This window comes from Lepidochelys olivacea (genome assembly GCF_965140295.1).
Source record: "Lepidochelys olivacea isolate rLepOli2 genome assembly, chromosome: 5".
Classification (NCBI taxonomy): Eukaryota; Metazoa; Chordata; order Testudines; family Cheloniidae; genus Lepidochelys; species Lepidochelys olivacea.
In genome coordinates, this window is record NC_140415.1 from 133,145,091 (window position 1) to 133,433,448 (window position 288,358).

At 47.5% G+C, this 288,358-nt stretch overlaps 2 protein-coding genes and 2 long non-coding RNA genes across 7 annotated transcripts in view; 1 reads left to right on the forward strand and 3 right to left on the reverse strand.

Annotated features, from left to right (window-relative positions):
• Positions 1-3,046, reverse strand: part of LOC311521120 — a 3,545-nt gene extending 499 nt beyond the window's left edge. Inside the window, exons 1-3 of the long non-coding RNA XR_014711801.1 lie at positions 2,886-3,046; positions 1,682-1,737; positions 34-146 (exon numbers count right to left, since the gene is read on the reverse strand). This is a non-coding gene — a long non-coding RNA (uncharacterized lncRNA). The remainder of the gene's footprint in view (positions 1-33; positions 147-1,681; positions 1,738-2,885) is intronic.
• Positions 3,047-12,540: 9,494 nt separating this feature from the next.
• NIPSNAP3A (nipsnap homolog 3A) lies at positions 12,541-27,225 on the forward strand. Of its 2 annotated transcripts, none has more exons than XM_084628776.1 (6): positions 12,541-12,837; positions 18,441-18,648; positions 23,004-23,165; positions 24,831-24,980; positions 26,041-26,127; positions 26,234-27,225. In XM_084628776.1, exons 1-6 carry the CDS (start codon positions 12,778-12,780, stop codon positions 26,308-26,310), a joined length of 744 nt encoding a protein of 247 aa, XP_084484902.1. In that variant the 5' UTR covers positions 12,541-12,777; the 3' UTR covers positions 26,311-27,225. The 2 variants fall into 2 exon arrangements, with proteins under 2 accessions (XP_084484902.1, XP_084484903.1); XM_084628777.1 differs by lacking the exon at positions 12,541-12,837 and adding an exon at positions 16,168-16,516.
• Positions 27,226-28,417: 1,192 nt separating this feature from the next.
• On the reverse strand, positions 28,418-165,048 carry ABCA1 (ATP binding cassette subfamily A member 1). 3 transcript variants are annotated; one of them, XM_084628773.1, is made up of 50 exons: positions 164,915-165,048; positions 144,459-144,592; positions 139,576-139,669; positions 133,734-133,875; positions 132,219-132,337; positions 99,674-99,795; positions 94,361-94,552; positions 83,953-84,039; positions 77,445-77,685; positions 76,634-76,773; positions 75,906-76,022; positions 71,254-71,442; positions 70,338-70,543; positions 70,066-70,242; positions 69,057-69,279; positions 68,052-68,273; positions 64,426-64,630; positions 63,722-63,835; positions 62,970-63,141; positions 62,189-62,320; positions 61,004-61,143; positions 59,698-59,835; positions 58,597-58,817; positions 57,992-58,064; positions 57,269-57,471; positions 55,165-55,213; positions 53,978-54,091; positions 52,243-52,394; positions 51,978-52,102; positions 51,394-51,492; positions 49,427-49,616; positions 49,181-49,275; positions 48,104-48,136; positions 47,058-47,163; positions 45,859-45,933; positions 45,071-45,240; positions 44,175-44,352; positions 43,010-43,125; positions 42,775-42,919; positions 41,777-41,900; positions 40,838-40,967; positions 39,860-39,980; positions 39,142-39,204; positions 38,409-38,515; positions 37,603-37,744; positions 34,864-34,998; positions 33,900-34,003; positions 33,608-33,700; positions 33,145-33,388; positions 28,418-31,685 (listed from the first exon to the last, which is right to left on the reverse strand). In XM_084628773.1, the coding sequence occupies exons 2-50, from the start codon at positions 144,522-144,524 to the stop codon at positions 31,545-31,547; spliced, it is 6,786 nt and encodes a 2,261-aa protein (XP_084484899.1). In that variant the 5' UTR covers positions 144,525-144,592; positions 164,915-165,048; the 3' UTR covers positions 28,418-31,544. The 3 variants fall into 3 exon arrangements, with proteins under 3 accessions (XP_084484899.1, XP_084484901.1, XP_084484900.1); XM_084628775.1 differs by having other exon boundaries at positions 52,243-52,391; positions 164,915-165,047; XM_084628774.1 differs by lacking the exon at positions 164,915-165,048 and adding an exon at positions 146,648-146,663.
• Positions 165,049-178,868: 13,820 nt separating this feature from the next.
• Positions 178,869-211,430, reverse strand: LOC311520894. The gene is made up of 3 exons (XR_014711727.1): positions 211,360-211,430; positions 179,882-180,117; positions 178,869-179,512 (listed from the first exon to the last, which is right to left on the reverse strand). It is a non-coding gene; the product is annotated as an uncharacterized lncRNA (long non-coding RNA).
• Between the last annotated feature and the right edge of the window lie 76,928 nt (positions 211,431-288,358).

A 288,358-nucleotide genomic window follows, 5' to 3' on the forward strand; every position in this document is an offset into this window, starting at 1 on the left:
AGATGGCACAAAGAGCCCTGACATGAATCTCACCTGCAGTAACTGCAGAGCTCACACTTGTTCCGGTAGGTTCTCCCGTCACTGCCACAGACAGGGCGATAATACAAAATACATATTGGTCTGAGGATGTAATGAACACACACAGGCTGGAAAAATTGAAGGAAAAATCATGAGATCAGTATTTCATTATTTAGACTTTCATGGAGAAAGCCAGAGTGAATACAAATCAGAGGGCTGCGTTCTGCACACCCAGAGCAATCCCCACTGAATCCAGTCGAGAAGCCTGGGGTGTAACGCAAAGTCTGGCCCATGGTCACTAGCTCAGACAGCACTGATCGTGATAAATGGAAGAGTAATTTTTACTGCTAAAAGTTATTTGAAAATAAAAAGTGCATATGACACCTACATTCAATCAGAGAATGTTATACACCCCTTGGCTAGTAAAAGCATTGGTTGTAAGAGAAATGGGGGGGGGGGGTTTCAAAGGCCTCATTGGCAGCTAGACACCAAACTCCCATTGAAAGTCAAGGGCCGTTAGGTGCCTAACTTGCTGTTGTGTTTTTGAGACTCTTCCCCCCTTACCCTTTCGGGGGAAGAGCTAAGGACAGCACTTACCAACAGAAATAAGAGAAAACTCCAAGTTCCACCTTAACAGATGGTCAACGTGGAAGTGATTAAGATGGAAATGCTGAATGAGCAGATGTGATCCTTGGTCATTTGCCAGGGAGTTAAAGTCATCAGTAACTTTCTCTAAGTTTAAGCAAATATCAGTTGATGTTACATAGTCTTAGGCATAGTTAAGCCCTTTTGTACAGAATGTTTCTTTTGCTTTATGCACCACCACTTAGATCCATTTAGATCACAAAGGGAACTAAATAGCCTGTCCAATGCTGGACCACGTTCAATAGTCATTTTTGTAACAATCAGATAAACACTTTCTCTCTGGTCTCCCTTTATGGAAAGGGGAGTGATCAGGGGACTAGAATTGACTTGCTCACTCACAGTCCCCTGCTTTCACCACTATACAAAACTGGCCCTGCCATGTGTGCTTATAGAAAAATATATCCACTCCACTCCCATGTGTTCTATAATAATACATACAGAAAAGAGTAGACAGGGAATGGGATGAATTCAGGTTGATGACAGTGAGTAACAGAGCTGGGTGAATAATTTGTAACAAATAATTTTTTCAATCAATTTTGCCCATTTCATTGTCTGCGAACAGATAGTGATTTATCCATATTTATTATCTATTCAAAATTCTTTGCTTAATAATTTCTGGGAATAATTCCCAGCCTGTAGCTTGTTCATGAGGAATTTGTAGTGAGCATTTGATATTTAAAATTTGAGCTGCATGGAGGAATTTTGATCAGACACATAAATCAAAAGATACGTTTCTGGTCCCTGCTTGGCTGAGTGAAATTTTGACTCAAGTTTCCAGTTTGAATACTTGTGATTAAAAGTTCAAAATTTGCTTTTTCTGCCTTGTCACTTAAAATTATCTATTCCATGGTCATTCCTGCCAGTAACCTTATTTGTTAGACTGTTTATGGAAAGCAGAAGGGTGCAAGATAGTCACAGCAAATTTGTTTAAAAATTCAAATTAATATTATCAGTATTTGCTCAGTTCTATTGAACAATATTTCATACATGTAACAGAGTAAACAAAGAAAGATCTTACATAGCTTGGTAATTGTCCAGTTCTATTTAGTCCTTCATATCTTCCTGTGCCTTCCTCTGAAATACAATTTGTTCATATGAAATCAAAACATAAGCTTGAAGTGGTGAACACTGCATCCATGATCAAACTTTAGTGAAATGTGCATAGAATTAATCTATGTAGCCATGTGTTCCTCATCCTCCCGCAGTATGTTTGCTACAATAATTTGTTGTTTCTTGTTTTAATTTAGATTGAAAGATTTGGGGGCACAGACTGTCTTTAACAATGGGCAAATGAGTGTGCAGAACTACATCGAACGATAAGAGGCAATATGAATGTTTCCCTTAGGCAGTCTCTGCACCTAGGTCACAGCTCTGGTACCTGGGGGAGTATCTGGGGCTGCATGCCAGATTCCCCCCACCAGCAGAAACTGGGCAAGGAGCAAACAAAGCCATAATTTCTCTCCCTCCCCCCCTACAGTGGGCAGTGGAACTAGCTGGTTATGCAGGGTGAGGGATGGAATATGCTGCACCCCTTACAGGAGAGTCACAAATTATTCCCCCCTGCCCCAGCACAAACAGGATCACTGTTAGGCACAGTCCCGGTGCATCCTCCAGATCACACCCAACACTGTGAGCTGCTTGCAGATAGCATGATCCCTTTATGGGCGAAATCCTGGCTCCATTCAAGACAATGGGAGATTTACCACAGACTTCAATGCAGCCACCATCTCACTCTATGTATTTTTACAATGCCTAGCACAATAGAGTCTCCTTCACAAATAATAAAATAAGAGCTGCAAGATAGGGCAAAAACATGTAATAAAATTCCAAGCACTGATCATCCACCTGTTATAGAAAGGTCACAGTTAAACGAAAGAATATTGGGTCAAATCCTGCAGTTTGCAGCCAATGAGACCTTTCGCCGAGGAAAGACCAAGGATTGTAGAAATTAGCCCATTGACTCTCAGGATTTCATCCTCCAGATGCTATAGGATGTGGTAATGTTCTTACTACCAGGAATAACTCCATGGAAATCAAGAAGATAAGTGAGTCTTCAGCACCCCTGAAATATCAGGTCACTTATATTTAGTTGCTCAGCTGTGGCTATAGGTAGCTAACTCCAACATCCAAGTTTGAGAGTTTTGGTTCAGTGTTTCTAAGCAAATGAAAAATGTACCCCCCGCAACACAGTGAAACAGGAAAGAAAATATACGGAGACTTACCGGCAAAAGCAGAGAAGCAAAACAAGAGCACAGCAATGTGAACTTTAAAATTCATCTTGGTTTTGACATCGCCCACACACTAGTAGATCAAAAGCTTTGCTCTGATACTGTTTCTGGGCAGCAGTTAACTGTCATTCTTTTCATAAAGAAGTGTCTATTATATGGGCTGGGAAGTGCCAGAGTTGTTTATTTTTGGTATTTAACTCTTTCACTTCTGACTCTTCAGAAACTCCACCTCCCGCTTCCTTGCTCAATTCCCCCGACTGCTCTTCCCCTATCCCCGAGGAAGCCCGCTAATCAATTTCCCTGTCACCTAATAAATTCCATCTACAGCCAAAACTCTGATCATTCTTTGATGACCTGGAGCAACCTCCCATTCACCAGCACCCCAGTTATCCTATCCTGCTCATCCCACATTCCACCCACCTTTCCCAACAGCAATACCCTCACCCCAAGTAACCCATACAACAAATCCTAAGAAATACCCTCCGCAGAGCAAATTCCCCCACTACAACAGCAACTCGACTCATGCTGCTGGTTACAACATGTGCTCACTGGAGGAATCATGGGTGAAATTCTCTGGGCTATTACCTAGGTCAAAAGAGATCATCATGATGGTCCTGTCTGGCCTTAAAATCTATGCAGCTATGATTTTCAGAGATACTGAGCCCCCACAATTCTCACTGACTTCAGGTGGAGATGTGGGTGTTCAGCACTTTTGAAAATCGGGTCCTTGGCACCCATGTGTGTTTACCTACATACACAGAACTTCTGTCCAGGGAGATATCCCACAGCCCTCACCAGCAGCAGGAGTGGTCTTCTTGGAAGTCCTCAGGAGGAGATGTCTTTTGGGAAGTGGCAGGCCAGTCTGTTCCACACACCAAGAGCACTTTCATCTTCCTTCTGTAAGCAGTGTCATGACGAGCTCCACCCTGACATCTGGTGGTGAGGTGTGGCAAGTTGTGGAAAAGAACTTCAGGGGCTGATCTCATTTGCATAGGCACACCCACCCCGCCTAGAATGAGGCCATAGCTGCCCAAATGGTCCCTTTGGCTGCTGTGGGATCCCCAGTGTCTCTGTTATTGGGGCAGGAAGAATAAATTGTTATTACCCTGATTATGGGAACTGTGCTTGGAACTGTACTTGGCCTTTTGTTATGACGGAGGGACTCACCATCACCTAAGGAGCACTTGCTAGGCAAGGGTCATGGGTTCCAAAACTCTGTGAATTGAGAGAGGCTGGGGACAAGTATTAATGCTTGGTGGTATGGGCCTCTGGGTGAGGGCTTTGCGTGCTGATTGCATTTCCTCCTCTCTCTGCTGTGGAATATCAGAGCTAATGTTGATTCTATTAGGAGTCTACTTACAGGCTGCTGAGCTCACTTTGGGCTAATGGTGTACCAGCACTGAGGCTCCCCTACTACAAGCTGAATTCACCGAAGAGCTGAAATCAGTGAGTGTTGTGTTAAGTGGTGGGGGAGCCTGAAGATATGTTGTGGAGCAGTTTGTGGGACCTGCTGGAGTGCCTTGTGGACAGGCTGGTGGAGCAGTTTGTGGGACGGCTGGAGTGCCTTGTGGACAGGCTGGTGGAGCAGTCCATAGGACGGTGGGAGCTGCTTGTGGGATGCAGAGCAGTTCGTGGATTGGCTGGTGGAGCAGTTTGTGGAGTGGCGGGAGCTGCTTGTGGGCTGCGAAGCTGAGCGAAGCAGTTCGTGGGGCGGCTGGCTGAGTGGAGCGGAGGCCTGTGGGGTGGTCAGCTTCAGATCATGTAAGGTGCCCCTTACCTCTTCTCCTTCTCCCCCCTCCCCCATCTCCACCCAGGTTGGGAGGTAAAGCTCTGCAGATAAACTTTCGAACTCTGGGGCTGCCCTGACCAAGGACAGAGACTTTTGGGTCATTGGACTTTTGGGACTTTGGGGGATTTGGGGTTGCTGGACTCAGGAACCAAAGGGAAAGGACATGCCCCAATTTGCTTGGGGTGGGTTTCTTTTGCTCATGGGTTGTGTTACGAATCCTGTTGGTGGTGTTTCCCCAACATAATGCCACATTGTTTCTCTCTGTTATTAAAAGGCTTTTTTGCTACACTCAGACTATGTGCTTGCGAGAGGGGAAGTATTGCCTCTTGGAGGCGCCCAGCAGGGGTGGTATATATTTGTCCCAGGTCACTGGGTGGGGGCTGGAGCAGGTTTGCATTGTATTATTGGAATGAATCCCCTAGATATTGAACCCGGCCCTTGTTGCTGCCAACTCTGACGGGCAGAAGGGTTACACTTCTGTGGGAGGGGGATGTCTGAGAACTGTTTTTCTTCCAATCCTCTGCGTGGGTGGGCGCAGGGGGTGCAGTGAACAGCATAAGCTGCTTCTTCCTTTTCTCAGAAAGTGGGAGAATTTAGAATAGCTTCTTTTCCCCACCTCATTGGAACAGGAAGCCCAGGTGGAGTCTCCTTAGTTCGCACTGTGGAGCCTACTGATGGTGCTAAGTTCCCAGTGGGGCACATTTGTTGAGGGCCTCAAGTGCTGTACTTCCTACTCAGGCAATGAGGGGAGTGCTCCTGTCAGAAGTGGCATGCGTGCCAGGTTTGCATGGACACATGCACCTGCTGCTGGGTTGGGCTTGAAACTCCTCAGGGATTTCAAGGGGAGAAAAAGTAGCCTGGCACAGGCTGCAGGATCAGCTGCTAATGGCTGTTGTAGGCCCCAGGGCCAACTCACTGTGGGACCCGGCTTCCCTCCCACACATCATCCTGGTTGTTAGCATCACCCTCAGACTTGGGTGGGTAGGGCAAAGGCAGAGGGGGACACAGGCAGAGAATAAATTCCATACAGTTCAAGAAGACATTGCTTTAAAATAACTAAATGTGGGGATTATATTGCCCCTTTCATTTACTTCCCCTCTCTTTCCCTGACAGAACTCCATTTCTTATTATTACTGGCACTGGTTCCCTCACCTCGGCACGTACTTAGGACACTGAATCCTAGCTATGCAACTAGTTCAGATCCGGGCCAGGCTGGTGCTGATCAAACTAGTTTCTGTGCAATGGCTATTCAGGGGGCTATAGTATGCACTAGTGGAGAGTGAATTGGCCTGAGTCCACCCTGAGCAGTAGCCACAGTTGCAACAATCAAAATGCTACATGTGTGGGCAGGGTGTGGGGGTGCAAGGGATGGGATATGGAGGTGGACGGGGTGTGGCGGTGGGCAGGCTATGGGGCAGGGTACAGGGAGTGTGGGGCATGGGGTGTGCAGGGTGTGGGGGTGCAGCGTATGGGCTGTGAATGTGAACAGGGTGTGGGTTGGGTAGGAGGGAGTGGGGGGTACCAGCATAGGCAGGGTACGGCAGGGCCGGATTAACCTTTTGTGGCCCCGGGAGTGGTGCAATCAGCCAGGCCAGGGCCTGCCCCAACAAGCCTCCCTCAGGACCCACTTGCCTGGAGGGGCCCAGCCAAGCCCCCCACAACTGGCTGAGACTGGCCAGGCTTCTTAACCAGTCCCAAGCAGCGCAGCTCCGGGGAGACCGGAGGGGCCCCACAGGTGGTGAGAAGCAGAGACTGCCCGGAGCCGGATGTGCACTGGGGTCTGGCCAGGGGGTGAAGAGGAGCCCTTGGCAGGCAGGCCAAGAGGAGCAAGTGGTGGGCTGGTGGGGTCTCAGGGTGCAGCGTAAGCTGAGCAGGCTAGGGCCCCATCTGAGCATGGTACAGGGAGTGGGGGATACTGGCCTGGGAAGGGTGTGTGGGTGCAGGTTATGGGGTGCATGAATGGGCAGGGTGTGGTGGCAGGGTACACAGAGTGTTGGGGGGTGGGAGTGCAGGGTATGGGGGGTGGGTGGAGGTGGGGTGTGGAGGTGGGCAGACTTGGTAGCAGAATACAGGGACTGTGGGGGGTATGGGTGTAGGGGTGCAGAGTATGAGGTGTGGACGTGGGAGGCGGTGGTGGTAGCAGGCTACAGGGAGTAGAGGTTATGGGGGTGGGCAGGGTGTGGAGGTAGCCGGTGTGTGAGCAGGCTGAGGTAGCAGGGTACAGGGAGTGTGGGAGGGTAAGGGGCTAAGCGGGGTATCGGGGGTGGATGTGGCCGGTATGTGGGCACGCTGTAGTGGGAGGGTACAGGGAGTGTGCAGGGGTGGGCAGGGGGGAACTGGCAGTGTGGGGAGTACGGGGGTGGGCAGGGAAGCAGGGTACGAAATGTGGACGTGGCCAGTACATGGGCACGCTGTAGTGGGAGGGTACAGGGAGTGTGGGGGGTACGGGGTGGGCGAGGTGTGGGGGAGCAGGGTACGGGGTGTGGAAGGGGACAGGGTTTGGGGTGAGTAGGCTGTAGTGGCAGGGCACGGGGGGTACAGGGAGGGGGGGCGGAAGTGCAGGATATGGGGTACGGCATTGGGCAGGCTGTGGTGGGGGTGTGTGGAGGTGGGCAGGCTGTAGTATCAGGGTACAGGGTGGGCGGGGTATGGAAGTGGACAGGGTTTGGGGATGGTGGGCAGGCTGCAGTGGGAGGGCTCAGGGAAGGGGGGTGTGGTGGGGGGGAGGGGGCGGTGGGGGGGTGCACGGGGGGATGGTGTGCAGGCTGTAGTGGGAGGGCTCAGGGAGTGCGGGGGTGAGGGGTGGGGGTGCAGGGGGCATGGTGGGGCAGCGGGCAGGGTTTGGGGGCAGTGGGCAGGCTGTTGTGGGAGGGCACAGGGAGCGGGGGGTGCGGTGTGAGGGTGCAGGGGGGGCGGTGGGCAGGCTGTAGTGGGGGGGCTCAGTGGGGGATGTGGGGTGCGATGTGGGGATGCAGGGGGGGCGGTGGGCAGGCTGTAGTGGGGGGTTCAAGGAGTGGGGGGGTGTGGGATGGGGGTGCAGGGGGTGATGGAGGGGCTCAGTGGGGGGTTGTGGGGTGGGGGTGCAGGGGGCTCAGTGGGGTGTGCGGGGTGGGGGTGCAGGGGGGGCAGTGTGCAGGCTGTAGTGGGGGGGCTCAGTGGGGGGTAAGGGGTGGGGGTGCAGGGGGGCTCAGTGGCGGGTGCGGGTGCAGGGGAGGCGGTGGGAGGGTGCAGGGAGGCTCAGTAGGGGGGCTCAGGGGGCGTGGCGTCACAGCGGAGAGGAGTTGTCGGGGAATGTGGGGGCGCAAGGGGGCGGTGGGCAGGCTGTAGTGGGGGGCTCAGTGAGGGGAGGTGCAGTGTGGGGGTGCAGGGGGGCTAAGTGGGGGGCTGCGGTGTGGGGGTGCAGGGGGGCTCAATGGGGAGTGCGGGGTGGGGATGTGGGGGCAGGGCGTGGCAGCAGACAGGAGTTGTCGGGGGAATGTGGGGGCGCAGGGGGAGCGGTGGGCAGGCTATAGTGGGGTGGCTTAGTGAGGGGAGGTGCAGTGTGGGGGTGCAGGGGGGCTCAGTGGGGGGGTGCGGGGTGGGGGTGCAGGGGGCGCGGTGGGCAGGCTGTAGTGGGAAGGCTCAGGGAGTGGGGAGGTGCAGGGGGGCAGCTGGGGGGCTCAGTGGAGGGGCGGGGTGGGGGTGCAGGGGGTGGGCGTGGCAGCAGAGAGGAGTCGGGGGTATGTGGGGGTGCAGGTGGCGTGGCTGCAGTGGGGGGCAGGCTAGGGGTGCAGGGGGGTGGACAGGCTGTAGTGGGGGGGCTCAGTGGGGGGGTGGGGTGGGAGTGCAGGGGGCAGGGCGTGGCAGCAGAGAGGAGTTGGGGGTATGTGGGGTCTTGGAGGGTGGCTGTTGTGGGGGGCTCAGTGGGGGGGTAAGGGGTGGGGGTGCAGGGCGGCTCAGTAGGGGAGGGCTCAGTGGGGGCACAGGGGGGCGGCGGACAGGCTGTAGTGAGGGGGCTCAGTGGGGGGTGCGGGGTGGGGGTGCAGGGGGCAGGCTGGGGGTGCAGGGGGCGTGGCGTGGCAGCGGAGAGGAGTCAGGGGCATTTGGGGGTGCAGGGGGCCGGTGGGCAGGCTGTAAGTGGAAAGGCTCAGGGAGTGGGGGGGTGTGGTGGGGGGGTGCAGAGGGCTCAGTGGGGGGATGGGGTGCGGGTGCAGGGGGCGTGGCGTGGCAACGGAGAGGAGTTGGGGGAATGTGGGGGCGCAGGAGGCAGGCTGTAGTGGGGGGCTCAGTGGGGGGGCAGGCTGGGGGTGCAGGGGGCAGGCTGTAGTGGGAAGGCTCAGGGAGTGGAGGGGTGCAGGGGGCTCAGTGGGGGGTGTGGGGTGCAGGGGGGCGGTGGGCAGGCTGTAGTGGGGGGGCTCAGGGAGTGTGGGGGTGCAGGGGGGCTCAGTGGGGGGTGCAGGGGGGCAGTGGGCAGGCTGTAGTGGGGGGCTCAGTGGGGGGCGGGCTGGGGGTGCAGGGGGCAGGCTGTAGTGGGGCGGCTCAGGGAGTGGGGGGTGCGGTGTGGGGGTGCAGGGGGCTCAGTGGCGGGGTGGGGTGCAGGGGGGCTCAGTGGGGGTGCAGGGGGCGGGGCATGGCAGCGGAGAGGAGTTGGGGGAATGTGGGGGTTCAGGGGGGCAGTGGGCAGGCTGTAGTGGGGGCTCAGGGAGGGGGGTGTGGTGTGGGGGTGCAGGGGGGCTCAGTGGGGGGGCGGGCTGGGGGTGCAGGGGGGCAGTGGGCAGGCTGTAGTGGGGGGGCTCAGTGGTGGGGTGGGGTGCAGGGGGCGGGGCGTGGCAGCAGAGAGGAGTCGGGGGAATGTGGGGGCGCAGGAGGCAGGCTGTAGTGGGGGGGCTCAGGGAGTGTGGGGGTGCGGGGGCTCAGTGGGGGGTGTGGGGTGGGGCGCAGGGGGGTGGTGGGCAGGCTGTAGTGGGGGGCTCAGGGAGTGGGGGGTGCGGTGTGGGGGTGCACGGGGGCTCAGTGGCGGTGTGGGGTGCAGGGGGCAGGCTGTAGTGGGGGGGCTCAGTGGCGGGGTGGGGTGCAGGGGGGCTCAGTGGGGGTGCAGGGGGCGGGGCGTGGCAGCAGAGAGGAGTCGGGGGCATGTGGGGGTTCAGGGGGGCAGTGGGCAGGCTGTAGTGGGGGGTACAGTGTGGGGGTGCAGGGGGCTCAGTGGGGGGGCAGGCTGGGGTTGCAGGGGGCAGTGGGGCGGCTCAGTGGCGGGGTGGGGTGCAGGGGGCGGGGCAGCGGAGAGGAGTCGGGGGAATGTGGGGGCGCAGGGGGTGGCTGTTGTGGGGGGCTCAGTGGGGGGGAGTCGGGGGAATGTGGGGGTGCAGGGGGTGGCTGTTGTGGGGGGCTCAGTGGGGGTGCAGGGGGCGGGGCGTGGCAGCAGAGAGGAGTCGGGGGCATGTGGGGGTGCAGGGGGGCAGTGGGCAGGCTGTAGTGGGGGGCTCAGGGAGTGGGGGGTACAGTGTGGGGGTGCAGGGGGGCTCAGTGGGGGGGCGGGCTGGGTTTGCAGGGGGCAGTGGGGCGGCTCAGTGGCGGGGTGGGATGCAGGGGGGCTCAGTGGGGGCGCAGGGGGCGGGGCGTGGCAGCGGAGAGGAGTCGGGGGAATGTGGGGGCGCAGGGGGTGGCTGTTGTGGGGGGCTCAGTGGGGGTGCAGGGGGCAGGGCGTGGCAGCAGAGAGGAGTTGGGGGTATGTGGGGTCTTGGAGGGTGGCTGTTGTGGGGGGCTCAGTGGGGGGGTAAGGGGTGGGGGTGCAGGGGGCGGGGCGTGGCAGCGGAGAGGAGTCGGGGGAATGTGGGGGTGCAGGGGGGTGGCTGTTGTGGGGGGCTCAGTGGGGGTGCAGGGGGCGGGGCGTGGCAGCAGAGAGGAGTCGGGGGCATGTGGGGGTGCAGGGGGCAGTGGGCAGGCTGTAGTGGGGGGCTCAGGGAGTGGGGGGTACAGTGTGGGGGTGCAGGGGGGCTCAGTGGGGGGGCGGGCTGGGTTTGCAGGGGGCAGTGGGGCGGCTCAGTGGCGGGGTGGGGTGCAGGGGGGCTCAGTGGGGGCGCAGGGGGCGGGGCGTGGCAGCGGAGAGGAGTCGGGGGAATGTGGGGGCGCAGGGGGGTGGCTGTTGTGGGGGGCTCAGTGGGGGTGCAGGGGGCGGGGCGTGGCAGCGGAGAGGAGTCGGGGGAATGTGGGGGTGCAGGGGGGTGGCTGTTGTGGGGGGCTCAGTGGGGGCGCAGGGGGCGTGGCGTGGCAGCGGAGAGGAGTCGGGGGAATGTGGGGGCGCAGGGGGCGGGGCGTGGCAGTGGAGAGGAGTCGGGGGAATGTGGGGGTGCAGGGGGTGGCTGTTGTGGGGGGCTCAGTGGGGGCGCAGGGGGCGGGGCGTGGCAGCGGAGAGGAGTCGGGGGAATGTGGGGGTGCAGGGGGGTGGCTGTTGTGGGGGGCTCAGTGGGGGCGCAGGGGGCGGGGCGTGGCAGCGGAGAGGAGTCGGGGGAATGTGGGGGCGCAGGGGGTGGGGCGTGGCAGTGGAGAGGAGTCGGGGGAATGTGGGGGTGCAGGGGGGTGGCTGTTGTGGGGGGCTCAGTGGGGGCACAGGGGGCGGGGCGTGGCAGCGGAGAGGAGTCGGGGGAATGTGGGGGTGCAGGGGGTGGCTGTTGTGGGGGGCTCAGTGGGGGTGCAGGGGGCGGGGCGTGGCAGCGGAGAGGAGTCGGGGGAATGTGGGGGCGCAGGGGGTGGCTGTTGTGGGGGGGAGTCCGGGGAATGTGGGAGTGCAGGGGGGTGGCTGTTGTGGGGGGCTCAGTGGGGGTGCAGGGGGCGGGGCGTGGCAGCGGAGAGGAGTCGGGGGAATGTGGGGGTGCAGGGGGGTGGCTGTTGTGGGGGGCTCAGTGGGGGCGCAGGGGGCGTGGCGTGGCAGTGGAGAGGAGTTGGGGGAATTTGGGGGTGCAGGGGGTGTCTGTTGTGGGGGCTCAGTGGGGGCGCAGGGGGCGGGGCGTGGCAGCGGAGAGGAGTCGGGGGAATGTGGGGGTGCAGGGGGCGGGGCGTGGCAGTGGAGAGGAGTCGGGGGAATGTGGGGGCGCAGGGGGCGGGGCGTGGCAGTGGAGAGGAGTCGGGGGAATGTGGGGGTGCAGGGGGGTGGCTGTTGTGGGGGGCTCAGTGGGGGTGCAGGGGGCGGGGCGTGGCAGTGGAGAGGAGTCGGGGGAATGTGGGGGCGCAGGGGGGTGGCTGTTGTGGGGGGCTCAGTGGGGGGGAGTCCGGGGAATGTGGGGGCGCAGGGGGGTGGCTGTTGTGGGGGGCTCAGTGGGGGGGAGTCCGGGGAATGTGGGGGCGCAGGGGGTGGCTGTTGTGGGGGGCTCAGCGGAGAGGAGTCGGGGGAATGTGGGGGCGCAGGGGGGTGGCTGTTGTGGGGGGCTCAGTGGGGGTGCAGGGGGCGGGGCGTGGCAGCAGAGAGGAGTCGGGGGAATGTGGGGGCGCAGGGGGCGGGGCGTGGCAGTGGAGAGGAGTCGGGGGAATGTGGGGGTGCAGGGGGGTGGCTGTTGTGGGGGGCTCAGCGGAGAGGAGTCGGGGGAATGTGGGGGTGCAGGGGGGTGGCTGTTGTGGGGGGCTCAGCGGAGAGGAGTCGGGGGAATGTGGGGGTGCAGGGGGGTGGCTGTTGTGGGGGGCTCAGTGGGGGGGAGTCGGGGGAATGTGGGGGTGCAGGGGGCCCCCCACTCCTCAGGGCGGGGCACCGAGCCACGAGCGCCACACTCGGACGGGGCCCAGCTGTCGCCAGGGCCCGTTGCGCGGGCGACGCCCTGCGGCCGGGATTGGCTGCGTGTAGCGCATGCGCAGAGAGCCCGCCCGTGCCGCTGTGGTATTGCCCATTCCTCCTGGAGAAGGCCCAGGCGCTGCGCGAGGGCCCTTTCGCGCTGAGCATTTTTTTCCTTCTTCCGTTTCCGTAGCTACCGTAACGTGCTGGGAGCCTCGTGCGGCGGGAGGGGCCGAGCGAGACGGGGCGGGGCTGTCGATCGTGGGCAGGGGCACGCGCCGACGCCGATTGCGCTCGCGCTCCGCGGGGAGCGGCCCCCAGCGCCTCTGTCCGCGCGCACAGGCGTCCGACCCGCCGCCATGCTGGGCCTCCGAGCCCTGCTCCTGCGGGGCGCGCGCCGGGCCCGGGCCTGCCCCCAGGTAACGGCCGGGCGGGGCCCCCCTCGCGAGGGGCAGAGGAGGGCGAAGGGAGGGGGCGTGGCGTCATGGGGGCGCGGGGGAGGGAGGGAGAGAGGGGTGTGTCAGTCATAGGGTGTGGGGAGGGGTGGGGGGCAGTGTAGGGGCGGCTGGGGCATGGGAGGGGGAGGCAGTAAAGGGGCATGGAGCTGGGTGGGGGAGGGATTTGGTGGTATGGGGGCGCTGGGGCATGGGAGGGGGGAGGCAGTAAAGGGGCATGGAGCTGGGTGGGGGAGGGATTTGGTGGTATGGGGGCGCTGGGGCATGGGAGGGGGAGGCAGTAAAGGGGCATGGAGCTGGGTGGGGGAGGGATTTGGTGGTATGGGGGCGCTGGGGCATGGGAGGGGGAGGCAGTAAAGGGGGGCATGGAGCTGGGTGGGGGAGGGATTTGGTGGTATGGGGGCGCTGGGGCATGGGAGGGGGAGGCAGTAAAGGGGCATGGAGCTGGGTGGGGGAGGGATTTGGTGGTATGGGGGTGCTGGGGCATGGGAGGGGGAGGCAGTAAAGGGGCATGGAGCTGGGTGGGGGAGGGATTTGGTGGTATGGGGGCGCTGGGGCATGGGAGGGGGAGGCAGTAAAGGGGCATGGAGCTGGGTGGGGGAGGGATTTGGTGGTATGGGGGCGCTGGGGCATGGGAGGGGGGAGGCAGTAAAGGGGCATGGAGCTGGGTGGGGGAGGGATTTGGTGGTATGGGGGCGCTGGGGCATGGGAGGGGGAGGCAGTAAAGGGGCATGGAGCTGGGTGGGGGAGGGATTTGGTGGTATGGGGGCGCTGGGGCATGGGAGGGGGAGGCAGTAAAGGGGCATGGAGCTGGGTGGGGGAGGGATTTGGTGGTATGGGGGCGCTGGGGCATGGGAGGGGGGAGGCAGTAAAGGGGCATGGAGCTGGGTGGGGGAGGGATTTGGTGGTATGGGGGCGCTGGGGCATGGGAGGGGGGAGGCAGTAAAGGGGCATGGAGCTGGGTGGGGGAGGGATTTGGTGGTATGGGGGCGCTGGGGCATGGGAGGGGGGAGGCAGTAAAGGGGGGCATGGAGCTGGGTGGGGGAGGGATTTGGTGGTATGGGGGCGCTGGGGCATGGGAGGGGGGAGGCAGTAAAGGGGGGCATGGAGCTGGGTGGGGGAGGGATTTGGTGGTATGGGGGTGCTGGGGCATGGGAGTGGGGAGGCAGTAAAGGGGCATGGAGCTGGGTGGGGGAGGGATTTGGTGGTATGGGGGTGCTGGGGCATGGGAGGGGGGAGGCAGTAAAGGGGCATGGAGCTGGGTGGGGGAGGGGGTTGGTGGTATGGGGTGGGAATAAGGCAGTAAAGGGGCATTGAGCTGGGTGGGGGAGGGATTTGGTGGTATGGGGGCGCTGGGGCATGGGAGGGGGGAGGCAGTAAAGGGGCATGGAGCTGGGTGGGGGAGGGATTTGGTGGTATGGGGGCGCTGGGGCATGGGAGGGGGGAGGCAGTAAAGGGGCATGGAGCTGGGTGGGGGAGGGATTTGGTGGTATGGGGGCGCTGGGGCATGGGAGGGGGAGGCAGTAAAGGGGGGCATGGAGCTGGGTGGGGGAGGGATTTGGTGGTATGGGGGCGCTGGGGCATGGGAGGGGGAAGCAGTAAAGGGGGGCATGGAGCTGGGTGGGGGAGGGATTTGGTGGTATGGGGGTGCTGGGGCATGGGAGGGGGAGGCAGTAAAGGGGGGCATGGAGCTGGGTGGGGGAGGGATTTGGTGGTATGGGGGCGCTGGGGCATGGGAGGGGGGAGGCAGTAAAGGGGCATGGAGCTGGGTGGGGGAGGGATTTGGTGGTATGGGGTGGGAATAAGGCAGTAAAGGGGCATGGAGCTGGGTGGGGGAGGGATTTGGTGGTATGGGGGCGCTGGGGCATGGGAGGGGGGAGGCAGTAAAGGGGCATGGAGCTGGGTGGGGGAGGGATTTGGTGGTATGGGGGCGCTGGGGCATGGGAGGGGGGATGCAGTAAAGGGGCATGGAGCTGGGTGGGGGAGGGATTTGGTGGTATGGGGGCGCTGGGGCATGGGAGGGGGAGGCAGTAAAGGGGCATGGAGCTGGGTGGGGGAGGGGGTTGGTGGTATGGGGGCGCTGGGGCATGGGAGGGGGGAGGCAGTAAAGGGGCATGGAGCTGGGTGGGGGAGGGATTTGGTGGTATGGGGGTGCTGGGGCATGGGAGGGGGGAGGCAGTAAAGGGGCATGGAGCTGGGTGGGGGAGGGATTTGGTGGTATGGGGGTGCTGGGGCATGGGAGGGGGGAGGCAGTAAAGGGGCATGGAGCTGGGTGGGGGAGGGATTTGGTGGTATGGGGGCGCTGGGGTATGGGAGTGGGGAGGCAGTAAAGGGGCATGGAGCTGGGTGGGGGAGGGATTTGGTGGTATGGGGTGGGAATAAGGCAGTAAAGGGGCATGGAGCTGGGTGGGGGAGGGATTTGGTGGTATGGGGGCGCTGGGGCATGGGAGGGGGGAGGCAGTAAAGGGGCATGGAGCTGGGTGGGGGAGGGATTTGGTGGTATGGGGGCGCTGGGGCATGGGAGGGGGGATGCAGTAAAGGGGCATGGAGCTGGGTGGGGGAGGGATTTGGTGGTATGGGGGCGCTGGGGCATGGGAGGGGGAGGCAGTAAAGGGGCATGGAGCTGGGTGGGGGAGGGGGTTGGTGGTATGGGGGCGCTGGGGCATGGGAGGGGGGAGGCAGTAAAGGGGCATGGAGCTGGGTGGGGGAGGGATTTGGTGGTATGGGGGTGCTGGGGCATGGGAGGGGGGAGGCAGTAAAGGGGCATGGAGCTGGGTGGGGGAGGGATTTGGTGGTATGGGGGTGCTGGGGCATGGGAGGGGGGAGGCAGTAAAGGGGCATGGAGCTGGGTGGGGGAGGGATTTGGTGGTATGGGGGCGCTGGGGTATGGGAGTGGGGAGGCAGTAAAGGGGCATGGAGCTGGGTGGGGGAGGGATTTGGTGGTATGGGGGTGCTGGGGTATGGGAGTGGGGAGGCAGTAAAGGGGCATGGAGCTGGGTGGGGGAGGGATTTGGTGGTATGGGGGCGCTGGGGCATGGGAGTGGGAATAAGGCAGTAAAGGGGCATGGAGCTGGGTGGGGGAGGGGCATGGCAGTTAGGGGAAGCGGCTGGGGGCATCAGGGGTGAGGCTGTATAGAGGCATGGAGAGGGGTGGTGGCATGGCACTATGGGGGCCTGGGCAAGAGAGCGGAGGGAACCCCTGGGGGCATGAAGGGGGAGCAGGAGGGAGCGGGGAGTTGAGTTGGTGCTGCCCCTGCAGGTGGCTGGAGACCATGTTGCTGCTGCGCAGTGCAGACAGTAAGGAGGAGTCACTGTCCTGGTCCTTAGTGACTCATGAAACCAACCCTGTGTGAGCGCTGCACAGCCCCTCTTACTTGTCTGTGAACATACAGAAAGGGTTAGCCCGTTTCTGCTCTGGCTCCCTGCAGTAACTTACATGTGCTAGGTGCATTTTCACTGTTTCGCTCCAACGATTTCCATGAATAGAAACTTGGTCTCTCTGTCAAAAAAGAAAGAAAAAAAAAATCTCTGTTCTAAAGCAAGCACAGATTCAAACTCAAAGAGTGGCAATGGCAGCCACATTGTGGGTTTTACACCTTCACTTTGAAGATAACTTCAGCTTCTCCTCGGTCCAGACAGCCAGGTAACACAGTGGCAAGCTTTCACTTCTTGAAATGTCAGTATCCCAAGGTTCCCTCTCATTCTGACTTGCACCGAACAGGCTCTGGCTTTTGATATTCAAGGTGTTCCCACAATATTATTGGGACTGATACATCATTGCAACACGATACTGTAACATCACATTGTAGCAATGCAGTGACCGCCTCTAAAGACATTGTTCTTAAATTGGAAACTCTGAACAATTGCCCTCTGCACACAGAAGTTGATCCAGGTTAGTGCTGCACTTACTAGTGCTTTTTAGGCCTTGTCTACATTGCAAAATATAATGGTGCGTAAACATTTGAGTTGGATGACGCAATACTAGCCATGACTTGGAGGTAAGTGTAAGCTGCAATAAACTCTGGTCGGCATAATGTCATCCACTTGACTGCTCACAATCATGTTCTCAAACAACCACATTTTGTTATGTAGCTGAGCCCTTGGAGTCCTCCAGGGACCTGGGGCAGCTTCTTGTGGAAAGGGGAAAGATGAAGCAACAGTGACTGGTGTCTTATGGAACCAGTCAATTATACAGACTTTAATCCTTGAAATGCATGTCAGAACAATCTCTGAACATGTGCTGTTGGCACTCATGAAGGATATGAAGGGCAGAAACTGTGACCTTGACACTGATTCACCATTTGCCTCTATGGTTCTCTGAATTTTTTTTCAGAGTAACAGCCGTGTTAGTCTGTATTCGCAAAAAGAAAAGGAGTACTTGTGGCACCTTAGAGACTAACCAATTTATTGAAAGCTCACGAAAGCTTATGCTCTAATAAATTGGTTAGTCTCTAAGGTGCCACAAGTACTCCTTGAATTTTTTTTGTCCTTTTGAAGCTTGACATTGAGTGGGTAAATGATAACACATTGCACAATTGTGGTTACTCAAAATATGTGCAGGTTTAAAATTTTTGTGACAATCTTCTTGCATTAAGAAACAATGAACCTGAAAGGAATCCAGGGATATCTCCATCAAGGCTAAAGTTAGGATACCCCAAAATTTATTTAAATGGCTATCTATACCATATGTAGTGCACTTTAAGGTATTTGTGTAGCAGGGGTTCCCGCGGAGTGATGTATTTAAGAAAGTTCTTCATCACACAGCACATTGTCAACCTATGGAACTTGTTACCAAGGGATGTTGTGAAGGCTAAAATGATAACTGAGTTTGAAAAAGATAATTTAATGCCAAGATGCTCAGGTGCTCAACCCAATGCTCTGGGTGTCCCTTAACCTTTGACTGCCAGAAGCTGAGACTAGACGACAGGGGATGGATCACTCGATAATAGCCCTGTTCATTCCCTCTGAAGTATCTGGCACTGACCACAATCAGAGGACAGGATACTAGGCTAAATGGACCATTGGTCTGACCCAGTATAACTATTCTTATGTTAGGAGTAGAGAGGTGACTGCGGCTATGGGCTGGGTCTGTGGGAGCTGCTGTGGCATCTCTCAGATGTTCCCAGTACATTATGTGTTGGTTCTGCTCTTGCTTTGGTAGCAACATCAGCCTGGCCTCAGAATGCTCCTGTTTAGTCATTATTTTTGATATCCTGCCAAAAACTTCCTGAGGAGAGGAAATGAGAGAAGGGAACTGCTGATTTTTAACAGTTAATATCTCGGCAAAAACTGATCAGAATTTCATTGGAAAAAGAAAAGGTACCTCAATGGCCTGAGGGCTATCCCTTGCCAAGTATTAAAGGGCTACTGCAAACAATGGAGGTGAGAGAGCTGCTCAAAAGGTGTCAGGAATCCTTTACAGTGGAAAGTATTAAGCAGGCTAAATTATAGGCATTGCTACCAGCTTCTATCTAGAAATGAGATGCACTGAAATCTAGAATGAACTGGCAGATTGTTTTATGTCTCCAGTAGTAACTTTAGTTATTTTTTAAACATTCTCTGTTCAGGTCCACGCATCTTTGGCTACAGGGCCCAGGCAAAGTGATGGCACGTTTTATGAAATTCGTACCTATGATGTTAAGCCATCAAAGATGAAGGAGTTTGTAGAAATGGTCAATAAACACATCCACCTGCGCACAGCTCATTCAGAGATGGTTGGAATCTGGACTGCGGAGTTTGGGGGCATGAATAAGGCCATCCATATTTGGAAGTTTGGTATGCGCAGCATCACTTCATATTGCTCTTGTGTGTCATGTGCTTTAGACAGATGAAACAGGATGTTTGTCTTGGGCTCTTATAAATGAAGGATTAGAGAATAGCTCCTATACTGACAACTGAAAACAAATACAGTAGAGCCTCAAGAGTTTCGAACACCTCGAATGGAGGTTGTTTGTAACTCTGAATGTTCGCAAAAAGAAAAGGAGTACTTGTGGCACCTTAGAGACTAACAAATTTATTTGAGCATAAGGTTTCGTGAGCTACAGCTCACTTTAACTCTGAACAAAACATTATGGTGGTTCTTTCAAAAGTTTGCAACTAAACATTGACTTAATTGACAGCTTTGAAACTTTACTGTGCAGAAGAAAAATGCTGGTTTTAACCACGTTAATTTAAATGAAACCAGCACAGAAACAGTTTCCTTATCTTGTCAAACCTTTTTTTTTTAACTTTCCCTTTATTTTTTTTAGTAGATTACGTTTAACACAGTACTGTATTTGCTTCTTTTTTTTTTTTTTTTTTTGTCTCTGCTCTTGCCTGATTCATAGAATATCAGGGTTGGAAGGGACTTCAGGAGGTCACCTAGTCCAGCCCCCAGCTCAAAGCAGGACCAATCCCAAATAAATCGTCTTAGCCAGGACTTTGTCAAGCCTGACCTTAAAAACCTCTAAGGATGGAGATTCCACTTCCTCCCTAGATAACCCATTCCAGTGCTTCACCACCCTCCTAGTGAAAAAGTTTTTCCTAATATCCAACCTAAACCTCCCCCACTGCAACTTGAGTCCATTACTCCTTGTTCTGTCGTCTGCTACCACCAAGAACAGTCTAGATCAATCCTCTTTGGAACCCCCTTTCAGGTAGTTGAAAGAAACTATCAAATCCCCCCTCATTCTTCTCTTCTGCAGACTAAATAACCTCATTTCCCTCAGCTGCTCCTCATAAATCATGTGCTCCAGCCCCCTAATCATTTTTGTTGCCCTCGGCTGGACGTTTTCCAATTTTTCCACATCCTTCTTGTAATGTGGGGCCCAAAACTGAACATGGTACTCCAGATGAGGTCTCACCAATGCCAAATAGAGGGGAATGATCACATCCCTCGATCTGCTGGCAATGCTCCTACTTATATAGCCCAAAGCCTTCTTGGCAACAAGGGCACACTGTTGACTCATATCCAGCTTCATGTCCACTGTAGTCCCGAGGTCCGTTTCTGTAGCCACTCAGTCCCTAATCTGTAGCAGTGCATGGGATTCTTCTGTCTTATCCTCTGCACTTATCCTTGTTGAACCTCATCAGATTTCTTTTGGCCCAATCCTTCAATTTGTCTAGGTCACTCTGGACCTTATCCCTATTCTCCAGTGTATCTAGCACTCCTCCCAGTGTAGTGTCATTTGCAAACTTGCTGAGGGTGCAATCCATGTCATCCTCCAGATCACTAATGAAGATATTGAACAAAACCAGCCCTAGGACCGACCCTTGGGGCACTCTGCTTGATACTGGCTGCCAACTAGACATGGAGCCATTGATCACTACCCGTTGAGCCTGATTATCTAGCCAGCTTTCTATCCACCTTAGAGTCCATTCATCCAGCCCGTACTTCTTTAACTTGCTGGCAAGAATAGTGTGGGAGACAGTGTCAAAAGCTTTGCTAAAGTCAAGGAATAACATGTCCACCGCTTTCCCCTCATCCACAGATTGCGTACTTCCGGTTCCAAATGAGGTGTGTGGTTGGCCGGTCAGTTCGTAACTCTGGTGTTCATAATTCTGAGGTTCTACTGTACTTGCAGAATTAAGGTGAAGCATTTTTTATATCTCCATGCTACACTGTCTTACAGGACTCTAAAATAGTTAATGGAGGAATTGCAATTGAGACTCTTAATTGCAGTACACATTCAAACTTAGGGCCTGATCCTGCGCTATTGAAATCAATGAGAATTTTTAAAATTGATTTCAGTGGAAGTAGGTTTGCGTTCTTCAGGTTAAAGTGTGCATATGTATAGTTCTTAGGTGGCCAGTCCAATATTTTAGATTCCTCTCTCACCTTTCTTGCTCAGATAATGTTTAATCAGTTTTCTTGTGTGCTTGGAGTCACTGTCGTACTGGAGGATATTCCGGGACCAAATAAAGCTCCAATCCTGCAAAGAGAGCTGTGTGGATGGACCCTTGCACCCACACATAGCAGCCCTGAAATCATTGCAGTTTTGTGCAGGTGCAGGGGTTAAGACTTCAGGTATCGTATAGTAGATTAGGATTTATTTCTACTCTGGGGCATTAGTATCCTTTTTTAAATTTTCCCCAGATCCCCCCTTTACATTGATAGAGCCTCATGAAGTCTGAGCAACTGTCTAGAATATCCTTTTACCTACTAATTGATCTAGCATCTGTAGGGCAAAATATTTTGAATTCAGATTTAGCAATGATTAACACATAATTCTAATCTTCGTTAATTTCTCCAAATTTCTTGTCTGTTCAATTGCTTCTCTTTTTACTTAGTTAATTACTTAAATTCATTTTTGAAGGGTAAACCACTGAGAAACTAATTTATTAGGGAAAATTGGGATGAAGCTTGTGTGTTTTTGTTTTGTTTTACTTGCTTTATTTGTTCTCTAACCATGCTCCAGTGTGGCTACACATCATTCTCTGTCTTTTTCTGATGCACTTAGATAGCTTTGTTTTTACATCTTTTTTGTTAATTAAAATTAATTTGCTTAGTTATTCCCTGTATTTATGTCAAGATACTGGTATGTCTCATTATTCATTTGTGTGGCTTTCTTTTCTTAAATTATTGAAAATTCTGTGTGCGCGTCTGTGTACTTTCATATATCCTAGTTATTCAAGGTAACAAGCAGGATTTAGGATTGTTACTGAGCCCTTAAAAATGGCAAATTTAATCAAGAAATTTTATGCTTTTCCTTTGTTTGAAAAGCTGTCTGAAAGATTTATGGTTTAGTAGTGTTTCATATAGCCAAACAAAGCATACTTAATGTTACATAAGGGAGACTTAATAAAAAATATTCTCATATGAGCAAAAACTCAACCTAAAATTAGAAGCCTAAAGCAAATCTGTTTATGGAAAAGGCTAAGCCACTACTTATTTTCTTATTTCCATTTCCCTGTCCCTTCTTATTTTGTACCAATAGCCAAATATCTAGTAGGTTTAGAAAGCGTATACATGAAAGACTTAGTGCCAACTTCTTGATACTGAGATACTGTGGCCACCAGCTTTCATTAAAAAACCCTGCTTTAATATTGATGGGAATTTTGCTTGGAAAATTGGTTTGTTCTGAAAATTGTTAGATTAACTCTGAGGGCAAAAGAGGATATTCCTGAAGAAAATTAAACTGTTCTTACGTTGTCATTTTAAAAAAAATTACCCTGAATTTAACTTTTGAATGTTCACGGATGACATTAAGCTATGGGGAGAGGTGGATACTCTGGAGGGTAGGGATAGGGTCCAGAGTGACTGAGGCAAATTGGAGGTTTGGGCCAAAAGAAATCTGATGAGGTTCAACAAGGACAAGTGCAGCGTCCTGCACTTAGGACAGAAGAATCCCATGCACTGCTACAGTCTAGGAAACGACTGGCTAAGCAACAGTTCAGCAGAAAAGGACCTAGGGATTACAGAGGACGAGAAGCTGGATATGAGTCAGCAGTGTGCCCTTGTTGCCAAGAAGGCTTACAGCATATTGGGCTGCATTAATAGGAGCATTGCGAGCCGATAGAGGGAAGTGATAATTCTCCTCTATTCAGCATTGGTGAGGCCACATCTGGAATATTGCATCCAGTTTTGGGCCCCCCACTACAGAAAGAATGTGGACAAATTGGAGCGAGTCCGGTGGAGGGCAATGAAAATGATTATGGGGCTGGGGCACATGACTTATGAGGAGAGGCTGAGGGAACTGGGCATATTTAGGTTGCAGAAGAGAAGAGTGAGGGGGGATTTGATAGCAGCCTTCAACTACCTGAATGGGGGGTTCCAAAGAGGATGGAGATGGGATGTTCTCCATGGTGGCAGGTGACAGAATAAGGAACAATGGTCTTAAGATGCAGTGGGGGAGGTCTAGGCTGGATATTAGGAAAAACTATTTCACTATGAGGGTGGTGAAGCACTGGAATGGGTTACAGAGGGAGGTGGTGGAATCTCCATCCTTAGAGGTTTTTAAGGCCCGACTTGACAAAGCTGCTTGTAGGTCCTGCTTTGAACAGGGGGTTGGACTAGATGACCTGCGGTCTCTTCCAACTCTAATATTCTGTGATTCTGTGAATAGTTTGTCTCCTCATAATACATTTATTTTAATTGAATCCAGTCTGACAGAGCTGAATATAGAATTTTAATGTCTTTCCCTTTCTGGTAGATAACTTTGCCCATAGAGCAGAAGTCCGGAAAGCAGTAGCCAATGATAAAGAATGGCAAGGAAAATTCATCTCTCCAGTTCTGCCCTTCTTGAATAAACAAAACAATGAAATCGTTTACCTGGTACCTTGGTGTGAGATTGGGAAGCCTTCAAAGGAAGGGGGTGAGCTTTATCTGTCTTTGTATTGATTAAAGCTATCAATGTGGATTCAATAATAAGAAATAGCTTAATGTTTTAACCAAATGTGTAAAAGTCTAGGGAAAAGTTCAACAGTGACTTTCTTTTACAGGAATATGTAGGTTAGGGTAGGGCACAGCATACGTTTGTGTGTGTGTGAACTTGCACTTTCATGAGTGGTGGCTAAAGCCCTGTGCAGTATGGTTGGGAATGAATTGGAAAGTTGGATGGATGAACAGCTAAGATGAGCAATCTATTCCCCCTACAGCAATGCTCTGAATATTTTTCTCTTAACTTGCTTCTTTGCTTAATGTATGGGAATGCATTTTCTAGAGATATTAAAAGACAATCCAGTATCCCTTCTCGCTTACAGATTTCATGTTTTACAGTATAAAAGAAAATAAGATTGCTGCAATTTGTAGTGTGATTTCACGCACAAGGTCAGTTTAGCAGATGACACTCAGATTTTTCACAAATCCATTCACTTTTCTCTCTGTTTAGGAACTATGTTTTTTTTTTCTTGTTTTGTCACAATCGTGATTTTAAAAACCTTCTATGAGGTAAATATGCATCATTCATGTAGAATTCATTGCGTTTTTTATAAGGCATGTTGGCCACAAATATTTTCCTATCTATCTACTATCTACATCTTCTCTAATCCTTCAGTAACAGTGTTGCCAGTTTTAACTGTTCATCCATCTATTTATCAAGCCATCCAAACCTCATATTGTTTATTACATGGAATTTTCTCAACTATTTGGAAATGGTGGAGATTTAATCTGTGGTATTTGTGTGTATATCTGTATATATAAAAAAGAACCTTTGTTCTACATTAGTGAGTTTTGGATTCTGGGCCTTTTATTTAGTTTTAGTTAACAGGTAGATAAACCCTGGCTAACTTCCTGTTAAAAGTAAGCAGGTAACAGATTTTTTAAAAATGTCAATTTGTTGCCTTCCACTTATGTGTAGAATGGAGCTAAAATGTATATGCTGTCCAGAGTTGGAGGATTAAATTGGAAGATATATTGCCTGGTGGCACTTACCTTGATTTATATTAGAGTTTTTGTTTGAGATCACATTTACATTGGTGTCAGTACAGATTAATCCCTGGAATGTCAATGTTAAAGGTGGCATGTCTTTCAGCAAGCCTGGAGTCCAATCTGTAAACCTTGCCCTTCCTGTAGTTCCTCCTCAAACAGGAAAGACCCTTGAAGGATAGAGCTGATACGTTTGTCCCAGGTGTCTGGTCAGTGATTGCTGCTTTGGCCTTAGGACACCTCTTGCTGTGATGGATGCTGCCAAGATTCATGTAGTGGTTATGATGTCACAAATAATATTGACCACAAAGGACACTGTCAGTTTCAGAAAGGGTAGTAAGATCTGGGCTAGTTCAGATTGTTCATCTTTCTGTAGACTCAAGAGATTTTGTTGATTTCTTTTCTGTGACCTGTATTCCTGTGTGACATGATGGATCTTGGGACCATTTGGAGCAATGTTTTGGTCTATTAACCCCAAAGAGTTGAAAGTTTACTGCTTTAACTGAATCACAATAAATGTGAGGATGGCTTGTAAAATTTTTATACCTTTTAGAGAATCAGACGATTAATTTGACATTTTGTGGTTTGTACTGCTGTATTCTTTTTCCATCAGGGGTGTATGAGATGGTTACTTTTCAGATGAAGCCTGGTGGGCCAGCTCTGTGGGGCCAAGCGTTCAGAGCTGCAATCAATGCTCATCTCAATACAGGCTACACGAAGCTGATTGGTGTTTTCCACACAGAATATGGATTACTTAACAGAGGTACAATACTAGTCAGTTTCCAGTACAGTCATGGGCACAGAGGGGCAAAGGTGCAAATCAGCAATACTCATGAGAGTGTTCAGACTCCTGATTAATGTAACTACAACTTTGGAGGCTGCATTTTGGATCCTGGGCCTCTTGTATGGCTTTAGCTAATCAAAAACTGTGATGTCTTATCATTTCTGTCACCATAACTTTACTTGCCCAGAGTCTGCATCCATAATGCTAGTACCGAGCACTGGTATGATGATGATGGGGTGCTTGTCTCATAGAATCTCAGGGTTGGAAGGGACCTCAGGAGGTCATCTAGTCCAACCCCCTGCTCAAAGCAGGACCAATCCCCAGTTAAATCATCCAACAGATTTTTGCCCCCTCAAGGATTGAACTGACAACCCTGGGTTTAGCAGGCTAATGCTCAAACCACTGAGCTCTCCCTCTCCCTGTAAGCCTGCTACGAACCAGTGCCAGCACAAGCCCTGTGGGGAATTGAAACTCCATATATACACATCTTGCTGATAAGCAAGCCCTGAAATCATTGAAAGGATTTAAATTTATAAATAAGTCTGCCTCATGCTTGCTTATGGATCTCTTCCCCTCTCAAATATGGCCAAATTACTCCCTCTTGCCAGGGGAAAAGGAGCAGCATCTTGGCACTAGTTCTGATGTCACTGTAAGTGCATGGAAGAGCACACATGCACCAGGATAGCCCCATTAGTATCATGGATGCTGCATATGGACATACTGGCTCTGACTAGGTAGACAGTTGTGTATTTCTTTTTCCCTGAAATCATGTTCACTGTCTCCCTGAATTCAGCTTGACATGGGGTCTAAAGACAGTTTACTGAAACTAGAGTTGTGGCTTAAAAGGGTTAGAAAATGCAGTGTTAAAAATCAGTGTAAGGAAAGCTCTGCAGAAGGAATGTCTTAGAATGTAGTTGTCTGATGAATTGCTGCTTCTGGGTGGAGGATTTCAGAACAGAGCAAAGGACCTGTAGGATATTTCATACTGTAATTTAGCTATGGTCTCACTCTTCAATTTGTTTTGCTTTTGTTTTCACAGTTCATGTGCTCTGGTGGAATGAGAACCCTGACAATCGTGCAGCAGGGAGGCATTATGCCCATGAGGATGCTAGGGTGGTAGCAGCTGGTAAGCAAGAAGGCTCTGTCTTTTCAGCATGTGTACTGAAAATTCAGAATACAATTGATTTAAGAATGCTGTCTTGATTTACCTAATTCTGTGTATTTAATTTCAGTGCGGGAGAGTGTTAGATTCCTGGAGTCCCAGCAAAATATGCTCCTGATTCCTATGCCTTGTTCACCATTGAAATAGTTTTCTACCAACTGATGTAATGGCAGACAACACAACTTTCATACAGCATTTTTATCCTGAACTGTCATATGGGTCTCTCTCAATACCAATATAATCTAGCCAAATATTCTTCAGTTTACAGTATGTGGATAAAACCTGAATCCACATGCTTAATCTTAGCCGTAGTCCTCTGCACTCTATGCCACAATAAGAATTCAAGGCCTGTCCACCATGCCATGAACTCTGCAAACGCTTCATATTAGCCATGAATTTCTCATCTTATTGCCACTTGAAGATGCATCCATACAGAAGTATTCTATAACTGGTACAAAAAGGTACAAGGCCCTTGCCAAAGCTCACAACTGTGCCAGTGCAAGGGAGATTAGAGAGCTGTTATCTGTATAATGTACTTTGCTACCTCCTGAAAAGGTCACATCTTCCCAGTTACTACTTGTTGCCCTAAGAAGCAGGAATCCTAGCCTAGGTTTTGCATGCTGACCATACATCTCACGGATGTGTCTGCTTGTATTTATTATTTTTAATAAGGTTGCAATGAGGTTGGAATTAGGTATGAGAAATGTTGCAGTAAAATTGTTCAAGTGGTGATATAGGGAACTCCGCTTAAGTATCAGGAGCACCTTTTTTACTTGAAGTACTGTATTGCGATTTACTTAAATACTTTCTATTGTGGGTCTACACCCCTTTATTCAGTTACGACTGAACAGTAAGTTACATGGATCACCTCTCCATGCAAATATTTGTTTATTGTGCTGAAATGGATTATGAATGAACTGATTAATTCTGAGAGTTTCTTTGTGGATTGTGTATCAGATTAACTGTCCACTAAAGTACATATGCCTATACTTTTGAAGAAAGCTTTGCTAGACTGTAAAGCTTAAAGCCTAATAAAAGCATTGATTATTGTTTTGCATCTTCTATATAGCTATATTACATGCCTAAAACTCTTCCTGTTCTTCCAACCAAGAGGCTATAATACTTCTATAAATGCAGCATTCTGAAGGTTCTACATGTTGGTTCCAGCAGCCGAGATAATAGTTCCTTTAGAGCCAGTAATCTTTCCCCTTAACTTGCTGGAAGGAGTCACTGAGTGTGTCAGTGCATGTTGCCCATCCGTCTGGGACTAAAAATCAAATCTTGGTCTAGTTTACAAAGCATTGCCCCAAGATGTTAATTCAGTTACTTCATACACTGAATAAGTCAACTTGTGTGTAAAGACTTACAACTAAAGCCTAGTTTTAAAATAAAAGCAAATATAAATGGGAAAAATACTGTCTTTACAAATGTTAAGTCGCATCCCATGGGCAAGTGTATGCAGTGCAGATAGGCTCTAATTGAAGTTGCCAACTCTAATAGCCCCCCTTAGCTGTTCACTGCATTACAGAGGACACGGGCACTATCCTCAGGATGATAGGACCAAGGTCAGACTCAGTGGAGACTGACTTCTTTAGAGATCAGTTCTTCCTATCTTAAAAAAAAAAAAAAAAAAATCAAAGCGCTAGATTAGGTCTTCAACTTGAATCTGATTTGATTACGCTACTACTATCAAATTTGAATATCTCTGACCTTAACCTGGACTAAGTTTTAATAACCAGATGTTATGTGGCAGAGGGGGAGGGATAGCTCAGTGGTTTGAGCATTGGCCTGTTAAACCCAGGGTTGTGAGTTCAATCCTTGAGGGGGCCATTTAGGGATCTGGAGCAAAAATTGGGGCTTGGTCCTGCTTTGAGCAGGGGGTTGGACTAGATGACCTCCTGAGGTCCCTTCCAACCCTGGTATTCTATGACACTGAAATTTACCCTCCACCATACTGGACTGCAGAAGTAAAACTTACATTAATATTGTTTGCATTAAAGGACTAAAACCATTCAGTTCATGGGGAAAGGTGTAAAACAATTTTCCACTTTGTGCGGAAGTTCACATCACAAGCCAAACATAAGGTCCTCCTGCTTGTCACAGATGAATAGCACCCTTCTAAGCAGTAAATGCAGAACAGCAAATTTTGTCGAACAGTGCTGTTACAGCTTTATTTTTGACTTAATACAAGGCAATTAAAATGCCTAATACTTCACAAACAGTTATTGGCAAATACAAATATATATATATATATATTTATTTTTAATGAAAATGTCCATTGAAAGATTTAACTTAAAAGTTTTGTTGTGAAATCTCTAGATTTTGCAAAGTTAATAGATATTCCAGTGCAAAAATAGATCCCATTACAGACAGCATAAAGTGCTTGGAATGAAGGACCAACAGTATTTTTGGGGGGCAGGGTGGCGGGGGTATGAGGAAGGGGAGAAGCACTTTATCTTGGGAAAAATAACATGTATAGTCCTTATTGAAATACAAATATACTACAAAAAGGGTTGCAACAATTTAATAGCATACAGTAAGTGGTAACATTGTTTCAAATACATAAATGCCCTCAATGCAGTTCTGTTATCAGAGTGGTTCACAATTGTAACATGTGTGGCACTAGGATAATTTTGCCTGACATCCAACTACAAGGGCAGAAAAGTCGTTGGAAATCATTTCATCGAGTGAGAGAGCAGTATGAGAGAACTGTATGGCACAGGCTGGATTCCATACAGATTAAAAAAATGTACAAGATCTGAGATTTCTCCAGGGACTGAAGAGTTGTGAAATATTCCTGTTACCTTCAACATCTAGGGTAACTTTCTTTTTATCATAGAAGCCAGATTGTGCATTAGGAATCTTCAAGGCTTTCTTCTTTGGCAGGGTTAGGAGAAATATGTACACTGTCTATGCACTGCAAATGAAATCATCCATCAAAAAACTGCAACCATCTGTATGGTTTAAAATAAACTCCATTGCAGTGGGCTCAAACTTGCACACCCCACATTCGTACTATACTGACTGGTAGTTCTGTGCATTGCAGGATTGAGTCTATTGCTGTAATCTTTCTGTTGATATTGTGAATTAGTGCCACTTGTGGTGTTGGTTTTCAGAGGTACTAAATGTTCAGTGTGTTCGCTGACTCTGAAAATCACACCGTAGCCCAGATCCTTCAGCCCTTAGTATCGTATGAGTTACAGCTGCAGGATTGGGCCCAATATTTATAACAGCTCTGCTCTTGAAAATATAATGTATACTGTTAATTTATATTAATAACTCGCTGAGGATACTGTAGGGAAGTGTCTGATTGAGTTCTTGTAAGTACAATACAGATTATGCTTTAAGAAATGAGGTATACTAACCCCTTCTTCTGTCCTTTCCCCTCTACAACTGTATTCTGTGGATTAAATTATGAATACAGAATGTCAAAGGCACTTCAGCTGAGCTGTAGCTTGGTTTGCTTTATTCCAATGCAGGAATACAGTGAGTACTGGTAGACTTAACCCTTTGCACAGTGCTTCATTTAATAAAATGCTGAATTTATCGATGCCTGGAAGTATATAAATTACCATCACATTGCCTAATGCTGCTAAAGTGATGATTTCAGTTCATGGCACTTTCCATATTTATTAGTGTAAGACTTCAGGGCATTTACTGAAAAAAATCAAGTCATGATGGAGGAGCATCAAGAGGTAATAAATACATTTTAGAGGCACAGGTTCAGCAAGGGACGTAAAGCACAAGTAGCCCTGTTGAAGTCAGTGGGGCTGCTCATGTGCTTAGAGTTAGACCCAGCATCAGCAAGGGGCTATTTTATCACAGGTTTAAGTATTGAAGCACGGCCAAGGTACCTGAGGAACACATTTGTGCAGATGTGCTCCCAAGGCACAGCCAGACGAGAGAGTGTGTCAGTAAGTCTCACCATGATAAACATTTTTTGGTAAAGTTTTGAAATTTAGATGACTGATAGCTGTCACTGTGGTGTTGTTCCCAAGGGGAACTTGAATGAGGTGGTTTCCCACACGAACAAAAGTAAATTCTGCAATTAGGGTTCACCTAATAACTGAAACTACATCACATTAATCTAACCCTACCTCAATTTCCATGTAGGAGAGTTTCAGGCAAATTTTTGGAGCTGAAGCCAGTGCTAGTGGGAGTTGCATAGATCCTGTTTAACAACATGCCTATAACAAATTGAAGCATTTCCATACCCTAACTATGCTACCTTTTTAAGGACATAAATAATACTACTGAAAAAAAATCTACATCTCATCAGGTTTTCAGTTTAAGTGACAAAGCCAGAAATGACACCACATTTGAGCTAAGCAATAGAGAATTTCAGATGCTGGTTACCTTTCTGCTGCCTTGAAACGGGAATTCAAGACACTACGTAGCAGAATGACTGTCTTGTGTTTTGTAATGTACTCTGGGCATTAGCAGCATATGCAACCACTGAGTTTGCTGCTCTAGTCTGATCACTAGTTCTGCTTCTCATCCACTGCTCTCTACGCAGTCCTTGTGCAGCCTTCCAAGTGGCACTACTGTGGTACCTCAAGAGGAGCAGCAAAGTACTTAACTACAGAAAGGCTAGTTAGGAAGCAGGTGATTGGTCTCAATGCTAGTGGGACAGTCCCATACATTTGCAAGGTTCACAGTTGTGCACACTGCTACCCCTGCAGCGGATGATGAGACAGGTTATCAAATCTCTGCATACCATCTATACACAGTATGCGTCGTGGTTTAGGATTATTACCCATTGACCTCCACCAGTCTATAAAGATCTTTACAGAGTAGCTGGTCAAGTGGTTCCCCCCCCTCCACACACAAAATAAGGCCACAACACTGTGCCTTTTGGTAACTGGTTGGCACTTACTGTTTCGGTGCATTCATTGCCGGCAATGCATGTAGCACCAGGGAAATTCCACTCCCAATATGAAAAAAGTTAAAGAGTATGAACGTGCACACCTTTAAAATATCAATAAATAAGCACTGGCCATGATTCCTCAATGAACGATTGTTGCAACCCTAGGAAAAGTATATGATGTAGGAACAAAATACAGTATGGCTGAAAGCCCACAGTGTCCAATGGGTTCCATACTACAGTTTCACAGAGTTATACTGTAATGAACTAGATTCAAGTCAGTCACTTGAGAACAGTACAACAAGGCAATGACTCCCAAGAGGCACTGCCTCTGTAATGGAATTTTGTTTTCATTGCATTGAATTGCATTGCATTGAATGGTTATCAGTAGAGTGTCCAGTTCACATCTTTCCCTCTGTATCCTCTAGCTTTCGCCTTTGGGAATATCCCATTCCATGCAAAGGAAGGTGCGCTGTCTCCTCCTTCTGCTCAACACCATGTCCTTGCCTATGGTAGCTCACACGCAACTTTCTTTCACCTTCTCATCTCGCAGAAAGGAAGTAAGGATTGCAATGTCCACAACAGTCTGGTTTTTGTGCAATGACATGTCCTTTGTGTGGTCATCATCGCTTTGGTCCTTGGCAAAGTTTACAAACACCTACAAGAGAAAAGGGTCGTGTCTTTAGTCACTTTGGTTCTGCTTAGTGCAGGATATTTTCCTCTATGAACTGTTTGTTTAACATGGATTCAACCCTGCTCCCTATGGAAATCAATGACAAATTTCCCACTGGCTTCAGTGGCAGTAGGATTAAGTCCAGTATCTACTTCTTGTCAATTAAAATAAGAGTTACAGAAGAAAAGCCCAGGTGGAAAAATAAAAAATCTGCCACACAGTAAGCAGCATTGTCCAAAGGCCTCAGCTGCCTTATCAGCTGTTCTGGCTACAGCACCCCTCTTCATTGCACTGGCTTCGCTGCTCACTGCTTTGAGCTCAACATCCTATTCATCAATTTCTTCCTGCTTATAACCCTCATGTCGTCCTACCTTCCTCTGCATCCTTCGTCTCTCACCCTTTGCTTCCGATCACTCTTGCTTTCGGCCTCCTTTTCCACTATCCCCAGAGTGGGACCTCTGTGCCGAGCATCCTCCTCAAACCCTTTCAACACAGATCTCTTCAGCAATGGCAGTGCCATTCCTTTTCCTCCCTTCATACTGCACAGTGCCTGTGCTAGATTATAAACTCTTGGAAGCAAAGGCCCTGCCTTTTGAAGTCTCCTGGAAGGTGCCATGTATTTTTACAGTGCTGTGTACCTTGCATTTATAAATACCACAGGTGTTTACTGCGTGCTATATACCTTGCACTGTCAAGTATTACCTTGCACTACTATGGTGCCTCTCATCTGAGGATTTCAAAGGCTTTTATACACATGAATTTCGCCTCACAAGACCACTGCAAGGTAAGCAGGCATTCTGAACCCCATTTTACAGATGAAGAAACATACACACACATCGGGTTAATGACTTTACCCACAGTCACACAGGAAATCTGTGGAACAGGGAACAGAAACCAGGTATCCTAACAGCCAGTTCTGTACAATTGCAAGACTATAATTCCTCCCTCAAATGTGTTTCTCTTAGCTTTTATGTCGCATTTAGCCTGCATGTTTGATTCAGAATAGGGAGAAAAAGATGCAGTGAATAAGCCAATTACGATAATGAAGATAATACCTAGCTCTTATGTAGTCCTTTTCATTAACAGATCTAAAAGTGTTGTAGAAAAGGAGGTCAGTAGCATTATCCGCATTTTATGAATAGGGAAACTGAGGCCCAGAAAGGTAAAGTGACGCCCAAGCTAGTTGCAGAGTTGGGACTAGAACCCAGGTCCCCTGAGTGCCCTATGCACTAGGCCCCACATAAGTAACCCATTTGCCTTGCTACAAAGGTGAAATTCATTGATGTGTTACCATCTCCATGTAGGAAATACTCAGCTGAAGACAAATGGCCCAGCTCTGCTCCCAGTCACACGCTGGAGGGCCAATGACGTCCGTGAAGTTACTCAGGGTTTCCCAGCCATGTGAGGAGAGGAGAATTCGGCTCACAATGCACTAGAAACTTACTTGATCAAGTGTAGTCTGAGAAACGGAGTAGTCTTCTATGTGGAGTCTTTTTTTGTTCTGGGAGAGGACGCTAAATATCCTGGCCAGAGAGGATGGTGAGGATGGAAGCTGGTACTGCAGCATGTTCCGATGCTTCTCCTTCAGGACGCTGCCAGGAAAGGCAAGCCCAAAGAATTCCTGAACGGGCTTCAGGTTAGGGTTTGCCCCCGCTATTCGCACTACTATTGTATAACCATCTCCAAACCTGCAAACAACAGCACGCAGAGGAATTTAGGTGCTTTGAAAAAGGGGTGTCCTTTCTTGTAGCTTAAAGAGTAACAAGAAAGCCACGTAAGAAGAACTGAAGAAGGAGAAAAATCACTCATGTCAATATCCCAGCAGCTCAGATTGAACTGGGATGGGCAGCCCTAAAAATGCAGGCCCACTGACCATTCTGTGGCCTGAGCAAATTGAAAGCGCTCACCTGTTCTTCAGATGCTGGACACTGCCAAGACACCTGAACCGCCCGTTGACCATTATTGCCATTCGAGTGCACAGGGCTTCGCATTCTTCCATGCTATGGGGGCAAATGAAAAAACATTAGCCCTGCAAAAAGGCTGCATTTTCTGAACTCACCACCACCATGTAGCACCAACCTGCGTTAACAGAAACAAAACAGGTGAGCTGAACGTTTCGATTTCAAAATCCACCCCCAATTAAATCAGACTGGAGAAATACAATGAAGTATATACCCAACTATAATGAACACTACATGCCTGTGAGATGTAAGCACCACTGATCTCCCCTCCTTGATGATGCTCAGAGCACAGTTCCATAAGAAACGGCGTGCTTTGGGATCCATTCCTGTGGTTGGCTCATCCTGAAAATTACATTTAATAAACCATTTTCTACTATAACATGCTACTGATAAATATTGTCATAGTATATGAAATAGTGTAACTGTGAAGAGTGAAAACCACACCCATCCAAATGATTTCTACTGGAAAAGTTTAAAAGAAGAAAAAGTTTCATGGAAACTTTTCCCCTTTTCAAAACTTAAAGTATGATTTTTTCCCAGAAATGTTAACTTAGTAAAAATTTGATCAGTTGGTCAAAATTTGGGGAACAAATTTTGTGAACATCGTTAATTTTTTTTCTCTAATTACTAAATTTGATCATCAGTTTCAAAATTGGAAAAAATTAATGAGCTCTAGTTTAAATAGAATGCGTAGCTCTCACTGATCACATACTATGGATTTTAGTAGTTGTCTTTCAAGAATTCACAAAAGGAAAGATAAAACCGTTGCTTTCTTATCTGTTTTTTTTTGCAAACTGTTTACACATAAAGGGCTGGATCTGATCATCCATCTATGCACAGTACTCCCTTGAAGTTAAGGGAGTTTTGTATATAAAGCAGTGGCAGGCTATTGTCCTTAATTCTTAGTGAGTATCCAAATCTAGACGGTCATTGCCAAAGTAACTGGAAACAACTCTCTGGAACAAATTTCCAAAAATAGAGGCCTGAAGCTCATGCCATATATTTTGCCCTGTATTTGTACATGTAACTACATCATGTTCACATATAGGTTGGCCTTTGCACACGCAAATGACTTGTTATGCATTTAAATGTATACTTCATTGCTAAATGGCAAAACGTCACAGACCTCAATGGGAACAGCATTCAGACCTAGTTATTTTTAGTGGAAAAAAATGTTAATACATGAACAGTCGTGAACTCACCAGGAACACCACCGGAGGGCTCCCAATCAGGGCAATAGCAGTGGAAAGCTTGCGTCTGTTCCCTCCGCTGTAGTTCCCAGCATATTTTTCTCCATATTTCACAAGGCCCAGTTTACGAATTGCCCATTCGCCAACCTACAGGAAGAGAGGGCAATAGGACCTTCTGAATCGATATCAAGGGGTGAGGAACTACTGCACTGGAAGGTAAAGAGTCTTTGGGAAACAGAAACATATTTATAAAAATTAGGGCTGTCCATTAATCGCAGTTAAGTCATGCGATTAACTCAAAACAAACGCGATTAAAAAAATCCTGATTAATTGCACTTATAACAATAGAATATCAATTGAAATTTATTAAATATTTTTGGATGTTTTTCTATATTTTCAATATTGATTTCAGTTACAACACAGTGCACAGGGCTCACTTTATATTATTATTTTTGGTTACAAATATTTGCACTGTAAAAATGATAAACAACAGAAATAGTATTTTTCAGTTCACCTCATACAAGTACTGAAGTTCACTCTCTTTATCGTGAAAGTGTAACTTACAAATGCAGATTTTTTTCAGTTACGTAACTGCACTCAAAAAGAAAACAGTGTAAAACTTTAGAGCCTACAAGTGCACTCAGCCCTACTTCTTGTTCAGCCAGTCGCTAAGACAAACAAGTTTGTTTACATTGACGGGAGATACTGCTGCCTGCTTCTTATTTACATCACCTGAAAGTGAGAACAGGTGTTGGCATGGCACTTTTGTAGCCGGTGTTGCAAGGTATTTACATGCCAGATCATTCATATGCCCCTTCATGCTTTGGCCACCATTCCAGAGGACATGCTTCCAGCTGACTATGCTCATTAAAAAAATAATGCAGCAATTAAATTTGTGACTGTACTCGTTGGGGGAGAATTGTATGTCTCCTGTGCTGTTTTACCCACATTCTGCATGTATTTCATGTTGTTATAGCAGTCTCGGATGATGACCCAGCACGCGTTTGTTTTAAGAACACTTTCACAGCAGATTTGACAAAACGCAAAGAAGATACCGATGTGAGATTTCTAAAAATAGCTACAGCACTCGACCCAAGGTTTACGAAGCTGAAGTGCTGTTCCAAAATCTGAGAGGGACGAGGTGTGGAGCGTGCTTTTAGAAGCCTTAAAAGAGCAACACTCTGATGCGGAAACTTCAGAACCCAAACCACCAAAAAAGAAAATCAGCCTTCTGCTGCTGGCATCTGACTCAGATGATGAAAATGAATCTGTGTCAGTCTTCAGTGCTTTGGATTGTTATCAAGCAGAACCCATCACCAGTATGGAAGAATGTCCTCTGGAATGGTTGCTGAAGTATGAAGGGACATATTTATGTGCCAGATGCGCTAAAGAGTTGTATCTTGCAACACCAGCTACAACAGTGCCATGCGAACGCCTGTTCTCACTTTCAGGTGACATTGTAAACAAGAAGTGGGCAGCATTATCTCCTGCAAATTGTAACCAACCTTGTTTGTCTGAGCGATTGGCTGATCAAGAAGTAGGACTGAGTGGACTTGTAGGCTCTGAAGTTTTACATTGTTTTATTTTTTAATACAGGGTTGGTTTTTTTTGTACATAATTCTACATTTGTAAGTTCAACTTTCATGATAAAGAGATTGCACTACAGTACCTGTGTAAGGTGAATTGAAAAATACATTTTTTTTGTTTTTTACAGTACAAATATTTGTAATAAAAAAATAAATATAAAGTGAGCACTGTACACTTTGTATTCTGTGTTGTAATTAAAATTTATTTGAAAATGTAGTAAACATCCAAAAATATTTAAATTAATGCTATTCTGTTTTTGTTTAACAGCACGATTAATTTTTTTAATCACTTGACAGCCCTAATAAAAATAGATCCAGTTATACAGCACTCTCGTTGGATAATGCTCAGTGCCCATTCACTTGGTGGCAAGCTACTGTTTCCCAGGGCTTGTAGTAACATGACTCATTGTGCGCTCATAGGAAATGGCCCAAGATTCCTCAAGGTGCCTGCAGTTACTACACACCACCACTGGAGATGAAGGCCCTTAAACTGATTGAGGAAAATCCTCAGCTGGTGTAAACGGCCACAGCTCTTTTACATAGATACAGCCTGTTAGTATTTCCAGACCAGCACTCTGTTGAGATCTCCCGCATTTGGGATGCAGATGGTGCACGTTGCTGACAGCATGAGAAATCAACAGCAGAGAGGGAGGGAGTTGATACCAATGGCCTGAATGACTGCTCCAGCACTGGGAACACCAAAATGTCAGTGTTCAAGTAATGAAAATTTAGTCCCTATAAAAGATGAGTGGCCAGACTGGGAAACCCTTAAATTGGTGAGCATTTATTCCCAGTGAACTCAGTGGGACTGCTCCTCAGAGTAAATGATCAGCAACAGGAATAAGGACTCCACCATTTGTCCCTAAATAAGCATTCCTTAAGGCAACAGATCAGTCTAGGAGTAATGGTGACAGTAGGAAAAGCCCAGGGAGGGTTTAACTGACTTGAAACCCAGATTTACTGGTAATATCAGCTGCTTTGGGCAGGACACAGTTGTCCTAGGTAGGAGTGAACGAGCAGAACACTTGTTTGGTACTGAAAAAATACAGGAGATGACAATTTCGCTATCCTGTCCAAACAAATGGATTGCAGTGGGCAGCGGAATGCATGCCAGCAAAAATGTGTAACCAGTTCAGCCAGGGTGTGTGCTTTCCGTTTTGCGTACCTGGCAGACCTCTTTCTCAGGAACACCCCGTAAAAGTGCAAAGAACTCCAGATGTTCTCTCCCTGTCAACAGCTCATTAATAGCATCAAACTGAGGGCAATAGCCCATGTTCTGATGGACTCCTTGGATGTTAGATAAGATACTGTAAAGCAAGAGAAGATCCATAGTTAGGGTGGTGCAACATCCATTGCCTTTTCAGGTAGGGAATACAGAACAGGGGTGTGACCAGTCAACATTCTGGAAGTATCAAACCCCAGTGGCTTAGGCAAAGATGTAACTGGATCCCCAAAGCAATTCGGGGTCACATTAATTTCTTTTAAAATGTGACCATTAATCATGATGGGTACCTTTTCAAAAACGCCTACGTAACTTCAGAGCCTATTGGCATGTCTACATGGCAAGTTACTGCGTGGCAAGCCTGGTCTGCTACAGCACAGTGAAAACCCTGGAGTGTCAGCAGTAAGGCAAGCTGCACTCTGGGACTTTCGCTATGCAGCAAGCTGATGTGCTGGAGTTTCATACCGTGGTTTGCTCCGCAGTAACTTGCTGTGTGGACAAGTCCTAAGCCCCAATTTCAAAAGTGACTTGGGGTTTAGGTACATTTGAAAATGTTACCCTATGACCTTGACTCAGCAGAGCACATGCTTAAAGTTAGGCAGGTTTAGCCCTAGTGTAAGCAGGGGCCAGTCTAGCAAAGTCAGTGGAGTTATATCTGCTTGGGAATTTGAGCACACAGGAAGGAGAGAGAAGCAGAGGTTTTTCTTTGGTGTAAAGCAGAGGGAAGAGGAGTTGTGTCTTCTGCTCACCTGTTTCCCTTCAGAAAAGCTTCTCCTCCCGTCACATCTGTATCTCCAGTTAGCATCTTGAAAGTTGACGACTTGCCAGCGCCATTCACTCCCAGGAGGCCAAAGCACTGAAAACATTAAAGAGCATATGAATCCATGTGTATTTGAGTGCATGATTTGTCCTGCAGAATCTTTTATTACTGACAATGACACATAAGGCGGGAAGAAGTCGCTGGACTCTCAGAGCTCAGGGTGAGAGTGAGGGACTATAGGAAAAAACCATCTTTTTATGTATAAGTGTGAGCAAATTTGATCTGGAATTAGCAAGACAGACTAACGCTGGCTCCCCCTATTCTGACAGCTGCTCTTCAGTGTAATACCACATTTTCATAGGAAGTTTCTGAACTTTTATTTCAAACTGAAATCATTTGGAAGGGAGGAGGGAACAAAAGCATTTTATCTAGTGGAATAGCCTCAGACTGCATACCAAACACTAATGTATTTATCCTGCCACCCCAAGGGAGGTCCAGGAGTGTGATTATCCTTGTTTTCCTGAGGGATTTAGTGATTTGTCCAAGGTCACACCCAGAGTTTATGGCAGAGCTGGGAACTGTCTTAAGCACAAGACCATGTCTCCTCTTTATTACAATGAAAACCTGAAGGATTTCAGCTCTTATCCTACTCACTGCCTTCTACTGCTCCTAAATAGTCAGGTAAAAGCAAACACAGATCTAGATGACCAATAGGACGTTACCTCCCCAGGAGGGATTCCAACACAGATCCGGTCAACAGCTGGTTTTCTCTTCATTCTATAAATCTGAAACCAGGATATACAAATTAATAAGAATAACAAACGTGGGAGGGTGGGAGAAGAGAGAGAATCTGAGCCCCTCATACTTTCTAAGACATCCTTAAGGCTCCAGTCCTGATCCCCCTGGACTCGATGGCTAAACTCTCATTGGACTTCAGTGGGACAGGATTAGGCTTTTTACAACTGCATCAAATCATACTAACCATACTCCCGGAGGTAACTGGTGGTTGAGATAATCAGGGGAGCTGATTTTGGTGTCTGCACTCAGGCATACAAGGCCAGAACCTTGGCTGGGGTTAATTGGCGCAGTTCTGTTGATTTCAATGGAGGGTCTGGCCCAGTATCTGATTGGGGAAGAAACTGTAATGTGTCAAGACAGTACCCCAGACATGTGAGACTTGTGCCCGAGATGTGTGTGTTTCTGGATGAAGATGCATTGCTGACATCCAACACATTTTACCTGATGGAAGTGAACTGCCTTTTAAGTCTGTGAATAGAATATATCTGGACCCTGACTCAAAGTCCACTGAAATCAGTGGGAGTCTTCCCCTTGACTCCCGTGGGCTCTGGATCAGGTCCTGGGTAAGCTGTGTGGTACTAGTGAGGGACTGCCCCACTCCCTACCTATCTAGGTAAGCATGAGCAGCCCTCTATCTCTCACCTTGGTCAGCTCTTTGATTTCAAGGATGTCACTCTGTCCACCACCACTAATTATCCTCTGCCTCTCCCTGGTCACATCCTCATCCTCATCATTGACAGGAGACAACTTGGCACTGACAGGCCTTCGAAGGGGAACGAGTCAACATGTGAAAAGGAAGAGGAGAAAGCATGCTAGGTGAATGCATTACAAATGAAAGACAGAGAGGGTGAGACAGGTATCAATCATGCACCAGCATCCAAACAGAACACACCTGGGGAAGCCCATCTGTGTTTGCAATTCAACCCTATGCAGAAGGCTAGCAAGCTGCTTCCATCCCACTTAGGCCCTCAAAGCGAGGCTTCAGTGCACAGGCCATGTGCTGACCCTGTGCATGCCGGGGAATTTCACCCATAGCGAATGCTGATCTGTTTGGTGTCAGAGATTCTATAAATGTCTCACTGTTAAATCCAGGAACATGTCCTAAGGTCTCCAGCACACTCCTGGGCTACTGATTATTGCTGTGTTCACATAGCATCCTCCAGGCAAAACCGATTTCACACCAACTAACGTTTGCTCAAGTTCAAAATATCGCCAAGGACCAAAATGTCCTTTCTTTGAGATGCCTCCCCCAGCTTTTCTCAGGCTGGTTTGATTGGCTTGGGGTACACAGGGAGGTGGTTTTGCACTAGAAACTTTAGGCCCATTCCTGCTGCCACTCAGGTAAATGGAAAAACGACGTACAGGGTCTGGCTGCACAAGAATTTCCCACTGTCAATTGACAATGAGATGGTACAGTGGCTGGCTGCACAAGCATCATCACTAACACAAGGTTGATAATTGTGATTGGACGTTGCTGATTGTCTAAGTTGTAGCATGGGTCTTTTGCAGTATGACCGGGCCAGCTGTGTCCTATATGTCAGAGCCAAGAGCACACCTCAGGCTTCTGTGCATCTTTCCCCCCAGCCCACAACACTGAAGCATGGTGCAGAGCAAGCTTACCTCGGTTTGATGAAGAACCTGTACTGGATGAGCACTGTGATAAGGAAGAAGACTGCTCCTTCCACAGCCATGGCAAAGAGGTTCCGTCCCACCAGATCCCAGGACAGAGGGGACACAAAACGGTTCTCGCCTGTTTGGAAAAGCCGAAGCACACAGTCAGCTTTGCACAGCGGCTGGAGAGACCAACACAAAGATGAAAGGCTCTTGCCCTGAGAGAGCTTTACAGACTCATTTTAGACAAGATGCAATGAGGGGGTGACACTAAGGGGAAAGAGAGGACAAAGATAATAAGATCACGTGGTAACCCAGTTTTGGCTTGTGCACATAGTACTTTTATAATAGTGATATTCAGATGTTGGGTGTGCTAGGAGCTGCACATAGCTATAGTAATAGACAAGCCCTGCCCTGAACAGTCTACAATCTCAATAGACAAGACAGTGAAAGGAAGCATTATCCCCATTTTACAGAGGGGGAACTGAGTCACAGAGAGATGAAGTGACTTGCCCAAGGGCACACAGAAGGTCTGTGGCGATGCCAGGAGTTGAACCCAGCTCTCCTGACTCCCAGCCCCACTGCCTTAACCACACGACCATCCTTCCTCTCAACTTGAGGCTGCATTTCACACAACTACATTTTTGTATTTTTAAAGAATCAGTTGACTCCTTAATAACTCAAGCTCTGTAACAGCTGAGAACTATTTGCTCTCTAGTCCTGGTAAGGAATCAGATGGGATAGCTACAGGCTCTGGCCAGTTCAGAGCAGACCTCTGTACTGTTTTCACTACTGTTAGCTAGGCACTAATCCTGCCAGGCCCTGTGAGCCAAGGGCCCTCAGTTCCTGGTGATTTTAATGGGAGTGGACGGTGCTCAGCACCTCCCAGGCTCATGCCCTGGGTGTCCAGCTGACGTTGTGGATCCCACACTGTGTGAGGTCACTTACCAAACCTTTCCAAAGCGTCGGCCATGGCCTGATTTTTCACCATGTCGATCAGTCCCCGCCCCAGGCAGAAGTGGGGGAAGACGAGGAAGACAGACTTCAGGATTTCATTGATGTTGTTCAGCTTCTAAAGGAACAAAAGCCAAGCACAGATCAGCCACTGCGCTGCTTCTCAAGGCAGAGAACAAAAAGGCAGGGAGGCTTAGCTTGCTGAGGGTGACTGTCCTGCGAATTTGCTTCCCAATGGGTAGAAACAACCACTCCACCACCAACCTCTGACAGCACAGATTAGACAAACAAACCTGACAAATAATGGGAGAACCCTCTGGACATGATGATAATTGTGCCCCAGGACCCCATGGTGCAAAGCACTGTATGTACCAACATCACAAAGACAGTCCAGCCAGGAGGGCTCACAGTCCAAGATTTAGATAATATGCTTGAGGTGAACAATTAGGGCTGGGTCGAGGTAACGGCAGAGGGATGCACTGTCTCAGCGCCCATAATAGTCACAGGTTACCATCAGCTGAACTAATGCCAAGCAGGCATGGGATAGCCCATTCCCCCAGGTCTCCAGAGGGCAGGGGACTGATATTCTTATCTCAGCTTTCACTTCCATCTCCCAGTGAATACAGAGCTTAGCTTGTCTGCACAGCACTCAGTAGCTACCAAACTCACTTTTTTCCCTTTGACTATCGATTAGAAACAGCAGAAGAGTTTTAAGCCCCTTTCAGCAAGGAACGTAAGCACGAGTCATGCCACTGATGTCAAAGGGGCTACTCGTGTGCTTAAAGTTACACACATTCTTACTTGCCTTCCTGAACTGAGGTCTTCTGGGCAACATGCCCCACTTGCTCCACCATTCCCGATTCTGACCACCTGACCTAGCCTTCCCTACCATTCCCCTGAATACCAGGAGTGGACACTGGTTTTCTAAGGGCCATGTAAAGCAGCAGCACTGGGGGATGTGGCGGCGGCAGGACACGTCAGTGGGAACATACGTTGTTGGTGAAGAGCTCGAGGACGAAAGTGGCCACGCTGCCATTTATGCCAATGAAGAGATTCACGCTGGTCAGCACCACGTAGGCTGTGCTGGGGATCTTGAACACAAAGGAAGCTGGGTACATGAGTGGCGTTATAGACCACCTGGTGAGCAGAAAGACACAGTAACACACGTCATTCACAGCACACAGTCCACTGGGGCCTCAGGGATCCCCTCGAGAGATGCAACCTTACCCATAGAGCAGGAGGAGAAGGGCCAGTGCAGGCAGGTTGGAAGAGGACACGTAGGACTTCTGTTGGAAGCAGATGAAGATGATGATAACCAAGGTGGCTGGAACTATGTAGTTGCACTGGAGGAGGAAGAAATAGCTCCAGGTTACTTGCAAAATAAAATCAAAAGCATCTTAATGCTCTAAATGGAGGAAATCAGGGTAAAAATATGGGAATAGAATTGAAAATTATGATGCTATCTGCTCAGAAAATAAATCTGCACATTATACGTGGTGATTGGAGAGCTGGCCAGCCACTCCACATCTTCCTTAGTCCAGCACTGGAAACATACTGTGTACTCATCCTAGGGTGAATCGCAGTGCCCAGGATGTTCAAATAAATGAAGAGGAATAAGTCAAGGTGTTTATGATTGTCACAATTATTTGTATCAGAATAGCCAGATACGGATGAGAGGTTTTTCACATATGGGGCCCTGTTGTGCTGGCTCTGGACATGCACAAAGTGACAGCCCCGCCCTGGAGAGCTAGCAATAGATTAAAAGACAAGATATAAGGTGGGAGGGGAAACAGAGGCATGGAAAGGAGAAGTGACTTGCCCGAGGTCACAGAACAGGCCAGCCAGCAGCAGAGCTGGGAATCAAACCCAGAGCTGCTGAGTCCCAGGGCAGTGGCCTGATCACACTGTCGAATCTTCAGCGCTAGCTAATGTCAGTAAATTCCCCTGAAAGTGGGAGTTCACCATGCCCTTTCAGTAGGTGTGTGACCATATGCACACGTCTGTGTGCACACATGCATGCACCAGGGCCAAATTCAGCCCAGCCAGAACTCCGTAACTGCACCAGCTTATTCCAGGGATGGTCAGCTGTGCAGAGAGACAAATGCTGTGTTGGCAGGACAGCCAGGTGGGTGGAGCAGGGACAGGAGCAGCTTGTCAGAACTACCAGGCACCAGAACACGCATCACATGCATCCCGTTAGGGCACGGAGAACAGCACACATTCCTTCATCCCAGGGAACTCTGCAACCAAGGCGTAGTGCCTTTGAGGCTCTGCACTGCCTCCGCAGCAGGCCTGGGCCTAACCGGCACAAGCTGGCCTTAGTTTTGCAGCAATGGGTGTTATACACATTGTAACCTGCTCTAAAGGATGAGCTCCCGCGAGGCAATCTTACCATATCCCAGACGAAGTTAGCCAGCCAGTAGATCACCGGCTTCACCCCGCTGATGAACTGCAGGTGCTTGGCCTTGCTGACCCGCTCCTGGATCAAGAAAACCACAAAGCTGGCTGGGACAAAGGACATGGCGAAGATCACACAGATGGAGACTAAAACGTCCACCGACGTGGTCATCCTGGGCAGAGGGAAATCAGAGTGGCAATAAATTACTGCCAGAGTCTCCCTCCAGACATTCCAGTGCACATTAGCACCATAACCTGAACAGGGGCCCGATTCTGCCAGCCTCGCTACGCAATGGGAATGCAGGTGGTAGAACTGGGCCCTCTGTTTAAGCCCTGTTGCAGGTATGTTCATTGGAAAGGCATTGTTAGGACGGATAATGATGAGAGGTCTTTCACATGTGTCTAAACGCATGGGAAAATGTAGGGATTTACAGCTGGTCTTTACTCCACCGAAGATCAGATGTGCAGGGTGCGGGCGCAGGAGAGCAAAGCTCCGCCCAGCACTTTTCTAGCGTTAACAAGTTTCAGCATAATGCAGCTGGGAGAGTCAGGGACTCAGATTTGCAACGCTGCTTAGGGGATATGGACACCCAAGTCCCATTAATGTAATGGGAACTGGAGATGCAATTCCCATAGGTGGCTTTGGAAATCTCAGCCTGGAGTGCTGCAAAATCCCTGGCCAGATCCTCAGCTGGTGACTACAACTGGCCACGTTAATCCACATTTGAATCACTAAGGTAACCTGGTTCTTTTATTTACCCGCTCCCCTCCCCAAACACTCATTTCTTGCAGCTTCCTTAATTCCAAGGCATTTTCTTCTCCCCTCCTTTCCATTCCCCATAGCCCCCCCGTCTCCAGCAGGCCGCAAATAACGTTCATACTAGGACGTACAGGGCGACCTCGGAGAGCTGCTGCTTGGTGAGGTTGAGCGGGTGGTTGAATGCGGTGATCCCGTAGGTGCTGGGATTCTCGCCGTCTTGAAGGTTGGCCCGGAGGATGGCATTGTTGATCACATTCAGAAAGGAGCCAATGGCATGCCAGCCTTTGTTATTGAACCAAACCTGAAAAGCAACACACCAGCATCAATAGGATTGCCAGCCATGCCTACCATTCTACAGGCTCCCTCGTGTCCATAGCCAAGGGGTTCAGAGGTCTGCAGCCACTTCCGTGTGGTGGGACGTTGTACTGATTCTTCCTGCCTTTTTACAAACTATTGTCAGCCACCTCAGTGGCACAATATACGGTTTGACAAGGGCATCATATATGCCCCCTGGTCTCCTGAACAAATGTCGTAGCATCACTTCAGTTTATGAGGAACCTGGGATGAGGTCCTAAGCATGTGTGAATGGATGCATATGGCCCATGTGCACTGGGAAAGCACAATCCATGGTTCCTATGCTGGTAGCAGGTACATGCCACGATCTACTGATTTCCAAGACCTTGATCCAACATCCATTAGAGTCAATGGGCTTTGGACTGGGGTCCAAGAGGCCACTCTCTCCTGGAAAACCCCACACAGGGATGTGGGCACTTTGGTTCTGTTGGCAAACGATTCGGGTGCAGTATCCCCTGCTCTGAACACATGCTGCATACAGATTGCCATTAGAGACAGAGCTTGGTTTAAAGTGCTAGGGTCTGGCTCTGAATATCAGGCACAGCAGTGGGTGGGCAGGATTTACCTTCACGTTGTTTTTTGTGTCCATCCCTTTCATGAAGCTTCCCAGGCTGTGAAGAAACTGATCTCCAGAACTCCCCTGTGAACAGCACACAATGGCACATCTGCTTCATTCATTATAGACCGTGCTATGGATACCTTATTTATACTGGTTTCTTTGCCACAGACTGAGGAATGGGTAAGATGTCCCAGCCTCACACTCCCCCCTGCACTGCAGTCCCAGGGCTCAAGAGTCTGCTCCCGCACTATTCTTCTGGGATGACTCCAGAGTGGGCAGGAAGTTGAGAGAGCCCCAGGGAACTCCAGAACTCTCTTTTGTGTGGTAGCAACTAACCACCACAGTCCCACACAGAACTTTCCTATTACACCAGCTCTCGGAGACACGGTGTCACAAATACTTGCCCTCCCAAGAAAATCAATAGCCTAGATTCCTTCCTGTGCCAAGATCCATTAAGTGCAAAGGGGTGGGCCGAGGCTCACTGATTCTCTGAAGCAATTTGCACTTCCCAGGCACAGGTTAGAGCAGCTGCGAGGCTGCTCTAATTTACGCCAAGTGGCAATTGGGTTGGATGGGGCATAGAGGCCCTCTACTCCAGCTCTGTGCCATCTGAGTGTAGAGGAGCTCTGAGCTAGCCAGATCCAGCTGCTATCTGGCTGCTCTGAAACATCAGAGTGGCACAGAGAGGCCAGAATGAATGAGGATATCAGGCTTGATTTTTTTCCCCCTGTTCTCATGTTGTGGTTTCTGAGACACCCAACTTGCTCTCTGCTCTCTCTCAGATTCTGAGCTGTGCTAGCTGATAGTAACTGGGATCTTTTTTTGTGGCTCCTCACTGACATCAATGGAAGCTTACTGGAGTTAAAAAGGAGTAAAAGCAGAATAAGGGCCTCAGGACTTAGTCCTCTTTAAGTCAGTTTCCTGACTCTACTTTGGGTTTATATGATCAGGTATTACGAGACCGCAGTTACCAAATGGTTCTTCTGAATTTGAACAATGACGACTCCTCCCACAAATGCAGTTATATTACAACCCATGCTAGCATAATGTGGCTCAGCACATGGTCCTTTATCTCAAGCAGAGGAAACTCATATTTTTAGACCCAAAGGTCCCGGGGTTCAATCCCTGCTGGCCACACTCCCTCCCACCCCCAAGGGGGTACTGTGATATCAGCACATTCTGAGCCCATACGAAATTGTCTTCACCTTGGCTAGCTCCAAGATTTTCTTCACTTGCTTGATGGCATCACTGACTTCATCGCTGGGAGGAAGCAGGAGGGAACTGCTGGCGCCCACTGAAAACCCACCATACCTGAAAGCACAGACAGACAAGATAGTGAAGCACAGACTGACTCCACAGTGTCCTCCATAAAAGGCCCTTTTTTATAGCCTGTGGCTTTTAGCTTGCTGCTCTGTGCTGGGACCTAATACCTCAAAGTTCAGTGGCCTTCAGTGGCAACTTGAAGTTTACATTTGTTTGTTAAGCTTCCATTCGACAGGAGCCTCTCGGGGAATCCACCCAGCTCAGAGCAGTGAGCCTGCCATGCAGACATGCCCGAACTCTCATAGCAGCATGCGCTGAACTGAACAGAACTCCAGCTCGCTGAGCTCTCAGAGGTGACAGCAGGACAGTCAGGGTTATTCCTCCCAAGAGCTGTGCTAGACTTGAGATTAGTTCCCCCAAACAAAATTAGATCTGACTGTTTACAAAAGTAACCTGTGGCCTTTCCACACTGCAGTCCAACCTTTTAGTCTGCTGCCCTTTCATCGGGCTGGGGTTCGAGGACGGGGAAGCAAGGCAGAGAGCAGCTACCGTTCCACTGCTAACAGCAAAGTGGGGTCCTCTCTCTGGCTTGGCTGATCAGTGCTCCCCTGGCCCCTCTTAGGATGGTGCAATTGATTGTACTAAGGACCCAATCCCGCAAGGGCTTGCGAATGAGCATCCTGCTAACTGGAACTACTCACAGTAGCAGGCAGTGTAGTAGGCAGACAGCATTTGCAGGATTGGGCCCTTGACTGCTCACAAAGCCCAGTGACTAGGGAAAGGATCAGTAATTGTGGATACTATTTCTAGTGCAATGCTAAAAATAATCATTTCACTGAAATATTTCTGGTGGGTTTAGATTTTGAAAAAAGCTTTGTTTTACAAAAACTAAATTTAGGGGCAAATTTGACCAGACAGCAGCCCACAGAGCATGGCACTCAATCGGTTAATGAGTTCCAAGCAACCTAAAGAAAGGACAGTAACTTACCTGAACTCATTCACCCAGATCTTGTTCCTTAAACTGGGAAGGCAAAGAGAAGAAAACAAGTCTGTTATTTATGAGATGGACCATCAGTCAGACCTACTCTCCAGCCACATGAACGCAGACTGTAAGGAGACAGTCGTGCACTAATGACGCGGTCAGAGTAATGCTTTGTGTAACTCCAAGGAGTTCAGTTGTGTCACCCGGCAGAGGAGTTTGCCCTGATGCTTTACACGGATATAGCAGCTCCCGGGCTCACTGCTGCACCACTGCACTGCACTGCCTTTGCCCACGGGATAAAGCAGAGATGGACCTGAGCTGGAATTGGACTCAGAGATGCTTCTGAACTTGGCTGACGTTCTGGGCTGAGCCCACTGCCAGACTTATGTCCAACGAGCTGCCTTTGCATCCCAAAAGCATCAGAAGCTGCTCAGAAACCGTAGCCGGGGGCCGGTGGAGTCTCCATCCCTGACCAGACTTAAATCAAGAGTGGGCGTTTTCTAAAAGCTCTGCTCTGGGATTATTTGGGGGAAATTCTCTGGCCTGTGTTACACAGGTGGTCAGGCTGGATGATCACAGTGGTCCCTTCTGACCCTGGAAGGGACCCAGCAGTTTCAGGCCATGGTTTTAAAGGCCTCATATTTTACTTCAGGAAGAAACATTTCAGCTAGTGGAGTACTTTGCTGGAAACACTTCCTGCTGATTTGGGCTGGCTTGCACCAGCCATTGAGAGAACAGGCAAAGTGAGTTCGAAATGTAGGGTCTGATCCAAAGCCCATTGAAGTCAATGGAAAGACTCGCACTGACTTTGCATCAGTCCCTCCAAGGTGATCGGGAAGGGACTGTTAGCTCTACACAGGCGGGTCTAAAAGAGCCGAAGTGCGTACCAGGGAGTCGAAGCTGGGGTGTGCCAGGAGAAAGCGCAGACTAAACTCACTGAGCCTCCCATAGCGCCACCTCTGCAGATGGCCCAGAGTTTAAGGCTCTCTAGGGGTCAGAGTCACCCCATAGGAGTTATGTGGTGCAGAGGTCTCTGCACAGGGGCAGCAGCAATCGCCAGGGAACAATGTGTGTAATAGGCACCTTTTCCCAATGATCTGCGCGTAGGTCTTCACCAGATAGTCCGATACGTTCCGGCCCGTCAGGTTCTGCAGGATGTCACCAGTGTTCTGTTCTCTCTGGTGCCAGGGGGAAGCAGAGGGACTTGGAATCAAGGATGTTTTCCTTGGCTTCATGCACATCCCCCCAAAAGACCCAACCCAGCCGCCTGTGCTCCACGCACATCCCCGGGCTGCCCTGGGGCTACCGAGCAGCTGGGACCTCTCCTACCTGTGGAAGAGGCAGCCCCCCCGCGCCAGGTGGGCACACAGGGAGCATTTTCTTGATCTTCTCATTGCTGCATTCGCAGGCCGGGGAAGGGTTCTCCATGGTCCAGTTGCCATTCAGGAAGACGTCCAGGACCGTGTCGGGGACAGAGGCGGTGGTCCATTTATCCTCTCTGACCAGGCAAGGAGTGTCTCTGCATGAGGCCAGAGCCAAGGCAAATGCGACGTTTTATGAGACCGGTCAGCTGGCTCCAGGGCGGCTCCCCAATTCCGCTGCCCCAAGCAGGCGCCGCCGAATTGCTGCCGCGCCAATAGCGGCAGAGCTGCCGGCCAAAAGCCGCCACGGCGAGGAGGGCGTCGGAGCTGCCGCCAAATTGCCGCCGCGGGACAGGGACGGCCGCCCATTTCCCACTGCCGCCCAGGCACCTGCTAGCACCTAGTTTGCTACACTACGTAAACAGTCAGCGCCGGTCAACGCGCCGATGGAGTTTTCCGAAGCGCTCCGCTTGGGCCTAGCTCCGCTCCCGCTGAAACCAACAGTCAGACTCCCACTGGCCTAGCCTGGCCCCCGGGGAAGGCAAAGGGAAAGCTCTCAGTAACATCAATGGGAGCAGAGTCAGGCCGACGCCGGGCACTTTGGACAATCCCACCCATTATCACTCCTCTCGGGGGAGCTTCGAGACCTTTATTTAACTCCGCCTCACAGCCCCCAAGAGAGCTATTTTGTGGGGCGGGGACGCTGACACGCAGGGGTGTTTGTGGGCTTGGGTGGGCCCCGAATGCCAGCTCTGCCTTTGGGGTGGGCATGGAGCTGCGCTGCCCCAGGGTAGCCCCAGGAGGCAGTGTGTCTCGGAGCTCCCGTTCACGCAGGGTGAGTCTGCCTGCTACTGCACAACTTTGCAGGTGCAGATAATTACCCCCCATCAACCGGCCTACCCCACTGCCTGATGTGTGGGGCAAGGAGCTATGGCCCCATCACCACCCTACCCAGCTGGGGGCAGTGACTTCAGTTCTGGGTGGCCAGATCACACAAGGGTTGGTGGCGGGGAGGGTTCTCCTTTGTGCCTTCCTTCCAGGCACAATCAGGCCATAAATGACTTGCCCAAAGCCACGCAGAAAATCCGTGGCAGAGGCCTGTCTCCAGGCCTCCCATCCTGCCTGCTAGCCAGGAAAGCCCACTTGTGGAAGCCACACACAGAGAAATCCTGCAGAACACGGAGCAGAGAACTGTGGGAGCAAAACAACTAGACCAAGCCAATGATACACTGCCCCGTGGCCAGTTCAGCTTTTTCTTTTCAAAGCCAGAATCCCACTGCTGGTAACCTGGGGACACCCTTACGTCTCTATCCCGGTCAATGACAGTTCCCAGCATGCTGCCTGCATGGAGCACGAGCAATGGTCTGGGAAACCCTGGGGGGCAGGTTCTTGAAGAAAGAAGGAGAGAGGTTGTTTTCACAGTACACGACTGCACCCCTTTGTGCTCTGTTCTGCCCTGCGGAGCGAGTAGCTCCCACTAAAGTCTGGGTCAATACTCGCAGTGAGCAAGGGGAAGGAAAAGCTGGGCCTGAGCCTGCAACCCTTCCTTATCTGAGTGGCGGTGGCAACGAAGGTTGCCACCATAAATCAATACTTTAATACAACATAGGAGGCAAGGGTCCTACACCTCTGAAGGAAGAGCTTTCAGATGAGTCCAGGCCGCTGGGATCAGGCCTTCTGCTTGGTATTTCCCTAAGCTGATCGCTACAGCTACTTCTAACTAACCTCCGCCATTGTGCTAATACGAACACCGCACCCACCATGCTGAGGTTACGACCCCTGAAAGCGGATTCGGAGGCTGGTGGCAATGGCAGCTATGATTTATGTGACACACATTAACAGCATCTACCGGTATCTGAAAGCAGCAGCAACATCCAGTGGCTTAGAAATGACAGAGCTGCTCCTTGCGCCTACCCTTGCTCGGGTTCTACTTACGGAATGGAGTGTCCTTCCACACAGCGGGTCCCAAAGCCGGGTTCATTGACAAGAGTGTTCACAAGCTTCTGAGTGCCCGCATCGTCTGGTGCGTCATTGCTATGGGCGCATCAAAGAAACACAGTCAGGGCACCGAGATAAGGCTTGTGCAGCAAAACCAGCAACATGGCAGGGCAGAGACACAGGCAAGAGGGTAGGAAAAGGAACTGGGTGGAAAGTCTCCTGTGTGTCTCCTGTGTGTTCTCTCTCTCTCTCTCACACACACACACGAAAAGTACTGTAACATTTGGAAAGAGTTTGGGATACTTTTAGCTTCTTTTCTGTGTGATTTAGCATCTGAGAACAAAGTGAATTGAGATCTGAGGAAGAAAAGTGAAATAGTATTCTATTCCTCCTGCCATTCAAACTCACTCTTATTTGGAGCTTGCCTTGTTAAAGCTACAAACAGGCAAAATGGTGCCTTTTCCTTACACTGTACTTTGGAGCTATGCACACAAATGCAAACTTAGGTGATGAGACCGTAATGGTGAATAGAGAAAGCAGAACCAGTCCTAAAGAATGTTTTCTGGTCATTTGAAAGGTACCTGATAAAAGTGTACTGCTCATCATACATCCAGGGCTGCAGTTCCAGGCTGGGGTATTTCCCAAAGGGAGGTACGATCAGGCTGAACATGAGAGCAATGCACACAAACACAGCTGGCAGTACGATCTGAAATCACAAGGGAAGAGGCAGAGCCACCTTTAAAAGAACCGCCCCCATAGGCATCAGCCACCCAGAGTGATGCATTTAACCACTCGGAGACACTGGCCGTTTCAGTGACCTCTGCAGGAGCTGCTGCCTGGTCTCACCTGGGCGAAGAAACCCTTCCTGCTGCGCTTGGCAATGAGCAGCCTCTTCCACAGCAGAGCTACGAACTGCTGCCGGATGAGCTTCCAGCCCTTCATCTGGTAGGAGCCTTTGCCATCCACCCCACTGAGCAGGTCTGTCTCTCTGGATTCTGCTGACAACGAATGATACAGGACTCTCACCCACATAGAAACAAAAGCAGATTTCCTTCTCCTTCAGAGGCTGCTCCTGCTTGTGCAGACAGAACCCTGGTGGCTGCCCATGTTCTTACCACTGTGTCTCCTAGACACGCTCTGAGCACAAAGGAGTATGGCGTGCAGTGGGGCCAGGGGAAATGATCTCTCATGAATATGCATTTGAGTGTTTATCTTTCTGCATCACCGAGGCTGAGACTACTTCTCCAGACAACCTTCTGATCTGGCTGCCATTCATTTCCAAAGGGAACTGGGCATCCAAATCACACATTGCCTGATGTGTGGGGAACCTCACTTTTGGAAACCTCAGCCTTACAATCTATACCAGTGGTTCTCACACTGTGGGTCACGACCCCCTTTGAATGGAGTCACCAGGCTGGCTTAGACTTGCTGGGTCCCAGGGCTGAAGCCCGAGCCATACTGCCCAGGGCTGAAGCCAAAGCCTGAGGGCTTCAGCCCTGGGTGGCAGGGCTCAGCTTCCAGGCCCCTGACTAGAGGCCGAAGGCCTTGAACTTCTGCTTTGGCTCCCCTGCCCGGAGCAGTGGGGCTCGGGCAGGCTCAAGCTTCGGTCTCCCCTCCTGGGGTCGTGAAGTAATTTTTGTTGTCAGAAGCGGGTCATGGTGCAATGAAGTTTGAGAACCCCTGCTCTATACTATCTGTTGATTAAACCCCTCTTGGAAGCAGAGGTGGGCCAAACCAGAAATGCCAGCTCTGAACATCCCCAAACATTGGGGAAAGTTCCACTCTAGATGGAACTTTTCAGCCCAGGTCCACCTTTCATTATAAGGTGTCCTATAACAGACAAAGGTGAATTATATATTTATCCTGAGGATTAAGAATATTAACTTGGCCATAAGGAAGGGTAGATGCATTTCAAAGGGCAGGGGAATGTTGATATGACAGCCGAGATCCAGCAACATCTGGACATAGAAAGCCCCTGCTTGAGTTATTGTGGCTAGGTCACATTGCCATAGTCTAGGTATCACTATGGGCACCTCTCTACTATAAAATGTCCTGATGCAGTGCCCAAGGAAATCACTGAAAAAGCTCCCATTTGACTTAATGGGTTTTGGGTCAGGCCCTAAGTCTGTCCCCTTTGGACAGACTGTCTCATGCATGTTCACACATTAGATTCTTCAGGGCACCAGAATGGGTTAGGATATCTAGCACTGATGCATAAACAAACCTTGTTCCTCTTGCCTTGGCCCATGCAGGGAAGCAGAGATTAATAAACATCCTACATGAGGATGGAGCATCCAAGGTTAAGTATGTCAGGAATTCTAGCACACTTCAACAAATGCCGGAGAAACTAATAGGACATTTGCTGGAAGGAATTTAAATAGCGTCCAAAACTCTTCCAGGTGTGCTGGTTAGTTCGTTTAAATGCCCTCATAAAATCTAGTATTTCTTGCATTGTGATTCACCCAAGAACATGGACAATGAACACATTTCTTTAAAACATTAATATTTTAGAACTGTAGATTAGTAATGAGGCACAGACAGACAGTTGAGATTATTGCAGTACAGCTCCTTCCATCTTTACCTGGATCTATGTCTGAATCATTAGGGTCGAAAGCATCATCTTCTGTGAATGGATGAAGGCAGCTCTGTCTGTCTCCAAAGACACGCCTGTTCCTTCTTGCAGGTAATGTGCCATCTGAAGAGGACAGCACATGTTACCTGATTTGCTCAAGTTAACAGAGACAGTGAACAACCCTATTCTTCTATGAGCCCCAAGCACTGGGAACTGAAGTGTCACCAGCAAGCTACTGTATAGAAATCTTCACTGAATATTTGCTTTCAACTTTTAAGAAGTTCCCATATGCAGACTGAACAGCTGTAGACTGCCTCTGAGCTGCTGCTAAATTAGCACCAGTGCGGGGAAATGTAAAGTGCATTGATATGTAAAGTGAACCCATGTGCCAGGTTTCATATGGTGTCCAAGGAGCTTACTTTTAAGAACACTTCAAACGTCCTGTTTTCACATTGATCAATTAAAATTTGGGGGGCGGGGGGATAATCCTAAAATGTTAATTCAAGAGTATTGTTACATTAAGCAGAATTTGTTCTGTGTTTCCCAGGAACAAAGAGTCTAGTAGAACAAATTCGTGGTGCGAAGAGCAGCATTTGTAGTGAAGAGAAAAGTCAACTGAACATAGACACAGTCAGAGCTGATCATTTGCTCAGAAACTTACTTAATGACATATTCAATGTTTCATGATAAACTCATTTGGACACTAAGTTACTGGAAAAAATCTTCCATTCCAAGAAATATGTGCACGTGTCTTGACACTCAGTAATGACAATGTTGTATGGCTATTTTGTGACTTTAAAAAAGTCACCACAAAAGTGTTCCAGTTTCTGATTTTGAAAATAATTTGTGTATCATCTTTCACTTGTGACTTCTACACCAGGGCAAGAACCATCATTTTACAGATGGAAAAGGTGACACCCAGAGAGGTCAACGGATTTGCCCAAAACTACAGCACGTGTAAGTGGCAAAGTGGGAGACAGAACTCGTATCTGCTAAATTCCACCCCTTGCTCTAACCACTAGATGGTTGATTCTGCTTGCCCAATGGCTTAATTCCTTGAATGGGAATTTATATCAGTTGAGAATTTAACCCTCTGTCAGTTGTGTGCATAAGGGATGATGCATGCAAATCCCAGGTATAAAGCTGTACACATAGAACCTCCTTTGACAATGCAGCCCTGAAACGATTGCACTAACCTGAGGTCTCTGCATCCACCCCATTATCTTCAGCCACTTTGAGAAAGATCTGACAGGCAAAGAGAGGTTAAAAAGAAAATTAGAAGTGGTCTAATACAGCAATAATGTGCTGCCTGATGTAACATGGGAGATCCAATTATTCCAGTACAGAATGCATCATGTCAACATGAGGGGCTATATGGAATATCCCTTGCCTATAGCAGTGGTTCTCAACCAGGGGTACGTGTACCCCTGGGGGTATTCAGAGGTCTTCCAGGGGGTACATCAACTCATCTAGATATTTGCCTGGTTTTACAATAGGCTACATAAAAAGCACTAGCAAAGACAGTACAAAGTAAAATTTCATAGTCAATGATTTGTTTATATTGCTCTGTATATTATACACCAGAGGGTCTCAAATTGGGGGTCAGGGGTCACAAGGTTCTTACATGGGGGCTTGGGAGGGTCAGAAGCTGTTGGCCTTCACCCCAAACATTTGCCTCCAGCATTTATAATGGTGTTGAATGTATAAAAAGCGTTTTTAATTTATAAAGAGGTGTCGTACTTAGAGGCTTTCTATGTGAAAGGGGTCACCAGTACAAAAGTTTGAGAACCACTGCTCTACACTGAAAGGTAAGGACAATGTTTATATTCCAATTGATTTATTTTATAATGATATGGTAAAAATGAGAAAGTCAGCCCTTTGTCAGTAATAGTGTGGCTGTGACACTTCTTTTGTCTGAGTTTATGTCTGATTTTATAAGTCTTTAAGTGAGGTGAAACTTGGGGGTACACAAGACAAATCGGACTCTTGAAAGGGGTACAGTCGTCTGGAAAGGTTGAGAGCCACTGGCCTAGAACAACTTAGAAATATAACCAGTGTGACACCTGAGGACTTGGCAGCCAAATACAGCCCTATGATTTTGATTGCTGAGTTTGGGACAGTATTTTTGGGGGGGGGGCGGCGGGAAAGGGGTGAACAGCACACATGTTCCATTAGCTCCAGCTAAGAATGGCACGGGACATTTTTTATCTGCTCACTATTCAATAATCATGATGCAGAGTAAGCACTTATTGTAACCTTCATCCCTTTCCAATGAAGATGCACATATGAAGCGTGGTATTAAACTGGTGGAAGTCCACCTGCCTTCTAATCAAGAAGGAACAACATTCCCAGCTGTGATGGGATATGCTTTCCCCTGTGATTTCTTACACAGGAAGGACCAAGTTTTCAAACACAGAAGACAACAACAATGTTCTAGAAGCTGCTGGAAGAATCAGGTTTTCCTCCAACCAGTTACAGAGGAAATCATGATAGTAAATGTGTTTCAGAAGGTGTTGCAGAATACAACAGACAGGGCTTCAAGGGGACTGGCTCTTTGTGCTGCTCTGGTGACGCAAAGCTACAGGAAAGCCAGTGTGCCCTAGTGAAAGTGAAAGGAGAGAGAGAGGGAGGGAGAGAGAGCTCAGTGGTTTGAGCATTGGCCTGCTAAACCCAGGGTTGTGAGTTCAATCCTTGAGGGGGCCGTTTAGGGATCTGGAGCAAAAATTGGGGATTGGTCCTGCTTCAAGCAGGGGGTTGGACTAGATGACCTCCTGAGGTCCCTTCCAACCCTAACCTTCTATGAATCTATGAATCTATGAAAATCTCTAGGTGGAGGAGAGTCTGGGCAGGGGATACGACCAAAATGTTGCTGAAATCCAGCAATCCCTGGCTGCTGGAATGGCCCCTTGGAGTCTCTTGGAACCAGGTGCACTTACAGCAGCCCCGAGATATCTGAAAATACTTGACAGAGTAAGTTAAAAACCTGATCATTAGAAAATAGTTCGGGCCAGACCCCCAGCTGGTGAAAATGGGGAGCTGTACTGTCTATAACAGAGCTGTGCTCACTCACCCCAGCTGAAGACCTGGCCCTCAATTTTTAATGCACGTTTCCCTTGTGGGCACACTTAAATTGAGCAGGAGGAGAGAATTCTTTTCACACTTCCGTGGGTTATGAACTCAGGGCCAGACCAGTTCCCTGGTTGACAGGTTTCCCATGGATACACAGGGGATTTTGCCGTGGAGTCTGCAATTACTTGTTTGGCATTGTCTAAGCCATCAGATGAGCTTCAGCTCACATACTTCCTCCAGGGTAGTCTCCGAGATGCCGTAACTCGAAATGCCCAGGTCAGAGAGACGGTCGTCGATCTCATGGAACAGCTCCACAAAAGCTCCTTCTCTAGCAGCTTCATATGGCAAGATGTAGGTTAACTCATGGCCAATCTCCTCTACCAGCCTGGCCTCAGGAACATGCTTCATAATGAGGTTGGAGATAACAGAGACGTCTGGAGGAACCAAAATACAAGATGCCTGTCCTGTTACTCTGTGGGTCACCGCTAATAAACACTGCAGAGACTCAGGAATCTCACTGAGACACATCCTCAGCTGGGGTAAAACACAACCCAGTGAAGGATCGACTTCAGTGGAGCTAAGCCCCAGCTGCAGATCCAAGCAGCTATTTCTATTTGCACCATTTCTGAAGACCTTTGAAAACAGAACACAATCAACAGCCCTGCAAGCCACACTACACAAATGTTCTCTGTGCAGTGCTAACAATTGGCAAGCACATCGGCTTTGATGGCCCTTAAATTCTGGTCTCGTTTGATCGTTAGGTGAAATTTCATACTATTCAGCACTTTGCATTCATTATACTTTGCAAGTAATAAATGTCCCTCAAAACCCCAGATAGGGCAGTGCTGTTATTCTTTTTTTACAGATGGGGGACCAGAAGCAGAGAGGTTAAGTGAGTTGCTCAAGACCACAGCGGTGAGATTCAATTTCATGCATGCCTTTTTCAGTCCTTACCTATTGTCAAGGTGTCACTTTCATGGTCACTGCCAAGCCCAGCATCCGAGCTGCTCTGGGAGACACTGTCGTCCTAGGTACATAAGAAAGGATGAGCATATGTTAACTGGATCAAAAGGCAGCCAGCTGTATGCTGCACTCTTCTTATAACACCACCCAGAGAGGCCAAGCAATCCGGATGCTCTAGGAAGGGGCTATAGCGTAGAGGATCTTAATGTCCTTTATTGTAACAAAGGGTTGAGATAAGTACTGTAAGAGGATGTAAGAGCAGAAGCTAATATCAGCAGTGATGTATTTAATCTATTCAGGTAAGCAGCCAAATTGCAAAGCAGCAGCATCCATTGTCAGGCCGAAAACACTGTCATTAAAGATGCCATGCAAAGAGGGTGTAATGGACACAAGCCTCCAATGCAATGGTTTAACCGGATCTGATCTCAGGGCTGTGCCAAGGTAGATAATGCTTCTGTGCCGTGCTAAGGGATTTCTTTTCAACCCATTTACTCCATTGCATTTTAACTGTTGCTTCTTGGCAGCCTTAAGATTTGGTGTAAGGAGGACAGAGGTGGAAGGAGAAAGGAAGTGGACAGCCGCTATGGGAACTGTACCTTTTTCAGGTACGACACCGTACTGCTGCTGTTTCTGCAGGAGCTCAGTGAAGAGTCCACATCCTTCTTGACCAGGGTCAGGTAATAGCCTGTTCCCAGCTGGTTCTTCAGGAACAGGGAAGAGCCAATGCAGCACAGTTTGCCATGAGAAATGATGGCGATCCTGTCCCCTAGGATGTCTGCCTCATCCATGTGATGTGTGGACAGAATGATGGTGCGGCCTGTAAACAAAGAAGGGAAGACAAACACCAAGGAGTTTGCCAGTAAGTCAACAATATCAACGTTCCTAGGTCATGGGGGATGCAAGCACCCTGCCCTCCCCATACTGCTAAATGGGTCCCTGGTATGAGTGGGGGAATGGTATGGAATAAGTTAACAACTACTAGCTCAGGTGGATTCTCTCCTCTCCTTCATGACCTAGTCCCCATCCTGTTTGTATTTCGCCACTCGTCTTGGTAGGCATTTACAGTGCTAGCTATGGAAATAGAACAAGCCACACCCAGCAGTGAGTGGACACACAGTGATCTGAGCAGTGGAAGATGTGGTGCTCCTGAATTCCCGATTCACCAGGTTCTGCTCAACTGGAGCAAGGGTTGTGATTTCGGGGTACACCAATGAAAGGGGTTTCATACCAATAAGTAAGCCTACTTAACACCAGAGGGCTTTACCCTAATGCAGACACCAAGGGTCAGCTTCTGATCTGAGCTACACCCATATGAATCCAGTTACTCCAGATTTACACCTGTGGGAGTGAAATCAGAATCTGCCCTCCTATCCTCTTCCCTCAGTGGGAAGTGTACGTAGAACATGGTTTACTCTTGAGCACTGAAATGCAGTCCCACCAATTAAAGAGAAGGGTCTCGTTATAACGAGACTGCAAAAAGGGTCTCATTAATAGGGAATGCAGGTGTCTGGGTGCCCAGAGCCCAGGGCTGGGGCTGTTTGTTGCCGTCTTCTACCAGGGCACCAAGGGATTTGCAATGACACGTTAGTAACAATTCCCCCATACAATCAGCAAAGGCAGAACAATGTATTTTATCAAAGCCACAAGCCACTGATGCCCTTTCGCTTCCAACTATAACTGGGTGAAAGTATAGCTACCTTGGCGATACTTCAGAAGCAGTTCCCATATCCCTCGGCGAGAGTAAGGATCCACCCCAGCTGTTGGCTCGTCCAAAATGACAACCTTTGATCCACCCACAAAGGCCAAGGCCACCGACAGCTTTCTCTGCATGCCACCTGCGAAGCAGACGGCACGAGAGAAGAATTCAGGCTGGAGGTGTGAACAAAGGAGCAGTGATCTGTGCTGTAAGGTGCTGTGGGAGAGATTCCTCACCCCCTGCACACAAATGCCTTCTGAAGCCAAGTGTGCACACAGATAAAGGTAAATCACTCTAGGCTCCATCCTCCCGCCATGACAGAGCTCTGCACCGTGCCTGGGAACAAGGAGGGGGAAGGGGAGCCCTTCAAGGAGCTGGTCGTTGCTCCTGGATCTTGCGCTGCTTACCAGCATCAGAGCAGCTGAGAAGCTGATCTAACTTATTTGACTGGTGTAAAGTCTGCGAAGTCCCTTACTGCCAATGGAGAATTGGCAGAGTGGAGCTCCACCCCACCTACACTGGGAGCGGGGCAGCTGGTGCAGGAGCCAGTGCAGCCAGCCTCACACCAGCAGAGTGTTCTCCTACACAAGCGGATTCTCAGTTAGCCGTTTGGGGCCAGAATCCACTCATCTGGCACTGCCTGAGGGGGATAAAGCGAACAGAGCAGACTGGAGAATACAGACAATGGCTTTAACCACTTTGCTTTTGTCTAACTTTCTAGGGGTGGAAGGCAAAGCATTGCTCCAGTCACTGCCCAGGGTGCCAGACGTACTGGTTTAGTTTTATATTTTATTAAGATGTCTAGAGATCTTTGAACACTGGCTACTGATAAATTCAATAGTGTATTTACTATGAGAGCTTTTGTAATGACTGTCATTGGATTGAAGCTGGGACCTCTGGAACTAAAGCATGAGTGGGCAGGGGGCTCAGGGAGGGGAAGGTGCTGATCCGCGGGGCCATTAGTGCGTGCTGAGCACCCACTATTTTTCCCCCATGGGTGCTCCAGACCGGGAGCATCCATGGAATTAGCACCTATGTCAACAGGGATTGAACCTTGGCAGGTCCAGAACTAAGAGCATAAGTCTCCTCATCTTGAGCTACAGGACTAAGTTCTCAAGCTACTAGCTGTAGCAGACCCACCTCTGTTGTAGATTAGGCATGGAGGTGGATATTTAACACACACTGAGTGGCAGGTTACACTGTAGTACCTTGCTTTGCCTCTCAGTATTAGGGAACGACACTGCCCTTCTCGAAGCCTCCTGAGCAGCTGAGATGAGACACGCAAAGGGCTGAAGAGTTGGACCTACCAGAGAGTTTGCTGGTTCTAGCTTTGAGTTTGTGAGGCAGGCCGACATCCAGCACCATCTGCTGCATCTCCTCTTTCACCTTTTCTTCTGACAGCCCTTTCAGACGTGCGTAGAACCAGATGTGCTCTTCCACAGTCAGCCTAAGGGGTAGGGAGCAGAACCGGCAAGGCACTATGGCTCAGTCAGGCTCAGACTCATTCCATGAACCGTTTTTTAATTAGTTACAAAACCCATTCTTATTTAGGCAGGAAAATATTGTACAGGGATAAGATTTTTGGAAGTGACTAATGATTTGGGGGACTCAACCTGGGACACCTTAGAAGGGCCTGATTTCCAGAGGGTAGGTGCTCAGTGCAATCTGAAAATCAGGCCATATTAAGGTGCCTCAGGTTGGACTCCCAAACACTGAGGTGCCCCAAATCATTAGTCACGTTGGAAAATTTTAGCCTTTTTTTTTTAATGGAAGGAACAGTTTTCTAAAAGAAAAACTGGGAAAATGGTCTCGATGGATGTGCAAGGCACTGCTGATAGACCCCAGATACATCGAACAATAAAACAGAACCTATATCTGTCCAGCTACAGATTCTGAACACCTCCATCACTGAGCTATCCCAGACCACATATACAACTCGGAACAGCACCTCCTGGGTGGGAAGTAACCCCTAGTAGAAGCCACTATTTGCTGGTTTGAGCCCATGAGGTGCAATGTCTCCCATGTGACACCAACGACCCTCAGCTTCCATTGAATATTATGTTCCAGATCCGCAGCTGGTGTAACCAATCCACCCACTTCAATTGAGCTATGCTGAATTACACCACTGAGCAGGTAGACAAATACGGTGCATTTTAACATCCTGATTCTTGGTTCATTCCCATTTACCACTATATTGATACTACTTCAACACTACTTCATCGTTCAACTGCCTTTAAACAGCAGCCTTTATACCCCTTGCAAAATGATATGCCAGTTATATCTACTTCTGTATGCACATTCGCTAACCACTGTCCCATGGAGTTACTCTGGATTTACACAAGCAAGAGAGAGACCAGAAGTGGGCCTAGAGCCATAGAGGGTGGTAATGTCAGAAAATGAGAAAAGGAATCCACTGTAATTTTAAATAAACACACACACATTTTTGTGTTGTATTACAGACCCCATCATTGTGCTTCCTGGCTGCTACTCACAAGTCAAAGAGGACATTGTGCTGGGGACAGACGCCCAAGTTCTGCCTGATGGTGCTGAGCTCGGAGCGGATATCTTTGCCCAGGATGAAGGCCGTGCCCGAGGTCGGAGGAAATAAACCAGTTAAGATGGACCTGAATGACAAATGCAGTAAATGGTAAGTGAGCTCCAAAATGTCACAGCACAATCCAAATCAAGAGGGGGCTTGTTCCATATGCACTAGGGAATGAAAGGACAATGGCTAGGATAGAGTCTTGCTGATATCCCACATCACATGATTATTCCCCAAAGGAAAACAATCAGAGAAACATCTCGCATGTGAGCTCAGTTTTAATGGGAGCTGGACAGAACCACATGCTCTCGGTTCTGCAAGAGAAAAATACCCTCCACACTCCCTAAAAGCTTTTAATGCTTTCAGAATTCATTTCCTTATTCTGATAAAGCAGGGTCACAAAGTGGGTTATTAAAAAGTGTTGCTGACATTGTACCAAGTCAGCCATAGTCCTGATCTGGAACCGTGACAATTCACTGGCATCAAAATGTTCCATTCCCCAATATCGGTGTGTTTCATGGGCCAGATTCTCAGAAGATGTAAATCAGCAGAGCTCTACTGAAGTCAGCGGAGATACACTGATTTACACCTGCTGAGTCTCCGGCCTTGCAAATTTAATCTATACATCTATCCACATGCATATATTACATTGTCGTGTTTAGACAAAACACTAGGTTTCAGAGCCACTCTAACAAGCGTGCCTTCCCTACCCTTAAAAATATTGTCCTTACATGGTTGTGGTTTTCCCAGCTCCATTATGTCCCAGAAAGGATGTGATCTGCCCTTCAAAGAAATTAAGTGTGAGGCCATCCACAGCAACCTTCTTGCCATCACGATAAATCTTCACCAGATTCTGAATAGAGACCCCCAGGCTTAGATGAATGGGTTCCTCCTCCATGCAGTCTGTGAGAAGAAAAAGTAATCAGCAAGGCAGCGTAGAACAGACACACCACCAATAAATATTAACACACATCTTTCCATGGCCAACGAGAACCCACAGTGAAGTGGGGCATCTAGGAAGATTCCTGATCTCCCTTCCTGGGTGTTATCCCTCCATGGAGGTTCACTTTAGCTTGGCACTAATCAGTTCTTTGGAGGCCAGTTGTAAGGCCCTGATCCAATGCCCCCATGTCAGAGAGGACCCAGTCCTGTGAGATACTGAGCACCCTCCACTGAAATCAGCGGAAGTGGAGGGAATGCCACAGCTCACAGATTCATGCCTCAATGCCAAAGGAGAGCCCAGTCCTGCCTGCCTTATTTGGGCAAGATTTCCAGCGATATATGTGGGAGTTTTATTGGAATAAGGACTGCACAATCACGCGCACATTCTGTTCATTATCAGGGGAATGAATAGCGAGTAGGACAGGAGCAGCTTTAATTCCATGATGCTAAATTCCAACATCCTTTCACGCAGTCCTTACCCAGGGTAAGTCATTTAAACCTAAGCGCCTGCCTTCTGGCCCAGCGTGGGTCAGACACTTACGCTCCGACGGCCCTTTGTGATCAGAGTGAGCATGCCGCCTCTCCTCAGATTCCTCGCCGAACCAGTAAGTCTTTGTAAAGGGGAAGTACCAGGGCCTGGGAATTCCATACTGGCCTAAACGGGGAGGAAAGCATTCACGTGAGCCCAGCAAAATCCACCATAACGTCTCGATGTTTAAAAGCAGAGGGCAAGTACTGACACATCGTATCTCCAGCTGTCGGGCCTTGGAGACCAGCAGCACATATAGGTGAAAATCCCCCTTCTAGGATGGAAATTGGCGACAGATTGAGAGAGAGATTTTAGCCAGGTGGGGAATATTAGATGATTTCAAAATGTTACAACCAATCTTCCCAAACCCCACTTTACTCTAATAGTTAAATGCCCGATACCTGGGAGGTGCTAACCACCCTGTGCCAGGTACCAAGTGCCCTCAACTCCTGGCAAAGCCAATGGGAACTGAAGAGGCTGAGAATCTCATAGGAGGTGCTAGCACCTGGCTGGACTGAGGCTAGGTTCTCTGTATTCGGGGGCACTTGGAAATTGTCCAGGAGTTTGATCAGCGGCTTCGATGTGCGGGGTTGCCCCCTTCCCCCTTCTGTAACATGTGCTGCCTGGAATGTGAAACGCTCTCGATGAATGGGCAGGAATACGCAGGACCCACAAAGAGCAGGACACCACGTCTCTAGGCAATAGTAAAGGCTCACCTGGGAAGACAGACTCAATGTACCAGGTCATAACCCCATAGAGGAAGGTATCAAACAACATCATGAACGCAGATATGGTGAGGTTGAAGCCATCTTCTTCCAGGGGGCTTTCAAAGAGGTTGTCCCACTGCACGCCAACCCCCTGCTCCTCAAACAATGCAAAGTACTCGCAGCCAAACCCAAAGGCGACCGGGGACAGCAGGCTCTAGGAGAGCAAGATGTTCACACTCTTGAGACCATTCACAAACTCATCTCTTCATCTTTAAAAATAAACGGAGAGGGGCTGCTCAGCCCTCATGCTAGTGTCATGACTCAAAACACAAAGGGTGGAATCTGGGCCCTACTGAAGTCAGATGGGGCCAGGGTTTTCACTGAGGGCTCTGCAAGCTCCCATTGCCTAGTTTTGTGCTTGCATAGCCATCCTGAGTTTGAAAGCTTGACTCCCACTCAAACGTGACGGGGTTTGTGTTGCTCTTATAAGAGACTGAAACAAGGAGCAGAGGTAGAGCGAATAATGCAGTAGAATAACTGTGTGTGTGTGTACAAATAAGTAAAATGAGGGGATTCTCTACCCCTAGTAACCAGAAAGGACTTTCCTTTAGCTGCAGAAACATGTTGTCCTTGTTTGTTTTTATTGAGTCACCCTAGGAAGAAAACCCAGGTTTAAATTACCGGGGGGCGATTGCAAACTCAAAATAGTGCTGCAACCACCCCAAAAGTAAGACCAGAACAGGCACCCTGGGTCAGACCAATGGTCCATCTAGCCCAGCATCCTGTCTTCCGACAGGGGCCACCACCAGATGCTTCGGAGGGAGTGAACAGAACAGGGCAATCATTGAGCGATCCATCCCCTGTCATCTACTCCCAGTTTCTGGCAGTCAGAGGCTAGGGACCACCTGGCATGGGGTTGTGTCCCTGACTATCTTGGCTAATAACCATTGATGGACCTATCCTCCATGAACTTATCTAATTGTTCTTTGAACCCCATTATAGTTTTAGTCTTCACAACATCCCTGCAACAAATTCCACAGGTTTACTGTGTGTTATGTGTAATAGTACTTCCTTTTGTTTGTTTTAAACTTGCTGCCTTTTAATTTCATTGTGTGATACCTGGGTTCCTGTGTTACGTGAAGGGGTGAATAACACTTCCTTATTCACTTTCTCCACACCATCACAATTTTATAGACCTCTGTCATATCCCCCCTTAGTCATCTCTTTTCCAAGCTGAAAGTCCCAGTTTTTTTAATCTTTCCCCATACAGAAGCTGGTCCATAACAATGATTTTGTTGCCCTTCTCTGTATGTTTTGCAGTTCTAATCGATCTTTTTTGTGATGGTGTGACCACAACTGCACCCAGTATTCAAGGTGTGAGCATACCATGGATTTAAATAGTGGCATTATGATATTTACTGTCTTATTACTGTCCCTTTCCTAGTGGTTCCTAACATTCTGTGCGCTTTCTAGACTGCTGCTGCACACTGAGTAGTTGTTTTCAGAGAACTATCCACAATGACTCCCAGATCTCTTTCTTGAGTGGTAACAGCTAATTTAGACCCCATCATTTTGTATGTATAGTTGGGATTATGCTTTCCAATGTACATTACTTTGCACTTATAAATATTCAATTTCATCTGCCATTTTGTTGCCCGATCACCCAGTTTAATGAGATCCCTTTATAAGTCCTTGCAGTAGCTTTGGACTTAACTATCCTGTGTAATTTTGTATCATCTGCAAATTTTGCACTTCACTGTTCACCCCTTTTTCCAGATCATTTATGAGTATGTTGAACAGCACTAGTCCCAATACAGATCCTTGGAGGAACCCGCTATTTACCTCTCTCCATTCTGAAAACTGACCATTTAGTCCTACTTTTTGTTTTCTTGTCTTTTAACCAGTTAGTGATCTGTGAGATGACCTTCCTTCTTTCCCATGACTGCTTACTTTGCATAAGAGCCTTTGGTGAGGTACCTTATCAAAGGCTTTCTGAAAGCCCAAGTACACTATATCCACTGGATCGCTGTTGTCCAGAGGTTTGTTGACCCCTCAAAGAATTCTAATGGTTTGGTAAGGGATAATTTCCCTTTACAAAAGCCATATTGACTCTTTCCTAACAAATCATGTTCATCTATGTGTCCAATAATTCTGTTCTTTACTACAGTTTCAACCAATTTGCCTGGTACTGACGTTAGGCTTACCAGCCTGTAATTGCCAGGATTGCCTCTGGACCCTTTTTAAAAAATTGGTGTCACATTAATTATCCTCCAATCATCTGGTACAGAAGCTGATTTAAGTGATAGGTCACATGCCACAGTTAGTAGTTCTGCAATTTCATATTTGAGTTCCTTCAGAACTCTTGGGTGAATCCCATCTGGTCCTGGTGACTTATTATTGTTTAATTTATCAATTTTTTCCAAAACCGCCTCCACAGATACCTCCATCTGGGAAAGTTCCTCAGATTTGTTACCTAAAAAGAAGAGCTCAGGTGTGGGACTCTCCCTCACACCCTCTGCAGTGAAGACCAATTGAAAGAATTCATTGAGCTTCTCCACAACGGTCTTATCTTCCTTGAGTGCCCCTTTAGCACCTCAATCGTCCAGTGGCCCCACTGGTTGTTTAGCAGGCTTCCTGCTCCTGATGTACTTAAACATTTTTTGGCTGTTAGTTTCTGAGTCTTTTGCTAGTTGCTCCTCCGATTCTCTTTTGGCCTGCCTACTTATCCTTTCACACTTCATTTGCTAGTTTATGCACTATTGTCCTCAGTAGGATTTGACTTCCCATTTTTAAAGGATGCTTTTTTGCCTCTAACCGATTCTTTTACTTTGCTGTTTAGCCATTGTGGCACAGGTTTAGTCCTTGTACTAGCCTGAGCAGTTCTCAAAATTGCAGTCTGCATGATGGGCACCCATCCCTATCTGCACTGGGATCACTGAAGTGTTCAGAGAGTGACAGATTTTACGGCCAGAAGTGACCATCATGATCATCTAGTCTGAGCTCCCGCATAACACGATCCGTGGAATTTCACCCAGTGCTCCTGGCCCTGAGCCCAAGGTTTGAACACTATGCTGTTATGTGGCTAGGCAGTGCCCCAATGGGAGTTCTTCATGCTGCTATGCTGAAGACAGGTTTGGTTTGTTTCCCCCTCCTCTTGCTCCCCAGATGACTAGACCGCAGTATGGAGGAAGGGAGGGAGTGTTGTATGCAGCCACCCCCCCAGCGAGTTAAGGAATGCTGTGGAGAATCTCTAAAGGGAGGCTGATCCAGTTCCTCTCAGATGGACAGGCCTCTAGGGGAGAACAGCTTAAGGGTCTGATCCTGTCACAAATGGGCAATACGACATGAACTTCAGCGGGGCAGCATCAGGCCTCACAGCATCAGATGGGGGAATCTCAGTACTCCCTGAAGAGCATGCCCAGAGATCCCTTCCCCACTCCCAGGCTCTCTGATCACTATCAAACCCAGAAGTTTTTAATTGGTGCCAGCTCTGATGGCCCTTTGCCCTGGGTACAGTGGAAAACGATGGCCTCCTGCACACCCAAGCCCCACATGCTAAAGAGCCACCGAGCGCTTTGCTGGCCATGGTATAATATTCAATACAGCTCCTCTGTGCCAAGCCCGCCGTGACTCACCGCAAACATTTTCAGGGAGAAGCTCACGTAGTCCTGCCAGGCGACGCACAGCACGTAGGGCAGGTAGAGGGTGAAATAGATGATCCCCCCACAGGCTGTTGCCAGGTTGGCCCTGGAGAACATGGTGCTGATGAGGAAGCACTGCAAGATGGTCACCACGGCAAAGACGGAGAGGAAGACAAACACGACACTGGGGTCGCTATAGGGCAGCAGGTTTCCCATCTGGGCAAGGAGGAGATACATGTGTCACAAGGCAAACAGGGCTCACTGAGACGCAATCTACAGGGCCCACTTGCAGAATCGCTATTCAGAACAGAACTGCCCTTTAACTGCTTTAGCTGCCCTGTCCTGTAAGCAGGAGGGATTGTGCCAGGGCCAGAGTGCATTTTGCCCTAGGCATGGTACTCTGCACGCTGAAGCACCTCTATTGTTTGAAATCAGTGGTTCTCATCACGTCATCTCCATATTTGCCTAGTTTTACAACAGGCTCCATGAGAAGCACTAGCAAAGGCAGCAAAAACTAAAATTCCACACGGACAGTGACGTGTTTACACTGCGCTACGTACGACACACTGAAAGGTAAGGACAACCTTTATATTCCCATTGATCCATTTTATAATGATACGGTAAAAATGAGAGAGTCAGCCCTTTGTCAGTGACAGCGCGCTGTGACACTTCTGTATGTTTATGTCTGATTCTGTAACAAGTCGTTGTTAAGTGAGGAGTAACTTGGGGTCACACAAGACAAATCCGACTCTTGAAAGGGGCACAGTCGTCTGGAGAGGTTGAGAGCCACTGTTTTAAATCACTCAGCCTCGTTTGGGAACCAAGAGCCCCTGCCCAGTGAGTCACTGCCTGATCCAAGTTCCTAGAAGATTAATTAACCCCAGATCATTCGTTACCAGGCTGACTGTCAGCAGGGCCCTGCATTAAGCTGCCCCATGGGAAATCAACACTGCTGAGGCGGGGAGAGAGAGAGAGAGAGGGAGATGGTGCCGGCCTCACCTTCAGGATCAGCACCAGAAGCCCAGCGCTCATGAGGAGGGGGATGAGGCTGCTGATGAACCAGCTGAACCAGAGGGTGCCATTGTCCAGGCCCATGATTCTCATGGTCTCCTTCAGCCGGGCTTCCTTCTCGTACACAATCCCCTTGATTATTACAGCCACCGAGTAGATCCAGGCCAGAGTCATGAAGAGGGGCATGGAACGGCCCATGACACGCAGGAAACTGGTGGCGGGAAGGAAAGAGACGGGAAAGATTGCGGCGGTTATTTACTTTAGAGAGCGTCACCAAGGGCTGCCGGGTACCCTACAGGCACGGAGGACGAGGATCACAATCGTGCCTTGAGGTCCCTGTCGGGGCCAGGGCTCCATTGTGCAAAGTGAAGCATGCACACAGGGCCAGGGCCTCACCTGGTACAAATCGGTGTAGCTCTCCAGAAGTCACTGGGGGAGGGGGCGACTCACAATGCGGTGCTGCTGCTCTGTTAGCAGGGCAATGCTTGACGACCTTTCTAGACTAGTGCCCGGCCACTTCCGGGCCAGCCTGCAGCTGCACAAGCCTGGGTGGAGGAGAGGGCCCAGGGACCAAGCACAGCTACATTTCCTGCCCCCCCACTGCTGACCCCTGCCTCTCCTGCTGAGGCCTGGCCAGACACCGAGAGGGAGTGACACAGCACTGTCCTGATAATGCACTCTCCCATCCCCACACTCTGCAGTTGGGAGGCACCATCCTCCACAGAGCTCTCCTGGGGCAGGGCCTCCTTGCGCAGCCCCCTCAGGAGCCATCATGGAGCCAGAAACCCTTTGGGTACCTGCACAGAGCAATACACCCAATCCCACATTAAGGAGCTCTGTTCATGCACCAGCAGAGGAATGCACAGGTACCACTAGACCAAATCAGTGGGGTAAAAGAAGGCCCAACCCTGCCCCTGTCAAAGCCAGTGGCCGCAGTCCCAGTGACTCAGGATCAGACATGGATCCTGCTACCTGGTCGACCTACTTCATAACTTACATATCATCCACGTAACAGGGGTAGGGCATCTGCTGTACATAGACACCAGTCTTCTTCTCCGTGCCAGTCAGCGCCCTGATGATCGCCTGCTCCACAACATCCTGCAAGTACACGAAGCCGCCCCAGACATACCGCATGTCTTCAAAGGGGTCAGCACGAGGACCAGGGTCCCAGTACCTAAGCCAAGGGAACAAAGATCACCTGTTAGAAATCCTTACCAGGCCTAGAGTCTCCCAACGCCTCTCTTGAGAAGGCAGCCGGGCAGCACTCACCCATCCTTAATCTTGTTTGTCCTTTCCACATTGTCTATGTCCATCCGTATCTTGTACTTGATGTGAGGAGGCAGCTCTACACTGTTCGGGGAGATTTCAGGGAAGACAATGCCAGCCCAGAACCTCCTCTCATCCAGGAGCTCCATGGACCTGTTTATGAGCCGCACTTCTGTGGCCACGGGCTCCAGTTTGTCCAGGTTGACACACTAAATGGAGACAGATTTGCAAGTCCATGGGCAGAGTTTATTACATAGGGTTATATGTTGGTAGCTACAGTTATAGAACACATTCAAGCCTTTGAAACAAGAGGGACCCTGAGATGCTAACACCTTCACCTAAAAGATGGGGCAAAGCTACACGGTGCTGGAACACCCAGTCATTCATTTAGAGAGGTGGAATCCAGTGAGTTCAATACAGCCTAGAGCTTTAAAACCGCTGCAGTTTCTCCTGCAGTCACTATATAATACCAGATGCAGAAAAACAAGCATCCAGGGCACTGATGAGACCAGCCATCACCAGCTGCCCATAATGTTGGGGCAGGACCGTCACTGGAAACCACATGGAACATGCAAGATAAGATTTTTTCAAAGATGATGGCCCAAAGTTAGGCTCTTCTGTCTGTATTTTGGCACCTAAGTGAGCAGCCTGAGTTTCAGAAGTGCTGAACGCCCAGCAGCTCCCAGTGAGGCTAGGATACTTACTTAGATGCCTAAAGGTGGGCCATGACACTGCAAACCCAGACACCAAACTACCACCTATAAGCGTTGAGCTTTTTACAGTATGACTCTCCTAGACCCCTTGCAGAGACCGTGGCTTGGTCTTGTACTGGAGGATATGCATGAGCAAAACCTCTCTGCTGTCAAGGGGGAGCACAGACGTTACCTAACAGCAGCAGCAAGCTTGCGTGTGGGCTCACCTCCATGAAGCGGGAGATGGTTTGGACAGCCTGGTCAGTCTCATTGAAGGCATCCATCCAGGTGTATGTGGAGCCATTCACTGGCTGAACGTCCTCTGGGGACTTTGCCAAGAACAGGGAAACATCTTGAACCGTCCAGTTTGAGCCGCTCAAGTGAGCGTCCCAGAGGCCTTCGCTCTTCAGCAGCGTCTGCAATTATGGTGTCAAGGGGAAATAATGACCGTTAGGCTCAGTTTTGGATCCCCCCCAGCAAGGCAGAGATTGTACCAAGCTACCATGACTCTTTCCCCTTGGACCTGGAAGTCCAGCTCCGGACAACGACTGAGAATGGAGAGTTTCCTGAGCACATAAATGCTCCTCAGCATGCCCTGTTGCTAATTCTGCCAAAGCCCGGGACTTCCATCAGAGAAGCCCAGGTTCCCGGCGTGCAGCATCACAGTGACTGCAGTGTGACAAAATGAAAATCCCCAGGGGACAATAACATTCAGGGGAGACACAAAATTAGTAGTATCAAATGGGGCGCCCAAGTTGCCTGATCCAGGGGCCTCGTTTGGCAGCTTGCTAGAAGACCGAAGGCTACTCCCAGTTCACAGGACAATAAACAAGTTGCAGCTACTCTTAGAGAACACAAATCCCAGCACAGATTGGCCACTCACATCATGGTCTAGCTATTTGGTAAAGGCAACATGGTCTGGTGCGTAGGCCACAGGACTGAGACTCATCAGGCCGGGATTCTAATCCCTGTTCCGCCACTGGCCTACTGTGTGACTTTGGGCAAGTCACTTCATCGTTCTGTGCCTTAGTTTCTCCCCCACACTTCGTCTGTCCTGTGCATTTAAACTGTGCAGGGCAGGGACTATCTCTCACAATGAGTGTGCACGGGTCCTACCACAGTGGCATCATGATCTTAGCCTAGGCTGAACTGTAATACAAATAGGAATCTCCAGATCTATCTAAATCCCTCTATCTGAGGAATTCACAGAGTGCTCAACAGCGTATGTCCTGCCTTGCAGGCTGAGAGGTGACTCTGGACTGCTCTCTCTACTGCAGGTGGAGGGCAGCAGAGAACCACACACTTTGGACACTCAGAGCCTGCCCATTGACACAGTAAATACGCTCCCAGCCTCTGATAACAACAACTCTCCAGCAGGTGGCAGCCTTACTCGGGTCTCTGGGAAAGTGGGAAGAGTGACAAAACATTCCCCCCCAACCAAACAAAAAAGCCATCACTGGAAAGCAGAGAAGCACAAAGAAAACAGGAGATTTTTTCAGCTAATTGGTGGTTGCTGCATGCTACTGACACCTTCCAAACAATTCTTGGCTTTGAGTGGAGACGAAGAGGTGATCGAGTGTAACTGGGAATTCAATTCCCGAGGTGCTAAGCGTAAATATCAATGCAGCAAGGCTGACCCTGCCTCCTCCGGCATGTATTTATTGTAAGTTACAGCACAGTGTTGCTCTGGGAGTAGAGGTTATACAAGGAGGAACTGCTGGCAGAACCATCTGTCTCACAGACAGAGTGGGTCACAATATTAAAGGGAAGGGACATCCCAAATATGCAGGACAAATAATAAAACACTTAATAAAAGAATCTCTGGAGGAGGGCTGTTAGAGGAAGGCTAATCCTGGGGCTAAAGGCACTGAACCGGGAGCCAGGTAACCTGGGTTCAATTCCCACCTGTGCCATAGACCCTGCTGTGATTTTGGGCAAGTCATGTAATCTCGTGACTTAGTTCCCCATCTGTAAACTGGGATTGTATGTCCTTTGTCTGTTTACACTGGAAGTAAGACTGTCTCCTATACAACTCTACCACATGTAACATTACATACCATATAAGGCTCAGTAGAAAAGAGGGAAGCATTCCCTGCAAAGGATATGGCTAAGCAGAAGAACAACAAATCTAAGGAATGGTTACGAACTATACAAATAGGAAACTGACTTTTGAGCATACTTCAGACTAAAGAAAGGTAAAGAATTTAAACCTGAATAGCTGTTTCAGACACACAGACAGTGCAAATGGGCACGAGATTAAAAAAACAACATGGCAAAGCAGGAAAAAAGGGAAGAATATGCCAAGCTAGTAAAGGAGAACACAAGAAAGAAAAATAGAAATGGAAAAGGGGTACATTCTCCTGTCCCTTCTATCTATATTTTGTCTCCTTAGCGTCCGCTCATGCAAACACTCCTTACAGCTGCCAGTGGTCTCACACTATTTGTATTCACGTTGTTCATGTTAAAAGCAAACACGCACTGTTCTCTGAGCAAGTCCTTCTGCACCCTTTAAGTCAATGGTGTGTTGTCATATATCCTCACCAGAAGTAGGCTCCAGCCCCAAATGTCAAACACGAGGTAGAAAAACATTTCTCCTTTCGGTGCCCCTTCAGCTACAAGGAGCTTGACATAAACATACAGTGACCTGCAGGGCTGGAACTCGGCATCTAACCACTCAGTAACCCTATAGCCTGCCTGTCTCACAGAAGGGATGTCATTGGGTTTAAACAAACAGCCGTCAAGGTCATTAGGCCAAAGAACTGACCTACCATGACAGTGGCCCCAGCTGGAAGGTCTTGTGTTTTGGCCTGATAAGTATGCAACTGATCCTTGTTCCATCTCTAAAGTTAACAGAATGTTGATGCATGACTTTGCCAGATACTCACAATAAAAGGCCCCATGCACACACATTGGGATAGGTGATGGGGAAGGAGTGATGCCTTGAAAACTGAGCTATAATGGAATTTGTTAAAACAAAGCAGGAGACTGGAACTCTTTGGAACCTCAGGAAGCCTCTGCTAGAATGGAGACGATTAACAACAGCTCTCTTGGTTCATGGATCTCGCTTCAAAACGCACCACTCACTTTTCCAGGGACATCTGATTGCAAACCAGTATCCAAAGGCTGGCCCTGCGGCAGGGTATGCAGCTCCCTTTATAGTCTCCGGGCCTGATTCTGATCTTACTCAGACCAGCGTAATCAAGAGAAACTCCCATCAAGCCAGCACCACCATTAGAGTGATTAGAGAGTCCTGCCCTCACATTTCCAGGCCCCGGGGACGAATGCAGCGGGGTGGGCCAGAGAATACTTTGCACTTCCGTTCAGTGTGGGAACTGGGAGACAACGCCAGGGCTCCAACAGATATAGGAAGATTACCGCAGTGCAACGACGACATTCTGATGTTTGTCTAGCTTTATTGGGGGGACAGCGGTAACAGCTGTCTCAGACTTGTTCTGAAGGGCCTGATTCATCACTGCGCCCCTCCAGTTTTACATTGGTGTAACTCCCGTGGGGAAGGTGCAGATGGTCTGACTCTGAGTCCACCTGATCAAGGGAGCTATGCCAGCATGTAAGTGCAGTAATGCAGCAGCAGACCAGGCCCCGATATTTATTTTATATGTTAGGCCTGATTTGCTTCTTGCTTACACGGGTGTAAACCAGGAGTTACGCCGCTGAAGCGAAGGGATTTATAACAAAGGTGGGAGATCATATTCAGACTCACTGCTCCTTCCGGTAAGTCAGCACGCACTGTATGTTATCAAGTGATCGGCCCCTAGGGCAACATTGGCTCTTCCACAAATTTAAGCACACCGTGCAATTCAAAATGAGCCCAATCCTGCCAGATGCCTCACTTCAGCTGAGAGGTGCTGAGCCCCCAATTCCCACTGCACTCAGTGGGATCTGAGGGTGCTTGACATCTCCCAGGATCAGTGCTTGGTTTGTGACTGCTTTCTACAAGGTATACCTTATGCTAACACCAAGACAGCAGTTGCCCTGGTACTTACAGACATTTGCTGTGATGAAGGAGAACCCAGCATAGCAAGTTAAATGTGTCAGGAACCCTGCTCTCCAGGTTATACACATGTAATAGTCAGCAGTGAAGAAGAAAGAGCGGACCCCAGGCAAGGCAGATGGAGAGCAGTGGTTAATCATGCTCTGCTTCAGTTCACGGCACTGTGTGACATGATTACAGGGCACTCATATGTCACATCCTGGACTTAAAAATCTCTTGTTCTCAACTCAGACGGGCCAGATCCTCAACTGATGTAAGCTGGTGCAACTCCAGTGAAGTCAGTGGAGCTCTGCTGACTTACACCAGGGGAGGAACTGACGCAGCTGTGTCTAGTGCGTTATTCAGTTCCCATTTCACGCACACACAGTTTCAGACAAGACTAAAACCTTCCTTCTCGAATCATGCTGTAGCATTGCACTGGCAGTAGCTACCATGCAGGAGAACTTGTCTCCAGGAATGACCCCTTAGTGCTGAGCATACCAGCTCAGGACTGAAGTGCCAGTCACATCCCCAAAATAAATACTTTAGCTCACTCCTTGTATACAAGGCTCTTGTGGCTTTGGCAAGGACAAAGTTATCCAAAAAATTTAAGGTATGTCTACACTGCAATTAACCCCCCCTGGCTGGCCCATGCCAGCTGGCTCGGGGCCAGGCTAAGGGGCTGTTTACTTGCAAGTGTAGACTCGGGTGCTCTGGGACACTCCTACCTCACAGGGTCCTAGAGCCCAAGGTCCGGCACGAGCCAGATTGTCTACACCACAAATGAACAGTCCCTTAGAATGAGCCCTTAGCCTGAGTCAGCTAGCATGGGCCAGCCGCAGGGGTTTAATTACAGTGCAGACATACCCACAGTGACAGCATACTGACCCGGATCAGATCCATTTCCTGGCTGCTTTCCATGAACGTCCAAATCTTCGGGCCTATCTCCTCCCACATCCCTCCTAGGTCCCGGAACACGCCCAGCTCCTGGAAAGTCCTGTTCACCTGCCAGCAAAGGGGAAGGATTATTCCAAAATTTCAGCATTGCAGGTCTGAGCAGCAGCAGGTCAGGTGGGCAGAGTGCAAGTCTAGGCACTGTGCTGCCCAAGTTTTATTGGTAATGTGGTAGCTACAGCAAGGAGAAAAATCACACGTTTGAAAAGAAATAGATCACAATCTAGTACATTTGTGTGCCCAGGATCTCAATGCCTTTGTAGGCCACTTTGAAGGGCTGAATTATGGCTGGCTCTTTCATGGGTGTGCATGGGGAGCAGCGTACAAAAAGCCTGCCCCTTCCACTCTCACTTTTCATGTCAGGGCCATTCAGGAAAGCACTAGGACTGCTGCTTCCCACCGCTCCCAGAAGTGAGTATCTCCCCAAAGGAGGTGGGAAGGAGACGCAGCCTGGGTATGCCCCAGCCACCCCTCCTGTCTTCCAGCCCCTTCTTCTCTGTGAGGCTTCAGCAGAGAACAATCACCTTTCTACTTGAGCTGGTTAAACCAACAGTAGGGCCAAATTAAACCATCTCCGTAAAACAAAGCTGTGAACTGCATAAATGGGTCGGGCCCCATCTCTTCTGTGCTGCTTACATGCAGGACAGGGTTCCATAGCCTACCTCAGCCATGACCCTCCTCGTGACCGGGGTGTCAGGAGTGTACAGGATCTTCCCAATAAGCAAAGGCTTCAGAGCCCTCCAAATAATTCGGGAAAGTGGACTGGATTCAAGATTCTTCAGCAGCTCATTGCAATAGGGTGCTAAACAGGGAGAGAACGTGCATGAGCTAAGCTAGAGACACGGTATCGAACAACTCAAAGGCACTTACTCATGGGCAAGCATGTCACACACGTGTGCATTTTAAAACCAGAAATATCTGAGCCAAGAGGATTGGAGTTATCACCCTGAGCTGCACAGGACCAACGGGATCTGGAGTTCTGAAAGTGACAAAGGGACATCTGCATAACATCCACCATGAAAACCAGGCACCGTGCAAAGCGTGCGTTGCTCACTGATCACAAAGTGCAGTTCAATCAAAAGAGCACATCAAAGGCCCAATTTTCAAAGGCTCAGTAGCCAGATCTGCAGCAGAGCTCAGCACCCCATGTGCACCCACAGGGCAGAGCACTTTGCAAATCTAACACATGGTAGCACACACAAGGCCTAACCCAAAGCCTAGATTAGTCAGTGGGAGTCTTCAGTGGGTTCTGTGTCAGGTCCTTACACTGCCATTATAAGAACCTCTCACATCATATGGAACGGTCTCCGCTAGCCTATCGTGCAGTATAATCATGTAAATACACACAGGCCTTGAGTCATTATCTGGCTATCCTGTCAGCCTGTGGGACAGTCAAGAGGAAGCGGAGGCCTCTCACGAGTCACACACTCGTAATGTGAACAGGCACGTTGGCCAGGACTGGGTCTCACTTACTTGTAGAATTATCATAGAAATTCGCTGCATCCTCCTCGGTGCTGTTGCCTCCAAACAGGGCTTTGTAGTTGTTGTCCTCGTACCAGTTGAGAGATTTGATTTTCAACCCTCCTCCCTCTGGATGGCCACACACGATCCGCGACACCGCCTGGTAGATCTGGGTGGAGGAACTTGTGGAGTTCACATTGGTCAGAAATATCACCTCCTGCCTCATGTCACTCCAGCTCTTCATGCTCACCAGCTGCAATGCACAGGGACAAAGGGCTTATTTATTTCACTTGCATGGAGCAGATATTTTGATATCAAAGCATCTGTCTCCACGAACACCTCATTAATTTAATAAACCATCCACGTGAAACAGACCTTGGAAAATCAATGCAGGGGACCTTGCACTCAGGAAATGTCCCATGTATGCAGTAGGGGCCTGGCTTCTGTTACGCCATCTCCTTTATTCTGCGTTTTTCAATGACTCGCAGAGAAAATCCCTAGCTCCTGCCCTCACATGAACTCCACCCTTCTCAGGGCTGCGCCCCATTCACATTCCAGCAGGACCCCCTCATTCAGGCGACAGAATGTGGGGGGGAGGGGGAGAAGTGAGCCAGAAGGAGAGGCAGGGAAATAATAAACAGTGAGTCAAACTAATCAGATGCAGCTTTGCAACATTCAGAGGCTGAGAGACAGGGCCCAGTTCTCTGCTGGTGTAAACTGGCATAGCTCCACTGATGTCAATGGGCTTGTGCCCATTTACACTGGCCCGTGAGCTCAGATATCACTTTCCTCCCACCCTCCCTTTATCAGGGGCATTCCCAGAAAATCCTTGATGGCCGTGAGGCAAGTCCAGCTGCAGCCAAACTTCGGGGTCACAACAGGGATCTTCATTGCTTCCGCAACCATAAAGCCAGCCAAACATCACAGGGCACTTCCCTTGGCATCTTCCCTAACACAAGGGGGAGGGGCATTAACACTACAGGTTGGTTAGGAAGAGTCTATCCTCCACCAGAAACAGAATCCCCGTCACTCTGACATAAGCACCCATGTCCGCTCACTTACAAATGATGTGAATAAAAACACCACAGGACTGGCCTATGACACTACAGTAACATACTGTGCTTTAAGAGAGAAGGCCAGACACCCAGAGCGTGTAAAATGGCATGTCTCCACGGATGTCCATTTATACGAGCTCACAATCTAGCCTGTAATGCTTCGGACCATTATTTTCAGAGCTGCCGCCCCATTGACTTCAACTGGAGCTGTGCACGATCAACACCTTTGGAAAATATCAGGCCACCTTAACTAGAGGTGTCGCTATATTCGCCACCTATTGTAACAACAACAAGGCACATTTGTATTGGTAACCTGAACTGCTTCCTTGTCAATGTGTAGAAGGGCATTCTGAAATCGAGCAGAAAGAAACTAAATTACACAGTACCAAGAAGTGCTGTGGTAGCAGGGTTGGTCCCAGGATATGAGAGACACAAGGTGGGCAAGGTAATATCTTTTACTGGACTCTGCTGGTCTGAGAGACAAGCTTTTGAGTTACACAGAGGAGCCTGAAGAAGAGCTCTGTGTAGCTCGAAGGCACTTCTCTTTCACCAACAGACAATGATCCAGTAAAAGATACTGCCTCACCCACCCTGTCTCTATAATAGCTAGAAGGCACTACAGTATTGCTACCAAAATGTCCCTCACCCACATCCCCAGACCTATAAACGTGCAGCTGCTCTCATGTTCTGCATTGCTAGCCAGTATGCTACCGTGGTACCTACATGGTCAGGTCAATTTGAAATCTGAACCAATGAGCTGTAGTCCATCACTTTATTTCCATGGACGGTGACACAAAATCAATCAGAGTGTAGCTGGCCTGCTGGTTCTGATGTACTATGTCTCTTGATTTTGACAGTCAAAAATGACAAAGCCCTGGAACAGAGCAAACCAAATTCACCCAGGAGGTTACACCACTGAAGTTGGTGGAGTTACACTGGGGATGAGCTTGGCCCGCTGAGTTTATTCCCAGAATTGTGGATGTTTTAAATATGTTCCAATGACTTGGCAAAAATTCAGCTGATGCTGATCAAGAGCCACTCCCATGTCACACACAAAAAGTGTTTATTTTTAGAAAAATACACACATCACATCGATATGATGGGAGACAGATGAGACAAGCAAAACCTTGGGGTTTGCTCCATATTTGCCTAATGTTAATGCCTGAGGCATATTTTAAAATTTCTCCACTATATCCCTCCCCACCAGATCTGGTGTCATTGTGCACAGCACAGCTTGGAGGAGGCAGACACCATGCGATACAGTGGAAATAACCTTAGGTATACATCAGTTATTTTAGGTTTCAAAATGACTAACTTTAATTTTGTTCTGGTTGACTCTTAAAAATAAAAATTTGACAAATATGGCCAAGATTTTCAAAAGAGACTCGTGATTTTCAGTGCCCACTCAAAGGTCTCATCTACACTACAAAATTCATCCATTCCACTAAGCTAGTTAAAGCAGTATGATTCACTTCCCCCAGCATTCCTAATGTGGACACAGGTATATCCGTATAAAGGTGCTTTATACCTGCTATTCTCATATGCAAAGGAGAATAACTATATACCAGTATAAATGTATTCACAACAGGGCTTTCACCGGTATAACTATATTGGTTAAAAAACAAAATCACCCGCCTAACTGACAGTTATACCTGTTCAACTTCCAACCTTAGGCTATGAGTTAGGCCAGGCCTAAACGACAGATTTTAGCAGTTCCACTATGTTGAGTTGAGGGTGTAATGAGGTGAGATCTGTGACGGCTAGAAGCCTCTAGTGTAGATGCAGCTATACTTGTAAGCCTGTGCTTTTCCCAGTGTAGCTTGTTTTGCTCTGGGGGGCTGGAATAAGCTCTACTGGCCAAAGCACAGCTTTGCCTGTGTGAGTCATGTCCACACTAGGAGCTCTGTGCCAACGTAGCATACTGGGCTAGCTATAGCGGTAAAGCCCAGTGTAGACCTGGCCTTCGAGAAGGGCCTGGTTTTCTAAAAGTTCTGGGCACCCATTCTCTGAAATCAGACTGCTTTGGCTTGAGCTGGACATCCCAAACCCACTAGTCACTTCTGAATATCTTGGACATACACATCCACAGGGGTATATTGATCAAGCAGTCTGGGATGACTCATTTTATACCACTGATTGATAAAGAGAGAGATTAGATGAATAAAAAAGACAGACTAGATTAGGCTGAGTAGTAATGCTGGCAGTTCGAGTCTCATTTACTCTACTCTTTATAGCTCCTTATAGTTTGTATTTCCTTTCTATATGTCTCCTGTCTCTAATTTCTGATAAAACCACAGTGGGCAAACTCCAGAACACTTGAGAGCTACTCCCCGCTTTGGCCTGGGGACGTACAGAAAACACGCTGTGAGGGTCACAAACCCTGGATCCCAATATGCCACTGCCCGAGCAGAGTAACCAATAGGCCTCTGTTAAGCACTGGAGACGCCTGAAGGCATAACAGGTAAGAAGCTGGCTGTCGGGTATCACCTATCATTAAGGTTTCAGATGCATATGGCTAGCTGACTGCTGCACTGCATTCAACATTGAAGGCTACATTGCAATAGCAGTAAGGGATGGTTCTAATCTCAAGAAAGCCGCAATGCATATCCCACATCACAGAGCAGGATCGAGTTGAAAATATTTTACTGAAAGCAACACAAGCATGGAGATGTGGCTTTCTACAGCTCATTCGCAGTTCCCCTGGCTGTGCCCTGAGCTTTGCATCACTCGCACTGACAGAGACAAGCAGTCAGTCCACTGAAGGCAGTGGAGTTGCATTGGTGCAAAATGTACCACAATCAGCTAAAGTGGGGAAATGGGCGGGGAGGGGGTGAACATGTTTAAGAGCTGGACTGAAAACTCAAATGGCAAGTCTCAGCCCGATGTTAGTGGTTTTCTATTGCAGAAAACAGGCTTCATAGTGGGAACATGACTGAGAAGTAACCTGGCCTAGAGGCTAGGGCACTGGACTGAGAATCAGGGTTCAGTTCCCAGCCTGCCACTGATCTGCTGTGTGACCGTGGGCAAGTCACTTCACCTCCGTGCCTCAGTTTCCCCTCCTACCCTATGTCTGTTGTCTGTTCAGACTGCAAGCTTTTTGGGACAAGAGCTGTCTCTTACTACATGTATATAAAACACCCAATCTCAGATGGGGCCCACAGGGTATGTTTAACACTGCAAAACATCTGCGGCTGGCCCATGTCTGCAGATGTGAGTTTGGGCTGCAGGGCTATGAAATTGTGGTGTAGACGTCCGGGCTCAGGCTGGAGCCTGGGTTTTGGGACCCTACAAGCTGGGAGGGACCCAGAGCCTGGGCTCCAAACAGCTACCCCATAATTGTCTCGCCCCACAGTATGAGCCTCAGAAGCTTGGGGCAGCTGACACGGGCCAGCTACAGGTGTTTAATTGCAGTGCAGACATACCCTTTGATGCTATCATAATAAAAAATAATAATAATTCAATCTAGCAGACCCTGCCACTAAAAAACAAAAAAAAAAGTCATTTGTGTGAGCAGCTTTGTTCAGTCTTTAGGACTGTGCGAAGCACTTGAGAAATGTAAACTAACAGTAGCCACTTGAGGAGTTATGTCGATTTATAACCGCCGAGGATCTGGCCCATGCATGTTTTCCAGAATACTGGGCTCATTCTCTACTGCAGGCTGGGAGCCTCTCACCAACAGGTCAGGCTAGGAAACATTCAGCATGTAGAGGCTGAATTGGAAACTTGTCCAAGGACCGGGATCCGGATTGTCCTCAGGTTCAGAGCCAGGGATCTAGTTCAGTCCCTTTCCTAATTAACACCCTCTGCTAGAAAGGCTAGGGGATGTGGTGCAAATAATAGTGCCCTCTTTTCCACAACACCTGCTGCTAGATCAACAAGGGAATGAATCCTCCTTCCCCATTTGTCACACAACAGTCAGCACCCCAAACAATGAAATGTGACTTTCGGTCAAGTCGTCTGGGAGGCCGATGCTACGGGAGCTGCAGAGAAAAGGCGGCCTTTGTTTGCACTGGAATAGGGAGAAGGAAAGGTACTCCTACCCAGGACAGCTGCCAAGCAAAAGGCACGTTACTCAGGGAGTTTTCAGCCACATCAGCAAAGAGAACATCACATGGCTTCAATTATTTTTACCCCCAGACAAAAGAAATAAAGAGAGGCCTGAATGCTGTAACAGGAAACAGCTGTCACCAGACCCCAAAGCCAGGAGCGTAGGAGAGGCTCTCCTGTGGCCTTGGTTCCAAACTGACGCTGATCTTAGAATCTTCTTGTCAATTTCATCATAAATGGGAACCGCTGCAGGTCCCAGGGTTGGGCAGGGAACGTGTCCAAGGAAGAGCTGGCGGGCATTGTGCCGCTGCGAACACCCTCCCCTCTCTGGAAGCAGAGCGCTCAGTAACCTGAGGAGCCCTCGGCTTTCTCAGGCGCTAAGAGGTTACTCCAGTTCATGGCTGTCGGGCTCTCTTTCCCTGATGAAGGATAATGGGGAGGAGGGGGATGGTATTGTTTAGCTTCAACGTCAACTTTTCCAAGAGAGAAAACACATGTTAGAATAATAACAGCCCATCACCGTCAGCACAATCGGAGCTGAAGTAAGATAGCTCACTTCTTATTGCTATTTATATTCTCATAGGGCCAGCAGCCACAGTCCTGGAGCAGGGCCCCACTGTGCGGTGCCATACAAACACAGAACAAAGATAGTCTCTGCTCCAAGGAGCTAGCTTTAAAAATAGATCGGGGGGTTGGTCCAGCACTAAGCACGTAGGGCTGATTTTTCACCATTTCACCTACAAAAATGTTCTTTCTCATCCATAAAACTGTCATTTACACATGCAGATTGGTCACATTATTCTTTGTGTTTATATTCAGATAGAGCCTGGAGGGCCCCAAGCAGGATCTGGTGCCCACTATGCTAGATGATGTACAAATATAGATGGGACAAGAAACAAACACGTAACTGCCCAGAAGTCCAGAGCTAGTAAATTCTAACATCAACCTACTTTCCCCCTCCCATAACTCCTTGTCACTCCCTGAGACCAGTTGCTGAAACCAACCTCACCTCAACCACTGCGAGCAAAAATCATTATGCAGGCTCGCGCCTACGGGCCTCGTCCAGGGCACAGCAAGCATTCTGTTTATGTTGTCAATGCAATGATTGTTCCTGCCTTTGAAAAAGCAGGCTCTGAAAAGCAAATGTAGGGCACGGTACATATCACAGATATGTCAGAGTTCTTCCTTCAGAGGACCAAATCTGCAGCTGCATGGCTCAAAGGACTCCCACTGACTTCCCGCAGAGTTCTGGGCACAAAGATGCTGCAGAGTAGGGCCTATCTTTATTAAAAGGAAAAAAGCTGTAAGGCAGGTGCAGGTTATGGAGCAGCTTTGTGCTTTGGGGAAGTCAATTTCAGGCTAGAAACGGCGATGGCAAAGAGAGGTTCTCCCTCCTGACGCAGGAAGGAGCAGCATACCTCTTTAACGAGCGTCCCAAGACTCTCCACCAAGGTCTCCATGGCTCCTGACAGATCCTGTAAGGAGTAATTGGAGGCGATTCCTTTCTGTAACAGGAAAGAGAAATAGAAACTTGGGATCACAAAAAGAAACCAAAAGGGAAACGCAAACCCTCAGAAACATTCAGATACCAAGCAGAGAGGAGTAGGGAGGAGGGTTTAGTGGACAGGGTCTCAGGAGACCCAAGTCAATTCCCAGCTCAACCACAGATTCCCTCTGTGCAATCTTGGGAAAACTTCTTAATCTGCCCCATGTCTCAGCTCTTCATCCATCAAGGGTGGGTAATGCTTCCCTTCCTCACAGGGCTGGAGTGAGGATAATATCCATTAGTGATTGTGAGTTGCTCAGATACCATGGTCATTAGGGCCATACAGATAGAACACAAGTTGTAAAACACCTGCTTTTATTCTGCATGCGCCTTCAACTGAGAGGGTGCTCCATGTTCCTGATTGCCTACAGCCTAAGTGGGTGCACCAGAGGCCCCTTCCCCTCTGTGCTCCAGCCAGAATGCTGATCCCCCAAATACAAGGGTGAGAAGGTTATAAGCCCTGAGTGCACTAAAGGGGGAATGTCTGGAAAGATCAGGAGATGGCTGTGGCCCCATGAAGCCAAAGCTGGGAAGTGGGAAGCCCAAGTTATATGGCAACATAACACAGCTGCTGGTAAGAATGTTCCCCCCCCAGTGTGCCTGGAGGCATCCTACCTGCTGCTACACTGTGCAGGCAGGTTTGGGCAGTTCCACTTCTTTCCCCGGACCCTGAAGGAACTGTGGCTTTAGTGGCTTTAAATGAGACCTTGGGATTTTAACATTAAACCAAGTGCATATTTTATTTTAAAGCAACCAATTTCCATAAAATAGTCAATGATCCAAAGTCTAATCCAGAGCCAATGCAAAATAAAATAGTTCCAAATGTCAAACAGTGGAAGGCGATTGCTTTCAGGAAGCCTTTATTTATATTCAGAACCAATCCTTGCTGCATCCGGAAACCACAGCAGACAATTGCATGTCAAGGTTCCTGTTTACCGTTAGTCCAAGAGTTATGTGGGGGTTGATTGTTATTTTAGTTCTGCATGCAGCAAGGAATGATTTATTAAAAATTACATCTCAAATGCAAGACATTTCACATAAGTTTCAAATGATCACTTAGATTAGGTGTTTGGGCTCACAACTTTGACAGCCTCTCTCCTTTGATCTGAAGACCATTTCCTGAGATGAGACATTTGAGGCTTATAATGACAGGTTTCAGAGTAACAGCCGTGTTAGTCTGTATTCGCAAAAAGAAAAGGAGTACTTGTGGCACCTTAGAGACTAACCAATTTATTTGAGCATGAGCTTTCTGTGTGTATATAATATCTGCTGCAGTTTCCACGGTATGCATCCGATGAAGTGAGCTGTAGCTCACGAAAGCTCATGCTCAAATAAATTGATTAGTCTCTAAGGTGCCACAAGTCCTCCTTTTCTTTTTGAGGCTTATAGCATGTTACAGCACTGTGACACAGTGACAAGAATCAGGGGGTAGCCGTGTTATATACTGTCAGAAAAATAAAGGGAAGGGTAACCACCTTTCTGTATACAGTGCTATAAAATCCCTCCTGGCCAGAGGCAAAACCCTTTCACCTGTAAAGGGTTAAGAAGCTAAGATAACCTTGCTGGCACCTGACCAAAATGACCAATGAGGAGACAAGATACTTTAAAATCGGGAGGGGAGGGAAACAAAGGTTGTCTGTCTGTGTGATGCTTTTGCCGGAAACAGATCAGGAATGCAGACTCAGAACTTCTGTAAAGTTAGTAAGTAATCTAGCTAGAAATGTGTTAGATTTCCTTTTGTTTAATGGCTGGTAAAATACGCTGTGCTGAATGGAATGTAGATTCCTGTTTGTGTGTCTTTTTGTAACTTAAGATTTTGCCTAGAGGGATTCTCTATGTTTTGAATCTGATTACCCTGTAAGGTATTTACCATCCTGATTTTACAGAGGTGATTCTCTTAACTTTTCTTTAATTAAAATTCTTCTTTTAAGAACCTGATTGATTTTTCATTGTTCTTAAGATCCAAGGGTTTGGGTCTGTGTTCACCTGTACAAATTGGTGAGGATTTTTATCAAGCCTTCCCCAGGAAAGGTAGTGTAGGGTTTGGTGGGATATTTTGGGGGAAGACGTCTCCAAGTGGGCTCTTTCCCTGTTCTTTGTTTAACACGCTTGGTGGTGGCAGCATAGGGTTCAAGGACAGGGCAAAGTTTGTACCTTGCGGAAGTTTTTAACCTAAGCTGGTAAGAATAAGCTTAGGGGGTCTTTCATGCAGGTCCCCACATCTGTACCCTAGCGTTCAGAGTGGGGAAGGAACCTTGACATATACAGACTAACACGGCTACCCCCTGATACTTGACACCATGCAAGACACTAAATTTAGCCATATGGAGTGGAAATCCATCAACCTCAACAAAAAACTTGCACAGATACAGACAGACATCATCTTCCTCTCCAAGTGCAAACAGATGGACATCATACCAAATGGACTGAAGGTAAAAAAATCCACTGCCATTGACATACAACACTGACTATGGTGAGAGACTGTGCCACACACTCTCAAAGCAACTGAAATCCATCTGAAGAAGTGGGTCTTTTGCCCACGAAAGCTTATGCCTAAATAAATCTGTTTGTCTTTTAAGGTGCCACCGGACTCCTTGTTAATCACAGGAATGGCTCTTCAATTACAAGCCCCCGTTCTTAGACACTTCTATGATCCTTTGAGCTAAGATTTCTCATGTTTGTCCTGTGCCCGGGGTGATTTTTTGGGAGAAAAGTCTGGTAAAATGTCGCTTGGCCTATTTAAGTCACGGGAGCGTGATAAAACAGCTGGCTAGATAGTGGTTCTCAACCTATTTACCACTGTGGGCTGCATATGCGGGCCTCATCCAATATTACCTGTATGGCCCTGAGGATGTCACATGGGCCGCAAGCAGCCCACAGGCCACAGGTTGAGAACCACTGGGCTAGAGCCTCCGTTGGATCAGCTGAGCACATTCACACCAGCTAAGGGTCAGGAACTTAAGGCTCAGATAACTTGAAAAACCAACCCACACACACAGCGAAGGAAGGAAAGAAAAGCAGTTCAAACTTGCCACAGATTTAATCCTTACTGGGACAAATTTGAAATATGGGTCACAAATAATGAAGTCTCAAAGGTGTGGCAACATTTTAACAATATGCCAGGGTGAGCGGTCCTACCTCCATTCACACAATGTACGTGCATATCCCTCTGGAGCATCGCACATGGAAATAGACACAAGCTCCATTTCATTATTATTTATATTACCGAGAGGCTACAGAACACATCAGGGCCCCATTGTGCTAAGCACAGCACACGTACATAGTATGAGACAGCCCCTGCCCTGCAGGGCTCACCATCTAAACAGGCAAAACCTGGGAACAGCAAACATTATCCCCAATTTTCCAGAGGCAGAACTGAGGAGCAGGGACAGTTAGTGACTTGCCTAAAGTCACACAAAAAGGCTCTGATCAAGCAGTAATCAAACCCAGATCGCCTGAGTCCCAGTCCAATGCCCAGTCCAGTACACCACCCTGCCTCTCTTGCATAGACACAAAAGTTCATGCCATACCATGCATTTATAGGACCATGCTACAGTAACACAGATGTGAGACTGCCCCCTGAATTAACTGTACACTTTACACCCAAGGAATTCCACTGGTTTCAATGGAGTTGCTCCTGATTCACATCTGTAGAGGCGGGCAGAAATTCAGGCCCAATAAGCCAGCATTCCTCCTTACACAAGCAGACCTTTCATGGAAGTCACTGGGAGTTTTGTCTGAAGGCAGAGTTAGCTTGAGTCATCTGCACTCCCGTTCCTCCTCTGGAGTTAGCCCAGCTCACGTGAAAATGGCCACGCCATGAAAGAGCACTCCAGCTGCTGCGTCCACACTGGTGCTGAGACTTCTGAGGGCACATCCCAGAGTTCTTTGTGCTGCAGGAAGCTGAGCTGCTCTGTGAATTCTGTCTCAATGGATTGTGGGAGAATTTCTCTCCTTCTGGGCAGATGGGGAGGACTGTAGGAAGGCATCAGAGAGCCAGCAGCACTCGAGTGGAGCCAACGGCAGCAGAGCGGTTGTGTTAGCAGCTGACCAGTCGCTCAGTTGAGCCTTAGCCTATACCCCTCGCAGGCCAGTCGACTAGGATTAATAGCACCCCTGCACTTCAGTGAAGGGTATGTGTGGATAGAACTCGAGGTAGGGGCAACACTCAAGCTAACTTTGCTGTGACGACAAGCCTGAGTAAGAGATGCAGGAGCTGGTCATGTGCTTCTGACATGAGAATGGACAATTCACAGGCTGAATTGTGAGATTTTAAAAAATGATTTCTGCACAATATGCAATCAAATATGTCAGCATTTTTTCAAGGGGCACAATGTTTGCATATCTGTCGCCTTGCCCTGCCACAGGATACTTCAGTGGTTGCTTCTGGTAAGTAAATATGGCATCTGAGTCATATTTACTTTGCAATGGGAAACAATGTTTGTCATAAACACTATTTCAACCAGGAAGTGGTAGACAAATCACGCATTTGGAAGTTCTGTTATTATTTCCTAACAGGAGTCCTGCCCTATTGTTTAAGGGAAGGATGATCTCATGCGGCTTCATCCCCAAAAAAGGACACAGCAAGTCGGAGGTTCAAATGACGCTTGTATTTATATTAAAGAAAACCTTCTTTTCATAGGCAACGTTGTGCGCTGTGTTAAAGTCATTGGAATGTATGTATTATTCAGTGTTCTGTTTGGGCCAGAGCAATGACAAAATGCCACCCATGTCATTCAGAGAGACCAACACAATTGCTTTTTGTAGCCCTCACAGCTCCCTCATGGCCTCGTGCAACATGTGAATCACGGCACAGCTACAGCTCACTGCCAAACCTGGAGTCATTTTCTGGGATGCCCCAGTGCTGCAGAGCTAAAACCCTTTACTTAACACACATACAAATTGCCTCTCCATGCTGAATATCTGATATCTGAATATCAGAACTGGGAAGATCTACACAGAGCAAAGTTCTTCCCTACGTGGGAAGGTCCCATTTCACCAGCAACCACACACTACACAACAGAATCACTAACCCAGGAACCTATCCTTGCAACAAAGCCCGTTGCCAACTGTGTCCACATATCTATTCAGGGGACACCATCATAGGGCCTAATCACATCAGCCACACTATCAGAGGCTTGTTCACCTACATATCTACAAATGTGATATATGCCATCATGTGCCAGCAATGCCCCTCTGCCATGCACATTGGCCAAACTGAACAGTCTCTACGTAAAAGAATAAATAGACACAAATCAGACGTCAAGAATTATAACATTCAAAAATCAGTCGGAGAACACTTCAATCTCTCTGGTCACTCGATTACAGACCTAAAAGTGGCAATTCTTCAACAAAAAAACTTCAAAAACAGACTCCAACGAGAGACTGCTGAATTGGAATTAATTAGCAAACTGGATACAACTAACTTAGGCTTGAATAAAGACTGGGAGTGGATGGGTCATTACACAAAGTAAAACTATTTCCCCATGTTTATTCCCCCACCCCCACCCCCCACTGTTCCTCAGATGTTCTTGTCAACTGCTGGAAATGGCCCACCTTGATTATCATTACAAAAAGCTTTTTCCCGCCCCCCCGCTCTCCTGCTGGTAATAGCTCACCTTACCTGATCACTCTCGTTACAGTGTATATGGTAACACCCATTGTTTCATGTTCTCTATGTATATAAATCTCCCCACTGTATTTTCCACTGAATGCATCCGATGAAGTGAGCTGTAGCTCACGAAAGCTTATGCTCAAATAAATTGGTTAGTCTCTAAGGTGCCACAAGTCCTCCTTTTCTTTTTGTGAATACAGACTAACATGGCTGCTACTCTGAAACCTGTCATTTTAACTTGTGTGGTTTACTATCTCGTGGGGAAAACCCACTCACAGAGATTGCTTCTCATTCTGTCAAGCAAAGGAGGGTTGGTCCCACATTTAAGTGGCAGGGGTATCCCTCCAGCACTGATCTGGGGTATTAACTGAGGGCAAGCACTAGATGCCCCCTCCCCAGCCATGGCTGCCTGTAGTCCCTGATTGGCATCACTCCTCTTTTCTGAGTCAGCAGCAGTCTCAATACTAGAGAAAAGTTTGAAGGAAAGAGAAAATGAGATCCATGAAAGTTAGTCTGAAATGGCCCCTCCGTTCCCCTGGTTTTTAGCCAGCCCTGCCTAAAGCACTGAAAACTCTCTGCATACTGTGGGAATTAACAGCAGCTCCCTGCAGGGTGGGCCCAACGCGGAGTGTCTAATACTGCACATGGCAGGTCTCATGCATCACCCTAAAGAGCCTATGCAAAGGGAAAGGCTTACATAGATCTCTACTGAATATGCAGTTCAGTGATTGGTACTGCTTTATGCCCATGTGTGTTGCTTTCCTTGGACAATGAACATCCATTCAACAAGGGCTTTTTGCCATCCATCCAGCCATAATTTTGGACTTTTTGATGATCCCTCCCAGAGTCCCTTCTGAAGTCCTGTCTAAACTGATTTGCCTAAGTGCTTATATAAGCCAAAGTATAACTAAGCCCATTTAATTGATCCTCTGTGAGGTTAGGAAACACCACGATCGCCATTTCATAGGTGTGGAGCTGAGGTACAGAGACATTCAGGGCACGTCTACACTCCATCCGGCAGCAAGCCTCCCAGCGGGGGCCCAGAGACTCGCGCTGGTGAGGCTCACGTTGGTGCTCTAGAAATAGCTCTGTAGGCGGTGCTTTGATGTTGCAGTTCAGGCTGGAGCTTGGGCTCTCAAGCCCACCCCCGCCCCAGAGCATGTGCTCCAAACCGAGCTGCCATGTCTACACTGCTATGTTTAGGACCCGGGCTCGCTCCCAGATGCAGCACAGACATGCCCAGAATCAAGTGGCAGGACAGTGGCAAAGATGGCAACCTGGCTCCCAGTCCAGGGTTTTAACCACAACTGCCTCCCTCTATTCCTGTGGCAAAGGTTCTCTGTCCCCAGGTTTGGACCATTATTTGGGAAGTTCTCCATATGGAAAATTTGCGAATACGAAGTATGGTAAAAATGAGCACCATTTTTCTATCTGGCTTTCTTCTTCTTAATTGTGCTGAAATCTCACCAGCCAATTCATTGCACTTTGTACCATACTGATATCCTTTGTAACATTAATTCTTCTCTTTTATTTAGAGCTGCACACACTCTCCAGTGCAGAGAGACGAATTTATCACTCAAGCCCTTAATGTGCTGCTTAAATGGGAGCTTGAGTTTTTCACAAAGTCACAAAGCTGCAAACTCATGGACCCTTCTTCTTTTTCAGGGTTCTCAGAAAAGAAAATGATGAAAACTTGTAGCCAATTGAGCCATGTCTGTTTGCATCGGTTGAAAACATGGCCCAGAGTTTCCGTTATACTTATATTACAGCTAGGGAGACTAAAATGCCATTAAACAAAGACCTCTGAGGCACTTTTAAAAATTTAATTTCCTTGGCCAATGAGCTTTTCAACACGGGTTTATGAGCTTTGTATAAGAAGCAGAGCAGAACTTGTTTCCAAGATTTCACCCTTAGGAAAATGCTGCTTTTATTGATACACTGCAAGTGAACAGACTCCTTTGTTCAAGAGTGACGGAATGTTACCTCCTTTTCCAAGGATATTATTGTAGGTCAAGGGACTGTTTAGCCATTAAGCTAGAGTGTTTCACATGTGTGATGACCATTTCCTAGGTTAATTTATTCAGTCCGCTTGGCCACATAGAGCACATTTAACGATTCAGGCATTGCAGCAACCTTCACCATTCTCCTTTGGAAAAATTATGCTTTGTGCTCCTAAGTAAGGTTGGCTGAATGCTCATCAGGTTCAGAACTGCTGTATTCAAGATTCTCTTCAGAAGCACAAAGCTTTTCTCTAAAGTAGAGATCAGAAGCAGGATTCTCCCAATATCTATTTTGTTCTTGCCCAGTGGCAGGAGCATAATGACTTATAGCCACTCTTTTACTGATTGAAAACATAGTCTTAGACATGGCCAGTGAATTTGTTTCTGCTGGGCTAAAGAATTTGGACTTTACTAAGGGTATGTCTATATTTACCCCACTTGTTGGCAGTGTTCTCACTTTTATCCTTTTACGATCTTTGCTGCAAGAATATTCGTGACCTTGTTGTTATAGAAAGCGAGTTCTATAACCGAGGATGGTGGGAAATGAGGAAGTTAAGCCTGTACTAAGCGAGTTTGGCTGGAACCAAATTCATTTCATGAGGAAGAAAACCTACAGGCCAACATTTCCAGTGGGTGGCCTCCTTTTTCAGGGCCCAGTTTATTCTCAGGTAATTTGCTCCCGTATTTTGCATCTGCAGTTGGATTGTGGGTGCAAATCTCAGTACTTGTACCTTCACCTACCTGACTGTGAGCGTAAACTGGGCAGTTAGAGGCACATACTCAGACTGGCATCTGAAAATCTTTGGCTCAAAGTGAGTGTGTCTGGAGATCTGGGAGGTGTAAACTGTGCCCAGGCAGAGAGAGGCTAGGCTGCAGCCGTGTGAATGTTTATGCCTGTGCAGAGGGCCAGTAAAAGGCCTAGAAACCACTTCAGTCCCATTCAAGCCCACAAAACGCAGATTTCACTTATTATGAACACACTAATTAACTAAAGATAATCTCAACTCAACCTCTCCTGTCCCCAGCCTGCTCCGAAATGCTTTCCTTCCTGGAGTCCTTTTCAAAGTAGTTCATTTCGCTAGAGGAACCATTTTTGTGCTCTCTTCCCTCTGTCTGCTGTTACTTCATCTCTCTGTATTCATTATTATGTCATTCTCAGTAGTAGCCTCTCTCAGTAAGGACAAAATGCACGTGGGAGACATGTGCAAGACAGAACATGAATTACAGTAAAGTCGGGGCTGAAAGGTAATCTGACTCCAGTGCTTGATAATCAACCCCTTTGATTGGGCAAACTCCAAGCAACTGATGCTTGACTATCTGTCCTATGAGGTATATCAAATCTGGATACTCCCAGAGCAAGAGTGCTGAATTCCTCTAAGCAGACAGCAAAGTATTTGTTTTATTGGACAACAAAGTGGGTTCCATCGGCCCCTTCTTCTCTGTGCTGCTGTTTTCAGTATCAACTTCATCAAGTTCTTTGTATGCTACCCAGACACTGTAGGTATACAAAGAGCCACCTGGGTTTCAAAATAAACAGGCATGTCTATTGCAAATATCTTCACCAAGCACCTTAAGTTTACTTAAATAATTGCAAACTTCATGCAGCTAAAATATTTAGATACTGATCCAAAGTCTATTAAAGTCAGTGGAAAGATTCCCCTCCACTTCAATGGTCTTTGGATCTGGCCCTAAAATCTCACGTGCGCGTGTGTTAAAGCTACTCAAAGAGTTTGGGTTGCCATTGGCTATAAGCTTCCTCATGTTGCAAACATATGAAAGTTCTAATGCTAAATAGGTTTCTGTCAGACATCTGTGGGTTCATTCCAGCTGAGACACAACATCTGATCAAAATACAGGAACAATGAATGGCCCATTTGTTACCATACAGCATAAATATTTTTCTCCTGAGAAATCCGTGTAGAGACACATGTTCCCAGGCAATGTCCTCATTTAACACATCACCCCAATCAACAGAAAGCAGGAGTGTGGCAGGAGAAAACTATATGATTAACCTGGGGACTCAGAATCCTCTTCCATTTTCCTTATTGGCATTAAACAGTCTATTCCAAAAAATAAAGGCTCGTGTATTCTTAAACACTCCATCCCCGTATTTCCCAAAAGCTTGTACAACCACGGATTATAACAGGGGTGGCCAACCTGGGGCTCCGGAGCCTCGTGCGGCTCTTCAGAAGTTAAGATGCGGCTCCTTGTCTGGGCACCGACCCCGGGGCTGGAGCTACCCGGTGCCAACTTTCCAATGTGCCGGGGGGTGCTCACTGCTCAACCCCTGGCTCTGCCCCAGGCCCTGCCCCCACTCCACCCCTTCCCGCCCCCTCCCCTGAGCCTGCCGTGCCCTTGCTCCTCCCCCTCCCCCCCAGAGCCTCCTGCACACCACGAAACAGCTGATTGGGAGGTGCAGGGAGGTAGGGGGAGGCGCTGATCAGCGGGGCTGCCGGTGGGTGGGAGGCGCTGGGAGCAGGGGGTGGGGAGCTGATGGGGGGCTGCTGACGTATTGCTGTGGCTCTTTGGCAATGTCCATTGGTAAATTCCGGCTCCTTCTCAGGTTGAGGCTGGCCACCCCTGCATTATATCATGCCCTTCATAAAGCATTAATTCCCAGCATTGATGCTCTCCCTTAGGAATCACTGTATAGCCAGTGCACTCACCAGTACAGGCTTCAAAAGGTCTATATTAGCACGAAAGGCTTCTTCTGCTGTGTGGAGTTTTTCCTTAGGCATGGTGCAGAGGAAGGCTTCGCCGACCACTGCGACTACTGGGTTGTGGATTGTAAGGAATTCAGACAGCTCTGACCCATTGCACAGATCTCTCAGCTGCATTCGATAGCCAGACAGGATGACCTGGGAACAGTTGTGAAACAATACAAAATGCCATCAGTAAATCATTCTTGGCACTAAACTAGTATCACTGAGTCAGAAATGATCATTTGGCTACATCATGATTCACAACACTCAAGGTTAGAAGGGAGAGGGAATTTCTCCCTAAGGATTTCATGGTTCTTGGCCATGTATTACTTGGATTATGACAGAAGTGTATGGCCCCCCTGAGTTCCATAAGAGAGTCCGACGGCTGAGATATCCCCAACACTCCAGGCAGAGCCATATAGTAGTAGACTCCCTACTCTATACCAACCTCAATATACGTGTGTCTGGGACCTGGGCCCCTCCAACGAAAGGTTTGTGCTCAAGCCTAAGAAGTCGGCAAAAGCAAGGAAGAAAGACCCAAAGCCTAAACTCCTGAGATATATCATCTGTAAGGCACTTTCTCTCGCCTACAATTATTTGCGATCAGATTCCTCCTGCCTCACATACAGGTGCGGCAGTTGAGAGCACAAGAATCCTGTGGTTTGTGCTCCTTGGCCCGATCGAAAGCCCACCAAAGTTACTGGAAAGACTCCCACAGACTTTAATGGGTTTTGCATCAAGACCTTTGAGCACAAAGTGATGTGTGAGTGTGACTATGTGTGAGTGGGAAATCATAGCTTTGCCTGCAGCACAAGACACCCCCAATGGCCTATCCTCACCAGTGTGCAAAGGACATGAGATGGGGGAGATTGGTTCCTCCCTCTCTCTTCCTGACATGCTCACAAAGGAGCAGCCATAGCCTGGCGCTTGTAATTCTGCAATGTTTGGAACTGATCCTGAGCTACTGAAGTCAATGGGAACATTGCCACTGAGTTCAATGGACATTAGGCCAGATCCCTAACTCCTGTCCACAGACACCTCGTACTTTAAGTTAAGGACTCCTGTTTAATATCTGTAAAGGAAATGAATGAAAATCTCTGATCAAGCATCCAATACGTGGGTCTCTCATGGGAGGGACTGATCTCCAAATCCCTTCAACAGGTCATTATGGCACTGGGGTCCTTTGGATGTGCAATGGTAAGTGCTTAATGCAGGTGACAAACAAGAGAAGCTCTGTGACTCTATTTGGAATGTCACGGTTTGCTTTGTGAATTGTGGCAGGGCAACCAGATTTACACAACTAACAGTGGTGTTTCTCTCCATTTCTGCTTCTCTTGGTTTGCAACCGCTGGTATGCCTGGACTGGACGTCAGTCGGAATCAAAGGTGATCCCGAGGCGTCGGTCCGAGGGTCTTGCGGCAGCCTGTGGCACAACAAGCAATGCTTGTCTCAGTTTCCCTTCTGCAGACTCCCAAGCACGCAACTCCCTCTGCTGCTGCTGCTCCTGCCTTCAGCCCTCTCCAGTTCTGGCTCTCTGGTTTGGGGACACCAGTCAGCAAACCCCTCCTGCTGCTCCTCCTGCTGTCAGCCTTCTCTAAAGAACCAACTTCAGCTTCCTTCCAGGACTCCTCAGTGACCTGGTCTCTTTGGGGCCAGCCACACGGTGACAGAGTCTCACCAAAATCTCTTGTATCATGTGGAGCCAACGAAGTACAAGAACTTTCATATTTTTCAAGGCAAAAGCACATCAACCATCCAGTGGAGAGATGCCTATCTAAGGAAGGATGCAAATGGACTTAGAGTGATAGAACCTTAACTTCTGCCTACAGCTGCACTCCAGAAACAGGATAAAGCCTATCTTTGTTCTTTGCTGAGTAAATGGGATGTGTTTTGTGATCTGTGATGGTGGCACTTTACAAAATCAGCATCACCAGCACCACAGCAATATCAGAGAAGGACGGTCTGGTGGTAAAAGGCAGTGGACCCCACGGGATTCAGGAGATCTGGGTTTAGTTTCCAATTCTGGCACAGATTTTCTGTGTAACTTGGGGCACAACACTTATCACAACAATTGTATTAAACAAAAATTACAAGCAGACAGGACCAAAAAAACTCCCAGCCGCATGAAGTCACAACTTCATGAAAATTACAATCGGTCTGAAATTGTGGTGACTTCAAGTAAAAGCATACTTATATTATGAATAAATTATAAATGACAGGCTAATTCCCCCAAGGACTCTTAAAATGTCAAGATCATTTTTGTAGAAGTTGAATCATTGAATATCAGAGTTGGAAGGGACCTCAGGAGATCATCTAGTCTAACCCCTTGCTCAAAGCAGGACCAATCCCCAATTTTTGCCCCAGATCCCTAAATGGCCCCCTCAAGGATTGAACTCACAACCCTGGGTTTAGTAGCCCAATGCTCAAACCACTGAGCTATCCCTCCCAAGTTTGGATGGGCTCTGAAAAACAAAACACGGGTCACTTTATTTCAGGCTCATGGATCATGGTGTCCATTCTTTCCCGTCCACGAAGCACTGTGTATGTAAAATTGGGAGATTTGTTCCATATATTTATACAGTCAATCACAAGTGGCTTAGGTGGCTTAAGTGCAATTGTTCAGTCCTATTATTAGTTATACTGTGGTAGCACCTAGGGGCCCCAGTCATGGACCAAGACCCATTGTACTAGGTGTGGTACAAATGCAGAACACAGAGACAGTCCCTGCCCCACAAACCTACAGTCTAAGTGGTTTTACAGCTTTCTATGTTTTCGGGGCTCAAATCTCCAGCTTCTGGCTGAGGAGGTCTGGGTGGATCTCTCTTCGGCACTAATCAACAATCCTTTGAAAATCCCAGCCTAACTGGCCTGAGGAGTGCTATAGAGTGACCTGAGTTGTGTCTCCCTTGCACAAGAGCTGACTAAACTGCTATTCAAGGCAGAGACCTTATATCTCATCTCATGTATGTGTACAGTACCTATAGAGTACACAATCCTGACTGGAGCTTTAACTATATACCAATAATGTCTCCTTGGCACGGCCAGTTCCTCCTTCTCTGAGGAGAATGAAAGAGAAAGCCGCACCTGGAAATAATCCCAGATCTCACAAAGGGGGATACAGAGCCCTAACTTCAATACAGAGCTGGGGAGAGGACTGTATACCTGCAGTGGGCACTAAATTCTCTCTGCGGAGATCCTCCTCTCTCCTTCTCCATTCCTATCCCGCAAAACCAAACAAACCTTCCCCTCACAATCAATATTCAATCCAGCGGTAAAGTCAGGCCTCTCACATGACTCTCGAGCGAAATCACTCAGGAACATTTTATGCTTTTTCTGAGTCAAAAGTCAAATCATGAAGTTTTCCAGGAAGAAAGAAGTCTGCTTTGATTCATTATTTATATTATGGTAGTGCCTGAAGCCCCCTACCAGGCTCCAGGGTCCCACTGTGCGACTGTACAACTTGTTGATTTTGGTTTATGGCTACTACTGTACTTCAATAAAAAATATTATGGAGCTGGAAAACATTCTAACAATACTGACAGAGTCCACACAAAACGTGTTTTTCTATTGACAAGATCAAGGTGTAAGTTCAAGTCATTCAACAGAAACCCTAGCTCGCAGTTTTCCCCTCTAGAGTCACCAGAGTAGCTCTAATATGTTGGTCTGCTAAAAGTATTACTTTCCCTCTCACTTATACTGCCTTCCTAATGGCTACTGTGGCTACCAAATCAAGTTCAAGTTTGTCAAAAGACTGGATGCCAGTTAGTTTTATTTCATCTATCTTTTACTTCCTTTATCTTTAAATTATTAATCTATTTAAAAGCTGTCTCTACATTCCCAATACTCAGCACTACACACGTTGTTGTTAAAGTTCTCTGATTATCCTATGTTTACATCTAATATTTGCTTCTCTTTGATTCTATATTGAGCTTCAGAAAAATTAGGGTGGCAGACAGATTTCTTAAAATAGATACAAAGAATTTTTTTTAGAGTAACATATTATTAACTTATAGGGTTAACTATCAAAGGCAGAATGCTTTGTCAAATTCTAGAAAACATCAAACATTTATATGAATGAGACCAGCATCTGAAATTAAGAAGGATCAAAGTTTAAAAGGGTTAAGTCACCATCCTTCAGGACATAAACTGATCAAGAACAGAGGTGAGAAGAAGGAAGAATTTTCCCTCAATGCTAGGCAGCTGTGTGGGCACTTGCATTACTGTGAGCATACGTTTTCCTCTGAAATCTGAAGCAACCAGCCCTGGCCAATGTCAGAAAGAGGAACATGATCTAGGTAGGCCATTGATCTTTTGAAGCATGGTAAACCCAATGTTCTGAGCTTGACAAAGAAAACATCCTGTTATGTCAAGGACTCCAGTATTTGCACCTTCCTGTATTATGTGCAGCAGCTTTCACAGGTCTCAGCCAAAATCAGGTCACCATTGTACCAGGCACTCTTACGAATTTGGGTCCAATTTGGTGAATAGTTTCAGCCAAAAAAATTGATTTTTTTCCCACAAAAATCAAAATGCTTCATTTTGACCATTTCAAAACAACATGCTTTGACTTTTCTTTTCAAAACAGCATTCTGTTCAGAAATTTGGCTAATTTTTTAAACCAAAACAAAGGGTAAAAAGCACCCAAAAATTACCCAAAATGAAATGTCAAAAAAAAAAAAATCACTTGGGGTCAAACTGAATCAATTTTTCTTCAGATCCTTTGAAAAAAAGTCAATTATTCACCTAGTTCCATGATGTTCTGTACAAGCACACTGCCCCTGTCACAAAGAGTTGACAATCCAAACAAAAGACAGACACAGGGTGGGAGAAAGGAACCCTCCTCTTCCCCATCGGACAGATGGGGAACTGAGGCAGGGAGAAATTAAGTGATTTGCCGAAGGTCACTCTGGCAGTCTGCAGCAGAGCTCCAGAGTCCCATTCCTGTGACTTACCCACGAGAGCATCTTTTCATTGTCATTGAAAAAGAAAAGTAAAATAGTCCAAACAATACTATTTGGATGTGTCTTTTCATTGGAAAGCAGGCCTTGAGAAATTCTCTTTGGCTTTTCAAGTGTTCTGTGCCTTTTAGGCATTTCCAGACTCTCTACATAGATTTTCAAGTCCTTTTACAGCCTTGCTGCAAACCAACCAAGATGAGATTGTAAGCTCTTTGGGGCAGGGGCCATCTTTTTGTATTGGTACGGCAACTAGCACAATGGGGCAAGGCTCCTAGATTCTACCACAATAAGAATAATAATGCTTGAAAGAGTTCCTCACCTGCTGGAAGTTGACCTCTGCATTCAGTATCTCATCCACAGCAAACAATGGCATGGAAACATTATGATGGAGAAAGTCTGAGAAGGTCTCATTGTCAACCAGGAAATCCTGAAGTTTCAAACCTGTTAGGTGAGAAGCAAGCGTCACTTGGTTTTATTTAGCGCAAACCCAAAAAGGAGAAAGAATGTGAAATCTTCAAACTAAAATAGCAAAACCTGGCTGAGGGGAAGGGGAAGGGACAACGACACAATGGAGGACACAAAAGGAAACCAGTAGCTGCTGCCGATGTGCTCTGAAATACAGCAGCTTGCAGAGATACGTCGGACCTGCCGTGTTTTTACACCAAAAATAGAATCTTTGAAAATAACCTCCCTCCAGCACCTTCGCTAACACCTGCTTTGTTGCATTTAATCTGCCGCCAGGCACATGAGATGCAAGGGGAGCTCAATGGTTCAGAATAAACTGCTCTTCAGTTTTGGGGAAATTCACTCCAGCGCAGAAGGCTAGGCACAAGAGATTCACGACTCCACTTAAACTCTATTTTGTAGGCTTAAGCAGGACTGAACTGGTGTACAGGGCAATAAGAAACTTACTAAATCTTATATAAAAATGTTTGATCATTAATAATACAAATACTACTAATAATCATCAACATCATAACCTACCACAAGACATTTCCAGGCCAAGCACAGGCAGACACAAGTGTGCCTGGAGCCAGAGGTTACTTTATACAGATAACACAGGTAGATCTAGGAAGTAGTGTTGCCATCTCTCACATTTTTGGGGGATACGTCTTATGATATTTGGTGTTTTTCTAAAAGCCCCAGCTCCTGGAATCATGTGATTAAATGAGAATCTCAGCTTTTTTTTTTTAGCAGAATCTTCATGGTTGAGGCAAAATGCTGGAAAATGTGACTCAAATGTGTCCTGAAGTCTTAGAAACCAGAGAGTGAAGAACAGAACTGCATCACTGATTCTTTTAAACTAACCACATGATTTTGGGGGCCTTATTCCAGGGCTTTTGAATGCTTGAGGTTGGCAATACAAAGGAACGCAGTTGAGGTGAAAGGTGCAAACGCTAAGCAGTGGAGAGTTGAGGGAAGAAAGAGATCTTGGGAGTCATTGTGGATAGTTCTCTGAAAACATCCACCCATTGTGCAGCGGCCGTCAAAAAAGTGAACAGAATGTTGGGAATCATTAGGAAAGGGACTGATAATAAGACAGAAAATATATTGCCTCTATATAAATCCATGGTACACTCACATTTTGGATACTTACTGTGTGCAGACCTGGTCGTCCCATCTCAAAAAAGATATGTTGGTATAGAGAAAAGGTAGAGAAAAGGGCAACAAAAAGGATTAGGGGTATGGAACAGCTTCTATATGAGGAGAGATTAATAAAACTGGGACTTTTCAGCTTGGACAAGAGACAACTAAGGGGAGATATGATAGAGGCCTATAAAATCATGACTGGTGTGGAGAAAGTAAATAAGGAAGAGTTATTTACTCTTTCTCAGAACAGAAGAACTAGGGGTCACCAAATGAAATTAATAGGCAGCAGGTTTAAAACAAACAAAAGGAAGTATTTCTTCATACAATGTACAGTCCACCTGTGGAATTTGTTGCCACAGGATGTTGTGAAGGCCAAGACTTTAACACGGTTCAAAAGAGAACTAGATAAGTTCATGGAGGACAGGTCCATCCATGGCTATTAGCCATGATGGGCAGGGATGGTGTCCCCAGCCTCTGTTTGTCATAAACTGGGAATAACCAACAGGGGATGGATCACTTGATCATTAACTGTTCTCTTCATTCCCTCTGGGGCCCCTGGCACTGGCCATTGTCAGAGGACAGGATACTGGGCTAGATGGACCTTTGGTTTGACCTGGTAGGGCTGTCTTTATGTTCTTATGAAAAGAATTGACACGGCTGACTCAGAGAAGATTCATAGGCATAGGCTAAGCTGATTAGGTAGATAACCTGATACTTTTTCTACTTAAGGAAGAGCAGAGTCACAAAACAAATTGGTAATTGATGGCAAAGAGGGAAAAAAGACCCACGTGCCAAGCCCTAATGCAATGGACTCCTAATAGCGTGTATTCCCTCCTGGCTGTACTGCTCATCCTGGAGGGAACAGCAGCCACTGTGGCACTGGGCTCTCGTTCTTGTTTTAATCAGCTTGACTGCTTACAAGAAACACTCAGTGCCTTTCTGAGAAGGCATCGGAGTGAGCCTGCTGCAAATCTCCACAGCGCTGGGAGGGGATGGGGAGCAAGCCAGGGCGGCCACATGTCACAAGAACATGGAATCCCGCTCTCTGTATGCCTCTCAGTGTTTCTTTTGTGCTGCTCGGTCTCGACTTGGCAGGACACCAGTCTGGTATAAGAATTATGAGGAGAGAGCAGGGGAAGAAAAGCAGCCTTGCAGCACGAGCGCGCTGGGGTTACTGTCGGTCATTGCTCTCTAGCCTACATCTCTGGTTACAAGTTCCCTGTAGCCTTTTTGTTCTACATGAAAAATAATCGCCACCATCAGCTGGGCTGAGGAAAGCTGGAGGTAATGCTGACAGGAGGTTACTTCAGGGTGAAAACTCCATTCCCCCCTCCCAGGCAGGATGATTTAATAACCTGCCCATTGATCATACTGTGAAAAAAAACCTAACAGGCTCGTGCAAACAAACAGACTGAGTTTTCTTTTCAGCCAGCACTGGCACTAAGAAAAGCGGGCCAGATCCTCAACTGGTGCAAATCAGCACAAGCCATTTACACTGATTCACACCAGCTGAGGGCTTTGCCCCCCAGAATCACTCAGATTCAAATAATCTCCTTCCTCCTGATTTCTGGCTACTTCCTAACTGCACTGCATTTGCTAAAGAATTGCTCTGTATATTTGGGTTTTGGTGAGATCATCAACAGCACTGAAATTCAAATGGACAAAGAGATTAGCTGGACAAAGAAACAGTGGCATTTAAAGATCAGACATTTGCAAGCTTTTTGATTTAGCCCAATTCTAAATGGAGTCTATTTTTCTAGTTGCTCTTAAAAGGCCACACATCTCATGGAAACCTTTTAATAAAATTTTATTGAACAATAATTCTCCTGCTCTTCCTGTATTTCCTCCTCCTCTGAGCTTTGCTGCTGCTCGGAAACAGGATCTTTGTTACTTAGGAACATTCTCTTTAGTTTGTCTAACTCCAAGTGTTTGGACAACTGCAGCAAAGCAACTTGCATCTTATTACAGGATGTAAAGAAGCTATTTTTGGATGCCCACTGCCCTGTTTGTAAAAATGATGTGGACTGCCAAGGAACGTCGTCTTCTTACTTGTCTATAAATTAACTAACACAGAGTCCCTCAGGTGTTTTCTTTCCTCATTATCAGCCAGCATTTTCAGAAGTGCACAGCATTACATCTGGCTGAAATTCCCAGGCATGTTTCTACATTTGTTTTCATCCCAATTCGTGAAAAAAAGTCAAAGTTTTTCACCAAATGGAAAATTTGAAAAAATTTTGATTCAGAAATGCCAAAACATTTTGTTTCAGGTTGGCGCAACATTAATCTTTGTCCCACAAGCAACTGTGCTGACATGCCTGAGGTCCCACAGAAAGCCTGTGGCAAAGCAATGACTTATCTTGACCTCAAGTCCAGTGCCTGAACCAAAAGGCCAACCTCTTTCTTGGTGAGCTCACCCCGTCTCTCGTCCTTTTTCCATCAGGACAGACTGAGCCACCCCAGAGTCCCCACTCTTCAAATCACAGAGGCCCACACACTGACTTGCCCCTGAAGCCAGTCACAGGTGGGGAGGGGAGCAGAGCAGTGCAATCAATCTGACCTTCAGCACTGCACAGTCTAAGTGTATGTCTACACTACAGACCTTACAGCAGCATAGCTATACCGATGCAGCTGTGCCCCCCGTAAGATCTCCCGTGTAGCTGCTCTATGCCAAAGGGACAGAACTCTCCCGTCGACACAATTAAACAATCCTCAATGAGCAGCGGTAGCCGACACAGCGCTGTCCACACCGGCGCTTCTGTGGGGGTAACTTATGTTGCTCGGGGGGGGGGGGGTGTTTTTCACACATCTGAGCAATATAAATTATACTGACAAAAATGCTAGCGTAGACATAGCCTTAGAAGGCGAGGCTTTTTTAAAGGCACCCCTTTCAAAACACGCATCATTCTGTCCAAGGCTATTTACCCACCAGAGCATAACACAACCAATGCGAACAATGCAAGACTGTTAGCTCAAAACTGCCACAATGCCCGCAAACAACACAGTCATAGTTCCTGAATGCGCTAACAACATGCTAAGTAATGGAACATACATGCTGGAATTACAGCGTAATCACCAAAATGCATCCCTGCCATTAAAGAAATTCTTCACACCCTGTTGGGATGATCTATGTTCTACTGAGATGGAACAGCCCACCCCCTTCGTCCTGCCCTTTGCAGCCAACAGAACCAGAGGAGTTCAGTACCATAGTACTGCTTGTGCTTCTGACAAACTAGGCAGCAGATCAGGCCCTTCTGGCTGAAATGTATAAAATAAATAAATAAAATGAGAGATGAGCCCTAATCATGAATCTGGATCTGGGTTTGGATGTAGGCTCAGCTGGTGTCAATTAATTTAACGCCACTGAAGTCAACAGAGCTTTGCTGATTTACACCAGCTGAGGATCCAGCCTAACATCTGAAAGGAGCTCCTCTCCCTACTGTACAGCCAGCTTTGCTTTTTAATTCCCAGTCTAACCCACACTAAGGCCTAGATCTTCCAAGGACCTGTGTTGAGCTCAGGACTTGAGGCTAGCTCCCTGCTGCTCTTTGTTAATTAAAAGGTTTGAAGAAAACAAGGCAGCCAGTCAGTCCATGTGCCATGACTGCATCTTCAGCAACTGCAGAGACTCTTCTAGTGGGACATTCAAGACAGAAAACAATTATGTTATTTTCTGCGCTTCCTTTGCTATTACTGAATTGATCGGCTTCTGGCTGAACTTCCATTTCTCCCACCTCAGCCATTCCTTCCCCTTGATCCTGAAGTGCAGTCATAACCCTTCATTTATTATCTCAGAGGCTGCTAATATAAACGTGATTGTGTTGCCATAAAAACAGCATTATTGCAAGACCACGTGGCAAGACCAGACGGGTTACGGAAGCCTTTACTTTGCTCCTTAGCCTCGACAGATTCTTGTAAGTGCCTGCAGGCGAGCGGATTCCTTTCCCGGCACAAAGCAATCACACACCTGCCTCTCTCAATTAATGAAAGCGGCAATGCAAGATTGATAAATCCATGGGAACGATCAGTGGACGTTTCTTTCCTTGTGATGTGATTGAGAAGGGGCTGCAAGGCACCAAGATGCCCACTAGGTAGGGTTCAGACTTATGGGCCTGATTCCCAGCTCTGGGTGAGCTGGACTCAATACAGAAACTGGTGTGAGGAGAAGGACACCTTTGCACCTCTTGGTATACTGGGGCTAAGCCCATTTATAAGTCAGAGCAGCAGCAGGACTGGTCTCACATATCCCGGGCTGTCAAAGACCTTAAGGAGCTGTTCCAACTGCCGGGAACAACCAAAGTGCCCTTGCATCCTTCTGGATCTCTGCCCTCCTCAACAACTTCTCTCCCGCCACAGGTGCTCCTTGCACTGCACCAATACAGACAACATCAGAGGTCTGGTCCACCTGTTTGGGACGTGGCACAGGACTGGGATCCAGGAGGCACTGTGTTCTCAGCCTGGATCTTCAATTCATTTACTGAGCAAGTCTCTTAGCCTCAATTTACCTGCATATAAAATGGAGATAACAGTCTCTTTGGTGAAACTTCTCCATCATATAGCTGAGTGCCTACTCCTTCCATCAGCCCCCACAAAAATAAAAGAGGGGGAAAAGACCTGAAACAAACAACCCAATCAAAAAAAAATAACCCTACCGCAATCAGAATTCTTATATCTAGAAAAGTCAGAAGAGTCTCCATGAAGTCTAATCGGGACTTCACTAATGCTAATCTATTTTCTGAGGAAGGCATTTAGATATGATGGTGTTGGACAGCAATATAAAACCCTAAGACAGGCTAGTAAATTACCAATGTCAGATATGGAAATAGAACTCAGGACCTGCAAGCTTTCAGCGCCTCTTGCTTATCCAGAGGAAACAGCAATCACAGTAACGTTGGAGACTATATTAGCAAAGGACCTACTGATCCAGTGACCCAGCTCTGTTATGCTACAAACAAACCCTTTTGATTCCCAGTGCTGGGCAATTTTCGTTTGCCCTTGTTATACTCCCTTGATTAAACTTTTGGCAACACATCCATGGAGTGTGCTGGAGCGACACACAAGCCTCCTTTAAGGGCTCATTTGGCTTTTAATTTTTTCCTCCCTCCACATGGTGTCCTTCCCTTGTACAGTTGGTTTAGTCCTCACAGCTAAATCTCTTCCTAGCTGATGCTGACAGGAGCTAAAACAGCCATAGGAACTAGTTACACAACATTACCTTGATTTTCTGACAGGAAATTGAGCAGCTAAGCAGGCCTGTGGTGCAAGATCTGCTAGCATCAATGCACCAGCCTAATTTGCCAACAGTTGTGGCTCTGTCCCTTTCCCATGTAAACGTGTTGTCCTTTTGCTGTGGGAGGTGGTAGGCCTATCTGCTCTCAAGCCATAAAGTGTTCTCAGCCTGTTGTCACTGGAGACAACCAGTTATGTTAAGGCCCATCCAGAACCTTCACACATCTTCCTTTCGGAAAACAGGCTACTGCAGGAGGTTGTGGGATCCCCATCACTGGAGGTTTTTAAAGAACAGGTTGGACAAACCCCTGTCAGGGATGGTCTTGGTTTACTTGGCCCTGCCTCAGCCCAGGAGGCTAGTCTTGATGACTTCTAGAGGTCTCTTCCAGGCCTACATTTCTATGAGTCTGGGTTCAAGAAGGATTCAGGCAGTTCCCTTTCTCCTGTCTGTTTCATTTACTTGTCTGACTGCTAGATTTCTTCTGAGTGAGGGGGGAAAGGTTATGTGCAGACTCCTCACCCCCTCTCCACAGGAACTCTGGAGAATGGCTCACTCTTCCTCCTCCTCTTCTGGAGGTCATGCTGGGAAGGTTTCAGTCAGACGGCATGTGAGCCAGGCAATATCCCAGAGCACCTCACAGGGCTAACAGAGCCACAGCAGAAAGCCCAGAGATGAAGCTATAGGCTCCTACTCTTACCTCCCAATGGCCATTGTCCCAACGACACCTATATGCAACTCACATTTGGTATTACCTCACGTATACTGCTGCAAATTGCTGACACTCGGCAGTAAAGACCCCCGAAGAGGACAGGCAACAGAGAGAGTCATTCCTACTAAAAGAAGCGACCCTGCTGCATTTTACGCTTCCGGTGTAAATCACGTTTTTGTGTCCCTCACTCTTAGCTCTCGGTCACACACTGTCCCCCACACTTGGACCTTGGCGTGTTGAGTGTTTGATAATGCTCCCTGCCCCCCGCTGCCACAAGAGGCACGGAAAGGGCTGCCCCTCGCAAAGAGAACACGGGGGAGGGGAGGTCAGCAACCATGGGAGCCTGGAGCACTGTGGGAAATGAGCAACTCAGACGGGTCAGAGGGAAGAGGTGGGTAACATTTTGCAGTTTGCCTCTCACTAGTGTTCAGTCAGACATCCCGTCAATCCACGCAGGAGAAAGAGGAGAGGTGAAAAACCATAAACTCTGGAGCCGACAAGGCATGTTCCATCTCCAGCACAGAGGGACACACTTTAAACTTGGTCAGATGGTGTGGGTGAACAGCTGCAGCGAAAGTGTTTAGAATAGGAGCAGCAGGAGAGACCCTAATAAAAAGAATGGGCTCTCAGAAGGGGGGAGCCATGGGAGGACGTATCTTTCTGCCGGCTGAGTTCACTTTCCAGGAATTCCCAAAAATCTTATTTCTGCCAGGGCTAATGGGAGACTTTGGTGTCACACGTCACATCTGTTGTTGTTTATGCGAAGCAAAGGTAAGTATCAAAAACGCGGCTCCACATGATTGAAGAGGTGTCCCTAGGTGAACATGCAGCTTCTGCGTGCTGCACCTGAGTCAACTGCACATGCTGGAGGAAGTTAAAAGAGCTCGTCTCTCTTCCTGTCCCATTCAGCTGTCTTGCACAGGGGTAAAAACGCTGCTTTAAATGCTGCAACACATGCATGTGAGAAGAGCAATTCTGACAGCGAGCACAAGCTCCTCACGAACGATTGCACACCACAGGCCAGATCCTCACATAGTATGAACTGGCATTGCTCTGTTGTCTTCAATGGAGCAACGCCAGTTTACACCAGTGGAGAATCTGCCATACAGCCACCAGACCAACCCAAATCAACAAATTATTTTTTTCTGCTGGTAGTACCTTGAGTCCCCAGTTGTTATCAAGGCCCTGTTGTGCTAGGCACTGTATATACAGATAGCCACAGACAGTCCCTGCTCCAGACAGCTTACAAAGGGCAGGAGGGGAAACAGAGGCACAGAGAGGTAAAGTGACTTGTCCAAGGTCACTCAGCAGGTCAATAGCAGAGCTGGGATTACAAGCCAGGTCTGCAGACTGTCAGTCCTGCATCCTACCCATCAGAGAACATTCTCCTTATTTAGATACTGCACAAAAGCAGGGAAAGAGACAAATGCTCTATTATCTCTTCTTCGACCCTGGACCAGATTCTGTGATTAGTACAAACAAGAGTAAAACAAAGTTTGCCAAATGCAGGCTAAAACAAAGAGAAAAACATATTTTCAAGCTTCTTACTGAGTATAAAACATGATACGATTTTTTAAAAAAAAAACAGGCTAATGAGGTACTGGGAAATAACAGAGAGAGAGAGAGAGAGAGTGTATGGGCAGCAAATTTAAACTAAAACGAAAATTCCCCATAACATTTTTTGTTTTGGTTGAAAATCCATTGCTTGTCTCCGCCGACTACCCGTCCCCCCAAAATCAACCACTTTTAACACTTATGCTTTCGGCTTTTAAGCCAACCTCTGATTATTGGGAGTCAGAAGGGAAATTTCTCCAGGACAAGTTACTGCATAAACTGCCTACTGCAACGGTTCTTGCAACTTCTTCTGAAGTAGCTGATACCAGTCATCATTGGAGACAGCATACTGGACCAGAAAAACTATTGGTCTGATCTGATGATACAGCAATTTCTATGCTCCTGACACTTTCCTGGGAGTCCTGATGAAAACCAGGGCAAACATGCACTAACTGCATGAAAAGATATCACCATCCAAATCAGGATTATCCCACTGAGGAGCACAACTTTGTAATCAGTGCAGAACATGCTGGAGTTCAGCACAAGTAGTACGCTGTTTTGAACGTACTGGACAGGGTGGGTATGTCCACACAGCAAAGAAAACCCCATGGCTGACCCGTGCCAGCCAGCTTGGGCTTGTGGGCTATGCACGGGTTTTTCTTTGCTGTGTAGACATACCCTGTATCTTCATGCCACTGTCCCCTGCTGCCTGGAATGTCTAATCATTCCAGGGCTTGTTATGTCATCTTCAGGTGCAGCGGTTCTCACCCCGCAGCCCAATCAGCCCACAGCTGCGGACCATGTGACAGCCTCAGGGCACTACATGTAATGTCTATATTGTGTGGATGCGGCCCAGATACCGCATAGAGAGCTGCATATGTGGCCCACAACGGTAAATAGGTTTAGAACCACTGTTCTAGTGCTCAGTCTAAAGAGAGGATTAAAACCTTGATATTACAGACAGCTAGCAGCGATTCTCTTTCAGCTGAAGCAGTCCAGACCTGCGCACTTGGACATGGACATGCTAGGTTGGGTCCTCAGCGCCACTTGAGTGCAGTGCAGCTGAGGAACGCAGCGTGTGGACTGCCAGACGAGTTGGATACATTAGTCACGGGTAAGGCTCCATGTTTGTCACGGCGGTCCCGGTTTCCGTGACTTTCGGTGACCTCTGACTTCTGCAGCAGCCGCCTGAGCAGCTCTGGCAGCTCCTGGGCCAGTCACACCGGCTGTTGTTGGGGCAGTCTTGGGCCACCCCCCCCCCCACCCAGCAGCAGTAGTTTGGGGGGGGGCCCCTCCGGGCTGGGGGGGGGTGCTTACCTGTGGGGAGCTCCCGAGAAGGGTGACAGCAACTCCCCTCCCTCAGCTCCTAGCTCCACGTGCTGCCTCCACCTGCAGGCACCGCCCCCGCGGCTCCCATTGGCCCTGGTTCCCAGCCAATGGGAGCTGCAGAACTGGGGCTTGGGGCGGAGCAGAGGCCGCACATGGAGCTAGGAGCTGGGCTAGGGTCTCCTCTTCCCAGGAGCTGGGTAGGGAGCCTCCCCCAGCCCCACCAACCCCCCCGCTCTCCCAGCAACCGCAGTGCCCCCCTGGGCCGCAACTCCCCCCTCCAGCACCTGTGGTGCCCCCCCAGCTGAGGTTCTAACCCGCCACATGCAGGCAATTTGCATGCATTCAGCTTACTTACAATATACTGCATGTCTATAGTACGCTTTCATCTCAAATTATTCCATAATGCGTTGGAAATGTGACTCAATATACAGGCTACAGTACATGCAGGATTCGCTTCACTAAAATGTAGCTATCTCTGTGGTGAAATACGACCACTGCTTAACATGCAGCAACAGAACAGACAACAGTTTAGACCAAGAAGCCAGGAAGAATGCTGTAGCTGGCTGAAACTGCAAGGGCATTGAGTAACAGGAGGCAGAACGTAAGAGGAAGTTACTCACCTTGTGCAGTAACGATGGTTCTTCGAGATGTGTGTCCCTATGGGTGCTCCACTTTAGGTGTCTGTGTGCCCCTGCACCTCTAATCGGAGATTTTTGGTAGCAGTGTCCCCTTGAGCCCGGCCATGTGCTCTCCCTCCCTCGTGGTCTGCCTCGAGGCTATTTAGCACTGCACGGGCAAACCCCCCTCACTTCCTCCTCTACCACAGAACCCTATAGAGAGCTCTGAAGTAGAGGGGAGGAGGGCGGGTTGTGGAGCACCCATAGGGACACACATCTCGAAGAACCATCGTTACTGCACCAGGTGAGTAACTTCCTCTTCTTCTTCGAGTCGTGTCCCTGTGGGTGCTCCACTTTAGGTGACTCCGGAGCAGTACCCACCACTGGAGGCTGGGACTTCGAAGCAGTCTTTTACTACAGAGAGTACTGTGGAGTCGAAGATGGTGTCAGCGGCCATATCTTCAGTGATCGCATAATGTTCTGCGGAAGTATGGACAGAGGCCCCAATCATTGCTCTATAGATTGGGGAGATAGGGGTATCCCTATGGAATGTGATTGAGGTAGGAACTGATCTCATGGAGTGCGTATGGACGGAAGCAAGTTGCGCCTTGCTAAGTGATTAATGCAACTAGAGATCCATTTGGATAGTCTTTGAGGCGATATCACAGAGCTTTTGGATCTTTCTGTGGACGAAAAGAAGAGTTTAGGGGATTTCCTGAACTCCTTAGTCCTGTCCAAGTAGAATGCTAATGTCCTTCTAATACCTAGCATATGCACAATTGTCTCCCAGTTGTCACAATGTGGTTTTGGGAAAAAACAGGGAGGTGGATCTGTTGATTCATATGGAAAGTTCAGAAAAAGTAGGGAGAAACTTGGGATATGGCCTTAGAGGTTTTTTTTTTAAAGACAAATGCCGTGAGTGATGGGTGTGCCATCAGGGCCGCTATTTCTCCTATGTGCCTCGCTCAGGTGATGGCAATTAGAAAAGCTGTCGTCATGGACAGGTGTAAGAGAGAACAAGTTGCTCCGGACTCGGAGGGAGGTCTAGTCCAAGACCTGAGAACTAGATTAAAGTCCCAGGCTGGAGTGTGTGGTGTCACATGGGGGAAGAGAGTCCCAATGCCCTTAAAGAGTCTTCGCATTAGTGGTTGAGCGAACTCCAAGTGGGAAGCCATGTTCGCCATGAAATGAACCTTAAGGGAGCTGAGGGAGAGTTTAAAATGTAGTGCAAAATCAGAGGGAGGAAAGTTGAGGTTTGGTCTGTCCGTTTGGAACGGTACAAACGTGGAGTTGTTTCCATTTTGTAGATAGGTATGTGGAGTGGTCAACTTGTGGTTGTGTTGCAATGTGTGTTTCAGTTTGTCAGAGCATTCTGCTTCTAAGCCTTGGAACAAAGAAAGATCCAAGCCTGGAGGCGGAGGACCCATGGGTTGGGGTGAAGGGTCAGCCCATTGTTTTGAGAGAGCAGGTGAGGAATGGGCTGACGTCAGAGGAACAGGAGGGCATATTGCCATCTGTGTCAGGTAAGGGAGCCAGACTTGTCATAGTCAAGAGGGGCAATCACAATAACTCTCGCTTTGTTTCGTTGAATTTTCAACAGAATCTTAGATAGGGTAGGAAACTGGGAAAAGACATACAAGTGGGCCCTGTCTGCTGGAAAGATGAGGGCAACTGCCAGTGAATGTTTCCCCAAAGGGTGGCCATATCTTGAAGCACCTGTGAATTCAGTATACACTCACTGTGGTGAGAAAATTCCAACTGAGACTGTTGGTTATCCCGTTCTGTATCCCTTGTAGACAGACAGCTGAGATGAGCACATTGTGATGGGTGCATCAGTTCCAAAGTTTGAATGCTGTCTTGCAGAGGGAGGGAGATCTGGCAGCTCCTTGGCCATTTATACAAAACATACAGGTCACATTAAGTCCATCATAACCTTTGTGTGTTGTTTTTGATGAAAGGCAGAGTTTATGCACAGTCACTCCTGACAGCCCCTAGCCCCAAAAGAGTGATATGGAAGGTCATTTTTGTGGAAGGCCATTTGACCTGAACCTTGCTGTTGTGTAGGTGAGCTCCCCAGCATATTAGAGAGACATGTGTCCCAGGGTGGTGAATGTGGGTAGTGAGAGGAGCGCTCTCGCTTGTACTGCCTCAGGTTGGTGCTAATAAAGTCCAGTCACTGTACCGGGGTTAGTATGCCACTACAATGAAGTGAACCTTGGAGACTACCCTGTGTGGAGCAGTCTGTAACTATAATGATCCTGCCCCAAAGGTAAGCAGTAGGAAATCTCCTGTACGATGGTTGTATTGAGATATGGAAGTAGGCACCCTGTAAGTTCAGGGCTAGAAATAAATCTCTTTGCTCTAGAACTGGTCCTAACTGCTGTGAAGTAAGGTAAGGTGACTTCTGAGTGGTGTGACAGGTATATAGATGGCAGCTGATGCTGTACGGTATCATTGTTCAGACCCCCGACCAGGTCAACAAAGTGCTTATAAGAGGCAGTTTGAGAGGTCATGGACTGGGGTGCAGATTGTTCTCACTTCTGAGCCCTGGGCCTCTTACACTGTGGCTCATAACAGCACAGAGATGGTGAGTATTGAGAAGACTGTGATCTGTGGTGTGGTTGAGGGGTATATTTTCTCCTCTGTTCCACAGTGTAGATTCCTAAGGAGTGTAGTGTGGTCTGAGAATCCTTCAGGATGTGGAGAGAAAATCTGTCTTCTCTGCAAAGAGTTTGGCCCTTCAAATTGGAAGTCTGTAGCTCTTTGGGCAATCTAGAGAGGTGTAGCGAACAAAAAAAAAAACCCACAACCCACCTCAGTACCACTGGAGACTGGGCGGGCAGCTGTAACAGCTACATCCATTAGGGTCTCTAGGACCAGTCTGGCTATTAACAGACCTTCTCTAAGAATGGTCTGAATCTGTTCTTTTTGTGTTTCCAGTAATGTTTCAGAAACATCCTGGGTTTCCCAAGATTAACAAAATTGTTTTGGCCATGACAGTTTGGTAATTTATGACTCTAAACAGTAATGTTGTTGATGAATACGCCATCTTGCAAAGCCTGATCATATGGAGTTGACTTGGCATTATGCTGCTTGCTTCATGCATTAACCACATCCACTATGATGGAGTTGGGTTGCGGATGCTGAAAACAAAGTCTGCCTCTTTGGGTAGAGATGTAGAGTTGTTTTTGTTTACACTCTGTTGCTGGTTGGTGCGATGGAGGCTGGCTCTGCCAGATGATTTTGGTAAGATCTAGAATCAGCTCATTAATTGGGAGGACAGTTCTAGATGAGAAGGTAGTGTGCAGAATTTCCACCAACTTGTGATGTGTATCTGCCACCTCCTGTAAGGGAATACTGCAGCTCGTCTGCCACCCTCTTGGTAAGATCCAGAAAGTTCTTAAATCTTCACCTAGTGATGAGGGGTGGGCAGCACAGTCTCATCTGGGAGAGATGAGGAGAAGTGTGCTGAAGAGGTAGTTTCCTCTTCAGGTGTTGTTGGTTTTTTGTTTTTTGGTTTTTTTCCCCTTCTCCCTTCTTTCCTGTTCTGAAAAAGCTTTCTCCTGTCCTGGCTCAGGTGCTCTCCTGCACTGGCTCAGGTGCCAGGCTGTAGTAAACCATCTCCCTGAGAGACACCGGAGACGGTCGCACCATGTGTGGGTATATACCCAAAGAATTACAATATGGCCTTGGGAGGGAGAGGCAGGAAGGCAGGCACGGGCGGTTGGCACGATGGAATTGGGGATGACCCTTGTAGTGTGGTGGTGGGCCACCTTGAGGGGCCAGCGAATGATCTCCTCCTGGCCAGTGTCAGATTCGTCCGTGGGTAAGGGTGCCGCTGACTGGGGCATTGGCAGTATACAGCCCAATGCTAAGAGTGATTCTGGGTGCCAGGATGTGCTCGATACCGGGGTACCAAGTAATGGGGATTATGGTTCTTCCCCAATCATCAGGTCTCCAGGGTACCAGAGCTCATGCAGTACCATGGCTTCATTTGGTACCACAGAGGAGGATCCGTGGTACATTGTCAGTACCAATAGTTGGGCAGAGCACTCCCTAAATGAGAGTTTCGCCCAGTACAAAAAGTTTGATGGTGCCACTTTTTTAGAGACGGTATAGTAATTGTCTCTCCCTGGGTACTGAGGCCACAGGTCTCCAGAGTATCAGAGTACCTGTGTTACCATAGGCTCATCCGGAACCCCAGAGGAGTGTCTGTAGTTGGTATCAATGGTTGGGAAGGTGCAGAACACTTCCTAGATGGGAGTTTTGTTGCATCTGGTACCAAAGGGTTTCTCTATGCTGCTCTTTTAGAGATGGTACGGTAACTGTCCCCTCTCCTTAGGGGATGGTACCCTTGGCTCAGAGCATGAGGGTGGAAGCCTCTGGTGTCTTGGTGCCGATGTGCCGCTCTTTTAGAGATGGTACGGTAAGGGTGCCCTCTGGATGCAGTAGTTGCCCAGAGTAGAGCTCAGAGCAGCAGGGAGCTCACAGAAGCCCCTTGTCCGCGGAGAGCAGAGCTCAGAGCAGGGCAGAGCTCACAGCAGGAAGCCCCTTTGCAGGTTTCAGCTTCCAGAGCTTCCTGCCGACCTGCGGCAGCTGAGCTCACAGCAGGAGGTTCCTCTGCCCTACCGAGATGGCTGTGGCCGCACTGGGGAGTCCCACTGGCTGGCCAGTTGCTCGAGGGTCGGTGCCCAAGATGGCCGCACTGGGGAACACCCCTCTGGCTGGCCAGTTGGTGGGGGTCGGTGCCGAGATGGCTGCACTGGGGAACACCCCTCTGGCTGGCCAGTTGCTGGGGGTTGGTGCCCGGGATGACCGCACTGGGAAACACCCCTCTGGCTGGCCAGTTGCTCGGGGGTCGGTGCCCGAGATGGCCACACTGGGGAACACCCCTCTGGCTGGCCAGTTGCTGGGGGTCGGTGCCCGAGATGGCCGCACTGGGGAACACCCCTCTGGCTGGCCAGTTTCTCGGGGGTCGGTGCCCGAGATGGCCGCACTGGGGAGTCCCACTGGCTGTCCAGTTGCTGGGGGTCGGTGCCGAGATGGCCGCACTGGGGAGTCCCACTGGCTGTCCAGTTGCTGGGGGTCGGTGCCGAGATGGCCGCACTGGGAAACACCCCTCTGGCTGGCCAGTTGCTCGAGGGTCGGTGCCCGAGGTGGCCGCACTGGGGAACACCCCTCGGGCTGGCCAGTTGCTGGGGGTCGGTGCCCGAGATGGCCGCACTGAGGAACACCCCTCTGGCTGGCCAGTTGCTCGAGGGTCGGTGCCCGAGGTGGCCACACTGGGGAACACCCCTTGGGCTGGCCAGTTGCTGGGGGTCGGTGCCCGAGGTGGCCACACTGGGGAACACCCCTCTGGCTGGCCAGTTGCTCGAGGGTCGGTGCCCGAGGTGGCCACACTGGGGAACACCCCTTGGGCTGGCCAGTTGGTGGGGGTCGGTGCCGAGATGGCTGCACTGGGAAACACCCCTCTGGCTGGCCAGTTGCTGGGGGTCGGTGCCTGAGATGGCCACACTGGGGAACACCCCTCTGGCTGGCCAGTTGCTCGGGGGTCGGTGCCCGAGATGGCCGCACTGGGGAGTCCCACTGGCTGGCCAGTTGCTGGGGGTCGGTGCTAAGATGGCCACACTGGGGAACACCCCTCTGGTGGCCAGTTGCTCGGAGGAGCCTTTCCAGGGGGAGTCTGCTGGTGGCTTCTTCTTTTTTCTCTCTCTCTCTCTCTCTCTCTCCTCCTCACCACTCAGCCCCTTTTGAAGTGAAGGCTCTGGGGACGGGGAGGATCCGGGGTCAGCACCCACCGGAGTCCCCTGCAGACTGAAGTGTTTTCTCCATAGGGAGGAATTTTTACTTCAGCTCCCAGCTCCTGTGAGGCTGCAGTTTTCGGTGTGGCGGGTGAAGCACTTCTGTGAGGATCTCCCAGTCACAGTGAGCGTCTGGCCATGACAGGAACTGACTCCTGGCAGGAGAGGCACCGCTTGGAGCAGAGAGAGGCAGGCAAGCCCCTGGGCGAGGGGTGTCACCCTCTAGCAGGGAGGAATATGCAGAAGAACGTCATCTTTCCTTTCCTTTTTTTTTTTTTTTTTTTACTGAAAAAGAAAATAATTATGAGTCTACTAGATGCCTGGGGGGGAGGGGGTGATGCCCCCTGACAGGGAAGGAAAGTGAAGTTCTTTTCGTTTTTCTCTTTTCTTTTTAAACCAAAGGAATAAAATAAAATAAAACAAAACACTAGCCTGAGTCCTGTTAGGGAGAACAAAGGTAACGAAACAAACACCACATATGCTAAGGACATAGATAAGGAAGGGACAACTGCTCCTTCCCTCAGACGGTAGAGAAGGAAGTGAGGGGGCGAGAGGCAGACCAGGAGGGAGGGAGAGCACATGCCCGGGCTCAACGGGCCACTGCTACCAAAAATCTTCGATTACAGGTGCAGGGGCACACAGACATCTAACGTGGAGCACCCATAGGGACACTACTCGAAGAAGAATTACACATATTGGACTTTAGCCAGAACTCTGGGGTTAACAGTCCCCTATTTATATTACCAATAACATTTTAAAAGGTAAGTCATTTGATTTGCATGAAGAAGCAGCCTGCAAAAATCTATTTCCCATGGATTCATAGATATTCTGGTTAAAGTATGCTCCATGTTCCTGCCTGGCTAAAGCTGACCTTTGATTCAACACAGATAGTATTTCCAACACATCAGTCTTTTACTGCCCCAATGTTACACTAAAATCCATGCCACACCCCCCTGTATTTCAGAGTGAGGACTCTAGTCCTTTGGCAGCTGTTACTTAGCTCACAGGGATATTGTGAAAATTGACTGGTGAATGTCTGTAGAGCACTTTGAAGATGAAAAGTGCTATGAATAGAGAAGTTCTGAATTTGGGGAGGTAGGGCCTCAGAACCAAATCCCTCTCTACGGATTTGGTTCCAGGTGAGATGCAAATGTGGAAGGGGCCTGTGTTCTAGCCATACATCTGATGTGGCTGCGATCTTTCAAAAACAACCATTTGCACAAGATTTCTGTTCCAGATGGTGGAAGTCTCCCAAAAACAGCTGATCTGTCCACTATTCAAAATGTCATAAGCTTCCCAAGGTCACTTTTTCACTATTTTTGGCAGAAATGGCACAAGATATTGGTGCTATCAAACCCACGCTGGAATCAAAGCCATGGGTCAGAGCCAAACCATGAACCCTAGCCCAGGTCCAGGCTCTGCCTACTGAGCTGAAGCCAAATGCAACGTTCAGCAAATTAGCCAATTTTTACATTTCAAGATTTTGGGGCTTAAAATTTACTACAAACCCAGAAATTCTGTCAACACAGCCTGAAGAGAGAAAATAATTGCAAACTGAAGATAACCATATGCATATATTTCTGATTACACAATACCAGTGTGTAATAAACTATGCGGACAAGTTTATAGAGAGAGAGCACAAGATAATGGGAAAGTACGAACGTTCTATTGTTTATTCAGTACAATTTTTACTTCTCAGTTCCAGATAGAATCTGTATTTACAGATAAGGCTACAGCAAGTACTTTAGTTGACTAAAAGCAAAGCCACACAGAGTTTTCAGAACCAACCCCAGCAGTGTTTTATGCAGGCAGATACTAGTTACACTGACTCTAACATCAGAACTGGGAAGTGCTTGTTCTCTCTATTATTATGGCTGTATCCAGGCAGTAAAGACAAGCTAATGGAAAGATAAAAACAGTGTCCTTAAGATACAGTATTTTGTTGCCTACTGGAATAATACTGTTATGTGTTTCTAAGTGCTATCATTAAAAAAAGTAAAAACTATCAGTTTTCCTGGGCCTGGAGCCAATCAGTAAGTTGGCAGTGCAGAACATACTGAAGAAGGTAACAGAACTGCCAACCAGTACTGGCTAACAGTATTACACTTAAGACTCTCCTTTCTGCTAACACACACATGCAGTCCAGTGCTAGCCCATGAGGGCCCTTGAACAGGAATATTTTTGCCTCCCCCGCCACTCCCACAACACACTAATTAATAGGGTCCCCCTTGAGCTGCTCGGGAAGTTCAGTTCTGAACTACACATCTGAGTCCAGTTCTGCTAGAATCGCATAAGTACAATGCACATTGTAGCGTACCACCCTGTGCCGTGTTGCCAACCTCTGCCTCTGATTGTGGATCATGTAATTATGCTGTTAAAGAAAACAGATGCTTTGAAAGTTCCGGGGCATCCTGACCCACAGAGCGCTCCATGGGGAAAAGAAATTTAACGCTTCACCTGACCTTTCTATTCAAACTGCTGCAGAGATAATTTCCTACAAAAATCCTACCATTGACTTGGAAAAATAAAAGGGGAAAGCAGAAGTTCATTAAATTTAAAGGGATAATTTCTCAGCATGGAACAGGGGAATTCAGTATATACAATAAAGCCTCGCTAAAGGAGCTGTGTTTCTAATCCCCCAACACAGACAGTTCTACCAATATCACACTAAGGGTCTGTCTACACTGGAAAAAAAGGGATGTTCTTAACTTGGGTTAGTTAAGGTGGGGAGAGATAGCTCAGTGGTTTGAGCATTAGCCTGCTAAACCCAGAGTGTCCTTGAGGGATACCCAATCCTTGAGGGGGCCATTTAGGGATGTGGGGCAAAAATTGGGGATTTGGTCCTGCTTTGAGCAGGGGGTTAGACTAGATCATAGAATCATAGAATATCAGGGTTGGAAGGGACCCCAGAAGGTCATCTAGTCCAACCCCCTGCTCAAAGCAGGACCAATTCCCAGTTAAATCATCCCAGCCAGGGCTTTGTCAAGCCTGACCTTAAAAACCTCTAAGGAAGGAGATTCTACCACCTCCCTAGGTAACGCATTCCAGTGTTTCACCACCCTCTTAGTGAAAAAGTTTTTCCTAATATCCAATCTAAACCTCCCCCACTGCAACTTGAGACCATTACTCCTCGTTCTGTCATCTGCTACCATTGAGAACAGTCTAGAGCCATCCTCTTTGGAACCCCCTTTCAGGTAGTTGAAAGCAGCTATCAAATCCCCCCTCATTCTTCTCTTCTGCAGGCTAAACAATCCCAGCTCCCTCAGCCTCTCCTCATAACTCATGTGTTCCAGTCCCCTAATCATTTTTGTTGCCCTTCGCTGGACTCTCTCCAATTTATCCACATCCTTCTTGAAGTGTGGGGCCCAAAACTGGACACAGTACTCCAGATGAGGCCTCACCAATGTCGAATAGAGGGGAACGATCACGTCCCTCGATCTGCTCGCTATGCCCCTACTTATACATCCCAAAATGCCATTGGCCTTTTTGGCAACAAGGGCACACTGCTGACTCATATCCAGCTTCTCGTCCACTGTCACCCCTAGGTCCTTTTCCGCAGAAAAAGATAACCTCCTGAGGTCCCTTCCAACCCTGATATTCTATGATTCTAACTCAGGCTAAAATAGCAGTGAAGACTCAGCTTTTAACTTAGATAGCAGTTTGAGTTCAACCTCAGACTCCCCTATAAACTTTAACTCGAGATGCTAACCCAAGTTAAAAGCTGAACGGACGTGTCTTCACTGCTATTTTAACCTGAGTTAAGAACTCACCTTTTTCTTTGCAATATAGACATAGCCTAAGAAACCTTTCACTTGCATGCATCATATTTGCATTTTCTGGCAGGGTGTCTTGTTTTGGTATAAAACAGAAAAACAACAGGATTCATTTAGATTCTGAGCCCACTGTCTGGGAGGGGGACACAGAGACCTGCCACCACAAAGGCGTGCATGCAAGCACTGGTTGGGATTTTTCAAGCAGTCCCAGGGATTTAGACACAACTTCCATTTATTTTAACAGAAGAATTGAGCGAGACTTTCAAAAGCACTCAGCATTAGCCTAACTCTGCTCCCCATGATTTCAACAGGAGCAGAGTTTTAGCCCACATGGACTGCTTTTGAAACTTCCCCCTTGTATGTCTCAATACCCTGGACTGCTCTGAAAACCTCAACCACTGGGACTGAGACAGGCAGTTTATTTCTAAAAAACTGCTTGAATTGGTCACTAAGATGTTAGTTTTGGTAGCACAAGCAAAGCACACAATGGGATTAACTGAACCTCCCACTGAGTTATATGTACAGTGCACACAGCAGAGTTAACTACTCTCAATTGCCTTATCCCAGAGCACAGATCTATCATAGAATCATAGAAGATTAGGGTTGGAAGAGACTTCAGAAGGTCCTCTAGTCCAACCCCCTGCTCAAAGCAGAAGCAACCCCAACTAAATTATCCCAGCCAGGGCTCTGTCAAGCCGGGCCTTAAAAACCTTTAAGGAAGGAGATTCCACCACCTCCCTAGGTAACCCATTCTAGTGCTCCACCACCCTCCTAGTGAAATAGTGTTTCCTCATATCCAGCCTAGACCTCCCCCAGTGCAACTTGAGATACCTTTCATACCTGAGAGTAGTGTGTTGGGCAGCATGTTTCTAGAACCAAGAGAAGCCAAACTGCATGACTCCATGCTAGACTCCATTTGGGGTCCTCAGGTGAGTGCTGCGATTTATACCTTTACGCAGCCCCTTGTGGTGTTGGACAGGCAGCTCCCCACTGAAGAGTGGGAAAGTGCTACATATATTCTTTGCTTGCTCTCTTATCATTCTGATTCGTTCGGTTTTTGGTGGTGGTCCCTACCAGGGCGAAGTGAGAAAGGAAAGTGTTTTAAGGAAGAGAGGAGGAAAAGATACACATTTAAAAAAAAAACCCCAACAAATAAAAAGAGAGAAAAGTGGAGGGGGCTGATTAGATGAAACCAAAAGAGGGTGGCACCAAGGGTTTATAACGCTGGTTTCTGGCTCCATCAGGTCAGGATGAAGGGTTGGTTAGACCTGAGCACATACAGTGGGGTCTGAAGGCAGCTGTGTCTTTGTCCTTAAATGTGGGTTTGATGGAGCGACGGGGGGTGACTATTTCATACAGCTGTTATTACAGTTTGTTAATGTATTTTTTTGAATGAGCTCTTAGGTTAAAGCCCATTTCTTTCAGTCGTCTCTTGGTTTCTCCCTGCCCTTTCTCTTGCCCATATTTCTGTGAGTCTACAACCCTGTCTCCTGCTCAGTGTTTCTCAAACGCGGCCACCATGGGCTTTTTGTGCAGCCGCTAAACCCTCCTGGGTGGTGATTGGGGCGGGGGGGCGCGGAGGGGGCAAAGGATCAGCCTCCGCCCCACCTGTTGCTCCTGGACGTGCCACACTGCATTGCCTCTGGAGTCAGGTGGGGCCCAGCACTGCAGAAGGTGAGTTCTTAACCCTCCGGGGAAGGGGCTTGGGCCTCCGGGGTGGCTGGGCAGCAGGCTCCACTGACGCGGCTTCAGGAGCCAATCCCCAGCTCCAGCCACGTGGCCCTGGCTTTGGGCTCTGGCCCCTGGCACCAGCCCCGGGTCCCCGGCTCCAGTCCCAGGCGCCAGCTGCGTGATGGGCAGCCAGCTCTGAGCACTGACCCCAACCCCAGCTGCAGGCTCTGACCCCTGGGTTCAACCGCATGGCCCCAGCCGTGACTGCACAGCCGCAGGCATTGACCCCTGGCTCCGGCCATGCAAGCTCACCCCCGCCCCATCGCCCCCGCTATCCCCCCCTGGACCCACATCCATCCCCCCATCGCCCCAGGCCCCCACTATCCCCCCCTGACCCCACATCCATCCCATTGCCCTGGGCCCCTGCTGCCTCCCCCTGGCCGCGCATTCATCCCACTGCTCTGGGCCCCTGCTGCCTTCCCCTGGCCCCGCATCCATCCCACTGCCCCGGGCCCCCGCTGCCTCCCCCTGGCCCCGCATCCATCCCACTGCCCCGGGCCCCCACTGCCTCCCCCTGGCCCCGCATCCATCCCACTGCCTCGGGCCCCCGCTGCCTCCCCCTGGCCCCGCATCCATCCCACTGCCCCAGGCCCCCGCTGCCTCCCCCTGGCCCCACATCCATCCCATCACCGCGGGCCCCCACTGCCTCCCCCTGGCCCCGCATCCATCCCACTGCCCCGGGCCCCCGCTGCCTCCCCCTGGCCCCGCATCCATCCCACTGCCCCAGGCCCCTGCTGCCTCCCCCTGGCCCCACATCCATCCCACTGCCCCAGGCCCCTGCTGCCTCCCCTTGGCCCCACATCCATCCCATCGCCCCAGGCCCCTGCTGCCTCCCCCCGGCCCCGCATCCATCCCATTGCCCCGGGTCCCCGCTGCCTCCCCCTGGCCCCACATCCATCCCCCCATCGCCCCAGGCCCCCACTATCCCCCCCGGCCCCACATCCATCCCATTGCCCCAGGCCCCCGCTGCCTCCCCTTGGCCCCGCATCCATCCCATTGCCCCAGGCCCCTACTGCCTCCCCCTGGCCCCACATCCATCCCCCCATCCCCCCACTGTCTTCCCCTGGACCTGCATCCATCCCCTCATTGTCCCAGGCCCCATCTGCCACCCCTTATAATCCCCCCATCCGGGCTTAATTTGTCCTGGGGCTTGCTGAGAAAAGTAATAGTTGCATGTTTGTTAATATTACTTTTCCCAGCAGACTTTCTAGCTAGCTGGGAGGCTGTGATAAGTGATACTTCCATGTTGGTTAACACCACTTATCACAGCCCTCCAGCTAGCTACTAAGTGTGATGTAAAAAGTGATATTAACACACATACAAATCTCTCTTTTCACAGCGTTCTTTTTATTATTGAGTCTACAAAAAAACCCTACATAAATAAATTACAATGATTTGGATGTGTATCTGTCCATATTTATAGGCATATTTGTTTTTCCTAAAGTTAATTACGTATTTTAGTAAAAAGCATCAGTGCCATTACCGGCAAGAGGTGGTGGCCACACTCTGGGGCCACCAAAGTTTCCAATGAGGCTATGCTGTTGCCATAATGTAATGTCGATTCAGTGTCCACTGAAGTCAATGCAAAGACTCCCCTGGCTTGCAGTGGATGCCGGGCCAGATCCATGCTCTCAGCTACATCAGAAATGCATAGGCAACATAGTGAAGCCTGCCTGATGCCGAAACCTGTGTAAGGGGGCTCTGGCAAAATGGGTAGGCAGAGAGCGCTGAACTGGGACTTGTGGAGACAAAAGGTACAGCCCATTTAGCGTAGGTCAATTGAAGTGTCTGTTCCTGATGTTGTTTTAATGCAAATTTCATAGTGTTCCTTACGCTTTTGTTTTTAGATTTTCAATTATTTAGTACTCTGAATGGGCTCAGACATTCCTAAATGCAACTGCCCAGGCTCATGGAGGTCTGGGTAAGTAACATCATTTCTCCTATTAAAACTCTTATGTAGACAACCCTTGACACACTTGTAAACAAAAAGTATGAATCAGTATATCCATTGTATCAAAGTCAACAACTAATCATGAGTGAAATTTGTATTTAGGTCGGATGCTTTTCAGGGCAGGGACCATTTCTTAATAGGGGTTTGTACAGTGCCTAACACAGTGGGGTCTTAATTTTGCTTAGGGCCTCTAGGCATTATTGTAATACAAGTCATTCACTATTTATATACTATTTATATTTCGTTGATAGATGGTCATCGCTTTTGTAAGCCTAATCATTAGCATGCCTAAAGCTTTTTGTATGGGGTTTTTATTCTTCTCTAAATCTGAAGAAATATTAAACATTGGAAGCATCTGGGCAAGCATCAAGCCTGCCAAAGGATATAACATCTCTCTGCTTTCATGCTCTCACGTGTGCAGTTCTGGTCTCAAGTCTCATTGAATCCACCCGGCTTATCATTTAATTGCCCACTTACACACCCCTTCGATCAGTGCATTCTTTAGAATTTGAAGTCATTCCATCTGTGGTGCCAAAGCAGAACCGAGATGTGAACTACTCAGAAAGCATAACAAGTCCCTCCAGCCCTGTGTCAAGTACTGGGATTGTGGCACGTGGATATGGGACGCTTGTTTTCTACTCTGAGAAAACAGACGACCAATCATAAGATGTCTACTACAAACCAACCACTTGCCTCATCTCCATTTTTAATTCAAATTCACTGGGCCAATTTTTATCAAGTTGTTGTAAAACTGGCCTGATGAGGTGAAGTTCTGAGCATCATCACTGCCTGCTGAAGTATGGGGATTGTGGGCATGCAGCACCTTGCAGGATTGAGCCTAAGATGCTGCTGTGTGGAGGTTCTACGTTCAAGTTGCCAGCTTGCTTCCTGAGGCACTGGAGGTTAGGCTCAACCTTGCTTTAAATAGGACCAGTTTTTGTGGGGTCTGGAAGGAGTCAGATCCAACCCTTCCCTTAGCCAGTGGGTCACCACAAAATGTGACCTCTGAAGCCAGTGGGTAGAAGATGGAGAAAAGTGAGATGGTAGAGGAACCTCCACTTCCAAAACCAATCAAAAGCTGCTCTTTTGGGCAGTATTGAGAATACAGGAAGACACTAACGTAGGCCTCAGGAAACCTGGCTTCATTTTCAGCCTCTACCCCAGTCATCTTGTGTGACCTAGGGCAAATCACTTCCTCTGCCTTAGTTCTCCCCCTGAAAAATGAAGAAGATAGTATTTCCCTTGTCTATTTACATTTTAAGCACTTTTGGGTAGGGACTGTCACCTCACACAATGGGGCACTGATCTCAGTAGAGGCCTCTGGCTGCTACTATAATATTACTAAGTAATACTAGTCAAGCAAGTGATTCCATATGGAAAGGGGAGGACAAGACTTGAAGGGCAATCCATGCTGAAACCTTGTCTGGCAAGTTGCAGCCCACAGTGAGAGCCTGAGGAATACGTACTTCTTGAGGGGGATATTTGTGTGGAGCTGTGTGTTTCGTTGTTGTTTTTGTAAGAAGTGAACAGAAGCTGTAGTGAAAAAGCAGACTGTCATTCTGATGTCCCTAGAATGTGGAAGCCATGAGTTGACTATCAACTGCTGATTCACAGCTGTGTGATTCCTAGTAATTAACAGGAAATTTGGCTGAGTGTTACCCTGGGATTTTTATTGCCAGACAGTAACACTGAGCCAGAGACGTAGTATTTCTTGTGGGGGGCTGCGTCTCAGGGCTAACTCCACAGGGTGCCTTCACACACCAATGCAATTTGCAAAAGCAGCATGGGAATTTTTCTTGAGAGCTGCTAAACTCAAACTCTGTCCCTGTGAACCCTTCCTTGTCACCTAAAATGCTGCTGATGGGAGCCACACAGTCAGCGTCTTAGAGCAACCACTGCAAACTGGGCTGCGTGGCTGGAGCTTTGACTGCCGTGTTATGCTTCTGGCACGGCTATGATTCAGGGCTCTGAGGCTTAGGCTCTGGCTCTCGTGTCTGGCTCTCGTCTCAGGGCTGAAGAGTTGGCTCTGTTACATGTATCAACAACACAGGGGAAGAGAGAAGCTCTGGCACCTGGCTTGGGTTATTTTTTTATTCTTGTTGATTTTTTTTGTCCTAAAGGCTCCTTAGTGATTGATAGCCCACGAGCTCACAGGGCCGTTAAGCAGCAGTGCTTATAGCATTGGAAAGCCTTCTGTAGCATTAATCGTTGTAAGGAGACAATGTATCTGTGCAAAGAGCTTTGGCTGGGCGGTGAAATAAAGCTGTACTCTCTCCAGTGGATCCCATGCGTGTCTCCCTTCCCCTGTAGCTGGGGGGGGGGGGGGGGTAAGCAGGTCACTTCCATAATTTCTGGAGAATGGGCCCAACTCTGTGAGGTGCTGAGCATCCTCTGCTCTCCCTGAGGACAGAAGGCGTTCTGGCTGCAGCACGCCTCGCAGGGGGTGCTCAGTGCCTTCTAGGGTAGGTACTAAAGCAGGAAGCTGCATGCTCCAGGGGAAGCAGCTGCATTTCAGCCAGGAGCTAACGCACGTGGCTGGCTTTAAGATGCAAGCAGGCCCACTTCAGTGACATCACTCACACCCCTAAAGCTGAGCACATGCTTAAAATGAACAGAACCATGGTGCTTAATTACTGTTGCTGGGAGCAACAGGCCAACTCCCAGCAGTCAGTACTACCCCCCTAGCTAATGGAGGCAGGAAATGACCCTCGGACTAGGAGGAGACACACAGACGGATGGCAGCCCCTGTAAGGGTTCGGTTGCTCTAAGTAAGTCTGGATTAAAAAAATCCAACGGGAAGATGAGGCTGGGCAAAAGGAACAGAGCGTTCACAACCACTGGTAACTGGCCTTCCCCATCCCTCGGTCTAGGGGCATCCTCCCCTCCGGTAAGCGAGCCCTGGACACGAAGGCTCTTTCAGATCAAGGATGATATAACTGATCCACTGAGACTTTGGACCTCACAAGAAGTGAACAAAGGACTCTGGCAAATGCTGACTCAATAACTGATACAAGTTCCCAGCTTTAGACACAGACAGCATTAGCTATGCCAAAAACCACTCCTGGGTGCACTTCATAGAGCAAACAGAAAAGAGGCAGGGCTTCCTTTTTAAAAAACAAAAACAAACAAACTGAAGGTTATTAAATGGATTTAGGGCCTACTCCAAAACCTAGCGGAGGCAAAGGCAAGCCTCTCTCCCACCCCCAATTATTTCAATTAGCATTGCATGGGTCCATTTTTGGAGCGGGGAGGGTAATACAGAACTTTTAAATAATTAACTTCGTGTTGCTTCAGTGAGCAATAGGCCCAGCTACTACTGATGGCTGAGAGCAGCCCCAGGCTCCTTCTCCCGCTGACCTCAGCCTTAAAGACAAAAGATAGGGTAGATTAAATAAGGTACCATCTTCTCTCTTTCACACATTCACAGCACGCGCGCGCGTGTGTGTGTGTGTATATATATTTAGAAGCTGGTGGTTCTCTTGCTCACACACACACACACACACACACACAGTGTATTTAGAAGCTGGTAGTTCATTTGTCTATCAGGCAAGCTTTTGCTTCTGGTATTCAGAGTATGAGGTCTAGGCACAGAGCCCTTTACTCCCAACTCAGAGTGTCTTTTCAGCAAGATAAAGTTCAACAACTGCTGATAAAGATGCAACCGCTATTAGAAGCGCGCTGCTGAGTACTGCTCTACAGAAAGGCAACAACTGTGCCAATTGAGTCCTGCATATTGTGATGAGCTGAGAGGGGGCAGGCAGAGTCAGATGCAACCTCTGGACTTTGCCCTGCCCTTGGCTGGTGCAGACCCAGCTTCTGCAGAATGCAACGGGCATGGTTGCACAAGAGGAGGAAAGCTATCGGGATTATCTGTGGATATCTGACACCCAATGAAACACAGATGGCCCATATGCTCTGGAAAGTGATGACACGCTATAGTCATGAGTGTACGATAACAAGGGAGCCCTGCGTGGCAAGCTGAGTAGAACCAAAATGCCATATGACCTCTTTCTATATCTGCCTACTCCCTCCCTTTAACCAGCTTGTCTATTTCATGAGAACACTCCCAATCCTGCCAAGAACAAACAAAATGCCTTTACCATGTCAAGGACTTGATGCTCACATGTGAGATGCAACCAGCAGAGTGCCAGAATTCCTGCTGTTTAGTCTGTTAGGATTAGCCTGAGGTCCATGGGCAGCTCCCCATTGTCCTCCTCTCTCTGACATGTTTCATGCCATAATGTAAAAACTCTTAATGAGTCTCTATGTTTTGCAGACAAGTGATAACCAATGTCTCTTTGCGCTCCCTGGAGACTTAGGTTTGGCTCTGTGCCAGCAACTAAGCAAGGAAAAGGGAAGTATGAGGATGAATAGGCCACAGAAAACAGCTACAGGTGCTTTGAGCATTTGTTTTGATGAGCTGCAAGGGGGCTGGAGACAAGACGGCCATGTTTTGGCCTCAGCTACACCACCGTAAATCCTCCATAACGCCATTGACCTGAGTGGAGTTATGGTGTATTTACTTAGATGTAACAGGAGACAAATATCAAAATGATCCTGGAGAAATCACCACACACACACTCTTAAGGACTGTTTTTCTTCTTCATCCAGTAGTCAGAAATACCCTGTCACCCTGCCAAACCATTTCACAGCTGCAGCTATCTCCTCTTTACACTAAGACAAGTAGATATTACAGACTTAAGGTCTGTGTCCTTCGGAAAACATCAGCACAAAGAGAACACACCTATGGAGCCTGCTCCTCCTCTGTTAGGCTAAGCATACATTGAAGTCAATGGAGTTACACTGGTACAAATCCAGTGTGTAACAAAGCAGGGGAAAGCTGGTCTAGTTGTAAAACCCAGGTTCAGGTCCCTGCTCTGCTATAGATTTCCTGTGTAATCTTAGGCATGGCACTTTCTCTCTCTCTGCCTCAGTTCCCCAGCTGTAAAAGGAGGATATAACAGCACTTCCTTATCGCACCAGCACAGAGGGCCATGTTAGTACAGGAGAGAGGCAGGTCCATAGTGATTACATTTTAACTCAAGGTGCTGGAACAAGATAATAACTTAAGTAGTTCCTTATTTAGGTGGGGGAAGAGAAAGGGGATTAAGTATGTCATCTTTTTTCCCTGGACAAGCTGTGACCTCACCCCTTTCCTACAACTGACATAAAAACCTTTATGATGCAATATTGCCCTATACTAGGTATTTGTCCAGCACCTCACACAATGGGGCCTGGAAATGGCTCAGGTGTTTAATTACTATGGTAAGTGTTAATCATTCAGAATAAATGAGGGCTGGTAGGCAAAAAGCTAAGTGTTTTCATTTCTTTCTCCTCAAAGTTAGCATTTTTTCCAAATTTTTCATGGACATGTTCAATTTATAGAAATATTCATTTAGATTCAAATTTTTTTTTAGCTTCAGATTTTAAGGTTTACCCCGTCCCTGTTTTTAAACTAGGAAAAAATAGGGAGAGAAACAGGGAATTGACCAAAAAGGAGGAAAAAAAATTCACTTTGATTTTAAAATCAAATGTTTTATTTAGATGAAAAGCCATCAGATTTGAAAATTTTCTGCCTTTTTTCCCATGGAAGAAGGCCACATTTCCAATAAAAGTTCTGAAATTTTTTGATCAATAATAAAATAAAAAACCAACAATTTTCTCTTAACACTAAACTTTGATCAAAGCAGAATCAGTGAACCCCATTGAAGATGCCAATGGCAGGTGGCAGGGAATGGTAGGGTACCGCTATATCCCTCATCCTCCTCTTGGTCCTGTAAGAAATGGTCCTCCTGTGTCAGACAAAGCTGAAAGATCCTTTATTATATGTGGCTAGAGAAAAGGTCGGCAGCCAGGAGAGCCTGATAGGAAACTTCCAGACTTGTTTTAATGAAGAGTTTGTAAGTGAGTGTACAATGGAAGGGACAATCGGGCTTTGTTCTCTGCCACACAAACAATGGAGGGTCTGTCATGGCTAAGCTGTTGGGTTTTTTACTTACACACACACAGTTGAATTAGTTGATTTTTTTTTATACACACTTTATTATAGAATGAAGCTCTTTCCTGTGTTTGCTCTGAGCCTTGTCTTTGCAATAAATTCACCAAGCATTATAATCACACAGCATGAGCATCCTTGCTTTGACTTGTACTGACCAAGCTCCTCTATGTGAGACACCCCTGAGTAGAACCCCTCCCTCTGGCCTTCCCAGCAGCATCTAGTTCAGCTTTGTGGCTCTGATCAGATTTCTTTAAACATCCAAACTGGATTCACATTTCAAGTTTCACTACACACAATATCAAAGCACACCCTCAGGGCCTGGTTATGGAAAGTACTGTTCTTCCCAATTAGGACACTGCTTGTTTCTGCGCCATCTGAAGGCAACAGGAGTGCAGCCATTAATTTTCAAGGGGAACAAGACATACCAGTAAAATGTAGACAAGTTTTTTCCAAAATTGACCAGTGATTTTAGGTGCCTCAAGTTTTCAGTGACCAACTTGAGACACCTTAAAAGGGGGCTGAAGTTCAGAAAGTACTAAGCACTAACCCTGTGGAAAATCAGGCTCCTTTAAGGAGTCTCAAGTTGGGCACCCAAAAATGGAAGCAACCAAAATCCTTTAGAAAGTCTTGGGCGTAGTTCTCTGCACGCACATGCGTCAGATGAGGGCACAGACTCTCTGCAGGTGGCATTGGGGAGTTGTCAAAAGCAGCTGCCTTGAACACACCTGGGGCATGAAGATTTGGGACTCCCTAGTTAGTGTGGCAGGGCTGGGAAGAAGCAGGGCGTTGTGTTTCTCCTTCTGAGCAAGCAAATCAAGCTGCTTCCTCGTGTTCTAGAGACCTGGTGGATTTTGGGCACAAGACAATGACCCTATCGGTCAGCTCCCAAAGGAGCAACAACGGGGGGAACAGCCAGGGAGAAACCTGAGGCGGGGCACCAAGCCTGACAGGGTAGGGTTTCAACAACTGGTGCCCCCAAAGACAAAGGTGAGCAAAAGGGTGCAGACATGGCCTATGACAGAAGGGAAGGAAATAAGCTGGAAATGTTGAAGGCCTAGGCTGGTGTTTGTTGATCTGCTTAGAGCCCAGAAGCTGCAGAGCCCTGATTTGGGGTTTTGAATCTCTAAATGAACCTTGTGCACAGTTCTACTCTGAACATAACCCCCCAATATATTAGTGGATATATCGAGTCCTAATACACACTCACACTTGTCTAAGTACCCAAGGATGTGAAATGAAGTAAAGAGACAAGCCCTGCTCCAAAGAGTATATAGTCTAACTCTGACCTGATAACTTGAAGCACTGTGAGTAGTTAAGTCTTTGCAGGACTGGGGCCTAAACAAGAATCATGAACAGACACCAAGTAATGCATGTGGGAGGAATGTCACCGTAGTAAAATTGTGCAGTTCCCCATTAAGACCCAGATTCTGCAAAGCATGTGCTTAACTTTATGCATGTACTTAAATCCCACTGACTTCAGCAAGGCTCCTCGTGGGTGCAGGAGCCTGGCTGTGCAAAGGCAGTTGAAGGATCAAAGCTTAGAGGCATGTCCACAACTGGATGCTTCCATTTGTTTTTAGAAGGTTGCTTTTTAAACCAACCCCCTGCCCCCCCATCATCGTTTCTAATAGGAGAGGCAGAGCATAGGCAGTATATGAAAAATAACCTATGGAATAAATATTTATTCCTTTAGAGGGGAGTACACAAAAAACTCTTAATAAAGGCTGCCCAATTAGATGGCATTTACACGACAAGAGGAAGGATGTTGCTAGCCAGGGATGTGTGAAACTCAGGTTCAGTTCCCTGCTCTGCCATAGCCTTCTGCATGACCCTGGGCAAGTCCCTTGACTCTGTGCCTTGGTTCCCCATCTGAGAAAGGGGAAAATAGCACTTCCCTCCCCACATCAGTGTGTTGTGAGGATAAATATATGAAACACTATGAGGCATTCAGATTCTACAATAATGGAGGCCATATAAATACCTGAGACAGCATTTTGTTTTAGAAACTGATCAAATTCCTTCTAGACTACATCAAATAATTAAGTGCCCTAAATACACCTGGTTACATTAGAAGGGAAGTGGGATAATTAATTTTGGATAATATTCTGCTTTGATTTAGCATGCTATGGCTCAGCGTCAGCTGTTTCACACCCACATTCTTCTGAACCTTTGATTTGTTGTTTGTTTTTCCCCTGCCAGTGCCAGCTGTATTGGAAAATGTGCTTTACTATTTTGTCATTTGTCTCTGAAATCCCTAACAAACTTGTATTTTCCAAAAATGCAGCAACAGGCTACAATGCTGGCAATTTCTCAAATGAGACTCACTTCAGCTCCGAGGATGGTAAGTTTACATTAAAAACCAGCTGCTGCAGGTGGCTGCCATAGGCCAGAAAGACTGAAACTGCACAGAACACTGATCCTGGAGAAACAGATGTTTTTAGGGTGGGATCTGATGAGCAAGGACAATCTACACTATGCCCTTTCCACCGGTTTCCAAAAAATAAAATAAAATTTAAAAAGTGCCGACTAACAACAACAAACTCTACTGCCAAATGTACAAGGCTCTTTTTCCCCACTGAGTTACCTGAGCCAGAGTTCCCGAGCTTCTGCAGTTTTCCCAGGAGTTTCTGAGCATCCTTTAAGCTGCTGTCCTTCTGGCTGTACAAGAGTAACCTCTTGGCATCCGAGAACAAGCGGGAAATGCTGCAGGACAGGGATGGAAAAGCAGACAATGCAATCATTACCCATGTGGTGCTGTCTGCACCAACTTCCACAGGCTCAGTTTTATGTCTCAATTCCTTTATATTCAAAGACAACCCTCTCCTGTACCGTGAAACCTTTGTTAAGCGACCATCCGGGGGACAATGCAAGACAGCCTAAATAAAAATGGCCTTTAATGAAAGACTAAAGAAAACCAAGTGCACTGGGACCCTTCAAGTTATCTGAAAGCAGTTATTTAAGATGGGGGAGAATGTGAAGTGTTTCTGGTAGGTTTGTCTGGTTTTATCTGCTAGGATAAAACACTTGGTTGTTTGTAAACACACTGCTTGTACAGCGCCTCAACAAATACATCCCCTGTTCTTTACAATTCTTTTCCAGGTAGCCAAAGTCGACTGACCCTGAACTCAGATTGTTCTGTGATTCTAGCCGTGGTCTTAGGGACAGATTGGGGCTGACCATCCCGTGGGCATAGTGAGGTGGTAAGGGAAGGGCACAAGGATGCCAACCACAGCTGGAGCCCCTGCATTTCATCCCAGTGGGACCACTTGGGCAAGGCTTCTCCATAGTGCCATGTTGTGAATTTCCCCCCTGCTCCCCCAGACTGGGGAACCCTGGGAACATGGCATGTCTGAGAGGCAACGCTTCCCAATGCTCCCCTGGGAGCAATGCAGAGTCGCACCAACCCCTAACACAGGGCTGTTCTTGAAAGCTCTTCATGTTACACACATATCACATGGTATGTATGAAAGGTGTATTTTCCTCAGTGACTAGCAGAAGGCGCACATGCCTCCATCTCACTCACCCAATCTCATTGCCCAGAAGTGCTTTATGGCCATTGTTCCAGACCACCACTATTGTTCCTGCCCTTACAGGTACAAGATGCAACCCCCCCTTTGATGGGGGTTTTTAATGCCTTTGTTACGATTAGCCAGTGATTTCTCTGTAGCAGGGAAATCAGGGAAAGGTCACACCCAGTCTAACCTGGCATTGCCCAAATGAAACAGCTTCTCAGTCAAGGAATAGACCTGACTCTTCTCTCTATAGGCCAAATTGGACCTCTGTTTATAGTCATTCCTTACTCAGGCAAAGCTCCTTATTTCACTGGGAGCTGTGCCTGAGTAAACACTGGGTTTGCACAACCATTTGCTATCGATAACATCACAGGCTGGGTACTGCAGCCATGGGTTCTTTGTATAGTTCCTTCAGAGTCCAGCTGCAGGAAAGCACCACCACAGAACAAAGCACTTGGTGGTGATTGAAGTAACTTAACCCTTAATGCCAGTCTAACCACCAGCTGCTACTCCCACAATTCACAGCTTACGCTTGGCTGGCTGACCCCTGTGAATGGTCACAAGGAAAAGCAAGATCTTGTACTTACATGGACCTATTGAAGTTTCCAACGACACCTGGGGATTCCCCAGGCGTTGGGTAGCGGAAGCAAGGGTTGTTGGCATTACAGATAATCCCTTGGATCCAGGGCAAGGTTCCTGCTGAAGGCATGGCCTTGTTTGGAAAGTGACCTAGAACAGAGGGGCAAATGTTTGGAAAAGTTACCCCTTTGTTTGCAAAACTGCAAAATCGTAAACATAGCCAGGAAATGGGAGAGGTGTGTGACAGCACAGAGTCCAATCTGGTCATTATGTACCATAACCTCTTACTGAGGTCAACAATATGTCAACCCCAAGCATTTAGGAGTCCAGCCCCCAAAACTTGAGATTTTAAAAATAATTTTAAAAAAAACCCCACCAAAAATTTGACACACAAAATAAATAAAACAAAACAAAAAGAACAAATAAAACAGACTTGGCAACACTGAATTGACAGGACTTTGGCGTGAACAAGGAATGCAAGACCTGGCCCTGAATTTGGAGCTAGAATGTTCTCCAAATTTCCTCCTCACCAATCCCTAATTTCGCATGTCCTAGCAGATGCTTTAACACAGAGAGAGCAGGCTGACAGCTAAGAAAAGCTTACAGGTTAAATTCTCCCTTCAGATGCATGGATGAGCAGAACGGCTTCCCTTGCAGGCTCCCCTATCAGCCCTGGCTCCCTCCACCTTTCAAGCTGCCCTTAGGTCCCTCCTACCTCTTGCTTCTGCCGTGTCTGAGGTACAGACTCCTCCCTGCCGTCATCCTGTCACGCCAGGCATGCTATGCACGGAAATAAGTGACTCTACACAGAACTTCACAGCTCTGTGTGCACAGGTCTCTTGAACCCATGAAGTCATTCTGGATTTACCCTGGTTCTAATGAGAAGAATTTGGTTCAGGGCTACATGCAACATTTGAATTTGTGTTTTGAACCCCTGTAGCATTCAGGGGTGTTTGGATTCAACATTTGGGCCACTGTCTAATCGAGTCCCATTTTATTTTTTAAAGATGCTTCCAACTCAGCCCATACCACTGAAATGCCAGGAAAGCAGGAGAGTTTCTGCACTAGTCCACCAGTGAGGTGGGCATGTCACTACTAACTCACAGTGGCTTGGCTTCTGAGCAATACCTCTGGGGCAGGGTTTTCAAAGGCAGCTAAGAGAGTTAGAAACCCAACTCCCATTGGCTTCCAGCTGTCTGGCTCCTTTGCAAACCCCAGCTCTGATTACTGAGGGTCTATTAGAGGGGAGAAAAAAAAATCACCCCTCAAGTTTCTCTTACTGCCCCATATAGAGCTATTAAGGCAGTGATGTAAATTACTCATGACTAAGATTTATTACAGTGTTTCACAGGGATCTCTTTGGGTCTTCTCTCCTACCAATGACAGGATGATAGAGGCTATCTTCTTATGGCCATGTAAGTGAAAGGAAATACTGGGACATTTACAGTACACAGAAGGCAAAATGACTTTTCCCACCAGCGCTAGGAAAAGAGTCTCCTGCCGTTATCTTTAATAGTATTTGCATAAAATTACTATTGAAGCCTAGGATTCTATCATTCCAGTTCTTCCTCCTTTCTACAAAACTGAAAACCTTCCACAGTCCCATGAGATTTTTATAAACCAGGAAGCTTATTCACCATCTCTGAGCTCTTTGGCGACAAAGATGGAATTTAAACTAAACCAAATCAGTTTCCTTTAAGTTTTCCCAGGCACAAAGAGCAAAACATTTATTTTGCTCTGACTTCCATTTCAGATTAAGGAAATTAGCAAAGAAAGAACCAATACGTAGTCCACGAGAGCATGTACATTGGGATCCACTCTGTTGCATTCTGCATGTGAGCTGAAACACAAAGTGGCAGCTGGCAGCAACCAGGCATCCTCTACATTTAGAAGTGCAGCATACAGAATGCTAGCATTCCCCTTCAGTGACATAGCTGCAAACACAGCTGCTTTTTCAGCAATGTTTAAAGTAATGCAGATTTTTTTCTAAGTACACGTTTTGAAATCCTGAGGAGGCAGATTTTTAAAAAAGTAAGTTTCCACAAGATGAAGACAGCAATCTCACCACAGAGCTATATTTACAATGGTCCGTTTGGCTTGACTATGGTGGAAGTCATAACGATCACTTATATAAGGGGAAAAATCCTGCTGACTAGATCTGACAAGAGTGCTTCAACAAGCTGAAGCTGTTAAAAATTATCAAAATCCTGAATGGCAAAGGCTTAGCCTAATATGTGACTCAACCCTTGGTTACATTCTTGTCCTTTTCAGATAAGATTAGACAGATGACAATTTTTTGTTTTTAACCATGCTTGGCACAATAAAATATTTAATATCTCAGTTTGAAAGTGTTTTTGCATGGCCTAGTTACTATTATAATTTGTAATTGTCTGCAAGTCATTTCTTAACACCATACAGGATCACCACTGCAGATAACAAAAAGAAAAGGAGTACTTCTGGCACCTTAGAGACTAACAAATTTGAGCATAAGCTTTCGTGAGCTACAGCTCATTGCATCCAATGAAGTGAGCTCTAGCTCACGGAAGCTTATGCTCTAATAAATTTGTTCGCCTCTAAGGTGCCAGAAGTACTCCTTTTCTTTCTGCGGATATAGACTAACATGGCTGCTACTCTGAAACACTACAGATAACTCTGTTCCTCTAAAGACATATGCAGAGTTGCCACAGAGTTCACTGTGACCTGATTTCAAGGTTTCTCTCCATAGCCCAGCTCCTGATTCAGCAAGAGACAACATTCCACTTTACAAGATTCATCCATGTCTGTTTGCAAATGAGTGAATGTTCAATGAAACTGAACTGCACTAGAGAGAGGCTTAAAAGAAAGAATCCAGTTACTTATTCTTGGAAGCTATTAGATGAAAGGAAAGAGGTTAACTCAGAGTGAATTAAAAGTTGTCGGATGCCACTCCACAATCCCTGCTAAAAGCCTCAAAAAATAAATTAAATAAAAGGGAAGGATTGCATGTCAAACAATGGTTGATTAAAATTCAGCTCCTGACACAGCAGTGTTAAAAGGAAAGGATTTAGGGCAGCCATATGCAAGTCTGAGTGCAAGTCTCAACACGGAAAATAGCTCTGGCTTTCAGGCTACACACAGGGCCAGATCTTTAGCTGGTGTAAATGAGCATCAGTTGAGCTACACTGATTTACACCAACTGAGCCCCTGGCTGACTGAGCCCATCTGCTTTCCCTGAGTTTCAGTCTCTACGTAAGAGAGTAAATGGACACAAATCAGATATCAAGAATTATAACATTCATAAACCAGTTGGAGAACACTTCAATCTCTCTGGTCGTGCGATTACAGACATGAAAGTTGCTATTTTACAACAAAAAACTTCAAATCCAGACTCCAGCGAGAAACTGCTGAATTGGAATTCATTTGCAAATTGGATACAATTAACTTAGGCTTGAATAGAGACTGGGAGTGGCTTAGTCATTATGCAAGGTAGCCTATTTCCCCTTGTTTTTTCCTACCCCCCACACCCAGATGTTCTTGTTAAACCCTGGATTTGTGCTGGAAATGGCCCACCCTGATTATCATACACATTGTAAGGAGAGTGATCACTTTAGATAAGCTATTACCAGCAGGAGAGTGGGGTGGGAGGAGGTATTTTTTCATGCTTTTTGTGTGTATATAATAAGATCTTCTATACTTTCCACAGTATGCATCCGATGAAGTGAGCTGTAGCTCACAAAAGCTTATGCTCAAATAAATTGGTTAGTCTCTAAGGTGCCATAAGTACTCCTTTTCTTTTTGCGAACACAGACTAACACGGCTGTTACTCTGAAAGGTGTCCTAATGCCACTGTCTCCACTAACATGTAAGGAAAGACTGTAGGAATGTCTCAAGGAGTGCAAAAGCACAAAATTTCACCCAGGGAAACTTCCAGTGCCTGCCAAGCATTACAGACAGCAATAGGCTAGTTAGGCAAAAAAGAAAACCCACAAGGCTGCGTATGTCCAGAGTTTGCTGGATAATGGAAAACTGCAAACATCAGCACTTCAGCTTTGCTGGAAGCCAGATTGTGAATAAAATATTTCTCTGTGAAGGGATTCCCAGATGGCTTGAAGCTCTACCAGGCAGCATTCTGTACAGCAGTCACTCATGTGGGAATGTTGTGCTAATGTAGCAAAGCTGCTTTCATAATAATCCATTGTTATATTGCATTTAAAAAAATCAAACACTTGGGATTCCCCTGTGCATTTTGTGGAGAGCAAAAATTCTCTTAACTTGGGCATTAGGCCTAACCTAGAAGTAATCAGGTAAAGGAAAGATAAACAAGGAGCCCTTCCCCAGTCAGCTGACTGCTGAGAAGAGGCGGTTATCATAAGACTGGGCACTGTGCTGACCAGCAAATCTGGCTCACTAAACAGGGAGCATCCCAGAGGACTGAAGAAGAGGTCACTGTAACTAAAGGGAGGATAGCTTCCTCTTGCCTCTTTAAAAGGCTTGCTGAGAGGACTATTCTATGTCCATAGATCTAAAAAGACAATGCAAACCAGTTTTCCCCAAACAAAAAGCTGCACATGATTCAAGATGGAAAGGAATGCCCTAGAGATAAGCTGGCTATTGTGGAGTCTGCAGAGTGCTGAGCTAACATAGTCCCTGGTGTTTTTATATTCTTTAGTATGTATATTGCAGTAGCATCTAGCCCCAGCTGAGATCAGGGCCCACGTTTCTGGTCGCTGTACAGTCACATATAAAACTGCCCCCCTGCCCTAGAGATCTTACCTAACTAGATAAGACAGCCAACTGGTGGGAGAGCAAACAGAGGCACAGAGAGGGGAAGTGACTTGCCCAGGATCACACAGCAGGACAGCAGAAACAGAACCCAGGTTTCCAGATTCCATGTGCTGTGCCCTACCCACTGGACCACACTGTCTTATCTTTCCCAGGCCCTCGCTGGAAGTTGCACTGTCCCCTCTCCCAACAGGCTGGCAGTCAGTGTTCTGAACGCTTTGTGAGGAAGATGGTTCTGCTTGCATCAGCAAGCTTGCAAGGAAGCTCAGCCTTGCAAGCTGCTCCGTATGAACTGCCTGCAGACTCTGCAATCAGTGGGGTGCCGAGTGACGCAGAGCGACATCTTTGTGGAGCAGCAGAGTCCAAGCTGCTGACGTCTGCTGTTTGGGAGAGGGGCAGGTAAAAGTCCCATCTGCACTGCAAAAAATGGTGGCGGGGGACTCCACTACAGCACAGCAGTGCCCTTGTACAATTTGGGTCAGTCTGTGGCCTAAGGAGGCTGAGCAATGTTTTCACCATGTCCCTGAACTTCTGTGCTACAGCTCACTGCAGGCCTTTAGTACTGTTTAGGAACATGGTTAACACTTAGGCTATCCCATCTGGTCCCAAAACTTATGTCAGTCATGCTAGGGCAGTGCCATATTACAACTGGTAACCCAGGTTAGTGTTTTCTGTCCCGTAGCAGGAGCCAGACTGCTTAAAGCAACTCCAGTCACATGCTGCTCTGGATGTGGCTTTCTTCTAGGTCTATTTTTGTTGAAGGGAGACTCAAGGACCAATGACAGAATAAGGCTGAGGTGCTTTCCAGAGGATTCCCACAAACTAGATGTTTTCATACAGCACCTGCTTAGGCCAACGTAATATAAATGCTAAATGCGCCCAAGAGAAGCAGCAGCTAGGTACAATGCTGCAGCAGCAGGACACAAGTGGCATAACACCCCAAGATCTGTGTTGGTGGCAGTTGGAGGGGGAAGGAAAGGTGATGGTAAACAGCCCTGATTAAGATTTGATCAGTGTGTCAAACTGCATTCCCTCCAAGCCATGAAACAATAGCCTGTCCTTGGTACAGAAGCCTCATCTGTTACTTACATTCATGTTGTTCGTAGGGCGGATACGAAAGGCGTACGGAGATCAGTATAAAGAAGATAAAGAGAGGCCAAGCAACTTCAATCAGCAGCTGAAACTGGAAAGAAAAAAGACAACAAGTATTAGGATTTCATATTGAAAATACCGAGGGAGCTGAGATCACAGTACAATCCACGTATTAGTCAGAAATATTGTAAGCTTCACACTGGCTATCTGTGTAGGTGCTCTTAAAGAGTCAGTGGATTCTCTGTTTGCTATGGATTACAAGAACCTTTTAGGGCTGTTAAGTGCCACTTACACTGAATATACAAAATATACCATAGAGGGCTTACTTCTGGTTAACTTCAGTCTGTTGGGCGAAGAAATGACGCTTACCCCCAATGCATCTCACAGCCAGCTAGCTGAAACTTTGGCCTCCTATGTTAAGGATAGCTGAAAAGTGCAGTTCACCCACCCCCAAAGCCCTAAACCTTTACCCAAGAACCAGGGACTCAGTTCCAGCTATTAGTTACAGCACTGTGTACCTGGATCACCACCACTGATGGCACACATTAGAGTACAACTGATCCCATACTGTCGTGTTTGGTCTACAAATTATTATTTATATCTCGTTAGTACTTACAGACCCCAGTACAGACTGGGGGCCATTTGTGCTAGGCACTGTACATATGTAACCCACACACCTCCTGGGTGTGGTGTTCTGTCCCATCTAGTGGCAGGCAGGCAGGCGAGATTCATATTCTCTCTCTCCTGCCCAGGTCTGTCAGCGTTACACATACACAGTGCAAGACAGTCCTTGATGCAAAATCGCTTACAACAATCTACATGGACCAAAGGGTGGGAGAAGAGAGTATTATCCCTATAGTGTTATCTGGGTGGGGGACTGAAGCACAGAGACATCGAGTGAATTACCCACGGTCAAACATCTGTGTCCTGAACCTAGAGTGTCTGTGTCCCTGTCTAGTTCCTTCCTCCCCTGAGTTTTGCTGCTCAGAAAGCTTGCCCGCACACTACATGCTAGCCCTAAGGTAAGATCAAAAATAAGCTGGTCTCCGTTTGCGTTTTAGAAGATGGTTTTGGTTGCTGGGTCCGTTCCATTCCTCATCAATCAACTAAAAAACTGAACATCCTCCTTTTGCTTCTAAAACTCAGTGGGTTTCCCTCCTGCTAATTACATGCATCACTTTTCATCAATAGTTCACGTGTAAAGGTGGGGTTATTTACCCATATTTGTAAAGGGAAGACAGAGGCACAAGGTCACACAGGAAGTCTAGATTGGAACCCAGGACTCCATGATAACTACTAGATGATGTTGCCACCCGTGGAATGCAGACAGCAATGAAAACTTCTAAATATACTTCCCCAACTCCAGTCCAGAATCCTTCCAGGATAGAATCATAGAATATCAGGGTTGGAAGGGACCTCAGGAGGTCACCTAGTCCAACCCCCTGCTCAAAGCAGGGCCAAGCCCCAACTAAATCATCCCAGCCAGGGCTTTGTCAAGCCTGACCTTAAAAACTTCTAAGGAAGGAGATTCCACCACCTCCCTAGGTAACGCATTCCAGTGCTTCACCACCCTCCTAGTGAAATAGCGTTTCCTAATATCCAACCTAAACCTCCCCCACTGCAACTTGAGACCATTACTCCTTGTCCTGTCCTCTGCTACCACTGAGAATAGTCTAGAACCGTCCTCTTTGGAACCCCCTTTCAGGTAGTTGAAAGCAGCTATCAAATCCCGCCTCATTCTTCTCTTCCGCAGACTAAACAATCCCAGCTCCCTCAGCCTCTCCTCAGAAGTCATGTGTTCCAGTCCCCTAATCATTTTTGTTGCCTCCGCTGGACACTTTCCAATTTTTCCACATCCTTTTTGTAGTGTGGGGCCCAAAACTGGACTCAGTACTCCAGATGAGGCCTCACCAATGCTGAATAGAGGGGAACGATCACATCATTGCCATGCACACTCCCAGCATTAGTCCAACTTTGCTCCCATTGAAATCAGTGGGTGTTTTAGCATTGTTGGACAATGTAGCTCCTCTGATTTACACCAGCAGAGGATCTAACTCAATGTGAGGGGACAGTTAGATAGTGAGATCTTGCAGCGTGTATAGGCCTGCGTATAGCTGTCTGATTCTTAGATAGCTAGCTATCTGCAAAGGAATAGAGTAGCAAGAGGAGGAGGTGCTGAATAAGGGAAGTTGAATCAGAACAGTGTGTTTTTGCACAACTGTGACCCCTGCCCCTGGTTTTCCTTTCCTTCCCCCTGCCCTGGGAGCAGTCAGGATACTTTATACTGGACAACTTCCAACAGCACAACAGTTATACTTGAGTTGCACACGTCAGGCTGAGCTTTGAACCCAGCTTTTGCAATGCAGCTCAAACTCACTCCAACTTGGAAGCGAAGTTGTGATAGGAAACATAGGCGGTGCTGGCTCATTACAGGGGTTCTTGTGGGATGTAAAAATGATATTTGATTTGTGTCCACACACACTGGTTTTCTGGGTCAGATCTTTGGCTGGTGTAAATCAGAGAAGAGGTCACTTAAATGCACCTATGCTCATTTACACTAGCCTCTAACACAGAATTACCAAGCTAGCCATGAAAATGGTGTAGTGGGGATCCTTTTCCTCTCATTTTTGTTTCTATCACGTAATATTCTTCCCCTCTTGGTATTGCCAGTCAGATCCCACAGCTGGATCATTAGCAAGATAAAAGCCTTGAGGACAGGCACCAGAGAAGGCACTAAAATTACTCTGCCTGAGGCCTTCATTACACGTTAACTAACCGTTCATTAAAAAAATTATTAGCACTGTATCTTATCCAATGGGCTAGTAGCCAGGAAAACTACACCACAGAAGCTATCCAGATGGTACCAAAAAACATGAATTAAGACAACCAAGAACACAGCACAAGGAAAGAGCCAGAAGGCCATTTTCATGACAGTCACACGGTTCACTAATCTTCTATATTGGTCACTACGTTTTTGTGGTATCTCCAGAGGTCTAATTATGTCCAGGTTGCCCAATAAACTGATATATTCTGCCTGGTCAATATAGATTAAAACTAAATTCCTTTACCCACCTTCTATTTTGTTCAGAATGCAGGACTCTCGGAAGGCCTGGGGATAAACAACGCTTGATACACAGGGGTCAGTTCCTCAGCTAGTGCAAACCAGCATAGCTCCACTGACATCCATGGAGCTCTGTCAATTGACACCAAGGGAGGATCAGGGCTTATACAGGTTTTGCATAAGAAGGAGATACAGGGCTAGAGATGAATGGAGAGAACAGCCCTATTGGCCATGCTGCAGCCCTCTACGTATAGGAGTAGCTCTGCTTCAATCAGTTCACATAAGGCCTAGAGCAGGTATTCTCAGCCTTCTCCACGGAAGGATCCCCCTCAAAATCTAGCAAAATGTGCTGGGCACCTGTTTTAAACTGCAGGGTGAGGACTTATGGGCTAGAGGAGCAGGTTCTGTATGATTGGACCCGATGCAGAATGCATGAAGTGGGAGAATCTCGACTACAGAGAATTTCCTGGCTTCATCAGCACTCTTGCCATCACTGAGACAGCCAGAAAAAGCTAAAGTTCGCTTGACCTCACTTTGTTTGGTTTTTAAGTACTGTAGAATGGGATAAACTCAGTCCTGAAGTAAATGAGTGAAGTCCCGTGGCCTTCATGGCTTTATCCCCTGCTTATGTTGGAGCTCACTTGGGTCTTCTACAACACATTGAAGCAGACACTTTAGAGACACAGTTTCCATTTCCACTAGTGAACATGACTGGCCCCCCCTCTCTCATAAGTCAGCATTTCTAATAAGATTCAGGCCTGGCCATTTGGCAACTTCTTGACATTTACAAGGGTCATACAACTTATCAGGCTACTTTCCACCCCCAGTCTACATAACACATCTCATGCTGACTTTGCAATTCACACTTCATCAAGGTCAGATCCACCACGACAGTACTGCGCACCACAGCTCCAAAGAAAGGGCTCTCCTATCCCCACTGGCAGAGACACCCAGGCAAAAGCCCTGGAGGGCACTCCAGGGTAGTTTTTGCTCTAGAAACCACTGGAGCTACACAACAGGCTGAGGCAAGACAGGCCCTAGTAAGACGTGATGAACCCTGAAGCCCCACACCTGACTGGATTAAGCAGCTGCCTGGAATTCTTACAGTGCCACCCTATCCGAAGGCAGGTCTGTGCACACGGCGCCACCATGTCAGCCACTTAAGACATCTCGCACTTGTGGTATTGAAAACAGCACTGAAAACAGACACTGGCCAAGTGCGCCACTCCTCGCACAGTGACGGGACCACACGGAGACCTATGGATCTGCTACTGCCTCTAGTTAACAGACGAGGGATGAAGTCCTGGCCCCACGGAAGTCAAGGGAAGTTTTGTGAAGGACTTTAATGGGAGCAGGACTTCCTCCCTGGCCACGCAGCTGAAGCTCATGCTTTTAGATCCAGAGGCCCCAGGTTCAGTCCTGACATACAGCCTGATCGGCAGGTGAAGCACCACCGCAAGCGATGCCGTGGTCACTGCACAAATGCTCAGCCGAGGTGAGCTCCACCTCTTTGTGCTGCAGGGGTCTGTCTTTTCTCACGAGTGGGTGGGCTTGGATATGGTCGTACTCGGGATGCTGGCCCACAAGTTCACACTCTTCTGACCTCGGTTCCGAATCTACAAGGTGCTGAGCGCCCTCAGTTCCCACTGACCAGGTCACCTCGACACCTTGCAGGATTGGGTCCTTTCAGAGACCTAAAAATCAGACTGTCATATTAATATGGACATTTTTACAAGATTACATCCTGGACCAGTGTGTCTTGCTCTCTCTAAGTCTGGTGGGTTACGAGGCTGCAACTTAGGCAATGGCTCAAACTTACTGTCTGCCTTCGCCTGTATGTGAAGTTCTTCCATAGCAGCAATCCCAGCTGTGTCCAGAAAGCCATCTTCCTTCAGCAAGCCCCGGAAGCTCCCCGGTGCAGCAGTGGCAGGGTCCACTGTGGCTGGGCATTCACTGGAGAGGAAACACTAAGTTACAAACAGAAAGCAAACGAACAAGTCCCACGTTCTGATCTCCCACATGACACTTACATGACACTCTTACACTCCCACACCCGTGCTGACTCCAGTGCTGCTGCCAGATTGTTCCATCCTACCCACACCCAACCCTGTGGACAGCCATGGGTGCAAACGAGCGCGGACTTTGACGCATAGCATCGCCTCCCTAGGAGTTCCAAGACTAAACCCACCATCCCCAGGAGGGCCATTCCCCTGTTTCCTGCCCATCAAATCTGAAAGCAAAAAACAAAACCAGGAGACAAAGCTCTAGTTACTTACAGCTGCTTGAGAACCTCATTTCAGGTTAAACCCTACAGAGATCTCGTAAAATGGCTCTGTGTGTTCCCCGCCACATGTTTTTTTTTTATAATGGTGAAAAACCAGCCATTTGGATGGGAGTGCAGCTATTTTAAAAGCTTCAGCCTCTGTCAGCAGCATTGCTCGCAAAAGGCAGCACCAGAGGTGCCCATAGTGGGGGGAAACATTGGGTCAGTCAAACAGTTCTCCATATGGCACACAATAGGCATGTCAGGGCATAGGCAACAGCAAATGCAGCTACACTTAATGGGCGAGTAGAAAAGCATCTCTTCCCAATCTTGCTAGAGAGGTTTAGTTACATGCTTGCTAAGATGCCACTGATGCATCTTCCTCAACACGAGAGATCTGATCAACCAATGCTCTGCACCTTGCAGAGCCATTTACAGCAGTACTGAGTGTAAAATGCTCCCAAATCAATATAGCAATTGTGAGCATGGTGCATTCTGACCTGGTAGCATGTCACACTCACTTTGCACTGGGGTAAGGTGACTACACAAGGGGCAGGATAACAATCAGATCCCTAGTATTTATTTTGCTGTCAATTTCTGACAAGTACAATATGTTAATAGCCTAGAAAGTCCACCCTATCAAAGCTTTAACTGGTTATTTAAACACACTGAGCTACAGCTACCCCTGCTTGATATTACTTACACGGAGAACACACACATGCCTTTGATAATCACCTGACAAACCAGTGCCTCAGCACTGAGATTCTAAATTGCATTCCTGCTTGCAAAGTGCAGTGAAAGCATTCCCAAAATTCATCAACAAGATATGAACATAAAACTTGGGTGAAATTCTCTGGCCTGTGTTATACAGGAGGTCAGACTAAATCATCATAATCTGGCCTTTAAAAATCTGAATCTATGAATGTCCAGACTAATCAGTTCTTTTTAATGTTGTCGAAGACTAAACATCATTATCACAAAGCTGCACATCACAGTGACCTCCAGATTAAAACCAGGATGAGAAAGGTGACATTTTCTCATAAGAAAACGAGCACTTGTGGCACCTTAGAGACTAACCAATTTGAGCATAAGCTTTCGTGAGCTACAGCTCGCTTCATCAGATGCATACCGTGGAAAGTGTAGAAGATCTCTTTATATACACACAAAGCATGAAAAAAATACCTCCTCCCACCCCACTCTCCTGTTGGTAATAGCTTATCTAAAGTGATCACTCTCCTTACAATGTGTATGATAAATCAAGTTGCTGCTGGAAATGGCCCAACTTGATTTATCATACACATTGTAAGGAGAGTGATCACTTTAGATAAGCTATTACCAGCAGGAGAGTGGGGTGGGAGGAGGTATTTTTTCCATGCTTTGTGTGTATATAAAGAGATCTTCTACACTTTCCACGGTATGCATCCGATGAAGTGAGCTGTAACTCATGAAAGCTTATGCTCAAATAAATTGGTTAGTCTCTAAGGTGCCACAAGTACTCTTTTTCTTTTCGCAAATACAGACTAACACAGCTATTACTCTGAAACCTGTCATTTTCTCATAATGTAACTACCAAAACCAATTAAACCAAACTGCTGTTATACCAAATCCCTAGGGTGACCACGGTGTTGTAGGACAACAGTACTGTTTAACACTAGCAAATGAGCAGGAGAACACGAGAAGAGGCTCCCTATAACCACCACCAAACATGGATCTAAGAGAAGTGATCAATCTCATCCCATAGTCACCTCAGTATATTGTCAGGATAGGTCCATTTACATCACTGGATTCTCCAGGATCTAGAAGTGTTCTTTATCCACAGCTGCCCCTCTCCACAGTCAGAAAATGCCTCGGTGCTCTGTGCAAAGGGAATGCCTCACTCTAGATTCCCTCTCGTTGGACAACTCCGCCTGGGACGTTCCAGCCGCACATACATCTGGTGCGTGGCACTCTGAGACATGCTAAAAACGAGGTGTTGACAGGCTCTGCAGAACATCCAAAGGGAAAAATCTGGCCTCTGACGAGGTCAAAGGACAAGCTTTGGCCTCCAAGGACTCCCCTCAAACACCTCCCACCAACAGCATGCTCGCTTTCCTGCTTGATAACAGAGCCACGTGGCAACCTCTCTGTGACGTATCCAAGTGAAATATTTCAAACTGCAACAAAACATAACCCAGAAAAGAAACTAAGGAACATTACCGTCCCCTCTACCCACTCATCGCTGCAGGGTATCCAAAAGCATTTTCTTTACAAGACTCTGAGCAAACAGACATGGATTCTCTGTGATCACTAACAGTACAAAGATGACTCTAGTGAAATGTCCCAGCAACTACACAGAACTCTTGTTTTTCCAAGCATTTGCCACACAGTCACCATCCCTGGGCCATGAATCCATGATTCCCCCCTTTCCTAATTCCCATTGTAGTACAGCAAAAAGGATTCATCCCTTTCTTGCATAGGGCCTAATCTTGCACCCATTAAGCAAACAAAAGTTTACAACTGAGCTTACCCTAGATTCGTTTGCTCTAGTACTCAGTTCAGAGGCAGTATCGAAATTCAAGCAATCATTTATGGGATGCTTCTGCTGAGAACTAATCACTAGATAGTTGGGATAATCCACTTCAGTGGAAAACCTGAGGCCTGGAATGGGAGCAGGATGTCCCACATGACAACAGGCAAATCCCATGCCCAACTGTCCAAAGCCCAGCACTTGGAATCTGGAGGCAAAACAGCAAGAACTGACTTTGTTAGGAGCAAGAGATTCAATCAGCTGAGTGTAACTGGACAGTGGGAAGTCTGGGCCAAAAATCCATAGGATGGACAAAGCCAGGACTTCCCAGATAAACTAGAGGGTGCTACATGTGTTATTCCAAACTGTGCACACCTGTTCACGTCCACCTCTCAGTCATCTACAACTACTAATCCGATGACTACATACAGAGACATCCTGAGTATCTGTCAGACATCAACAGAGATTGGGCAAAACACTTCTGTGCATGCCTAAAGCTGGCTCTGATTTTAACTGACTTGAGAGGCTGACAGAGCTCATTCATTTGTGACATAATCTAGGTAGCTCCCCAAATTCACTACTAATGCATCAGAAAATTCTAGTGGGTAAGAATCTCTTCAGAAGGCTCTTACCCTTAGCCTCCTTCAGATATTTCAGACATTTGTTTTTCCAGCGGTCAAAGGACGAGAATTAAACCACCACCTATGGGAAGATCCTTGCTATAGAAGACACTAATAGGTCACCTAGAGTTGAAAGTCCATCAGCATTTCCACCCTAACCTATTCTGATGGGTTTTCAGCACAGCTGTAAAAATCCAGGCCAACTTGCAATGGAGAAGTGCAATGCTACAACAGAGTTCAGCCAGTTTCAGCAGGGACTTTGCCTTCCCCCTTCCAGTAATATTTTGTGAGCCATTAGTACATACCATGAACCCTAAAAGTACTAAATGCAGGAGTGGAGGCATGCAAGTAAACTTTTGTTCTATGCATTCACTACTATAGGCTAAATTCTCTTGGTGTAAACTGAGGCCACCCTATTGAAGTCAATGGATAGCCACACATTGACACCAACAGACAATTTGGTCCTTTCAATCTATGGCATAATTTGTTTTTAATATATCCCATATTCTCCAACAAGACAGCAAGAAGTCCCTTTACTGTGGCAGATGGTGCTGTCTGGAGTGAGCTTTATTGGGCACCGCTGTCCTACATACACCTCACCACAATGCATAGAACTTACTATTGCAAGTAATCCAGCTATTCCCACATGCAAGAATCAACAGGAACAGGCCAGCAGAAAAGATTCTGTGATGTATCTGCATAACCTTCATTTTCATACCCACTTAAGAGACATGAGCTCAACTGCCAGCTCTGTCACAAGCTCCCTGGACGTCCTTGGGCAAGTCACTTCTCTTTCAGTTCCCTCAATGAGACATCAGGATAATTCTTCCTTTGGTTGTCTTGCCTATTTAGGATTGTAAAACCTTCAGGACAGACACTGTCTCTTACTAAGTGGCTGTATGGCACCTAGCATAATTGCAGTTGGAGCCTTTAGGTCCTACCAAAATTCAAATAAGAACTGATTGCTACTTGGAGCATGGAACTGGGCTGTGACTGCACTCTGGAGCAGTGTTATTTCTATGCAGAGCAGTCTCTGCACAGAGCCCAGTCATATTAGCAGATACAAGGGAGGGCTGAGAACAATCTAAGGTCTCTGCTAAAGAACAAGCAAGAGCAGATCTAATGGTCAGGAGGCCCCTTTGCATTTGATCACAGGAAAACACAACAAGACTCTTAATCCAGAACCAACTGTGGTGCGGGAGGTTATTCTCTATCCTCAAAGAATAGAGTGTGTATTGAATTTTATGTGAATAATTTGGCAGAGAATACTCTGCCTAAGCTCATGCACAACTCCATGGGTTCGGCTGTGCACATCACTATTCTGATACCTAGCCGAGGGGAGGATGAGAAGACAGCTCTCTGGCCACTTGTCTGTACAGGGTGCAGTCTGCCCTACCAGCAATTGGCTGAATATCATCCACATGCACTGAAAAAATCCACAGGAGGGAGCCAGGTGAGAGAAATTTGTAAGTTTCCCCCTCACAGCATCCCCCAGATTAATCCATTGGGTGTGGGGGTGTTAACCCCCCAATCACCAAATTAGTGAGTGGTTCATGTCACAGCTCCAGGCAACTGCACTTGTTTTCTCCCTCTGTGGCCTGCCCAGGATACCATAGGATCCCAGCTCCTCATTCATCATTAACTCTTGGGTGGAGACCCACATTTCCAGGCTGCCCAGCTCCCTGCCTACACTGATATTTGCAGCAAGGCATCGTCTGCATGTTGCTTTCCCTCCAGACTCTATGAACAGTTCAATGGCCCACAGTTATAAGTTACTACACAGCCCTTTCTAACAAGCAAGCATGCTTATTCTTAAGATGAAAGCATTCGAGAAAAATACATTAAAAACTATAAAAATCCTACACGCATGCTAAAAAGCTGATCGGAGATCACCTTAACTTCAGCCTCGGACTCTGGTACCTGTTATGAGTTTGGAAGATCTGGTGTCAGATCTTCCAAACTCACAACAGGGTTCTCTCTGTGGTTACAAGTTCATAACTGTTTCAGATTAAGGAACAGAACCCTGACAGGGCAGCTCAGCTGATTTCTTTATAGAGAAATCACTCCTGAAGTGCCAGATGAGAATGGACTTTTGGAACCAAAAGAAGTGGTTTGCCTGGGGAATGGCTAAGGGACAGTGAATGCAAATACCCCTCCTGCAGTTATGCACAACCCCATCTTTTTGTAGCTTAACCCAAAAGGTCTCCAAAGAATATTGCAGGAAATTGCCAAATCTGTCACAGTGCAGCCGACAGAACCAATGGATCTCAGACAATCTGCACGGGCCCAGAGCAGTCTGTCAAATGCCTCTGCTCTGGGTCAGGGCTATATGGCCCCTCTCAGATGCTTATTTAGCACAGGTCTAATGCAACTGTATGGTCAGGGCTCCCTTTATGCCTTAACTCTCCATAGGCAAAGTTCTATTGCCTGAATAGAGGAGTAGGAACTGCATATAAGAAAATGCAGCCTGATGCCAGCTGTTACCCTTTCACTGTTATCCATGCCCTTTCCCCAGTTTGTTCCCTATACCTCTGTCTGTTGAGTGGCTCTCCAACCCTACAGAGGGACAGGAGAGATTTCAGAGCAGAGGCCCCCATCTGCACATGCCATCTGAGGGATGATCCAGCAGCGCAGCGGAAATCATTAATTTTAGCAATAAACTATCACAATGGACCATCTGTGCCATAAGAGCTGCAGGTGCATTGACAGCAAAAGGTGTGCTTCTCTTCGCCCTTTATTACTGGCACAACACTCCTGCACTGCTCTGAAGCAGAGTGTTCCAAAGTGCCTCTAAGCCAGTCGGACAGGAGTCCCCAACACCAGACCCAGTCCGAAGAGAAAGCTGCATTTTACAGATTTAGAATTTAAACCGAGAAAAAAAGCTGCAGTGGCAGAGAATCCACCCCTGCCTCTCTTCCCTCCCCCTTCCACTCCTGGTGTCTGTACTCAGCAAACATACAACAGCCTTCAAAAGATCTATCTGCAAACATTGCAGCTGTTTGCTCTAGGACAGGGAAAGACCTTTCCTCTAGAAAATAAATCACTATTTAGACAGGAAACATAGCAAACTAATCAAATCCCAGGGGATCCAGATGTTTCAGAATATTGATAATGGGCTACTGAGCCTTTAACCTACAGACAGCTGTGACCAACAGCGGTTACCAGCTGATGGGAGTTCAGTGGCCCATGTTAAATAACTTCAGGGGCCTCAGTCCAGTGGTTAGCGGGCAAGAATCCACAACCGTAACCACTACAGCTGGCAGCTCTCCAGAGGCCAAGGACTGAGGGGCCATGGAGACTGACATGGTTACACCAGGACAAGTTTGAAGCACGCTGGCTGGACAGCGTGGGTTTGCACTGCCACTCCCAGTGCTGTCCCTGATGACAGCCGCCTGAGTTATCTATTCAGCCTCTTGCATGAGCAGGGAGGATCAAACGCAGAGCCCACTGAAATAAATGGTTGGCTTCATCGGCTTTGGATCAGGTTCCAAAATGAATCAAACCAAACCAGAGTAGCCATAAAAACAATTCAAGAGCAGGAGAAAATGCCTTGCAGGGAGAGATTTAAAGAGCTCAGCCTGTTTAGCTTAAGAAGATTGAGAAGTGACTTCACTACAATGTACAAGTACCTTCTCCTGGGGAGAAGAAGATACTGAGGGTTAAGGGGCTCTTCAATCTAGCAGACAAAGGCACAAGAAATCAATGGCTGAAAGCTCAAAGCACACATTTTTATCTGGCTTATTTCCAATTTGAATTTAACCATGATAGTGATTAACCATTAGAACAAGCTACCAAGGGAAACAGTCAAGTCTCCATCTCTGATGCCTTTCTGGAAGTTATGCTTTAGCCAAACACAAGTTACTGGGTTCAACATAAGGGTAATTGGGTGAAATTTAATGGCCCGTCAGATACCGGACTAAATGAACTAATGGTCCCTTCTGGCTTTAAATTCTGATTCAATGCATAAAATGTCTTATTTACTTTCCTTTAAGCAATTCCAGGTTGGATTTGATAAATAATCACAACAAATCCTGTGTCTTGGCAGGGGGTTAGACCAGATGACCCTTGTGGTCCCTTCTAACCCTGCGATTCTATGATTAGCTTTGCAAAGCCCTTACTTGTAGTATTGTGGTAATGCTAGAGCTCCCCACCTAGTGGGCCAGGTGCTCTACACATAAATAGCAAGAGACCATCCCTGCCACGAAGAGTTAACACTCTGAATAAACTAGCCAAAGAAAGTGCTATTATCCCCATTTTGCAGATGGAGAACCGAGGCACAGAGAGATTAAGGCCTCAAGCCTCAGAAGTGTTTAGGTGTTTAACTCCTACTGGAGTCCATAGGAGTTATGTGCCTAAATACTTCTGGGGATCTGGGCCTAAGTGACTTTTCCAAGGTCACATAAGGCACCTGCCAGAGACCTGGGAACTATATGCAGCTCTCCTAAATCACAGCCTTCAACCTTAGCCATCTGCCTGCAAGCTCTTCAAATTAGACTTCAAATTCCAGTTTCTCCCAGCACAATGGGATATAGAGGGTAGCTTCCAACAAGTAACATAGCAATGTGCAGAAATCTGGAGAAAAGCTTATATTAAAACTAACAATTACAGTAAACTCTTCAACTTTAATTGGACCGGTGGACTTAAAGCAGACAACTTTAGGCTGAGTTCTGTTCAAGTCAAGTGAGAAAGGACAGCTAACAGCATGTGTACACAAGGTAAGCTCTCATTTGTATTGGTGCTAAAATAGTAATGAATTCCATAGCAAAGGTGTTTGTAAAATTCTTTGGGTCAACGACTACAGAGAGCTCTGAATGGTAGTATCTATTATGTGCTCAATAACAGCTCACACAAAGACTTGGAAACTCTTGAAGAACAACTTTCTTAAGTGTGCAGCTGTCAATTGGATTGGGCACTGGGGTTCTCCAAAACCCTTCTCTAGAAGTGCCACAGAATTGTCAATTTCCACCTGGAGGGCCAGTGGAGATGGGGAGTCAGGACCCAGTTTGACAAGTCAGTCAAACAAAGGTACTTTGATGGCAATAAAAAAAGATACTTGGTGCTTTTAAAACATCTTTCCTCCAATGAATTTGAGTCAAGTTACAGAGAGTTGTTAAAGCATCACTAGCCTTATTTTACAAGGTGGGAAACAGAGACACAGAAGTTAAGTGACTTACCCAGGATCATCCATTAAACCAGACGCAGAGCTGGGAATAGAATCAACAGACCCCACAGTTCTCAGTCTCCTGGTCTAAGTACTAGAAAGCACTGCAGCATGCTGAAGTAGCATAACAGTATCAGCTGTAGATAAAACAAGGAGTCCTTGTGGCACCTTAGAGGCTAACAAATTTATCTGGGCATAAGCTTTTATGGGCTAAAACCCACTTCATCAGATGCATGCAGTGGAAGATACAGTAGAAAGATGATACATATTTTAACAGTAGGGGGAAATTAGCATGGTGAAATTAGTTTTTGTAGTGACCCATCCACTTCCAGTCTTTATTCAAGCCTAATTTGATGGTGTCCAGTTTGCAAATTAATTCCAGTTCTGCAGTTTCTCATTGGAAGTTTTTGAAGTTTTTTGTTGAATTGCCATTTAAGTCTGTTATTGAGTGACCAGGGAGGTCTCCTACTGGTTTTTGACTGTTGTAATTCCTGATGTCAGATTTGTGTCCATTTATTCTTTTGCAAAGAGAATGTCTGGTTTGGCCAATGTACATGGCAGAAGGGCATTGCTGGCACATGGCGGCATATATCACATTGGTAGATGTGCAGGTGAACAAGCCTGTGATGGTGTGGCTGATGTGGTTAGGTCCTATGAAGGTGTCCCTTGAATAGATGTGGACAGAGTTGGCAACGGGCATTGTTGCAAGGATAGGTTCCTGGGTTAGTGTTTTTGTTGTGCAGTGTGTAGTTGCTGGTGAGTATTTGCTTCAGGTTGTGGGGGCTGTCTGTAAGCGAGGGCTGTCCTGTCTCCCAAGATCTGAGAGTGAGGGATCATCTTTCAGGATAGATTGTACATCCTTGATGCACTGGAGAGGTTTTAGTTGGGGGCTGTAGGTGATGGCTAGCCACATTCTGTTACTTTCTTTGTTGGGCCTGTCCTGAAATAGGTGACTTCTGGGTACTCTTCTGGCTCTGTCAATCTGTTTCTTCACTTCAGCAGGCGGGTACTGTAGTTTTAAGAATGCTTGATAGAGATCTTGTAGGTGTTCGTCTCTGTCTGAGGGATTGGAGCAAATGCGGTCGTATCTTTGAGCTTGGCTGTAGACAATGGATCATGTGGTGTGGTCTGGATGAAAGCTGGAGGCATGTAGGTAAAGACTGGGAGTGGATGGGTCACTACAGAAAACTAAAAACTAATTTCCCCATGCTAATTTCTCCCTTCTGTTACTCAGACCTTCTTGTGAACTGTTTGAAATGAGCCACCCTGATTACCACTACAAAAGTGATTTTTTGTCCTATTGATAATAGCCCACTTTAATTGAATTGTCTCCTTAGAACTGGCCTCCACCCTCCCACTGGGAAAGGCAACTCCCATCTTTTCATGTACTGTTGTATGCATCTTCCTATGGTATTTTCCACTCCATGCATCTGATGAAGTGGGTTTTTAGCCCACAAAAGCTTATGCCCAAATAGATGTGTTAGTCTCTAAGGTGCCACAAGGACTCCTCATTGTTTTTGCTGATACAGACTAACACAGCTGCCCCTCTGAAAGCTGTAGATAAGAGCTGTGAACCTACAACCCTCTAGCTGCGGCACAGGACTGCTATCAACTGAACCCTACAGTCACTGGAAAACAGCTCTTTCAGAATTCCCAAACACTAGCTTCTATATCGCTCAGGGTTTCCAATTAGGCAAACCCATTCCCCATTTCCTATACAGCCTTAAAACTTCAGTCTGCAAGAGCTCCTCTCCAGCTGAAATCACTGGTTTATATTTGCAGCTCTCCTTTTTGCAGCGCAACCAGGGAACTGCTGACTCAGCAGACAATAGGGAAGCATTTAATCACACAATAATTACTCTTCGTTGATAGTTATGGGCAAGATCCTCAGCTAATTTACATCATTTCATGTCAGCTAACAATCTGGCCCTACGTGTGTTAATAAACAGATCCAAGTCTTGTTCTCTAACACTTAATAAAAACAAATTCATGTTTTAACCAAGAATAAAGTGATTTGCCTGCCATCTAAATAAATGAAAGCAGCTTGAAATTGGCTGTAGACTACTAAAAAAGGAAAGATAAAGCTTTGTGCTCACCTGCAGTGTGTATGGTAATTTTCTTTATCCCCAACTCTTACCAGTTGGGAAGTTTACAACATGACAAAATAAGAAGTTACTTAAATAATCTCAGTTCACATAGTGATTCAGTCTCTCAATATTCAATATCTTCATAAATGATCTGGAGGATGGTGTGGATTGCACTCTCAGCAAATTTGCGGATGATACTAAACTGGGAGGAGTGGTAGATACGCTGGAGAGGAGGGATAGGATACAGAAGGACCTAGACAAATTGGAGGATTGGGCCAAAAGAAATCTGATGAGGTTCAACAAGGATAAGTGCAGGGTCCTGCACTTAGGATGGAAGAACCCAATGCACAGCTACAGACTAGGGACCGAATGGCTAGGCAGCAGTTCTGCAGAAAAGGACCTAGGGGTGACAGTGGATGAGAAGCTGGATATGAGTCAGCAGTGTGCCCTTGTTGCCAAGAAGGCCAATGGCATTTTGGGATGTATAAGTAGGAGCATAGCGAGCAGATCGAGGGACGTGATCGTTCCCCTCTATTTGACATTGAGGAGGCCTCATCTGGAGTACTGTGTCCAGTTTTGGGCCCCACACTTCAAGAAGGATGTGGATAAATTGGAGAGAGTCCATCGAAGGGCAACAAAAATGATTAGGGGTCTGGAACACATGACTTCTGAGGAGAGGCTGAGGGAGCTGGGATTGTTTAGCCTGCAGAAGAGAAGAATGAGGGGGGGATTTGATAGCTGCTTTCAACTACCTGAAAGGGGGTTCCAAAGAGGATGGCTCTAGACTGTTCTCAATGGTAGCAGATGACAGAACGAGGAGTAATGGTCTCAAGTTGCAGTGGGGGAGGTTTTGATTGGATATTAGGAAAAACTTTTTCACTAAGAGGGTGGTGAAACACTGGAATGCGTTACCTAGGGAGGTGGTAGAATCTCCTTCCTTAGAGGTTTTTAAGGTCAGGCTTGACAAAGCCCTGGCTGGGATGATTTAACTGGGAATTGGTCCTGCTTCAAGCAGGGGGTTGGACTAGATGACCTTCTGGGGTCCCTTCCAACCCTGATATTCTATGATTCTCTGGTCTAAACAAAACTCCTTGGCTTGATGCCCATATCACTTTAAATAGGATCCCTTCAGGATACATATGCCCAGTGAAAGTGAGTAAGGGCCACGAGGGGAGGAGGAATGTAGTGAGCAGGGGGCAGGGACTCAAGGAAGGGGCAGGGCTAGGGTGTTCGGTTTTGTGCGATTAGAAAGTTGGCAGCCCTAACCACTGGGTTACTAGTACCTCCAGGTCTTCTTTTGAGGATGCCCTTATTGCTATATAGCGGTTTCTCACCTTTTCCTTTTGGGATCTTCCTGCGGACGCGGCACATCGGTGGGTTGAGGGCTGGCCCCTGGTGCCACCTGACTTCCCCTTCAAAGGGACTTGTAGTTCCAAAAGATGCTCAGCATACTCTTAGGTAACCCTCAGAGCAGCCCCTGACCCTATTAAATCCTCAGGTACTCCATATTTCCTCAGCACTGGTGTAAGCATCCTCCTGTCCACTGTGTCATATGCCTTTTCTAGCTCTGTAGAATCCCAAACACAGTCCTGGTGGTACTTAGACACTTCTCTCTCATGTGCCAAATTACAAACAAGGGATCTGTGGTTCCTCATTTTTTCCTAAAACCCAACTGTTCTTGTTCAAGGAGGGGTTCCACCACCCTCCTAGTCCTGACATCCAAGGTGTATTCAGTAGCTTTACCCCATGTGCCAGTACCTCTATCCCTCAATAGTTTCCACAGTCATTGATGCTTCCTTTTTTGTATACAGGCATCAGGATAGACTTGCGCCAATCTTTGGAAATTTTCTTGTCTCGCCATATGGCTTTAACCACTCTGTTCATCCATTTTGTGCCTCTCTTGCCCAAGGCTTTCACCAGATCCAGCATCACAGCTCTCTGCCTTACTAGGCTTTATTATCTGGACTGCAGGTCTCACCTATTCCTCCATTAGGTCAGGCTCAGGCACCACGCTAGGATCACATGTTGGCAACTCTGCCAACGATTTGCCTCATTTAAAAAAGACTATCAAAGGATTGTTTACACGTGTTTACAATACCATCCTCCATTTGTTTGCCTCATTTTTGCAGTGATACAGATCTTTTTGCAAGTCAGCTGTGGGTAGTTTAAACACTCAGTGTACAAGAAATCTAGGACGTTCTCTTGGGCCTTCTTCACTGCCTGTTGGCAGCTCACTTGCTTCTTTGTATTTGCTTTCACTAGCACTCAACAGGTTAATTCCTCTCTCTTTAAGTACCATTTTCTTGTTTCAGTTGCTATCTGCACATCAGTCCACCACTGCTCCTCTCCCGCTTGGTTTTCCCCATCTGCATCATCCACAAACCATGTTCTTTGGTGGTAGTTCCACCCTTCAGCCAATGCCAAATCTTTTCCCGGATACTTCACTCCACTAGTGAAAACAAATGCAGCTCCAATGGGATCGAAGGAGTTGTACTTGCAGACATCATTGAACTTAAAATATTACACCCCAAATGAAATTCGTTAACCTATCATGCACATTCCGAAAGCCACTAGAAAGACGAACTGGCTGAGATATTGAAGCTCTATTATAAACTAAACTGGCTGTCCTAAACTAAAAGGCCAAAATCTAGTTTATTCTCTGTGCCAGGTAAACATAGGGAAAGGGAGGTTCCAATCTGCCAAGAGACAAAATCAAATAAGATAGTCAATTAATCAGTCAGTGCCAAAGATCCAGAGCCCATATTAGCTGAAAATCTCTCTTTTTACTGCCAATGAATGTGCTGGTCTCTGTAGCAGGATCTGAAAAGAGTAGTACACATCCTACTGAAACCAGAATTGAAGAACTTGGGCTCTGCTCAGCCTTGATCTCACAGTAACTCTGTTCTAAAAGAGCCAATGTATCAGCCACAAAAATTGCACAATCCTGATAAAAATCGACTTCTGCAACTGATGGTGCACATTCAGACTGCAGTATTAGGTGCAGGCTTCACCCACTTAAGTTCAAACATCAGTCATTTTTGTTTTGGGCTTTGCTCTCTGGGACCAATATGCCACAAACTATCCTAGGTCAACTGCAGTAACTAGCGGCAAACACATCGTTTTCTGGTGAAGAGGGAATACTTTAGTGGTGTTTCTGGGATTCACCAACACTACCAATAATTTGTCAGTTACATTTGTGGGGATAAATTCTGCTCTTAAGCAAACCACACAATTCCATTTAAGTCAGTCCACGAGCATGGGTGTCACCCTGGATAAGAATCACTGAACTCACCAGGAGTAAGAGACCAAGAAATGGTTCCAGAGCAATGGAAAAGTGGCATCAGTGTCACAATAGCAAAGCCTGGTGACCTAAGGGACTGTAAGTGGCAAGGGGCTACACACCTTTCTCCTTGCAGTATCCTCTTAAGCAGGATAGGGGAAGTGGCTGAGACAAAACTAGAGGGAAGAGCAGTCTAGATTGACCCAGAAGATCCCGTATCGACCAGATTTCCCTCTTAAGAATGATCTTGGAAAAGAGCATCCAATGGCAAAAAGCCACTTATCATAAACTTCACAGATGTCAAGAAAGCATTCAACATTACAGTTCACTCTGGAACATCCTGAAGTGCGGTGGTATGCCAACAAAACCAGTTCTCATCCAGGCTTTCTATCAAGGTGCAGCTCACACAGTTGAAGTAAACTGCGTCTGGCTTGAGCGAACAGTTCAAGAGACACTGGCATAAACAACCATGTATTCTCTCACCTCTACCATCTGGCACTGGTATTGACTTCATTATGAGAAAAAAAGTGTAGACAAATACAACAGTCATCACATGGCCCAACAGGGCACTAAGAACATCTGCCATAACAGGTGTGCCATTGGGCAGCTGGAGGAACATGCAAAAGGCTCCAACAGAAAGAATCCCTCCATCAGACAAGACCCAGACAGGGAAAACTTATGGGACTTAACAGAGGGCCTACTAAAAGTAGCCCAGGATAGACAGGGATGGCGGAGTTTTGTTCAAGCCCTAAGCTACATCCCATGGCTCAGGAAGGATTCAGATTCAGAAAAGAGCAGAATTTTCTCCATTAACTTTAAAGACTAAACACTGGCTCAGGACAATTTGTTTTACTTACAATACATAAAATTCCTCTTATACAGAATACATGATATAACCTTGTTTTTCTAATACACACTTCAATTTTTGGAGTTTAGGGTTTTATTTTCACACACAAAATATAGAGAGAGGTGAAAAGTCCAAGTTTGGTCAATTAAAAACAATGTTGCTTCAATACTGCTTTCTTTTTGAACTACACAATTCTGTGTCTATGCAGAAGGACTGTGAGGTTCAAAAGGGAGGGAAACCCATTACAGAATACCAGTATAAACTACCAGATGGAGGAGAAAGACAAAGAATTGGCTTCAAAAATGAAAATACACATAATGGTCAAGCATTTACAAGTTGTTAAGAAGGAGACTGTTTGTTTTAACAGAAAAATAGGCTCCATCCATTTTAAATACTGAGAGCAAGATATCCTTAGTTGGTTGAGTTGGCAATGCTCCAATGAAGTCAAAGGAGCTAACCTGGTCTGTATCTGCTGAGGATCTGGCCTATGCATGTCTGGGTACTGCAATAAATCCAGACTGTACCATGTGTGACTGGGATTGAGGAGAAGGATCTAGAATGTAGCACTAGTGAAATGATGACATGAACCTGGGATGGAGGCTCTGGAAAAAGAACAAAGAGGACAGAAATGAAAGGGGGGGGGAAGGCTTCAGGGACAGTAAGAGGTAGTCTGGGGGAATGGGAAGACATCAAGAGAAGAGGAGGTGGTGTCCATCCCCTGTAAACAAACAGGGATTAAAGGTAAAACCCTGACTCCACTGAAGTCAATGGAAAAAACCCCTAGACAGCAAGAATTGCCAACAGTTTAATGGGGCAAATAATAATTAAAAACACATTGTATTTAAAAAGGAAGACAATTGGTCAACAGGAAGGGAAACATTTTTCTTGCAAAGAAACCGTTTTGAGACACTTCTTTTTTAGGTTAAAAAGGCAGAGTTATGTAATTACAGGACAAGGTCAGTTCTGTTAGTGGTCACTTTGACCTTTTAGAGCTACCTGTTGAAGGCCACGTGGAAGCTGGTTGACAATCAGGCCTTAGTTTGTGCCCCCACAAACAGATGGGCCGAAGTTACTGCTCCCACAACAAATGGTAGGTAGGGGTGGGAGTTTGGGCCTAACTCTGCTCCCACTGAAATCAACCAGGTGAAACTCTTGACTTCAGTGACAGCAGAGCTAGGCCAAGGCTGAGAGCTTTGGAAAATTCCATGCGAGCAGTTTATTAATATTTGCATCCACAGATACAGATGCAGCTTTGTGCAGGCACAGAAAGTACCTGCAAGAGCAGAGTTCCTTTTGGAGAACTTGGGCCTTAAACTCAGCAAGACGACATGGACACAAAGATCTCCCCAACCGCTGTCCTCAAGGAGATACACCCCTCCTCCCCCCACTGAGATATGCAGCTCTCCCAATTCTGAGAAACACTGCACTCTCATGTGTGTCTGGCATATTGTCAGCCCTTAACTTTAATATTATTTGTATTGTGACAGCCAGAAGCCCTAATTGAGCTCCCCATCATGCTAGGCACTGCACAGATCAGCGGGTGGGATTGAACCTGGGACCTCTGGAACTTAGTGCATGAGCCTCTACTGCATAAACTAAAAGCCAACTGGCTGTTAGTGAAGGCTGTAAAGCAGACTCAATCTCTCTAAATCAGTGCTCACCAACAAGTCAATTGCAATCTCCAGTGGTAGAACGTGGCTGCCCCTAAGGCAGGCTCCCTGCCTACCCTGGCCCCACACCACTCCCGGAAGTGGCCAGCCCGACCCTGGCAGTAGGGCTCTCCCTCCATGCACTGCCCCTGCAGCTCCCATTGGCCGGGAGAGCTGTGGGGGTGCTGCTTGCAGAGAGGGGCAGAGCCCAGAGCCATGTGACCCCCCCCACCCCCAGCTAAAGCTGTAGAGCAGACTCATCCTCTCTTAGTGATCTCAGTGCCAATAGAGGGGACAGAACACCACAACCAAGAAGTGTGTGGGTTATACATACACACAGTAAGACAGTTCCTGCCCCCAAAACCTTATAGTTTAAATACAAGATAAACTGCCAGGATTGTTAATTAGTACAAAATTTAGTGAGAGGTTTTTGGGGTGATACTCCACAAGTTATTTCACCTGGGACAAATGATCATCTGAGGGTAATAACTTTTGGTCACTTACAAATCTTTTCTAGGGCACCACTAACTTGGTGTCTCAGTTAGACAAGAAAACCAGATTTCCTTTGAAATGCTCTCTGGACTCTGGTCAGAGGCCCGGGCTTTGTTTGCTTATTCCCAAAGAATATACCTTTCAGTCTAGCCCAAACTGGTACAGTCTTGGAGCTACTCTTCTTTTTTCCTGTCTAATGCCAACTGTTCCCTAATGAAGTTAACAGAATGCAAAATGGTTCTTTATTGGATTTAGCTAGCATTCTTCTAAGCAGCACTCCCACAGAAAATAACTAACGGGCATAAGAAGTCAGCTTGAATGTGGATATTTATCCTGTTTAAACTACAGGCTCTGATGTTCATTCCTATTGTAATCTTTAATCCACTGCTCAGAAGAATAAAGTGCTCTGAGTGTTCTTTATCAGTCCATGATGTTAGGCGTTTTGTCAGAAAAACTGCATCAACAGTTTTCCATCCTACCCTGCCTCAGTCCTTGAGACAAGATCACAGATCTTCGTCCAATGACAAATGCTTTAAAAAAAGGTAGAATTAGCCTTTTTAAAACCTACCCATAACAGAACACAGAAAAAAGTCTATGAACATATTCCATCAATAACAGGGACATGGTGACATTAACATTCTTTTAATGTCCTGCATTTTCAGAGGACTTACTGTGTGACCAAGAAAAGTCGACTGAAGTTCAGAAGTATGGCTAAAGTCTGGAATGTATTTTTAATATTATTGCTCTCTTTTGCAAGATCAATAATACATATCTAATGTATATTCTTAACATATTCTGCAACTACATACATGCTGGGTATCTACACACAAGAATAGATTACAATAAAATGCAAGTTCCACAGTCAAATTCTCAGCTGATGTAAGCTAGCAGAGCTCCGCTGAAGTCGATGGAGCTCTGCCAGTTTACACCAAGAGAAAATTTGGTCTCTAGCATCACCACAAAAAGTAAGAAAATCTGGAGGTAAAGTAAAAGATTAGGACTGATTCTGCTCTCACTCACACCAAGATAAATCAAAAACAACAGTCGATGTCAATGAAGTTACATGGAGTTTGATCAGTCATGCCCTTTGTGCCTAACTCCTCATTTAGGGGTGAAGTTCCAACCCTGTGCCAGTTGTTAATGAAACATCATGAAAATTAAAGCACATCTGTTTTCTACTGTGACTAGTGTTGGGTCGTACATAGGATCCACTGCTGTACAGTGTATGCTGTGCTGTTTGGGTTTTAGTATTTTAATTTATTAATGTGGCCAGATTTTCAAGAAATCTCAGTTTCCATTTAGGCCCCAGTTCAACAAAGCACTTAAGCACGCACTGGCTTACCTGATTCACCCCACCTGAGAATCTGCCCTAAACGTTTCCCTGAGGTTAACACATTTTGTATTTCGGTTAAAACTATATTTTGAGTCTTTGATTTTTTATTTTTATTTATGTTTTTAAGATCATTGTAAACAAACAAGAATTTGGAAATGTTCATTTGCATTTTTATACATTATCTGTGCTAGAACCAAAAGGAATTTTTGGTGAAAAAAATGTCAGTGGTTTTCAAGTTGCAACTTGAATCTTGTTGCTTTATTTTGACACTTTTTAAAAAAAATTTACACTCCATGGAAAACCAAACATCAGTGTTTATAAGAGGCTGATAATAGGTTATAGTGTACCAATTTAGGGTAATCAGCTATAACGTAGAAACAAAGGGATGTAACACTCCCTTAAAGTTTCCGGCGCTCACAAAGTAGTCCTGGGACAGATTTTGATCTTGTATGCACCTGGAGTAACTCCACTGACTTTAATGGACTGACATTGCTGTAGCGGAGATCCGATTCTGACCCATCCGGCTTTCACATATCACAGTGGAGGAATAAATGCAGGGAGCATGAACTATGTACCCCACAAGAACACCTAAAGAAAGTGAACGACGCTGTCCAGAAGACTAGAAAGCCCGCCCCTCCTCCCAAGCCCTCCTTGCTATTCTGCACAGACACGCTCCGGCGCCAGGGCGCTGCGCCCCCGCTCCAGGCGAAGCCGGGGAAGGCGCCAGGGCGCTGCGCCCCCGCTCCAGGCGAAGCCGGGGAAGGCGCCAGGGCGCTGCGCCCCCGCTCCAGGCGAAGCCGGGGAAGGCGCCAGGGCGCTGCGCCCCCGCTCCAGGCGAAGCCGGGGAAGGCGCCAGGGCGCTGCGCCCCCGCTCCAGGCGAAGCCGGGGAAGGCGCCAGGGCGCTGCGCCCCCGCTCCAGGCGAAGCCGGGGAAGGCGCCAGGGCGCTGCGCCCCCGCTCCAGGCGAAGCCGGGGAAGGCGCCAGGGCGCTGCGCCCCCGCTCCAGGCGAAGCCGGGGAAGGCGCCAGGGCGCTGCGCCCCCGCTCCAGGCGAAGCCGGGGAAGGCGCCAGGGCGCTGCGCCCCCGCTCCAGGCGAAGCCGGGGAAGGCGCCAGGGCGCTGCGCCCCCGCTCCAGGCGAAGCCGGGGAAGGCGCCAGGGCGCTGCGCCCCCGCTCCAGGCGAAGCCGGGGAAGGCGCCAGGGCGCTGCGCCCCCGCTCCAGGCGAAGCCGGGGAAGGCGCCAGGGCGCTGCGCCCCCGCTCCAGGCGAAGCCGGGGAAGGCGCCAGGGCGCTGCGCCCCCGCTCCAGGCGAAGCCGGGGAAGGCGCCAGGGCGCTGCGCCCCCGCTCCAGGCGAAGCCGGGGAAGGCGCCAGGGCGCTGCGCCCCCGCTCCAGGCGAAGCCGGGGAAGGCGCCAGGGCGCTGCGCCCCCGCTCCAGGCTGTGTCTCCATCCCCCCCCCCCTCTTTCGCGGGAGCCCGTCCGTCTTTCTTCTCGCACAGAACCGCGCTGCCTCGGGGCGGGACGCTCGCCTGCAAGAGCCCCGTGTCTCCCTTCCGGGCGAGGGGCCGGTCTCCCGGCGAGAGCCGCCTGGGCAGCCCGGCCAGGATGCGGCCGCCCCGGGTTAGGTCGCGGAGGAAGCGGCGCTGGCAGGCCCGGGGTTACTCGCGGTCAGCGCGAGCGGATGGGGCCGGGCTCCCCCCCGGAGGTCCCGGGCCGGCGCGGCGAGCCGGGGCTCGAGCTGGCGAGCCGGGGGCTAGCGCGGGAGCGATGCCCAGCCGGGGCACTGCGTTTCAGGGAGCAGAAGCGAGCAAACAGCTGGAAAGACACGGGCGAGGGAGAGAGCCGGGGGAAGGGGAAGCCCCGTGTCCCGTGGGGCCAAGGGGAGACGGGGGCTGCCCCAGAAGGAGCGGGGGGCGCGGAGAGGGGCGACCCCGCAAACAGAGCTCTAGAGGCGCCGCTCCCGGCGCAGCCCAGCCCGGAGACCCCCCAGCCTCTCCAGGAATCGCCCCCAGGGCAGCAAGCGCCGGCCGAGCCCTACCTGGCTGTCGCGGTGGCCTCCCGGCTGCGCGGAGCCCCCTACCCCGAGCGCTGAGCTGCGCGGCCGCCCCGACCCGCCGCTGTCCCGCTCGCCGCTGCTGCGAAGCCGGGGACTCGAACCCGCGGCGCCTTTTATAGCTGGCCCTAGCCGCGCCGCGAGGTTATTGTCGGTCAAACGCGGCTCCCGCCTGCGGCTGTTTATGTCGGGCCGTCACTCACCCGCGGCACGTGGAGACCCGGCCCGCCTCTTAAAAGGGCGATGCGCGCCACCGGCGGGCCCCGGCCGCGCTGCCTCCAGCGCAGCTGGGCACCCTGGGGCGGGGGGCTCGAGCCACCAGCTGCCGCTGCAGCTGCAGCAGCGCTACCGGGCAAGCGGCCGGTCACCCCGCCCGCAGCCCCGCCCCGCCCGCGCGTGCGTGGCCTCCTAGCCTGCCCCGAGTAGCTGGCCAGCAGCGGGGAGTCCCCCTGGTTATCAGGGGTTCTCCACCCCACTCGCCAGAGGGTTTCAAAGGGTCCCCTGATGGCTCCTGTGCCCGGGGGCCAGCTGGGCTCGCCGCCCTGCTCCGGGCATTGCAACCTCTGGGGGCCCAGCACCGACTTCCTGATTTCCCTGGGGGTGCTCAACCCCCACTCTGCCCAGGGCGCCGCCCCCACGCCACTCCTTCCCCCAGGGACCCACCCCTCCCTCCTGCCCCAGCTACAGCCCCACCTTGCCTCTTCCCACCACCTTCCCCCCCTCCCCCAAGCACACCCTTCCCGCCTCTTCCCGCCCCCTCTCCCCCCAGGGCCTGCTGTTGAACAGCTGCTCGGCGGCAGGCAGGAGGCATGGGGGCGGGGGTGGGAGCTGAGCGGCAGGGCCCTCTTTGTGTTCCGCGGGTGCTCCAGCCCGGGACGCTCACCGAGTTAGCGCCTATGGTCCCCGCGCCACTCAGGCTCGGCCCAGCCGTCAGGACGAGGAGAGCCTGGGTAGGCCAAACCTGACGGACGGGCACTGCGAGCCCGTGAGCCAGGTCACAACTCTGCTCAGACGGGGGAGGCCAAACCTGAGCAGCGCTGTGGCTCCAGGGTGGCAATGCCTGGAGCAGAGAGCCGGGCCCAGCCAGCCCCACAGCCCTGGAGCTGCCGCCTGGGGTGAATGCCTGGCAGAGCCCAGCCCTCCTGGGACGCAGGACCTGACTGAAACCACCCCAGGGCCCTCCACCCCCAGACTATTTACTAGGTCATAACAGTCTATAAACATTTACAAATCAGTCCTGTGCCCAAAAAGCAGGGCTGGCCTTACGATGAGGCAAACTGAGGCAGCCGCCTCAGGTGCAAGACTGGGGCGGGGGCGCCACTAGGACCCAGAGTTTCAAAGTTTTGGCCCAAGCGAGGGGGCACGGGGGCATCATTTGAGCTCCCCTCTTCAGGTGCCAAAATGTTGTGGGCCGGCCCTACCGGAAAGGTTGAGAATCACTGTTCTAGCAAAGGGTCTAGGCCTCACTGGGTGAGTTTCTCTCGCTGGGCCCTGTTATGATGGTCAAAATGACCCTTTCTGCCTTAAAATCCATCTCTATTCCCTCTCCTCCATGAACAAGGCAAGGGATAACACCCAGCAAAAGGTGCAGTTACTCTGGATATCTGTGTGTGTCTTAGAGGAGTTGTGAGCAGAGCTGGAGGGAGGAATGATTTGGGGGGGGGGGGCTTTTAATATATTTCTTTATGAGCAAATGAGCCACTAGTATCCATGGGATCTTAATATTAATTGGGCATATTCAGGCAACTGCCAGTTGTCTTATAAAGTCTGTAAACTTGGATGTTTTATAAAGTTGAGTATGAATGGTTGTTTATCCAAACATTCATGCCAGAAGTTAGTTGATGTAAGGAGGGTCTGAATGAATTCTCCCCTGACAGCTAGCTGGTCGGGGGAGAGACTGTAGGAGCAAACTGTATTTACATGAACACAATCCTACTCTGCTTAGATATCCAGCAGATAGAGTGATGTTACTCAAAGTAATCAACTTTGGCTGGTGTTAGGTTACAAACAGTGATGAGCTGTCAAAATCTTAACAATGGGTTTCCTCCTTACCCCACAAGAGGGTTGTTGCTCACCCCCGCACCCCGGGACTCCTGCCCCATCCAACCCCCCCGCGTTCCTTGATGCCCCCCCAGGACCCCTGCCCCATCCACCCCTGACTGCCCCCAGAACAGGGCAGGAGGGTCTCGTGGGCCACTGCAGTGGGTGCCCAGCCCACCCCACCCCTAAGAGCCAGAGGGACCTGCCGGGGCGCAAGGTGCGGAGTCCCAGAGGTGCTTACCTGGGGCAGCTCCCAGGAAGCATCCGGCAGGTCCCTCTGGCTTCTAGGGGCGGAGAAGCACAGCTCAGGGTGGGGCAGGGGGAGCGGCCACTCCCCAACGGATCACATCAAAAGTGGAGCCTTAGGCTCCGGGGCTAGAGCACCCATGGGGAAAATTTGGTGTGTGCAGAGCACCCACCAGCAGCTCCCCATCCTGCACCTGGCCCCAGCTCACCTCACCGCCACCCCGCTCTGCTTCTCCACCCCCCCACTCCCGGCTTCCCGCAAATCGGCTGTTCGCACGGGAAGCCAGGGAGGGCTGAGAAGCAGGCGGCGGCTTCACACTCAGGCCGAGGATGGCGGAAGTGAGCTGGGGCGGGGAGCGGTTCCCCTGTGCGCCCCCCGGGTTACCTGCTGCGGCGTGGGCGGCCCTCCTTCCGCCCCCCCCCCAGCTCACCTCCGCCTCCCTGGGCCTGCGCGGGAAGCCGTGGCCTGCTTCTCAGCCCACCCCGGCTTCCCGCGCGAACAGCTGATTCACGGGAAGCCGGGGGGGGCGGAGAAGCAGAGTGGGGTGGCGCATTCAGGGGAGGAGGCGGAGGTGGAGCGGAGGTGAGCTGGGGCCGGGAGTGGGGTGGGGAGCTGCCGGTGGGTGCTCTGCACCCACCAGATTTTCCCCTTGGGTGCTCTAGGGCTGGAGCACCCATGGAGTCAGCGCCTAAGGCGCCACTTTTGGCCGGTTAAATTTAGAAGCCCTTTTAGAACCGGTTCTCCCTCATGGAACAACCAGCTCTAAAAAGGCTTCTAAATTTAACAACCGGTTCTAGCGAACTGGTGCGAACTGGCTCCAGCTCACCACTGGTTACAAATCATTTTAGTACTGAATGCAGGGGTAGTGAAATGCTGTTATTAATGTTGTTGTCATTATTATATGAATAAAGGGAAGCAGAACTGTGCTTAACCTGTCCCAAACTAGGTGGTCACCCTCAGCTGAAAGGGCCTCATTAAGCCAGGGGCTCCAATGCCAGAGAAAGTAAAGGGAGGGGAGACAGGTATCCCAGTCAGAAGGTGTGGACTGTTCCCAAGGGTGCTGGTCTGGTTTAACCTGTTCTTTCCCACTGTTCAAAGAGAACTAAATACGCTTTATTAGGAGCCTCTGTTATTTAAAATGCTCAGTCAGAGCTGAAATCACTTGTGGTGGGACCCAGTTTCTGCCCAGTCTGCAAAGAGCTAAAAATCACTAAGAGACTGACCTGGAGAGGTCACAGCAGAGAGGCAGGTAGAAGCAGAAGGGAACTGAAGCGGCAGGAGAGGCCAGCCAGAGCAAGTGCTCAGATGGCAGAGCAAGCCAGGTGTCTTCTTCCCCAGGTGGGAGGTGACCTCACACGCACGCACCTCTGAACCCTGGGTCCTCCCTGACCAAGGGCAATCACTGCGAGTGGGGCATGGTCGGGGTGAAAGTAGGCCCGTACAGGCTGCTATGGTGTTCCGGCCCGAAGCTGGTACCGGCCCGTATCCAGCCGATGTTACAATGCTGCCGCAGCGAAGGACCCTTCTTCGAGTGCCTCCATGGCAGTGCTTTAGCGTCATTGTGCCCCCCCCCGCCACCAACAGCCAGGGGGCAAAAGGAGCAGCTGCCCCGGGACCAGTGATTTAAAAGGGCCAGGGGCTCGCTGCTACCGCAGCACTTTTAAATCGCCGCCGAGGCCAGGCAGCATGAATGGGCTGGCTGGGGGAGGCTGACCCCCAGACCTGCCCCTTTCCCCCAAGGCTCCGCCCCTTCCGGGGGGGGCCGGAGCCAGGCCCCATACTGGTAAGTGTTCCATATTGCTTTCACCCCTGGGTATGGTGAAGGAGCAGAGGGGGGCACAGTAAAGGAACTGTGGTTGTAGAACTCAAGAACAGGAGACGGAAGGCTCTGCCCCACGCACTCTGGGGTGGGCATCCCGCTCACAGTTTTATGCTTATGAATCCTGCTTGTGACATTTTCCCTAATGAACGTTGGGTGACTTCTTTCATTAAAAGTTTCTTTTCTACACTCAGACTCTGTAGCACAGAGTGGGGAATTATTGCCTCTCAGAGGTGCCTCGGGCTCGTGTGTAATTTTCCCAGGTTACTGGGTGGGAGCTCGAACCAGTTCTATGTTGTATTGTTGAAAAGGAACCCTTAGATATTGAACCCGGCCCTGGTTGCTGCCAGCTCCCTCTGGCAGAAGGGTGACATTATTAATAATTTGTTATGCTCCTTTCAAAAAAATCTTGGAGTTTCTACACCCACATTTGCATTTGTTTAGCTAAACCAGTGCAAACCCCAAAATGGAAACTTCTTTTGATTTGAATGGTTTATTTTGGTGTTGCATGACCCTGTCCCTAGTCAGCTTCAGCGAAACCAAAATGTGACGGTCTTCACTACAGTCAAACCTCAAGGTGGGCAGTTGGGAATTAGTTACCTTGCTTTACTCAATAGAGCACGACAACGCTGCAGAGTAGCAGGCAAGTTCTGCATGACTGCAGCCATGCCTTCATCCAGCCTGGCATGGTATCCACACCCCAGAGAAATCTGAGTGTGTACCCAATGGTTTGTAATGCCCCAGTTTGCTGAGACACTGCTTTCACAGGCTGTTCCCTCCACAGACTGTGTGCAGAAATGGTCTAGGCTGAGGAAATTCCTGTTGGCAAGGTCTTGGCAAGACCAAAGCTGGTGTGCTGTTACCTCCTTGTGCTCAAAGCCTACTTTAAACTGAAGTAAGAGCATCTCCACAGCCTTCTACCCTGGTTTAACTATTTTTTGAACAACACCTTCAGTTATACCAATGCAACTTTGGGTGTAAAGGAGCCTTCTGGTTAGTGGAAACAAACCAGGAGTGAAATCCTGGCCCTGTGAAGTCCATGGGAATTTTGCCATTGACTTCAATAGGGTCACGATTTCACCCCATGTTACTTATTGTAGGTAACAAAGCATGAATGGCAAAAGTTAGCAGTGCACCAACAACCCATCGGCTGCAAGTTGTTTGTCCAACTAATATTTATGAATAGGTCAGGAAGCAATTGGGAAGAAAAAGAAAAAAGGCTAAACTCATGTGCAGAATTATTTGCGGTGCATAATTTGACCAGCTCTAGTTGTAAGACATAGAGTCAACATTTTTTTTCAGCCCTTGGGAAATGTGCTTGATTACCTAGTTTATTGTACGAGGGGGCAGCTCCTGAGCTGGTGTAAATTGTTACAGCTCCGTTATTACCCCAGCTTTCTCCTTCTGCAATGCCTACTGATATATCACTATTAGAAAGAGGGTCTCAAAAGCTGCTGGAGCATAGGCTGTGCCTGTGTATTGTGAATTTTTCCACCAAAAATTCTATATGGTAAAAACATTTAATGCACAAGAGATAAGAAGTTCTAAATTAGGGTTCCCACTGCAGATCCATTGCTCATATGTAGTAAAGTCTTTTGCATTACTGCACATGCTATTAATATGAGCAATCTGGCTGGTGGGAACAGAATCTGAATCTCCGGATTTCTGTGTGTTTCAATGCTCAGCCATAAAGTCACATTAACTTTTAACCTCTTTCATTCTTTAAAGAAAAATCAGGAGACTGAAGTGAGTGATCACACCCTGAAATAGACTCTCAAGAGATTACAGTGATCCCGCTTTAAAATAAAATTAGCCACGTGAGCCTCAAATATACCAAATAAATGTGCATACTCACGTATGCAATGTATAGGGTCACACACTGAATTCAACACAAAAGGTATAACTAAGTAGAATTATGCCAAACTATGTAATCTCAAAGAATAAATTAAATCAATGGGATTGAATGGATCCACTTCTGGATAGAATTTGATTCTCTGGCCATGTTCTGATATCCGTTCCATCACTGCGATTGCAGAGTAACTCCATTCATCTCAATGCTTTGGATTTATACCAGTGAAATGGAGATCAAAATCTGTACTGAGTATTAAATCCACAGCAGATTTGAAGTTAACCCTAGTACCTTTTTCAGTACTGGGAGGTGGAGCAGGTCAGAACTCACAAGAGGAGTCAGTTATGATCCATTCCACCTTCCTCTTCCAAGAGCCCAACAATTCTCCCTCAGCATGACCAACCACCTGCAGGCCTGGGCCAGCATGGGGCAGACAGCAGGCACTGGCCAGCAGCAGGAAGAAACGGACATGGAGGCAGCAGCATGAGTGAGAGGGGAGACAGGGCTAGAGGAGGAAGATGGGTGAGGTGCTTGAGGCTAGACAGTTGCTCAGGATGCTTGTGTTGTGGTAGTTAGTGGGATGGGAAAGTGAAATCTTCTGAGGGTCGCAGAAGAGAGCTCATTTGATAGAGCGGAACAGGAGGCAATAGATGTGGGAAAGGAGGCCGGGCACTTGCTGCATGGAAAAATAAGCGTATTCATCCTTAATGCTCTAAGGGGTAAGCCATGGGGGAACTCTCCAGGCATGTTCCCAAAACTTTATGCAGTAGGATCAATGTTACACTCAAGGCCTGATCCAAAGTCCATTTGGAATCAGTGAGAGTCTTTCCATTGACTTCAGTGGGCTTTAGATCAGGCGTTTAGTATCTTCCTATGAATCGAATCGTGGAAGTCAACGAATGGCTACGCAGGTGGTGTCGGAGAGAAGGCTTTGGATTCTTTGACCATGGGGTGGTGTTCCATGAAGGAGGAGTGCTGGGCAGAGACGGGCTCCATCTTACGAAGAGAGGGAAGAGCATCTTTGCCAGCAGGCTGGCTAACCTAGTGAGGAGGGCTTTAAACTAGGTTCACCGGGGGAAGGAGACCAAAGCCCTGAGGTAAGTGGGAAAGCGGGATACCGGGAGGAAGCACAGGCAGGAATGTCTGTGACGGGAGGGCTCCTGCCTCATACTGGGAATGAGGGGCGATCAACAGGTTATCTCAAGTGCTTATATACAAATGCACAAAGCCTTGGAAACAAGCAGGGAGAACTGGAGGTCCTGGTGATGTCAAGGAACTATGACGTGATTGGAATAACAGAGACTTGGTGGGATAACTCACATGACTGGAGTACTGTCATGGATGGTTATAAACTGTTCAGGAAGGACAGGCAGGGCAGAAAAGGTGGGGGAGTAGCACTGTATGTAAGGGAGCAGTATGACTGCTCAGAGCTCCGGTACGAAACTGTAGAAAAACCTGAGTGTCTCTGGATTAAGTTTAGAAGTGTGTGCAACAAGAGTGATGTAGTGGTGGGAGTCTGCTATAGACCACCGGACCAGGGGGATGAGGTAGATGAGGCTTTCTTCCGGCAGCTCGTGGAAGCTACTAGATCGCATGCCCTGATTCTCATGGGTGACTTTAATTTTCCTGATATCTGCTGGGAGAGCAATACAGCGGTGCATAGACAATCCAGGAAGTTTTTGGAAAGCGTAGGGGACAATTTCCTGGTGCAAGTGCTAGAGGAGCCAACTAGGGGGGGCGCTTTTCTTGACCTGCTGCTCACAAACCGGGTAGAATTAGTGGGGGAAGCAAAAGTGGATGGGAATCTGGGAGGCAGTGACCATGAGTTGGTTGAGTTCAGGATCCTGACGCAGGGAAGAAAGGTAAGCAGCAGGATACGGACCCTGGACTTCAGGAAACCAGACTTCGACTCCCTCAGGGAACGGATGGCCAGGATCCCCTGGGGGACTAACTTGAAGGGGAAAGGAGTCCAGGAGAGCTGGCTGTATTTCAAGGAATCCCTGTTGAGGTTACAGGGACAAACCATCCCGATGAGTCGAAAGAATAGTAAATATGGCAGGCGACCAGCTTGGCTTAATGGTGAAATCCTAGCGGATCTTAAACATAAAAAAGAAGCTTACAAGAAGTGGAAGGTTGGACATATGACCAGGGAAGAGTATAAAAATATTGCTCGGGCATGTAGGAATGAAATCAGGAGGGCCAAATCGCACCTGGAGCTGCAGCTAGCAAGAGATGTCAAGAGTAACAAGAAGGGTTTTTTCAGGTATGTTGGCAACAAGAAGAAAGCCAAGGAAAGTGTGGGCCCCTTACTGAGTGAGGGAGGCAACCTAGTGACAGAGGATGTGGAAAAAGCTAATGTACTCAATGCTTTTTTTGCCTCTGTCTTCACTAACAAGGTCAGCTCCCAGACTGCTGCGCTGGGCATCACAAAATGGGGAAGAGATGGCCAGCCCTCTGTGGAGATAGAGGTGGTTAGGGACTATTTAGAAACGCTGGACGTGCACAAGTCCATGGGGCCGGACAAGTTGCATCCGAGAGTGCTGAAGGAATTGGCGGCTGTGATTGCAGAGCCATTGGCCATTATCTTTGAAAACTTGTGGCGAACCGGGGAAGTCCCGGATGACTGGAAAAAGGCTAATGTAGTGCCAATCTTTAAAAAAGGGAAGAAGGAGGATCCTGGGAACTACAGGCCAGTCAGCCTCACCTCAGTCCCTGGAAAAATCATGGAGCAGGTCCTCAAAGAATCAATCCTGAAGCACTTGCATGAGAGGAAAGTGATCAGGAACAGCCAGCATGGATTCACCAAGGGAAGGTCATGCCTGACTAATCTAATCGCCTTGTATGATGAGATTACTGGTTCTGTGGATGAAGGGAAAGCAGTGGATGTATTGTTTCTTGACTTTAGCAAAGCTTTTGACACGGTCTCCCACAGTATTCTTGTCAGCAAGTTAAGGAAGTATGGGCTGGATGAATGCACTATAAGGTGGGTAGAAAGCTGGCTAGATTGTCGGGCTCAACGGGTAGTGATCAATGGCTCCATGTCTAGTTGGCAGCCGGTATTAAGTGGAGTGCCCCAAGGGTCGGTCCTGGGGCCGGTTTTGTTCAATATCTTCATAAATGATCTGGAGGATGGTGTGGATTGCACTCTCAGCAAATTTGCGGATGATACTAAACTGGGAGGAGTGGTAGATACGCTGGAGGGGAGGGATAGGATACAGAAGGACCTAGACAAATTGGAGGATTGGGCCAAAAGAAATCTGATGAGGTTCAATAAGGATAAGTGCAGGGTCCTGCACTTAGGATGGAAGAATCCAATGCACCGCTACAGACTAGGGGCCGAATGGCTAGGCAGCAGTTCTGCGGAAAAGGACCTGGGGTGACAGTGGACGAGAAGCTGGATATGAGTCAGCAGTGTGCCCTTGTTGCCAAGAAGGCCAATGGCATTTTGGGATGTATAAGTAGGGGCATAGCGAGCAGATCGAGGGACGTGATCGTTCCCCTCTATTCGACATTGGTGAGGCCTCATCTGGAGTACTGTGTCCAGTTTTGGGCCCCACACTACAAGGAGGATGTGGATAAATTGGAGAGAGTCCAGCGAAGGGCAACAAAAATGATTAGGGGTCTAGAACACATGACTTATGAGGAGAGGCTGAGGGAGCTGGGATTGTTTAGCCTGCAGAAGAGAAGAATGAGGGGGGATTTGATAGCTGCTTTCAACTACCTGAAAGGGGGTTCCAGAGAGGATGGCTCTAGACTGTTCTCAATGGTAGCAGATGACAGAACGAGGAGTAATGGTCTCAAGTTGCAGTGGGGGAGGTTTAGATTGGATATTAGGAAAAACTTTTTCACTAAGAGGGTGGTGAAACACTGGAATGCGTTACCTAGGGAGGTGGTAGAATCTCCTTCCTTAGAGGTTTTTCAGGTCAGGCTTGACAAAGCCCTGGCTGGGATGATTTAACTGGGAATTGGTCCTGCTTTGAGCAGGGGGTTGGACTAGATGACCTTCTGGGGTCCCTTCCAACCCTGATATTCTATGATTCTATGAGACTTTCACATATTAATATTTGTTTGGCCCTTTGCTCTCTTTCAGATCCCTCATTAATTTTCATTGACTGCATTTTTCTCTCTTGTACCTGTTTGGTTGCATTTCCCACGTAGGGGCCAGAGACATTGCAGATGCAAGCTGTTGCTGGGTCTAGTAGATCAACTGCCCCAGTAAATTTAAGTGAGACAGGCGAGCTATACAGCATCTCTCTTTCTCACACACCCATGAGAAATTTCTGCCACTTTATCACCCATACCAAGAGAGCCTCCACTATAAAGTGAGAAGATTTAAGCCACTTAACCAAAAGGCTGTGTATTACAAGAGCAAAGGAAACAAAAGCTTAACATGCCTTTTACTGTCTTTGGGTTTCTTGCAGTAAAGTATTATGGGGATACGTCTGAAATTCTGAACTCTAATTCTACGTGACCTTGTTTGGGCTCAGGTCAGGAAGCAAGAAAGATGTGCAAACTGTTTAGTAACTTTTATTCAAGAAATTGCTTCCTAACAAACTTTGACAACTTCCTTATTACTTGACAGTGTGGCAACACAGCCTTTGTGCCAAGCTTCCTCCTTCCTAGCTATTGCATTTTCTTATACAAAGTGGAAGTTAATCAGTATATCAAGCATCTGCCCTGGTTTTTTGAACTTCTCAAACTAGATTTTTGTTTTCTGACACCAATCAGAAATGCCACCAGTGCGGTTTCCTGGACAGATCTTTCTAATTTTAAACAAAAAGAAAAATTTTCCTATGTTAAAATGTCCTCTTTAGAAAAGCAAGATTTTAACATCCCACCCTCCATTTACCTTTCCTCATGCAGGTATTAGAGTCAGGTAAGTGCAGTTGCTATTCCACTACAGTGCAAATCATTACATCAAGATATTTTCTGCAATCTGCTACTCCCAGTTTCTTTTCATTCCTCTATTTCCAGATGGTTGAGACAAGTAATACACAGATCAGCAGCTCTTTCAAAGACATGTTACCACCTGGAGAGCTGTAGGAGAACTATTATCTGGACCTTAAGGCCTTGTAACTTGCACAATGCCACCTGCCCCAAGGAAGGGGTGAAGTGCTACATTATCCATAGGATTTGGGTACTTAATGATTTAAGGGCTATCATAATTAGCCATTAGTGAGGGTTCTGAATTCTCCACAACGGCTACGATCCTCTCCATAAGGAGGGTGGGACCTATATGTTACACAGACATAGCTATTCTGTATCCTTTCTATACTCCCCCAGTCACAAATATCTACCAGGGTATATTTTAAAAAGCAAAACAAAGGAATTCAATATGTATTTTTAATAAACAACTCTAACAAAGTTCCAGAAGCGAGAAAGGGAGGGAGCTCAGAGTCTCAGCTGGTGCAAATCCATTCAACTCAATGGAACTAAACTGAGTACCTGCCAAGCCGGTCCATAGTTTTAAAGCAGTTTTCAAAGCAAAGAAAAGATGTAGAACTGCTAGTTAAAATATTTAGATATTCTAAATTTAGTAATCAGACATGTTTCCTCTTCAAGTTCTCTGAATGCAAGTATACACAAAACATACATTTATTGTACTGTATTATAATAATGTTAAAGGTCCACATCTACTTCTATGAAATCAATGGTAAAACTCATCAGCTTCAAAGGAAAGCAGAATCGGGTGGCAAAAGACTAGAATAGCATGGACAATTTGCAAAGGCTTGTAAAAATTAGCAAGAACAAGGACACCTGCATAAGCATTTCAGCCTGTGCTGTATATTATGGGCCAGATTTTCAGAGGGCTATTGTTTACATGTACATAGAACTCTTGATATGTATGCACAAGCAAAGGCTTGCGTGCAGGCCTTCTGGCTGCACATTAGAAGTGCATAGGTCAGATGTGCAAAATTGTGCTTTTAAAAGTTTTGTCTACTCTTGCAGTACCCAATGAAAAGCACGTATGTGGAGTCTAGGGCACTGCATGCAAATACTAGAGTCGTCATGCTAGTGCATGTGACCAAGAAGTGAAAATGACTACACAAAGCTCTCTCAATTACCAAAAGTTAACACAAAACACCATGGGAGAAATGTTTTCCCTGCAAACTCAGTTTGAGTAATTTAAGTCCAGATCTTCAGCTGGTTTAAATTAGTGTATCTCCATTGATCTGGTGTTACGTGTAATGATCAAAACCTGAGATTCTTTTATGCAAGACTGAATTCTGCTCTCAGTTACCCTGGCATAATAAGCCAGAGTAATTTGACTGCTTTCACGGGTTTCTTAGACACCAGTCTAAGAAAGTTCAAAACCTGGCTGTAAATTCTTATTCAGACTCACTCTCAAAGGGCTTGTCTACACTATGAAATTAGGCTGAATTTATTAAAGTTGACCTGTAGCCTCCAATTTTCCAAAAATCGATGGTGTATGTCCCCACTATGTACATTCCGTCGGCAAGCCCATCCCCACGACCATGGGTAGCACTGACTCACAGAGCAATGCACTGTGGGCAGCTATCCCACAGTTCCTGCTCCCGATTGGAATTCTGGGTTAGGCTCCCAATGCCTGATGGGACAAAAACATTTTTGTGAGGTGTTTTGGGTACATATCATCAGCCTTCCACGATGCACTTGGCTCCTACCTCCCTCCCAGAAAGCAACGGCAAAACAGTCATTTTCGCACCTAAGCCTGGGTTACTTGTGCAGATACCATAGCATAGACCCTGCTCAGCTGTACGCTGTTGTTGTGAGCATCACAAACACCTTGTGCATTGTCCTGCTGTATTTGCAGAGCTTAGCCAAGAGCAGTAACACAGGAAAATGTGATGCCATGCAAATAGCTGTGCTGGAAGCTATGGAATACAGTACATACTGGCAGTGGCAGCCAGGCTTGTTTATACAGTGGAACGCCACTTCTGGGCCTGGGAAACAAGCACAGACTGGTGGGACCACATCCTGATATAGGATGAGGAGCAGTGGGTGCATAACTTTTGCATGTGCAAGGCCACTTTCATGGAACTTGTGAATTGCTTTCCCCAGCCCTGAAGCACAGAAATACCAAAATGAGACCTGCTCTGGCAGTTGAGAAGTGAGTGGTGATAGCCCTGTGGAAGCTTGCAATGCTGGATTGCTACCGGTCAGTCGGGAATCAGTTTGGAGTGAGTAAATCTATCATGGGGGCTGCTGTGATCCAAGTCACCGGGGCAATCAATTCACTTCTGCTAAGGTGGGTAGTGACTCTGGGAAACATGCAGGACATAGAGGATGGCTTTGCTGCAGTGGGGCAATAGATGGAATGCATATCCCTATCTCGGCACCAGACCACCTCGCCAAAGAGTACATAAATTGAAAGGGGTAGTTCTCAATGGTGTAACTGCTGGTGGATCACAATGGCCATTTCACCAACATCAACGTGGGATGGCTGGGAAAGGTGCATGACGTTCGCATCTTTAGAAATTCTGGTCTCTTCAGAAAGCTGCAAGAAGGAACTTTCTTCCCAGACCAGAAAATTACTGTTGGTGATGTTGAAATGCCAATAATTATCCTTGGAGACACAGCCTATCCCTTGCTCCTGGGGCTCACGAAGCCATACACAGGCTGCCTGGACAGCAGTAAGGAGCAGTTCAACCATAGGCTAAGCAAGTGCAGAATTGTGGTAGAATGTGCCTTTGGACATCTAAAGGGGCGCTGGTGCAATTTACTCACTAGGTTAAACTTCAGTGAAAGCAGTATTCCTAGTGTTGTTGCTGCTTGCTGTGTGCTCCATAAGATCTGTGAAAGTAAAGAGGAAAAAAGTTTCCGGGGGGGTGGGGGGTTAAGGCAGATTGCTCGTAATTGGCAGCCAGGCAGCCAGACAACAGGGCAATAAGAAGAGCACATCACAGCGCACTGCATCTCCGAGAGGCTTTGATAACTAGTTTCGTGAATGACCCAACAGTGATGTGGTAGTTGTGTGTGTTGTTCCTGACCAACCTGCCCCCTTTTTTGCATGTACTACCCTATCAACTAAACCCCCACCAACCACAGTGTGCACAGTGAATAAAGAACCTCTTAGCATAATAAAAATGCAACAGAGACAGCAATGAATAGTAATGATAACCAGGTAAGGGCCTGATAATACAGGGAGGGAGGGGCAAAGGCACATTGCTAGTCAGTGAAAGCGTAATAAGCTATCAAAGGTATGGGAATGAGAGCCTTCTGCTCCATGAACCATCCCCTAGAGTTGAGTTCAAGGGATAACAGAACCCCCCACACATTCTAGGACATCTGGGAGGAGGAGGAGGATATGGAACGTGGTAAGGAGGGCAGCTGGTTCATCCCTGGGTGCAGTAGGACTCTAAGGTCTAGCTGCCTTTCCTGCACCTCAACATGTCTGTTTGCTCCCCCATAAGCTCCATCGCCTCCTCTTGCGTGTTATGCTCTTGTTCCCTGCTTGCTTTCCAGCCCTCTTGGTCGACATGTTTGCTCTGAGAGCGTGAGCCTCCATACATGGAGCTGGGCCCTGTCAGCCTTGGAGGAATGCATCAAATCACAGAACAGGTCTTCCCTTGTCCACCTTTTTCCAACTTCTAATCTGCAACAGCCTTTGTGCTGGAGTAGAGGAAGCACCCAGAGAAAGTGTTGCAGCTGCAAGGAAAAGCATAAAACAAAAGGTTAATTGTTGCAATGAAAAAATTCACAGCAGTAAATACATTCCCTGAGGTACTCGGCCAAATTGTGTTTCAAAAGAAGAGCCTGCCAGTAAGGTACAGCACTGGGCAGCAGATTTCAGTTTGCAGGCAGGCATAGTAAGTACACATGAAAGGATAGGTGGTTTGAGGGCATACCTGGGGACTTTTTTTTAGTGTGGAAACTCTTGGCACAAACAGGCTTTTTCGGGGAGTACCCTTTGCGAAGCTGGACTCGCTACCACTGTCATTTGCGGTAAACAACTGGGATAAACATTAACCACAATTACATTTAACCCCCGTAGTGTTATTACAAGTGTGCGCTCACCACAGGTGCCTTCCGCGCCATCACAGTCACGCACCAGCGGGACCTGGGAGGGGATTAGCTCCAGAGTTCGGAAAAGAGGTCCTGGCTGTCGGGGAGAATGGATCCTCCACTTGCCTGCTGTGCATTCTTCTCCTCCTCCTCAACAATGTGCTACTCGTTGTTGCCCATGGCTGCCTGGGTCCCCTGGGAGGTATCCATGGAGACTGGTGGGGTCCCCCGCCTAGAACCGCATGCAGCTGTTCATAGAAGAAGCATGTTTGTGGCTCAGCATCAGAGCTACTATTTGTCTCCCTTGTCTTCTGGTACACTTGCCTGACCTCCTTAATTTTCACACGGCACGGCTGTGTGTCCCTGGTGTAGCCTCCCCCCACCCCATGCCCTGTGCCATTTTGGCATTGATGTCAGCATCTCTGCTGCAGGTCGGGAGCTCTGCCTGCACAGACTCTTCTCCCTATACAGATCCAGCATCTCCTGGGTGCTCCACCCTGGAGTGCGTTCACGGCCCTGGGCAGCCATAGTCAGCTGTGGTGGTGAACGCTCCATGCTGATCAAACAGGAAATGAAATTCAGAAGTTCCCGGGGCTTTTCTTCCTGTCTACCTGGCTGAAGTGCAGTGGAGTTGAAAGTGCTGACCAGAACAGACACATTGGAGCATTCTGGGACACCTCCCGGAGGCCAAATAAGTTGAAATGCACTGTGCGGTCTGCACTACCCCCATCTGACATGGAAAGGTCTAATCTAGCACTACGCCTCTTGTAGAGGCAGAGTACAGGCATCAGTTTTAAAAGCCCTTTAGGTCTGCAGGAAGGGCTCTGTAGTGTAGACAAGCTAATTACAAACTCAGTCCAATGCAGGGAATTTTGTTCTAATGACATAGTGTAGACCAACCCAAAGTCAATGAGAGTTTTGCCCAAGGTAGGACCTCTGCATTTGAGCCAACACCACACACCCCCCTACTTACCTACCGGCCAAGTCCTCAGCTACTGTAAATGTGAGTAGCTCCAGTAAAATCAGTGAAGGAAAAACAAATGCACCTTCAACATTTTGATCTTTAATTCTTCATGTCAAAAACAACAAATATAAAATAGGTGGACATGGAGTTATCCACTTAAATATTTCAGAGAGCCTTATCATGATGAGCAGTAACTCATACATTTCAGGCCTGATCCAGGGCCCATTCCAGTGTAAAGACTTCCCATTTAATTCAATGTGCATTGGATTGTGAGCAAATAAAACGCAGAGATATATCCTTGAAATAGGGCCAATGCTGAAGATGGAAATATTGATGACCCTGAGCTTACAGAACAGTAAAACAACTTAAAAATTCAGATATCTTCTTCACTAACAAGGAGAGCTGCCCCCTTCCTTATAAAGCACTTTTGAAAAAAAGCTTGTTAAGTTTGTTGTGTTAATCTGTGATCTTTGTCTAGAATTCTAGGCTAAACTGTTGTGGATACTGAAGTTCACATGTTTTTAAAAAGAGGGCTTGGTCCAACAACAGTAGTCTAGGACAGAAAGATCAGAGGTTTCCTGGAGTCCTGTTCATGGTCTCCTGGGTTATTGCATCACTGTAGGTGGAATGGTTAGTTTTCCTCAGGAGAAATAATCTGTACAATGATATATTCTCCATAGCTAGCATGCAGCTCTGTTATTACCTACCAGAGCAGTCATTCAGAAAATACACAGGCAATTGATAGGTATTATCCAGTTTAAAAAAGGGGGGCGTGTGAAAGGAAAAAAAAATGGATCATAAAGATGGAATACATATACTATAATTCAGAACTTCCAAAACTTAAACTACTGAAGACTCTGTGGTTGACCATGGGGAGGTTGCATTTCCTGTCTTAAAACAGCGTAAAGCCAATACAATGCAACTTCAGGATATTTTTAGTTCTGGGTGCCAGAAACACAAGGCAAACCACCATAAGACAATTTTTTTTTTTAAAAGAGTCACCCAGGGAAACATTTTGAAACATCCTTCAGTATTTCAGAGAAAGGAGAGAGATGGTGCAGTTAATTTTCTTCAGTGAACACAGAACCAGGGCAGGTGGTGATCTAGAACACTAGTGCTATTAATGTAGGGTTCTTATGCCTTCCTCTGAGGCATCTGGTGCCGGCCCCCGTCTGAGACAAGATACTGGTGAACTAGATGGACTGCTGGCCTGACCAGATAAGGCAATTCGTATGTTCACAGTATACACACATTGGGCCTGATTCACTACTGTGTCATTCTAGTTTTACAACTTCAAAAATCAGTGGAATTATGCTAGCTTATAATTGGTGAGTCAGTCCCATGATTGTATTTGCTCCTTTGTCATTTTCCCCCTGTGCTATAACCGCCTAGTGCCACCTACAACTTATCTTAAATCACTGACTCCATAAATATGGATACACATGATCTCATTTATGATAAAATAGCAAATTCCTCTTCAAAAACAAGGTTCCCCTATGAATTCAATTCATTATTGATCAGGTTCAGTGTAAAAAGAAAAGGAGTACTTGTGGCACCTTAGAGACTAACCAATTTATTTGAGCATGAGTTTCGTGAGCTACAGCTCACTTCATCGGATGGAGGTTCAGTGTGTTTATCTCTGATATCCTGCTGCATAGAGGAAATCTCTATGTGGTCCCCTGGGATGTCTCTGCCTCCTTCACATCCCAAAAGGGAAAGGGGGACAGGGAGAAAAAAAAAATGTGAATTGAGATTCATTCTAACAACAGAATGAAGGAAGCTGTTAAGAGCTGATGTAAATTAAAGATGGCCTTCAAAGAAAATGTTTTGTACCCTGATTTTCTTCTTTATGATGTATCGTAAAGGATTGGAAGACCATTTGATTTTTTCTGCCTTTAAAAAAAACCCCAAATCTTAAATATATCAGGAACATGAAGTCAGGTCACCTCTGGTTTTGCTGGGGAAGTCTGAGGTCTCAGATGCTGAATCAAAGACACTGTCTCCCAGGTGTCTCTCAGGCATTTGGAGTTAAATGTGGATTTACTCACATGCACACTCTTTTGTATAAAGCATAAAAAAGCAAAAGGTGGAGACAGAAATAGGCACAACCCCCAATTCTATTCCTTTGCAGGTCACATGCGGAGTATGAAGTATAAAAAATGCTAATCACTGCATCTCAAAGCAAAGCAAGGCTGGGATTAGAACACCCAATTAAATGGGAACTGGGTGTCCAAATTCCTTAATCAACTTTAAAAGTTCCACTCTAAGTCACTTCAAAATTCTGCTTTCTGTCTCAGTGTATTAGCAGGAGGTAGCTTTTCACAATGTAGCTGCCTTGGGACTTTTTTTTTTAAAAAAGGATGAAAAGAAGATGTGCTATTGAACTTGTAGCACTGCCAGCAACAGTCAGAAGTTATTTAGACCACAATGGGATGGCAGCCCTGCTGAGCCTGGGAACTTCATGGAGTGGGGCCACATACGCATGGTTAGTCTTCTCAGTGTAACCCTTCTGCCCATTAGAGTTGGCAGTAACAAGGGCCAGGTTCAGTATCTAGGGGTTCCATTCCAATAACACAATGCAAAACCGGCTCGAGCCCCCACCGAGTGACCTGGGACAAAATATATACCACCCCCGTTGGGCGCCTCCAGGAGGCAATACTTCCCCTCTCACAAGCACGGAGTCTGAGTGTAGCAAAAAAGCCTTTTAATAACAATGTGGCATTATGTTGGGGAAACACCACCAACAGGATTCATAACACAACCCATGAGCAAAAACTCACCCCAAGCAAATTGGGGCGTGTCCTTTCCCTTGGGTTCTTGAGTCCAGCAACCCCAAATCACCCAAAGTCCCAAAAGTCCAATGGCCAAAAGTCCGTGTCCCTGGTCAGGGCAGCCCCAGAGTTCGAAAGTTTATCTGCAGAGTTTTACCTCCCAATCTGGGTGGAAATGGGGCGGGGGGTGAGAGGTAAGAGGCACCTTACATGATCTGAAGCTGACCACCCCACAGCTCCATAGGGCTCCACTCCGTTCCACCAGCCGGTCCACAAACTGCTCTGCTCAGCTCCGTGTCCCGCAAGCAGCTCCCGCCGTCCCACGAACTGCTGGTCCACAAGCTGCTCCAGCTGTCCCACAAACTGCTCCCCAATATATCTTCAGGCTCCCCCACTACTTAGCACAACACTCAGTGATTTCAGCTCTCAGTCAGTTTTTGCTCTTTTGTGATTTCAGCTTGTAGTTGGGGAGCCTCAGTGCTGGTGCATCATTAGCCCAAAGCGAATTCAGCTCAGCAGCCTGTAACTAGACTCCTAATGGAATCAACATTAGCTTGGATATTCCACAGTGGAGAGAGGAGGAAGTGCAATTAGCACATAAGGCCCTCACTAGCGGGCCCATGCCACCAAGTATAAATACCTGTCCCCAGCCTCTCTCAATTCACAGAGTTTTGGAACCCTTGTCCCTTGCCTAGCGAGTGCTGCTTAGTTGATGGCGAGTCCCTCCATCATAACAGTACTGTTCCAAGCACAGTTCCCATAATCAGGGTAACAATTTATTCTTCCTGCCCCAATAACAGAGACACTGGGGATCCCACAGCAGCCAAAGTGACCATTTGGGCAGCTATGGGCTCATGTTAGGCAGGGTGGGTGTGCCTATGCAAATGAGATCAGCCCCTGAAGTTCTTTTCCACAACTTGCCACACCTCACGACCAGAGGTCAGGATGGAGCTCATCCTGACACTGCCTACAGCAGCATTGTCCAATATTAGGCCATGATTCTCCAGCTACATAGAATATCAGAGTTGGAAGGGATCTCAGGAGGTCATCTAGTCCCACCCCCTGCTCAAAGCAGGATTCTATGATTCTCTGTATATCAAATCTGGATACTCCCAGACCAAGAGTGCTGAATTCCTCTAAGCAGACAATAGAGTATTTGTTTTATTGGACAACAAAGTGGGTTCCATCGGCCCCTTCTTCTCTGTGCTGCTGTTTTCAGTATCAACTTCATCAAGTTCTTTGTATGCTACCCAGACACTGTAGATATACAAAGAGTCACCTGGGTTTCAAAATAAACAAGCATGTCTATTGCAAATATCTTCACCAAGCACCTTAAGTTTACTTAAATAATTGCAAACTGCAGGGAGCTAAAATATTTAGGTACCGATCCAAAGTCTATTAAGAAGTCAGTGGAAAGATTCCCCTTCACTTCAATGGTCTTTGGATCTGGCCCTAAAATCTCACGTCCACATGAGGGTTTTGCCTGCAGAGGTGAGGTTGCAAGACTGGGGCCAACAGCTTATGTACCAATGCACCAAGTATTAGGCACTTCCCCCAGCCCATTTAAGCTGCTTGAACAAAACTGCAGGCAACCCATCAGTGTAATCAGCCGACCATTGTTTCACAGATATTTAATGCCTATTTAAATCAGCCACAATATTTTATCTGCTTTCCACTTCCACTTCTCAACATTGCACACAATGATGATATACAACTTTAAAGCCAATGTTAATGATTTGTTTATGCATGTTCAAGGAAACCTAACAAATAAATCTCCAATGGTGGTAAAGCTGATGCAAGGACTGTTTACTATGCAATTAGAGTTTATTCATAGCAGTGGCTGCAACAGGACTCAAACACTTGCAAGTTGCTATGCATAAGCAAACTAAGGATGAGTTATTGGTAGTCTCCTGCACCTGAAATCAGAGCACAGGTAACATTGATGCCAACTTTAGTATAGGTTTCAGAGTAACAGCCGTGTTAGTCTGTATTCACAAAAAGAAAAAGAGGACTTGTGGCACCTCAGAGACTAACCAATTTATTTGAGCATAAGCTTTCGTGAGCTACAGCTCACTTCATTGGATACATACTGTGGAAACTGCAGAAGACATTATATACACAGAGACCATGAAACAATACCTCCTCCCACCCCACTCTGCAGTTTCCACAGTATGCATCTGATGAAGTGAGCTGTAGCTCACGAAAGCTTATGCTCAAATAAACTTTAGTATAGTTAGGCCAGAAATCTCAGACTGCACTGGTACAATTATGGTTGTAGTTCTGGTCAAACATTTCATTCAAAACAGTTTCCCCCTCCCCCCCCGCAAACATCAAAAAGTGGTAAATAGATTTCCTGGAGAGAAAACACAAAAAAGATTTTTTTGTATGAAATCATGAAAAAAATCTTGTCTTCTAAACTGAAAAAAAAAATTCAGGTGTTTGTTTTTTCCTCATTTCCTTCTCTCTCCCTGCCCCAACTTGTTTTACCCTGTGGAAAAAAGTGAAAACAAGAGAAAAAAGAAAAGGTGGGGGGAAGAGGAGGAAGAAAAAATGGGGGGGAAAAATGGAAAAAAGTTTTAAAAAAAACCTCAAACACTGTTGGTGTTTGAGTTTCCAGGTTTTTCCATCAAGAAATCAAAATTATTTTCAGGAAACAGATCTGTAGAACTATTTTAAAAAGTTGTACAGTCTCTGGCCTGTGTTATACAGGAGGAGGCCAGACTAGATGATCACAATGGTCCTTTCAGGCCTTGGAATCCATATGTGGTGAGGGAGAACCCCCGAAATGGTGCATATGGCAGATCTACAGTAGTGCAGATACATCCCCGATAGCTGGAATTAGAGTTGGAAGGGACCTCAGGAGGTCATCTAGTCCAACCCCCTGCCCAGAGCAGGACCAATCCCCAATTAAATCATCCCAGCCAGGACTTTGTCAAGCCTGACCTTAAAAACGTCTAAGGAAGGGGATTCCACCACCTCCCTAGGTAACGCATTCCAGTGCTTCACCACCCTCCTAGTGAAAAAGTTTTTCCTAATATCCAACCTAAACCTCCCCCACTGCAACTTGAGACCATTACGCCTTGTCCTGTCATCTGCTATCACTGAGAACAGTCTAGATCCATCCTCTTTTCAGGTAGTTGAACCCCCTTTCAGGTAGTTGAAAGCAGCTATCAAATCCCCCCTCATTCTTCTCTTCTGCAGACTAAACAATCCCAGTTCCCTCAGCCTCTCCTCAGAAGTCATGTGTTCCAGCTCCCTAATAATTTTTGTTGCCCTTCGCTGGACTCTCTCCAATTTTTAGGACAGTCTCCCAGTGTAGACAAGACTAAAGCCCTGCCTGGATACAAAATTTTATCCCCATCCAAATCAGAAAACCCACACCCGTGGATATCCGCACCTGCGGTTATCCGCAGATTTACAGGGCTCTGGACAAGGCCTTAGATTCATAGATTCCCAGGCCAGAAGGGACTACTGTGATCATCTAATCGGATTCCCTGTATAATCCAGGCCAGAGAACTTCCCCAAAATTATTCCCAGAGCAGATACTTTAGAAAAACATCCCATCTTGATTTAAAAATCATCAGCAATGGAAAAGTCCACTACAATCCTTGGTAATTTGTTCCAATGGTTAATTACTTTCACTGTTAAATTTTTACCTTATTTCCAGTCCAGCTTCTAAATTCTAATCTGAAATTGTCTAGCTTCAACTTCCAGCTATTGGATTGTGTTATTCCTTTTGCTGTTAGATTGAAGATCCATTATTAGATATTTATTCCCCACTTAGGTCCTTACAGACTGTAATCATGTCACCCCTTACTTAACCTTCACTTAGTTAAGCTAAATCGATTGAGCTCCTTGAGTCTATCCCTATAAAGGCATATTTTCTAATCCTTTAATCATTCTTGTGGATCTTCTCTGAACCCTCTACAATTTATCAACATCCTCCTTGAATCGTGGGCACCAGAACTGGACACAGGATTCCAGCAGCAGTCACACCAGTGCCAAATAAAGAGTAAAATAACCTCTCTATTGCTACTTGAGATTCCCCTGTTTATGCATCCCAGGATGCGTTAGCCCTTTTGGCCAAACCACCACACTGGCAGCTCAAGTTCAGCTGATTGGGGGGCGGGGCGGGAAGGGGGAGAACCAATCCTTTTCAGAGTCACTGCTCCCCAGGCTAGAGTGGCCTGTCCTGTAAGCGTGGCCTACATTCTTTGCTCCTAGATGTATACATTTAGCCATATTAAAAAACGCATATTGTTTACTTACATCCAATTTACCAATCCAGATGGGTCACTGATTTCGAGCAATCCTCTTCATTGTTTACCACTCCCCCAATTTTTGGATCATCTGCAAGCTTTATCAGTGATGCTTTTATGTTTTCTTCCGAGTCACTGATAACGTTAAATAGCAAAGGGCCCAGAACAGATCCCTGTGGGACCCCACTGGAAACAGTCCCACTCGATGAGTCACCATTTACAGGTACATTTTGAGATCCTTTCCACACTAAACACTTTTAATCAGGATTGTGTCACATGTCTGTGGCACAGTCACCACGAGCAGTAACAGTTCTGTTTGCATCCACATAGCAGCCTACCTCCCAACGACATTTTGAGTGGCTCATGCTGGATACAGCTCCACTTTGGCTTGGCCCAGCCACCCACCCTTTGATGAAGGCAGAGGGGTGGACAGAGCAAATACGAGTGGTGCTGCAAACTGCCCTTCAACCAGGCCAGCAGGCTTAGGGGCCAACAGGGGGATAGTAACACAAAGCCTGGGACAGGTGGGAGGGATGCAGCAGGTTTGTTGCTATCACAGCCACTTGTGTATATCCTCAGCTCTTTCCCTGCTCTAACCTATGCTTTTTAGCTGGGAAAGCTTGCATGCTGGGAAAATACCACACCGCCCCAGCAAACGAGACCAAGTGCTTGGAAGACATGCACACAGAGCTGCATGGTCTACAGTGCATTCTGGGCTGTCCTGCCTCACACAAAGCTGGGAGAAAAGAGAACTGGACAAGCCAATTATAGAGGGATGGATAGGAGGCCCCATCTCTACCACATACACACCCCTGAACTGGTTCCAGGTTGTGTTGACACAGAGGAATTTAGGAAAGATGCCCACCACCATTGCTACGGTACCGGTATTGGCTATGGTGGAAGCGTTCATGTACACAAGCCACCAAAATTTTTCCCCACCTGAGAGCTTTAGGTCACCCCCTTGCGTTCAGTTTTAAAATCTTTACACGCCCACTCTGGTTTTTTGGCCTCCATATCAACTGTAATAACCTTTGGAAACCTCGAGTGACTCAGTCAGTGCTCTCCACAGATACACTTCCTGCTCAACCATTTCCCCACAAGTGTTTAAACTATGGAATTTGTTGGCAATAGGAATAAATGGAAATTGAGCAATCACTGCTAACTCCCTTTTTAGCAGTGACACTATGTTCTCAGAATCACATCTTATTTGCAGCCAAACCCTTGATGCTATCAATGAGAAATTTCACCAGGCCTTTGCAGTCCTTTTCACAGTGTTTGAGATTTGAATATGTTGGGAAACTTGAGAGAAATTGAGCCTGATGAAGATACAGAGGGAAAGAGCAGGCCTGTTTCTAACACAGACAAGGAAGGGCAAAATTAGGTCTACATCTTTGGATATGAGCACTGGCATACTTTGCATCTACCTTACCGGTTCATTGTGCACTCAATTACCATGATTGTGGGTGTGGAAATTTTGCATGCATATTTTTCATTCATGCAGTTGCTCAGGTATAATTCTAAAATTGTAGATCTCAAGATGCATGCTCTTCCTCTAGACTGTTACGGAGAGAGGGTCACTTGTTGAGCTCACGGCCTTTTACTTGCAGCCCCCTTTGCTGTAGCTGTGTTGACGGTTTCCAGCTGCGTCTTGCTGCTGATGTCCTGGTGTGTTGACATGGGTGTGTAAGCAGAGGTCAGCTTTTTTTAAAAGTGGAAATTGAGCTACAGCATGCACACAGCTAAGAAATTAGAAGTGGCTGCAATGGGTAAAATCCCATATCAGAAAATGTAGACGGGGGTGGGAGGGTGGATTTTGAAGCAACACATCCAATAACCCTACTCTTGATGCTTGGATCAACTCCCAGTTGCACTGTTTGATTTAAACACCTTATTAATGCTTTGTGCCACGGGAGTGCTTGTTACTGAATCATGCTTATTAAAGTAGTGCCTAGAGACCAACCAAGATCAGGGACTCAATGTGCTAGACACTATACAAACACCGAGGAATAGACAGTCCCTAGTGATGGATACAGATGATTGCAGATCCTTCTTGAAGATGGAATTCAATCTGTGTGTTTTTTACATCAGTTCAATAGGGCTATGAGGAACCCCCTCATACATCCCTGCCACCCCCCACCCCCATATTTAGCCATGGTTTAGGAAGACACTTGTATGTTCCTCCCCAGCTAGTTGGAAAATGCCATTTGTCCAATTCTCTGCTAGCAAAACTCCAGTGTTTTCAACTGAGTTACCCACCAGCTGAGAATTTGGCCCCATGTATGCAGGAGTTCAAGGAGAGAGCTGTTTTAAGCCCCTTATTGTGCTACTTTATATAAAAAGCCTCCTTATGCAGTGATGGCAGAATAGACCTTTGTGCAGGGCAGTACTGATGGCAGAACTGGGAGGCAGATTAAGGATAGGATTTCAGCTTCAAGGGTCTTATTTTCCCTTTGTGGGTTCGTGGTCAGAGCTCAAACTGGGGGGGGATGCAGCCCCCTTGTTGCAATTCACTAAGCTGGTTCATATTTCAAACGAAAGCTCTCCTGGTTAACTACGTGCCTTTCAAACTTGGCTAATTACTCACAAGCTTAAGGATATTTAACCAGGAGAGTTCAGTTTCCAGCAGTGTCAGCCACCCCGGTCAAGCAAACGAGACCGAGTGCTGAAAACAATGGGGCCAGGTCTTCCGTTGGTGTAAACTAGCACAGCTTTGTACCAAGAGAGCTGTGCCGAGAGGATCTGACCCAGTGGCTTTGTCCGTTTAAACACATAGGCTTGGCAGCTCTGCAAGCTGGACACTCTTGCCTGAGACCTAGCACAGTGCAGACGCAACTAGCCAAAAGCCTTCACCCTCCTCCCTCTTTGCGTGATGAAGCATGGTTTAGGGGACATCTACACTGCAAGAAAACCCCACAGCTGCAAGCCTCAGAGCCTGGCTCAGTTGACTCAGGCTAGCGGGGCTCAGGCTGGGGGATTACATATCGAGTGTAAACATTCGGACTCAGGCTGGAGCATAGGCGCCAGCTTCCTTCAGGCCTCGGGGTGCTCAACCCCAGGCACCGCCCTCACCCGACCCTTCCCCCGAGCTCCCACCTCCACCCCAGGCCCAGTCCCCACCTCACGCCCACACCCCTGCCCCACCTCTTCCCCATCCAGTTCCTTCCTCTGCCCCCAGCATGCCCCATCCCCACTCCTCCCCCTCACTCCCAGAGCCTCTGGCATGCCGCGAAACAGCCAATTGTAGCGAAAAAGTAGGTGCTGGGAGGGAGGGGGAGGCACTGATTGGCGGGGCAGCAGGCGGATGGAGGGGGGAAGCTGGCTGCCAGTTGGTGATGAGCACCCACTAATTTTCTCCATATGGGCTGGAGCCTGGGCTCTGAGCCCTAACCCCTAGTGGGGCTTCAGAGCCTTGCCTCAGAGCCTGAGCCCTGCAAGCCTCAGTCAGCTGACCCAGGCCAGCTGCAGCTGTGTTTCAGGGCTTTTATTCCTGTATAGACTTACCTCGAGTCTCCACGCCCAGTTCAGTCTCAGGCCTCTCCAGCCTTTTCCAGCACCCCATTCACGCACAAAACACTCTACTCACTCCCTACACAATGCACACAAACCTTATTACTAGTTTCCCCACCCCCTTCTGAACCCATCTGGGCAGGCCATCAACCTGCTGAGGAGGAGCCAAATCCTCAGCTGGTAAAAATCAGTATAGGCCCAATGACTTCAATTAAGGGATGCCAGTTCACATCAATCAAGGGTCTGGCTCATGTTCTGTATGTGTCAAAAGTAATTTTGGTTTTTCAAGCCAGTCTGCAGCTGAGAAGCAGTTCAGGGCTGCGTACATACCATGCAAGTATTAGGATCAGCAGCTATTCTGCACACAGGGGATAGGTTTTGGTTCCAGAATCTCATGCCTCTACCACTTGAATGGAAAGGGGAATCTCCATTAGCCAGCAGAAATAGAAGGGCTTTTATTCACTCTTTACTCAGCCACAAACAGGCTGTGTCTTTCTCACACTTATGAGCCTCCAGTACAGCAACTTCACCTTTTTGATTACAACTGTGTTTAAGAAAATACCAGCTCTTTAATGTGAGCATGAAGGAAACAAAACTACAAAAACTTGCAAATATTAATTAGAGACACTGGAACATGGAAGTATGCGTTGTCATGCAGAATAACCACAGCTGGTATACAATTTATTGACTGCACCCTACGAATGATGCTTCTTACACCTATGTGTGTCAGACAGGCCCAGGGCTAGTGTGAAATTAATACTAGTAACTGGATTTTTATGCCAACAAGCCCTTATAATTATGTGGTTGCCAAAAACGAAGTGGCTGCAGTGTGCGATCTAGCACATGCAATGGTTCAGTAGCGAAGAAGGATTCAGTGACCTTCTGTAGGCAGCAGACTGGGCGAGTGTACTAAGTTCTGTCTTTTGGAAGTCTGGGCTAAGATAGGAGAAGTGACACCCTTTGTTTTTGGGTGCCCAATCTGAGACAAGATTAGATGAGCTGATTTTCAGAGGGGGGGAAGCTTTGCACATTTTAAAAAGTCAAGCTCCTTAAGGCATCTCAAGTTGTGCACCCCAAGTCACTAGCCACACTCTTCACAATTTAAGCTATAGGTTCTAATTTGCAATCTGCATTTGGTCACAATGGAGATGGCCTTAACTTAATTACTCATGGACATTCATCCATCTCAGGAGCCATCACACACTTTGGTACACAATACAACTGAGTCTCTGCTCAGGAGTGGTCTAGAGCTGGAGTATCAAGTGCTTTGGAGGTAGGGATAAGCAGAGCTTGCACTTAACCCCAATCTATCATGTTTTGATATCAATGAGCTCAGAGCTTCACTAAGAACAAGAACAGAACAAAATTAAGAGTTATGAGAAAACCAGGATTTTTCTGCAAATCCCATTAGGATTAAACTATTCTGGATATAACTAGATATTAAGGCAGGTTGTTTGCCAGGCTGACTGTAAGACACTACTATTAGGGAACCTGTGTACACACTATAAGGAAATCTAATGATAAATTACATAAAACATTCTTTTATTGGAGTTTTTGGTAAGTTTGCAAAGTCAAGCACTCAAAAGCTGGAAATGCCAGAACTAAAGGTTGCCTGTGAAAGCTTAATTCACACCCCCTGCAAGTGTGCTATGATACAGTCTTTAATTGTATGATCACATACTATTCCCCCCCCCCCCACCTCCCGCTTAGGGCACCTGCTTCATTCAGTGCACAGCATGAACAATGAAGAGAAAACAAAATATTGACCAATGTGTGGCCCTAGTTTACTGCCCACTGTTCAAACGCTGTGATAAATACAGATTATTCATTTCCTCATGAGTTTTTCTATGCCATTCATCACAATCACATCTGAGTGCTTCACAGACATTACTGCATTTATTTTCACAACATCACAATGAAGTCAGAGAGTAGTATTATCCCTATTTTACAGATAGAGAATGGAGGCACAGCAAGATTAAGGTCAAAGTGTCCACTAACATTGGATCCCCAATTGAGAAGCATAAGGCCTGATTGTTCAGCATCCTCAGGGCATGTCTACACTGACCTCCAGAGCAATTGATCCATTGCATCTAGACTAGAAGCAATAAATCGACCTCCAAGTGCTCTCCCGTTGACTCGGTACTCCACCGGAGCGAGAAGTGCAGGTGGAGTCGATGGGGGAGCGTTAGTTGTTGACTCACGGCAGTGCAGACACCGCGGTGAGTAGATCTAAGTACGTCGACTTCAGCTGTTAGTTATTTGCATAGCTGAAGTTGCTTAACTTAGATCGATCCCCCCCGCCGTGTAGACCAGGGGTTAGTGTAATACAGCACATTAAAACAGAATTCTTATTGGCTTCAGTTGCAGCCATGAGTTCTCAGCACTTCTGCAAATCAGCCCTCGTTCTCTGAAATAGTTGAGCCATTTTAGGTGCAACTTTCTAAAACATTTCAGCCTGAAACAGACACCCAGCACAGGGAATTTCAGCACAAGCAGTCAAAGTTGGACAGAGTTACAAACAACTAAAACCAGGTCCTTATAGTGGGAAGTATTGGGCAAGTTCATGTCTAGATGGTGCTACCAGTTCTAGCTAGAATCATTAACACAGACTACAGCAAACTGCTTGATCTAGCAGGCAAGTCTAATTAATACTAATGCTGACTCTCAGTGAAGCAGAAAGCCTTTGTGCAATATGTACTTTTTAAAAAGAATACTACAGTTAGTTACCAGGAAACGTCTTTTTAGCCACAAAATGGATACAGTTGCTGAGCCCAGACATTTGGGCCTTAAACCTGGTTTAGACAGAAGGTTTCTGTGGGCTGGTCGACAGCCACAGCTTGTACTAAACAAGTGTAGTTAAAGACGTACAACCTCTCTAGCGCGGACGTACTATATAAAAAGGTGCTTATGCCAGTATAGGTTATTCTAGTACAGGAAGAGGAATAAACTGTACCAGGAGAAGGCCTCTGATGCCAATACGACTGTCCTCACTAGAGGTTGTACCAGCATAATCATACCAGTCAAAATTCATACCCTAATTGACATAGTTAAATCAGTACATAAATCTATGTGTAGAACAGGCCAGCAAGCTAAACCCAGCCTTAGATCACTGGGAGAGTGCCCTCACACACAGCTGCATTGTGTTAACTAAATGGGTATAAAAATCACACCTTTAGTTACATCGACACTTGCCTTTGGAATGAACGGATAACTCCTGGCCGAGAGAGCCAATATAGCTATGCCAGATGTTTTTAATGACAATAGCAGATTTTGCAGCGTGGGCTCTTGTGTGGTCATTACTGGAGTTGGATCCACCAGTCCATTCCATGTAGGTCAGACTGCAGTTATCATGACTGTCACATTTTCAAAGAGAAAATGAAGGTGCCCTCAGTTCCCCACCCTTCCCATTCACCACCATCTTTCTGTACCTTATTCAATTATTCTTTGGGCTCTCCCCCCCCACCCCTTGCTTTCCCTCAGATTAGGTTTCTTCAGGAGGTTCATTTTTAAAACTTCTCTCTCTCAAGGAGGTTTACTCTCCTGAGCTGGTTCTTCTCCTCCTCCTCCACCTTCAGTCTCTTTCCCCTCCCAGCTCTTCCCTTCTGTCCCAGTCTGATCCGGCCATTATTTTTCTGTTCGCCACTTCCTCCCATCCTTATCTCCCTCCTTCTTGAGACCAGAGCAACGAGAGGCCATTTCTGAAATGTCAGTGGAAGGGCAAGTCCTGCACCCCCTCCAAATAGGAGTATTTTGAGAGGCGACAGTAAATTTGAGGGTGTCACCCTCGAAAAGTCAGAGGGGTAGCCATGTTAATCTGTATCTTGTAATAGTGTCAGAACTCACCATGGGGGCACCTCCTGCTGGTTGCGCTGAGAATTAGCTCAGTCCAGCTCCAGAGCACCTTCTATAGGTAGTGTCTTGTCCGTTGTTCACTCTACTCTGCTGTTTTGGACCTGCGTTGCTCCCCAGCTCGGCAGTGTCTTCTTCAGGACACTGCCCTCCAGCAATGCTCACTACTTCTTTCTCACCCCCCCTACTAGGGGGTCAAGGCAGTCCTTTGGCTTGCACCTGCCACAGGGGCCAACCACAACCTAAAGTCTAGCCCCCCACTTTAGGGACAAGTTGCAGTCCATACTGGCCATGCTCCTCCACGGCCAGGTGCAGTGCAGGGGGGGTGGACCCAAGCCCACCCGCTACTCTGACCCAGGAACTCTCTAGGGGCAGCCTCTCTGTCCTCTCTCTCTCTCTCCCCACTTGTCTGTCTATCATCCCTGGGCCGCTTCCCTTTGGCCCTTGAACCTTCTTAGCCCTTTCTAGCAGGGCTCTGCAGCCTAGCAAGTAACAGGCCAGAGCTCACCCTCCACTCCCCTGAGACTACCCAGTACTGCTCTATCCTAAGTGCTATCCCTAGGAGCCAGTCCTCCTCCCTACTTGTCAGGGAAAGACTACCCTCTACTCTGCTGGGCAGCCCCTTATATCTGAGCTGCCCCAGCAGCTGCCTCCTGTCTGGCTCCTAACAAGCCCCACCCTAATTAGCTACAGGTTTCCACAGCCTCCCCTGGCTGCTTCTACCCCACCCCCTGCTGGAGTGGGCCACCTGCACCACTACAACCCAAAAAAACAACGAGGAGCCCGGTGGCACCTTAAAGACTAACAGATTTATTTGGGCATAAGCTTTCGTGGGTAAAGAACCCACCTCTTCAGATGCATGGAGTGAAAATTACAGATGCAGGCGTTATTATACTGACACATGAAGAGAAGAGCGTTACCTCACAAGTGGAGAACCAGTGCTGACGGTGCCAATTCAGTCAGGGTGGATGTGGTCCACTCCCAATAGCTGATGAGGAGGTGTCAAAACCAAGAGAGGGAAAATTGCTTTTGTAGTGAGCCAGCCACTCCCAGTCCCTATTAAAGCCCAAATTAATGGTCTTAAATTTGCAAATGAATTGCAGCTCTGCAGTTTCTCTTTGAAGACTGTTTTTGAAGTTTTTTTGTTGAAGCATGGCTACTTTTAAATCTCCAGATGTCGGGAAATTGCCAGTCCTGCCCTTCATCAGTCACTTGCAACCCCTGGGTGGCTGCACTGCCGTCAAGGTGTGTGATTGCATAGGCACAGACATACCTGAGCTAGCTTTAATCTAGCTGGCTTGGGGACGGGTAGCAGTGAAACTGCAACAGCACAGACTTCAGCCTGGGTTGTATAAACCTGTCCAGAACCCTGGGTAATGATTGGCTAGTGTTGCCACAGCTTCACCGCTTTTGGCAGCTGTGCTGGCTAGAGCTAAGCCAACTCAGGTATGTCTATGCTAGGCTGACCAGATGGCAAGTGTGAACAATCAGGACAGATGGTAGGGAGTAATAGGAGCCTATATAAGAAAATGCCCCAAATATTGGGACTGTCCCTATAAAATTGGGACATCTGGTCACCCAAGTCTATGCCTGCTGCAATCACCTCTCATTGCAGCGTAGACATACCCTTACCTGCAATTCCACTTTCGGAGTCTGGAACATCTTTTCTGAGGTGCTGCAAGGGGATGTTACAAATCTGTTATAAAGCTGACCAAAATGTGAATTCAGGTCTGGGCTTGTTATAAGACTTTAGAAGAACCATTCTCCTGAGGGATGATTAATGCCCAGATTTAATTAGGCTAAATTCATTAGTATTCATAAAGTATTGTGAGCTCTTCAAATGGATGGAGCTATATGCACACTCATTTCTGCACTATTAGAACTCACCTGCTACTACTGCCATCTCGGAGCTCAAGGGATACGGGTTCATTAACTGGCCTACTGCAGAAGTTGCACCGGTGTAATTAAATTAATTAAACTGATGCAAACCCCTGTGTACACACTGATTTTGGTTAAAGAAAAACTCTTTAACTTAACCCTGCTCTTAATTTAAATTAAGACAAAATAATCCTTATTTAAACTGCAATAAACTGGCACAGAAGGCTATGTGGACACTCTTAACTAAATCAGTTTAAAATCATACCTTAAACTGGAGTTACCCTCTCATGTAGACAAGCCCATGGGTGCAAGCTTATCTGCAGTACAGCAGTAGGGAAGATGTAACTGAGCTTCATAGTTAGGGTGACCAGACAGCAAGTGTGAAAAATTGGGACAGGAGGTGTGGTGGTAATAGGAGCCTATATAAGAAAAAGCCCCAAATATTGGGACTGTCCCTATAAAATCAGGACATCTGGTCATTATTCCATTTCGATAAATAGAAACACTTCACACTTGTTTCACATCTATTGTTTCAGGGCAAAGAGCCCTGTTTGTAATACAATTAAAAAGGTCACCTTCACAATAATCTAAAAAATGAGACCTTGTCTACACGCTGCTTGGAAAAGTAGGTCTGATCTACACCACAGACTTATAGAGGTATAACTAGGTCGCTCAGGAGTGTGAAAAATCCACAGCCCTGAGCAACGTACTTACACAGACCTAAAGCTAAAGCTTTTGACATGGTCTCCCACAGTATTCTTGCCAGCAAGTTAAAGTATGGGCTGGATGAATGGACTATAAGGTGGATAGAAAGATGGTTAGATTGTCGGGCTCAACAGGTAGTGATCAACGGCTCGATGTCTAGTTGGCAGCCAGTATCAAGTGGAGTGCCCCAGGGGTCGGTCCTGGGGCTGGTTTTGTTCCACATCTTCTTTAATGATCTGGATGATGGGATGGATTGCACCCTCAGCAAGTTCGTGGATGACACTAAGATGCGGGGAGAGGTAGATAAGCTGGAGGCTAGGGAGTGGGGCCAGAGTGACCTAGACAAATTGGAGGATTGGGCCAAAAGAAATCTGATGAGTTTCAACAAGTGCAGAGTCCTGCACTGCGGAAGGAAGAATCCCATGCACTGCTACAGGCTGGGAACTGACTGGCTAGGCGGCAGTTCTGCAGAAAAGGACCTGCGGATTACAGTGGATGAGAAGCTGGATCTGAGTCAGCAGTGTGCCCTTGTTGCCAAGAAGGCTAACAGCATATTGGGCTGCATTAGTAGGAGCATTGTCAGCAGATCAAGGGAAGTGATTATTCCCCTCTATTCGGCACTGGTGAGTCCACATCTGGAGTATTGCATCCAGTTTTAGGCCCCCCACTACAGAAAGGATGTGGACAAATTGGAGAGTCCAGTGGAGGGCAACGAAAATGATTGGGGCACACGATTTATGGGGACAGGCTGAGGGAACTGTGGTTATTTAGTCTACAGAAGAGAAGAGTAGAGTGTGGGGAGATTTGATAGCAGCCTTCAACTACCTAAAGGGGGGTTCCAAAGAAGATAGAGCTCAGCTGTTCTCAGTGGTGGCAGATGACAGAAGCAGCAGCAATGGTCTCAAGTTGCAGTGGGGGAGGTCTAGGCTGGATATTAGGAAACACTATTTCACTAGGAGGGTGGTGAAGCACTGGAAGAGGTTACCTAGGGAGGTGATGGAATCTCCTTCTTTAGAGGTTTTTAAGGTCAGGCTTGACAAAGCCCTGGCTGGGATGGTTTAGTTGGTGTTGGTCCTGCTTTGAGCAGGGGGTTGGACTAGATGACCTCCTGAGGTCTCTTCCAACCCTAATATTCTATGAACCTCCATGTGGATAGCGCTGTTGGTGGGAGAACTTCTCCCACCAACAAAGCTACTGCCTCTCTGGGAGGTGGATTAACTACGCCAATGGGAGAGCTCTTCCCCTTCGGCATAGAGCATCTTCATTAAGAGCTACAGCAGTCCATCTGCATCATTGCAGCCGCACCAATGCAGCATTTTAAGTGTAGACGTGCCCTTAGTTATGTCAGAGCAACCTCCTTGGTTGGGCACCCTGAAATCAGTTTAAGAGTGCCTCTAGTTACATCAGTACAAGTCCTAATTTTTTAAATGAAAGCTTAGATTTATGAGTGCAAGCATATGACGGTGCAAAAAAAAAATAGAGAATTATGCAGTTATTTTTGCAGCTTTATAATCACATTACACACGGGACTCTCTTTTAAAGTATAAAACTACCAGTAAGGGATAGCTGGCAATTAAAAAAAAAAAAACTATGTATTGTTAATAATATAAAAAGTCTAAGGGCCCTAGTCTTTGCCCCTGTGGTTCTATAATTTTCATGTGAATTTACATGGAAGGCCAGTGTTTAAGTTGTCTAGTATAAATTACCATACACAAGATTTGATTTCTGCTGTCAGGAAAGCTATGCACAAATTGAAGTCCATACACTTTTCATGGCCCACAGGAGTGCCAAAAGGATAGAATTATACTTTAACAGCCATATCTGTACTCACACCATTCCAAAGAACATGTGAAATTTGTTTCTCGTGCCTCTGAACACATCCACCCTGCTGAGGGGAAAACAAAAATGCATTAAGCATAACTTTAAAATAATCCTTACAAGAATTTTCCTGAAGAAATGTATCTCTTAATGAAAAGTCATAATACCTATTGTGCTTAAATATTATTCAACTTATCTTGACAACTGTTTTCACATAGTAAATAAATCCTGTCTCAGCTCTTGCCATTTTCTGTAATAATTGCCCTTTTAAGCCTAGGTACAGCCATAGGCGTGTTTCTGCAGTACATGCTGGGAACTGTAGGTCTTCTGGCTCTTTCCGATATAGACTTCCACCTCCCATTGCACTACGGTTCTCAGATCACAGCAAAGCAGCAGCAATTTCACATTAAGCTCTACTTTGGTCTTTCCTTTGCAGTTCTTGTTCTGAAAATGACTAACTGAACACTTGCCAAGAGGCATGGGAAACAAAGCCATTTAGTGGCTTTTTGTGAGCAGTTTGTCCACAGACAGAATGTATTCTGTAAAATGAAAAGTTGAGTTTGCTGGAGGTTTTGGCTTTACTTGTTCAGTGTGCTCATCTGGCTCAACTGGACATTGCTATATTTTGTTTTAGAGAGAGACTGTTGAAAACAAAATTAATATAATTGTTACTGAAATAAAAAGCTCACTTAGGTCTCACTAGGTAGAATTCACCCTTGTTTTTGGTGTTGTACCCACGCTAGTCCCAGAATATTAGAGTCACCCAGACACATGTACTTTGTTACCAGGCATTATTCATATACCCAGTACCTTCAAGTTAGAGCCCACACTGTATCTTCTTATGATTAAGAATAATGGACGAAGCAGCTGATTTCACCTTCTGATGTGTCCAACTGAGACAAGCTTAGCACAGCTCCTAGTTCCTTGTGCACTAGGCTCCCTGTGAATGAGCTTCTGCCGTCAGACCACAAAGGTCCCAGCTCAAGTCTCAGCAGTGATAATGTGCAGACTCTGGGCACCAGGGTTGGGGGATCCCCTTGCCTAAGTGGTGAAGTTAGCTATAGAACAACCCTAGTCCAACATTTAGAGTACTTCTATTTGCAACTTCTGTAATATTAATTAACTTGAATCCTACCACATGCCTTACTGTAACCCTTCCTAGTAGGACTGAGACTGACTTACAGAAATGCATGGCTTATAAGCAGAGAAAATGGCACAAAATTACTGAGTGTTGAAGCATGTCTATACACTATTGTTTGCTGGGACATTTTTTCTTGTTAAGTGCGCTCAGAAAGGTGTGCAATTCAGCAGCCAGCCTCCTCCCACACACCTTGCTTTTGGACGATACAAGTAATGCCTATGGGTTATTAGTTTGTTCTCTGCCTTGATAAGCACATGCTTCTCATACTTTGTTTGCACTTCGGATAGAACGCAAATAAATGTTTTAAAAATTAAAAGCTGCCATCCCAGCTGTTTGTGCTAGTTCTCATCTAAAACACACACCATTATCCATTTTGTGTGCACAAATGGATGCATTCACAAGTTTTGCAATCACATTTATTGAAGGCCATGTGAAATACAATCCTAGCAGAGCACTTACGGTATGTATAGTACACCCAAACCCCAATTTGGGCGGGGGGGGGGGGTTAAACTGAAAATTTTCAGTTTTCAGGCTAACAAAAACCTGAAGAATGTCAAAAGGAAACTTTCAAGGAAAATTAGAAAAAATTTAAACCTTGTTATAATACTTTGTAAAAAAAATTTAAGCCATTTCCCAGCCAGCTATAGCAGCCCCTTTAAAGCTGTGTATATCAATCTGAGAATACAGAACCCATATTATAGAGCAGTGGTTCTCAAACTTTTGTATTAGTGACCCCTTTCACACAGCAAGCCTCTGATTGCGACCCCCCTTTACAAATTAAAAACACATTCTTTATATTTAACACTATTATAAATGGTGGAGGTGAAGCAGAGTTTGGGGATGGAGGCTGATATTGCGACCCCCACATAATAACTTAATGACCCCCAGTTTGAGGCCCTGTTATAGAGGCCGGTAGGCACAATATGCTGTTAATGATCGCAATGTCAGAGCCCAAGTCTCTGCTTTAAGGGGACACTCCAAGTAGTTCTATATAAACATATTTCTTTTTTCAAGGATGCAGAATTGTCATTATTTACATCATTCCCAAAGCATGCTAGTAGGTGCTTAGCAGAAAAATAAGGTGATGAGCTAAGAAGTGTATAATCTGAGGCCAAGATGATGCTCTAATTGAAATCAGTGACAAATCTCTCACTGACATCAACAAGTACAGGATTGGGCCCTAATTTTATTACACTACAACACCAGTGAATTTTTTTTTAAACAGCCACATTTCTTTAAAAAACCCTCTCAATTCCTTAGTTGTGGCATAGGAAAAGCTCTTTCCTGTCAGAGCAATTCTTGGAATCAGAAGTTTTGCCTACACTAAGAGTGCTTTTGTTCAGAGTCTGTACACACACACACACTCAGAGTAATTCCGTAAGCTATAACGTTTAGTTGGAGCCACAGGATTTGGCTTGTTCATTGTGCTCATCATGCTCAATTGAACTGTGTTGCAATTTTGGCAAAAGAAAAATTGTGCAAAATATTAATTGTACAATGAACTCTACAAACAAGATTTTGAACTTTTAGCAAGAGTTCTGCAGAGCCCCATGAAGACAGACTTATAAATCCATGAAAAGGGGGGTTTATGGACATACTGATAGACTGAAAACAATAATTGTACACCACTCAAAAATACCACTTATGCACTAGAGGCAGCCCCTGTGGTCCTCAAGTACACTCAAATGCCATGGTGATGGGTGCAGTCTGAGAACCTGAATAGAACTGTGCCTACATAGAACCCCATTAAAGACAACTGCCAAATGTGGGTTTAAGACAGTTTCCACTGTTCACATAGGCAGAAATACGTTCCACTGATTTTAATCAAACTACAAAAGATTCTTTCAGAGCAATAACAGGACTGGTAACTCACAAACCCACTGTTACAAACAAACTGCATCTTTCCAGGTATGGGATCTTAGAACTGTTACATGGTGACTACCCTGCACTAATTGTGTCTGTTAACTTTGCTCTTTTTGTGATGTTTTACAGTAGGTTTATATTTCCATCTTGAAGCACCTCAAACACTTTGAAATTAGTTATGGTGATTTTTACAATAGATATTTGAATTGCCGTAATGCCTAGCAACCCCAATCATGGACCAGGATGCCAATGCGCTAGGTGCTGTACAAACGCAGAACAAAAAGACAGTCCCTGCATCATATGAAAGTGTTTTATAAATGTTGACGGCTGTTTTCACCTAAAATTTGGTAGATCAAGTAATTGCAAATGTGTTATTACAAAGTTGTAAGTGCATATAACGTTAAAAATTAACTCCCAATACTTCCTTTGTCACACACTAAAATTTTAGTCAATAAGTTTAGGAGTCTGTTTGCATGGGTCCAATTGCATGATTGGAGCCTTAAAAAGCTGCTCCAAATTCTGATAGCAGAATGAACCAAAATTCTTTCCTTCTGTTAAATTAAGCCTAAGAAGGAAGAGGATATCTGCATAAATGGCTAAAAATCCAAAACCAACCAACCAAACAAAAAAAAACAAACAAATTTCAGTAGACAGGAAGAAAAGACAGGAACTATAATTCCTAATACAAAAATGCAAATACTCCCTTAACTCTAAAAGATGAACTGAAAATGAACAACGGGACCTGTGATATTGTAAAACAACAGTTTTCAAACAATTCCTGCTAAAGTGGGTTTTAACATGGTTTCAAAGTCAGTGGAGACATATCCAACCTCTTCAAACCATTTTAGTAGCCTACACTATTTACCTGGGCTAGATATTTTTTTTAACCCAGTTCTTACATGGTTTTGACCCATCCACATTAAACCTTAAGACCATATGAAAGTAGTTGAACAGGAGCAGTTCTTGAAAACAATACTGTATTTACAGTAACTCCATTTTCAAACAATACCTAGGCCAGCATAGACAAGGCCTTTAAACTGCCTGAAATTTATTCCCTTTTCCCTCCTTGGGGGTTTGGGAATGTTGCAGCTGATGTAGTCTTTATCAAGGTCTTCCAAAGAGTGCTAAAGTCCCGCAGAGAAAGGAAGACAGACAGAATATAACACGTCTTTTTACATTTGAAATAAGAGGCCCATAGACATATTATAAAGGAGTAGGAAATGGCATAAGATATGGCCTATATTGATCCAACTGCAGGATCAGGACCTCTATAGGGTGTGTATATTATTGCTTCACAGTTCACCTTTAAAGCATGTTTTACCCAAATCCATTTAGATCATATTTTCTGCACTGCATATGTCAAGGTTCCTTCCCCACTCTGAACTCTAGGGTACAGATGTGGGGACCCACATGAAAGACCCCCTAAGCTTATTTCTACCAGCTTAGGTTAAAACTTCCCCAAGGCACAAAGTCTTTGCCCTTGGATTAGGTAAAACGCTGCCACCACCAAGTGATTTAACAAACAATCAGGGAAAGGACCACTTGGAGTTCCTATTTCCCCAAAATATCCCCCCAAGCCCTTATACCCCCTTTCCTCAGGAGACTTGAGAATAAACAAGATAAGCACAAACCAGCCTTGGATTTTTAAGACCCAAAAAACCCAATCAGATTCTTAAAAAACAGAACTTTATTAGAAGAACAAAAAAAGATAAGAAAACAACTCTGTAAGATCAGAATGGAAGATCATCTTACAGGCAGTCAGATTCAAAACATAGAGAATCCCTCTAGGCAAAACCTTAAGTTACAAAAAGACATAAAAACAGGAATACACATTTCCTCCAGCACAGCTAATTTACAAGCCAAAACAAAGAAAACCTAACCCATTTTCTAGCTAGATTACTCACTAACTTTACAGGAGTTGGAGGGCTTGCATCCTTGATCTGTTCCCAGCAAAGGTATCACAAAGACAAAGGCCTTTCCCCCCCCACCTCCAGATTTGAAAGTATCTTGTCCCCTCATTGATCATTTTGGGTCACGTGTCAGCAAGGTTACCTGAGCTTCTTAACCCCTTACAGATGAAAGGATTTTGCCTCTGGCCAGGAGGGATTTTATAGCACTGTATACGAAAGGCGGTTATCCTTCCCTTTATTTTTATGACAGCATACTATGACTCTATTAGTATGCATGAGTCCACAGCTATTACTTAAAACTGAAGGGACACCTGCAATGTAAACAGAAGACATTGTAATCGCTACACTTTAGAAACAAAATGGATGATTTAGCCAGTTTGTTTGTTAGAGCAAGGATAGAGGTTAACTTAAAAAGAGTTTGAAAGTTTACATTTCTCACACATTCCAATCACAAGCTCGGTTTCTTCTGCCACCAGAACGTTCAGTATCAAAAAATGTCAGTTCCAGTGGAAAGCCATACTAGCTCTAATGGCTGTGATGGAGAGTGCAGATACAATGTAAAAACTGTTTTAAAAATTCATGTTTTTTCCATATATATAGTTGTAATACCACAGGCCTCAAACTTGCAGCACTTTTGAATGTGCTTCCCAGGATGTCAGAGGAATCATTGTCATATGTAACAGGACCCTAGACAGTTAAATAACTGTACAACTTCCCTTTAAAGCTCCTGAAGTGAAAGATAGCAAAACCACTACTAAAAACAGGAGTGGGAATTGTTCTGTTATTGAAAAGTAGCTTCAAAGCTTGAGAAGGTGACAAATGATTTGTTTCCTAAAGCCCTCTAGTTACCCTCAACAAATCTATTATTTCCCTTAGCACATTGCTGTCTTTGTACAGCGTAGGAAAGGCAAGTAAATAGCTTTACTTAGGAACCTGGATGCACTGAGATGCTGAGAGAATGCATCGGTGCTTGCAATGGGAAAAAAACAGAAGAAAATCTTTATCTAAAGACTGGATTATGATTCTGCTGAAGGACAGAAAGACTATGAGAGGTGGGGGAGAGTGAAAGACATTTCATTCTACAGCACATCACTAGATATTATGGGGAGAAGACAGTCGTCTCTCTAAGAGCAAAAGGAGCACTTTTTCCTAGCTTATTGCTGGTTAATCTTATGCTGCTTTGCAGGAAAACACAAACACTGAGTAGTTGGATACAAGCAACATGCAGTTTCTTTCATCTCTTTTGTAGGGATTTAATGACAGCTAAACTTAAAATTATTTCAAAGGAAATGCTGGGGGAAACAGTCAAAAGCCACAGGGTAGAGAGGATCTAATAACGTCCATTTAACTGAGGTAAAACCCTGGACAGTACAAGGCTTTAGACAGGTTATAGGCAGTTTGGACCCATCCATACTGCGGCTTTTAACCTTGAACCTGAGCCATGGAACAATTGTGTTACAACTGCAGTGTAGATAAGGCCTTACTGGTAAAGGCCAGACACCTTGGTTTGCCTGTAGAGAGACTGCAGGGCTAAGTTCCTGTATAATGACTTTGGAGGCCAAATTCAGATCTCCCTCTCCCCCTTACACTAACTGTGAATTTAGCTGTGCTTACAGGTCTACATGGTTGGCCTTAATAACTGTACTTATTGCAGACTGTCCTTTTTAAAAATTATCACATCTCCTCACCCCCTCACTGTAGTTTGTTCAAGAGTTGCACAAACTTTGGAGGAATTGCAAGAAATTTCAATTTGCTGCTTCAAAAGATTGCAAATAGAGGCCTCATTTTATTTGACTGACTCTTTTTCCATCATTTACTGCCAGCTCTGAAACAATGGTTTGGTGTTGGTCTAGAGGTTTCCTCAGTCTCTTTCAAACAGTTATGCTAGATCCAAGATCAAAAATCTCATTAGAAGTAATACTTTCGTACTTAAATCCATACAGTATCGGTATATGATTTGTGTGCAACAGAGACTCATTCATACAGCGAATACCGTGGAGACCCATAAATATTACTGAGAGGTAACTCTGAGGAGAGGAATGGGTTGCATTACAATTTTGCCAAAAGCAGTTAAAAGGAAACCTAAATCAAGATGTAAATGATGGTTAAATGCACACAATGAAGTCACCTTTTCCTGTACAGGACTCAGTAATGCAAAGCAGAACTATACACTCGCTCTGAAGATTTGCCCGATAGTAACCTCAAGCAGGGAGGGACAGATTTAGCCAGAAGTGAAAACATGCTATTTCCTTGCCAACATTTAAGACAAGCAAGCACTAGGAGTATCTGCAGCATAAGCCAGGCAGAGCGGAACCTTTGAGAGGTAGAAGAGGAAAAACAACAACAGTGAACAATATTTGTTGACTTTTGCCTTGGAAGAATTCATTGGGATGGGAGACGGCCATTGGGATAAGGGGGTGATGGGATAAGGGGGGGATGGCCGTTGGGATAAGGGGGGCGATGGAATAACAGGAGGGACGGCTGCTGGGATAAGGGGGGGAAGCCGTTGGGATAAGGGGGGATGGGATAAGGGGGATGGCCGTTGGGATGGGGGGGCGGGATAAGGGGGGGCGGACGTTGGGATAAGTGGGGGGACGGCCATTGGGATAAGGGGGTGATGGGATAAGGGGGGGGATGGCCGTTGGGATAAGGGGGGCGATGGAATAACAGGAGGGACGGCTGCTGGGATAAGGGGGGGAAGCCGTTGGGATAAGGGGGGGATGGGATAAGGGGGGATGGCCGTTGGGATGGGGGGGCGGGATAAGGGGGGGCGGACGTTGGGATAAGTGGGGGCGGGATAAGGGGGGGCGGACGTTGGGATAAGTGGGGGGACGGCCATTGGGATAAGGGGGTGATGGGATAAGGGGGGGATGGCCGTTGGGATAAGGGGGGCGATGGAATAACAGGAGGGACGGCTGCTGGGATAAGGGGGGGAAGCCGTTGGGATAAGGGGGGACGGCCATTGGGATAAGGGGGGGATGGGATAAGGGGGGATGGCCGTTGGGATAAGGGGGCGTTGGGATAAGGGGGGCGATGGAATAACGGGAGGGACGGCCGCGGGGATAAGGGGGGGATGGCCGTTGGGATAAGTGGGTGATAGGATAAGGGGGGGATGGCCGTTGGGATAAGGGGGGCGTTGGGATAAGGGGGGGCGGCCGTTGGGATCAGGGGGGGATGGGATAAGGGGGCGTTGGGATAATGGGAGGGACGGCTGCTGGGATAAGGGGGGGCGGCCGTTGGGATAAGGGGGGCGGCCGTTGGGATAAGGGGGGGATGGGATAAGGGGGGATGGCCGTTGGGATAAGGGGGCGTTGGGATAAGGGGGGCGATGGAATAATGGGAGGGACGGCTGCTGGGATAAGGGGGGAAGCCGTTGGGATAAGGGGGGGATGGGATAAGGGGGGATGGCCGTTGGGATGGGGGGGCGGGATAAGGGGGGGCGGACGTTGGGATAAGTGGGGGGATGGCCATTGGGATAAGGGGGTGATGGGATAAGGGGGGGATGGCCGTTGGGATAAGGGGGGCGATGGAATAACAGGAGGGACGGCTGCTGGGATAAGGGGGGGAAGCCGTTGGGATAAGGGGGGACGGCCATTGGGATAAGGGGGGGATGGGATAAGGGGGGATGGCCGTTGGGATAAGGGGGCGTTGGGATAAGGGGGGCGATGGAATAACGGGAGGGACGGCCGCGGGGATAAGGGGGGGATGGCCGTTGGGATAAGTGGGTGATAGGATAAGGGGGGGATGGCCGTTGGGATAAGGGGGGCGTTGGGATAAGGGGGGGCGGCCGTTGGGATCAGGGGGGGATGGGATAAGGGGGCGTTGGGATAATGGGAGGGACGGCTGCTGGGATAAGGGGGGGCGGCCGTTGGGATAAGGGGGGGCGGCCGTTGGGATAAGGGGGGGATGGGATAAGGGGGGATGGCCGTTGGGATAAGGGGGCGTTGGGATAAGGGGGGCGATGGAATAATGGGAGGGACGGCTGCTGGGATAAGGGGGGGAAGCCGTTGGGATAAGGGGGGGATGGGATAAGGGGGGATGGCCGTTGGGATGGGGGGGCGGGATAAGGGGGGGCGGACGTTGGGATAAGTGGGGGGACGGCCATTGGGATAAGGGGGTGATGGGATAAGGGGGGGATGGCCGTTGGGATAAGGGGGGCGATGGAATAACAGGAGGGACGGCTGCTGGGATAAGGGGGGGAAGCCGTTGGGATAAGGGGGGACGGGATAAGGGGGGATGGCCGTTGGGATAAGGGGGCGTTGGGATAAGGGGGGCGATGGAATAACGGGAGGGACGGCCGCGGGGATAAGGGGGGGCGGCCGTTGGGATAAGGGGGTGATAGGATAAGGGGGGGATGGCCGTTGGGATAAGGGGGGCGTTGGGATAAGGGGGGGCGGTCGTTGGGATAAGGGGGGAATGGGATAAGGGGGCGTTGGGATAAGGGGGCGTTGGGATAATGGGAGGGACGGCTGCTGGGATAAGGGGGGGCGGCCGTTGGGATAAGTGGGGGATGGGATAAGGGGGGATGGCCGTTGGGATAAGGGGGCGTTGGGATAAGGGGGGCGATGGAATAATGGGAGGGACGGCTGCTGGGATAAGGGGGGGAAGCCGTTGGGATAAGTGGGGGGACGGCCATTGGGATAAGGGGGGGATGGGATAAGGGGGGGATGGCCGTTGGGATAAGGGGGGCGATGGAATAACAGGAGGGACGGCTGCTGGGATAAGGGGGGGAAGCCGTTGGGATAAGTGGGTGATAGGATAAGGGGGGGATGGCCGTTGGGATAAGGGGGGGAAGCCGTTGGGATAAGTGGGTGATAGGATAAGGGGGGGATGGCCGTTGGGATAAGGGGGGCGTTGGGATAAGGGGGGCGATGGAATAACGGGAGGGACGGCCGCGGGGATAAGGGGGGGCGGCCGTTGGGATAAGTGGGGGATGGGATAAGGGGGGACGGCCATTGGGATAAGGGGGGGATGGGATAAGGGGGCGTTGGGATAAGGGGGGCGATGGAATAATGGGAGGGACGGCTGCTGGGATAAGGGGGGGCGGCCGTTGGGATAAGTGGGGGATGGGATAAGGGGGGATGGCCGTTGGGATAAGGGGGCGTTGGGATAACAGGAGGGACGGCTGCTGGGATAAGGGGGGGAAGCCGTTGGGATAAGGGGGGGATGGGATAAGGGGGGATGGCCGTTGGGATGGGGGGCGGGATAAGGGGGGGCGGACGTTGGGATAAGTGGGGGGACGGCCATTGGGATAAGGGGGTGATGGGATAAGGGGGGGGATGGCCGTTGGGATAAGGGGGGCGATGGAATAACAGGAGGGACGGCTGCTGGGATAAGGGGAGGAAGCCGTTGGGATAAGGGGGGACGGCCATTGGGATAAGGGGGGATGGGATAAGGGGGGATGGCCGTTGGGATAAGGGGGCGTTGGGACAAGGGAGGCGATGGAATAACGGGAGGGACGGCCGCGGGGATAAGGGGGGGCGGCCGTTGGGATAAGTGGGTGATAGGATAAGGGGGGGATGGCCGTTGGGATAAGTGGGGGGCGGCCGTTGGGATAAGGGGGGGGCGGCCCTCACCCAGCGCCCCCCTGCAAACCCCACCCCGGCCCCGCGCGAGGCCGGGAGCGCCGCGCAGGCGCAGTGAGCGGCAGCGTCTGAACTCCAGTTACCCCGCGGCGGCGAGCCGCGGCGAAGTGGGTGAAAGGTAACTCGGTGTCAGCGCGCTCCCCCGGCCGCCGCGGCAGAGTGCGCGTGCGCCCCAAGGGCCGGGCGCCTCCTCGCTGTCCTGCCCCTCCCCCGCCGCTCCTTTGCCAGGGCGCGGGGCTGAGCGCGTGCCCGGGCGGAGCTGCCCAGAGCCGGCTGCAAAGCGGCCCCGGCGTCCCTGCCCAGCTCCCGCAGCGGGCCGGGCCGGAGGCTGCTGCCTGCATGTGCCAGGGACTCCCGCTGGCAGAGCGGGAGCTCTCCGGGTGCATGCAGGAGAGTCTCGCCCCGGCTGGGAGGCAGCAGCAGAGAGTAAAGGGGGCATTTGCTTCTCCTCGCCCCCACTGCCCGACCTCCGCAGGCTCATTCCTCCAGAGCAAAAGGTTCTCCCCTGAAGACGCCTGTGTGTAAGGACACCCTGGAGTGAGGGGCACGGCCTGTTGACTCATAGACTATCAGGAGGTCATCTAGTCCAACGCCCTGCTCAAAGCAGGACCAATCCCTGACTAAATCCTCCCAGCCAGGGATCTGTCAAGCCTGACCTTGAAAACCTCTGTCAAGGTTCCTCCCCCACTCTGAACGCTAGGGTACAGATGTGGGGACCTGCATGAAAACCTCCTAAGCTTATCTTTACCAGCTTAGGTCAAAACTTCCCCAAGCTACAAAATATTCCACCCTTTGGCCTTGGAGTGGCCGCTACCACCACCAAACAAATACTGGTTACTGGGGAAGAGCTGTTTGGAAACGTCTTTCCCCCCCAATTACTTCCCAAAACCTTGCACCCCACTTCCTGGACAAGGTTTGGTAAAAAGCCTCACCAATTTGCCTAGGTGACCACAGACCCAAACCCTTGGATCTGAGAACAATGAAAAAGCATTCAGTTTTCTTACAAGAAGGCTTTTAATAGAAATAGGAGTAAATAGAAGTAAAGAAATCCCCTCTGTCAAATCAGGATAGGAGATACCTTACAGGGTAATTAGATTCAAAACATAGAGAACCCCTCTAGGCAAAAACTTAAGTTACAAAAAAGATACACAGACAGAAATAGTTATTCTATTCAGCACAATTCTTTTCTTAGCCATTTAAAGAAATCATAATCTAACACGTACCTAGCTAGATTACTTACTAAAAGTTCTAAGACGCCATTCCTGGTCTATCCCCAGCAAAGGCAGCATAAAGACAGACCCTTTGTTTCTCTCCCTCCTCCCAGCTTTTGAAAGTATCTTGTCTCCTCATTGGTCATTTTGGTCAGGTGCCAGCGAGGTTACCTTTAGCTTCTTAACCCTTTACAGGTGAGAGGAGTTTTCCTCTGGCCAGGAGGGATTTTAAAGGGGTTTACCCTTCCCTTTATATTTATGACAACCTCGAAGGAAGGAGATTCCACCACCTCCCTAGGGAACCCATTCCAGTGCTTCACCACCCTCCTAGTGAAACAGTTTTTTCCTAAAAGCCAGCCTAGACCTCCCCCACTGCAACTTGTAGAAAGAATAGTAAATATGGCAGGCGACCAGCTTGGCTTAACAGTGAAATCCTTGCTGATCTTAAACACAAAAAAGAGGCTTACAAGAAGTGGAAGATTGGACAAATGACCAGGGATGAGTATATAAATATTGCTTGGGCATGTAGGAATGGAATCAGGAAAGCTAAATCACACCTGGAGTTGCAGCTAGCGAGGGATGTTAAGAGTATCAAGAAGGGTTTCTTCAGATATGTTGGCAATAAGAAGAAAGCCAAGGAAAGTGTGGGCCCCTTGCTGAATGAGGGAGGCAACCTAGTGACAGAGGATGTGGAAAAAGCTAACATACTCAATGCTTTTTTTGCCTCTCTCTTCACGAACAAGGTCAGCTCCCAGACTGCTGCGCTGGGCAGCACAGCATGGGGAGGAGGTGACCAGCCCTCTGTGGAGAAAGAAGTGTTTTGGGACTATTTAGAAAAGCTGGACGTGCACAAGTCCATGGGGCCGGATGCGTTGCATCCGAGAGTGCTAAAGGAATTGGCGGATGTGATTGCAGAGCCATTGGCCGTTATCTTTGAAAACTCATGGCGATCGGGGGAAGTCCTGGAAGATTGGAAAAAGGCCAATGTAGTGCCCATCTTTAAAAAAGGGAAGAAGGAGGATCCTAGGAACTACAGGCTGGTGAGCCTCACCTCAGTCCCCGGAAAAATCATGGAGCATGTCCTCAAGGAATCAATTCTGAAGCACTTAGACGAGAGGAAAGTGATCAGGAACAGTCAGCATGGATTCACCAAGGGCAAGTCATGCCTGACTAATCTAATTGCCTTCTATGATGAGATTACTGGTTCTGTGGAAGAAGGGAAAGCAGTGGACGTGTTATTCCTCGATTTTAGCAAAGCTTTTGACACAGTGTCCCACAGTATTCTTGTCAGCAAGTTAAAGAAGTATGGGCTGGATGGATGCACTACAAGGGGGGGGGGTAGAAAGTTGGCTAGATTGTCAGGCTCAACAGGTAGTGATCAATGGCTCCATGTCTAGTTGGCAGCCGGTATCTAGCGGAGTGCCCCAAGGGTCGGTCCTGGGCCCGGTTTTGTTCAATATCTTCGTTAATGATCTGGAGAATGGTTTGGATTGCACCATCAGCAAGTTTGCGGATAACACTAAACTGGGAGGAGTGGTAGATACGCTGGAGGGTGGGGATAGGATACAGAGGGACCTAGACAAATTGGAGGATTGGGCCAAAAGAAATCTGATGAGTTTCAACAAGTGCAGAGTCCTGCACTGCAGAAGGAAGAATCCCGTGCACCGCTACAGACTAGGGACTGAATGGCTAGGCAGCAGTTCTGCAAAGAAGGACCTAGGGGTGACAGTGGACGAGAAGCTGGATATGAGTCAGTGTGCCCTTGTTGCCAAGAAGGCCAATGGCATTTTGAGGTGTATAAGTAGGGGCATTGCCAGCAGATCGAGGGACGTGATTGTTCCCCTCTATTCGACATTGGTGAGGCCTCATCTGGAGTACTATGTCCAGTTTTGGGCCCCACACTACAAGAAGGATGTGGAGAAATTGGAGAGTCCATTGGAGGGCAACAAAAATGATTAGGGGACTGGAACACATGAGTTGTGAGGAGAGGCTGAGGGAACTGGGATTGTTTAGTCTATGGAAGAGAAGAATGAGGGGGGATTTGATAGCTACTTTTAACTACCTGAAAGGTGGATCCAAAGAGGATGGATCTAGACTATTCTCAGTGATAGCAGATGACAGGACAAGGAGTAATGGTCTCAAGTTGCAGTGGGGGAGGTTTAGGTTGGATATTAGGAAAAACTTTCACTAGGAGGGTGGTGAAACACTGGAATGGGTTACCTAGGGAGGTGGTGGAATCCCCTTCCTTAGAAGTTTTTAAGGTCAGGCTTGATGATTTAGTTGGGATTGGTCCTGCTCTGGGCAGGGGGTTGGACTAGATGGCCTCCAGAGGTCCCTTCCAACTCTGTTATTCTATGATTCTAACTTGAGACCATTGCTCCTTGTTCTGTCATCTGCCACCACTGAGAACAGCGAAGCTCCATCCTCTTTGGAACCCGCCTTCAGGTAGTTGAAGGCTGCTATCAAAGTCCCCCTCACTCTTCTCTTCTGCAGACTAAATAACCTCAGTTCCCTCAGCCTGTCCTCATAAGTCATGTGCTCCAGCCCCCCAATCATTGTCACTGCCCTCTGCTGGACTCTCTCCAATTTGTCCATATTCTTTCTGTAGTGGGGGGCCCAAAACTGGACGCAATACTCCAGTCGTGGCCTCAGCAGTGCCGAATAGAGGAGAATAATCACTTCCCTTGATCTGCTGGCAATGCTCCTACTCATGCAGCCCAATATGCCATTAGCCTTCTTAGCAACAAGGGCACACTGCTGACTCAGATCCAGCTTCTCATCCAGGTCCTTTTCTGCAGAACTGCCGCTTAGCCAGTCGGTTCCCAGCCTGTAGCAGTGCATGGGATTCTTCTGTCCTAAGTGCAGGACTCTGCACTTGTTGAACCTCATCAGATTTCTATTGGCCCAATCCTCCAATTTGTCTAGGTCACTCTGGCCCCTATCCCTACCCTCCAGTTTATTTACCTCTCCCCTCATTTTAGTGTCATCCACAAACTTGCTGAGGGTGCAATCCATCCCATCATCCAGATCATTAATGAAGTTGTTGAACAAAACCGGCCCCAGGACCGACCCTTGAGGCACTCCGCTTGATACCAGCTGCCAACTAGACATCGAGCCGTTGATCACTACTCGTTGAGCCCAACAATCTAGCCAGCTTTCTATCCACCTTATAGTCCGTTAATCCAATCCATACTTTAACTTGCTGGAAAGAATACTGTGGGAGACTGTAGCAAAAGCTTTGCTAAGGTCAAGATATATCACATCCACTGCTTTCCCCATATCCACAAAGCCAGTAATCTCATCACAGAAGGCAATCAGGTTGGTCAGGCATGACTTGCCCTTGGTGAATCCATGTTGACTGTTTCTGATCACCTTCTTCTCCTCCAAGTGCTTCAAAATGGTTTCCTTGACTACCTGCTCCATGATTTTTCCAGGGACTGAGGTGAGGCTGACCAGTCTGTAGTTCACCTGGTTCTCCTTCTTCCCTTTTTTAAAGATGGGCACTATATTTGCCTTTTTCCAATCGTCCAGGACCTCCCTCAATTGCCACAACTTTTCAGAGATAATGGCCAATGGCTCTGCAATCACATCAGCCAATTCCCTCAGCAGCCTCGGATGCATTAGATCTGGATCCATGGACTTGTGCATGGCCAGCTTTCCAAATAGTCCTTAACCTGTTCTTTCACCACTGAGAGCTGCTCACCTCCTCCCCATACTGTGTTGCCCAGGACAGCAGTGTGGGTGCTGACCTTGACTGTGAAGACGGAAGCAAAAAAAGCATTGAGTACTTCAGCTTTTTCCATGTCAGTAGATTGCCTCCCCCATTCATTAAGGGTCCCACACTTTCCCTGACCTTTTTCTTGTTGCTAACCCTGTAGAAACCCTTCTTGTTACCCTTCACATCCCTTGCTAGCTGCAACTCCAGTTGTGTTTTGGCCTTCCTGATTACACCCCTGTATGCTCGAGCAATATTTTTATATGCCTCCCTAGTCATCTGTCCACGTTTCCACTTCTTGTACGCTTCCTTTTTGTGTTTAAGCTCACCGAAGATTTCACTGTTCAACCAAGCTAGTCGCCTGCCATATTTGCTATTCTTTCTGTACATTGGGATGGTTTGTTCCTGCGCCCCCAATAGGGCTTCTTTAAAATACAGCCAGCTCTCTGGGACTCCTTTCTCCCTCATATTAGCCTCCCAGGGGATCCTGTCCATCAGTTCCCTGAAGGAGTCAAAGTCTGCTTTTCTGAAGTCCAGGGGCCGTATTTTGCTACTCTCCTTTCTTCCTTTTGTGAAGATCCTGAACTCGACCATTTCATGGTCACTGCTGCCAAGGTTGCCACCCACTTCTACTTCCCCTACCAATTCTTCCCTGTTTGTAAGCAGCAGGTCAAGAGGAGAACGGCCCCTGGTTGGTTCCTCCAGTAGTTGCATCAGGAAGTTGTCCCCAACACTCTCCAAAAACTTCCTACATTGTCTGTGCACTGCTGTATTGCTCTTCCAGCAGATGTCAGGGTGATTGAAGTCCCGCATTAGAACCAGGGCCTGTGTTCTGGAAACTTCAGTTAATTGTCCAAAGAAAGCCTCGTCTACCTCATTCTTCTGGTCCGGTAGTCGATAGCACATGCCCACCATGACAGCACCCTTGTTGTTCTTGCTTCTAAACTTAACCCAAGACTCTCAACGGGCTGGATTCATTTCCCAGCCCTGTGGGACCTGGTGCAAGTTCCTGATCTGTGAAATGGGGTGATGTTTCCTTTCTCAAACGCTTTTGTCTGTCTTGCTGATTTAGACTGAAAGGTCTCTGGAGCAGGGACTCCTCTTGCTCTGTATATGAACATGGTGTAGCATAATGGAGACCTGATCATAGATGGGCCTCTCGACACAGCTGTAATAGTAAAAGCCCCCATTCTTTTCCATTTGCAGTTCCTCAGTACATTTATATGCACTTTTGCAAAGCAGTTGGAGGTCTACAGATGAAAAATGCTATGAGTGTTATATTTACAAACAGAGCACGTAGTATTACTTAAGTTACACTTAAACTGAAACCACTACTCTTTGAAAAAAAAAGTCTTCCATGTCATCAACTGTTGAAGGCACAAATCTTTTGTCACCTTTATTTATGCTTTAATTTTTTTGTGCAGCTTTTGTTACTAGTGGCAAGATTTCATTTAGTCACTTTGATGAATAATATCATGCTTAACAGATGACTTCATCTCTATAACATATCTTTTAGGAGCCATTAGAGCTACGGGGACAAATGACCTCATTTTGTACTTAGTTGCTTTTTTCTGTTTATGATCTCATTTAAGGAGTCAGGCTAATCTAGGCTTTGCAATGATTCAAGGAGCCTTTGACCTTTGTCAGACAGTTCCAGTATGGAAGAGACAGAGTCATTACTGTAAAATAGGTGGGTCAATATATCATGTGATATGAGTTACAGTCCCCAGTCCAGTTGCTAGTGATCAGAGCTGATGTTCTCAAAACTACTCTGAAATAGCAATGGTAGCAAGTAGGTGAGGCCAAGCATTGTGACCAAAGGTGCCATTCGTTGTACTGTACTGTTCCTTCAATGAGTGGAAGACTCCAGTTTCCAGGCGACAGTGCCTTAAGAACATAAGAACGGCCCTACTGGGTCTGACCAAAGGTCCATCTAGCCCAATATCCTGTCTTCCGATGGTGGCCAATGCCAGGTGCCCCAGAGGGAATGAACAGAACAGGTAATCATTGAGTGATCATCCCCTGTCGCCCATTCCCAGCTTCTGGCAAACAGAGACTAGGGACACCATCCCTGCCCATCCCGGCTAATAGCCATTGATGGAGCTTTCCTCCATGAACTTATCTTGTTCTTTTTTGAATCCTGTTATAATCTTGATCTTCACAATATCCTCTGGCAGGGAGTTCCACAGGTTGACTATGCACTGTGTGAAAAAATACTTCCTTTTGTTTGTTTTAAATCAGCTGCCTATTAGTTTCATTTGGTGACCCCTAGTTCTTGTGTTATGAGAAGGAGTAAATAACACTTCCTTATTTACTTTCTCCACACCAGTCATGATTTTATAGACCTCTATCATATCCCACCTTAGTCGTCTCTTTTCCAAGCTGAACAGTCCCAGTTTTATTAATCTCTCCTCAAACGGAAGCTGTTCCATACCCCTAATCGTTTCAGTTGCTCTTTTCTGAACTTTTTCCAATATATCTTTTTTTGAGATGGGGCAACCACATCTGCACACAGTATTCAAGGTGTGGGCGCACCATGGATTTATATAGAGGCAACATAATATTTTATGACTTATTATCCATCCCTTTCTTAATTATTCCCAGCATTCTCTTCACTTTGTTGACTGCTGCTGCACATTGAGTGGATGTTTTCAGAGAACTATCCACAATGACTCCCAGATCTCTTTCTTGAGTGGTAACACATAATGTGGACCCCATCATTTTAGATGTATAGTTGGGATGTTTTCCAATGTGCATTACTTTGCATTTATCAACATTGATTTTCATCTACCATTTTGTTGCCCAGTCACTCAGTTTTGCGAGATCCTTTTGTAGCTCTTCGCGGTCTGCCTGGGACTTAACTATCTTGAATAGTTTTGTATCATCTGCAAATTTTGCCACCTCACTGTTTACCCCTTTTTCCAGATCATTTATGAATATGTTGAACAGGACTGGTCCCAGTACAGACTGCTGGGTGACACCACTATTTACCTCTCTCCATACTGAAAACTGACCATTTATTCCTACCCTTTGTTTCCTAACTTTTAACCAGTTACCAATCCATAAGAGGACCTTCCCTGTTATCCCGTGACAGCTTACTTTGCTTAAGAGCCTTTGGTGAGGGACCTTGTCAAAGGCTTTCTGAAAATCTAAGTATACTATATCCATTGGATCCCCCTTGTCCACATATTTGTTGACCCCCTCAAAAATTCTAGTAGATTGGTGAGGCACGATTTCCCTTTACAAAAACCATGTTGACTCTTCCCCAACAAATTATGTTCATCTATGTGTCTGACAATTTTGTTCTCTACTGTAGTTTCAGTCAGTTTGCCCGGTACTGAAGTCAGTCTTACCAGCTTGTAATTGCCGGGATCACCTCTTGAGCCCTTTTTAAAAATTGGCATCACATTAGCTATCCTCCAGTTGTTTGGTACAGAAGCTGATTTCAATGATAGGTTACAGACTACAGTTAGTAGTTCTGCAATTTCACATGTGAGTTCCTTCAGAACTCTTGGGTGAATCCCATCTGGTCCTGGTGACTTATTATTGTTTAGTTTATCAATTTGTTCCAAAACCTCCTGTAATGACACCCCAGTCTGGAACAGTTTCTCAGATTTATCCCTTAAAAAGAATGGCTCAGGTTTGGGAATCTTCCTCACATCCTCAGCTGTGAAGACAGATGCAAAGAATTCATTTAATTTCTCCACAATGGTGTTATCGTCCTTAAGTGCTCCTTTAGCATCTCAATCGTCCAGTGGCCCCACTGGTTGTTTAGCAGACTTCCTGCTTCTGATGTACTTAAAAATTTTTTTGCTATTACTTTTTGAGTCTTTTGCTAACTGTTCTTCAAATTCTTTTTTAGCCTTCCTAATTATATTTTTACACTTTGTTTGCCAGTGTTTATGCTCCTTTCTATTTTCCTCACTAGGATTTAACTTCCACTTTTTAAAGGATGCCTTTTTGCCTCTCACTGCTTCTTTTACTTTGTTGTTTAGCCACGGAGGCACTTTTTTAGTGCTCTTACTATGGTTTTTAATTTGGGGTATACATTTAAGTTGAGCCTCTATTATGGTGTCTTTAAAAAGTTTCCACGCAGTTTGCAGGGATTTCACTTTTTGCGCTGTACCTTTCAATTTCTGTTTCACTAACTGCCTCATTTTTGTGTAGTTCCCCTTTCTGAAATTAAATGCTACAGTGTTGGGCTGCTGTGGTGTTTTCCCCACCACAGGAATGTTAAAATTAATTATATTATGGTCACTATTACCAAGTGGTCCAGCCATAGTCACCTCTTGGACCTGATCCTATGCTCCACTTAGGACTAAATCAAGAATTGCCTCTCCTCTTGTGGGGTTCCAGGACCAGCTGCTCCAAGAAGCCGTCATTTAAGGTGTCAAAAAACTTTATCTCTGCATCCCGTCCTGAGGTGACATGTACCCAGTCACTATGGGGATAGTTGAAATCTCCCATTATTATTGAGTTTTTTATTTTAATAGCCTCTCTAATCTCCCTGAGCATTTCACAGTCACTATCACCATCCTGGTCAGGTGGTTGGTAACCCCTAGTGCTACATTCTTATTATTAGAGCATGGAATTACTATCTGTAGAGATTCTATGATACAGTTTGGTTTATTTAAGATTTTTACTTCATTTGATTCTACGCTTTCTTTCACATCTAGTGCCACTCCCCCACCAGCACAACCTGTTCTGTCCTTCCGATATATTTTATACCCCGGTATTACTGTGTCCCATTGATTATCCTCATTCCACCAAGTTTCTGTGATGCCTATTAGATCAATCTTATTATTTAGACTTCTAGCATTGGTATATAAGCACTTTAAAAACTTGTCACTTTTTAGCTGTCTGCCATTACATGATATAACTGAACGGGACTTTTTTCATTTGACTGTTTCTCATCAGATCCCACCTGTATTTTATCATCTTCCATGTCTCTGTCCAAACCACGTGCTCCTCCACATTTGTCAGCTTTCACCCATAAAACGGTTTTAGCAAGGGCAAATTTTCAAGGGGATTTTGTGGAGGCCCTGGCTCCTCTGCCTTTTCTGTTTACAGAAAGCTCTGGAGTCAGAGCCGTCCCTAGCTGTTCTGGGGCTCTATGCAGCGCCCCTGCGGGGAGTGTGTTGGGGGTCCCAGACCTCTGCGGGGTGTGGGAACTGGCCCCAGGACTCCGCAGGGGTGGGGGAACTGGCCCAAACACTTACCAGTGGCATTCCTGGGGCCGGGTCGCTGCACTTCCTGCCGCCGGTGAGTGCAGGCCCCACCCTGCTGCATCTTCAGGGGTGGGAAGAGGCAAGGCTGGGGCTGAGCAGAGGCAGGAAGGAGTGGGGTGGGGGCTTTGGGGAAGGGGTGGAGTTGGGGAGGGGCTGGGGCAGAGCAGAGGCGGGAAGAGATGGGGCAGAGGCAGAACAGGGGCTGGAGCAGCACGCAGCTGTGCAGGGCACCAGGAAATTTGGTGCCCCAAATGTCCTGGTGCCCTACAGAGCTGCGTACTTTGCGTATGGGTAAGGACGGCCCTGTCTGGAGTAGAGGTTTGTTTGGAGAAGGGGGAAGAAGGATGGAAGGGGAGGAAGTCTTGATGTTCTGATTGTCATTGGGATACTAAAGAGGAAGGTTTGCACCATTTGCCAGCAGTGCTCAGAGTTTGGGTTAAGCCAGTCTCCTCTGCAGTTTCATTCTATAGCTGCCCCCAGTTAACTGAGAATACTCTGTCCCAGCACTTGTATGCACTGCAATTTACTGAACAAAAAAAACCAACACACTGGTGCCCTAGAGTAACAGCAGTATAGTATCTTTGAGCTGTGGGAACATCCCATGACTGAGAATGAGGATTAGTATCACAAAAATTATATAGGGCCATGAACTTAGACTGTACTTTACAGATGTAGATAAAATCACATCCTTCCTCTGAGGACTTACAGTATAAACAGATATTATCCTGCAGAGATGCTTTGTTTATCGCAAGCCCAGTGTGTGCCAGAACTTCAAGGAGGAGGGGATTCCCTAGGATCCATTACACTGAAGGTAGCAGGGTAAAACAGAACCTGGGCTAACTGAACACTGTTAATATTAACAGCAAAGTGTTGACATCAGTGAAAACCCAGGGTGCTCAGCACCTTTGAAAAAGTCAGGCCACTGTTAATTTAGGTACTGTGACAAAGTTCCTGCTCTACTTTGGTGGGTCTTGTGCTTGTTGGCGGATTTGCTCGCCTTGGAGCTTCACGGCAGCCCTCAGGTTGGCTGTTTTTCTGAATTCACGGTCCAGGTTGACTCCTCCTGTGTTCGACCAGGAGTTGGGAGGATTTGGGGGGACCCAGGGCCCGCCCTCTACTCCGGGTTCCAGCCCAGGGCCCTGTGGAACGCAGCTGTCTGGAGTGCCTCCTGGAACAGCTGTGCGACAGCTACAACTCCCTGGGCTACTTCCCCATGGCCTCCTCCCAACCCCTTCTTTATCCTCACCACAGGACCTTCCTCCTGGTGTCTGATAATGCTTGTACTCCTCAGTCCTCCAACAGTTCACATTCTCACTCTCAGCTCCTCTTGCTCCCAGCTCCTCACACGCACACCACAAACTGAAGTGAGCTCCTTTTTAAACCCCAGGTGCCCTGATTAGCCTGCCTTAATTGATTCTAGCAGCTTCTTGATTGGCTGCAGGTGTTCTAATCAGCCTGTCTTAATTGTCTCCAGAAGGTTCCTGATTGTTCTGGGACCTTCCCTGTTACCTTACCCAGGGAAAAGGGACCTACGTAGCCTGCTCTCCTGCTGCTCTGGCCTGGGCTTTCCTTGCTTTTTGCCCCTGCTTTTGGCTTCCCCTCCTGACCAGGCCAGATGCTCCCCGCCTTCTCTTCTCTTCTCTTTCTTTTCTTGTTGTTGTTTTTTTTTTCTTTCCTGCTGTTGCTAGAGTGCTGGCCGGCTGCCGGCCAGATGTTAGCCCCCGCCTGCCCTTGGACGCTGCTGCCGCTCCAGCTGAAACTCCCCCTGAGAGAGGGGGGTCCTGCTGGCCCGCTGCCCAGAGGAGGGGAGTGGAAGGACCCAGCCCCAGACCCAGCCACTTGCTGTTTGTCTGCGAACCCGTCTTCGGTCGAGAGGACTCTTATCACTTACTCCGGCATTTCTGGAATGCTGTTGCTGAAAAAAAGAAAACCCGGAATAAAGAGAAAAAGCCGTCCACCAGAGGAACACCGCCCGGGGAATCTACAAATCACCGTGGAGGGGGCCTAAGACTGAGTAACTTTCGAACTGTGCTCTTGTGTGGGGGGAGGCCTTGACTGTGTCTTAATTGTGTTTGTAGGGACATGGGGGGTGTGGCACGGAGCTGACCCCGATCCATCTGTGTCCTCCCAACCCCCACACTACAACCTTCCTCACTGCCCCCCCCACATCTTTGCTGACTATCTAACATCTGCCTCTGGACTCAGCTGCTCGCCCTGATTCCACTGCATGGACCAGAAGCACCAGCCAACCAAACAGGACTCTCTGGACAAGCGTACGGTGGTTTATGTGCCCCTCCCCTCCCCCGAATTGTCCACCCCACAGCTTGTCCCTTTTTAGCTGACCCCAACTCCTGTTAACTACCTGTCACCGCCCCCGCTGGGGCACCTGGGCGACCTCCACCGCTGCCATGCCCATCACCTCCCCAGACTCTAGGGAAGCCCCTCCAGCCAGCGGGAAAGGCCAGGGCAAGAAGAAGGGGAAGGGCCCCGCTAAAACCATCGGGCCCTCCATGGCAGGGGCCACACCCACTGCTGCGGCCCCGCCACCGACCACGGCGTCCTCCCCCGCTGCCCCCTCCACCGGCTCTGCGGATGTCCCTCCCTCAGCCCCCAGGAAGTATACCCAGGTGGCGGCAGCCCCCCCGCCTGCCGCCTCATCATCTCTCCCACCCACCGCCTCCACCACCATCAATAGCGGCCAGGGTCCCTTTCCCACCATGACAAGGAAGCATGGTGTCCGATGCCTCCTGGTGCCCGCCTCGCCCCATGTGGAGACCTACGTGCGGGCGTTGGCAAGGTTAGTGGGGCCCTCGGCCATTGTGGCGGCCTCCAAAACGTACGGGAAGGTCGTCTTCTTCTTAGCATCAGAGGGTGCCGCCCAGGAAGCGGTGGAGAGGGGCCTGGCAGTGTGGGGGGTGTTTGTCCCCTAGAGCCGCTAGAGGACCGGGGCGTCCGCCTGGTCCTGACCTCTGTCCCTCCTTTTCTCCCCAATGCTGCTGCTACCCGCCCTCTCCACCCTGGGGAAACCTGTTTCTGTCATCAGCCCTCTCCCCTTGGGCTGCAAAGACCCCACCCTCCGTCACATTTTTTCCTTCCGCCGGCAAGTGCAACTTTTATTGCTGTCGGCGGCGCGCGACGGAGTGGCGCTCGAAGGGTCCTTCCTAGTCCCCCACCAGGGGATCCATTACCGGGTGTACTTTTCCACGGGGGAAGCCCGGTGCTACCTCTGCCGGGCGTCAGGGGCATGTCCGGAGGGACTGCCCCTTAGCCCGGCAAGGAGGGGCACCTGGGATCCCCGAGACCCGGCAGGACATCAGCCCCATCATTGCTGACGCCCCTGGCTGCCCGCTACCCGAACCCGCCCCCCCCCCCCCTTCAGACCACCGCTACTCCCGCTCAGGCCCAAGGGGCACCTCCCCTACAACGCCCAGACGAGTGGGAGAGCCCCACCCTCCTGCTGACAATCTAGCGGGGCCTATGGAGGAGGGTGTGGCAGAGATACCACCAGGCATGGGAGAGAGCCTGCCCCAGGGAGAATCCTCCCTCCCTTATGCTGCCCTACCGTCCCCCCCCCAAGTCCCTGAGCCATCGCCTGTACCCCCTGACACGACCCCTGATAACCAGCCCCCAGATAATGCCATGGAGGGCTGGGCCCTAGTCCAAGGGAAGTGAGGCAAGTGGAAGGCTCAAACTCCGCCTCAATTACCTGAGGCAGAGGTCCCCCGGAAGACCAGGAAGGGGGGCACCGATGCTGAACCTTCCGCTTTGCCCACAAGTGCGTCCCATCCACCGGTGTCAGCCGGGAAAGACGTGGCAGCACTGGAGGGTAGTGTCTCCCCTCCACGGGAGACCCTCCCCTCTGAGACCCTCGAGGAAGCCCCTTCTGTCCTGACGCTACCCGAAGCCCCTGTGAACCCCGAGACAACCGTCGTGGCGGGTGCCGGCGGAGAGAACCCCGGGGCGGCGGAAAGTGTCCTCTCCTCCATGTTCGAGGAGATCGAGGCCTTAGATCTGACCCCGGTCGCCCAGGGGGAGGATGACCTTTTGCCAGCAAATCTCGATCTGGGCGACCTCACTCCACCCCTCTTTTCCCCATGCTCCCTCCCCTTAACTGTTGCTTCCGCTCCCACCTCCGAGGAGCCCCTGGACTCCTCCACCGACCCAGCCGCTGATGGCACCCTGCTGACGACCATCGAGCCTGCTCAGATGACAGCCGGTGCCACGCGGCCGGGGCACGAGTCGCCAGGGGCACCCCCCATTGGTGCGGAGCAATCGACTTCCTTCCCGGGCGGGGGCCCTACGGAAGATAATCCACCTCCTGATGCTGTGGCCGCTAAATCCACGACAGAGTGCATGCCCAGTGTCACTGAGAGCTCCCTCCCCACCCCCTTAACCCTTGAGCCTGATCGGGAGGCGCCACCATGCAGCTGCTTGCCTCCCGAAACCCAGAACCTCGCCTCTGCCCCTGTCCCTGCCCCTGTCCCTACCCCTATCCAATTTACCTCCTGCAATATCATTGCCTCCCCCGGGGCTGTCTCCTTCCCTTTCCCAACTGATTACCCCCAGGGAGCGGCCTTTGTGTTCTCCTGCCCCAACCCATTAGGAGCTGCTGTTTTCCCTCCACCACCCCCTATCGCCCCAGAACTTGAGGCGGGCCTAGAAGCTCCAGCCCATCAGGCACCCCGTCAGGGGTCCACACCCTGCTTGTCCGTTTTAGTGGACCACAGGGCTGCACCAAGGGCCCCACCGGGGAACAACCGGGAAACCGTAACCCCACCCCCCCATGAGCTGCGAGGAGAGCTGCGGAAGTTTTTAGAGGATGTCCGTGGCTCCTGCAACAAGGTACAGCTTGCTCTCCAGCGATGGGGGGATTTTTTTCAAATCCTCCGGGCCACAAGGGTCCTCAAAGGGGAAGGTAAAGGGACAGGGAAGCAGGATGGCGTGGCCTACTGGCAGGTCCGCGTCTTCCGTGACCAATTTTACTCACCTACGGGATGGGTTAAGGACTGTTGTGTGGCCCGCTGGGGGATGCGAGCGTCCCTGCCAGTGAGAATCCACCCCGCCCCCCCCCCCATGACACCTCTCACCATCGCAACGTTGAACACCTGGGGTTGTAGGATGGCTCTCCGCAGGTCCCAGGTGCTCTCCTTCCTTCGGGAGGGAGGGTACTCTGTGATTTTCCTGCAGGAGACCCATACGGATCCGACCGCTGAAGACAGTTGGTGGCTGGAGTGGGGGGACAGGGTCTACTTTAGCCATTCCACGATTCGGCAGGCTGGAGTGGCAACCCTGTTCTCCCCCGACCTATGGCCCGAGGTGCTAGGGCTCGCCGAGGCCGTACTGGGCCGCCTGCTGCCTCTCTGGGTCCATATAGAAGGACTCGTGGTTAACCTAGTTAACGTCTATGCCCCGACATCGGGCCCGGAGCGGCTGCAATTCTATCAGCAGGCATCCACTTTCCTCGGCACCATAGATCCTCACTAGCGCCTGGTCCTGGGAGGGGATTTTAATACCACCCTCGAGGAGCGAGACCGCTCGGAGACCGAGCAGAGCCCGGCCACCACGGACATCCTTCGGGAGATAGTTGAACATCACTCCCTAGTGGACATCTGGCATGACCACCACCCGGATGACACTTCCACGTTCACCTTTGTCCGGGTGGAAGCCCATCGGTCAAGCCACTCCCAGTTGGACCGCATCTATTTATCACGCTTCCATCTCTCATGAGCCCACTCCTCCAGCATTTGGCTGGCCCCATTTTCTGACCATCTCCTAGCCACCGTGACAGCCTCCCTCTGTGCGGAGAGGCCGGGGCCGGCCTACTGGCATTTTAACAACAGCCTGTTGGAGGATGAGGGCTTCGTGACGTCCTTCCAGCAATTCTGGCTGGCCTGGCGAGGGCAGCGGCGTGCCTTTCCCTCAGCGCGGCGATGGTGGGACCTGGGGAAGGTGCGCGCCCAGCTCTTCTGCCGCGACTACACCCGGGGCGCCAGCCAATAGAGAAATGCGGCGATAGAGCAGTTGGAATGAGAGGTCTTAGAGCTGGAGAGGCGTCTGGCCACCAGCCCCAAAGACCCGCTCCTCTGTGGAGCGTGCCAGGAGAAACGGGAGGAGATCTGGGCCCTCGAGGACCATCAGGCCCGGGGCGCCTTTGTTCGATCCCGCATCCGCCTCCTTCGGGAGATGGATCGCGGCTTCCACTTCTTCTATGCCCTGGAGAAAACGAGGGGGGCCAAGAAACACGTCACCTGCCTCCTGGCAGAAGACGGCGCCCCCCTCACGGAACTGGCGGAGATGTGCGGGAGGGCCCGAGCCTTCTACGCTAGTCTTTTCTTCCCGGATCCGACCGACCCTAGCGCTTGCAGAGTGCTTTGGGAGGAGCTCCCTACGATCAGTGTGAGTGACCAAGACTGGCTAGAGTTGCCTCTCACTCTGGCCGAGTACTCGGAAGCCCTCTCTCGTATGCCCACTGTAATAAGTCTCCAGGCATGGACGGGCTGACCGTGGAGTTCTACCACGTGTTTTGGGACGTCCTCGGCCCAGACCTAGTCACTGTCTGGGCCGAGTCTCTGCAGAGCGGGGTCCTCCCTCCTTCGTACAGGCGAGCTGTGCTCGCCTTATTGCCAAAGAAGGGGGACCTCCGTGATTTACGAAATTGGCGTCCCGTCTCGCTCCTCAGCACAGACTACAAAATCATAGCGAAAGCAATCTTGCTATGGCTAGGGTCTGTGCTGGCGGACGTGATCCACCCAGACCAGACCTACACAGTCCCGGACCGCAGTATCTTTGATAACCTATTTATGGTTCGGGACCTTTTGGAACTCGGGTGTAGAGATGGTCTGTCATTCGCCCTCCTGTCCCTAGATCAGGAGAAGGCGTTTGATAGGGTGGATCATGGGTACCTCCTGAGCACTCTGCGGGCATTTGGCTTTGGACCCCAGTTTGTGGGTTTTCTCCAGGTGCTGTACGCTTCCACAGAGTGTCTGGTTAAGCTCAACTGGACCCTGACCGAACCGATCAGTTTCAGGCGAGGAGTACAGCAGGGGTGTCCCCTCTCGGGCCAGCTGTACGCTCTGGCGATCAAGCCCTTCCTCTGTCTCCTCCGCAGGAGGCTGACAGGATTGGTGCTGTGGGAGCCGGAGGTGCAGCTGGTCCTGTCGGCGTACGCTAATGACGTGCTCCTCGTGATCCAGGACCCCAGCGACTTGGCGTGGGTGGAGGCTTGCCAGGCCATCTATTCGGCAGCCTCCTCTGCCCGGGTCAACTGGGTCAAGAGCTCTGGCTTGGCGGTAGGAGACTGGCGGCAGGCGAGCTCCCTCCCACCCGCGCTTCAGACCATTCGGTGGAGCATGGGTCGCTGCTCTACCTCGGCATTTACCTTTCTGCCAAGCATCCCTCTCCGCAGGAAAACTGGGAAAATTTAGAGGGCGGGGTGATAGAGCGGCTCCAGAAATGGACAGGTCTACTCCGATGTCTCTCCCTCCGAGGGAGAGCGCTGGTGCTTAACCAACTAGTCCTGTCCATGCTCTGGTACCGGCTCAGCACCCTGGTCCTGGCCCCGGGTTTCCTGACCAACCTCCGGACATCGATTCTGGGGTTCTTTTGGTCGGGAACGCACTGGGCCCCTGTAGGGATTCTTCATCTACCCCTGAAGGAAGGAGAAAAGCGCCTGAAGTGTCTGCACACTCAGGTCCGTGTCTTCCGCCTCCAGGCCCTGCAGCGGCTCCTCTGTGGTACAGACAGTTCGGCGTGGAGCACACTGGTGCACGCCATCCTGCGCCGCATCCGAGGGCTCCGATATGACCGGCAGCTCTTTTATCTCTGTCCGGGAGGTCTTCCGCGAGACCTCTCAGGGCTACCGGTCTTCTACCAGGACCTCCTCCGGACTTGGAAACTCTTTTTAATGACCAGGCCCGTGGCGGCCACCGAGGGGGTAGATCTCCTCGTGGAGCCCCTGCTACACAACCCCCAGCTCCGTGTGCAGGCGGTGGAGTCCCGCTCGGTGCGCCAGAGCTTGATCCTGGCAGAAGTCACGAGAGTCGGAGACCTCCTGGACTACGACCGGGGAGACGGCTGGATCCCCTGATGCTTGCCTGGGCCTGGGGCTCTCCAGACCTCGCACCCCCCGGCGCGTACTTCAGGAGGCGAAGTCTGCTTTGCCGCCTGCTGCTCGAGCTTACCTCGACCAGGTCCTGCTCGAGGGCACACCCCGCCCACCCTCTACCCCAGGCCCGCTGGACCTTTTAATTGGACCCCTGCCCCGCAGACCCAATCGACCCCCTTACCCCTTCACTGTGAGCCGGCTGCATGAACTGCAGCCGGTACGCTTCCAAACCGCGCCAAGGAAACATGTATACACGCTCATGCTCCACACCCTTCACGCCCTCACCCTAGTGTCCCGCCCCGACACAAAGGGGTGAGACCTTCTGCCACCTTTGGAGGGTGAGCAGCCCCCGTGGGCCGCCCCGGTGGGCCAGCCTCTATTCCACCTTGGTTCCGAGGCCCGTCAGGGACATCAGTTGGCGGCTCCTTCACGGAGCTGTGAGCATGGGCACATACTTGGTGCGGTTCACCCCCGTCCCAGATACTTGTCCCTTTTGTGGTGTGAGGGAAACCCTGGCACACGTATATTTGGAGTGCGCCAGGCTGCAGCCCCTGTTCCAGCTCCTCACAAATCTCCTATTATGTTTTTGGTTGCATTTTTCCCCTCACCTTTTTTATTTATGCACTCCCCATCCGTGGCCTCACAAAGTCGCGGGATCTCCTAGTTAACCTCCTCCTGGCCCTGGCTAAAATGGTCATCTATAAAACCAGAGAGAGGAGGTTGGCCGATGGAGTTTCCTGTGACTGTGGGGCTGTTTTCCGATCCCCGGTCCGTTCACGTATCCGGGCGGAGTTCCTCTGGGCAGCGTCCACCAACTCCCTTGATGCTTTTGAGGAGCAGTGGGTGCTGTCCAAGGTTCTCTGCTCGGTGTCCCCGTCTGGGTCCCTTTGTCTGACCCTTTGATTGGGGGAGAGAGTAAGGGACCCCAGCCCCAGCCATTGCTGCTGCGGACACCACCACCTTAGAGGGGTCCTTTCACACGTGGGTGCATGTGTCCCCCCCCCGGATTGTCCACCCCACAGCCTGCCCCTCTTTCAGAGGAGGGAATTGTTGGTGACACTCGGGCATGGCGCCAGGTAACTCGAGGGGGTGGAAGACCACGAGAGTTGATGAAACCCTCTCGCTCTGGGCCACCAGGTAACTCGGAAGGGTGGAAGACCACGAGAGTCGAGGAAGCCCCCCGCTCTGGGCTCAGGCAAGCTTGAACACTTCCCTCCCCTGAAGCTAATGAGAAAACAATTGTGATTGGTTGCTGCGTTACACATTGCATATGCTGTTGTTTTTACTTTGTAAGTGTGTTATGCAAATAAAAAACACCTTTTGCTTCAAAAAAAAAATTACTCTCCTATAGCCATCTAGCCTGACCCTGTCACAGTACCTAACTATGGATTAAGAAGCCTAGTACTAGATAGCCAGGTATAACGTTCCCCTTCACCCCTGATTTTCTATGTGAATAGAATGTCCCTCCCTACCCCAATGGAGCCAGAAATTCCCACATTTTCCTTTAAAGGAACTCCTCAACCCACAGTGTCCTGCCTGTCTTAGGTTTGGCTACATCTCCTCTTTTAGATCTGGTCTCTGCTGTTCCTTAATCATCAAGATAGATCTGTTTAGCCACACAGAGCACCCCAGTCTCTCTAGAACCTGTCTCAAGTAGAAACCAGACTCTGCTCTGCACTGTTCGGGGCGGTCACCAGTCCAGTCTAGCAAAAAATGGAAAAATAAGTTTTGTATGGGACTTCAGTATGCATTAGTATGGCATGTAAACTTGGGGAGGAATGTAATATCTTAGAAAGTAAGGTTTCTTTTCCTCCTGTTTGAACCGGCAATAAGACAATAGTAAAGAAACTCTTTTGTTTAGTACTTTACAGTGTCCCTAAATGTGCTTGCTGCTTCAGTGTACCGATGCAGCTAAGGGTCCAATCCACGAAGTTATAGCTTCTCACTGCCACTGGAATCAATGAAAGTTAGGAACCCTAATACTTAGAATCAGAGAATATCAGGGTTGGAAGGGACCTCAGGAGGTCATCTAGTCCAACCCCCTGCTCAAAGCAGGACCAATTCCCAGTTAAATCATCCCAGCCAGGGCTTTGTCAAGCCTGACCTTAAAAACCTCTAAGGAAGGAGATTCTACCACCTCCCTAGGTAACGCATTCCAGTGTTTCACCACCCTCTTAGTGAAAAAGTTTTTCCTAATATCCAATCTAAACCTCCCCCACTGCAACTTGAGACCATTACTCCTCGTTCTGTCATCTGCTACCATTGAGAACAGTCTAGAGCCATCCTCTTTGGAACCCCCTTTCAGGTAGTTGAAAGCAGCTATCAAATCCCCCCTCATTCTTCTCTTCCGCAGACTAAACAATCCCAGTTCCCTCAGCCACTCCTCATAACTCATGTGTTCCAGACCCCTAATCATTTTTGTTGCCCTTCGCTGGACTCTCCAATTTCTCCACATCCTTCTTGTAGTGTGGGGCCCAAAACTGGACACAGTACTCCAGATGAGGCCTCACCAATGTCGAATAGAGGGGAACGATTATGTCCCTCGATCTGCTGGCAATGCCTCTACTTATACAGCCCAAAATGCCATTGGCCTTCTTGGCAACAAGGGCACACAGTTGACTGATATCCAGCTTCTCGTCTGCTGTAACCCCTCGGTCCTTTTCTGCAGAACTGCTGCCTAGCTATTCGGTCCCTAGTCTGTAGCAGTGCATGGGATTCTTCCGTCCTAAGTGCAGGACTCTGCACTTGTCCTTGTTGAACCTCATCAGATTTCTTTTGGCCCAATCCTCTAATTTGTCTAGGGCCCTCTGTATCCTATCCCTACCTCTCCTCCCAGTTTAGTGTCATCTGCAAACTTGCTGAGGGTGCAATCCAAACCATTCTCCAGATCATTAATGAAGATATTGAACAAAACCGGCCCCAGGACCGACCCTTGGGGCGCTCCACTTGACACCGGCTGCCAACTAGACATGGAGCCATTGATCACTACCCGTTGAGCCCGACAATCTAGCCAGCTTTCTATCCACCTTATAGTCCATTCATCCAGCCCATACTTCTTTAACTTGCTGGCAAGAATACTGTGGGAGACCGTGTCAAAAGCTTTGCTAAAGTCAAGAAACAACACATCCACTGCTTTCCCCTCATCCACAGAGCCAGTTATCTCATCATAGAAGGCAATTAGATTAGTCAGGCATGACTTGCCCTTGGTGAATCCATGCTGACTGTTCCTGATCACTTTCCTCTCCTCTAAGTGCTTCAGAATTGATTCCTTGAGGACCTGCTCCATGATTTTTCCAGGGACTGAGGTGGGGCTGACTGGCTTGTAGTTCCCAGGATCCTCCTTCTTCCCTTTTTTAAAGATGGGCACTACATTAGCCTTTTTCCAATCTTCCAGGACTTCCCCCAATCGCCATGAGTTTTCAAAGACAACGGCCAATGGCTCTGCAATCACATCCGCCAATTCCTTTAGCACTCTTGGATGCAACGCATCCGGCCCCATGGACTTGTGCACGTCCAGCTTTTCTAAATAGTCCCGAACCACCTCTATCTCCACAGAGGGCTGGCCACCTCCTCCCCATGCTGTGCCGCCCAGTGCAGCAGTCTGGGAGCTGACCTTGTTCGTGAAGAGAGAGGCAAAAAAAGCATTGAGTACATTAGCTTTTTCCACATCCTCTGTCACTAGGTTGCCTCCCTCATTCAGTGAGGGGCCCACGCTTTCCTTGACTTTCTTCTTATTGCTAACATACCTGAAGAAACCCTTCTTGTTACTCTTAACCTCTCTTGCTGGCTGGAACTTGAGGTGTGATTTGGCCTTCCTGATTTCACTCCTGCATCCCCGAGCAATATTTTTATATTCTTCCCTGGTCATTTGTCCAATCTTCCACTTCTTGTAAGCCTCTTTTTTGTGTTTAAGATCAGCAAGGATTTCACTGTTAAGCCAAACTGGTCGCCTGCCATATTTACTATTCTTTCTACACATCGGGATGGTTTGTCCCTGCAACCTCAATAAGGATTCTTTAAAATACAGCCAGCTGTCCTGGACTCCTTTCCCCCTCATGTTATTCTCCCAGGGGATCCTGCCCATCAGTTCCCTGAGGGAGTCAAAGTCTGCTTTTCTGAAGTCCAGGGTCCGTATTCTGCTGCTCTCCTTTCTTCCGTGTGTCAGGATCCTGAACTCGACCATCTCATGGTCACTGCCTCCCAGGTTCCCATCCACTTTTGCTTCCCCTACTAATTCTTCCCGGTTTGTGAGCAGCAGGTCAAGAAGAGCCCTGCCCTTAGTTGGTTCCTCCAGCACTTGCACCAGGAAATTGTCCCCTACACTTTCCAAAAACTTCCTGGATTATCTGTGCACCGCTGTATTGCTCTCCCAGCAGATATCAGGGTGATTGAAGTCTCCCATGAGAACCAGGGCCTGCGATCTAGTAACGTCCGCGAGTTGCCGGAAGAAAGCCTCGTCCACCTCATCCCCCTGGTCCGGTGGTCTATAGCAGACTCCCACCATGACATCACCCTTGTTGCTCACACTTCTAATCTACTTATGTGAATCTGGGCCAAGGTCCCTGTCCCAAAGAGCTTACAGTCGGTTACATCTCAGCAAAAGATATTGGAGTAGGTACAGAAAAGGGCAACAAAAATGATTGGGGTGTGGAACAGCTTCCATGTGAGGAGAGATTAATAAGCTTTCTAGCTTGGAAAAGACGACAAAGGGGGGGATTATGATAGAGGTCTATACAATCGTGCCTGGGATGGAGACAGTAAATAAGGAAGTGTTATTTAGCCATTCACATAACACAAGAACAAGGAGTCACCAAATGAAATTAATATGCAGCAGGTTTAAAACAAACAAAGGGAAGTATTTCTTCACACAACACACAGTCAATCTGTGGAACTCCTTGCCAGAGGATGTTCTGAAGGCCAAGACTATAACAGGGTTCAAAAAAGAACTAGTTAAATTAATGGAGGACTGGTCCATCAATGGCTATTAGCCTGGATGGGCAGGGATGCAAAACCATGCTCTTAAGTGTCCTTAGCCTCTGTTTGCCAGAAGCTGGGAATGGGCGACAGGGGACGGATCACTTGATGATTATCTGTTCTGTTCATTCCCTCTGAAGCAGCTGGCACAGGCCACTGTCAGAAGACAGGATACTGGGCTAGATGGACCATTGGTCTGACCCAATATGGATGTTCTCATGTTCTTATGATTTCCCAAGGGCTAGGGCAACTTAGAACAAGTTCGGACTGTGATTTAAAATGACAAACCCACAGGCATTTTAATTTTAGCATACCAATTCTATGCTTTTGTTGTTGCTGTGCCTAATCCACAAAAGGGTGGGGTATTCAGCAGTACTCAGCGTGGGCCTAACTTTGTTCCCTGAATCAATGGGGAAGGAGAGCTGGGCCAACGCTTGGGCATTTCTGAAAATCCCACACAACTATTAGAAAATGGGATGGTTCTGCCTCTGGCTGCCAGCTACGCTGCTATAGAATGTGCTGGCCCAGTTATATAACACAGACCTGCTCCTGCATTCCCTGCTCCGCAAGGTTTACTCCAGTGGGAGTTTTCCTGAATAAGAAATGCAGTGCCAGGCCTGCATCACTACAATTAGTTTAACAGAGTGGGACAGGGGGAAAATGAATCTTTCTTTTACTCTCATCTGCTGCCCCCAGGCACTGCCCCCACAGCTTTCCATTAGCCGCAGGGGTGCTCGGGGTGGGGGCAGCACGCGGAGGCATAGCCCCATCCCGCCCCAGGGCTGCAGGGAGGGGCCGGCAGCCACGTGGAGCGAGTGCGCAGAAAGCCACTCAGCTCCGCCCTGCTGCTGGTGGTGAGCGGGGCCCCGGGCTGTTTTAAATCGCCCGGGGAACGCTCGGGCTGGGGGGAGAGGGGGAGATCGCCCTGGAGCAGCAGGTGGGGTCAAGGGAGAGACCCGGCCCCAAAATTGCTGGAGCCCCGCGGGCCACATTGGGGAGGTTCTCTGGCCGCAGATGGCCCATGGACCGGAACTTTGAGACCCCTGATCTAGATTAAGCAGTTTTTCTCACTCATTGTATATTGCAGTTCATAGTACACAGATTTCACCCTTGAAATCCGGGCCAGTCCCCTCAGTTGGAGTCTTCAGAGTGTCCTTGTTGCTTGCAGTATAGGTGGGTGGAGGAGAAAGGCCAAGCATGGGCCCCCTGTGTTCAGTTTTATACCCTCAGTCCATGTGCTTGGGGAACACACAAGTCCAGGCATGTCTGGGGGGGCGTTGCTGAGTCCCCAGGCAAGGTTGAGCAATTCCCCTGGTGTGGCCTCATGCAGGTGAGTCATTGTATTGTAGGTCCCTTGCTGGACAATGGCTGTTGATGGGTTGTTTGACACCCCACTGGCGTTGGTTACTTTCCTGGCTGATTCCCCAACTTACGGCATGTTTTGGTGACAACCATACAACACAATTCTCATAACTTCATATGCATTAATTATATACATATATGGATAGAAAAATGACTTTCAGCAGATCATAACCTTTCCCCTGATACCTCGAATGGCCTGCTTTATATGCAAGATCACAATTATATACAAATGAGGAACATGGGGGTCACAGGGTGCTCCCCCATGGTACAGAATGTCACATTCATATTCAGCAAATCATAACTTTTCCAATATTTTGATACTTTTCCAATTTGCATAAAATACATCATAGTTATGCCATCATCGTATCATACCAATAGCACTGTGAAGAACAGGGGGTGTAGTGTCACGGGTACCTTCTCAGCCAGCAGTATTCACTGACCTGCACTCAGTATTGCCCTGTCACCCCTTTGGGAGAGGAGCACAAGGCAATGCCGGCAGCTGGCCAAGGGGGTATTTTAAAAACCATCATTTTAAAAAGAAAAACAGTCAGGGAAAGATAGTCACATTGGCGCAGAGAGCAGAATTTGGGCTGGACTGTAGGCCAGATCCACTCAGGAGCTATTGGTGAGGGGTAAACATGCATGGAATAGTTTTCTTATTATGTTTGTGGGAAGAATAGCCTCGGATGTACAGGACCAGTTATAATCTCTCCAGACTCTCTTCACTTTATCACATTTCCAGACATACAGAGTACACTTTGGCATGCAGGGTGGTCCTTGTATGTCTGCAATTGATGCTTTTTGTAGAGCTGCAGGAACCAGGGAGGCTCAAAGCAGAATACAGTTGTGAGTAGCCTGATGCTTGCCAGAGGCTGAAGCCAGATTACTCATATTTTTAGTGTTCTGTGCACATTCTATTGAAGTAACAAGGAGTCCGGTGGCACCTTAAAGTCTTTAAGGTACCACTGGACTCCTTTTGTTTTTGTGGATACAGACTAACACAGCTACCCCCTGATTCTATTGAAGTAAATCCCAAATCAGTACTTAAAGCTCAGGCCAATATTCACAGACGCATCCACTAATTTTGGCCATCTGAGATTGGGAGCCCAAGATGAGCAACCCACAACCAGATTTTCTGAGGTTCTGAGTTTGAACAGCTCCCATTAGCTTCCATTTGAGTTGTGGCTTCTCAGCACCCCTGAAAGCCCAAGCCCTAGCCGACTCAGGCACTCCAAAATCCTGGACATAACCAAGCTTATGTTACGTTCATTCATTCGGCCTTATTTACACTATGGCCCCTTCACAGGTTCTGACAATGTAAAGGGGCCTTGGAGTGCCAGATTAATTTAAACCCACTTTTTAATGCCCTATTTCACTGTGAGTAAAGGGGGAGGGGGAAAGAAGAAGCATGTAGCAATTCTTGCACAACAGTTCAGAAGAGTTTAAAAGGAGGGTGGAGAGACAGGGCTAGATCCTCACATCTGGCTGAGCTCTGCTCCCTGCACCATGCAAAGAGTGTGGGGGTGAAAATGTGGTTGTATCAGTAATAGCCTCTGATTCTGGGTCAGCCAGTTCTCAATGGGAGCTAAGCATTATTGAAAGTCTGGGCATTTCCTGTGGGTGCCTAAATAGGAACAGTTTGGTTCTGAGCTCTTGAAAAATCTGGCCTGCATATGTACATTTATTCTGTCAAACATGGCACATTATTCCCAATGAAGTCACAGATCCAAGGCCAAAAGTCGTAGGTTGGAATTCACAAAGGTATGTAAGCACCTCACTCCACTGATTTCAGTGGCAACGAGGTGCCTAAATACCTATGTGAATTCCAGCCTCAATTATTCTTCGCACACAACCTGTTTTCAAGCTGTGTGAGAAGGTGAATGACTTCTTGTAACCCCAGACTGATTTCAACACGGAGTGATTAAGCCCTGACATCTATAGCAAGTAAAGTAAGGAAGTGGTTTTACAGAACAGGCTGACACAACACAAGACAGGGAGAAGGCTCATTCTATCCAAACCAAACAGCCTGTGAGTCAGACATCAGGCATCTTTCTCAGCGGGAACGTAGCCTGAGCCCACTCGCTGGCGTGAACGCTTTCAGCAGGGAGCGTGCTGCTGTGCATGGTCAGTAGGCACCCCTGGAAGGGTCCCCACCACCCCACCACCCCATCGTGGATGTTCTACTGGAAGCCTCTCTCACCAGTCAGTTCAGATACCACTTATCCCATGGGATTAAACTGAGAACTGGTGGGGCCACTGACATCTGATGAGAGCTTCCCCACAGCAATGTCTCAGCCTTTGCTGGTCTCCTACCTACTCAGCAGCATCTCCAAGTTCAGGGTTAGTCTCTGGCAGGTTTGCAGCCGCTCAGTGAGCCGTTGCTCTTCCCTTCTGGTTGCCTGTTGTGTCCCAGAACCTAAACATTTCATTAAAAAAGGATTCTTTATCTCCTATGGTTACCAAAAATGTGAACCAGGTGTTAATGGATGCAGTGACCTCAGAGTCCTACCGGAGCCTGAAACAATGGCCAAGAGGTGTTAGTCACCCTCTTCAACTCAGCAGGTTGAAGAGACTTACTTAGGTTTCAGAGTTAACATTCCTAACTACTTCCCCGCTGGTTAGAGCATGCCAGGAGGAAGAGGGACAAACCCTTTGTGAAGATCTGCAAAGTCTGCCTGGCATCTCATGTTTGCACTGTGAATGGGTGGAGCTTGGTTTGAGGGTGGAATCTGGGAGAATGCCGCCACTTATTTCCCCGTCGTCTGACCCCTGTCCACATGGGAGTGCCATATGGGAGAATTAGCTCTTCCTGAGATGTTTCAGTGTAGAAGGAATAGATTGATCACGATTAACAGGTTGGAAGTCTCTGCTTATGAACTGTAGGGCCCAATCCTGCAACAAGCTGAACACCTTCTGCAGTATTTGATACCTGACAGGTGAGAGTGCAAGTCATCCCTCTAATACAGATGGCTGTGAGGACCATAGGGACAATGGTCTTTGCTGCCCAAACCTTTATTACCAAACTCAGCCACTCCCAGCTACCTGTCGTCCTCAGCAGGTCCCAGAACAAGAGTCCCATGCCAAGGAAGCTGCTTCCTACTTTCCCCCACCATACTTACAGCCGCTTTGTCTCAGAGATCATTGCATCCAGACATAGGCGGCGAGGTATATGGGCCCGTGGGTCCTGTGCTCCACCAGTATTTAGGAACATGGGCCTGGCTCCACCAATGTTTGGACTTACCGCGCCCTGCGCTTCAGGGGGACGCAGGGTCCAGGGTGGCCTGGGAGGTTAGCAGGGGTCCTAGTGCTGGTTGCAGCAAGCGACTGGGCCCCAGTCTGCCCCGCTCTGCCCCACCGGCTCCCGGTGTCGCTCGGGGGAAGGGGCAGAAGCTGGGAAGAGGCGGGGTGAGGGATTTGGGGGAGGGGGTGGAGCAGGGGTGGGGAGGGGGTGGATCGCTCGCTGGTGCCAAGCCCCCCACTAACCTTCCAGGCCGCCCTGGACCCCGTGTCCCCCTGAAGTGCAGGGCCCCCCAAAGTACAGGGCCCAGGGCAGTTGCCCCAGTCCATCCTATGGACGGGACAGCTCTGCCTGGACCCTGCATCCCCCTGAAGCATGGGGCTCCCCAAAGTGCGGGGCCCGCGGTGGTTGCCCTGGTCCATCTTATGTATGGGATGGCTCTGTTCCAGGTGCCACCAAAAATTATATAAACCTGGTGCCCATGATCCAGAAACTCCCTAGGATATCCACCAAATGCCTCATTTTATAGCTACTGTATGTTGTGAATTCACGAGTCCCACAACCTCATACTCAAGGTGCTTTAATTGCATTGTTAGAACTGCTTGGACATGGTTTTGTACTTCTGCTTGGTGTCACAGGATATATAGCCACACCTACTGCACCTGGAACAGTGAGCTGGAACACACTACCCCTGCCTGAACTGCTCCCGTTGTTCCAATTTCTTTGATCTTTCCTGACTCCACCCAGAGGCCCGACCCAGTAGATACATGTTGACTTACTACTTTGCTATTCAAATATTCAGATTTTGGCTTATGGACTTCTGGAAAGGTAGTTACAAGGAGTGCTTATTCCTGTGGAGCTGACTTAGTCCTACCTACCCTTCCCTTAGTGAAACAATTGAACACGAGCTCCTTTAAATCACCTACCAATTTACCCATGATTTGTCATTCTCAGCAGAAGTTTGCTGACTCCTAAGTACTTATCTCCATGGAGGCCATGTGACTAACACCACCAATTCAGTGCATGTACACTTGCATAACTCAGAAACTGAAATATTTTCCACATCCTCTCCTAAATCTTGCATAACTCTGCTGTGGGCTGTTAAATAACTGATCCATTTCAAGCTAGAGATTGTTGCAGTTCAGGAGTGGATGAAGTGATGTACATCAGATTTGAGAAGTGCTGTGAAATGAAATAACCAATGTATAGAACTTTTATTACTACAGACTCTAAAAAGAGGCAACTCTTGGCATGACTGAGGCTCTGGGGTCACTCAGCTGAACCACATCTTCAAGTCTGTGTCCTTAAACACACAGAGGAGAAATTAGAGTTCTCCCTTCAGCTAGGCCTCAAGTTCATAACATATTTGCAAGAACAGGAGAAAGGCAGCTGGATGCCTTACGTCACAACTGAATTTAATTTGTTTTGATTCTGAAATTTGTTGGCTTTTGTTTCTGAATTGAAAAAAATACATGGAAGCAAGTGATAAAATTCCTTGGATTTGCAGCTGTTAACAAGGAATTAAGGCCCAAATTTGGATTTAGATGTGAAAATCTCACAAGGTGCAGATATATTTTTAAAAGATCTGCCCTATATCTGATTTGGTACATGTGTGTCATCCTCTGGCTATAAATCTCTGAAAGCTATTTATTAATTATAAAAATTATTTTGCCCTACATTGAAATGCATGCCTGTGTTGGTAACAGTTCAAAAATCTAGAATGTTTAAAGTTTTCCTTTGCATTATTTTTTTCACTTGATATAAATAGACTGGCCTGTGATGACATACCGAGCAATACATGAACAAAAGGGCATCCTACAAATCAGACTAGTTGTCAAATCCAGATGCCAGGCAAGCATTTGGCTCTATTCTTAGTAGTCAATTCCATATGGCAACCTCAAGCTTACTGCATGCTCACTCATCCTGGTACGATTCTTTGCAGAGCAGCTACTCCTCAGCAATTCTTGTCATGTCACATTCCCCAAAACCTGGACAATGACGCTTTTGGAAAGGGAACGCTTGCCACAAGCAAGATTAATTCTCTGACTTTTTTAAAAGAATAGTAGATTCAGTGACGCACCATAGCCAAAGCATTCCACTGCAGGGGGACCGCTGGGGCCAGCTCTGTTAGATGGTGTGGAAAGGACGCACTGGAGCCAATGGTCTGCCCCTGGTGGGCGTGGCTGGTGGTACTGGCCAAAAATTGATGCATTCACTGGGGACACTAGCTTCATCTCCTAAATGTTTAGGGCTGAATTTTGGTTCAGAGACCCTGGACTGTACAGTGAGGAGGAGATCCCCTGTGCAAGAAGCGCTTTCCCCCCAGGGGGGCACGACCACAGCTGCAGCCATGGCCTCTCTCAAACAGTCGTGTGCGTCCCGCTGCAGTCCTCTAGTGGTTTGGGCCATAGCCTTGTCCTCATCTCAACCAAACAGGCCAGCTCCAGGGTAATGAGAACTACCAGCCACACTAGTGGCCTCCCTTGCTTAGGGAGTGCTGGCAGTCACCTTATTGTTGCCACCTGTTTCAGCCTGTTTGTGGAGGGTTTCCTGTGCCTTTTTGCCTCCCAAGCATGGCTGTGCTGGGGCAGCTTGAATTCAGCCCTGGATCTCTTTGATTTTTAGATGAGGACAAATCAAAGTGGTGCCTGACTAAGTGAAAGTGGCAGAGCAGTGAGAGCCTGTAATGGGCAGAGCCTAGCATTGGCACAATGAGAGCAGCTCAGGAGCTGAAAACAGTAATTAGGATCTTTGCTTATTAGAAACACCAAAGAGATATTGGGCCAGATTCTGGCCCTGCTGTAGCCCCTGGACATCACTCCAGCTACATAAGGGGCTGTAGAAGGGAAGAGTGGCATACAGCAGAAGTCTCCCAGTGCAGGGCCACATGTTGCCCAGAATTGCTGGTGCACAGAACTCTCCATCCAACCCAACATGATCCTCTACTGCCCCCAGCACAGGAGCACACCAGTCTGGGGACAGAGCTTTTGGAGGCATGTCCGGTGTGGGAGAGGGAGTGGCAACAGCTGTCTGCATTCCAGCAATTTCCCTTAGCAGCAGGGTAGTTTGCCATTAATTAGAGCCATCTTCAGCCCCTCTTCCTGAGCTGGACCTTCTGTGATGAGCCTCCTGAGGCATGCAGCATAGATCTGCCTTATACACACAGACGCCCTGGAACTGCTATAGATTCCTAGTCGATAGGTTTAGATTTAGCTGGGGATTGGTTGATTTAGTTGGGGCTTGATCCTGCTTTGAGCAGGGGGTTGGACTAGATGACCTCCTGAGGACCCTTTCAACCCTGATATTCTATGATACTAAGGATAATGATCACTTCCTCACCCCTGCATTTATAAATAGGATATCAGCAAGTCAGCTCCCCCAAGAGCAATTCCTTACTATGCTCTTCACAGACAGCTGCATTTAGTTTGATGTAGTCCTGTTTTTGTCACAGATGGTTTACCACAAACACTCCTTTCTTCAACCAGCTATGCTAAATAAAAAAAAAAATTCACATCTGACAATCAGCATCACTGACCTGCCATTTTTGTCTCTCATGGCTCATTAAACATACACCATAAAGATGTGTTGGGTGCATGCAGGTTTTATTTTTGGCAACGTAGCTGCTTTAACAGTGTTGAATGTCACCTCACATGGTGATTATCTCAGAAGTTTTTCCAAGAGACTGTGACACCCTATGCTTTTCTTGGAGTTTTAGAGCTCCTCCATTCCTCACCCCCCCACCCCACCCTTTGTTCTTCAAACTGCAGCAATTCTCCATAGATTGATTAGAACTGTCTCCCCCAGAGACACAGTTCCTGAAATCAGCCAGAGGGAGCACTGAACACCAACCTATGATGCTTGTTGTCAGTCTCAGCATGTTGCTTCCCCAGCAAACTCTGGCCTGGTTCAGCTCCGCTCTCCCGTTTGCTGCCACTAGACCTCAAAGCCTTATTTGTTTTCATATTTCCAGGGTTTAGTCCCTATTTTTTTCACTAATTAATTCTTGCTTGACAGATGGCAGGAACCACCAAGGACAAATGTTACAGTCACATGTGCAGTTCAGATTTGCAATCGGTTAATGACAAGAATCACATGGCAATTTTGTTCTCCCGACTGGAGAGCTACTGCAATTATGCACCACTACAATTTTATATTTGATTCTAAGGTTTGGAGCTGGTTAGCATAGATTTGTAGTTTCCCGTTTTACAATCTAGAGCCCCAGTTCTGCAGACACATGCATGCATAAGTTTTTGCCACAGGCGCCGACTTTCTATTGTGCCAGGGGGCACTCGACCAACACCAGCACCCACATGGGCATAAGTGGTTGTTTGGGTAAAGTCCACTGAGCATCCCCATGGACATAGGCACCGACCCCCCCTCTACCCTCAGCCCTGCCCCCCACTCCTTCCATGCAGCCCCACCCCTGCCCCACCCCCATTCCAACCCCTTCCCCAAAGTCCCCACCCCAACTCCACCCCCATTCCAACCCCTTCCCCAAATCCCTGCCCCTGCCCCGCCTCCTCCCCTGAGCACGCCATGTTCCTGCTTCTCCCCCTCCCTCCCAGCACGCCACCAAACAGCTGTTTGGCGGCAGCCGGGGGGAAGTGCTGGGAGGTAGGCAGAGGAGCAGGGACATGGCATGCTTGGGGGGGGAGGTGGAGGAGAAGGTGGGGTAAGGGGTAAGGGGAGCTTGGCTGCCAGTGGGTGCAGAGCACCCACTAATTTTTCCCTGTGGGTGGTCCAGCCCCGGAGCACCCACAGAGTCAGCGCCTATGTCCATGGAGTCCCCTCTTGTGGCTCTACTGTGAAGATAACTAATGGGACTGCTCCAGACATCATTCAGAAGCAAGTTTCTAGCATGAAGTAGTTCTCACTGTGCAGAGGCTTAATGATAAGAAAGCTAAAAACCTTAAAGGAGCAATAACCCCCTTTAAAAAAGAGGAGGCACTGTCTCTAAATGTCTGGGGTAAAGAAGCCATCCAATGGAGGAGACAACGTTCCATCTTCCTCCCTCAAAGAGCAGCGTATTGGGAATGGATCAATGAACACAAGATATAAGCCAGTCATGGAGGGAAAATATGCCAATCATGGATTGGAGTAACACCCAGATCTCTAGAAGTGTTGGGTGCAAAGCTTTATAGAGGACTTGGCACCTGAACCAAAGCAGAATAGTAACAGAATAGGCCCTTAGTAGCATTGTAGGTCCAGGGCTCAATCCTGCAAGCTATCTAGCAAAGCATTTGAAGCAGCAGTGTCATGTTATAGTCAGTGGGCCTGATTCTTCACTGCACTGTATTCTGTGTAGACATTTATATCTGCACAAAAGAGGCATAGAGTGGGTCTAATTATTGATTGCAGCTAGAGTTTGTTGAGGGACAAGGCTGATTGGGCTGCATTATTCCACTGTGTGATTTCATTTGTGAATTTAAGTGATTGTAAAGCCTAGATCTTCAGAACTAGCTAGTCATTTTGGGGAACTCACAGATTGAGTATCCAACTTGAAACATCTCAGAGGAACCCCCATTTTAGAAAGTGCCGAATTTCCACCCTCTGAAAATCAGGCCCCTTTAACATGTTTCAGATTGGGCACTCAAAAATTGAGGCATGTAAAGTCACTGGTAAGTTTTGAAAGTTATTGGCCAGGGTACCAAGAATTCAGGTTTAGGAGCTCTTGTAGGACTTAGAAAATGAATACAATATTCTTAAAGTGGAGATAATTCCTGTCTAGAAGGAACTTTTCCCTCTTGTTTTACATTTTTTGGCTATTGTATCTGTTAATTTTTTTACATAATTAATCTAATTCTTTGGCATATCTGGAAGCAGTTGGCTCTTTCCCCGAAGAGAATGTATAGCCAAAAACACCTGCCCAAGACCAACAGAACTATTATATTTTTGACATTGTTTACTAAAAACACCACCTGGTTCTTATTTAGCATTTGTATCTGCTTTTCAGCTTCACTCCATGTTCAGTTTTCACAAGTGCTGCACTGTTCTGCTCTCTCCATACAAAAATGGTCACCAACATACGCAAAAGAAATGATTACTTACAGCTGTAGTCTTACTTTATTGGGGCCAAAACAGTAAAAAAAAGTTCTGATTGTACTCTATTAAGTCCCACCTACAACCCAAGTTATGCCCAAAGTTCCCGAACAAAGGGATGGTTTTGCAAAAAGGAAGAATAGTGAAAGAGTTATAGTGGTAAGTTAAAAAAAACAAACAAACCACCAATAGTTTGCCCCCCAAAAGTCACAGTAGATTTTGGGTCTTATTTACCTTCCAGTTTGAGTCATTAGGGTTTCTCCACAAGGGCGAAAAATTTGGTTAGGTTTTTCAAATAAATAAAAACTGAGTTTTAAGTAATAATCTAATATAAAGAGCTGGGGGCTTTAAGGAAAAACAAATATTCTTTGAGATGCTTGATAAAACTATGGGAGTTGACAATACTTCATTAGGCTTCAGCGTTAACACCAAATGACGGGAATGGGGTCAGTTCACACTTCTCAGAGCCATTGTTCCTGCCTGTCTCTCTACAGACTTATTTGGGCAGCACTAAATAGGTCATACTGAGAAAGCTATCCTCACTCCCAGGAAGGTAGAAGTTTAAATTTTTTTTTAAATGAAAGCTTAAACTCTCCAGAAAGGTGTGAACACAGAGTGCTAGTGTTTATTCACAAAGCTGCCCCCTACAGGTCCTGGTAACAAGATGGCAGGCCACACAAACACTGGTACATACAGGTACAGAATGTACTGCCTCAGATTGGCGTGTGGGCCTGCCTGACCAATAGCATCAGCAAGAGCGAGGGCATGGCTGCACTTGCAGATGTAGAGCGCTTTGAGTTAAAGCAGCCTTCGTAGGGAAAGCGCTGCAGCCTATCCACACTGACAGCTACAAGCGCAGTGGTGTGGCCACATTAGCAGCTCTTGCAACGGCCACAGAGAGCAGTGCATTGTGGTAGCTATCCCAGCATGCAAGTGGCTGCAACGTGCTTTTCAAATGGGAGGGGTGGAGTGGAGTGCGACAGGGAGTGTGTTGGGTGCATGTGTGGGAAGACAGAGTGGGTTTTGGGGGGGGGCTGAGAGCGTGTCAGCATGCTGTCTTGTAAGTTCAGACAGCAGCAAACCCCCTCCTCCCCGCCTCTCTCTCTCTCTCTCTCACACAGCATTCCACACTAATGGTTGCTTTGTCTCGGAGCAGATAAGCAGCCAGCTGTCAGAAATGGAGCTTTCAAAGGGCATATCTGCATTCCTGCAGTGATTCCAAAACAATGAGAAGAGTGGCCACTTGACTTAAGGGGGTCATGGGACGTTTCCGGAGGCTCATCAGAGCGCAGTAATGCAACACCTCGTTCACACTGACGCCTGGGCGTTTCAACCAAGGCGCACCAAGCATTAATCTTCTCGCCAAGGTGTAGTACCAGGAGCACTCTAAGCGTAGAGTCAGAGCACTCTACGTGCCGTGCTGATGTGGACGGGCAGTGAGTTAGGGCGCCCGGGGCTGATTTAATGCGCTCTAACTTGCAAGTGTAGTCATGCCCTGAGAAAGCCAACAACAGTTTCCACAAAAATAGAACTCTGAAACCTAAAAAGCTAGAAATAGTTTTCTGTCACTTATATCTGCTGCCTCATTGGGTACCTATAGAACTACTATACATACCATAGGCTCTGCAGAGAATCAGGAGAGATATAGGATTCCACAGAACAGCTTCTGAAATGAAGCCTCAGTGGACACTGAAGAGTAACTGCACTGTTGTCAAGCTAGCCGCCAATAGCTAACAAGCCACAAAGGGCACACCCAGTCAGTTCTTTTAAGCAAAAGTGATAGAACTTCTCCTCCAGGGAGTGGGGCAGCCCAGGGCAAGAGGGTGAGGCTAAGGGCATCTCCCTCTAGAGCAACCAGACTCTCACTAGGGATCTAGTAGCAGAATCTAAACATAAGAGCATAGTAAAGATCAAAGTGTCTCCATGACAGGCAATCTTATTTAGGTTCCAGACTCAGCCTCCCAATCTGACAGCTACACTCAAAGTCTTGGAATAAACTACACAACAGTAGCCCCTTCCCACCACTGCTTCTTCTTCTAAAATATTTGTATTAGGTTCCTGACTTCCCCAGGCAGCGAGAGATCCAGCCCCCACAAACAAGTAGCCTTCACCTAACTTTCAAGCCAGAAAAACAACCCCCATTCCTTTCCCTTGTTCTGGGTGGAAGAGGCTATTTATAGTCTGCTCCCTTTCCCATCATGCCCAGCAGGGAAAACCTAAAAATCATTCAGAGGCCTCGCCTTTCTTTGATGTTCTCTGGTTGGTCTTGTCTGTACTTTACGGTTTTGAGTACTAAACTCAGTTAGCAGTTAGGGTTTTCTTCACACCACAAAATTGTCTCCCTGGGGCTACTTTCCCCCCCTCTAGGACTGTCTCCTTTGTTTCCTGGATCTTTGTTTATAGAAATGCCTTTGGAACGAAGACAGCAATTCCCTAAAGACTTTCCTCTCCAGGGTTAAAGTGCTGGCAGCTTCATCACAGAATCAGAGAACCCGAGGGTTAGAAGGGACTGCAAGGGTCATCTAGTCTAACCCCCGGCAAGATGCAGGATTTGTTGGCTCTAAACCATCCAACACAGATGGCTATCCAGCCTCTTTTTGAAAACCACAACCTCCCTAGGCAGCCTGTTCCATTATCCTACTGTTCTTACAGTTAGGAAGTTTTTCCTGAGATTTAGTTTAAATCTGCTGTGCTGTAGTTTGAACCCATTGTCTCTTGTCCTGCCCTCTGTGGATTGAGAGAACAACTTTTCTCCATCTTTTTTATGGCAGCCTTTCAAGTATTTGAAGACCGCTCTCATGTCTCCTCTTAATCGCCTCTTTTCCAAACTCACTCTGGTGCAAAACTTTAACAGCAGCCTCAGATGCTCTTGTATCAACAGATCAGCAGATCGGTATGTCTGAGAAACTATTCCATTTCAGAGGAGCAGCCGTGTTAGTCTGTATCCGCAAAAAAGAACAGGAGGACTTGTGGTACCACACGGCCTCCTTTTCTTTCTTCAGTTTTAGCACTGCTGAGGGCCCTGGAACCTTGAAGGTGAGGTACTTGCTGATTTTAGTATCTGTTGGAAGGGGAAGTGAAAGCCTTCTAGAGTGTCAGGTGTACTAGTGACAATCTTGCAGGCAATCTACAAACGGTAAGCAATGTGGGTTTTTTCCACACTTTCCCAGTTTAAATTGATGGGAAGTGACCTTATGCAGCTTTAGCTGTCACCGAATTAAGCTTCTGTGTGGTTTATGTCCTGTTATTTAAATCCACAGTTGGTGTACCCAGAGCCAGATTTACACTTTACGCACCCCTAGGCACACCATCTTCAGTGCCCCCACTCCCACCCCTACAGCCGACCTTCATGTTTTCTGTAAAAAAAATGAAACTTTTAACCCACTTTTAACTTTTAGGTACCCCTAGCATGCCGGCGCCCCTAGGCACATGCCTACTGTGCCTAATTGGAAATCCAGCCATGGGTGTACCTCAGTGGTAGATCTCTGCGGTGAGAGAGAGGGGAGATGACAAATGGCTGACATTTTAAACACCTGTGTTTTAGTGTGCCACACGATAATTTACAGATTATTGTACTTAAATTATAAATGTGTGTTACAGGATGGTTTCACTTTCTATGAATTAAATAAACTAGTTAAAACAAATTCAACACTTGTAACCACAACATCATCTCACCGAGGTCCAGCAGCATGGTTTGATCCCTCGACCTTCAACTCAGACCTCTGCTACTTAAGCAACTGCTAGCCTTTTAGTTCAGCCACTAAAGGAGGACTTGATATGGCTTCCCAGGGGGGTACGGAGCTCATTGGGCTGGCTTTTGGAAAAACAGCAGGGTTTCATGCTTAGAAAAGGCATGTGGCTGAGTAGCTAAAATTTGGTTCTACCATGTTAGTGCTGCGTTGTGTTCCTGCTTATGTTTGCCATAGACTTGTGTAATTCCTCTGTTACCTTCTTTGTGAAAAGCAGGTGGTGACTAATACTTGATTATCTTCTAGGCTTGTGGTTGATGGCTTTGATCAATAGGGGTAGTGAAGTGAATTGGAATATAAATGCAGTCTGAGGTAAGACTTGAACTCATGGTTTCAGCTATATCAGATCACAGAACTTTCCCTGAGACCTGTGGGTCACAGTCTTAATCACTTACCCCTCTGGCATTTTTATGTGCTTGTTGCACTACCATGGCAGGTTCAGCCAGATTCCCTTTTTGTGTTTAAAAAAAAGTGAAACCATAATGACACAGACTGTCATATGCTGTACCAAGTATAGCTTGCGTTATAAATGACTTAGTGACATAGGATCCAAGTTCATCCGTGTATAAATTTGGGTTAGTGAAAATAAGAGAAATGTTAAAAAACAAACAAGAAGTTTAGTGTGGTAACCAACTTAAGCTGTTCAAGGGTGCGTCCCATGCTGGACACACCTGAAGATATCAGTGCACAGTGAAGAAAACCCCAGTCAGCAGAAGAAGAAAATATAAAAAAGTGTTTTAGCAACAACAAACTGGTCAACTACACTTCAGCCTACCATACCTGGACAACTGAGTATGCAATCAACTATAGAGATCTTCTAAAAAATTACTGGCCGGGCCAAATCTAACTTAAACTGTATATTATCAAGCAGAGTCAGTTTATGTATATACCTGTGAGTTTGAATCTCTCTCATTGAAATATGGCTAAATTTGGTTAATGTGTAAAAGCAAAGTACATGACTTTATTAATTAGTATAATAGCATCTTCTCAGGAATGTGCACAAGACTTCATGACTGGCAAAAGACTGTTCGGCACTCTGGTATCTCTTGAACTAGGAGACTTTGAAATCCAGATGGAATTCTTGGTTACATTTCAGGATAATTTGAACCTGAAATATCTATTTCTGACGGCGTAATATATAGCGAAATAAAAAACCTCACATTGACTATTTTGAGCATCAGGCAGTGGAAGCCATCTCTAAACCCATAATTCAAGGCATTGAGAGCCTAGCTATTAAAAAAAAAACACAAAACAGTATGTGGTGTATAATATGCATGACATTGCTAAGCTCCTAAACCAAACACAAGCAAAACTTAATACATTACAATCACAACAAATAATAAGGTAAAGATACTTTACTTGTACTGCTTATGGGAGTTAGTGTTAGCTACCCTGACCAACTCATTAGGGAACATTGAAAACTGGCTGACCTTATTAGTGATGAGCAGTTAGCCAATGATATTGTCCTAGATGTATAACAAAAACTATGGTAAACTGGCAGTCTGTTGAATCATGAAAGCAAATTCCCTTTAGCACAATTCATAATTTGGGGTCAGCGACACCGTTTCCTAACTGAGGCACATCTTATTCAAAGCAATCTTGCTTGGTGTCTGATGCCAGGTATATTTCTTTTATGTTTTCCCTACCAATATTGGATCCTGACACAGCAATATTTGATAAATTGGTTACTGTCCATTCCGTAGGTTACCTAGCAAATGGCATCTATAAGAAACGACTGGCTTTACCTCAAATATTGGTGTATCACACAGCAACACAAACCTGGAGAGAACTGCACACAACCGGTTGTTTCCACTAACGGATATCAGTACCTGTGCAATGTGATGGTTTTGATACTGCAACTCCAGTGTGTGGCTCAGGCTAGTACAATGGGACAGAGAAGCTAGGCACTCCTGTCTCCTGCCCAGTGAACATTATCCAATGTCAACAACCAGCAGTAAGGCTGACTTATAATCAGGGTTTAAACTCTTAAACCCCCACCCCCAACATGCTATAAAACCTCCAGGAGGGTTGAAAATATGTACCAGAGCTCTGGCTGAATTTAAGCCCCGCTTATAATATTATTGGACAATACTGTGTAGTAACTGAATATAAGGAATTTAGATATGGAGGCCTCCAAATTTCTGCTTTATGCCTCATGGCACTGTGGTACGTACTACAATAGTGCCTATCCCACTCTTTTTTTAAAAAAAAATCTATTATCCAAAGTGAGCTCCGATATCAGGATAGAATTGAAAAGTAGAGTTACCAGTTTTTAACATGCATATTCATCCATTCCCTGTAAATTTAAAAACATTCCTACACTGAAAATAACACACACCGTATTCAGATTAGCAATGAGATGTACAAGGCAAAATAAGTCTTAAACGATCTTATTCATGAGGATCTTGAAATACTAATCTCCCATTGTAACAGGGTCGGCACCCCCCTTTCACAAACACCCCCCTTTGGCCAATGCGTGCCTGCAATCACTTGGCTTTGGAACAGAGCAGCACCCACCTCTCACGAGCACCCCCCTCTGGTCAGGTGTGAGCTGGCTGTTTCTTAGTTTGTGGTAACAGGGTGGGACCCACCTCTCACAAGCACCCCTCCCCACCCCCACCCCCCTGCAACTGATGGTTTCTTTGGCTGTACTTCAGTGACTCAGCCCTATTTGTATTGGAACAAACAAAACCAAACCCCTTCCAGGGTATACAGTCTTTACCTTCCCTACAAGGCTTCCTCCTTGGAGACACTGCTCTCCTGTAACATTCCAACATGGACCCATCACGGTACCCTCAGTTGGTGTTTCCTTTTTGGAAGCCCTCCCTGGGCTCAGTCTCCAACCAGACCAACAGGACCCATCACGGTACCCTTGCTTGGTATGGCTAGGCTCTGGGCTCAGTCCTTGCTCGGCCCTGCAGTCAGCCAGGAACGCCTTTTTGGCTCCCCCTGTCTTCGCCAGTCTACCCTGGGCTCTATCTTGCCCCCCACTGAGCTGTCCATGGTCCTGCTGCTCTCCCAGCCAGGAACCTGATCTTCCCTCTCCCAGTTCCAGGCAGCAGCTGACTTCACTGTCCCTATTGATCCTTTTTATATGGCCCTTCTGGCCCCTGATTGGCTGCTCCAGCAACCTCTTTGATTGGCTGCCTCCCTTGCAGCCACTCTAGGCCGCTTGAAGGACTTCTCCTTGGCTGTTTTCTGGGGCGGGGTTAGACAGGGCTGTGAGGCCTCCATTAGGGGTCCTCTAGACCTAGTCCAACCCACCACACCCATACTTGGATAGAAGTTGCATTTAAAGCTTTGCTTGTGGTACAAGGTGTATTAGTTTTAGCTGTGTTAATTGTGTATTGCCACTTATGTACTTTGGTAAAACACTTTAAATAATATGTAAAAGCCTTCACCACTACTTCATATATTAATATGTCAAAGGTGTCACCTGGACTATAACCTATAGTCTTGCCTGGCTAGCATAGATACATATCCTATTAATAATATGTATTATCCACATATTAGCACCCATTAAGCAACAATAACATTAAGCACAAACATTGTGGTAGCTATATAGCCAAAAATGACCTGTGATTTTTATATAACCCTGCTGACTTATGCTAAGTATCCCATAACCCCTTGCATTCATTGAAGTAAGTTTTGGCTTGAGCAAATAGGGAAGCTGTCAAGATCAGGAAAGATGAATGCTTTACCATAGCAACAGAAAGAGAGTTACTCTCACAAGCCTGTACCAAAATGGCCCAAAGGAAGAGGACAAGACATATGATTGTTCTACCCTAGTACAGACATAGAAGGTGTCGTCCTGCTGTTTGGTACCTGAAATGCATGTGTTCAGAACAAAGAGATAAGGGGTACACCATGGTACCAGAAAAACAAGGTGAAATGGTGACTGATTAAATCTAGTTTCAGATGACATAGACAATTCCTTTTACTTGTAAACAGGGAGGGTATAAAATATGGCTTTAGGGATGTAACTTTGGGTGCATACCTTCTGCATAAGGTGAATGTAACTTCGCTGCACAAGATGGCTTTCTAGAAACTGGTATCATTGACACACTCTGTACCTCAAAATAGCACCCTGGAACCCCCATATTCACCACTATCATTTGATTATTATATGTTTTGTACAATGTATGCCTTGTGAGGTATCATGCTGAAAGTCTTGATCTGTTGAACCTTAATATTCTTGTTAAATTGTATGTACTATCATTGTATGTGAAGTTATGAAGTATTACTATGTGTGTGTTACTGACCTATGTTGTGAGGTTGGGAAATGCCCACAGCCAGCCTTTCAGTGCCAAAAAAGGGGCAGATTCACATCAGCACCAGCCAGACATGTGCTGATAGGCCATTAAGGGGAATCCACTCTCCCAATGACCATCCCAGAGGCTCCTCAGAGAGGATATGTATGCAATGGGAGTGGCCTAAGTTTGTCACAGCAAGGATCTTTCTAGCAGCTGAAAGAAAGTATAAAGGAGGAACAGTGACATCATCATTTGGCCTCTCTCCTCCCCCATCTCAACACCTGGAAGATCATCTGGAAGACAAAATTTTTGAACTGAGGAGATTGGTCCCAGGCTGGGAAGGGAATCCAGCCTGTGTACTGAGAACTCTGAGCTGCCTGTAACATCTGTTAGGGTGAGAGACTGCTTGATTCAAATCTTGCTTTGTCTGTAGAATTTAGACTGCGAATTTATTCTTATTTCTTGTGTAAGGCTATGTCTACACTACGCACCTTACAGTGGCTCTCCTGGTGACAAAATAAAAACACCTCCAATGAAGGGCCGTAGCTTTGTCGATGGTAGAATGACTCCCACTGATGAAGCGCTGTCCACACTAGTGCTTTTCATCGCTAAAACTTTTGTCATTCTGGGGTGTGTTTTTTCACACTCCTGAATGACAAAAGTTTGAGCGATGAAAGTGTCAATGTAGACAAAGCCTAACCAACTTTGCTCTCTATGCCTGCAACTTATAATCACTTAAAAGCTATCTTTCTTTAATAAATCTGTTTTATATTTTACCTAAGGCTTTGTCTACATTGGTACTTTCATTGCTAAAACTTTTGTCGCTCATGGGTATGAAAAAACACACGCCTGAATGACAAAATTTTAGCGACAAAAAGCGCTGGTGTTGACAGTGCTTCGTCGGTGGGAGCCATTCTACCATCACCAAAGCTACCGCCTTTCACTGGAGGTGGTTTTATTTTGTTGCTGGGAGAGCTCTCTCCTGGCAATAAAGAGAGGACACAGAGTGCACCTTAAGCAGCATAGCCACGCCATTGTAAGGTGCATGGTGTAGATATAGCCTAAACCAGTGTGATTTGGGTTGAAGTGAATCTGAGCTCGGGTTAACAAGGGCAGTTGCACGTCTACTATGCTTTTGTCGGAGTGGTGAACTAAATAATGAGTTTGCACTATCCATGGGAGGCTTAAGCAGCGTAAGACTGTATATTTCTGGGGTGCAAGGCTGGAGTTGTTTGCTGGTGCCCATCTTTGTACGTTCATGCGTGGCTCAAGGAGAGAAGTGAGATGACTTGTCCAAGATCACCCAGCAGGCCAGTCACTGAGCTAAGGATTGAACATAAGTCTCCTAAGACCCAACGCTGCCTCCTCACCATCGATACAACTGTAATAAAAAGTAGTTAGATTTTAAGAGAGGTCAGTCAGGTGCTTACATCGAGTCAGGTGCTTACATCAAGCATGTTCAAACTGAGAGAGTTCATGAAATATCAAGCCATTCCTGGTTCTGGCTGGGCTATAAATAGCATTTAGCATTTACATTTTCAAAGCTTTAACTGATGCTCACTACTGGAATCATGTGAGATAGGTTCTGTAAATATTATCCACTCTTTATGAGAAAAGGGAGACAGAGAGGGGGACTGATTTGTACAAGAACACATGGAGAAAAGGTGTCTGACCTGGGACTACAACTCAAGAGCTCCTGGTTTCTAGGTGTGTGATCAGACCACACCTCTCTCTCTCCATACCAGTCACTCCCAGCTGAAACCAGAAGCTGAAAACGTGTAGGAAGGAAAGAGTAACCACTTTTTCTGGACCATTCATTCATGTTTGGTTTAAAGAGATGCCATCAAGTTGAAAATAAGCGACCTGTCTGAAAACTTTGTGCTTCTCTAATTACAAGTAACCCCTAAAATTACTGTAACCCAAAGAGACTAAAGAAAAAATCCTGTTCTTTCAGCACAGGGTGCTCACTTTGTGCCTTTGAGAGTGCTCCTGCACATACAGTCAGCTTCCCTGCTTTGACGACAGACACCTTGTGTGTGATGCATCACTCTAATGCACTAATCTTGGGGAGTTTCCATACAGGTTCTTCTCCATTCCTCTCAAGAGGAGGTTCATTATTAATAGCAGCAACGAAGCTGAAAGCAAAGAAACAGCAGGCCGGCATAGGAGAGGAAGGGGAGAGGACAGGTGAGTGCAAGCGGAGCATATCTGATCTTTCATGGACAAAGCCCTGCCCCCATGTAGAACCCCAGTGGAGGCATTGGGTCTCTGGAAAATAAAAGGGTTAATGTCAAGTGTCATCCAAGCATCATATATGATCTTGAGGGAAGTTTCTGAGATTGTAAATAGGAAAATGCCCACTGCTGTCACCATCCTATTTCCTGTCTAGCAAAATTTCTCCAGGTGAAGTCAACCTTTAAGTCCTGCCAAAATTGGATTGGCTCTCTCTTATTTCCAAACCTTTAGAAAAATCCGTCTTGATCCTGTATATACTCTTTCTTTCCAGGCAGCTGCCACACAGTCTTGGCTGTTGATTCTTTGATATGTCAGCACTTAAATCCATTAATAACTGCAAATGATCCAGCATCTTTCACTCTTACTCATTATGATCTGGAGATGGAAACCACATGCCTCATTTCACTCTGCAGTTGGCAAGGATGCTCGGGATTTCTCTGGTTTATTTCTGATACCCTTTTCCCCATTTGAATCCTGAATTGAAGAGAAATGCAGCCAAAGCATCTTTAAAACCCAGCCTTATGGTTCAATATTTAGCAATTTAGATTTTAAGCTCCTGCCCTTCTGTGATGCTTCCCTGGGGCTATCCGGGGTTTTGAGGCACCTCACTATCACCTGCCCTTAGTAAGAGGGAGCCTTGTCTGTGCCCATTGTGGGTCAGCTCCCCGACTCCACCAGGTACTGTCAACACAAACACTCCCCTCAGGGCTCTGCAGGTCCCATTCTTTACTGGTTAGCTAGCAATATATACACTTCAACTCTCCGAGTATCCTCCCGGAGTGACCAGCCCCTTCTCCACTGGACACTCACAGAACTAGCAGACCTGCTATTCCCAAAGAAACAGTTCGGCGCAGCTTACTAGTCACACCTTAGACCCCAGCTCTGCTTACCACACAGGACTTAGATATGTTTATAGGACAAACAACACAACGTTTATTTCACAAAGAACAGAGATTCAAAGGATAGCAAGGAGCATTACTGGAAACAATGTGTTACATATAAAATAAAATCATAATGCATTCTAGAGCTTAAACTTAACAAAATGCCTTCTCAGAGAGACAAGGTGGTTGAGAGAGACAAGTTTTCAAGCTACACAGAGCTCTTCCTCAGGTATGAGAAAGGTACCAGAGTGTCACAGCTCAATACAAGGTGGAACAGATTGTTTAGCATCAGTAGTTATCACATATTCTAAGGCAATGCTACTCAAAGTGGTGGTCCGTGGACCGGTGCCGGTCTGCGAGCCATCGGCTGCCGGTCTGCACGCACATTGGAAAATAAAATTGCCAGTCCCCCACAGCTTGAGACAGCTTGAGAAGCACTGCTCTAAGGGACCATTCAAGGTGAAGTGGCCTGTTTACACCTCTGCAGTCATAGGACAAAAAGGCGGGTTAGGGGGTTACAGGTTGTTGTAATAAGCTGTAAATCCAGTGTCTCTGTTCAGTCCATAATTTTTAGTGTCTAGCAAAGTTATAAATATAAGCTCCCAGGCTTATATTTATAACTTTATATTTACCACTACAAAAGGTTTTCTCTCCCCCCACCCCACTCCCCTACTGGTTTGTGGGGGTAGGGTGGGGAGAAAACCTGGATTTGTGCTGGAAATGGCCCAACTTGATTATCATACCCATTGTAAGGAGAGTGATCACTTTAGATAAGCTATTACCAGCAGGAGAGTGGGGTGGGGGGAGAGAAAACCTTTTGTAGTGGTAAACACCCATTTTTTCATGGTTTGTATGTATAAGAACATCTTCTGTATTTTCCACAGTATGCGTCCGATGAAGTGAGCTGTAGCTCATGAAAGCTTATGCTCAAATAAATTGGTTAGTCTCTAAGGTGCCACAAGTACTCCTTTTCATTTGGATAGGGAACATTTAGATAAATGGGATCAGGTTTATTCTTTATTTTGGCTTGTGGCTCTCCTGTGTGCTAAACTCAGATGCTTTTGTTTGCTTGTAACCTTTAGGAACCCCCAAGAAAGCTATTTTGGGTGCTTAATTTTTGAAATTCCTCTTTTAAAAATCTAGCAAAAGCCTAAGTTCCAGATGTACTTTCTTTCTTTTTGTTTTAATAACATTTGCCTTTTTTAAGAAGGATTTGAATTTTTGTGTCCTACGAGGTTTGTGCATGTTCTGTTTGATCAGCTGGTGGCCACAGCTAATTTCCTTTGTTTTCTTTCTCATCTTTTCCCCAGGCGGAGGGGTGTGTGTGTGTGAAAGGGCTTGAGGGTACCCCACAGGGAGGAATTCCCACGTGCTCCTTCCTGGGTCCAAGGGTTGGGTTTTTTTGCATTTTTGGCAGCACTTACCAAGCCAAGATCAGAGGAAAGCTGTGACCGTGGGAGTTTAATACCAGCCTGGAGTGGCCAGTATTAATTTTTAGAATTCTTGCGGGCCCCCACCTTCTGCACTTGGAGCGACAGAGTGGGGATTCAGCCTTGACAGGTCTGTTTTGCTTTCTCCTCAGAGGCTATGAACAGCCTAATTGCCAGAAGTTATAAGGTACCACACAGCGCTTTGTAAGCATGCACATTTATTCTTAAGGTAAAAGCAATAGAAGATCTTACACACATGCTAATAAGCTTACCAGAGACCACCCCAGCTCCAAGAAGCACTTTGGTAGGTGTCAGTCCTTCAAACCTCACAGGGAGTTTTTGCTGTGGTTACAAGTTCATAATGGCCTTGGCTCAGAACAAGCACAGCCATGCATTGAAGTGTCATTCCTTTATACTCTTTAGGTCTCTAGCTCTGGCCTTATGAATCAGGTGATCGGCAAACAAAGGTTCCCCTCCTTAGGGTGAAGCATCAAAAGGCTGCATTCTTGCATAACTGGGGGTGAGGAGGGGAGAGTAGATTTGCATACATCTTCCCCTGAAGATTTCCTGGGAACCCCAATTAGCTTTAAAAGTTCATCTTGCCTGGGACATAGTCCTTAGAAGCTCATAACACTTCCCAGGGTTTACATTAGTCATGTCTCCTCCTAGAGACATTACCTGCAATCCCACACTAATCCAGAAACTGTTGCATTTTTACTACAACAATCTCCTAAAATTCTCAAACTCAATTCAGTAAGGTTTAACTCAATTCAGTAGTGTTTGCCAAATGTCACAGTATCTTACTTCAAAAGTAAACCCATGGGACAACTCACAGAGTAAGGTAGTACTCAACATGGATGAGGTGGCAGAATCCAGCCTTCCATAACTTTTATAACATTAAGCAAGAGAGAGCTAGAGGGCATCAGATAATGGTATCCTGATCCTGCTGGGATCAGGAAGGAATTTTGATTCTCATGTACAGCCTGGCAAGTGTGACTAGATGCATTATGGGACAGATTCTGGCTTCCTACAAGGCAGTGGGTCTCATGGATGACTCACTGTAATAAAAGAAAAGTTTCAGGACAGAACTCCTGCCCCTCTCCTATGTAACCACTCTCTGAAAACAGTTTGCAACATCCCGCCCCCACCATGTTGACAGCCTGTGTTTTAAAGCATCAGATGATAACCATTGCATGAGGCAGGATACTGAGCTAGATAAATAAGGGGCCTGACCCAGTGAGGCAGAATAATGTCCGTTGGAAGCCTTTCTATGAATGCAGATTGCTAATTATTCTGCACTTCGCCACTGGTTTTTGGCAGCAAAGTCTCCACAAGAAATGAGTAATCTGTTTTCTGCAGATCTTTTGTGAACTCCAGTAACCGCTCTGCTTGGACTTGAACACTGTGCACAGAGTGTTCTGGCACCGTTAGAAAATCCCATCCGGGGGTAGGGGCGCTTTCCAAACAGTTGTTGGTCTTTATGTCCGACATCTCAGCAGAGTGACCTAGGGACCAGGACAAAGACACCCATTGAAGAAATGCCCTCCGAGAGAATTGTCTGCATAACAATACCATATGTTCTGCATTTAATTAGGATCATGCAGACCTGCTGTCCTTGTAAATATGTCAGCTACGTAAAGAGAAAGAAAACATGCAAGCACATGAATACAGGAGTTCTGTCACAGGGCAACCTCTGCTGGAAATTGTATCCAGCAGCCTAATTAATACTTGCTAGCAGCTAATTAACTTTACATCAAAGGGCTGTTAGAGCATGTTAGATGGTTGTTTTCATTTTGTGTTTATTAATTTTCATTTTTCAAATGCAATGTATATTGATGCTGTCTGCATATTTCCAGGTCGGGCATGCAAACTGGTCACTTTGACAGGCACTACCAGCCTGGCAACATACCATCAGCATGAATGCAGGAGAAAAAATGGCAGGCTAGATCTTCTGGCGCTGCTTTGAGACCTATTGATAAAAGCCCCATGTAAGAGCTCGGTATGATTATTAGAGCTGCAAATGGACCAACCTAGAGAAGCCCATGCTAAGTGTGAAACTTACAAACGAAAATAAGTAAATACATATTTGAACCATTCTTTTGAACATGGAACCATCATTAGAATGTTAAAGATGGACTAAAAGGTGTCATATGCCACCTAACTCTGGTTCCTCCATCTGATTAACACATTCTCCTGAGCAGTCTAATTCTGAGTATGATTATGGACAGTAGGGTCAGCAGTCAGCCAATGACTCTCTCCTCAGTGCTCTGGCAGGTTAATTTCATTCCTCGGTACTGATCAAATGCTCCTGGAAGCCAATAGGAGTTTTTCTATTGATTTCAATGGGAGTTGGGTGTAGCCTTAAGTCTGCCAAGCCTGGAAGATTGATTAAGCTCCATTAAAAGTTGGTGCATGAAGATTGAGGGTCTCCTGTTGTACAGTAGTGACTTCACAGGAGAGAAGTAGAAGGTGTCCATCCAGCCCTTCAGGCCTGAAGGTCATTTTGACTGTAGGCTTTAGAGAAGGGGAGAGAGTGAACTGCAAACCCCTGGAGTGGTCCAGGGTTCAAAGATCAAACATCAGCCTGTAGTAGGTTAGCAGTGATTCCCCCGCTCTGGGTCAGTGGGAGGCCGCTCTGCCTCACTAGGTCACTGGGCGTCACCCTCAGTTAGGAAATTGACAGAGTAACACGCCACCTGTAGCTCTGGCCAGCAGTCCGGGCAGAGAGGTGGTCCCTTGGGGTCTCTAGACTGCAATCAGGGCAGTGAAGAGTCTGTGGCTCGGACCTGTACTCAGGGCCGAGCGACGAGCAAACAGTTAGTAAGCCAGACCATTAATCAGGGCGGGGCAGGAAAGAGTCTGGGGCTCGGGCCAGTATTCAGGGCCAAGCAACAAGAGGGTTGGGCATCCTAGCTCCCACTCCATTGCATCCCGGCCCAGGGCCTAACAGTGGCAGAGTGGTCTGCCACTGGGTCATCAGGGAATGCAGCCGCAACACGCTGACTGGGTCTTCGATAACAACACAGCCAGACTAGGGTTGGCTGTCCCTGGGCCACACCTGACCTCCCCATCAGGATGTACCTGGATCCATAGCGGTTCCTCTGGGTTGTCAGAGTAGAAGGCAGTCCTGGCAGCTATTCCATGGCTTGGTCAGCGGGTGATTCCAGCAGCTCTGGCCAGTCCGCAGCTCCGCTGGGGTCCATGGCAGTCTCTCAGCTCCGGAGCAGGCAGGAGGCGTCTGGCTCCTTCAGCAGCTGCAGCCCAACTGAGCTCCAGGACCTGCCTTTTATACGCCCTGTTCTGCCCACTGACTTCTGGTGGGAGGGGCGAGGGCAGCCTGGCTCTGCCCACCAGGGTTCACAGCGTGGTCCCTCCCCCTCTGGCTCAGTGGGAGGCCACTCCATCTCACTACACAACCACTACAGCATATTGGTAAGAAAAGCCAGTGATGTTCTGCTCCGGGATGGGTCTCTACATCCCATCCCAGAGGACAGAACAAAATAGTGGACACATCCTGAACAACAGAAAGATAGTGCACTAGTCAAGACAGGGAGATGAGATTCAACACCAGGCAGCTGCCAATAAAAACCCTAATTTTAGCAGCATCAGTAATTTTATTAGGCTTGAGAAAAAAAAATTAGGAGAGAGGGAAAATCATCTCAGACCCTAATGAGAAAGAGCAGCTCCTTGGCCGATGTACATCAACCTGGCTCTAGTGTCTTCAAAGGAAATGTGTCCTGATACACCAGCTGGGGGTCATGCCCAAAGGATCTCGCTCCCCAGTGATTCATTCCTCATTCCATACTGCACGTCACCCTCCACGCAGTGACACACGCAGACAGCGTAGCTACAGTGCTGTGCTGCCGAGGAATTCATTATCCACTGACATCTCACCACCTTTGTCAAACGAGCTGCCACTGCTGCTCCCCCGAGAGCGAATTGTGAAGTGTCCATGTTTGCTTTGATCCACAATTCCCCGACCCAACACAAAACCCTTTTGCCACATTACAGCCGGGCAGAGCTTCGAACAAGCATCGTCATTTACTTTTCTTTCCTTGGCACAATGACCATGAAAGGGGCGAAAGACTCACTCACAGCCAGGGACACAGGTCCGTGGAGCGGGAAAGAGCAAAGAGGTTCTTTTTGTGCCTCTGTTAGCCAGGCAGAGGTAGATTAAATAGCTCAGCACTGGTCTCTGGAATGGAAGCTAGGGTGGCCGGAAAGTCCAGATTGGATTTCGAAAGCTATCACATGCGTGGATGAGAAGGTACATATATGTGGTGTCAGCAAAGCTGAAACAGCAGTTTGGGATGGTTCTACTATCGTGCACTGAGCCGAAAAAGATCAGTAATCTTCTTCTAACTCATTCCTTATAGCCCTAATTCAGCAAGATACTTCAGCGCGTGCCTAACTTTAAGCAAGTGAACCATCCCTTTGATAGCACCAAGGCTACTCACATGCTTAAAGTTAGGCACGTGCTTATGGGTCTTCGGAATCAGGGCCTGGGGCTGGATCCAGTCTCAATGGGACTGGATCAGCCTCTGGAACAATTTGCAATAGTTAGTGCCAACCAGGTCAGCTACAACTGTGGATGGATCTGGTAAAAGAGAAGCCTAACATAACATAATAGATAGAGCGTAGGGTTGAATAAACAAACACACACCCACACAGACCAGGCCAGATTCCTACCTGGTACAACTCAGCCTAACTCCGCTAAAGTCACTGTACAGTGATGCCAAGTTCTACTAGATGAAGATGTGGGCCTACACTAAAGTAACATTACTGTGGCACATTTTCTGTGCCAGCATGCCCACAAACCCTAACCCTGCCACCTTGTGCTGATGTCTTGCAATTACAGTACAATCTTTGGTTTCAGAGCAGCAGCCGTGTTAGTCGGTATCCGCAAAAAGAACAGGAGGACTTGTGGCACCTTAGAGACGAACAAATGTATTTGACATAAGCATCCGATGAAGTGAGCTGTAGCTCACAAAAGCTTATGCTCAAATAAATTTGTTCGTCTTTAAGGTGCCATAAGTCCTCCTATTCTTAGTACAATCTTTGATGCCATGATCCTATAGTTCCATTTCCTCCTTCTATGCATAGTGGACGAGGCACTTGAGTTATGCTATTTTTCGCCTCATTATTTATTAGTAGACCCCTGCCTCACTCACTACACCTCAACCTATCTCCCTTCCGGACACCAAATGAGACAAAGTTTTCCTAAAGCCCTCCCAATTTAAGCACATGTGCATAGAGGCAATTCAATATAAATGCTTGCAATCTTAAACCCTTATTATCTGACAAAATCAAAATGGATTTTCTCCAAGCAACTAAACATTGTTCTCCAGGCCAGATTTCACATATCTGATGTCTCCTGTTGAGATGCTAAATCTATTAAAAAATATCACACACACACACACTTTTTTTAAAAGATACGAAGACAAAGGATAATATTTTTCACTCTCTTGTATTCAAAAACAGCTGAACTGTTTCTGCTCAAACTTTGCAAAATAATTCACTCAATGGCAGGTGAGACCTAGAGATTTTCAGCCCTAAAATTTGATCAAGTTCCTAATTCTTGGAAAAAGACCTTTAGATTGGAAACAATTAGGCAGTCTAGAGCTGTTGCTTCATGCTTCAGCAATAATTTATATATATATGCACACACACCCACCTTACATTAGCACTTTAAAAACATTGATTGTATTCAGATTAATCCATGATTAACCAGAATAATGTGTGGTTTCAGAGTAACAGCCGTGTTAGTCTGTATTCGCAAAAAGAAAAGGAGTACTTGTGGCACCTTAGAGACTAACCAATTTATTTGAGCATGAGCTTTCGTGAGCTACAGCTCACTTCATCGGATGCATATCGTGGAAACTGCAGCAGACTTTATATACACACAGAGAATATGAACCAATACCTCCTCCCACCCCACTGTCCTGCTGGTAATAGCTTATCTAAAGTGATCATTAAGTTGGGCCATTTCCAGCACAAATCCAGGTTTTCTCACCCTCCACCCCCCCACACAAATTCACTCTCCTGCTGGTGATAGCCCATCCAAAGTGACAACTCTTTACACAATGTGCATGATAATCAAGTTGGGCTATTTCCTGCACAAATCCAGGTTCTCTCACCCCCTCTCCCCCCTCCCAAAAACCACACACACAAACTCACTATCCTGCTGGTAATAGCACATCCAAAGTGACCACTCTCCCTACAATGTGCATGTGTAATTATGTGTAATTACTGTGCAATCAATCAAGTAATGGAATCATACATTATACTTCATGACTGGCATATTGGCTTTATCAAATATTCCAATTCTGTCATGCTTAGATTTTTAGTTTCTTTTGCGGAAGTTTATGCTTTGTTTTTCTGATGAAATATGATTGAAGTGGAAATAAGGAAAGGGATGGAGAACAACAGTGAAAAATATTATAATTCCATTATATAAATCAGTATTACACCCTCAGTTGGAATATTCTGTTCAATTTCGGTCACTCCATCACCAAAAGGCTATAGCAGGATTAGAAGGGGTGGGTTCAGAGACAGGTAAAACTGTCCTATGACTAGAGATCGAAATGATCGGACTGTTTTCCTTAGAGAAAAAGTGACCAAGATGGGACAGGAGAAAGGTATATAAAGTAATGAATGGTATTGAGATGTTAGATAGGGAATGTGAAAGGGGAGATAAACCTGGATCAGGTAGGGAGGGGTTAAAGAGTCACCCTAGACTCAGTCAGCCCCACCCTGCTACACCTATGCTGGATGTTGGTTTTAAGAGAAGGCAAGCTCAGCGAAAGAGGGCTGCCTCGAGTGGACAGCACACACGATGCTCTGTGTGGCGGAAGAAACCTGGCTTGGCCCAGGGACTATAGCACCCTTGACAGGAGGGTAGACCTGGCCTGAATGGTTGATTGATTGGTGAGCCATGGAGCCAGCTGCTAAATGGGAAGACATTGTAGCTGGGTGATTGCAGGGACCCACCTGCAAGAAAGGGAGCGGAAGGCTGAGCCTGCCTGGGTGGGAGTTGCTTTTTTTCTGTGTGTTTATCAAATCTGGGCTAAGTGCCTATTACCCTGGAAGGGGCTGAACTCTTTAAAATGGCTTGGCTGGGGTTCCAAGTCACATCTATGGCTGAAGAATACTGTGGGGAAACAAAAGCAGAGCTGCTGCTTTGCCATGTCGAACCAGGAGGAGGCCATGCTGGAAAGCCAGCTCTCTGACAGGGAACTTCTGTTTGTCTTGTCTTACACAAGGACAAGGGGACAGTCAATGAGAGTGAAAGTGACAAACTTAGAACTGATCAAAAGAAATGCTTTTTCATCCAATGCACACTTAGCCTGTGGAACTCATTGCCACAAGATATCACAGATGGCAACAGTTTAGCAGGATTACCATACCCACTGTAACCAGAGTGATCACTTAAGGTGAAAAGAAAAGGAGGACTTGTGGCACCTTAGAGACTAACCAATTTATTAGAGCATAAGCTTTCGTGAGCTACAGCTCACTTCCTCAGATGCATATCGTGGAAACTGCAGCAGGCTTTATATATACACAGAGAATATGAAACAATACCTATTCCCACCCCACTGTCCTGCTGGTAATAGCTGTAACGAGAGTGATCACTTAAGGTGAGCTATTACGAGCAGGAGAGCAGGGGAGGGGGGAACCTTTTGTAAACCTTTTATAAAACCTTTTGTAGGTTCCCGCCCCTCCCCCCCCCCAGCTCTCCTGCTGGTAATAGCTCACCTTAAGTGATCACTCTCGTTACAGTGTGTATGGTAACACCCATTGTTTCATGTTCTCTGTGTATATAAATCTCCCCACTGTATTTTCCACTGAATGCACCCAATGAAGTGAGCTGTAGCTCATGAAAGCTCATGCTCAAATAAATTGGTTACTCTCTAGGGTGCCACAAGTCCTCCTTTTCTTTTTGCGAATACAGACTAACACGGCTGCTACTCTGAAATGCATTAACAATAGCCATAGTTAATAAGAATACATGCAGAATGCTACACAAGCACCAAATCACTGCCAACAACAGTGCATGCATGCAAAATTACAATGATAATACAACACCTGTTTATGAAAGCCACATTATATTCTTCACAGCTAGTCACACTGGCTTGGCTATTAATTCTTCAGACATAATTGCACACATTCTGGTCCAGATCCTGAGCTGTCAAATCAGTACAGCTCCATTGACCTCCATGATCTTTCACTGACCTCCATTCTTTGAGCTTTATGTTATATGAGGATTACTGTAGCTCCGTGTCATGAGAAGATCTGGCCCTCTGAGTGTATTCATAAAACGGATCAGAAAGAGTTAGATATATTCTTTGCATGGTGTTTGTCACCGAGGGGGTAAACAGGTTGTGATGTCCAAAATATGTACACACAAGCTAAACCAGGTTCAGCATGCCAGGTTCTCTACTCCTGGAGCTGGTCCAAGCTCCAGATTTCCATTCTGTGGGAAATTCTGACATTTTGAAATGTCTTTTAATCCCAAATTGGAATGAAAAGCTGAAGTTTCCCGCAAAATGAAAATTCAAAAAATTTCATCTTGGAAATATTGAAACAACCTTATCAAAACATTTCTGTTTCATACGGGCAAAGTCCTTTGTTTTAACTCTATCAAAATTTCAATTCTTCTATTATAAATTGCTCATTATAGTATAAAAGTCAAAATGATCATGTTAAAAATGAAGCTCTTTGACCTTATTGAAATGAAACACTTTGATCATTTTTACCATGAAAAATGTCAAGCGAATCAGCACAGTCCCGGGAAACATTTCAATTCTATTGGAATCAACTTTTTTCAGTCGGAAACCTGTTGTCTCAAAAACTTCTTGACTAGCTCCATCCACTTCCTTGACGCTTGCACTGTTATTCACACCTGTGTAAAGTGATGGGTGTAAAACGCTAGTAAATCAGAATGGTAGCATTTTACACCGACTCTGCCTCGGTCTAAAGGACAACACCAGGTGCAGAGCAGTAGTGAATCAGGCCTCAGGTGAGCTAATATTTCCCTACTGGCCAGGAGAGCCCGGGAGCAGTGACAGGCTATACGTTGTTGCAATCTGCACAAGTCGGAGCGGTGCCTGTTTAATTAGTCTGACTGTCTGCAGACAGCTGGGAGAAGATATTGCTGGGAGGAGAAAAGCGAAGTGCGACAGACTGTTTTGTTCACTCCTGGGCAGCCTTGATTTACAAAAGCTCAGCATTTTTGTTGAGTCTAAGCAGAGGCAATGGGATTGTCTCACACACAACTGTAGGAAACACCTTGTTGCTCTAATTCTTTGACTGGCTTTTCAGCCTGGGCTATGATCTTGTGAGACCTTCATCGCGAAAACCAGATTTGGGCCCAGTCCACATTTGGCTGGGAGACCTCCAAGGATCATTTGTTTGTCATGTAGACAGGACTTGCAGAATTGCAGCTCATAAGAAGTAGAGGTGCGTGAATTCACTTTGTCACAGACGAAGCTTGCGATATCATGGAAGTTGAAATCTGCTCCCCGCAGGGCCCTGCTCTTTTATTCTTTACCTGTGTCTTTCATTATCATTCTGTTTTCCAAAATGAATCCATAGTCCAGCTTTCAGAATCAATGCTCAGCTGTAATTGTGTCCTACTTTACCTTTTCCCTTACACAGATAAAGATCGCTGGTATGGTTTAGCCTTGAATTAGTTCAGTTTCCTTGTCATCTGTTGTTAATTCAAAGACTGAGTTACAATAGTCACTTTCATTCTCATCTTTCATCACCTGTCTCTTCCAGTCTCTCTCTCTGTCAGTCTTTACCATATCTCCAAACTGCAGGGAAAATACAGCCAGCCTCCATATCGAGGTAGAACCCATTTTTGGCTGACCTACATACTTCTGCATTATCTCACAATATCTGTTTCAATGAGTGTCTTCAATGAGTGTCCTCAATGAGCACACACGCAAATCCAGCAGCCTCGCACTTTCCCACATTTCATTCGGAGGAATCGGGTGCATTTTAAAGCTCACAAAAGCATGAGATGGACAGCGACATCAGGCAAAGGCAGGTACTAGCCTAGCACTGGGAGAGCACACACACAACCCCTGCTAGTCTAGTACCTGTGGTTAGCTGAATAGGAAGGAATGGCTTTGTGGGTTAAGGCGCTGGACTGGGCTCAAGAGCTAGGGGGGCAACTCCCAGTTCTGCCACAGACTCCCTTCATGACCTTGGTTAAATTATTTAATCTCTCTGTACCTTGGTTCCCCCTCTTGTCTTTTAGATTGTAAGCTCTGTGGGGCAGGGACTGCCTCACTGCCCCTTACTATGTGTCTCTACAGCACTTAGTACAGCAGGGCCCTGATCTCAACTGGGACCTCTGCTGGGACACAAATAATGAAAATAATTAGGAACTGCCAGCTATATTGCTCTGTGCCCTGATTGATATTAGACACTTCTCCATCAGTTCGTTCGGGATTGAACCAAGCTGATGGATTTTGCTTCTGTTAGCAAGATCAAAAGGTAGAAAAGCAAATGCATTAAGTCACAATGGCCCTCAATCTACATTCCCAGTGCTAGTTTCATTTCAGAGAAGTCAGTCACAGAGGATGACTACAGACGTGCCTGGAACACACAGTGCCCGGTCCAGGTTCCCCAGTGTGCTCCTGCAATGATACAAAGCAGCCAGGCACTCGCTTTAGCTAGTGGGTTAAGCTGGGTTTTGGCTGTCTTGAGTCAGAGCAGTCCAGTGACTCTGGCCCTGTAGTTTTAAACCACGCGTTTATTCCACTGTCTGCTATTTGCAGAGCTTCAAGGTATGTCATGTGGCTGCGCGACCCCCTGAAATCAACGGGAAGGTCTGCTTTTAAAAAGTGAGGGCAACAACTCAGCATAAGGTTATTAGGATTTTAGCCCCAGCCTGGTTAAATGCACTTGGCTTCAGCAGATGAAATATTTATTCAAAAAGGTCCTTGAACCTGCAGGTGCTGAGCACTCTGCCTTGGATGGGACAAAGTACTGAAGTACGTGCATAACTGTAAGCACCAGCATAGTCCCATTGAAGTCAAAGGCACTAGGCTGCTTTACACCAGCTGAGGCTCTGTCACTGGGTTTCAAGCCTGTCAAAATGTAACCCAGTCCCTCGGGCCCAATTTTGCTCTTGCTGACACTGGGGTAACTTGGGAGTAGCTCCACTGAAATCAGGGGAGTGACAATCGTGTCAGAGGATGTAAGGGAGAGGAGAACCAGTCCATAGGTTTGTAAGTCTGTCAATTATTAGTCCAGAAAGCCATGGGTCATTCACAGTCCCACACAACTCCAAAACTGCCCTTTCTGCTATCTTCTAAGCCACTGCTTGAATTCCCTGCTGCTAGCAACCTTGGCCAGAAGGGCAGAGAGTGCAGGGTCATATCTAATGGCATCTGAGGGGAGAAGGAGTAACGCAAGGCGGTAATATCATACACTGTCAGAGGAAGCTTAGGCAAGGAGTTGCGGTGGGGGAGTGGGAAGGGGGAAGAGAAAGGAAAGATGGCAGCAAGAGCTGCATAGCATAGGGGCTCAGATCCTGCCCTCACTCACATCACTGAAGACAAGGGAGCTATGTTAGTTTACATCAGCTGAGAATCTGGCTCAGTGGAGCTACAGCAGGGTAAAACCAGTGCCAGAGACAGGAAAATCGGGCCAGAGTTTTAGTGTACTCGAGCTACAGAGGCTGCGAGTCTATTCCAACCCACTTCCACAAAGCCTAGCCCAAGCTATAGCAACTCCTGTGTTCATCTTTGGAGGTTCCTGGGTCAGTCCTTGATGGCAGCCATCCCATTAGCAGAGATTAGCTACCAGCTATCTAAGTCTACAAACAGCTGCCTTTGGTTCAGGAAGCCAATATCTGACTATTTATTGGTGTAACTCCATTTTTTCTATGAAACATGAATTTATTTTTTTTACAGATAACTTTGAAAATGTACATAACAAACCCCTATCAAAATTATGAGTATTTTATAAAAGTGTGTGTGTGTGTGTGGGGGGTATTTACCATGCTAAAGGCCAGTTCTGCAGCCCTACTCGCTCAACAAGTTCCCTCCTCTTCAAGATCTACAGTATACGAAGCCTCTCAAGGCGATAGTGGCATGGCCTAAAATGCCAGTACTAGATTAAATTCTGCTCTACATCACCTTCACATCATGTGCAAGCAGCACCGCCCAGCTCTCTCATGGTATAGTGACCATTTACATCAGGATGAAGGACTAAGGTGATGAGGATATGGAAGCACTTGAATGACTCTCCACCTATCTACTAAATACCTCAGGTATTTGTGTGGCCCTCATTACTATAAAATCCAAGCACCTTACTGTCTTTAATAAACTTAATCCTTACAACATCCCCTGTCAAATTCAGGCTAAGACACAGTGATCCAGCATTTGTGACCTCCAAGCTTGAATATTGTCATTCTCTCTGCCAAGGTCTGAAACAGATGCTCTTAAAAAAGCCACAGCTGGTTGAGAACACTGCAGCCTGTCTGCTCAGTAACACAAACTGTTAAGAACACATCACCCCAGTGCTCTTCAGTCTTCACTGACTCTGGGTCAAACTCTAGATTACATTTGATCTTCAAGCTAACTGAGGGACCACCTCATCTTGACTGATAATGACCTCCTTCAACAGCTATATTTCACGGGAACAGTGACATGGCTAACCTGAGAAGCATACTGCAGAAGACTGGCCCATCAGTCTGTGACTTCCTGCAAGAGGAGGTCCGGATGATCATGGAACCAACCAACCTCACAGAAACACACACAGAGAAACAGTTTCACAGACTGAAGGAGAAAAGGTAGAGAGAGAAAGAGAGAGATCTTTGTGTTCATACTTTATACATTTGTGAAATGGTAACGGGTGAAGATTACATAGATTCTGTGGAACTAATCATGTAGGTGAGAGTTTAGAACATAAGAACAGCCGTACTGGGTCAGATCAAAGGTCCATCGAGCCCCCTATCCTGTCTTCCGACAGTGGCCAGTGCCAAGTGCTCCAGAGGGAATGAACAGAACAGGGAATCATCCAGTGATCCAGCCCGTCGCCCATTCCCAGCTTCTGGCAAACAGAGGCTAGTGACACCATCCGTGCCCATCCTGGCTAACAGCCACTGATGGATCTATCCTCCATGAACTTACCTAGTTCTTTTTTGAACCCTGTTATAGTCTTGGGCTTCACAACATCCTCCGGCAAGGAGTTCCACAGGTTGACTGTGCATTGTGTGAAAAAATACAGTTTGAAGGTCCCAGCCCAGGCCTTAAGTTTTATTAGCTCAAACTCATCCCTGCTACAACTTAATCAGGATGAATTTGACTCATTGTGTTATGTTGCAATATGTTGAGGCCGCAGTTCAGTCAGGTATTTAAGCAAGCACCTGGTTTTAAGCTCGTGAATAGTCCCATTGAAGTCAAAAGGCTTGTGTGCATTGCTCAATAGGGACTTAAATTGCTAAATCATACTGGAAATTTAAAATAATCTGCCAATGAGAACACGGCACAGAGGCCCAGGGAGCATCTGTCAGCATGTGAATCCATGGTGCTGCATACATTTTACCTCCAGATTTCACACAGAAGGCAGCAGCTGTCAGTGACTTTAAGAAAGAAAAGAAATGTGAAAAATGAGGTGTTCAGAGGCAAAAATACCCAGTGACACAAGTGATTAATATTTATAATTCTAGTTCCAAAATAACCTCTGCGTTGCTGAGAGATGGTTGCGAACTCTAAGCTGTATGTCTAACAGGCTTTATTATAGGCACTAATAATAGCATTTAAGCCCCAGATGAGGCACGGTACAGATCACAAATTCAAGTGCTGACAGAAGAAAAAGGGGCCTTTTTAAAACCCAGAGTCTGGTTCTGCCCTGAATTACACCTGTTTTATACTGGTGGAACAATATCGATTTCAGCAGAGCTACACCGCTGGAAACCTGGAGTAAGACAGTGAAGAATCTCGTTCCTAATCTCTGATGCAAATGAGAAGCAGTGCTGAGATTATTACTCACTCTCACATGATCGAAGCTGCCTAAAATAGTAAGTGAGTTCAATGGGTTTCATTGCTGCTGTATCAAAACCGTGGGCAAGGAAGGCAAACTTTTCAGAGATGAATGATTCCTTGCAGTCTCTGAAAACGTACAGCTGAGCAAAACTGTAATACAACATCTGACTTTCCTTTCCAGAACCATGGCATGAGGTGAGCAGAACCCTGCCCATTGTCCCTTTTTCACAGGGAGACATCACACTGTCGGCATGGAGTGCTGAACCACTGTTTGGCCCCCATCGACACCAGTGGTCAACCCATATACAGCCATAATTGGGGAACAGCTGGGTAGGAAGAGCGGAGCTGTGTTTACCATAGAAGACCAAAGTCACATCTGGTGTAACTCTATTGACTTACGCAGAGGGAAGAATGGAGCACTGGGTGCCAAACATCAGATAGTTTCTAGTTGAGAGAGGGCTGAGGAGCCAGAGTATAGTCCAGCCTTCATGTCCATTCAGATTCTTACTGATGCTGGCAATAAGGGGGCCAATTATTACCATTCTGTTGTGGTATTTTCTGTGATAAGGATGCCTGTCCCCTGCAAAAAGCACTGAGATCACTAACTCGTTCACACAGGCAGCCAAACAGCCGTCAGTTGTGCAATGGGGTGGGCTGGGGGGAGGGGGTATCAGGTACACCTCACACTAGAACTGGGCCACAAGAAGTCAATTCCCTGCAGGAGGCCTGCCCTCCCCAGGAGAACCTGCGTAACCTGCCCCATAGGCAAAGAAAGCTTTCACCTGGTCACCAGTCGTGGAGGAAAAGAGAGACTGAGGAGCTGGCAGTGACTTCTCAGCCTAAGGACCATGCTGTACTTGAAGAAGCTGACAGGTAGGTGAGTTTTATTCTTTGTTGTAACGACTGAGAGGAACTTGCTGTTTGGTTTGCTGCACTGACCCGGTGCTGAAGGAACTTTGGGCCTTTCCATTAAAAAACAGGCCAGAGCCTATAAAAGATGGAGCTATGACTCTTCTTTGGGCTCTCTCCTTTATTGTGGAGCCTGCTGCTAGGGCCTCAGGCTGGCCCTGTATAACGACGTAGTGACCAGAGATCACTACTGATGTGGGTTTGACTAGAACTAGGAACTTAGAGGAGAAAAACTTCCTATCCTTATTGATTCTCTCCACCCTGCCTTTGTCTCTTCTCCTTCTGTCTGCTGTTTCTCTCCTTCCATGTGTGAGTCTCCCAGGTATGCTTTCTATTTGGTTGGACCCTGCTTTCTTGGCAGGAAAGTGCACTTGGGCCCCAATAGTGCAAACACTGTTAAGTACTCGCTGATCTTCATGCACTGTACCTGCTCTTACTGTATTCAGTGGAATCATTTTTGTGTTTGAGTTAAGCATGTGCATAAATGTTTGCACGACTGGTTTCCTACGAAAGCCCATCAGCTAAGTCTGTTCCTGGAGGGAAATGGAACAAAAGGTGGGGTTTAGACCCACTCCCTGTGTGACACTCTGTGCCCCAAAGAGACACTCTGCACCCCATATTCACCATTGGTGATATCATTAGGATATGTTTTGTACCAAGTATGCCTTGTGAGTTATCTTTTTAAAAGTCTCAATCTGTTGAATGTTAATATCCTGTTAAGTTGTGTGTGCTCTCGTTGTATTAGAAGTTGTGAAGTTTTGCTGTGTAGGTGCCGCTGAAACATGTTGTGAGGTTGGGAACACCCACAAGCAGCCTTTCAGGTACAACAATAAAAAGTTCAAACAATGTTGATGCCCCATTATGAAAAATACAAACACTCACAAGGATTACTCCTGGAACTGTGAACAATGGAAACCTCTCAGAAGATTGCACTACACAATGGGAACTGTTTAACTCAAGTCACAGCAAAAGATCTTTCCAGCAAGTTGGAAGAAAATATAAAAGGGGGAAGTGACATCATGAGGTGGCCTCACTCCCCACACAAGAGAACACCTGAGGAACAAAGACTGAACTGGGGGAAGTGCTGGTTCCAGGCAGGAAAGAAGGAAGCCTGCCTGTGTATGAAACCTTGGTGGACTGTTTATTCTATCTAACAGGGTGAGACACTGCTTAATTCAAATCCTATCTTGTATGTTAGGCTTAGATTGGGTTTTTGTTTATTTGCTAGGTTAATTTGCTAGGTACTTTGATCTGTTTGCTATCACTTATAATCACTTAAAATCTGTATTTCTGTAGTTAATAAATCTATTTTATATTTTACCTAAAACAGTATGGTTTGAGTGAAGTGGTTGGGAAAAAATCTCAGCTCAGGAACAAGAGTTGGTGCACGTCCCATTTCCTTTGTAGAAGTGGCAGACTCGGTAATAACTCATATACTGGCCAGGCTTTTGACCAGGGCACAGTGGTACAGCTCGGGGATCCTAGGCTGGGGAACTGGAGGCATTTTGGCTGGAGCCTCATTCTATTGTAAGTTCTTGATTGGCTTAGGAGAAGCATTCATATAACTGCAGCTGGGTGTGCCCCTGCCTGTGTGAATGCTGGCGGGAGTGCAGGATCGGGAGCAGTCTGCAGCTTGTCACACCAGCACAGGATGAGAGGGAGCCCAGGCTGATGAAACAGAGGGCTCAGTGGTACCCGAGTTCAGGTTGCACCCATGGAGTGGGGTAGAGGGGAGAACCTGGCACATCCTGTTCAACAGATTTCACAGGATCCAGTAGGTTCTAATTTGAGTTTTAGAGTTTCTGTCATTGGAGACCTCCCAAAGCACTTCACAGAGCTACAGATAACCATGAAAACTCACAGCCATATTAACAGGCAGCTATATGGCTGAAACCCCATGTGTCTGAGAATGTAGCTAGGCCAGAAGAGCTCAGCAGCTCCTGTTAGGACACCAGCATTGTCATGATATTTGGCTATCGGGGGTTGACTTGACTTTTGGGGGCTCATGAGATTTTACAAAATGTGGGGTCTCTTTTTTTCCTGAAGGTGTTTGAGACTTCAGGAGTCATGTTTTCCAGCTTTTCTTCATATCCATGAGGACTAGAAACTTGGGTTTTTTAATGAAAGCTGAGATTTATAGGTAATCACAGGACTGCAGAAGCAGGGAGTTTAAGGAAAACTCCAAATATCACAAGGCTCATGATAAAATCACAGCAGATGGCAACACAGATACGTAATTATGGCCAGATTTTCAAAAGCTCATGGTAACCCCTGTTGAGTGGGTGCTCCAGGTTCTGCTCTCCAGAGGACGTGAGTCTGTGACAGTCTCCAGCTGGAGTAGCTCCTGCTTTCAGCCTGTAGGTCTCAGTTCAATCCTCGGTGTGTTGGCCAAGAAGGTGGCACTCTCGCTCAGTGCACTGACAATCTGGACACTTGATTAGGTGCCTAACTCTTTTAAAAATGTGGCCATAGGACTGCAGTGGGTTAAGTTACAGAACCAAGCAAAGAGAATTTAGAAACTGATCTAAAGCCCTGTAAATAGTGTGCCATCAGAACTTAATGAGAGCAACAAGGCAAGCTTCCCTACGGGACTTGAGTGGAGCTGGCAGCTACTGGGTTTCTGCAAGGGAATAGGCAATAGAAGTCTAAGCTGCTGTTATGAGTGCAGCCTACAGGAGAACTCTGTTTGTAGCCTAGGCTTTTCAGTGCCAGGTTCTGCCCTTGCAAATCAGGAAGATTTCTATTGACTGCCATGAGTTTGCCCTTAGCTACACCTAATCCTGGCAAAGTCTGGCCCAATAGGATAGTGTCTGGAAAAGGAATGGGCCCATTCTGAAAAATAATGGCAGTAATACCTTATGCACTACCCTTGTATCTGTCAATAATTTTAGCAAACGCCCACATAGTGCTGTTCAGCTGCATTCTACATACTCAGCCCTGTGCTCAGCTTCATGGGTGCACGTGTCTTGTGAAACTCAGCCATTGGCTTCAAAGTGCATGGCTGACTTCTCGTAATGAGATCCATGTCCATTTACTGGCTGGAGGAAAAGCTCTTGATCTGAGCACATTCATCACTGGAACAGTAACTTACTGGGAGCAATGCGCTGAACAAACAGATCTCGCTTTCTTCCAATGCAATATTCAATAACAGAGTTAACTTGGTAGATGCTGTCTTAGCAGCTTTTTGCCATTGGCCATTGATCTGTTTGTGTGGCTCAGATTCACAAAAGCTGTCTTCCTTTGCATTTATCTTGCAGCCTGTGGCTAGATACAACAGGTGCCTCGCCAAGCTGCAGGGAACATGTTTTTTTTTCTTTGGGTCTCTGATCCCACCAATTCACTGCTGGCCTTATGGCAGAATGGAGAAAGCAGTGATAAGCTTGTAAAGAAATGTGGGACTGAAGATTTGCCTTGCTTCTTAAGCTCTAAGAGCATGGGCTGGTGCTATACAAAAGCCAGAGGAAGAGAACATTCCTCCCCACAGAGCCCAATGCTGAAAGCACTCCTCTTGTACACCACCTATTGAGCTCATGTAAATGGGTGTAGCTCACATGAAGTTAACAGCTGGGCCTACTTGCTTCAGTAAAGACTGGCCCAATGTGAGTGCCTCCAAGCATTCAGTGCAGATGTGGCCCTTAAAAAACTCCTTTTTTAGAGCAAATGCTTAGCCCCACCATGCATCCATTCAACTCTGTTGGGATGAATTTCAGGTGAGTTACAGTAATTGTAATACCTTTGCTGTGTGTTGGGAGTCAGCGCGGAGGGAAGCTTTTGAAACAGCAGCTGGAGTGTTCTCTTCATTAGGGTCTTCCTCTATTGCAACTGTATTCCCAAATCCTCCAAAGTTTGTTCCTTGGGCTGGCATGCTCTGTGCAGAGTGGAATCTCCAAACTGCATGTTGGCTGCCTAAGATATTCCACTGGGAAGCCATTGCTTGTGCACAACTGTGATATGCTTTACTCTTGAAATGTTTCCTCTCTGTCTTGCTACTGAAATGCAAATAACTTCCCAACAAATAGCTGAGTTCAATCCTGCACCACTGAAACTAATGGGAATTCTGCAATTGGCTTAAATAGGGGCAGGACTGGACTAATCTATAGAGGTGGGTGAATGGACTACAAATGTACTTGCAAACTGAGCAGCTGTGTTCTCACTGCTACTTACAGGTCTGAGTGCTCATTCCTCCTGAGCATCCAGTTGAGACATGTTTCAGTTCAGAAACATTCACAAATTATAGAACTGTTAAATTCTCAGATGCACTTGGTACAAAAAGAATCTCTGAAAAATGGTGCATTAATGAAAAGAGTAGTAGACAACTGTACAGGGGGATCCCGCCACACCGATCCTAAACCAGGCAGTGAGTCAAGAGAGTGCTTGACAGACAGGCAGACGTGCTTTTCTCCTCTCACCCTGAGTTCTGTAATCCAAGAACTTCTCCAACTGTGGCCTACACTTTCAAAGTCGCCAGTCATTGGAATTTTCATTTCTGGGTGTCCAACCCGAGACTCCTTAAAGCAGCCTGGCTTGGAGCCAGGGCTGTGGCTGGGGGTGGGACCAGAACAGAACTGGGGGTGGGGCTGGGTGCCACTCCCTCCCTGCCCCCCCTTGTGGGCCTGGCCTGGCCTGCTGTGCCCCCTCCGAGCATTCCTCCGTGACCCCCTAGGAGCCTCTTAGACCTCTGTTCTAAGGCCAGAAGTGACCACGCTGATCATCTGATGTGACCTCCTGCATACACAAGCCGTAGAACTTTCGCCAGAAGCTGGATTACAGCATGTCTCTGAGAAGGAAATCGAATAATATTTTTTTAAAAAATCCATGTGAAAAAAAAAATCCATGTGATTTTTTAAAAAAATCCATTAAAAAAACCTCCCCGATAAACTGTTCCAAGGCTTAATTACCCTCACTGCTAGGAAATCACATATTATATCAAGGTTGAATTTTGTCTAACTTCAGCTTCCAGCCATTGGACCATGTTATCCCTTTGTCTGCAAGATCGAAAAGTCCCCTGATATCTGATCTTTTCCATGTGTAAGTACCTATGCACAGTAATCAAATAATTTCTCAGCCTTCTCTATGATACACTGAATAAATTGAGCTCCTTAAGAGTACGTCTACACTGCAATTAAAAATCTGCGGCTGGCTCATGCCAGCTGACTCGGACTCTCGCGGGATGTGGGCTGCAGGCCTGTTTAATTGCAGTGTAGAATTCCGGACTTGGGCAACAGCCCAGGCTCTGGGACCCTTCCACCTCAGACTTTATTGAACTATCTTAATTCCATAAGATTTGTCCCGGATATTGTCAGTGTCCCACCAGTCGTATCATGTGTCTCCTCCTACGTAAGCATCCAACTCCTCTTGTTCGTTACGTAGGTCCCTAGCATAAGTATGTCGACACATTAAAAAATGTTATTCCTCACGTGCTGTTTTATGATTGGATTCGTCACATGTGTAAGGCTTTGGGGCTGGCATATGAAGTGTTGATAACTGGGCAATCATCATACCACCTCCCCCTTCCTGGTTAGTTTAAAGCCCTGCTACCTACACTAGCTAGTCTATCACTCATGCGACTGGTGCCCCTACTACTGAATGGAGGCTATCTGATTCATACAGCTCCTCTCTCTAGAGCAGGTGCCTCAAAGTTCCACAAAACTAAAACTTTTTCCTACATTACTCACCTAACTGACTGTTCACATTGTGTAGAGAGTTGTCACTTTGGATGGGCTATCACCAGCAGGAGAGTGAATTTGTGTGGGGGGGTGGAGGGTGAGAAAACCTGGATTTGTGCTGGAAATGGCCCAACTTGATGATCCCTTTAGATAAGCTATTACCAGCAGGACAGTGGGATGGGAGGAGGTATTGTTTCATATTCTCTGTGTGTATATAAAGTCTGCTGCAGTTTCCATGGTATGCATCCGATGAAGTGAGCTGTAGCTCACGAAAGCTCATGCTCAAATAAATTGGTTAGTCTCTAAGGTGCCACAAGTACTCCTTTTCTTTTTGTTCACATCAGTAACTTTTGCCTTCTCTCTTCTCTTGCCTGAGGTACAGAAAGGATTACCAAGAAGATTGTCTGGATAGTCTTTCTTGCAGCTCCAGATCCCTGAATCTGTAGAATTATGCCTGAGATGGTGTAATTGGTCCCAGTATGGATCACCATCACAGGAGTCTCTCCTGGCTGCTGACTTGTTTGTAATAGCCTGGTAGACTTAAGGGGCAGGTCACATTTGGCGCTAGGAGAAGAGTTCAGAATACTCTTCAAGGTTGGCTCTGAGTACAATGTTACAGCAGGTTGTCACAGTGTTACAGCAGGTTACAATGTCACCTACAGGTTGGACAACTGACTTCTGTATTGTAGAAGAGGTTGTAAAGGCCACTGCAGCTGTCTAGGACTCCAGATATTTAACTTTTATGGAACACTAAGAGATCCACATCCTTCTGTGGAGATGCCCAATGGTCTTGTGTGCTATGATTCATGTGAACATTGTGGTGTTTAGATGCTGCTTGTAATGATTAGAACTGGGAGCACTGGCTGTTGGGAGTCTGAAAGGACAGGAAACAGAAAGGAGGGGGGAGGAGTTGAGGAGGCTGAGTGAGGGCTACCGAGGGTCCAGCAGCAGCTTGGTAAAGAGGTTTCCACTTTATTTTTAAAGTCCTGTTGAAGTTTGTTAGTACCTTGCCTGGTTGCTACAACAAACATACAAACTATATATCCACAGGCCCCTCACTGTCATAGGAACTAACCATCCCAGACAGGGACATGAGGTCTCTGGCCTAGTATGTCCATGTGAGATAAATGTATCTTTTCTAATAACTGCCTGATCCTTAATTATCTCTAGCTAGCAACTGGCAAATGCCAGGAGCATATTGCTATGTAACAGATGGGGAAAGCAATGGGAGTTGTCGATCTTTACAAAATCAAGAGCTTAGACCCAGCTCCTCAAAGGCAGTTAGAAACCTAAATCCCATTGCAATCAACGGGAGTTAGGTTGCTAAATACCTTGGAGGAGCTGGGCCTAGATCCCCAGCTGGTGTAAACCACGATAGCTCTGTTGAAGCTGTTACCAGTTGAGGATCTGTCCCCAAGGGTTCAGACTGTTATAAACCTTACAAAACAGCCACAGACTTAACTGTTGAGCCATCCTGCCTTTCATTAGCGCACTAATGGGGGAGGGATAGCTCAGTGGTTTGAGCACTGGCCTGCTAAACCCAGGGTGGTTGTGAGTTCAATCCTGGAGGGGGCCATTTAGGGATCTGGGGCAAAAATTGGGGATTGGTCCTGCTTTGAGCAGGGGGTTGGACTAGATGACCTCCTGAGGTCCCTGTCAACCCTGATATTCTATGATCTACTAGCTGGGGACTTGGATTTAATTCTGTTTCTGCCACTTTAACTTCTGAAGCAGGAAAGGTCCCAGCAGAGGTAAAGTGGTCATGCCTTGTGAAATCTTTCTGCTGGCTTTTGTGGCTTTTCTCCTCCTCCTGCATGAATAAACTGGGCTGATCAGCACCCTGTGAAGCCAGTTGCATTGTCCGCAGTCTATTAATCTGGCACAGGCCAACGTGACCTGGCTGTTACATTGTTGGTCAAATTATACCCTTTGATTTGATAGGAGAACAAGTTGGTCATTTGGCACAGGACTGTAGGAAATGGAAAAACAAGCATTATACCCTCAAAGGCAGCTTGGATTCTGAAGCTTTAAAATCCCAGGCCTTAAATCAAAGCCAGTATCTTCTTGCTCTCTGTTAGGATATAGATATTCAGGCCTGTCTGTGTAAAGGCCTATATTCTAAGAATTTAGGTGTATTCTTATCACTTAGCTAGTTATAGAGGTACAAAACAGAGAATCAAAATCACTCGTAGACTCATAGATATTAAGGTCAGAAGGGACCATTATGATCATCTAGTCTGACCTCCTGCACAACGCAGGCCACGGAATCTCACCCACCCTCTCCTGAAATAAACCTCTCACGTATGTCTGAGCTACTGAAGTCCTCAAATCATGGTTTAAAGACTTCAAGGTGCAGAGAATCCTCCAGCAAGTGACCCATGCTCCATGCTACAGAGGAAGGCGAAAAACCGCCAGGGCCTCTTCCAATCTGCCCTGGGGGAAAATTCCTTCCCAACCCCAAATATGGCGATCAGCCAAAAACCCTGAGCATGTGGGCATGATTCACCAGCCAGATATCCAGGAAAGAATTCTCTGTAGTAACTCAGAACCTACCCCATCTAACATCCCATCACAGGCCATTGGGCCTATTTACCATAAATAGTTAAAGATCAATTAATTGCCAAAATCGTGTTATCCCATCATATCATCTCCATAAACTTACCGAGTTTAATCTTGAAGCCAGATAGGTCTTTTGCCCCCACTGCTTCCCTTGGAAGGCTGTTCCAAACTTCACTCCTCTGATGGTTAGAAACCTTTGTCTAATTTCAAGTCTAAACTTCCCGACAGCCAGTTTATATCCATTTGTTCTTGTGTCCACTGTCTGTCTGTATAAGGCCTTTTCTCACTGTGACAGTCTGAGCCCCTGTTCTTAGGCTAAGATCTTTGGCCAAGCAGCAGAGGCAGCCATAAACTGGGAAGCCACCGGTCACCTCCTCCCATCCCAAACTAGTCTCATTGAAAGAAGGGCTGTTAGGAATACAATCCTGTCCTGATAATGCCGATCACCTCCAGAGAAAGGGAAGTGCCTAGAAAATGTAAAAGGAAACTTAGTTTGATAGCATCCGGTCTGGCAAGAACCCACTTATCAATAGCTGGGATGTGAAATCCTCATTTCTGTGTGTTTTATCATTGTAGTTCCCATTTCCCTATTGTTTGTCTGTATAATCTCTGTCTGTGATTGTTTCTGTCTGCTGTATAATTAATTTTGCTGGGTGTAAACTAATTAAGGTGGTGGGATATAATTGGTTACATAATCATGTTACAATATGTTAGGATTGGTTAGTTAAATTTCAGGAAAATGATTGGTTAAGGTTTGGCTAAGCAGAACTCAAGTTTTACTATATAGTCTGCAGTCAATCAGGAAGTAAGTGGGGGGAATGGGAACAGGGAATGGGGCTGGGGAAATTGGAATCATGTTTGGCTAAGGGCAGGAATGGGAACAAGGACACAGGTGTAAGGCTCTGTGGTGTCAGAGCTGGGAAGGAGGATACTGAGGGTATGTCTACACTACGAAATTAGGTCGAATTTATAGAAGTCGGTTTTTTTGAAATCGGTTTTATATATTCGAGTGTGTGTGTCCCCACAGAAAATGCTCTAAGTGCATTAAGTGCATTAACTCGGCGGAGCGCTTCCACAGTACCGAGGCAAGCGTCGACTTCCGGAGCGTTGCACTGTGGGTAGCTATCCCACAGTTCCCGCAGTCTCCGCTGCCCATTGGAATTCTGGGTTGATATCCCAATGCCTGATGGGGCTAAAACATTGTCGCGGGTGGTTCTGGGTACATATCGTCAGGAACCCGTTCCCACCCTCCCTCCCCCCGTGAAAGCAAGGGCAGACAATCATTTCGCGCCTTTTTTGTCTGCTGCCAGCCAAAGATGTAAAGGATAGATGGAGTGGGTCAGAACAAGAAATAGACCAGATTTGTTTTGTACTCATTTTCCTCCTCCCCTGTCTAGATCACACTGCAGTCAGTCACAGAGAAGGCGCAGCGAGGTTAATCTAGCCATGTATCAATCAGAGGCCAGGCTAACCTCCTTGTTCCAATAACAACGATAACTTTGGTGCACCATTTCTTATTGGAACCCTCCATGCAGTCCTGCCTGAAATACTCCTTGATGTACAGGCACACCCTTTGTTGATTTTAGCTCCCTGAAGCCAACCCTGTAAGCCGTGTCGTCAGTCGCCCCTCCCTCCGTCAGAGCAACGGCAGACAATCGTTCCGCGCCTTTTTTCTGTGCGGATGCCATACCAAGGCAAGCATGGAGGCCGCTGAGCTCATTTTGGCAATTAGGAGCACATCAACCACCACACGCATTATCCAGCAGTATATGCAGCACCAGAACATGGCAACGCGATACCGGGCGAGGAGGCGACGTCAGCGCGGTCCCGTGAGTGATCAGGACATGGACACAGATTTCTCTGAAAGCATGGGCCCTGCCAATGCATGCATCATGGTGCTAATGGGGCAGGTTCATGCTGTGGAACGCCGATTCTGGGCTCGGGAAACAAGCACAGACTGGTGGGACCGCATAGTGTTGCAGGTCTGGGACGATTCCCAGTGGCTGCGAAACTTTCGCATGCGTAAGGGCACTTTCATGGAACTTTGTGACTTGCTTTCCCCTGCCCTGAAGCGCATGAATACCAGGATGAGAGCAGCCCTCACAGTTGAGAAGCGAGTGGCGATAGCCCTGTGGAAGCTTGCAACGCCAGACAGCTACCGGTCAGTTGGGAATCAATTTGGAGTGGGCAAATCTACTGTGGGGGCTGCTGTGATGCAAGTAGCTCACGCAATCAAAGATCTGCTGATATCAAGGGTAGTGACCCTGGGAAATGTGCAGGTCATCGTGGATGGCTTTGCTGCAATGGGATTCCCTAACTGTGGTGGGGCTATAGACGGAACCCATATCCCTATCTTGGCACCAGAGCACCAAGCCGGCGAGTACATAAACCGCAAGGGGTACTTTTCGATAGTGCTGCAAGCACTGATGGATCACAAGGGACGTTTCACCAACATCAACGTGGGATGGCCGGGAAAGGTGCATGACGCTCGCATCTTCAGGAACTCTGGTCTGTTTCAAAAGCTGCAGGAAGGGACTTTATTCCCAGACCAGAAAATAACTGTTGGGGATGTTGAAATGCCTATATGTATCCTTGGGGACCCAGCCTACCCCTTAATGCCATGGCTCATGAAGCCGTACACAGGCAGCCTGGACCGTGGTCAGGAGCTGTTCAACTACAGGCTGAGCAAGTGCACAATGGTGGTAGAATGTGCATTTGGACGTTTAAAGGCGCGCTGGCGCAGTTTACTGACTCGCTTAGACCTCAGCGAAACCAATATTCCCACTGTTATTACTGCTTGCTGTGTGCTCCACAATATCTGTGAGAGTAAGGGGGAGACGTTTATGGGAGCGTGGGGTGGGAGGCTGAGGCAAATCGCCTAGCTGCTGGTTACACGCAGTCAGACACCAGGGCGGTTAGAAGAGCTCAGGAGGGCGCGGTACGCATCAGAGAAGCTTTGAAAACCAGTTTCATGACTGGCCAGGCTACAGTGTGAAAGTTCTGTTTGTTTCTCCTTGATGAAACCCCCCGCCCCTTGGTTCACTCTACTTCCCTGTAAGCTAACCACCCTCCCCTCCTCCCTTTAATCACCGCTTGCAGAGGCAATAAAGTCATTGCTGCTTCACAGTCATGCATTCGTTATTCATTCATCACACAAATAGGGAGATGACTACCAAGGTATCCCAGGAGGGGTGGTGGAGGAGGGAAGGAAAATGCCACACAGCACTTTAAGCACAGCACTTTAAAAGTTTACAACTTTAAAATTTATTGAATGACAGCCTTCTTTTTTTTTGGGCAATCCTCTGTTGTGGAGTGGCTGGTTGGCCGGAGGCCCCCCCACCGCGTTCTTGGGCGTCTGGGTGTGGAGGCTATGGAACTTGGGGAGGAAGGCGGTTGGTTACAGAGGGGCAGCAGTGGCAGTCTGTGCTCCAGCTGCCTTTGCTGCAGCTCAACCATACACTGGAGCATTCTGGTTTGGTCCTGCAGCAGCCTCAGCATTGAATCCTGCCTCCTCTCATCACGCTGCCGCCACATTTGAGCTTCAGCCCTCTCTTCAGCCCGCCACTTACTCTCTTCAGCCCGCCACTTACTCTCTTCAGCCCTCCACCTCTCCTCCCGGTCATTTTGTGCTTTCCTGCACTCTGACATTATTTGCCTCCACGCATTCGTCTGTGCTCTGTCAGTGTGGGAGGACAGCATGAGCTCGGAGAACATTTCATCGCGAGTGCGTTTTTTTTTCTTTCTAAGCTTCACTAGCCTCTGGGAAGGAGAAGATCCTGTGATCATTGAAACACATGCAGCTGGTGGAGAAAAAAAAAGGGACAGCGGTATTTAAAAAGACACATTTGATAAAACAGTCGCTACACTCTTTCAGGGTAAACCTTGCTGTTAACATTACATACATAGCACATGTGCTTTCATTACAAGGTCGCATTTTGCCTCCTCCCACCGCGTGACTACCCCCTCAACCTTCCCCCCTCCCTGTGGCTAACAGCGGGGAACATTTCTGTTCAGCCACAGGCAAACAGCCCAGCAGGAATGGGCTATACTGAGTGTCCCTGAAGAAAAGCACCCTATTTCAACCAGGTGACCATGAATTATATCTCACTCTCCTGAGGATAACACAGAGAGAGAAAGAACGGATTTTGGTTGAATGCCAGCAAACATACACTGCAATGCTTTGTTCTACAGTGATTCCCGAGTATGTGTTACTGGCCTGGAGTGATAAAAGTGTCCTACCATGAAGGACGAAATAAGGCTGCCCTCCCCAGAAACCTTTTGCAAAGGCTTTAGGACTACATCTAGGAGAACCGCAAATGCCAGGGCAAAGTAATCCTTTCACATGCTTGCTTTTAAACCATGTATAGCATTTTAAAAGGTACACTCACCAGAGGTCCCTTCTCCGCCTGCTGGGTCCAGGAGGCAGCCTTGGGTGGGTTCGGGGGGTACTGGCTCCAGGTCTAGGGTGAGAAACAGTTCCTGGCTGTCGGGAAAACCGGTTTCTCCGCTTGCTTGCTGTGAGCTATCTACAACCTCCTCCTCCTCCTCATCTTCTTCGTCCCCAAAACCTGCTTCCGTATTGCCTCCATCTCCATTGAAGGAGTCAAACAACACGGCTGGGGTAGTGGTGGCTGAACCCCCTAAAATGGCATGCAGCTCATCATAGAAGCGGCATGTTTGGGGCTCTGACCCAGAGCGGCTGTTCGCCTCTCTGGTTTTCTGGTAGGCTTGCCTCAGCTCCTTCAGTTTCACGCGGCACTGCTTCGGGTCCCTGTTATGGCCTCTGTCCTTCATGCCCTGGGAGATTTTCACAAAGGTTTTGGCATTTCGAAAACTGGAACGGAGTTCTGATAGCACGGATTCCTCTCCCCAAACAGCGATCAGATCCCGTACCTCTCATTCGGTCCATGCTGGAGCTCTTTTGCGATTCTGGGACTCCATCATGGTCACCTGTGCTGATGAGCTCTGCATGGTCACCTGCAGCTTGCCACGCTGGCCAAACAGGAAATGAGATTCAAAAGTTCGCGGTTCTTTTCCTGTCTACCTGGCCAGTGCATCTGAGTTGAGAGTGCTGTCCAGAGCGGTCAGAATGGAGCACTCTGGGATAGCTCCCGGAGGCCAATACCATCGAATTGTGTCCACAGTACCCCAAATTCGAGCTGGGAACGTCGATTTAAGCGCTAATCCACTTGTCAGGGGTGGAGTAAGGAAATCGATTTTAAGAGCCCTTTAAGTCGAAATAAAGGGCTTCACTGTGTGGACGGGTGCAGGTTTAAATCGATTTAACGTTGCTAAATTCGACCTAAAGTCCTAGTGTAGACCAGGGCTAAGGAAGGAAACTGGAATCATGCTTGCTGGAAGTTCACCCCAATAAACATCGAATGGTTTGCACCTTTGGACTTCGGGGATTGTTCCTCTCTGTTCATGCGAGAAGGACCAGGGAAGTAAATGGGTGAAGGAATAAGCCCCCTAACACTCTCCTACCCATTAAAGACTTGCTGCTTTTCCCCAGGCTGTTATGGCCAGCTGTTTACTCTACCTGCTCTTGTGCATCTGTTGCGTAGGCTCGTTCTAACTAAACGCATGGCAGACTTTTCAGTATGGGGCTACAAATGCTTCGCCTACGCTCTGTCTCATGGTCTTTGATGCTGCAGAACAGGAAGGGCCCTGTCTGCTTCAATAAACGAAATGTTGAATCTTGGTCTGAATGACATGGCGGGGGAGAAAATATGCCAGAACACCCAAAGACGATCAAGCCAAATTGGGGCTGTTGTCACATTTAGATGTTTGTTATATTTTTCTCCGTGGTTTTCATAGAGAACTGTGACTCATGAATCTTAAGCAGTGCAGTTGGATGTGTCGAGCGTTTTCTTTTTTCGCTGCACAGATGTATGTATTCAAGTTGGGGAAAGTAAGTATTATGATGCTTGGCAGTGGATCTTCTTGCAGCTTTGATGGCCTTTAAAGTTTCATACTGCTTCAAAGGAGAAGGAACAATGACTTGTGCTATACAGATTACAAAGCCCTTCGATAAACCTGTCTCTCTAAATAATATATGGCACCACCAGAGGTCACCTGAGTGTCTGCATAACACGTTGTCACTCTCTTGTACAAATAAAATAACATTTGGCACTTGCAAGTTCTTCCAAGGATCTCAAAGCACTTTGCAAAAGTAACTTAATATATTAACACTAATGTAATAATTAATATACTTATCACTAATAACCTAGTATTTAATGATGCGGAACTCAGCTACAAGTTAAGTGACTTGCTCATAAAATTCCAAACTAATGCATTATACGCAATGAGCTAACTCCAGCCCTGGGCACACTTCCACTACAGGCAACAGAGTATTTTGCTATGTGAGAAGCCTGATGAACAGCTGGGAAAAACCCTGGTAAAATTAAAAAAAAAAATCATCTTCTGGGAGATTAAAATGTGGGTCATAGTAGATTACCATAACTATCTACTCTAGGCATTTCTAACTGTAGTTTGCCTTACATCTTTGCAAAATGTCTTCTACTCCTGGGTCACAGCCGTTTGTCTTAAAAGTTATAAGCTTCCCTTAGTACGTCAATGAACAATGAAGCTAACATACCAACCCAGCTCTTATCAACTGTTAGGAGCCCTTGGTGTTATCAGTGATACTCGTACATTGCAAAAGTCACCCCTATGCAGAGGGACAGCATAAGACCTATTGATCACTCTAAATCCTTCTGCACAGGTGTAAATTTAATCTAAGTGGAAAATATGCAAACAATGTTTAAATGGGAGACAGGGAAACTGGTCATGCCTCTCCCTCTGCTAGTAGGGGAAGCTGAGGAGGAGTTGAATTGATAATTTTGTCGAGCCCCCACCCCAATTTCATTGCAGAAACTATAAATTGTGTGGGTTAAGTCAGTGGTTCTCAACCAGTGGGACAGGGCCCCCTGGGGGGCTGTGGGCAGGTTTCAGGGGGTCCGCCAAGCAGGACCAGTGTTAGACTTGCTGGGGCCCAGGGCAGAAAGCTGAAGTCCCACTGCGTGGCAGCCCTGAGCCCCATCACCGGGGCTGAAGCAGGAGCCTGAGCAACTTAGCTTCACAGGGCCCCCATGGCGTGAGGCCCTGAGCAATTGCCCTGCTCGCTACCCTTTAACGCCGGCCCTGGCTTTTAGATGCCGAAAACCAGTTGTTGAGGCCCAGGTGGGCTGTGGAGTTTTTATAGCATGTTTGGGGGGCTGCAGAAAGATAAAGTTTGAAAGAAACCCTGGGTTAAGTAACCCGAACAATCTTTCCAGAAGCCATGTTCGTAGAGTGCCAATTAAGGACAAAACAATTTTGTTTTTGCAGGTTAAACAGAGTTCACCTAACAGGGAAATCACTAAAGAAACGCCAAAGAAAAGTTGCTTAGAGATAGAGAGAGCATTTATACTGGGAAATGAAGTATTCCAAGAGTTATTAGCAGGAAAACTGTTAAATCTGAAGTCCAAGCAGGTACTGATTTGGTTATCTCCACAAACAGCCAAATTCATCCATTACTGGGTTGAAATCAATGGAGTTACAACAGGGCCAGATCTGGGCCATTGACTTTAAACTATAGTTACCTGCATGATGAGATAAACCACTGGAATACTAGCTCACAATCCACCACAAATCCCAGCACATCAGCCCTGCTGAAATGTATTTTCATTACAGATGGGCATTCCATTGTGCTCGGCACTGGACATACACCAGACAGCCCCTGCCCTGAAGTGCTAACAATTGAAATAGACAAGACAAGACCAGGAGTGGAAAGAGGTGAAGTGGCTTGTCCAAGGGCAATGGCAGAGCTAGCAATAGAAACCAGGACTTCTGATTCCCTGTCTGGTGCCCGTCTGCTGGGTGGTATTGTCTCCCTAGGAGTTACATGTCATCACTTGGTCAGACTTCAGACTCCACTGGGAAGTAAGGAGTAGAAAGGCCTATTACAAATCAGTCTCACGCTGGATAACGAGACTCATAAATGCAAGAATATTGTTTAAAATCTGCCCACTGATACATTGTCTCTTGGATGGAGTCTGAGGGTCACCTCTGACGGAACTTGCCAGAGGTAACTATATATAATAAGCTATATGAAAACATGGTGAAATCTGGTACAACTGGGTCAATTTAAGCAACTCCTGTTTTGATCCATTATATGAATGATCCAGCTCCATAAGCAGGGAGCTTCCCAAATCAGATGCTTAGTTGGAATCAAATCCCTATTTTACAAGACCATGAGTTGTGCTAGGCATAGTAATTCTGAGGGAGGCCAGTCACACTATAATTGGCTGTAATTAGCTTGTATAAGCTGAAACATACTTTGCCTGCAGCCAATGGCTGATCAAATAGATGTGAAATATTTTCGTCCTTTGAAATACTCCAGAAATTACACCTGATCCTTATAACCAAATGCTCCCTGATTAGTACAAAAGGGGCAATGCACCAGCTGAATACACAAAGGGAGGAGCTGGGGGTCAGACTGTTGTACCTTTGAGCTAGCCTCGCACTAAGGGACAATTGGCCAGGTGTAAAAGCCCTTGGGGAATCCTTCCAACAGCCCCCTTATATTACGCACAGAGACTGGGGATGCTCCCCACATTGTTCCATGACTAGGTGGAGATGACATAGGGATGGGAGGAGGAGGCATGGTCATGATCAATCTGTGCCCTAGTGGTACTGCATC

What these genes read in the sequence shown, in the direction of transcription:
- NIPSNAP3A (XM_084628776.1), top strand. Translation starts at nt 12,778, where the DNA reads ATGCTGGGCCTCCGAGCCCTGCTCCTGCGGGGCGCGCGCCGGGCCCGG. An exon ending in GAAGCCTTCAAAGGAAGGGG is followed by an intron (nt 23,166 to 24,830) that starts GTGAGCTTTATC and finishes TTTTTCCATCAG; the next exon opens with GGGTGTATGAGATGGTTACT. An exon ending in ATATGGATTACTTAACAGAG is followed by an intron (nt 24,981 to 26,040) that starts GTACAATACTAG and finishes TTGTTTTCACAG; the next exon opens with TTCATGTGCTCTGGTGGAAT.
- ABCA1 (XM_084628773.1), bottom strand. Translation starts at nt 144,524, where the DNA reads ATGGCTTTCTGGACACAGCTGGGATTGCTGCTATGGAAGAACTTCACA. An exon ending in CATTGAGTCTGTCTTCCCAG is followed by an intron (nt 63,836 to 64,425) that starts GTGAGCCTTTAC and finishes CTCCCCGTTTAG; the next exon opens with GCCAGTATGGAATTCCCAGG. An exon ending in TCGAGCTCTTCACCAACAAC is followed by an intron (nt 41,901 to 42,774) that starts GTATGTTCCCAC and finishes TTGTTCCTTTAG; the next exon opens with AAGCTGAACAACATCAATGA.